The 282,255-nt window shown below is 43.9% G+C and overlaps 2 protein-coding genes, 1 long non-coding RNA gene and 1 other non-coding gene across 7 annotated transcripts; 2 read left to right on the forward strand and 2 right to left on the reverse strand.

Moving 5' to 3' along the window:
• Positions 1 to 18,154: 18,154 nt before the first annotated feature.
• LOC110260463 (uncharacterized) lies at positions 18,155 to 21,262 on the reverse strand. The gene is made up of 3 exons (XR_014843947.1): positions 21,192 to 21,262; positions 19,716 to 20,403; positions 18,155 to 18,952 (listed from the first exon to the last, which is right to left on the reverse strand). It is a non-coding gene; the product is annotated as an uncharacterized LOC110260463 (long non-coding RNA).
• A 50,240-nt stretch (positions 21,263 to 71,502) lies between these two features.
• On the reverse strand, positions 71,503 to 91,112 carry LRRC52 (leucine rich repeat containing 52). 2 transcript variants are annotated; one of them, XM_085024300.1, is made up of 3 exons: positions 90,136 to 91,112; positions 78,242 to 78,365; positions 71,503 to 71,956 (listed from the first exon to the last, which is right to left on the reverse strand). In XM_085024300.1, exons 1-3 carry the CDS (start codon positions 90,755 to 90,757, stop codon positions 71,953 to 71,955), a joined length of 750 nt encoding a protein of 249 aa, XP_084880426.1. In that variant the 5' UTR covers positions 90,758 to 91,112; the 3' UTR covers positions 71,503 to 71,952. The 2 variants fall into 2 exon arrangements, with proteins under 2 accessions (XP_084880426.1, XP_001924914.1); XM_001924879.5 differs by lacking the exon at positions 78,242 to 78,365 and having other exon boundaries at positions 90,136 to 91,088.
• Positions 91,113 to 118,133: 27,021 nt separating this feature from the next.
• On the forward strand, positions 118,134 to 242,956 carry RXRG (retinoid X receptor gamma). Of its 3 annotated transcripts, XM_013988076.3 has the most exons (11): positions 118,134 to 118,251; positions 161,323 to 161,491; positions 210,949 to 211,196; positions 220,473 to 220,617; positions 223,630 to 223,809; positions 231,033 to 231,193; positions 231,314 to 231,443; positions 232,790 to 232,922; positions 234,148 to 234,239; positions 235,481 to 235,586; positions 242,491 to 242,784. In XM_013988076.3, the coding sequence occupies exons 3-11, from the start codon at positions 210,978 to 210,980 to the stop codon at positions 242,636 to 242,638; spliced, it is 1,314 nt and encodes a 437-aa protein (XP_013843530.1). In that variant the 5' UTR covers positions 118,134 to 118,251; positions 161,323 to 161,491; positions 210,949 to 210,977; the 3' UTR covers positions 242,639 to 242,784.
• MIR9849 (microRNA mir-9849) lies at positions 220,148 to 220,222 on the forward strand. Its single transcript, NR_128543.1, is given in 1 exon segment — positions 220,148 to 220,222. It is a non-coding gene; the product is annotated as a microRNA mir-9849 (primary transcript).
• Positions 242,957 to 282,255: the final 39,299 nt, after the last annotated feature.

The following is a 282,255-nucleotide window of genomic DNA, read 5'->3' on the forward strand; positions in this document are numbered from 1 at the left end:
CTGAGTATGCGGCCCTGTGTGAAAGGCTTGCCTACCCACTGAATCCTTCTTCTCTGACCGTCTTAGACATGCCTCACCACCTGGAACTCATTTATCCTCTATAATTTCCTTTTTCTCTTTAGCACCACTCATCCTCTGACATATTGTATAATTTACTTAATTTTGCATTTTCTGACCCCTCCAATGCATTACAATATATGAGGCCAGGGGTTTTGTTTTGGTCAATCCTGTACCCTCAGCACTCAGAACCATGAGTGGTACATAACAGGCACTCAAATATTTGTAGAAAGAAGGGATGAACAAATGTATTTATTGATTTTTGTGGTCTTCTGGTGGAAAGAGACAAGCTTTTAAATCCATCCTTAAGAGGGAAAAATCTTGTGAACTTGCAATATTTGTAGGAAAATTACACAAGTTGCTTTCATTGACTTCATTTTAACCTCAGAACATGCTTGGACCACAAAAACAACTGGGCCATCTTACCTTCCCAGAATTTAGCCTCTCTATGTGTGCTTTTCCTTATGCAATCCTGCCTCTCCTTATAAGGTTCTAAAATTAAAAAAAAAATCTTGGCTCTTTTTCCTTTTAAAAAATACCCTTATAGATAATATGGTTTAGAATTCAAAAGTTACAAAAATGAAAAGCTCCCTGTCTTTGCTTGTCTTATCATGCAATCCCTTTCCTCAGAAAAAAACAAATATTATCTTCCAATTCTCTTGGGAACCTTCCCAGAGACATTCTAGGCGGAGAACATACTGGTAAATATGAGTGTCACGTCTATGTAGGCTCTTTTTTTTTTTCCTCCAAAAAATGATTTGACAATAGGATATGAGAATGGGAATCTTCTATCTCAGTTTTGACTGAGGTTCCAAGACTCTTGGTTTCAAATACTTCCTTGTTTCTCAGGGAGGTACCAGGGGACCTTTGCAGTACTTGGAAAAGTGCTGAAAACTGGTGTTGCAAGCCTTCAGCCTTCTCAACTCAGGGTTATGAAAGAGTCTGGAAAGGCCAAGGTGGATTCTGAAATTGACTAAGAGAGCTGATGCCCTGGGATTTGTGAGAGCCATGCCCTGTTCCATAGGAAAGCATACTGTTCCCTCACCTGCAGCCTAGGACTGAAGTTGGTTCTCAGCTAGGGGAAGTTTTCCCACAGGGGACAACTGGCAATGTCTGGAGATATTTTGGACCATCATGTCTGGAGGGATGCTACTGGCATCTGGAGGCCAGAGGTGCTGTTGAACATCTTGCCATGCAGAGGATAGTCCTCCACAAACAGCAAAAAGTATGTAGCCCCAAATGTCAGTAGTGTTGAGGATGTGGAACACCAGCCAAAGGAGAGGGCCTTCTTCAGCACCACTTGAGAACTGGTGAAATGTCTCTTGCAATTGGTGGACTCAGGGAACCTATGTCTGGCCCATGTCTAGAGGCGGAGGCTGGCTCACTCTGCTAATGGTAGAGAGGTGAGTTTGCTGAACTGGCGGCAGCCTGTGCTCCCAGAGCATTTGACAAAAGGATGCTTGAGTGATTCTTGGAAGCCAGAATCAGAATGAGGATTGTGAGAGTGAGAGCAGAAAGCAGGAATGCTACATGGAGAGAAGAGCTGAGCTCAGCAGAGAGAGGAGGGAGGGTACTGCCAGAAGCTCTGGAATGAAGAAGCACCCGTATGCACTGACCTATACCAGGAGAGCAACAGCGGAGTCATCTCCAGTCAGGGGAAAGTATGGTGAGTGGGTTGTTGCTGAAAAACCTCCCCAAATGCTTCAGGAGCGAATGCATCTGTATCAAACCCTGGAAAGCCCAGTGAGCTTATGACAGTTTGTCAACATTATTAGTTAAGACCTCAGGTGACACTCCAGTACTGCATAGAGAATCAGATCCAGAGCTCACAAGATCCTACTTGATTTGGCCTCTGCTGACCTCTATCTTCATCTTTTCTTTGTTATTTTGCTCAAGCTACAGTGGGTGTCAGACCTTTCTTCATACACAGCAAGCTTGCTCTGACCTTAGGGCCTTTGCACTTGTCTTCCCCACCACTGGGCATGCACTTCCCCAAGATCTCTGCTTCACTGTTTCCCTCTTCATTTGAATCTCTGCCCAACTGTCACTCATCTAAAATAGGCAAATCCCTGTTACTCTCTCCTTTGCTTGCTTTATTTCTCTTCAGTGAACTTAATACCCACAACCTTTTGTTATAATGTAATCACATGCCAGCTGCCTCTCTTCTCCATTATAATGTAACATCCCTGCAAGGAGATATTTATGTTCCCATAGTCTAGGGCCATTTTGGCGTTTTGTACATGCCCAGTAAATGAATAAGTGAATATCTAAGCAATGCTGTTGTGATTTGCAGAGCTGTTAGATTTGGCTTCAGGTTTGTGGGTGAAAGCAGAGTCCCTTCCCAACTCTAAGCCTGTCATATTCTAATGTGTCCTCTCCTATTAAATTGGCCCCGAAGCAAAAAACACCCATGCAGGGGGGTGGAAGGACCAATTGAACCACCTCACACAACCTGTCAGATAAAAAGCCCAGTAAAACATTTGCTGAAGTCACCCCTCCCTGTTTAAGGACTTAGGTGAAAGCTGAGAAAGATGAGAGTAATGACTCCTGTATCCTGTACGTTTTTTAAGTCAAGTATGCCTGCGTTTTGGAGTTCTCTGGTGGTAGAGTAGGTTAAAAATCTGGTGTTTTCACTGCTGTGGCTCAGGTTGCTGTTGTGGCACATGTTCAATCCTCGGACCAGGAAATTTTACATGCTATGGCATGGCCAAAAAACATATTTCTCTGTTTTACTTATAATCTCATTTAAGAGATTTATTTTTATTTTTATTTTTATTTTTGTCTTTTTGCCTTTTCTAGGGCTGTACCCGTGGCATGTGGATGTTCCCAGACTAGGGGTCTAATCGGAGCTGTAGCTGCCAGGCTATGCCAGAGCCACAGCAATGTGGGCTCCGAGCTATGTCTGCAACCTACACCACAGCTCACGGCAACACCAGATCCTTAACCCACTGAGCAAGGTCAGGGATCGAACCCGCAACTTCATGGTTCCTAGTTGGATTCGTTAACCACTGTGCCACAATGGGAACTCCTTAAGAGATATATTTTAAAATAAAAAATAGGGATTGGAGTTCCCATTATGGAGCAGCAGAAATGTATCCTACTAGAAACCATGCGGTTGCAGGTTCAATCCCTGGCCTTGTTCATTGGGATAAGGATTTGGCATTGCCGTGAGCTGTGGTGTAGGTCACAGATGTGGCTTGGATCTGATGTTGCTGTGGCTGTGGTGTAGGCCAGCGGCTGTAGCTCTAATTCGACCCCTAGCCTGGGAACTTCCATATGCCGTGAGTGCAGCCCTAAAAAAAGCAAAAAAAGAAAAGAAAAAGGGGGGATTTATTGATGAGGTGTAGGGAAATTGAAATAAGGGGAAAGATGGCATAAGATCATCCACAATTCTATTACTAGACACTATGACTTTTAACATTTTGTGTACTTTCTTACCATCTTTTTTCTATGCATGTAAAAGATTATATTTTAATATGGCATCATATTAAACAATATATGAAAAAAATGGCATACACTCTGAAATCATGACAGATTTTTTTATGGTTATTTTCATATAAATGTTCTTCTAATTCCTTCCCCAAACAAAACAAAACCTATACACATGCATCCTATTATTTATATATCCATCCACCTATCTATTTCTACATCTATATAACAATGAATTTATCTGTTATATACATTTGTATTTCATGTTTCTATGTCTATCTTCTTATCTATGTAATCTCTGCACTCATTCATCTATCAATCTTTTTGTATATTTATCTGTTATCAATGTATAGCTCCTTCTCTTCCCTTATGAGCATTTATCTATCTAGGCATCTATGCAGGTATCTGGTTATCAAGATATCTATCTATTTATGCATCTATCATATATCCATGGATTTAGCTGCCAATTATCTATATTAGTGCTCAATCTATCATCTTTGTTTCTATCTGTATATCTACCTATGAATCTTTTCATCATCTACCTACCTATGAATGCATATATATGTGCACGTATATATTCATATATCTATCATCTATGTATCTAACTTTCATTTTTTTTGGTCTTTTTAGGGCCACACCCATGGCATGTGGAAGTTCCCAGGCTAGGGGTCAAATTGGAGCTGTAGCTGCCAGCCTACACCACAGCCACACCAGATCTGAGCCATGCCTGTACCTATATGCCACAGCTCATGGCAATGCTGGATCCTTAACCCAGTGAGCAAGGTCAGGGATCGAAGCCATGTCCTCATGGATACTAGTCAGGTTTTTTATCACTGAGCCATGACAGGAACTCCATATTCTTCATTTTTATTTACACAAGAGATTTTTCTGCTATGCACACTTTAACACCTTGTTTCTTTCACATAATGCATATTAGATACCTTCTGCATACATAAGTACTTCAAGAGCTTTCTCATGCCACTCTATAGAAAAAAAGAAAAAAGAATGAAAAGAAAGGAGGGCAGTTTAAGAGACCTTTGGGACAATATCAACCACACTATTTTCATTTTAGGGGGCCCAGAAGAAGAGAGCAAGAAAAATATTTGAAAAATATTTGAAAAGATAATAGCTAAAAACTTCTCTAACCTGGGAAAGGAAGGAGTAACTCATGTCTAGGAAGTGCAGAGTCATACAGATTAACTCAAAAGAGGAACAAACATACCACAACACATTGTAATCAAAACAAAAACAATTAAAGATAAAGGGAGAATACTACTAAAAGCAGCAAGGGAAAAGAAACAAATAACATACAAGGGAACTCTCATAAGGGTATCAGCTGCCTTTTGAGCAGAAACTCTGCAGGCCAGAGGGAGTGGCATGATAAATTTAAAGTGATGAAAGGGAAAAAACTACAACCAAGAATACTCTGCCTAGTAAGGCTCTCATACAGATTTGACGGAGAAATCAAAAGCTTCACAGACAAGCAAAAGATAAAATAATTCAGCACTACCAAACCAGCTTTACAACAAATGTTAAAGGAAGAAAAGACCACAACTAGACACAAGAAAATTATGAAATGGAAAATCTCACCAGAGAAGGCAAACATACAGCAAATGTAGTAAATCATCCACACACAAACTAGTAGGGAGATTAAAAGACAAGTGTAGTAAAATCACCTGTGTCCACAATAACTGACTAAGTGATAAGTGATTAAGGGATACACAAAACAATTAAATGTAAAATATGATATAAAAATTAGTAATTGTGAAGGGATACAAGCACAAATGCAGAAATGCAGGATTATTATTATTATTATTTTGGTCTTTTTAGGGCCACACCCACAGCATATGGAGATTCTCAGGCTAGGGGTTGAAGCAGAGCTATAACTGCTGGCCTGTGTCCACAGTTACAGCAACACCAGATCTGAGCTGTGTCTATGACCTATACCACAGCTCACAGCAATACCAGATCCTTAACCCACTGAGCAAGGCCAGGGATCTAACCTGTGTCTTCATGGATACTGGTCAGATTTGTTTCTGCTGAGCCATAATGGAAACTCCTAAGTGCAGGATATTTAAAATGCATTTGAAATTCAGAGATCAGCAACTTAATACAATCATGTATATATAGATTGCCATATCAAACCTCAAGGTAACTGCAAAACAAAAATATAATAGATATTCACAAAAAAAAAAGAGGAATCTAAACGTAACACTAAAGATAGTCATCACATCAGAAGAAAAGGGAGCAAAAGAAAGGGAGGAAAAAAAAAGACCTACAAAAACAAATCCAAAAACAATAAACAAAATGGCAATAAGCATATGTGTATTGATAATTACCTTAAATGAAGTGGATTAAATACTGTAACTGAAAGACATAGACTGGTTAATTGATACAAAAACAAGATCTGTGTATTTTTCTGCCTACAAGAGACTCACTTCAGTCTGGAGACACATACAGACGGAAAGTGAGTGGATGGAAAAAGTTATTCCACGCAAATGGAAATCAAAATAAGGCCAGAGTAGTAACTTATATTAGTCAAAGCAGACCTTTAAAATAAAGACTGCTAACAAGAGACAAAGAAGGAAAATACATAATGATCAAGAAGTCAATCCAAGAAGATATAACAATTGTAAATATATATGCATCCAACATAGGAGCACCTCAATATATAAGGTAAATATTAACAGACATAAAAAGAAATTGACAGCAACACAATAATAGTAGGGGAATTTAACATCTGACTTACAATGGACAGATAATCCAGACAGAAGATCAATGAGGAAACACAGGCCTTAAATAACACATTAGACTAGATGGATTTAACTAATGTTTATAGAGCATTCCACCTGAAAGCAGTAGAATACACATTTTTCTCAATTGCACATGAAACGTTTTCCAGGATAGGTCACTTGCTGGGCCACAAAACAAGTCTTGGTAAATTTAAGAAAACTGAAATCATATTAAGCATCTTTTCTGACCACAACACTATGAGACTACAAATCAACTACAAGAAAAAAAAATGCAAAAAACACAATATGTGAAGGCTAAAAAATATGCTACTAAACAACCAATGGATCACTGAAGAAATCAAAGAGGAAATAAAAACATTTAGAGACAAATGAAAATGCAAAAACAATGATCTAAAACCTATGTGACACTGCAAAAGCAGTTTTAAGAGGGAAGATTATAGTGATACAAGTTTACCTTAGGAGAAAAGAAAAAAGAAAAATTTGAAATAAACAACCTAAACTTAAACCTAAAGCAACTAGATAAAGAAGAACAAACAAAACCCCAAATTTTAGAAGGAAAGAAACCATAAGGATCAGAGCAAAAATAAATGAAATAGAGATAAAGAAAACAAGAGGAATGATCAATGAAACTAAAAGCTGGTTCTTTGAAAAAATAAAAATATTGATAAACCTTTGCCATACTCATCAAGAAAAAAAAGAGAGAGGGCCCAATCAACAAAGTTAGAAATGAAAAAGAAGTTACAATGGACACCACAGTAATACAAGGATCTTAAGAGATTACCATGAGCAACTCTATGCCCATAAAATGGAAACTTGGAAGAAATGGACAAATTCCTAGAAAGGTACAATCTCCTAAGACTGAACCAGGAAGAAATAAAAAACATGAACAGACCAATTACCAGTACTGAAATGGAACCAGTAATTTAAAAACTCCTAACAAACAAAAGTCTAGGACCAGATGGTTTCACAAGTGAATTCTACCAAACAGAGAGGAGTTAATACCTCTCCTTGTGAAATTATTCCAAAAAATTACAGAGGAAGGAACACTTCTAAACTCATTCTATGGGGCCATCATCACCCTGAAACCAGAACCAGGGAATTAATCTTCTAAACATACAAATAGCCCATACAGCTCAATCTCAAAAAAACAAGCAACCCAGTCAAAAGATGGGCAGAAGATAAAGACACTTCTCCAAAGAAGACATATAGATAGCCAAAAGGTGCATGAAAAGATGCTCAACATTGCTAATTATTAGAGAAATGCAAATCACAACTACAAAGCCATATCACCTCACAATGGTCAGAATGGCCATCATCAGAAAGTCTACAAGTAATAAATGCTGGAGAGGGTGTGAAGAAAGAGGAAACCTTCTACACTGTTGGTGGAAATGTAAATTTACCACTATGGAGCCACTATGGAGAACACTATGTAGGTTCCTTCAGAAACTAAAAATAGAGCTACCATAGGATTCATTGATCCCATTCCTCAGCATGTATCCAGAGAAAAACACAATTGGAAAACATGACTCACCCCATTGCAGAACTATATACAATAGCCAAAAAGTGGAAGCAAACTAAATGTCCATTAACAGATGAATGTATAAAGATATGGTACATATACCCAATGGAATATATTACTCAGCCATAAAGAAAGAACGAAATAATGTCATTTTCAGCAACATAGATAGATGGAGAGATTATCATACTAAGAGAAGTAAGCCAGACAGAAAGATAAATATGATATTGCTTATACGTGGAATCTAAAAAAAGGATACAAATGAACTTATTTACAAAACAGAAAGATACTCACAAACATAGAAAACAATCTTATGATTACCAAAGGAAAATGGGGAGAGGGATAAGTTAGGAGTTGGGATTAACATATACACACTACTATATAAAAAGAGATACCCAGTGAGGACCTACTGCATAGCACAGGGTGCTATGCTCAATATCTTTTAATAATCTATAATGGAAGAGAATGTAAAAAAAAGAATATATGTAAATATATATGTATATGTATAACTGAATCATTTTACTGTACACCTGAATCTAACATAACACTAAATCAACTATATTTCAATTAGAAAACCCCTATAATCACTCAAAACATACACTGATGACAGAAATTGAAGACCAAACAGATGGAGAGATATACCATGTTCCTGGATTGGAAGTATCAATATTGTTAAAATTACCATATTACCCAAAGCAATCTACAGATTCAATGCAATTGCTGTCAAATAATCAATGGCTTTTTTCACAGAACTTGAACAAGTAATTTTAAATTTTGTATGGAAAAAAAGACCCCAAATAGCCAAAGCAATCTTGAGATAGAAGAATGGAGCTTGAGGAATAAGGCTCCCTGACTTCAGATTGTACTACAAAGCTACAGTCATCAAAACAGCATGGTACTACAAAAAACAAACAAACAAACACATAGACCAGTGAACAGGATAGAAAGCCCAGAAATAGACCTATGCCCTTGCAATCAGTTGATCTATGACATAGGAGACATGAATATAATGTGGATGGGCATAGAGGGAAACTACCTCAACATAATAAAGGCCATATATGACAAACTCACAGCTAACTTCATTCTCAATGGTGAAAAGCTGAAAGAGTTCCTGCTGAGATCAGAAACAAGACAAGGATGTCCACTCTCACCACTACTATTCAACATAGTTTTGGAAGTCCTAGCCACAGCAATCAGAGGAGTAAAAGAAATAAAGGGAAGGAATCCAAATTGGAAAGGAAGAAGTAAAACTATCATTATTTGCAGATGACATGATACTATACCTAGAGAATCCTAAAGACTCTACCAGAAAACTGTTAGAGCTCATCAATGAATTTGGCAAAGTTGCAGGATACAAAATCAATACACAGAAATCAACTGCATTTCTATATACTAACAGTGAAAGATCAGACAGAGAAATTAGGGAAGCAATTCTGTCTACCATCACATCCAAAAGAATAAAATACCTAGGAGTAAACCTACCTAAAGAGACAAAAGACCTGTACTCTGAAAACTATAAGACACTGATGAAAGAAATCAAAGATAACACAAACACACAGAAAGACATACCATGCTCTTGGATTGGAAGAGTCAATATTATCAAAATGACTATACTACCCAAGGCAATCTACAGATTCAATGCAATCCCTATCAAATTACCAAGGACGTTTTTCACAGAACTCAAACAAAATATTTGAAAGTTTGTTTGGAAACACAAAAGACACAGGATGGCCAAAGACATTCCAAAAAAGAAAAATGGAGCTGGAGGAATCAGGCTCCTGGTCTTCAGACTATACTATAAAGCAACAGTTCTCAAAACCACATGGTGCTTGTACAAAGACAGAAATATACATCAGTGGAACAGGATAGGAAAGTCCAGAATTAAACCCGCATACCTACAGCCAACTAATCTATGACAAAGGAGGCAAGAATATACAACAAAGAAAAGACAGCCTGTTCAATAAGTGGTGCTGGGAAAACTGGACAGTCACATGGAAAAGAATGAAATTAGAACACTCTCTAATACCATACACAAAAATAAACTCCAAATGGATTAAAGACTTAGATATAAGACCAGATACTATAAACCTCTTAGAAGAAAACACAGGCCAAACACTCTCTGACATAAATGACAGCAACATCTTCTCAGAGCCACCTCTTAGAGCAATGATGGTAAAATCAAAAGTAGACAAATGGAACTTAATTAAACTTAAAAGTTTCTGCACAGCAAAGGAGACCCTAAACAGAACAAAAAGACAACCCACAGAATGAGAGAAAATCTTTGCAAATGAAGCAACTGACAGGGATTAATCTCCAAAATTTATGAACACCTCCTACTACTTAATACCAAAAAAACCAAACAACCCCATCAAAAAATTGGCAGAAGATCTAAACAGACAGTTCTCCAAAGAAGACATACAGATGGCCAAAAAACACACGAAAAGATGTTCAACATCACTCATTATTAGAGAAATGCAAATCAAAACCACTACGAGGTACCACCTTACACCAGCCAGAATGGCCCTCACAAAAAAGTCTACAAACAATAAGCGCTGCAGAGGGTGTGGAGAAAAAGGAATCCTAGTACACTGTTGGTGGGATTGTACATTGGTGCAACCACTGTGGAAAACAGTATGGAGATTCCTCAGAAAACTAAAAAGAGAACTACCATTTGATCTAGCAATCCCACTCCTGGGCATCTACCCAGAGAAAACCATGACTCGCAAAGACACATGTACTCCGATGTTCATTGCAGCACTATTTACAATAGCCAAGACATGGAAACAACCTAAATGTCCATCAACAGAGGAATGGATCAAGAAGATGTGATACATATACATAATGGAATATTACTCAGCCATTAAAAGGAACGGAATACAGGCATTTTTAGCAACATGGATGGACCTAGAAATTATCATGCCAAGTGAAGTCAGTCAGACAATGAAACCCCAACATCAAATGATTTCAGTGACATGTGGAATCCGAAAAAAGGACATACTGAACTTCTTTGCAGAACAGATACTGACTCATAGACATTGAAAAACTTATGGTTTCCAAAAGAGACAGGTTGGGGGGTGGGGGGATGTGCTGGGGTTGTGAGATGGAAATCCTATAAAATTGGATTGTGGTGATCATTGTACAACTACAAATGTAATAAATTCATTGAGTAATAAAAAAAGAAAAGAATATACAGTGGAGAAGAAACAGTCTCTTCAATAGGTGGGGCTGGAAAAACTAGACATCTACATGTAAAAGAATGGACTTAAAGCATTCTCTAACACCATTCAAAATGGATTAAAGACCTAAAAGTTAAGACTGGAGACTCCAAAACTTCCAGAGGAAAACATAGGTAGAACACTCTTTGACATAAACCACAGCAATATTTTTTTTGTATCCGTCTCCTATGGTAATGGAAATAAAAACAAAAATTTTAAAAATGGGATCTAATTAAACTTGACAGCTTTTGTATAACAAAAGAAACCATAAGCAAAATGAAAAGACAACCTATAGAATGGGAGAAAATATTTGCAAATGATATGACTGACAAAGGATTAATTTCTTTTTTTTGTCTTTTTGCCATTTCTTGGGCTGCTCCCGCAGCATATGGAGGTTCCCAGGCTAGGGGTCTAATCAGAGCTATAGCCCCCAGCCTACGCCAGAGCCACAGCAACGCGGGATCCAAGCTGCATCTGCAATCTACACCACAGCTCACGGCAATGCCCGATCCTTAACCCTGGGCAAGGCCAGGGATCTAACCCATAACCTCATGGTTCCTAGTCAGATTCGTCAACCACTGAGCCACGAAGGGAACTCCAAAGGATTAATTTCTAAAATATATTGAGTTCATACAGCTCCATATGAACAATAACCCCAATCAAGTTAAAAGTTAGGCAGAAGATCTAATAGACATTTTTGTCTTTGCAGAAAGACATAAGGATTGCCAAAAGGCACCATGAAAAGATACTCAACATAGTTGTTAGACAAATGCAAATAAAAACTTCAATGAGATTATCATCTCACACTGGTTAGATGACCATTATCAAAAAGCCTACAAATAATTTTGGAGAGGGTGTGGAGGAAAGGAAATCCTCTTACACTGTTGGTGGGAATGTAATTTTTTGTAGCTACTGTGGAAAACAGTATGGAAGTCCCTTCAAAAACTAAAAATAGAGCTACCATATGATCCATTGATTTCACTCCTGGGCAGAGAAAATTATAATTTAAAGAGATACATGTACCCCAAAATTCATTGCAACACTATATACAATAGTCAAGACATGGAAGCAACCTAAATGTCCGCCAGCATATGAATGGATAAAGAAGATGTATACTATGGAATACTACTCAGACATAAAAAGAAGGAAATAATGCCATTTAAAGCAACATGGATGGACCTAGAGATTATCATTCTCAGTAAGTCAGAAAGAAAAAGACAAATACTATATGATATCACTTATGTGCAGAACCTAAAACATGACACAAATGAACTTATTTACAAAACAGGAACAGATTCACAGAGATTACAAAAAGACTTTCGGTTAACAAAGGGGAAAGGAGGTGGGGGAGGGATAAATTGGGTGTTTGGGATTAGCAAATTCAAACTATAATATATAAAATAGATAACAAGGTTTTATTGTGTAGTACCGAGAACTATATTCAATATCCTATCATAAACCATAATGGAGAAGAAAATGAATATACATATATATATATATGAATCACTTTGTTGTACATCTGAAACATTGTAAATCAATTACACTTCGATTTAAAAAAATCTAAAAAAAAGGTTTTCTTTCTTTTTTTTTTTTTTTTTTTGTCTTTTTGCCATTTCTTGGGCTGCTCCCATGGCATATGGAGGTTCCCAGGCTAGGGGTCTAATAGGAGCTGTAGCTGCCAGCCTACACCAGAGCCACAGCAACACGGGATCCGAGCAGAGTCTGCGACCTACACCACAGCTCACGGCAACGCCAGATCGTTAACCCACTGAGCAAGGGCAGGGATCAAACCCGAAACCTCATGGTTCCTAGTCAGATTCGTTAACCACTGCGCCAAGACGGGAAGTCCTCATTCTTTTCTTTAATAGTAGCATAGGAATCTTCTAACAATATTCTAAGAGTAGATTTAGGATTTCTTTTGTCCTGAATTTATTGTGCTATATAACATACACAATGTGTACACAGGCATGCAGACATACAAACACACTGACATTATTTAGATACTATTCAGGTCAAGAAATAGAGCCTTGCTACCACCCAAAGACCCCCAGTGAAATCTTACTCAAATAAAGCATTATTTCTACCTAGCAGAAGTCACCCTATCCTGACATTTGTAATAATAATTCCTTTGCATTTAAAATATTGACCATCAATGGATGCATTTCTCAATAGGACAGTTTTTCTGTTTATAAACTTTATTTAGATGGGTTCATATCCCATGAATGTTATAGTTTCTTACTTCTTTTGCTCTACAGTATATTTATGAGATTCATCCATATTGTGGCATGTAGCTGAGTTCATTATTTTCATTTCTCTATGATAGTATCCCATTGTATAACTAAATCCCACCTCAAAAAAATAATTTTAATGCTGATGGGCATTTGGATGGTTTCCAGTATGGACCTATTGTAGAAAATGAACATACTGATAGATGTATTTTTATACTCATGTGCATCAAATTATATATATATATTTATTTTACATTTAATTTATTTATTTTGCTTTTTAGTGGCATATGGAAGTTCCCAGGCTAGGGGTCAAATTAGAACAACTGCTGGCCTCCGCCACAGCCACAGCAATGCCAGATCCAAGCCACCTCTTCAACCTACAACCACAGCTCACAGCAATGCCAGACCCATAACCCACTGAGCAAGGCCACAGAATGAACCCACATCCTCATGGACACTAGTTGGATTTGCTTCCGCTGCACTACAACGGGAACTCCCTGCATCAATTTTTTTTTTGTCCTTTTTTTTTTTTTTTTTTGCTATTTCTTGGGCCGCTCCCGCAGCACATGGAGGTTCCCAGGCCAGGGGTCGAATCGGAGCCGTAGCCGCCAGAGCCACAGCAACGCAGGATCCGAGCAGAGTCTGCAACCTACACCACAGCTCACGGCAACGCTGGATCGTTAACCCACTGAGCAAGGGCAGGGATTGAACCCACAACCTCATGGTTCCAAGTTGGATTCGTTAAGCACTGCGCCACGACGGGAACTCCCTCCCTGCATCAAATTTTAAAGGTGTATTTCTAGAATTGGAATTTCTAGGTCATGGTATGTCAGTTTTATCAGGAAGGGCCAACTGTTTCTAAATGTTAGCACCCATCCCTTCCCATACCCCTGAGCAAAAGAAACAGCATTGCTCAGCAAACTTGCCAACACTTGGTGCTGTCACACTATTATTTTTTTACAAGCTTCCTGCTGACAGTTTGGTTGTTGTTCTCTTTCTCTCCCTCCTTTAAATTTTTTTGTGCTATTACCAACACTGTAAGGAGCCCAGTCTCATAGACTGTCTTGGTGAAATGTGACTGTATCCACAGTAAATCTCCTTATTCGTGGAAAGGCTAAGTCAAAGGTACTGTGAGTATTGATAGCTACAGCCAAATTTTCCTCCCCAAGAATTCATCAGTTTATATTCCCACAGGAGTACATTAAGATGTGTATCTCTATATTTCAACAACAATGGCTCATTGAAATTTAAATGTTTGTTAACCCCATAGGAATTGCATTTTTATTTTTTGCACTTATCTAATAATTAGTAAATTTTATTACTTATTCATTTGTATTTAATGGCTGGAATGTTTGTAGTTGAAAATTGCCATTTCTTATCTTTTGCCCGTTGTCTTATTAGATTGTCACTTTTTCTCATTAACTTGTCTAAGCTTTTTTATTTTTTGTTTTTTAAAATTTACTTATTTATTTTGCTTTTTAGGGCTACACCCGCGGCATATGAAGATTCCCAGGCTAGGGGTCTAATCTGAGTCACAGCCACAGCAACTCCCGATCCAAGACGCCTCTGCAATCTACACCACAGCTCACGGCAACACTGGATCCTTAACCCACTGAGTGAGGCCAGGGATTGAAACTGCAACCTCATGGTTCCTAGTTGGATTCGTTTCTGCTGTGCCATGATGGGTACTCCTAAGCTTTTTTTTATAAGTTAAGAACATTAGCCTTTGGCTACCAAATAGGTTGTAAGTATACATATTTTTTCATTTGACAGTGGTCTTTGCCCTTAGACTACTTTTATTCCATAGAGAAAAAAATTGTGTATCAAAATTTACCAATCTTTTAACTTTATGGCTTCTAGGTTTAATATCTTAGAAAGGGCTTTTTTACCTTCAATCATGCTTTTTCTTTGAAATTTTATGGCTTATTTTATGTTCAACTTCTTGATACATGTTATATCTTTGAGGCACCAAAATATGGGAATGAGGCAGGAATCTAGCTTCCCCCTGCTAACAATTTTTTCTGTGGATCCATGATTTTCCAACTTTTTTTTTTCTTTTTGCTTTTCAGAGCCCCACCCTCGGCATAGAGAAGTTCCCAGGCTAGGAGCTACAGCTGCCGGCCTACACCACAGCCACAGCAAGGCAGGATCTGAGCCGTGTCTGTGACCTACACCACAGCTCAGGCAATGCCGGATCTCTGACCCACTGAGAGAAGCCAGGGTTTGAACCCACATCCTCATGGATACAAGCTGGATTCATTTCCACTGCACCACCAGGGGAACGCCCCCAACATGGTTGAAATGCCAGCTTCACCATGAAATAAAATGCTGTATGTATTGGGGTCTATTTTCGGATTCTCCATTTTGTTTCACAGATGTCTATTTTTTCTCCAGGATAAAAACCACTTTAAAATTTTGCTCACTGCCTAGGTTTTACTCAGCAAAATCATTAAAAAAAATCTTAACCCAAAAATCAAAGCCATACATAGATACACAGGCACAAAGAACACGGGCACTTCAAGCATATCTGAGCAGAGTTCTGTGAAGGACGAAGGATGAATGTGTAGCCATCTCCCACAGAGTTTAATGGGCTACGGCTTCCAGGGGTACAAAGGTATTGTGGATCCTTGAATAGGAAAAAAATGCTCTGTACACACTGCAAGCTTGGCAAGCAATAGATATTAGGGCCAGTATCTTGGGGCAAAGTCTGATTTCATTCCAAATTAACAAGGTACCTACTAGCTAATTGGTTACCTTTTTTTTCAATTGTAGTTGATTTACAATATTGTGTTAATTTCAGGTATACAGCACAGCGATTCAGCATTTTTGCTGATTATATTTCATTGCAAGTTATTACAAGATAAGGAATATAATTTCCTGTGCTATACAGTATATCTTTGTTCCTTATCTATTTTATATACAGTAGTCTGTATTTGCTAATCCCATACCCCTAATTTTGTCCCTCTCCACTCCCCTTTGGTAACCACAAGATTGTATGTCTATGAATCTGTTTCTGTTTAGCATATACATTGATTTATATTATTTATATTATTTATAATTATATTAAATCACTTATATGCTATAAGTGATTTTTTTTTTTTTAAAAGGCCATACCCGAAGCATATGGAGGTTCCCGCACTAGGGGTCGAATCAGAGCTGCAGCTGCTGGCCTACACCACAGTCACAGCAACATCAGATCTGAGCTGCATCTGCAATCTACACTGCAGCTTGCAGCAACTCCGGATTCTTAACCCACGGAGTGAGACCAGGGATCGAACTTGCATCCTCACGAGGCACTATGTTGGGTCCTTAACCCATTGAGGCACAACAGGAATTCCATGGTTATTCTTTACTTAATCAACCTGCAGTTGTCTAGTTTTCAGTGGCTATAGAAAGGAGGTGGAGCAGTGACCTCCTTCAGATAGAAATGGGAACAGGTGTAGTAAAACTTTGCCATCTTGCAACATCAAGAAATGGCTCAATGCTCTGTAAATATAAAGGCTTTCAAATAACACAACATACTTCATTTCTATTATTTTGAATGGATAGCTCTCCCAAATACATCACTACCATGCTTATCTTATTTCTAAAAATTACATTAATGGAGTTCCTGCTGTGGTGCAGGAATCTGATGCAGTGGCTTGGGTTGCTGTAGAGTCACAGGTTCAATCCCCAGCCCAACAGTGAGTTAAAAGATCTGGCATTGCTGGAGTTCCCATCATGGTGCAGTGGAAACGAATCCGACTAGGATCCATGAGGATGCAGGTTTGGTCCCTGGTGTCACTCAGCAGGTTAAGGATCTAGTGTTACTGCGACCTGTGGTGTAGGTCGGAGATTCAGCTCAGATCTGGCGTTGCTGTGGTTGTGGTGTAGGCCAGCAGCCACAGCTCTGATTTGACCCCTAGTTTGGGAACCTCCGTATGCCACCGGCACAGCCCTAAAAAAGCAAAAAAAAAAAAAAAAAAAAAAAAAAAAAAAAAAAAAAAAATGGGATTGCTTCAGCTGTGGCATAGGTCACAGCTGTGGCTTGCATTCAATTCCTGGCCCAGAAATGTCCATATGCAGCAGGTTTGGCCATAGAAAAAATTTCATTAATATAATTTGGGCAGAATTGTTAAATAAATTATTTACTACAGAAAAGCAACAGTTTCCAGCCCCACCTAATCCTGCTGCCCTGGAGCAAATACCTTTGAACTCTTTCTACAATTGAGGTTTCTGGTAGTTGCTTCTTTACCTCTACATATCATGTGTATGCTCTTTTTTTCTTTTTTTTCTTTTGTCTTTTTAGGACTGCACCCTTGGCATATGGAGGTTCCCAGGCTAGGGATCTAATCAGAGCTGTAGCCACCGGCCTACACCACAGCCACAGCAACGCCAGACCCGAGCAGCATCTGCAACCTAGACCACAGCTCAAGGCAATGCCGGATCCCCAACCCACTGACTGAGGCCAGGGATCGAACCTGTGTCCTCCTGGATACTAGTCAGATTTGTTTCCACTGAGCCATGATGGGAACTCCTGCTACTTCTTGATATATTGGTTTTAGACACTGCCTCTTGACTATGCCAGGTGACTTTCATCGCCCTGTCCCTATCTTGTACAGTTAAATAACCATCCTCTATGCCTCCAAGATCACCTGCCACTGACTCTTATTTCTTTTCCCACCATCTAAAGGCAGTATCTCTTGACCCCACCCCCACATCGCTGACCTTTACATTTCCACTTTGCCCTCCCTCTTCTTCCCTCTCTTCTGCTTCTCTACATCTTTCAGCTGTTTTTACTTTTACATAATCAAGGTAGGTAACACCTGCCCTCTGTTCTGAAAGCATGGTTAACTCTCCAACGACTTGTTAATCGTTTGAGCCTAAAGGTTGAAAGCCAAATAATCAGTGTTACCACTTGGATGGCTTTGTGATATTGTTCATCACATAACCATGTGTTGTATTGTTTTCCTTTCCTTTTTTTTATTTCATGTCTGATGTTATGATCTCTATGCCACTAAGTGGAGAACACTGGCGATGGTCAAGTCCAATGGAGTTGACTCTTCTTAAATATGGGCATAACGAACCTGACGTAACCTTCCTTAGTGTGAAAGAGATGTTAACTGTACATCAAAACTCATTCTTCACTTTTTTTTTTTTTTTTTTTTTTCAGGGCTGCACTTGAGGCACATGGAGGTTCCCCAGGCTAGAGGTCTAATCAGAGCTGTAGTTGCCAGCCTACGCCACAGCCACACCAGATCCGAGCCTCGTCTGAGACCTACATTCCAGCTCATGGCAATGCCAGATACTTAACCCACTGTGCGAGGCCAGGGATGGAACCAGCAACCTCATGTTTCCTAGTCAGATTCTGCTGCCCCACAGACAGGAACTCCCACTCTTCACTTTTATTACTCCATGTCTTTAGCAGCTCAGTCTACTAAAACAAAATACCATGGATTGAATGGCTTAAGCAGCAGACATTTATTTCTCACAATTCTGGATGCTAGAAGTCTGAGCTCAAGGAGCCACATTTCTGATTATTGGTGAGGTTTCTCTTCCCGGCTGCCTTCTAATTGTGTTCTTTCAAGGCAGATAAAGAGGGGTGTGGGGCAGGGGAGAGAAGGGAGAGGAAAGGAGAGGAGAGGGGATCGCCCACTCTGGTCTCTTCCTCTTTAATTAAGAACCTTATGGGAGTTCCTGCAGTGGTGCAGCAGAAACGAATCTGATAAGGAACCTTGAGGTTGTGGGTTTGATCCTGGCCTCGGGGCTGCGGCCCTAAAAAAGACAATAAATAAAATAAATAATAATAAATAAGAACCTTATAAGTCCCTATAGATACTGATTCCCATCATGGGTGCTCCACCCTTATGACCTCATCTACACCTAATTACCTTCCTAAAGCCCTACCTCTAAATACCATTGCAGTGGGGATTAGGGTGTGAAAATATGGATATTGCAGGGGACGCAAACTTTTTTTTTTTTTTTTTTTTTTTTTTTAAGGGCCACATGGGCATAAGGAGGCTCCCGGGCAAGGGGTTGAATTACAGCTGCAGCTGCCTGCCTACACCACAGCCACCCCAACACGGGATCCGAGCCTCGCCAGCAACCAATACCACAGCTCACAGCAACACTGGATCCTTTACCTGCTGAATGACACCAGGCATGGAACCCACATCCTCATCAACCCCAGTCAGGTTCACTAACCGCTGAGCCACGAAAGGAACTCCAGGACACAAACATTCAGTCCATAACACTCCATTAGACCGCATTTCCCATCTTTCCTTATAGGTGGTGTGTCCATGTGACTAAGTTATATCTTTGTTGAAAGACAGAGTCCACCACTGGCCCCAAGCATCCCTGCATGTTTTTGGCGAGTGCACCTGACTGGTCCACTTTGTAGGTCAAGGTGACTGGCTCTTTTCTTCCCTATCGCTGTGATGATCCCTCACACAGGCTCAGATTACATCCCTCAGAGTCTCAGAGAATTCTTTCACCCATCCAGATATGTTAGGATGACGTTAGGATTGAAAACACTTACCCAGATGTCCACTGTCTCTGCCAGAAGTCCAATCTCCTGAGATCATGCACGGGAATCCTAAAGCTGTTACAGATGCTTAATAAGCCTTCTACCCCGTCTAAGCATCAGGGGTGCCAAGGTGGAAGCTTCAGGATCCCAGGTGGCAAGACAGTTCTCTCCTGGGAGCGGGAGATTTTTCTCCATTGAACACGTAGTTTTCAGCAAGTAGCTCTATCTCTGCCTCTCATGCCTTGACTGTCATGCTACTTCATGAGTCCTGGCTTTCCATGACATTGCTCCCTGGGGCTTAGCCGTGCTGGTCGTAGGGCCTTCCATCCAGCCATGGTCAGCTCACGGGTCCTCGGTGCCTCCCTGATACTCTGCTGGGTGCTCCATGGCTCTGGGGCCTTCCCTGGCTCCTGCATCTCTCTCCTCCTCATTGCTGGTTCCCTTGCTCCTTGCTTCATTGGTGAGCCTTCTTCCACAGCAGCCACTCAGCAGCTCAGGCTTCTGGCTGCAGCTGTTTCTCTAACTCTGTCCCTAAGGCTCTGCACTTGGCCTTAAGATTGGTTTTAGACATGCCGAGGTCCTCCTGGTGCTCAGAGCTGGGTAGTGATCTCATCATGACTGTGAGTATGACATGTGACAGTGAGCAGAATCCCAGGTGATACTGGTGACAGGGGACTGTAGGTCAATCTCGTGGAAACACCTGTGGAAAGGAGCGAGGTGGATTGTTGTGAGAACACAGCCTAATGGGCAGATAATGATTGATCATAGGAAGCTGCTGTGTGAATGTGGTGCGATCCTAAGTGGAAAGCAGGAGGGACAGGAGTGGGGTGCACAAGGGGAGCTCCCAGGACACATCCCCTTTTAGGGTCTGGCATGTCCACCATAAAGGTCATGGTGATTCATTCCCAGAAGTAGGGAAGGGTCCTAAGAAGCTGGTGCTGTCCTAAGGCCACAGGGGGGCCAACACCTCCCCTCAGGGGCTAACACTTTGGGAGTGCAAGTGTGGACTTAGCAGCTTTCCCCTGATCTGTGAACCTCCAATTCGCTCTCCAAACTTTCTTATCCCTCAGGTGGCAGAAGCCCAAGGGTTGCAAAACCAGTTTCCAGGAACCTCCTTCCCATGCCAGCTTCAAAACCTGGGAGTGGTTACTAAGTAAAAACAAACGTGACATTTACTGCCTCTGCAGAGGAAAGTGGTGACTGGAGGACAGAAAGGGAAGGAGAGACTTTATGCTTTTGAACTTGATTTCTACACCTCTCCTACCTACCCATAAATATAATTTTATTTAAAAATACACCAAAGAATTACGAGATTTTTTTAAATGTCAGTTGGATCCAAAAGGAGAGATAGTGTAGCACTAAGGAGGAGCTGAAATAAAAACTTGGAGTTGGAGTTGGGGTGCCCTGCAGGATTATCAGGGGGAACCAGTGTCTGCAGGTACATGCATGCCCTGGGGTGAAAACCAAACAAATGAAAGAAACTCACACGATTTCACACGGATGTTGCAGGTCCCCAGGACTCTTCCTCTGAGAGCAGACTTTCAAGCTGGAAGCTCTTCTCACCCAGCAGCGGCAGCTCCTAAAGTAGGTTTCATCACTGAACAATTTCACACCGATGTAGCTCTTTTTCAAGATGAATGGCCTGCAGCCCTGCAGGTCCATACTGGTCTGAAGGCAATCCGGGCTCTGGTAGCTGCTCCTTTGCTCCTGATCTCAATTTAGCAATCATGTAAGTAATCAAGACCAATGAAGGCCAATCCATGAAAACAACCAGGGCTGTTTTCCAATTACTTTTGACCACTTTCTCACGGTGAGATATAGATGTTACACTGCAAACTAGTATACATGTCATGGAATTTCACACACACACACAAAATAAATTTTCATAAAATAATACTTCCTTTAATTACATGAGATAGCCTCAGTTTTCTGTTCTTTCCAGTTTGTTTTGTTTGCTTTTGATTAAGGAAAGTAAATCACACCCACTTTCAGATGTGAATTAGTGAATTAAATTGGTTTCAGATGAAATCGGCACATAGGGATATCTCACTCAAAGAATGAAAAACTTTCCTGAGTTTCAGTGATTTTGGAAATGTTGCCCATAGTGAATATTATTACAACTGTATTTTAATCATATGCATGCAATTTATTTAGAGTATGTTATCTGATGAAATCAGTTTTAAAAAGTCAAATAAAACTGCATCCCTTTTGAAATTACAAAGGATCTTTTTGTTTTTTTAAATGAACTTACTCACATGGAAGTTTCTAGGCCAGGGATTGATTTGGAACCACAGCTGCGGCAGATCCTTTAACCCACTTCCAGAGATCAAACCCATGCCTCTGCAGCGACCCAAGGCACTGCAGTCAGATTGTCTCTCTCTCTTTTTTTTTTTTTGGCTTTATAGGGCTGCACCTGCAGCACCTGGAATTTCCCAGGCTAGGGGCTAAATCAGAGTTTGCAGCTGCTGGCCTATGCCACAGTGACAGCCACGACAGATCTGAACCACATCTGCAGCCTACAACCACAGCTCATGGCAATGTTGGATCCTTAACCTAATAAGCAGGGCCAGGGATCAAACCCGAGTTATCATGGATACTAGTAGAGTTCATTACTGCTGAGCCACAACGGGGACTCTGCAGTTGGAACCTTAATGCACCATACCATGGTGAACTCCTACAAAGAATCTATTTAGTGGAGTGATTTGGGGATGGCATTTGGCCTTGAAAATATGATAGTACCATTATTTTTTATTATGAGTTACATATTTAAACTAGTAGTGAAAACGCTGAGTAGTGTGAAAATGAATATGTTTTAGAAATATATAAAGCAAAGTTACTTTACACAATAAAATATTAACAACTAAGAAGAATTTTTGTAGCACCTATTACCCAGATAATGATACAGAGAGAAGTTCATTAGGCGTTCCTTCTGTGGCTCAGCAGGTTAAGGACCTGACGTTGTTTCTGTGAGGATGAGGGTATGATCCCTGGGCTTGCTCAGTGGGTTAAGGATCTGGGGGCTTGTAGCATAGGTTGCAGATGTGGCTCAGATCCAGTGTTGCTGTGATTGTAGCAGCTCCTATTAGACTCCTAGCCCAGGAACTTCTATATGCCATGGGTGTGGCCATTAAAAAAAAGGCAATAAATCACTATCCATTATAAAATCAAGGTGAAATGTCGCAAATATTCAAATTATTTTCTAAGATTGAGCTTTAAGTCATAACTAAACCATTCAATCCCTTTTTCCTTTCCCAAAATTTTTATTTTTAGGTCTAGTTCAACCCCTACATATATCTGTTAGTACTTAAAAATTTGGTACCCAATACTTATTACAATACTTTTCCATCCTATAATTTTGTAGAATAGATCCTACTTCTAGTTGAAATAGCTGAAAGGAAATGAGCAATTATGGATGAAGTCATTTAGGCTGATACAGTAAAAATAAATAACTAGATCAATCAATCTCACGTATTTATTTGGGTGTTTCTCATATATCTACTCTACCTTGGTACCACTACTTCTTTCATTCTACCTATAACTAAGTGCATATTCTCCAGCATATATTATGCCATAAAAATAATTTAGGGGTGTGGAGTAGAATGTATTTATATACTTTTGTGAAATACTCTGTCCCTATGCACTGAGATGTGGAGAGGACAGTCATGGCAGAGCCTGTAGGGCGCCATGTTGGGATACAGGAGAGACCTCCCAGGTTGCCTCCTCTTAGAGGAAGGAATGATACCAAAGGCTTTGGAGGGGAGACCGCATCCAGTAGGTCAGATTAATGGCATGCACTCTCCGTGGTTGATTGATTACTACCCCTCTTTTAAAATAATCAGTTTATTGATATATAACTTATATATAGCAAATTGCCCCCATTCAAAGCATGCATCTCCATGAAGTTTGACAAATGTAAACAGTTGTGTAACCACCACCCAATGAAGGTATAGAACATTTTAATCATCCAAAAATTCGCTTGTGCCCCTTTGCACAAGATGGGTCCATCTCCCACTATGCTCCTGACCCTAGGCAACCTCCAGTCTGCTTTTGCTTTCCTTTAATTATCCCTGTGAAATGTGACAATTGATCCCTAGTGAATCAAGAGAGAACTGTTGGGCTAGGGTGAGAAAGGAGAGCTGTGTGTTGATGAGGCCAGTCTGTGGGGGGAGGGCAGTGTTAACTTGTGAGAGATGCCCAAGGAAAGTGAACCCTGAAGGACTGGAGTTGGTGAGGGGCTATCTGAGCCTTCCTAAGTGGAGACATGCCATCCCTTGGAAGTCTTGGAAAATTGCCAAGATCTGTGGTCTTTTTAGGCTATGGATGTTTGATTGAGGGTGGAGGACTGGCCCTGATGGAGTAGATAGATATATTGGAGACACTCTTTTAGGAGAGCCTAGTTCCAAATGGGTAAGGGGTTAGGGTCAGGAATTTGACCAGAAATTCTGAACCCTGCTGAGGCCCCAGTGGGCCATAAGCCTGAGCTTCTTTAAGTTATGACTGTATTGGAACTTAGACCATATTAATGAGCCAAATCTAGGTGGGGGCCAACAGCTGGAGTCCAAGAAAAGGTATAGGGCTGAAACAAGTAAGCATTCATGCAATAAGAACTGGGAAGGTATAGACAGCCATGGAATTCAGGAGAGTGGTTGGTAAGGCTGCATAGGCAGTATGGAACATGGAAGCCAATGGAACATGGAAGAATGTGTACAGTAGTTTTTAATCAAGTCATCTAAACCATAAGAGGGGGAGTTAGTCTTGCCAAATAGTCAATGTAACTCTAGTGGTAGGAGGAGGCATTCAGAACTTAAATCAAGACTTACTGGAAAAAACCACATCACTGCTCACAATGAATATATGGTCGATATAGCAGAAGCTGTAGGTGCCCACTCACATCTCCTCAGCATTGATCATTTCCACGAACTAAGATGTCCAATTGGCAGCAGCTCTTAACTCTTTGGCTGCTGAAACCTACTCTACATGGGCATGCTGTGTACGTGATCTTAGCCAGAAGGCTGAGAAGCGATGAGCATGGTATAGATACTGAAGAATTACCTGACACTTCCTCTGGCCACTGTCTCCACTTCCTGCCTCGTATTATCCAAATGGATAGGGTGGTGATATGTCCTATCCCATGTTCATTCACATATAGTGTGAATTTGACACTCCTCCCACTGAAAAGTAAAGTCTAAGTCCTCTTCCTTTGAAACTGGGCAGGCTTTGGGGACTGTTTCAACCAAAGAGAGCACAGTTGGAAATGATGCTATATAACATCTGAGGCTAGGTCATAAAAAGCAATAAAGCTTTTACCTTCTTATTGGACTACTTTCCTTTGCATTCTTCCATCTACCCTGTAAGCCATCTGACTGCCTTAAGGGCACCATGTTGTGAGGAAGTCCAAACTATCTCATGGCAAAAGACCAATGAAGAGCTATGAGACTCTGTAAAGAGAAATGTTGCCCATCCCTTAGCTGGCCTAGTTTCCCCTGCTCTTCCATCTCTAGCCACTATTTGATAATAACTACCTTTAGAGACCCTGTGCTAGAATGGCCCAGTCAAGTCCTAACCCATGGAAACTGTGAGAGATAATGACTGTTGCTATTCAAAGCCCCTAAGTTTGGAGTGATCTGTTATATAGCAACAGAGAACCACAACATTCCTATCCCCTTAACCAATGGCTATTGGGACTTGGTGTATGAATTTTCCATCGCCTTCCCCACTGTGGGGTGATGTTGAAGAGCGTGTTTTTCTCTGCATTTACCACAGTGATATTTTTTGGTTATGGTCCCTTCTCTGCTTCACTTTCTCATTCTCTTCTGGGGTTTCCCAGGATCGTCTCCCCAAGCAACAACTAGTAGTTAAACCCCTATTCAGGGTCCAGTTCTAAGGCCAAAGTAGGATAGTTTCCAATGTCAGCATTTCTTACTTAAGTCTAGTTGGTTCCTCACCCATCTCCTGAAATGGATTTAAAACATGTACCCTTCTTCTAAGGCCCTTTCCACCCACCTCTCCTTTCATAGCAAACAGATGATCTCCCACCTTTTCCCTAGGAAAATGAAGGCTGCCAGCAAAGAATTCCTCCAACTTTCTTTTCCTCTTATCTTTCTTCCGCTCACTTTTTTCTCCTTAAGCAACCCCATCCCCAGGTGCCCCTCTCCCATTGTGGCAGAAGGGATGTCCCTCTGCTTACCTAGGTCTGACGGCTCCATGTCCACTCCGGGCTCCCTCCTCTCTTGTCTCCTCAGAGAAACCAGCCTCTGACAATAGGCGCCTTTCTCTGGGACTTACCTTCTTTACCAGCCCATTCCCCACAGCTCTCCTTCACTTTGACCTTGCCCTTCCTCTAGCTACTGCCCTTGCCTTCCTTTCACAGTGGAGTTTCTCCAAAAAAAAATGTATCTTTTTTTTTGGGGGGGGGGTGAACCTGCGGCATATGGAGGTTCCCAGGCTAAGGGTCAAATCAGAGCTATAGATGCTGGCCTACACCAGAGCCACAGCAACGTCAGATCTGAGCCGCGTCTGCAACCTACACCACTGCTGACAGCAATGCCAGATCCTTAACCCACTGAGTGAGGCCAGGGATCAAACCCACATCCTCATAGTTCCTAGCTGGGTTCATTAACCACTGAGCCACAAGAGGAACTCCCAAGATGAGTCTCTGCTTCCTCCTCGACCATTCACCCCATTCCTACCCTAAGGTGAACTCTTCCAGATAGAGTGTTGAAACTACAAATCCTACCAAAGTCACCAGTTGAGATCCCTCAGCCTATGTACAAGAACCCTGTATTTGGGTTCCTGCCTGTCCCTGTGCCACAGCCCACAGGTCACTTTACTCCTGTCACTGAAAATTATTTATATTCTTCCCACAGGTCACTGTTTCATATCTTTGCACCTTTGAACATGCGAGTCCTTCTGCTTGAATTCTCTCCTCCTGCCCCAACTTTCTCTAACAATTTCCATTTGGACAATTCTTACTCAGCCTTTAAAAATGGTTTAAATAGTCATCTCTTCAGGGAAGCTTTCTTTCCTAGTTTTAGAGGGCTTTTCTCTGTGTTCCCATAGCCCTCAGACATGATAAACATCCAGTGAGTGTCTGAATTAAGTAGGGGCAGCAGCTAGAGTTCCCATTCTGGCTCAGCGGGTTACAAACCCGACCGGTAATCATAAGGATGTGGGTTCGATCCCTGGCCTCGCTCAGTGGGTTAAGGCTCTGGTGTTGCCATGAGCTGTGGTGTGGCTCACAGATGCAGCTCAGATCCCATGTGCTGTGGCTGTGATGTAGGCTGACAGCTGCAGCTCTTATTCGACCCCTAGCCTGGGAAATTCTGTAGGCTACACGTGTAGCCCTAAAAAACGAAAACAAAAAAGAAAAGAAGGGAGGGGCAGCAGCAAGTAAGGATCTCAGGTACCAACACTCACACAGTTTTAAGTCTGAATGTCCTGACCCCATCTGCAAACCTTTTCGAGGAAAGATCCAACCTTAATAAGTGCCCATTCCAGGCTGCTAAGTTGACACAGGTAAACAGATAATCTGGTGGGAGGCATCAGGAAAGGGCAGAAATAGGCAGATATCTTGAACAAACTTCCTATATTAGTTTGCTAGGACTACTTATAAAGACACCACCCATATGATCTCCTTTTACCGTAACTACCTCTTTAAAGGTCCTTTCTCTAAATACAGTCACATTCTAACATACTGGAGTTTAGGACTTGAACATGTGAATTTCGGGAAGACAGAGTTCAGCCCACAACACTCCCCTAATATGGAGACCCTGAACTCCTCAAAGCTAAGGCCTGAAAATATCAACTCAGGTGTCAACACTGAGAGAAAATCTTCCAGGCCCTGGAGACATAAACTTGAGTCATGGACTTTGTTTTCTTAAGCAAGCTTTCTGTTTAAGGCTGGCAATAGAAGGATAGTAGGTTAAAGCCAGAAAGCAAATCTATTTCTTTCTTATATTTTTAATTAAAAAAAATTTTTTTTTCTTTTTGGGGCCGCACCTGTGGTACATGGACATTTCTGAGCTGGAGGTTGAATAGGAGCTGCAGCTGCAGGTTTACATCACAGCTATGGTAACACCGGATCTAAGCCACATCTGCAACCTACCATACAGCATCTGCTGTGGTGTGCGGTAATGCCAGATCATTAACCCACTGAGCAAGGTCATGGATTGAAACCACAGATCAAACCCACATCCTCATGGACACTATGTTGGGTTCTTAACCTGCTGAGCCACAACAGGATCTCCTAATTTTTAAAAATTTAAAACTTTTTTATGGCCACACCTGCAGCACATGGAAGTTCCCGAGGCATCAAACCTGTGCCTCTGCAGCGACAAAAGCTGCTGCAGTCAGGTTCTTAACCCACTGTGCCACAGCAGGAATTCTATAATTCTATTTTTTCATAGCTGTTAATATGATCGTTCTTTAGCTTTTCTAGAGACCAGACTCCACCCAGGAGGTCTCCAGGATCCAGGGATGTGTGGAGGCTGATTGGGAGGATGAGGGGAACGGCCGCAGTCAGCTTCCAGAGATACTGCGCAGCATGTCTTCCAGGTTGGGTGCACTGGACTCAGGCATCAGGGTTTGCAGAAGAGCTCATGCTTGTGTAATCATAAGCTTCTACCCAGAGCATCCTTAATGCTGCCATTTGCGGGTTCTCAGGTTGAGAAGATGTAACAGGAGCAGAGAAAGGAAGTGGGATGCTTCCCACTCCTGAGGGAAGCATCACAGTGTGAGCCTCTCTACTGGGACCCAGTGTTTTGGAAGGTGTCTGAGCCTTCTCACTCAAGGATGGTCCCATCAGAGGCTGGGGCTCCTCCCTGTGCACATGTGGCTCTTGGTTGATGGACAGGATATTGCTCTACCTCTTCAAAGATTTGGAAAGCTTTGGAGAGGAAGGGGAGGTAGAGAATGCTCAGAGAAGCATGAACAATCCTACTTTAGTTTCTGATGACCCCTGTTTCCCCCTCAAATCAGGAGATAATTTACAATTCACTTACTGCTAGTCTTCTATTAATTTATTAGAGTCATCATGATAATAAGACATAGAACACAGCATATTTACATTGGAAGAAGCTTAAAAATCTAATCTAGTCCTTTAATTGCATACAAGGGAAAAAGGAAGAGCTAACACTTATTAAGATGTTTTACATATGCTATAAATCTTACAAGATAGTTATTACCCCCATTTTATAGATAAGGAGATGCCACTCAGAAAAAAAGAAGTAACTGGCTAATGGTACGAGATAAGTGCCAGGACTGGGATTAGAACAAGGATTCCTGGTTCCTAGGCCACTTGTCTTTCAGTAACGACTTTAGCCCACATCGAGTGAGGTGGTGCTCTCCTAATTTTAATGCCCCAATCTATGTTCTCAGTAGAAGATTATATCATCTAAAGAACTCGGACACTGCAGCTGGCCTTGTGGAGCAGCAGAAATAAATCCAACTAGTATCCATGAGGATGTAGGTTCCATCCCTGGCCTCGCTCATTGGGTCAGGGATCCTGAATTGCTGTGGCTGTGATATAGGCTGGCAGCTGTAGCTCCAATTCGACCCCTAGCCTGAGAACTTCCATATGCTGCAGGTGCAGCCCTAAAAAAAAGCAAAAAACAAAAACAAAAACAAACAAACAAAAAAAAAACAAAAAAAAAAAACTTGGACATTGCTCAGGAAAAACTGGAAGGTAGTATAAGGTCAGCCAATAGCCTTTCATTACTCAGCCTTGTTGGATCCCAATTCTAAACCTACTGGAACCCTGCCATGTGCTTTGCTTAGATTCCATTGAATATATGATTTATACAATACCACACATAGAAAATCCTAAAGATGCTACCAGAAAACTACTAGGGCTCACCAAAGAATTTGGCAAAGTTGCAGGATATTAATTAATTAATAACACACAGAAATCTCTTGCATACCTAAACACTAACAACAAAAGCTAAAAGAAAAATTAAGGAAACAGTCCCATTTACCATTGCATTGAAAAGAATAAAATACCTAGGAATAAACCTATCTAAGGAGGCAAAAGACCTGTAGTCCAAAAACTATGTCACTGGTAAGAGAAACTGAAGATGACACAGACAGAGGAAAAAAATTGTAACGTGTTTTTGGATTAAAACAATCCATATTAATTGACAGAACATTGTAAACCAATCATAATAATTTTTCTATCTATCTATCTATATTTGTCTTTTTAGGGTTGCACCTGCACCATATGGAGGTTCCCAGGCTAGGGGTCGAATCCGAGCTGTAGCCACCAGCCTACACCACAGCCACAGCAACACCAGATCCGAGCTACAGCTGTGACCTACACCACAGTTGATGGCAATGCTAGATCCTTAACCCACTGGGTGAGGCCAGGGATTGAACCTACATCATCATGGATACTAGTCAGATTTGTTTCTGCTGAGCCATGACAGGAATTCCAAGAATCAACATTGTTAAAATGACTATACTAGCCAAGGCAATGTACAGATTCAATACAATCCTTATCAAATTCCCAATGGCATTTTTCACAGAATTAGAACAAAAAATTTTTAAATTTGCATGGAAACACACAAGACTAAATAGCCAAAGCAATACTGAGAAAGAAAAATGGAGCTGGAAGAATCAGGCTCCCTGACTTCAGACTACACTACAAAGCTACAGTCATCAAAACAGTATGTTACTGGCACAAACCCAGAAATATAGATCAAGGGAAAAAGATAGAAAGCCCAGAAATAAACCCATGCACCTATGGTCAATTAATCTACAGCAAAGGAGGCAAAAATATACAGTGGAGAAAAGACAGTCTCTGTCAATAAGTGGTGCTGGGAAGTTGGACAGCTACATGCAAAAGAATGAAATTAGAACATTCTCCTACACCATACACCAAAATAAACTCGAAATGGATTAAAGACCTAGATATAAGGCTGGCTACTCTAAAACTCCTGGGATAAAACAGAGACAGAACACTCTTTGACATAAATCACAATATCTTTTTGGATCTGTCTCTTAGAATAATGGGAATGAAAACAAAAATCAATAAATAGGACCTAGTTAAAGCTTTTCCATTGCAATAGAAACCATAAGCAAAATGAAAAGACAACTCATGGAATGGAAGAAAATATTTGCAAACAATGTGACTGACAAGGGATTAATCTATAAAATACATAAACAGTTCACACAATATCAAAAAACAAAAACAAAAACAATCCAATCAAGAAATGGTCAGAAGATCTAAACAGTCAGTTTCTCCAAAGAAGACTTACAGATGGCTAACAGGCCCATGAAAATATGCTTAACTTCACTAATTATTCACTAATTATTAGAGAAATGCAAATAAAAACTGCACTGAGGTATTACTTCACACACAATAGCCATCCTCAGAAAGTCTACAAATAATATATCCTGGAGAGGGTATGGAGAAAAAGGAACCCTCCTACTCTGTTGGTAGACATATAAATTGGTGCAGCTAGTGAAGAACTGTATGAAGTTCCTTCAAAAACTAAAAAGAGACCCTGCAATCCCACTTCTGGGCATTTATCCAGAGAGTTTAAAAATTCAATTCAAAAAGATACATGCACCGCAATGTTCATAGCAGCACAATTTACAATAGTCAAGACATGGAAGCAACCTAAATGTCCATTAACAGAGGAATGGGTATATTTAAAAGAATGAAATAATGCCATTTGCAGCAACATGGATGGACCTAGAGATTATACTATGTAATAATTAAGACAAATATCATATGGGTTATATGTAGAACCTTAAAAATGTGCAAATGAACTTATTTACAAAACAGAAAGAGACTCACAGACATATAAAACAAACTTATGGTTACCAAAGGGGAAAGGGAGGGAGAATTAACATATATATACACTACTACATATAAAATAGGTACCCAACTGTATATAGCACAGGGAACTATACTCAATATTTTGTAATAACCTATGATGGAATAGAATCTGAAAAAGAATATCTATATATCTGTATACATCTGAATCACTTTGCTGTACACCTGAAACAAATGCAACATTGTAAATCAACTATACTTCAGTGAAAAAAAGAAAATATGACTGAGAGATATATTGGAGGAGCCTTGGTTCCAGAAGTGAGGAGTTGCTGAGTTAACCAGTCATCAGGGTCAGCTGAGAGAGAAAGGAATCCATGTTCAGTGTAACAATGAAAATCGAGGAGAACTTTCCAAAGAAAAGAGGGACCAGGGAAAAAGAACCACAGATTGTGCAATGAGGAAGAAGAAAGAAGATGCAAAGAGAGCATTTCAGGACCTTAAGATGTAAGAGTCAGGGCAGCAGAAACAGAGCCCTCATTGAACATACAGTCACTTGGGAGAAAGAGAGCACTCTGGTTGTCGTCCTGTGCCACCTTGTGGCCACCGTATCAGTTCCTACCAAACACTCCGCCTTCTCTCACTCCCATTCAACTCCAGCGCCCTCCACTTTGCTATACAATTTCAGAGTTCTATGAGGAAGGAGATACTGAACTCCAAATGGGGATAGAACCCCGTTCTTAAAAAGCACTGTTGAAACGAGAAATGCTTGAGGGACAAATGGAGGACTGACTGAGTAAAGCTGCTCAAGGGAGTGAAAATTAGTTACAGTAAAGCTTGTTTCCTAATACAGAGCGAGAAGACTGTCAAAACCCAAGGCAAGTAGCATTGATATACCAGCAATGGAAAAGAGAGATTTTCCCCTGCATTTATAATGTTCCTGGGAAAGGGACTCTACATAGTAAATTCAGAATTAGGAAAAGAAAGGGTCAGGAAAGAGTAGACGCCAAACAACTGCCACTGAAGTTGTCGGAAAATTCAAGAGAGCCAGCGCTCTCCACTTTGCTATACAATTTCAGAGCGCTATGAGGAAGGAGATACTGGACTCCAAATGGGGATAGAGCCCCATTCAATCTCCTGATATCCCTACGTACATTTGAAAGTCAAAGTCAAAGTTACTTGAGTTGAGCCCACAGCAATGATTAATTTCAGTGATGGATCTCAGGGCACTGATTTCCTCGGCCTCTCCTTGGTAGCAATGTATTCTTCTCTACTGCTGCATCAATGCACGAGGATTAATATTCATACTTGTAGTGGAGTAGAAATGAAAACTTTTTTTTTTTTTTTTTTTTTTTTTTTTTAGGGCCGCACCTGCAGCATATGGAGGTTCCCAGGCTAGCGGTCTAATCAGCGCTGTAGCCCCCAGCCTACACCACAGCCACAGCAACGCAGGATCTGAGCCGTGTCTGTTGCTGTTTTTCTGTCTCAGGAAGCAAACCTTGGGTTGGTGATCCAGATACCTCCTCTGGCGGGTTGATCAGATGCCTACAGAGATTACTGCCGGTGCGTGATAACGGGCGGGAGTGGGCTCCGCCGGGGATCCTTTCCACAACTCAGCACGGGTCCAGGGGATTCTCATTTCTTTGGGTTCCTCTGACACTGCTTTCCTAGGCCCACAGGAACCTTGACTGAAGGTCCTGGCCCCTGTCTTAACTGGTACTTTGGGCATTAGTGACTAACGACCACTTCACCAAACGAGCAAAAAGCAACCAACATTTCCTTCCAGCGTATTTCCTCAGCCCCGCTCTCCCTGGGAACCGACCAGTCAGCGTCGGGCTTTGTGTGGCCGCGCCCGATTGGTGGGTTGCGAGGGTCTGTTCGAGAGGGCCGATCCCATTGGGCAGTCTCTCCGCGCGTTGTAGGTAATAGAGGCCAATCGGAAAGGCAGGAGCCCAGGCAGGGCCTGCCCCGTAGCAAGTGGCTGCCCAGAGGCGGCCCGTTACCTTAGCAACCGCGGAAGCTTGGGACCTGGGTCTGCAGTTAAGCAGAGCGCGGAGCCCCATGGAGACCTAGGCATGCTGGGGACACTAAACCCAGTTTCTTGAGCACACCTTTCAGAATTGACAGGAGAGATGGGTTAGAAATGAATGCCTCATTTCTGTCACTTTTATTCTTTATCCCCTAAGTATTTTTGTGTGTCAACCTCAATGTAAAAATCCACTTGCCTTGACAGAGGCATAAGAAATACTTCTATGGGTCAATGCAACTGTTTAAAATAAGTAAACTGTGAAAACTTTGGCAGTCAGCCTTTCTCTCATTTCTCTACCTTTTCTATGAGAAAAACATGTGCCTTGCTTGTTATTTATATGCTTGCTAGACATTTGCATTCTTCTCACATGGAGAGATTACATCACGAATCCTTTCCATATTCTGAGATTTTCAGATACACTAACAGATGTAAGAAAGAGTAAAGGAACATTCTGAAGTCATTCAGAGTGGGATAGGAGTTGGCCACTATTAGGGACATTTCCCACCGTCTCATTCCTAATCGCTTTGGTTTAAAGATAACAGACTGCTTTTTCTTCTCAGGAGTGGAGGAAACTAATGGACAAAGGAGGAATAAGCAGACAAGGGAAGGTGGGATCATGTGCCAGGCATTCTTGGATAGCTTCAATGTAGACAAATTTCCCTCTCCCAAAATAGTTTTAATTTTATTGTTATGTGGGTATACATTTTTTTCCTTTTTTTAAAAAGTAAGATTTTATTTTTAACAGCAGTTTTAGGTTTGAAGAGCTGGATTTCCCATATACCTTCTCACCTCATGCACATAGTTTCTGCGTTATCAACATCCTTCACCAGAGTGGTGCACTTACTACAACTGGTGAACCTATAATGACACATCATCATCACCCAAGTTTACCTTAGGGTCCACTCTTGATGTTGTCTGTTCTATGGGTTTGGACGAATTACGTATGTATTTTAGGAAATGACCCCAAAGTAATAATAGGTTACCCCAAAGAAAGAGTAGGTTAATAGCTGGTTGATTTCAGTTTGGAATTTAAAATGAAGAAGAAGGAAAAGAAGAAATATAACTATTAAGTAATGTATTGATTTTCTCGTTTGGCTTTGAAGGCAGTTCCAAGAGTAATTCCATAGATATTCTGAGCAAGGTTGTCATGTCACCTGGCAGTCAGTAGACATATAGCTTCCTGTGAGGACTCCTTTGAAAAGGAATATTCACTTGGATGGATAAATTCTGATAATCAAAACTTGTCCATCTTTCCCCTTTTTTGCTCCCTCTTTTCCATCTTTATCTCATTTTCACAAAGGATTTGGAGGCATGGCTTAATAGATTCAATTCAATTAAAGCTATTTTGACATGAAAATATATAAATATGGGGCTTATTACTATTATTTTAGTCATTACCAAAATACTACCAAAATTTTTAGTCATCACTGATTACATCCTGTAGTACTCAGATTAAAACAGCCTGTAGATATGCTACTTAAAGATTAGGTAGATTAAAACTGAAATGTTGGGAGCTCCCACTGTGACACAACGGGATCGGTGGCCTCTTGTGAGCACTGGAACACAGGTTCCATCCCTGCCCTGGCATAGTGGGTTAAGGATCTGGTGTTGCCGCAGGTGTGGCTTAGGTTGATACTGCAGTTTGGATCTGATCCCTGGCCTGGGAGCTCCATATGCCATGGGGAGGCCAAAAAAAAAAAAAAAAAAAAAAAAAAAAAAAACCCAAAAAAACCTGCTAAACAAAATATTTTCCTGTCGTCGTTGAATTAAGAAGCATTAAAAAGAAGCATTAAAAGAATTTTTGCTTCTGCCATGTGAAATTAGTAGGCATTACTAGTTCTCTTTTTAAATGTTTCTAGCCCTTAAGTTGTTAATGAAATGTATATATTGAACCACATGGGACTACTAGGATTTTGATTTTATTTGGTCAAAACAGTCAAGTATTGGCAATTTCATGTGATTCTACCTAATATATCCATAAGAAAAATTTCACATAAAATATTTTAAAGTGTCCCTTTCCTGATATATATGACCACCTTCTATGTATCAATTTTATGAGTTAAAATTTTATATATTGGGTTTACTTACAGCAGGACCCTTTTAAATTTTACCAGACTTTTCTGTTTTGCACATGTGTGGTATAATACCCTGACTAGAAATTCAGGAATTTAAGGGCAACTAGAAACCTTTCAGCACATGTCTTTCGCAGCATTAACCACAATCCACCCTGACAAGTTGGAGGTTACTGACTTTGAAACATAGCCAGTTGCTGAGAACCCAGTATGTATTCTTTCCATGACCCCTAAAAACTGGCCTGTTTCCTATTAATGAATTTTTTTTTTTGTTTAGTTTGAGGCATGTTACGGTCCAGTTTCCTGGTTAATTTCCAGATCTTCTGCCATTCTTCTTGTACAACTCATTTTCTTTGTGGTGGGTCTTACTGAAAGACACTGTGTACAGAAAAGGCGCTTCTGGAAATTATCATGTTTCAGCAACAAAATTGTTTAAACATCTGACTATCATTTACAACCAACATTTCTGGTCTCATCCATGGAAAATATCACACATAGCAGAGAAATTGAGAAGAGCTGGCAGAAGATAGCTGTTGAGTTTGCATTGTGCACCATTCAAATGTGTTCCTTGGAGATCTCAGACCAAGGCTATTTTTTACTTCAGTTTAACTTTGGAGTGTGTTCCTTTCTGTGGAGAGCTGAAGACCCGAGTCTGGTTTTGAAGGTGAACTTGAGAAATCAATTAGTCCATCCTTCTCCTGTCTGGAAACTCAGCATCTTGATGGACATGGAGCCTATCCCCATGGCAAAAGGATGTTCTTCAAAATTCTTGGGCAGGAAGGAAGCATACATGTTGGTGTTCACCCTTGTTCTAATCTCAGTTCACCATTGTTCTGAAGGTCCTGCAGAGAAGGTAACTCCACATGGTCTGGACCAATGGTTTTTCACCCCAGGGGAGCCATTGACTACACCTGTTTTTTTTTTTTGTTTGTTTGTTTATTTTTTATTTTTATTTTTTTAATATTTATTTATTTATTTATTTACTGCTTTTTGGGGATGCATCTGCGGCATATGGAAGTTCCCAGGCTAGGAGTCGAATTGGAGCTACAGCCACCGGCCTACCCACAGCCACAGCAATGTGGGATCTGGACTGTGTCTGCGACCTACACCACAACTCAAGGCAACACTGGATCCTTAACCCTCTGAGCGAGGCCAGGGATTGAACCCACATCCTCATGAATACTAGTTGGTTGAGCCACAATGGGAATTCTAAACCTGTTTTTTTTAAACCCCTGGTTAGGAACTTGGCCTTTAGGGGTTCATTGGCTTATGGATTTCTCTAAGGCCATTTTTTTTCCATGGTTGTTTTTGCTAGGAAAAACGTTCCAGCCAGTCCTGGTTAGCCTGGAACGAACCTTGGAGCCTGAATTGCTTTAATCTTAGGGTGTGACAGCTATCTCATAAAAAGATTTCCACCAGTTTATAGTCACTGAACTAGACCATGAGTGAAACAGCAATGGTTCTACTTTCTTTAATATAAGAAGGTGAAGTTCTTTGTTAAGCCTAATAGGCCACATGGTTCTAGTATATAAATGATACTATTATTAATGTAATTTGAAGGATAAAAACTTTGGGATAATTAGTGAACATTTCAGTCACCTATAAGACACACAACTAGGAAAATCAGGCTCCTTTAGTTTCCTCACAATGTGAAACTCCTGGTTTATAATTATAGCTGTCTTAATTGAACCTCAGGTGGCAGTTTTCTGTCTGTTAACTAAGGAAGAAATAGATTTCATTTCATAGCTGTGATCTTGTACTAATTAATATATGAAACGCCTTTATTTATGAAAGCATGTTTGCATGACTTTAAAACAGTGCTCTCCAACAGAAATATAGTCCTATCCTTATATGTAATTAAATTTTTTCTAGGGAGTTCCTATTGTGGCTCAGTGGAAATGAACCTGACTAGTATCCATGAGGATGTGGGTTTGATCCTTGGCCTCGCTCAGTGGGTTAAGGATCCGATGTTGCCATGAGCTGAGCTGTGGTATAGGTCACAGATGTGGCTCAGATCCCTCATCGCTGTGGCTGTGGCTGTGGCTGTGTCTGTGGCTGTAGGCCAATTCAACCCCTAGCCAGGGAAACTCCATATGCCATAAGTGCAGCCCTAAAAAGCAAACAAAACAAAACAAAAAAAACAACAAAAAAACCCCCCAAAAAACCTTAAAAACCCTCTAGTAGTCCCATTAAAAAGTAACAAGAAATGGGTGAAATTAATTTTAACAATATGGGAGTTCCCATCGTGGCTCAGAGGTTAACGAACCTGACTGGTATCCACGAGAATGCGAATTTGATCCCTGGCCCCGCTCAGTGGGTTAAGGGTCCAGCGTTTGCCATGAGCTGTGTTGTATGTCGCAGATAAGGCTTAGTTCTGGCATTGCTTCGGCTGTGGTGTAGACTGGCAGCGAAAGCTCTGATTCAACTCCTAGCCTGGGAACCTCCATATGCTGTGGGTTTGGCCCTAAAAAGAAAAAAAAAAAATTTTTAACAATATGCTTTGTTTAACCTAATATATCCAAAATAGTTTCATGTCACCATGATACATGTCATCATGTAGTCAATATAAAAATCATTAATGAAATTATATTTTAATTTTTGATTGATGTCTTTGAAATCTGGTATGTATTTTACAGGTATTACAGGTACAGTGTATGTCATTTTGGACTAGCCACGTTTCAAGTACTGAATTGCCACTTGGGGTTAGTGGCTGTTGAACAGAATAGCATAGCTTTAAACTGTTACTGTATCTGTAGTTAAGCAGAGGATTTTTGAGGGACAAGAGAAATGGGGCAGGAAAGAGAAAAAAGCAAAAAAAGAGCTCTCTTTGGATACAGAAAATCAGTGACACCAGATTTCCCAGGGTATGTGTCTTTTTGTTCAACATTTCAACTATAAACCACAAGCATCAGCTTCCTTTATTTTGACTCCCCAGCAGGACGCTGTGATCAAAACAAGAAAACCATCTTATAAACTCAACGTCTACCCTACACAAATTTGCGAAGTGAGAACAGGTGGCTTTGGACTGGTAGAATGAGAATGAACTTTGGAAACAGGGCAGACAGGCCAAGTTCAAACTAGCTCTGTTGCAGCTGCGCTGTGAGCTTATGCAAATCTGTAGCCTCTTTGGCCCCTCCCATTCTAGTAAAGGGAACAGAAGTGCCAGTCTTGGGGGGTATCAGTGGGGGTTAAATTAGATTCCTCATGTGAAGGAAGATAGTTCTGTCAGTGAATGATGTGTGGGAGGCACTCAGTCCACTGAAGCTATCTTCCTCTTTTTCCATCTATTTTTCTCATATGGGCACTTTGCCCAGCCTTCTTTTGTCCTTCTCTCTCTTTTTAAGGTCTGAACTGATTTCCTACTCCAATTCCCAGAACCTCAATTTCTACTGCAGCTCCTGCTCATAGGCCTGCTGTAATTGAGATTGTGTTATAAATACAAAAAGCTTGTTGTCAAAGCCCTGCTGATAATGGGAATAAAGATTCAGCTACCGCCCATTCCAAATTCCTGTGAAATGTTCCATCAAATAGCTCCAAATTCAGTGAAAAGACCAGTTGTACTTTCACTTTTGACTGATGGGTGGCAGCATTGTCTAAGTCACTGATCTCTGAGCAGGCTGGTCCCTCAGAGGTTCCTTTTTTTGGAGCTTTTAATGATCTACTGTTCATTATTTCAACCTGGAAGAGAGCTTTTCATCAAAATGTACAGGGCATTGGAGTATAGTAGCAGACGGCAAAGTGCTAGAGGAAGCCCAGGGACACGGAGCTTCTGTCCACTTGAACTCTGGGGGAGGTGGCTCAGGCCCAGAGTCAAGGTACCCATCGTAGGTGGGTCTGGGGCAGGGACCTGGTGGAGTGATGGCGGGATGAAACACTTTCCAGCAGGTGATCACTGACGGTCTAGGTGTGGGAAATGAGAGGTTAAAGAAGCAGACCCCAAGAGACTGCATGAAAACAGTAAGAGCCTCCATGAACAGAGGCTGTTGACAGGCATCAGACTGGTCTTGTAGGGTCACTGTAATAACTGGGAAGTAATTTCCTTATCTTCATCTCCTTTAGTAGGATATTGTATTTGAATTAGAAGGTGCTTAAAAGTTATTCTGGGCAGGGGTGGGGGGGTGGCGGTTCCCATCATGGCTCAGTGGAAATGAATCTGACAACATCCATGAGGATGCAGGTTTGATCCCTGGCCTTGCTCACTGGGTTAAGGATCCAGCACTGCCATGAGTTGTGGTGTAGGTTGCAGATTCGGCTCAGATCCTGCGTGGCTGTGGCTGTGATGTAGGCCAGCAGCTACAGCTCCTATTGGACCCCTAGCCTGTGAACCTCCATATGCTACGGTGTGGACCTAAAAAGCAAAAAAAAAAAAAAAAAAAAAAAAGGTTATTCTGGGTTTTTAAATATCTTGTTACCTGGATTTTATCCCCCTCCTCCAGGTCCTAAACACTCAATATAATGACCATTAGGCACAATGAATGAGAATCTTTAGACATCACATTACTCAACTATTTGAATTCGAGAGTCCAATCATTTTTGCAAACTTCTTTCAGGCTTTCCTTTAAATTTCCTGATTTTTATCAGGTGACTGATTTAGTATGGATCAAGAGATTACCCAGAGAATATTTTGCAGGAAAGTACAAAGGAGAAAATAAAAACAACCTATTAGCTTGAAAAGATATATCCCTTGAAAAATAAGATAGGAAAATTATTGTTTATTGTTCTAGAAGTATGGACTAACCCAGAAAACTTTTTGAATTGAATGATTATGAATTTTATTATGAATCATGTTGATCAAAAAAGGGCATGAAATTTCTAAAGTTATCTTGTTTTATTGGCTTATTCAGCTATTTATTTATATATTTATATATATTTATTTATATATTAAACATATGCTATGTGCCATATATTGTGCTAGATTGGCGGGGGAGGGACAGAGTTGAGTCATAAGACATGGACCTTGCTCGTGAGCACCTTGCAATTTATTGGAGAAGAGAGACAAGCAAATCAGTAATTTCAGGAAACTGCACAATGGGGAAACACACTTTTTTTTTTTTGGCCATGCCCATGGCATGTGAGAGTTCCTGGGCAGGGATCAAACCCAAGCCACAGCAGTGACAACACTGGATCCTTAACTTGCTGAGCCACCAGGGAACAAGGGGAAACACACTTTTTTATAGAAGTAGAAAAAAAGGCATCCAATTGCCCACTGGCAGCTAGGAAAGGCTTCATAGGGAGGTGACAAAGCTGAATATTTAAAGACAAATAAGAATTATCCGTATTGAGCATAACAAGTTGGAAGAAAGACATCCCAGGCAGAGAATGAAATGTGCAAAGACACTTAAGTTCGATTGCTTGGTGTTTGTGAGGAATGGCAAATATTCAGTATAAAGCAGGAGTAGATGTGAATATATTTGGGAATAGAAGGGTTGGTGGCAATTGGGCAGGGAAGCTAGAGTGAGATAATGACGGGCCTTTTATGCCATGTTGAGTTGAATGGAATTTTATCTTATAGGGTTTGATGGCAGATGGATGTAGGGAGTAGGAGGGTGAGAGAAATAGGGGGTGAATCCCAGGATTCTAATTTGGAGGATGGGATGAATGTCTGTAACACAGGGGAGGGGAAGGGTTGTGGGAGGTGAGAAAGATAATCAGTTTACTTTTGGACTTGAGTGGATCTTGCCCAGGTGACAACTTACTATAGGCATCTGGCCATCAGCAGAGGGCACTAAATTTTGGTTAATAATAATAACCATTTATTGAGGATTTATTAGGTACTAGATACTGTATTAAGCCTCACATTAAATCTTCTTTCACCACCCTGTAACCACACCTTACAGGTGAGAAAGATCAAGGTACATGACTTGTCTGGCAACATGTGCTCAGGGGGAGCTGGGATTTGAGTCCAGGCTGATTCCAGAGCCTATGTTCTCAACCACTGCCTTCTGCAGAGCCGGCTTCTTGGAGGTGTGGTTAGGTAATGGGCAAAGATGAAACATTCTAGGACAGGATATAGAACAAGAAAAGGACCAAGGTACACAGCCACTATGGGGCAAGTATTAGAGGAGGAGCTCGAGGAGAGGACAAAGTTGCCACAGGGAAAAGGGGAAAGCAAGGAAAAGATGTCATCCAGAAACTCAAGAGGAGAATTTGGAGGTGCGAGGGGTCAACAATGACAAATACCACAGAGGTAAAAATAAGACTTGGACTGAATGGAACTTTTGGGTGTGTCTCTCTCAGTCTTCCAGGCACCAGTCCCACATTTTCTTTCTTTCTTCCTTCATTTTTTTTTTTTTTTGTAAATCATGTGACTTTATTATTTCTCTATTTACATTTACTATAATTATAGTGATTATAAAAATTATACTATGTCCATTCTTTGATTTTATAAAACACAATTAAGAAACATACTTAGGCGTTCCTGTCCTGGTTCAGTGGTTAATGAACCAGACTAGTATCCATGAGGACGTGGGTTCCATCCCTGGCCTTGCTTAGTGGGTTAAGGATCTGGCGTTGCTGTGAACTGTGGTGTAGGTCACAGATGTGGCTCAGATCTTGCATTGTTGTGGCTCTGGTGTAGGCCAGCAGCTACAGCTCCGATTAGACCCCTAGCCTGGGAAGCTCCACATCCCATGGATGTGGCCCCAAAATGACAAAAGACAAAAGAAAGGAAGAAAGAAGATCCTTAACTATATATGTTTTGAGACTATGTATGATTATCTTCCTTGGATTAGTTTCTTAATCACCGGCCCCACATTTTCAGCTGATGGCCAAACATAAGCATATAGGTGTTTCTCAGGCTTGGTCACCTTCTAAGTTCTGTTTCTGTTGATGGCATTAGTATCTTCTTAGCTATCCAGAATACCCACTTTGGCATGATCTTTGATGTTCTTGTCCCAGCTGGGACACCAATGACCCAATCCTGTTGGCCTTAACTTGGCAATATCTCTCTCATCTACCACTTTCTCTTCATGCCCTCACTGATAACCCAATTCCTTGCTTTTTATCTCCACCACTGTATTTCTATCCCAATTTATCTTCTTGCCCCTGGTTGCATTCTCCTCTAATCTCCCTTGCCTTTGAATCCTTCTAATGCTCACCATGCCACTCCCTAGCTCAGGAAACTTTGGTGGCTCTTCATTGTTTACAATATAAATTCCAAATTGTTATTGAAGGCCATCTATGACATAGCTCTAGCTTATTTTTTTGCAACCTTTCCCCCTGTACTATGTGCTTTGCAGCCTCTTTTCAGCCAAACTGAAAAATGTCTTGTTTCCAGTGTTCTGCCTCCTTAGATCCATTGCTCAGGCCAACCCTTCCACCTGGGTGCACTTTCCTTTCATCTTTTAAGTCCAAATCTTACCCATCTTTCAAAGGTCATCTGAAATATTATTTTCTCAGTGAAGCTTTTCTTGACCCTTTCTACCAGAAATAATTGCAACCTTCTCTGAACTCACATGAGTATGACACTTTATTTGTACCTTTCTTGGGGGCAATTAATGCCTTCTACCTTATACTACGGGTTTAAAAAAATGTTGTGTCTTAGTTTTAAAAGGCAAAATCTATTTCTTAACTATCTTTCTAGTCCTCATTTTGCTTATCACATAGATGGTTTATATGAAGGTGTTTTGTTTCATTGAATATTTATTTGTTGAGTGAATGGATGGATAGGCGACATTACTGCCAGGATATGGGCAACTTCTGGATATTTCCTTCCTAATCATCTCTTTAGACTGAGCCTCCTTGGTGCCCTGCCGTCTCAGCTGAGTAGTATAGACTCATAACTTAGATTTGTGAAATGCTAATTTTGAATAGTGCCAATGAATGAAATAGAAGGCTTAGGTAGCCATTTGATTTTTGAGATATGCTCTAAAAAACTGAATTTTCCTATTTGGAGAAAAATCTGCAGTTCTCTGGGGCATTTCAACAGCCAGTCTGGTTATTCTTGAGATGTTTCATGTGGTCTCCCTCTGTAGTCATGATGTTTAGAGTGTACCTTTGAATTTGGGTCAATATTAAGGGTAAAGGAAAAGATGCTTGTCTTGGGGATGGTATCCTGTATCCCTTGGAAATATCTTCAAGTTTGGTGACTGTATAGTATTTCCACGTTTTCCCTTAACTCATAGATAGGACCAGATTAGAGAATTAGGAGCCATAGCCAGGACACCAGAGCCAGTTTGGTGGTGCCTGTCTGTCCTGCTTGTGAAATTCAATCTGGAGTGTGGAGTTTCCATGGCTGGGCTTTCTACCCTGCATGGGTCTCTTCAGCTTTCTCTTGCCTTTGAGGGTATTTTCCTCTCTAGCCACAGGTGAATGAGCTGCTTGTTAAGCTAAATGCAGTGGAACTTAAAGGAGGGATTAATGGAAAATGACTTATGGTGTTATGTTTATTTGGGTTTCAATGTCAAGTTTAAGCCTATAATTTGAACATACAATCAGTTAGAGATTGTAATTTCTTACTAGCTTGGGCAGAGCTAAATTCCTCCTTGAAAATGGAATCCAGGTTTTGTTACTTTCTATTTAGCTGCTGTTGTTGATGGTGGTGAGAATAATCGGAGGTAAAACTCTTACATGAAGAAGGAGTTATCCCAGGATTTATGAGCTTTCTGGGACAATCCACCTGTGTATCCTACAGAGGATAGCATATCTTAATTAGAGAAGACCAAGGGAAATTAACTTTGTTGCTGATTATCTGCCTGGTATGGAATCTGACAAAGAGAGCATTTCAATAGTCTCAAAAAAAATCTTTCTGTTTCTCCCTATCCTTTCTTATCCATCTTCCTCCCTCTATCCAGTGATGAGCAGTGAAACTAAGGTAAATGTCACATCTTCATTAAAAGGGGAGGCACCACCAATCCTGAGGGAAGGGATGGTGGGCAAAGACACCCAGCACCTACTGCTCTTCTTGAACAGGTGCTACAGGAGCTGCCTGATTCTCCCTCCACCTGGTCCATAGGTACTTGTATCCCAAATGTGAAGCTCAAAGATAAAGAGGATCCTGGGTGTCATCTCTGTTAGCTTGCACATTATTTGTGCTTTCATCCCCTCTTTCTTTATGTCCTCTTTTACCCAGTCTGACTTATTCACACTGTCACCTTCCCACATGGAACCTAAAGGGATTGCTTTGGAATTGTTTTTTTCACTGGAAATTAGTGGATCCACATGTGCTCACAATTTTTTTGTCTCCTATTTTAGAAAGAATTTGCAGTTTTTGTGAAAGTACTCTCTTGACTTTCCCCTAATTCCTTGTTCCTTTAGTCTTGGGTTCTACACTCTTTTCCCTTCTAATTTAGATCTCTTATAGTCTGCATTTAGTGTCTTGGCGTGCTGTTCATTAGAAACTTGGAGGGGGTGGATTTTGACTTCTAGAATTAAAAATTAGTAGGAATGTCTTTTAAAAAGAAGATCAGATCAGTCTTTTGTGCTATGGCTAGCTGAGGTTTGGAAATGTTATGTGGAGTCTGGGGCTGAGAATTAAAAATCCAGAGTTCAAACTGGATTTACTTTTATGGAGTACACCAAAATAGGCTGAAAGAATCAGGTGACTCACTGCACAGGCAAAGGTAACTAATTTTTAAGATTCTAGCCAAGATTGTGAAGAGGGACCAATCTGGAAAAATCAACCATTTTATATCCCTGAGTATCTTATTAAACTTTCTGTAATGACTGAGAATGATGCTTATATAACGCCTAAACCAATACTCAAACCACTGTAGGGAATTAAAGCCAGTAGGAGTGGGAATCACAGTTATAGAGCACTTTATGGTTTGTTGTTATTCCTTATGACAAAACATGTCTTCTCATTTAATCTTCAAAATCATCACCATATCCCAGAAACAAGGCATCACTGTTACTTTATTTTATAGATGTAGTGACCGAGGCCGGAAGATTTAGGTTAATTGCCCGAAAGCCACACCCAGTGACTGAGACTGTCCATGTTACCTGACTTCAGATATCAGCTTCGTTTTGTACATTTAAGTCTATAATGTTGGCAAGCAAAGAGTATAAAGACAGAAAAATGAACATATTCACATTCAGAACCTTTCCTTTCCCCTACCTTCAGAAAGGAATGCGTCTCAGGTGGGCAGCTGCTTTTGTTCTGTAAAATCACATGCTCAGGAGGGAGCAGAGATTGAGCCTTATTGGCCAGAGCAGGGAAGTGCTAGAGGGAAAGAAAAGGAAACCAGAAGGGGGATGATGGCAAATGCAGGCTGAGAGGTAAGAGGTAGTTTTTGGAGATATTTGGGGAGTGTAGGCTGTGAACTTGGTAGAATATCAGCTGTCTAGGAGAGAGAGTAGGAAAGGGAGGGGAAAGAGCATCTTGAGAAATTTTATTGTTACTGTGGATGGAATGCTTCCTTGGTGCCTTTTAAAGACACTGCAGCAGGAGTTCCTGTTGTGACTCAGTGGTAACGAACCCAGCTAGTATCCATGAGGATGCGTGTTCAATCCCTGGCCTCATGCAGTGGGTTAAAAGATCCAGCACATTGCCATGAGCTGTGGTATAGGTTGTAGATATGGTTTGGATCCCGCTCTGCTGTCGCTGTGGCATAGGCTGGCAGCTGTAGCTCTGAAGTTCCATACGCCTAGAATGCAGCCCTAGAAGGCAAAAAAAAAAAAAAAAAAAAAAAAAAAAAGACATCGCAACAAAGATTTCAATTGTTTTTCAGATCTCTTTAAAGGCTGGTTTGTTCATTCAAATTCAATGCTTCTCTGATGCGGGTCTAGGCTTATGGGTGTTGTGTGAGCTGGAAAATGAAGATGTTAGCCCAGGTTTTCACTGTCTTGTGCAGTTAGGTAAGGAAAGAGAGATCAACAGTGTATCATGTCCAAGCTCAACAATGCCAAAAGGAACTCAGCAATGCCAATGAGAGACGGGCGAAGGAAAAATTTCTCGCTCATCTCCTCAGCCCTGCTAGTGCAGGTCACAGTTAGGCCTGAGCCAAAGAGCCTCAGATTAGAATTTGGAGGATCTGCACTCTTGAAGTCTCTTTTCTCTTTAAAACCAAAAATTCTTCTTGGTGCTAATCTGATCCTTTTATAGTTGCATAAGGACTGTGGGTATCCTTTTATTCACAGCTCTAAAGGGAGACTTTTTGGCAATTTCCCCTAATTTCATAGTTTGTGGTAAGCACGGTCTTGTGACTTGATTCCCCTGGTATAAGAGTCTGGGCAGCAGCGCCGGCCATGGGTCATGAACCGGGTATGGAAATATGCTGCCTTAGCTGAACTACTGACCTCGTCCCAGGAGAGAATCCACAGAGTCCCAGCTCTCTCAGGGCTGGGAATAGGAGAATCTGAGGTCAAAGGTAGACTCTGGCACATGACTTGTGCAGGGATTTCAGGTCTGATTTCACCGAGAAATGGTCTTGTACATGCTCATTTCAAGGCTGTTAGTTCATGATGGGAAGTTGATTACTCCCTAATTACATACCAGTGTCCAAAATGGGCTAATTGTGCTACGTGATAGAGCAACCGCCTAGTCAATAGTTTGAAGAGGACCAGAAGCAAATACTTTTCTTTCCTGTCCCTTGAGCTACTTCCTTCCATAACATGAAGCAACTATGCTTGCAAAATGATGTACATTGTTCATTCCAAAATACTGGCCAGTGCTTGATTAACACTGTAATTTAGGAGATAACATTTCATAGCTTTTCCCCCCTTTGGTTGCAACTTTCCCTGGAGATGACTACTTTAAAAGGAACTGCCTCGTTCGCATGAATAAATTTTAACCTTTAACTTAAAAAATGTCATCCACATTACTTTATAGTCTTATCTTGTGGTATTCATTTTTGTATTAGATAGGACACTTTGGCTTGTAAGCAACAGTTAAAAAGCCAAGTCAATCTAAAGTTGTAACAATGTCTTAGGTGGCAGGAAAGACCGTAGACATATTAGTAAGGCTTGGTTGTGTTCCCAAGGCCCCTCTCTCCACCTCTCAGCTCTGTCCTCCTCCTGGTTGTCCACAATTTTGTCTGTGTTTTGACAAGACAGCTGCCAGCATAGACCTAAGATGACGTGAGCAACTGGAGTGACTTAATTAACTGAGACATCTTATGTCTGAGCCTTGGTTTCTTTATCTGTAAAATGGGAATAATAATGCTTCATTTACAGAGAATTATGCAAATATATAGTGAATTCATGATGATGTGTTCCTCTATGGCTATGAACATGAGCTTCAGAGTCTTACGTGGCTCTTAAGTTATTTGTGTAAAACGAGGAGCTTTACATACCCGCTTTATAGGGTTGTTGGGATTTAAAATGATAGACTGTATATGGATTCTCCAAGAGGGTGCCGGGCACATGGAGCCACTTAATAAGTGGTAGCTATTATTTGAGTAGAATTTTGAAGTGACCATGAAGGATTTGAAATGAAAAAGCAAACTCAGGCATGGGAAAAAAGCAGGGACAGTCATTCATAGAGGAGGCAATTTGGGGTAGGGACAGCAAAGTAAGCTTGGGTACTGACCAAGTGTAGAAATGTGCTTTGTATCAGAGCTATGATAAAAAGACAGATACCAAGGGATGGTCTAAAGAAGATCCTGTCAGCCAACCAGGAGGTCAGCACCCTGGATGTTTCCATCAGGGATGCTGTAGTTTCGGAAGTATTTTTTCGTGGCATAACGGTGCCTAGTTTAGTGCTTTATCTTTGATCAGTGTTTGTTGCACTGACTTGAATTACCTTCAAAGTCAGAGATAGTCCTCTTAAGCCTTTGATGGTGGCAAATCTTCCTTCTAGGAGAGTGGGTTTTGTAATTCAGAGCCAAATCTAATGAATAAGATAAAGGATCAAGCTGAGTAGTTCTGATTCAGATTTTATTTATTTACTTATTTTTATTTTATCATTTATTTATTTATTTATTTATTTTTGCTTTTTAGGGCTGCACCTGTGGCATATGGAAGTTCCCAGGCTAGGGGTCAAATTGGAGTTATCCTGGCTGGCCTACACCATAGCCACAGCAGCACCAGATCCTTAACCCACTGAATGAGGCCAAGGATCAAACCTGCATCCTCATGGATACTAGTTGGGTTTGAAACCTGCTGAGCCACAATAGGAACTCCTGATTCTGTTTTAAAAGATCAAACTAAACTAGTGTAATTTTTCCCTTTTGAAAACAACAAGATGAGTAAGTTGCAACACTCTAAAAAATCAGTTTCATAATTTCATATTTTACATATGGAATATATGGACTCAACAAATGACAGAGTTCTTGCTACATACTAGGCATGATATTAAGTGCTGGGGTTACAAAGACTAAAAAGTCTTTCTTCCTGGGGAACCCATCATTTGGTGGGGAGAGAATAGAAGACTGATCCTCAAAATGTAGTGAGATCACACTTGGGGAGTTCATTTGCCTTTTGTGTGAGGTCATGGGCAGTGGATATGGGTGAAGTGGGATGGGGTGCTTTGGGAGGTTTTATTTTAATTTTATGTATTTATTTATTTATTTTTAGTCTTTTTGTCTTTTTAGGGCTGCACCCTCAGCATATGTAGGTTCCCAGGATAGGGGTCCAATCGGAACTATAGCTGCCCGTCTGCACTGAGTCACGAAGGGAACTCCTGGGAGGTTTTAATGTAGAGGTGATGCTTGAGCAGGATGTTGGAAGAGGAGTATGAATTTACAAGAATAAAGAGAGTATGGAGAGTGTGTGTGTATGTATCTCAGAGAGATATTTGTGTGTGAAGGTTTGGAGATTACGGATATCAGAAGAATGTTCTGAGAAATGAGTTATATCAAACAGATGAAACCACTTAAGTGTAATTTTCCCCCATTAGTCGAGGCAGTCAATTTTGATATATAACTAGGGTTAGTGTTTGAAGAATCCTTCTAAGGTGCTCTGTCTTAAAAATCAGCAAATGAAAGGTAGCTGAGAGAAAGACGTGGTTTCTGCCCAATTATTCCTCCCAAAAATTGTGTGAGGATTTTACAAAGGAGAACCTGATGTTCAGTGGATTTAAGTAATTTGCCTAAAATCTAGAAAGCTAGAAAGAAGTGGAACTGGGATTTTTTTTTTGTCTTTTTAGGGCTGCACCCACAGTATGTGGAGGTTCCCAGGCTAGGGGTCAGATGGGAGCTGAAGACACCGCCCTACACCACAACCAAGGCTACAGCAATGGGGATTCTTAACCCGCTGAGCGAGGCCAGGGAACTGGAATTTGAATTGGAATCTGCCTCACTGCAAACAAACACCAAGCTCAGAGTTCCTGATGTGGCTCAATGGGATCTGCAGCACTGGGATCTTGGGAGGGCTGGGATGCAAGTTAGATTCTGGACCCGGCACAGTGGCCAAGCTGTGACTTAGGTCAAGACTTTGGCTCAGATCTGACCCCTGTCTGGGAAACTCCATATGCTTCGGGAAAGCCAAAACAAACAAACAAACCCTCCAAAACCCCCATGCTCGACCATGAATATAATTTCATCTTTATCTGATGGCTCAGGACTTGCTCTCAGCTCAGGACCACTGTTTTGAGCATGAGAAGGTTCTGTACAATTTGGTAGCTGGAAATGCAGCAGTGGGTGCAGAGGGCTGAGTGCCTAGACTGACCGTGGGCAATACTCAGACCAGGGATTCTCAGATTTCAGAATGTGTAAGGCTCCTCTGGGTGACGTGTGATGGTTCTGATTTCCAAACCCTGCTTCTGAGGGTCTGTCTCTTGTGAAGCACCTTGGGTGATTCTGAAGCAGATGGTATGTGATTGACACTTTGATGAACATCACCCTAAATGAATTTCTTATATGAATATGGTTCTCTCTCTTCCTCCCTCATTCCCTTCTCTCTTTTCCTTTCTTCACTTCTCTCTCCTTTTCTCCCTTTTTCTTCTTCACTTCCTCTTTTCTTCCTAGTCTCTTGTATTCTCCTTCCTTCCTCCCTTTTTTTTCTCCCTCCCTCTGTCCCTGCCTTTCTCTCTCCCTCTTTCCTTTCTTGCGAGGCTTCTGTTAATTGGGTTCCGATGATTTGAGGAGACTATGCATAAGTACCGTCCTCTCTCCCTTTCCTCTCTATGCCCCAACTCTCCAACAAGACAGTGCATTCCTCTCAGGCAGGGGTTGGGTACTCTGTGTGCCTTTCACAGATACTTACATGGGTATCTTCCCCCAATGAAAATATACACTATGTACCTAATACCTTCGATTACTTTACAACTGGGCAATTTGAAAACTGTAATTCCCCCAAGGTAGGCATGCTCAGCTATTTGCCTTAACTTTCCAGTCTATCTTTGTGTACTTTCTCCTCCTAGTCTAACTCTCTAGCTCTCCTGCCCTTCACATGATCCTGGAGTGTCTTAGATGTGTAGACTATAGACTGCTGCTTAGCATTTTCTTTCTAGTTCTGGTTCTCAGCATTTCTCCCAGCCTCTGATGAAATTTCAGCCTTTGGGAATCTCCAGCCCTGTGCTTCCCTAGTCATGTTCACCTATTCAGATGCTTTTCTCATCTTGCGCTTCTTTTTTTGGTGGGTGGGGTGGGCCATGTCTGGGGCATGTGGAAGATCCTGGGCCAGAGATGGAACTCATGCCACAATAGCGACTTGAGTTGTTGTAGTGACAATGCCAGATCCTAACACCCTTCACCACAAGGGGACTCCTTATCTTGCACTTCTGAAAAAAAAGGAAATCCCATTTTCGTTTGCTTTTCCTTCATTGCTCCTTGTTGTATGTAGCTGGCTGCTACCTGGGTATCCCCCATTCTGGTCAGAGGATGTGAGGGCTGTGTGGGTGACTTGAACTCATCCCAGTTAGGCTGTTTTCTCTTCAAGGTCCTGTGACAGAGCCCAACACTCTTGGCGTAGTGGATTCCTTGCACCATATCACACACAACTGATGGATTCCTTTCTGTCTCTTTGCCTTGGCCTGGGTACCCAGATTCTGGAGTCAGGAATCAGGTTGCATGGGTTGGAATCCTGCTTCCTAACCAAACTTGGGCAAATATTTTAACCTAAGCCCCTGTTTCCTCACCTGAAAAATGAGGACCATGAGGTGGTTGTGAGGTTGAAACAAAATGATACTTGAAGCGAAAATGCTGCTTTATGCTTTATGTTCAATTGCTGTTACTGATTATATTTTACTCTTCCTCTACTTCCCCAATTACAATTCTGTCAGTCTTACAATGCCCAGCTGGAGCTCTGCTTCATCCACAAAGCTTTTTTTGTACACTCAAGCCAGCAGAGAACTCTGTCCTAAATTCTTATGATCACTCATGTCTCAGGTGAATGCTTGATTGCTTTTAATATTTAATATTGTGTTACTATTGCACCGGGTCCTAATTGGTTTTATTCTTGTCCCTGGTATAGAGCAAAGTCCTTGAATACTGATAATAAAGACTCTTTTTCTTTTAGCGTTTTCACCACCAGTTACATTGTTAACATTGGTTCTTTTTTTCATGGTTAAGGATATACAGATACATGCCCTCAAAATGAACTCATTTGGGATAAACAGACATAAATTGGCAGCATTTAAACTACAAATGACAACATCCTGGGGTCCAACATTCAACTGCTCTGTCCAGTAGCTGTTCTTATTAGACAGGAAGAAAGTCTTTATTCAGAGATAAGTGCATTTTAAGGCTTGAATGAGTAACTGATGGAAGATACTGTTTTGACACCCATCTCCTTCTAAAGCTGGTGATTTTCAGCCCTGGATGTACAGAGAATCACCAGGGAGCTATTAAAAAATACTAATGCTCAGGCAATATTCTAGGCAAGTTAAATCCTGATCTCTTTGGGGAGCACCCAGTTGTAGTATTTTTAAAAAACTTACTAGGTGGGGTTATTTTTTTTTTTTAGATTTTGTGTGTTTATTTTCTAACCAATCATTGTTAATTTAATCAATCTCTCATATATATGCATGTATTTTTTTTGCTGGCCACACCTGCAGCACGTGGAATATCCCAGACTAAGGATCAAACCCATGCCACTGCAGTAACCAGAGCGAGTGCAGTGACAATGCTGGATCCTTAACCCGCTGAGCCACAAGGGAACTCCAAAATATATTTTAAGTGGCAATTATGATACATTTAGGAACATCTTCTCCTCTACTAATACATTTGAAAAGCTTGCTAGGTTACCCTATAAGGGAAAAGAATCTGAAAATGAAATAGACACATATGTAGGTATAGCTGAATCACTTTGCTCTACACCTGAAACTAACACAACGATGTAAATCAACTATCCTTCAATAAAAAATGAAAAGCTTACCAGGTGGTTTTATGGTTTTATTATGCAGCCTAGGTTAAGAATGTTGAATGGCTTTAAAACCAGGTACCACAGCCCCTCCACCTGGTGAATGGACTTTGAATTATATGCATTCATCCTGTTTTTCTAGGGTGTGGGCTGCAATTAGCTTGTAGGAATTAGATTTTAGGAGAGCATGGATATCTTAAAGGTCCAAACCATGTCATGAAAGGAAAAGTTTATTATCATGAGGCTGTTCACAGACACTCAGTGTGTCTAGAAATAGAATTTTTCTTGCCCTACCTAGGTCGCTGGTGCTGTAGTAGAGAACTGACAGGGCCCCATGAGGGCCTAAAGTATTTATAACTCTTACAGTATTTCTGCAAGGTGAGCTTTGCTGCCAGAGGCCTGAATCGGGCAGTTAAGAGTCACTAAGACAGAGGAGTTGGACACAGCTGCTCTGGGCTCCTGGGGAAACAGCTCTTAGCACTGAGAGAGGGGGCTCAGGTGTCCTTCCTGGAGAACAGAAAGGAACAAGACCAGGGCACAGACTCCCCCAGGCTTCCTCCTTCACCTTGCCCGAGATATTTTGCAAGGAATCAATTAAGACTTTTAAAAACACAGATTTATTGAAGTATAATTTACATAATGTAAACTTCATCTGTTTTAAGTTCAATGAGTTTTAGTACATTTACAGGGCTATGCCATCATTACCACAATCCAGTTTTAGAATATTTCCTTCAGCTCCAAAAGATCTTTTGTGCCTGTTTGCAGTCAGTTTCTACTCCCAGCTCAGATCCAGGAAACCACAAATCTGCATTCTATCTCTCTAGTTTTGCTTTTTCTGAACATTTCATATAAACGGAGTCATATCATGTGTAGTCTTCTGTGTCTGGCTTTTTTCACTTAGCATAATATTTCTGAGGTTCATCCATGTTGTATAGCCTGTGTCAATATTTTGTTCCTTTTTTCCTGCTAAATGGTATTACATCATATAGATGTGCCACATTTTATTTATCTATTCATCAGCTGATGACCATTTGGATTGTTTCCACTTTTTGCCCCTTATGACTAATGCTGCTATGATCATTCATGTATGAGTTTTGCACAGACATAGGCTGTCATTGCTCTTGGGTAAATAGCTTGGGGTGGACTTCTTAGGTTGTAAGGTAAATTTATGTTTAGCTTTTTAGGAAACTGCCAAATTGTTTTCCAAAGTGGCTGTACCATTTAATATTTCCACCTGAAATTCATAAAGGTTCCCATTTCTCCTCATCTTTTCCAACACTTGTTATTATCTGTGCTTTTTTATTTTAGTGAGTATGATGCAGTATCTCATTATGGTTTGGTTTGCTTTTACCTAATGATTAATGATGTTGAGCATCTTTTCCAGTGCTTATTTGCCATTTATATATCTCCTTTGCCTACATGTCTCTTCAAATATTCTGCCCATTTTCAAATTGGTTTGTTTTTATTATTTAGTTGTAAAATTTCTTCATAGATTAGAAACACAAGTTCTTTATTGTATATGTGATTTGCAAATATTTTATCCAATTCTGTAGCTTGTCTGTTCATTTTTTTTTTTTAAACTGCTAGATAGTCTTTTATTACTAGGTTTCCATTTTATGGACATGGGCCCCCAGTACAAGAGGGTCAAACTAAGAAAAAGCGGGTGTGATAACTCAAGTCTATAACAAAAAGGTGGGTCAAGAGTCTCAACCTCTGCAAAATGGACAAACTATATTTTACACCTAAAAGCCAGTTTTTCCTTTTGAAAGGCAGTGTGGTATATGATAAGAACAAGAATTCAAGAACCAAACAGGTCTGGGATTTTTTTTTTTTTCTGGGCTATAAACAGTCTTTATTTTCTTTTTCTTTAAAAAAAAATTTTATTGGAGTATAGTTAACTTACAACGTTGTATTATTTTCAGGTGTAAGCGAAGTGAATCAGTTATACATACACATATATCCATTATTTTTCCCATATAGATTATTACAGATTATTGAGTAGATTCCCCTGTGCTACACAGTAGGTCATTGTTAATTATCTATTTTATATACAGTAGTTGGTGTATGTTATTCCCATCCTCCAAATTTAACCCTCCCACTCACGCTTTCCCCTATGGTAACCACAATTTCGATTTCATCTTTTCGCTTTCTTAATAGTGCCTTATGAAGTTCAAAAGTGTTTAATTTTGATGAAATCCACTTCATCAATTTTTTTTTCTTGAATAGTGCTTTTCGTGTCTTATCTATAAAATCTTTGCCTTTTCAAAATCATGAAGTTTTTCTTCTAGGTTTTAGGAGATTTTAGATTTTCTTCTGAAACTTTTATAGTCTTATCTCTTATGATTAGGCATTTAATTGATTTTGAGTTAATTTTTAGGTATGGTGTGAGTAGGAATCTAAGCTAATCTTTTGCTTGTGGATATCCAATTATGGTTTTTCTTTTTTTTTTTTTTTTAAATTATCTTTTGGCCTTTGACTTGCCTTGGTGCCTTTGTTGAAAATCATTTGACCATAAATTTAAGGTATTATTTCTGGACTCTTGGTTTTATTCCATTGATTTATGTCTTATCTTTATGGTCAGTACCACTCTGTATTGATTATTATAACTTGTTGATAAGTTTACAATTAGAAAGTATAAGCCCTCCAACTTTGTTCTTCCTTTTTCCAAATTGTTTTGGCTACTCTGGGTTCTTTATATTTCTGTGTAAATATTAGCTTGTCAGTTTCTGCAAAAAATCTGCTTGGCTTTTTTTTGCTGTTTGTGTCATTGAACTTACTGATCAATTTGAAAGACAATTGCCAACTGAACAATACTGAGCCTTCTAATCCATGAATATAGAATGTCTCTCCATTTATTTAGATCTTCTTTATTTTTTAATTTTTTGTCTTTTGTCTTTTTGGCCCACACCCATGGCATACGGAGGTTCCCGGGCTAGGGGTCTAATCGGAGCTACAGCTGCTGGCCTATGCCACAGCCACAGCAATGTGCCAGATCCAAGCTGTGTCTGCAACCTACACCACAGCTCACAGCAACGCTGGATCCTTAACCCACTGAGCAAGGCCAGGGATTGAACCCACAACCTCATGGTTCCTAGTCGGATTCATTAACCACTGAGCCATGATGGGAACTCCAGAACTCCTATGTCTTCTTTAATTTCTGTCAGCAATGATTTGTAGGTTTTGGTGTACAAGTCTTACAATCAATGTTTTTTGAGAATTTGTGTGATCCCGCCAGGGAAATTTCTTTGTTTTTTTTTTCTCCCAAGAGGTCTCATGGAAAACGATGAAGAGGGGTACATAGCTTAGCACCCAAGGACAAGAGGGAGGCAGTGTGGTGAGTGGGAAAAGCACTAGCCTGAGGATCAGGAGGACCAACCCTGACTGGAAGCAAGCCACTTAACCTCTCAGTTTGCTGATCTCTAAAATGAGTACAATAGAATTAATTTTGCTTCAAGGTTGTGAAGATTAGAGATAATGTGTGGAAACGACTTGGAAAAATGTTGGAGTGTAATGAGTGGGGTACAGTGAGTACAGTGGTGACTAACATTGTTGGTGCCTGTGATGATGATGATTATACAGCATCGTGTATATGCCATTGAAGGGTTCTCATCCAGGCCACTGACTTTCTTTGCAGTTCAAGGCAGAGGCCAATGATCCACAGTGAAGAAGTGAATATTCCATCTTCAGACAACTTTTAAAAATTTAATTAATTTATTTTTTAACTTTAAAAATTAAATATTTTATAAAATTGAAAAGGTTACTTGCTATTTACAGTTATTAACAAAATATTAGCTCTATTCCCTGTGTTGTATGGGGCCCATCTTACACCCAATAGTTTGTGCCTCCCACTCCCCCATCCCTATGTTGCCCCCAAAGGGTAACCACTAGTTTGTTTTCTATATATGTGAGTCTGCTTCTTTTATGTTATATTCACTAGTTTGTTGTATTTTTTTAGATTCTAGATGTAAGTGATATCATACAGTATCTTTGTCTTTCTTTATTCAGACAGTTTATTGAATTAGCTATTTTCATCCACATTTGGCACCAAGGAAACTGATGTTCAAAGATATAAAGTCAAGTTCCTAAGGTCACAGAGTTAGTAAAAGGCAGAGAAGGATTTAAACCCAGACTTGTCTAACTTCAAAGCTTTTGCTTTTTCTCTACACCTTGCCACCCCCACTCCCTCCAGCAAGTCTCATCAGGGGATCTAACAAGGCAATGATAAATTCTGGGCAAAGTATATACATAACTCTCAATGGAAAAAGCGGATACTGATAGGTTATTAATATATCTTGCTTATCTTTCTTACTTAACATGTTAAAGGTTTAATTTTGCCTCAAGATACAGGAAGGCAGATGTGATTTTCATCGCTAAGGATTAGATGGGAAAACCATGCTGAATTTATAAGGGGTCATCACAGTGAGCTGTTTCAAAAAGTCACCTAGTTTACATGGCTATAGAGATTGAGATAAAAGGCAACATTTGTTTCCAGTTTTCAGTGTGACCAACCTGAACACTAAATTCCACTTTACAGTTCCCATTTTCTCAACTCAGTATCATTGGTGAGTGAAAGATGGTGGTTGTGGCAATGTGAAATTTCAGACCCATAGCTGCAAATGTCCTCCTGCTGGTTACTCTGGGCTTGTTCAGTGGCAGCCCAGATGGCATGTATATGAATATAGCTGAGCCTGCACTGATGGTTCAACAATTTTTTTCTTATTTCCCATGAAGGAGATCTAGGTTTTGATTTCCAGCAAATCCTTTAACAGGGCGATATGGAGAGTGCATAGGCTTTGTAACCAGTTACATTTATTTTTGTTCTACTTCTATTGTTTGCTAATTTTTTGACCCCAAGAAATGTATTTCACTTATTTGAGCCTCAGTTTATTCATGTAAAATGGTGCAAATAACTTTTGTGAGGAGTAAAATGAGATAGTGTCTATAAATCGCTTATTACTTTCAGGAGTGTACTATGTTCTAGACAAAGAGTAGCTTTTCTTCCTTCTACTGGAGTTTGAAATAACCAGATTTAGTTTTAAACAAACCTCACTAAAGGCAAGTATATTAGTCAGCTATTGCTGTGGTAATAAATAGCCCACAAGGCTCAGTGGTTAAAATTCACATATGTGATTTCTTACTCATGTCACCTGAGGGCTGCATTAACTATACCTTTGCTGGACTGCACTGGGATAGGTTCTGTTTGTTGTATCTTTTCATTTTAGGATCCTAGTTGAAGAAGATGCTATTCTCATGGCAGACAGCAGAAAATTAAAAGAGCTGGAGCCAATCAATAGAAGAGTATTTAAAGTTTCTGCTTGGATGTGGTATATATCTTATTTGCTCAATGCTCATATGGCCAAACCCCAAGTCAATTGGTAGGGAAGTATACTTTACCTAAAAGGAAGTGTGGGATGGGCTCTGTAAAAGAATAAACAAGCTACCTAAACAGGTAAGAATTTTGATGGAGGGAATTCTTGGTAATTGGAGAGGATTAATCATTATATACATGGACTATTTGGGCTTCTTTGTTTTTATACTCTTTGAGGAATCTTTTTTCAACATTCCCAGCTCAGATGACTTGGAGTTCCAGACCCATATTGCCAGCTGGCCACTTGACGTCCCTATTTATAATTACATATAAATATCAATATGTGGATTGACAATCCAGCCCTTGTCACTCTAGGACCAGTCCATCCAGCTAGTTGTATATATTGAACACTAGACTGCATCCTTGCTACCTCCATCTCCCTCACTTGCTTATCCAATCCGTTTTCAGGTTCCCTCATCTTTACCTCCTAAGGGCCACTTTCCTCTGTCCTCACCCCCAAACCATGATCCTCTGTCACCTGGACTCTTGCAGTATCCTCAACTATCTCCCTCTATTCTTCCCTTCCTGCCCTACAACTACAGCCAGAGTCATTTTCTAGAAATTTGAACTTGGCAATATCTCCCTCTGACTTAAAACTGTTCATTGATTCTCCATAGCTTTTAGGATAAAGCCCCCAACCCTTTCCATGACCCTTAGAGTCCTGTATGATCTGGCTTTATCTGTTTCTCCTGTTTTATTTTAATTACCTTTCTTATTGTCTGTGACTACAATGTTCTCCCCTTTCAAATCCCTGAATCTATCATTTTGTCACCTACCTTGGGGACTTGGCACATGCTTCCCTCTGTTCGAAATATTTTGACCTTGACCCCCATCCTTGAAATACTGGCTCAGATGCCTCTCCCTTGCTGAAATACTCCCAAGCCTCTCCAGGCTGAGAAATTTGTTTTCTCTTTTATAATGTAAAAAAGGTTATGTACACCTTTATGTGTGTAGAATGCATCTTGTAATAGTATTATTTGCTTATGTGACTCTATCTGGGCTTCAAGGCCTGAGGGCAGAGTTCTGTCTTTTTCTCCAAACAGTGCCTTTTTTTTTTTCCCCCTCATCTGAATTTAACTAAAACTGTGCCAAAGAGAAACCCAAATTCTCTGCTTGCAGAACTTTTTTGGAAAAAACCCCATTCATTCTCTCCCTGGCACAGTGTAGGCCTCAGAAAAATGGGAACTTCAGGGAGAGAATGAACCACCTTAGCACGTGGTTCTAAGGAATCTTGCCTAGGATCCTTGCTTTTCCAATGGGACTCAGAGACTAGTGTTACTTGACACCTACAAGCTGCATGACCTTAAACTAGTCATCTTATCTCTTTAGGCTTCAATTTCTTCATTAATAAAAATAAAGGTTGTGGCCAAGAGTTCTGCTATCTCTTCTACCTTCCAATTTTTATGGTTGTGATTATGAGGGTTAGGTCCTTTGTATAAAGAATCTCTAAGTTTTAGAGCCACAAACAGAGTTTAATCCCCATTTTAACTTGAGGGAAAAAGAATAACAGGGATTATAGTGTGTTCAAGGTTCATGTAGCTCATGAAGAAATAGCTCACTCTACAGAAACTACTGATCATTATGGTGAATTTCTTTTTACTTGTGGTTTGCTGGGTGAGGTTGAGGGGTTAAGACAAGATCAGCCTAAACAGATTTTTACTGGAATCCAGCAATCCCTAAGAGGCTTCTTAGCAGGAGACTTGCAGGGTTTCAGTGCTTCAGAGTAAAGCTGTTGCATTACGGAGCTCCTGCCATGTGTATTGCACAGTGCCAAGTTCATTGGAGATAAAGAACTATAAGCCATGGACTACTTCTGAAGGAGACCAGATCAAAGGATTAAGCCAGTTCTGATCCACTTTGCTCTTTGGGAATGAGCTCATAGTCACTTAAATGGGTTTAGGGGGTGACATCCAAGAAGACCCCAAGTCATATGCCAGACTGCATTGTTCTTAAACCCTAATCTCTTGGCCTCAATAATTGGCCTGCTTTAGAAACCAACCAGCCTTCACCCTTTCCTAATCTGATTGCATTTAGCATTGCCTTCAGATTGCCCCACATTCCTGGTGATTCCTCCTTTGCTCCTCAGAAGCATCAGATGTGTTATTGCCAGAGCTGATGGCTGGTATACTCTGTACACCATCTGGATACTTGCAAGGAATGGATAATCCTTTTAAAGTCTTAATTATAGTAGATGATTTGTTTGGCCCTGTTTTCTAATATTAACTTTTAGATAGCCTGTATCAAATCCATAGGGTTTGAATTTGAATCCTAGAGATAAAGAGCAGTTAGAAACAGGGAGGAGCTGATCATCAAAACAGTATGGTACTGGCAAAAAAAAAAAAAAACAAAACAAACCAGAAATATAGATCAACAGAACAGACTAGAAAGCCCAGAAATAAACTGAAGCATCTCTGGTCAATTAATCTACAACAAAGGAGGCAAGGATATTCAATGGAGAAAAGACAGTCTCTTCAAAAAGTGGTGCTGGGAAAACTGGAAAGCTACAAGCAAAAAAACTGAAATTAGAACACTCCCTAATACCATACTCAAAAATAAGTTCAAAATGGATTAAAGACCTAAATGTAAGTCTGGATACTGTAAAACAGAGGAAAACATAAGCTGAACACTCTCTGACATAAACCTCAGCAATATCTTTTGAAATCCACTATCCTGAGTAATGAAAATGAAATAAAAACAAAAATAAACAAATGGGGCCTAATTAAGTTTAAAATTTTTTGCATAGCAAAGGAAACCATAAACAAAACAAAAAGACAACCCACAGAATGGGAGAATATATTTACAAATGAAGCAATTGACAGAAAACTAAAAATAGAACTACCATATGATCCAGCAATCCCACTCCTGGGTATCTATATGGAGAAAACCATAATTAGAAAAGATACATGCACCCTAATGTTAATTACAGCAGTATTCGCAATATCCAAGCCAGGGAAACAACCTAAATGTCCATTGACAGAGGAATGGATGAAGAAGATGTGGTATATATATATACATACAATGGAATATCACTGAGCAATAACAAAAAATGAAATAATGCCATTTGCAGCAACATGGATAGACCTAGAAACTATCATACTAAGTGAAGTTAGTCAGTCAGTGAAAGATAACATATGATGTCACTTATATGTGGAATCTAAAAAACAAAAAGGATACAAATGAATTTATTTGCAGAACAGAAACAGACTCACACTTTGAAAACCTTATGGTTACCTACATATGTAAAACTGTCGCTTAGCTGTACAACAGAAATCGACAGAACATTGTAAATCAACCATAATAAAATTCTTTTTTCAAAAAAGAAAAAACTGGAGTTCTCGTCATGGCTCAGTTGTTAATGAATCTGACTAGGAACCATGAGGTTTCAGGTTTGATCCCTGGCCTCCCTCAGTGGGTTAAGGATCTGGCATTGCTGTGAGAGGTGGTGTAGGTCGAAGACATGCCTCGGATTTGGCATTTCTGTGGCTCTGGTGTAGGCCAGCGGCTGCAGCTCTGATTAGACCCCTAGCCTGAGAACCTCCATATGCTGTGGGTACGGCCCTAGAAAAGACAAAAAGACACACACACACAAAAAGAAAAAACTTACGGTTACCAAAAGGCACAGGTAGGGGAGGGGGAGGGGTGGACGTTTCTGTTGGCCATCCGTATGTCTTTTGAGAAATGTCAATTCAAGTCTTCTGCCCATTTTTCTGTTGGGCTATTGGGTTTTTTTGCTGTTGAGTTGTGTAAGTTGTTTGCACTGCTTAGTTTTTTAAACCTTAGTTTTCTTATCCATCCAATGGGACAGTAATTTCTTCCAAAGTTGTGGAAAGGCTCAATGAGTTGGAAATCATGCTTACAATATTGGGTGCTATTCTGGGTGGAGCCCAGTCCTCTCCTCCTCAGGTGGGCGTGGGTTTGAGGAAAGGTGATATGCTGAGTGGAGTCATGTGCACTGTTATCTAGGAGATGTCCTCAACCCTATTGTGACCTTGGAATCTCAGAAACAGCAGTTGTGTGAATGAAGCAGAGGGTTTTTCCCACAGCCAGTGTTTTGTCTGCTCATTCTGCAAAGACCTGGCAGGAAGAGGAACTCCAACAGATGGACTGGAGTTGGGGGTGGGGTGGGGGTGGAGAGGGTGAGGAGACATTGCTCTTAATCTCAGGCACACAAGGTTAAATTACTCACACCCATCGTCATTTTCCTGTGCTAGGTTCTTTTTCTTTCTTTTTTCTTTTTCTTTTTTTTTTGCCTTTTCTAGGGCTGCTCCAGTGGCATGTGGAGGTTCACAGGCTAGGGTTCTAATTGGAGCTGTAGCCGCCAGCCTACACCAGAGCCACAGCAACGTGGGATCCGAGCCTCGTCTGTGACCTACACCACAGCTCACGGCAACACCAGATCCTTAACCCACTGAGCAAGGTCAGGGATCGAACCCACAACCTCATGGTTCTTAGATTTGTTAACCACTGAGCCACGACAGGAACTCCCTCTTTTCTTTTTAATTTAATACTCTTTACCCTCATTCCCACTCACCATTAATTTAATGCACTTAAAATTGAATTTAAAATGTATGTAAGTAACATGATATTGTAATAATTCAGCAAACAAAATTTATAGGTGCTCTTTTTCTGGTAGGCTTTTCCTAAGCCTTGAGACCTATCAGGCAAAAAAATAGGCAACAAATAACAAATGCTCAAGAGCGTATGGAGAAAAGGGAACCCTCTTACACTATTGGTGGGAATGTAAATTGGTACAACCACTATGAAAAACAGTGTGGAGTTTCCTCAGAAAACTAAATACAGAACTACCGTATGACCCAGAAATCCCACTCCTGGGCATATATCCAGACATAACTTTCTTTGAAAAAGATACATGCTCCCCTATGTTCATAGCAGCACTATTCACAATAGCCAAGACATGGAGACAACCTAAATGTCCATTGACAGATGAATGGATTCAGAGGGTGTGGTACAGGTGTACAATGGAATACTACTCAGCCATAAAAAACAACAAAGTAATAGCCATTTGCAGCAACATGGGTGGAAATAGAGACTCTCATTCTGAGTGAAGTAAGTCAGAAAGAGAAAGACAAATACCATATGATATCACTCATATGTGGAATCTACAATATGGCACAAATGAAACTATCTACAGAACAGAAACGGGATCATAGATGTGGAGAACAGACTTATGGTTGCCAAGGGGTAGAGAGGAGGGAGTTGGGGATGGACTGTGAGTTTGGGGTTAATAGAAACTATTGCATTTAGAATGGATAGACAATAAAGTCCTACTCTATAGCACAGAAACTGTATCCAATCACTTGTGATAGAACATGATAGAGGATAATAGGAAAAAAAGAATGTATGTATGACTCGGTCACCTTGCTGTACAGCAGAAATTTACAGCACATTATAAATCAACTATAATAAAATTTTTTTTTTAAAAAAAAGAAGGGGAGTTCCCGTCGTGGCGCAGTGGTTAACGAATCCGACTAGGAACCATGAGGTTGCAGGTTCGGTCCCTGCCCTCACTCAGTGGGTTAACGATCCGGCGTTGCCGTGAGCTGTGGTGTAGGTTGCAGATGCGGCTCGGATCCTGCGTTGCTGTGGCTCTGGTGTAGGCTGGTGGCTGCAGCTCCGATTGGACCCCTAGCCTGGGAACCTCCATATGCCGTGGGAGCGGCCCAAGAAATAGCAAAAAGACAAAAAAAAAAAAAAAAAAAAAAAAAAAAAAGAAGGAAAAACTTCCTGTGCTCAGGAAGCTCACATTCTAAGAAAAGTGCCGGTGGGGAGACAGTATTTACTACCTTTCAGACGATTATCCTATTTACCTATTGTTATATTTTGTTATTATCTAAGGTAAAAACAGAGCAAGGTGAGGGGAACTGTGTGTGTGTGTGTGTGTGTGTGTGTGTGTGTGTGTGTAGGAGATTTTGAGGGTTTGCTGTTCTAGGCAAAAGAACAGCCAGGTGCAAAGCCTCTGTTGCAGCCTCAGTGCCTGGCATCTCTTAAAAGTGGGGCAGCCAGTGACGCTGAGACAGACTGAGTCATGGGGACAGTGGTAGAAAATCATGTCACTGAGGTAAAGGGAGTAATGGACACAGAGGAAGCAGATCCTGTGGGGCTTTGTGGGACAGTATAAGGACTTTCACTTTTACTAGGGAGTTTTAGGATTTTGACAGTCATAAAGGGTTCTCATTACGTTTCTCCCTTTGTTCGCTCAGTGTTGTGTTTCTGAGATCCACCCATGTTGCTATATGTACATCTAGTTAGTTGCTTATTCAATAGCACTATAAATTTTACCTGCTCACTCTTCCAACTCTTCTGCCACTACATATGATGCTGCACGGATGTCTTCATGTATGTTCTGTTATAGAGGTGTGACCATTTCTATGGGAGATCTGCATAGGAGTGAGTGGACTTCTGGGTGGAAGGACGTGTACACACTCAATTTGACCCAAGTGGTGCCAGATTACTCTCTGAATAGCTGTACCCATCTCTACTCCCTTCAGTAGTGCATGGGGGTTCCTATAGCTCCACATCCCTGCCAACATGTGACATGATCTAGCTTCCAATTTTTTGCCAATCTAATAAGTATAAAGTAACATCTATTGTTTTAATTTGCATTTATCTGATTACTAATGAGTGTGAGCACTTCTTTATTTTATTTATTTATTTATTTTTATTTTTGTCTTTTCTAGGGCCGCACCCCCTGATTTTGTGAAACACTGTACCAAACAGTTTCATTAGCTACCTGATTGAGCTTCTGACTGCATCCTAGAGTCACTTCAATTTGTCATCCAGGCTGTCAACCAGAACTACAGTCACTCCTGAACACATCTCTCTTTGTCATACCTCCATGCTTTCAGTCTTACCATCCATCCCAAGTGCTTCTTCCTCTGTGAAATCCAATGACATTTCAAGATGTAGGTCAAACAGAGTCTGCTTTAGGAAGCCCTCCCTGCTTTTTCTGGGACTCAAGTTCAGGGGCACAGTGTAAATGAAGAAATCTGGCAGGAAGTGGGAACATTCTCTTTGCAGGCATATCGCCTTTTGAAATGACATGGATAGCCTTCTACATAAATAAGGTGATTAAAGACATTTCTCTCTCTCTTTTTTTGTCTTTTAGGGCCTCACCCATGGCATATGGAATTTCCCAGGCTAGGGGTCTAATTGGAGCTGCAGCTGTAGATGCTGGCCTACCCCACAGCCACAGCAATGAGGGATCCAGGCCATCTCTGACCTATACCACAGCTCGAGGCATTTCCATATTCTTAACCCACTGAGTGAGGCCAGGGATCGAACCCATGTCCTCATGGTTACTAGTGAGATTCGTTACCACTGAATCATGATGGAAATTCCCATTAGCACGCCGTTTATTTAAAGAGTAGTAGTTCTGGAGTTCCCGTCATGGCTCAGTGGTTAATGAATCCGACTAGGAACCATGAGGTTGCAGGTTCGATCCCTGGCCTCGCTCAGTGGGTTAAGGATCTGGTGTTGCAGTGAGCTGTGGTGTAGGTTGCAAACATGGCTTGGATCCTGAGTTGCTGTAGGCCATTGGCTACAGCTCTGATTAGACCCCTAGCCTGGAAACTTCCATATGCTGGAGGCACAGCCCTAAAATACCACCCCCCAAAAAAAGAGTAGTAGTTCTACAAAACTTATAAAAACAGCGTCTTCCATCCTTCTCCTCCATGTCTGCCCCTCCCAGGAAACAGATATTTGAAATTCTTCTGGCTGATTTTTTGGGGCATCTCTAAAGAATATGCTTCTGTTGCTTCTATTTGATTTTTCAGTTTGGGGCACTGTCTATTGACTTTCCAATGAGGAGAATAAGGATTTAACCCACTGTCCTCCCCACCGTGCCTTTCCCACATGCCCTGTCCCACACCTCATGTTTTATTGCCTGGATAGTTTTTACATCCAGTGCATCACCATGGTTCTCTCTGCCTCAGTGACTGGCTGTTGGTGACTGACTGCCTCAGTGACCAGCCTCCTGGGTCCAAATCAGGAATCTGGGCACCCTCCCTAACTCCTTTCATTTTCCCCTAATCCTCTACCCATTCATTCTTTCCCTACCTCCCCTCTCTGGTCACTCATGGAATTCTGTCACCTCTGCCTCTGACGCAGAGATTCAGATTCAGCTGCTTCTCTCTGTTCCCAGGGCTGCAGCCCTTGCTCTGTCATCATCATGCCTCTCCCGAAATACTTGTTTCCTTGTTTGCTGTTGTACCTCCCTCTGGGCTCTTCTTCATCCTACAGTCTGAGCAAGCTTTCCAAAGCACAAGTTAGACCACTCATGCTTAAAACTCTTGAGCGGGAGTTCCTGTCATGGCTCAGTGATAATGAACCTGACTAGGATCCATGAAGATGTGGGTTCAATCCCTGGCCTCGCTCAGTAAGTTAAGGATCTGGCTTTGCCGTGAGCTGTGGTGTAGGTCACAGACATGATTTGGATCTTGCATTGCTGTGGCTGTGGTGTAGGACGGCAGCTGTAGCTCCAATTAGACCCCTAGCCTGGGAACTTCCGTATGCCACAGGTGCTACCCTAGAGTCCACTGGGGATAGTTCAAATTCCTTACCACGGTGGGCTAGACAATATTTTGTCGAGCACAACATTTTGTCTTCCTGGTACACAGATTGCCTTTGCTTGCCATAAGGTTGGGGCCATGGGAAATAAGTGGAAGTGACATGTGTTATTTCCAGGCCTGGGCAGGTAAGGGCTATGTGCCTGTTATAACTCTTTTCTCTTCTGTAGTGGACCCAAGGCCCATGTTCTAGATGCTATAGCTGCTGAATGGAGGAGGGCTGTCCTTCCAACATCAGGCTTTATGTGAGTGAGGAGTATCTTTGTTGTGATAACTTTGGGGTTTATCTGTTACTGCAGCAGAGCCTATCATAACCCTGAGTGACACAGGGTATGCATCACGCCCTGCAAGGTCTGGCCTTGCTTCTCTCTCTCCTGTGATCTCTCTCTTCTTTCCCTTTCATTCTATATTCTCGCTATAATGACATGCCAGGCTCTTTCCCTCTTCTGGGCATTTGCACATGCTATTCTTGTTACTTAGAATGTCCCCCTTGCCCACATATCTTCTTCGCTGCTTTGCCTGGCTAATCTCCACTCCACCTTCAAGTCTCAGCTTAGCTGTCTCTTCCTCAGGGAAGCCATTCGAACCTCCCTCCTACCTACTGGGTGAGGTACCCCTCCCCTGTGTCCCTTCAAATCTTGTGCCTGCCCTTTACCACTCTGGCCTGAAATCCCCTGTTCACTTGTGTTCCCCCCATCAAACTAGACTGTAAGTTCCCTGAGCATTTTTTTTTTCTTTTTTCTTTCTTTTTTTTTTTTTTTTGCTTTTTAGGGCCTTACCCATGGCATATGGAAGTTCCCAGGCTAGGGGTCACATCAGAGCTGCAGTTGCCAGCCTACACCACCGCCACGGCAACCCTGGATCTGAGTTGCATCCGTAACCTACGCCACAGCTCACGGCAATGCCAGATCCTTAACCCACTAAGTGAGGCCAGGGATTGAACCCACATCCTCATGGATACTAGTCGGGTTCATAACCCGCTGAGCCACAATGGGAATTCCTCCCTGAGCATCTTGATTCTGCCTGTTCACTGCAATCCCCTCAGGGCCAATCAGAGTAGATGCTGAGTCCATTTGCGTTTTTGTGTGTGTGCGAGTGTGTGTAAAGATCCAGGGCTTCTTAGGGGAAAAGCTATCGTGCAAAGCTGCAATTCAAATTTCTTTTGCCAAGATTTTCTTGGTAATTTGAGTTTTGTTTTTTTGCTTTTTAGGGCTGCATCCATGGCTTATGGAGGTTCCCAGGCTAGGGGTCTAATTGGAGCTGTAGCTGCCAGCCTACACCAGAGCCACAGCAATGCCAGATCTGAGCTGGAACTCTGAATTCTTGAGAGCTAGTATGGATGAGTGGTTTGGGGGGAATGGTCAATAGTCAGAACTAGTTTGACTTCTGGTTTTACACTATAATGTTAGGTAGTTACTTGAGCCTTGATTTTCTAATCTAATGGGATAATAATAATGATACTATCTACCTCACAGGGTTATTTTTGACAATTAAATGAGTTTATATAGATAGAAACACTCAAAACAATGCTTGGCTTACAGAAATGCCCAATAAATGTTAGATATATCATTATTTTAAAGACTATCCTAAATGCAAATGTGTTATCCTCAACTGGATCCTGGAACAGAAAAAAGGTATCGGGGAAACCAAATAAAGTCTGAAGTTTACAAATACCATCTGATATCACTTATATCTGGAATCCAATATAGGCACAAAGGAACCTTTTCATAGGAAATAAACTCATGGACTTGGAGAACAGACTTGTAGTTGCCAAGGGGGAAGGGGAGGGAGAGGGATGGACTGGGAATCTGGGGTTAATAGATGCAAACTATTGCCTTTGGAATGGATAAGCAATGAGATCCTGCTGTATAGCACTGGGAACTATATCTAGTCACTTGTGGTAGAGCATGATGTAGGATAATGTGAGAAAAAGAACGTATATATAATATATCTGTGACTGGGTCACTTTGCTGTATAGTAGAAAATTGACGGAACACTGTAAACCAACTATAATGGAAAAAATGAAAATTGTTATGAAAATTGGTAAAATGTAAAACAAAAACCAGATAAAGTCTAAAGTTTAGTTAGTAGTAGTATTCCAACGTCAGTTTGTTTTGACAGATGTACTGTGAAATAACTGCAATGTGAGATAACTTTAGGGGAAACTAGGTAAGGGGTATATGGGAACCCTCTGTACTGTCTTTGTAACTTTCCTGTGAGTCAAAAATTATCCCAGGATATGCTATTATAATTGATATTCATTTTATTCTCACAATATCCCTCTATGATGTAAGCACTATAATGAATGCTATTTATGGATGAAGAAACTGAGGCACAGAGATGTTAAATAATTTGCCCATAGACTTAACTATCCTTCATAGTCAGGATAACAGAGTAGGAATGATTGGTGGGCTGGAATTGAAATAGAATGCAACCATAAATATTTATCGAGCTCCTACTTTGAGGAAGGCACTACCCGATGTCCTGTGTCCATAGAAAATTACAGGTGATTTCTGTCCTCAAGGTCATGACCAGCAGGAAGCCCAGGTTCACACAGGCATAGGACATAACCGGGGATAGAAGCACTGTTTGGGAGCCCATGCTCTTAACCATGGCATGAAACAAATTCCAAGGAATCATGTTGAATTGCACAGCAGAAGTGCAGAAGTCAAGACAGGTCTGGTTAGGGCTTTAGATCTAGCTCCTTAGGTGAGACTATGATCTGAGTCTTGAATGTGAGCATATTTGATCTGGGTAGAGAGAAAGGGAGAACCTGGAATGGGGTCTTTGGGTTGATCAACCCCTGTCTTCTGCTCTTTTTCCTTTTTAGGGCCACACTTGTGGCATATGAAAGTTCTTGGGCTAGGGGTCAAATCACAGTTATGCCAGATCCGAGCCACATCTGTGACCTACACCGTAGCTTGTGGCAGCACTGGATCCTTGACCCACTGAGCAAGGCCAGGGATCAAACCCACATCTTCACGGACACTATGTCGGGTTTTTAATGCTGAGCCACAATGGGAACTCCTCTTCCCTTCTTCTAAGCAGCTGTGGGAGCAGGACCACATGGGTGCATGTGGTCTGTTTAGCGCTTTATCACAGACAGGAGGTCACAAGGCGTAGGGCACAGGCCTTGGGATCAGGCAGCCTGGGCTTCAGTAATTGTTCTGCTCCTTACCATATGTGTGAGCTTGAGATGGTTACCTAGCCTCTCTGAGCAACAGAAAAAATGAAGCAACAATGACCACCTGACCTGGTTGTTGTGAGGATTAACCTGGCGAGAATGTGACTGAAGTCAGGTCAGGTGCTGGGCACTCGGTAAGGCCTCAGGGAATGGTGGCCGCCTCTGCCTGCCTGTCTGCCTCACTCTTTCATTTCTTTCAAGGCAGACACGATGAAACTTTGGTTAAGTGGCTAAGCATCTCTCAGGAAGGCAGCTCAATTTAAAGGAAAGGCAGTGACTGTTGTATAGCCCTAGTTATATCTAGTCACTTGTGATAGACCATGATGGAGAATGTGAGAAAAGGAATGTGTGTATGTGTGTTATACACACACACACACACACACACACACACACACACACACATATATAAAACTGGGCCACTTTGCTGTACAGTAGAAATTGACAGAACATTGTAAATCAACTAAAATACAAAAAAAAAAAAAAAAAACTTTAAAAATTCCCCCGCCCCCAAATAAAGGAAAGGACATGGACTTTGGGAGGCTGTGCTCCTGACCATCTGGATGAACTTGGTCAATTGTTTAACCTGTCTGGGCCTCAATTTTTCACTGTAACTAGTGTCATTCTAAACTAGGATTGTTGTGATTATGAGGTGAAATGTGACCACAGCCCATAGGCGTATTCCATTCATGTTTGTGCAGGTCATGGTGTTTGTCTTGTATTTCTCTCCATTCAATTCATATTTTTTTATATAATGATTTTTATTTTTTTCCAATATAGCTGGTTTACAGTGTTCTGTCAATTTTCTACTGTACAGCATGGTGACCCAGTTACACATAACATGTATACATTCTTTTTTCTCACATTATCATGCTCCATCATAAGTGACTAGAGAGAGTTCCCAGTGCTACACAGAAGGATCTCATTGCAAATCCATTCCAAAGGCAATAGTCTGCATCTATTAACCCCAAGCACCCCATCCATCCCACTCCCTCCCCCTCCCCCTTGGCAACCACAAGTCTATTCTCCAAGTCCATGATTTTCTTTTCTGTGGAAAGGTTCATTTGTGCCGTCATTCACTTCATATTAATCCCGGCCCCCCTCTTCCCCCCAACTGCTGCTCTTCAAGGACAGATCTTAAATCCTGTATTTCTGGAGATCCTATTGTGGCTCAGTGGAAATGAATATGACTAGTATCCTTGAGGATGCAGGTTCGATCCCTGGTCTCGCTAAGTGGGTTAAGGATCCAGTGTTGCCATGAGCTGTGGCGTAGGTCATAAAAGTGACTTGGATCCTGCATTGCTATGGCTGTGGTGTAGGCAGGCATCTATAGGTTCAAATAAATCCCTAGCCTGGGAACCTCCATATGCTGCGGGTGCGGCCCTAAAAAGACCAAAAAAAAAAAAAAAATCTCATATTTTTTGTATCCCTGCCCGCAACACTTAGTTTAGGACATAGTAGGTGCTCATCAAACACAAGTTGGCCCATTTTGGGGGTAGCTTTCCTCAGCATTTAGAGGCATCCCACAGCTTCTCTAGACTTTGATCTACACTATCCTTCTGAGCTTGAGGAATCATCCTTGGGCTGGCTGAATGGCAAAGGACCAACCTGTGAAATGGCTACCAAAAGTTTTATTTTACTAATAGGGCCTAATCTCTAGGACAGTATTGAGGAGTGGAAAGGGGAGGGCAAGAGTGAAGGCAGGGAACCTGGGAAAGGCCCATCAGTCAGCAGCCCCTGGCCACTAAATCAGCTGAGGGAACCCATCGTGGCCTGAGTCCACCCCTCTTTGGAAAATCCGCCTGCTGACTTCTACTCTCTGCCCATGCTCGTCCTCAGCCTCGTCCTCGCTTGACTTGCGGCGGGCGTTCTGGTAGAGCACGGCGCACACGCCGGTCAGCCAGGCGGCCACGGTGCCCGCGGAGAAGATGCAGAAGCCGATGAGCAGCAGGAAGATGTAGTCTTGGCGATCCAGGTGTGTGATGCACATGTACCGGAGTGGGTTCCCCACCTGCGTGATGGGCCACCCTACCAACTCCGTGGGCTCCACACACGTGGCGTTTAGTTCATCTGTGAGGAAACACATAGCAGGCAGAGTGCTGAAACAGCAGAACTTCCAGGGTCCTGAGGCCAACAGGGACCTGGAGAGGCCGTCTGGACCCTCGAGACTCAGAGTGAGGTCTGCAAGCCAGCAGCATCAGCATTGCCTGGACCCAGTTAGAAATGCAGAACCTCAGGCATCACACCAAGGCCCCCTCAGTCAGAATTTGCATAGTAACAAGATCTCCAGGTGATCTCTAGGCAAACTGAGGTTTACAATGGTACCTGGACTGCTTTTTGCCCCAGGTTTAGCTTCATTCAGATCATCTCTTAAAAATGGGAAAGCTCTTTAAGGAATGAGAGACCTTAGCAAGAACTGGGAGGTTGGAAACTTAGGATCACCATGGAGTGTTGCAACTCCACGGACCTCCATGATGCTCGTCTTCTCTGTCTCCCCTTCCTCTTCATGACCCCTGCACCTCGTCCCTTTCCCTTCTTCCGTGCCTAAGCCCAGCCAGGGACCTCTAAGGCCACCCAAGGCCATCACATACCACTTAGGAGGGACAAGATTCTCTGGAAACTACTGTGTTCTCTGTTCCCCCAACCCCTAGCGGCCCCATCCACCCCCAACTGGAAGAAATCATGGGGGAGCTCAGGGGAAAGAGACAGCCAATAGGGGAAGCAGTTCTGCTTCTCTGCACTGTTGTTGGCATCCTGGCTGATGACATGATTTTTAGTCCTTTTTAGCCACTGACTCAGCTGCCTGGATCCTTCTCTGAGCGCCTCCCCACACCAAGCACCATGGACCTCAGTATATAACAGAAAGCAAAGTGGACTCTGGAGCCAGGCAGACTAGGGTTCAAATCCACTGTCACTTACTAGTTGTGTAAATTTCAGCAGGATCTTTGATTCTGTCTCTGGATCCCATCGCCTCATCTTACAAAGAATGTTACCTCTTCTCAGGGTAGTTGAGAGGATTTAAAGCTATTGTACACAGAAGTGTACACAATACCTGGTGCATAACAGTTGCACAGGCTACTCAAAGTTCTGTCATCAGCCCAGCATTTTTCTAGTCCCATATACTCCCCCATGCTGATGTGAAGGTACCTGTGTGTGCTGTCCAGGTGACTATATCCAGCAGGCATTAGATAAATGAGCTTAAATTCAGGGTTGAGATCAGGGCTTGAGACAGCTATGAGCAAAATCATAATAGCAGCTAATATTTACTGAGTTATGTCTACATGCTACGTGATATACAAATGTTACCGCATTTAATTTTTATAACAGTGTCGACACTCATTATCATCCTTGTTTTACACATAGGGAAACGGAGACTCAGGTTTCCTAACATGAAGGTTCTAGATCTCTGGCAGGGTCTAGGCAGGGGACGGGAGACAGAAAACCCAGACTGAGCTATCTGAGCTTGGGTTGCAGAAGTGGGAGACATAGAGAGGCTAGTGCAGGGGCAGGGTGGGGGGAAGTTCCCCTAGACCCCGGACTACATGAAGCCACTAATAACCTTGGTGACCAAGGAAGCAAGGGCAATCAGGTTTAGACTGGAGCTAGAAGCAGGAGGATTAGAGAGAGGAATACAGAAGTGAGCTGATTGGGGAGAGGTGTCTGTGTGGCTGGAGAGGGCTGTCCAGGCTGAGCACTAAGTGCTCTCCAAGCTGGACACAATTCCCCGTACCCTGCTTCTGGGTCGGTGCACCTACAGTGATGTCATTTGTTGCTGTCAGGAAGATGGCCTGAAGTCTGTGATGCTGAAGAGGAGGTTGTCACCATGGGAGGGGAGTCCAGCATGGGGGCTGCCTCAACTGCTGGCAAAGATCACAGGGGAAAGGAGAGGAAGAAGCCCCTTTCTAGAATGATGTGGGACCCGAGGGAGAGATCTCAAGTAGAAAGCAAGGGGTGGGGCCTTGAGCCTCCATCTCAGGTTGCGGTCAAGAGGAGGGAACGCAGTTACACAGCAAGACCTGTCTCTTGTCAGCCCGGTTGAAGGGCTTTGCCAGGAGGTCCAAGAAGGGGGCTAGTGAGCAGCAAGAGCTGTCCCTGCAATCTTTAGGAATTCTAGCAAGGGTGGGCTTGGTCCCCTGCAATCTGCCAGAGACCCCACATGGGACTAGGCAAAAAAGATGTATTTGAGAAAGGAAAACGTAGGATTCTGAGGATATGGAGCGTGCCTTGGGGTGTCTAGAGAGGTTTTATCTCTATTTTTAAAAAGATTAGGCTTTCAAACTGGGACTTGGGCGGCAGAGATGAGACTAAACATTAAACGCATATTTCCCCATTTTGGAGCATTACCTTGAAAGGAGCAATTAGACAGTGATTTTAATGCATTGTTAGGCTGCTTTTAAGTGAGGGACGTGGGTGGCTCAGTGGGGAGGGTTTTTCTACTGCTGCATTCCCCCCTACCCTCTCCCCCTTCATTGCCTGTCACCGCCAAGGTGTGAGCTCTCTGCCACATCTAGCAGATCTCTTTCCACCTATCCCCAGTTTCCCAGCCCTGGACCATTCCACACTCTCCTGCCAGATTTCCCTTCTGCAAACTCAGCTCTTCCCGGACACACTCTGGCTCCAAACCCTTCTCTGACTCCCCTGCAGGGCTCAGAATAACATCCAGACCACCTGGCCCGATATTCAGCGTCCTCAGTGTCTGCAGCCTCCTACATTTCCCACCTTACTTTTCATCCTCCCAATTGAACTACCTATTACTCCTTGATAACATCGCTCCCTTATTTGTAGCTAGCTTTGTTACACTGATCTTTCTTTCTTTTTTTTTTTTAATTTTTTTTTTGTTTGTTTTGTTTTTGTTTTTGTTTTTTTGTCTTTTTGCCATTTCTTGGGCCGCTCCCGCGGCATATGGAGGTTCCCCAGGCTAGGGGTCGAATCGGAGCTGTAGCCGCCGGCCTACGCCAGAGCCACAGAAACTCAGGATCCGAGCCGCATCTGCAACCTACACCACAGGTCACGGCAACGCCAGATCCTTAACCCACTGAGCAAGGGCAGGGATGGAACCCACAACCTCATGGTTCCTAGTCGGATTCGTTAACCACTGAGCCACGACAGGAACTCCTACAATGATCTTTCTGCATCAAGTATCTCTTTCTCCAACTTTTGCCTGATCAAGTCCTTCCTGTCCTTCAAGATCTAGTGTAAATGCATCCACTGCCAGGAATCCTCCCCAACCACCTCATCCCCATGGCTCAGAGGATATGTGATGGTTCCCACTCCGTACTCATCTACAGCATTTCCTAGTTTCATTCTTACTGCATCTATTACATTCTGCCTGGCTTGGTGGTTATTTGCAAGAAAAGGGGTGCCTCTTTTCTCTCCAGCTAGGCACTTGTAGTTCTTGAAGGCAAAATCCACATCTGATTATTATTGTTCTTATTAATAAAAGCTGTTGTTCATTGAATGAATTACTTAATTTTTGAATATTTGAGGATTTTCTAGTAATTTTTTTTGCCATACCCATAGCATGAGGAAGTTTCTGGGCCAGGGATGGAACCCACACCACAGTGGTGACAACACTTGATTTTTAACCTGCTGCGCCACCAGGGAATTCCTAGGGAGTGTTTTTATTTCTAAATTCTAGTTCAATCCTACTGTGGTCAGAGACACACTCTTTATGATTTCAATCTTTTGAAAATTACTGAGAATTTGCCTTACGGTTGGGCATAAAGTTAATTCTAGTAATTTTCGTAAATGTATTCTGTCTTTGTTGAGTACCTTGTTCTACATATGTCAGGGTGTGGTTTTATACAGATCTTCTATGTATTTATTGACATTTTATTTATATCTTTATTTGCTTATCTTTTTTGACTTTTTTTTTGCTTTATTGACTTTTCCAAAACTATTATTTCAATTATGAGCCTATTGTCTTTTAGTTATTGAAGTATGTTAAAGTCACCAGTTATGATTGTGCATTTGTCTGCTTCTCCACATAGTCCTGTCAAATTTTGCGTAAAGCAAAATTTGAAGCTATGTGATTAAATCCACACAGTTATAACTGTTACCTACCTGTTTCTGGTAGTTTTATCCTTTCCTTATTGATCAGTATCTCTCATTATCTCTAGTAAAGCTTCTTGCTGTAAAGTCCACTTTGATGACATTAATATGGCTGTGCCAAATTTATTTTGGTTAGTGTCCGCATTGTGTGTTTTTCCCTAACTACTTTTTTTTTTTTTTTTGTCTTTTTAAGGTCGCACCCATGGCATATGGAAGTTCCCAGGCTAGGGGTGGAAGCAGAGCTATAGCTGCCAGCCTACACCACAGCCACAGCAACACAGGACCTGAGCTGCATCTGAGACCTATAACACAGCCCATGGCAACGCTAGATCCTTAATCCACTGAGCAAGGCCAGGGATTGAACCCAAGTCCTCAAGGATACTAGTTGGGTTTGTTACCGCTGACCCAGGATGAGAACTACCCCCGTCCTTTACTTTTAATCCTTCTATGTTCCTCTAATTAAGGTATATTTTTGTCAGCGGGTTTTGCTCTTCATCCAATCTAGCAAACTTTGTATTTTAATGAGTCCATTAACATTTAACGTTAGGCTGATATATTTGGATTAACTATTTGTTTTCCATTTGTCCCACTTTTAAAATGACTCTATTCCTTTACTTTGTTCCCTCTATTATTTCATCTCCTTTTCTTTAACTTATTAGTTATGCATTCTTTCCCTGGCCTGGTATGATGACTTTAGAATTTATTGACCCATCTATTCGACCTGGGGCGTCTGATACGTGCTAAGCACCATATAAGGTGCTTTACAAAATTAAACACTACTCTTGAGCACCCACTTGAGTAGTTTTAATTACTCTCATTCTACAGAATGAATAAATTGTTCAACAATTATTCCCTCTCTGTCTTTCTTGATCTTCTTGCCTCTGACAAAATGCTACGAGGTACTCTTGTGTGCACTGTGCACTACACAATCCCAGGGCTTTCATTCACATTGCAAACAGGTGACTAAACCCCATTTTATCCCTTTCTCAGCTCCACTTCATGGGTGCAGGGCTTTTGCCCCAGTTAAAGTGCCTGAGTACAATTACAGGTATCATTAATATTTAAATTCTTCCTGCGAATAGTTCCTAAGGAAACAAAAAACTACTCCTTTATTTAGTTCCTCATGTGCCACATTGCTCACAGGTGGAAAACCTGTGTGCCAAAATCACATGCATTGAGGAGTAAGAGTTTCTGGAGCCCAGAATCACACCTGTGAGTGCAGGATCCCAGCAAGCCTTCCTTCAGAAAACCAGGCTGAACCCAGTGCTTTTAAGAGGAATTGTTCATTTCTTTTAATTTAAAAATTTTTTTCTTTGTTAAATAAGTGCAGTTGATTTACAATGTTGTGCCAATTTCTGCTGTACAGAAGTCTTTCTTCTCTTGGTCTGCAGAAGTGACCACAGTTCTGGGGTCTGTTTGGCTCCCCAGGGGAGCAGGCTGCTCTGAGCCTGCTGGCCAGTGTGTGGTTGGAAGAGGTGGCCATGTGGTGGCCACGTAAAAGGAGAGTATGGAATGTGGACAATTCTTCCTCAGTTACATTTCAACTACCGCTCAGAGGACAAATACAACTTTTTTTTTTTTTTTTTTTTAATTTTAACGACCACAGCTGCAGCATATGAAAGTTCCCAGGCTAGGGGTTGCATCCAAACCTCAGCTGCCAGCCTCCACCACAGCCACAGCAACACCAGACCTGAGCCACTTCTGTGACCTATGCCACAGCTTATGGGCAATGCTAGATCCTTAACCCCCTGAGCAAGTCTGGGGATTGAACCCATATCCTTAAGGCTACTATGTTGGATTCTTAACCTACTGAGCCACAACGGGAATGCCGGGCAACTACCACATTCTGTCGGCTTAAGCACTTTGTCATCGAGCTTCAACTTGGAGTCCAGAGAAAGGTCTAATTCCCCCCATTTCTCCTTATTAGGCCCTTGCCTGCCTGAACATCATTAGATGCTCAGTACTTTGTCTTTTTCTTAGTTTTTTCTCCAGCTATATTATGTGTTTGTCAAGGAAGTGTATTTACCACCTATTCACTAGCCTGCCTCCACCCACTAGATGATGAACTTCATGAAGACATGGATTTTTTCCCCTGTTGTATCCCCAACACCTAGAATAGCCCTTAACATATCATAGAGCTCAAAGTATGTTTGTCAAATGCGTTAAATATTATTTGTTATTAATGCTCCCTGGGGTCAATGTCATTGACATTAATGCTCTGCAGGAGGGAAGGAAGCCCGGGGAGGCAGAAGACCATAGGTGGTCCGGCTACCCTCCTCTTGGCCAATACCAATCCCTGCTTACCTTGTGGGAGTTTGGGGTCGGGGGAGGGGATTCAGTGAGCTAAGGGGTGTGAACTCCTGGAGGAGGCAGGAACAGATGGTCTCCAGGGCCAAATGCGGGCTAAGTCTCCAGCTGTCCTCAGGGACTGCAGAGAAGGAAATGAGGGTAGGGGCAGTTGGGGATGGGTGTGAGGATGCAAATACTGCAGGCGTGATGTCAAACGGTCTTTACTCTTATTCCCCAGTTACTGTTTGAGAGCCCCTGCTTGTTCACCTTTGTATCCCTGGTGCCTGGCACAGAGAGGAGGCTGGATAAATATCTATTGAATATATACAGGAGAGTATTGAACACATACAGGAGAGAATGAGTGGATTCTCAGGCTGATCTCATACAGCAGTTCTTAAACTCTTGAGTTTTGGCCTTGCTGTCTATGACCTACTCCCAATTAGAGTTTGAAGGGATCGCTATTATATTATGCTGTACTGTGGGTGGCCAGAAGAGTGGGCTTCTGAGAGGGGAATCTAGATTGCACCATGTCACAGCCCAACACCACCAAAGCCAACTGGTCAGCAAGGCCCCTTCTTAAACGCTCATGCATGGTTCTCTGAGCATCTAGTCCTGGCACTGGGATCCACTTTTGTCTACCTCAAGTTCCTTTTTTATATCACCCAGCTATCTTCCCTTGATAGCATGAGTCAGGGTCCAGCACCTGCAATCATCCATCCTGCTGCCTGTTTTTGTAAATAAAGTTTTATTGAAACTCAGCCATACCCATTCATTTATGTCTTTTCTATGGCTGCTTTCATGCTACAAATCAGAGTGAGTAGTTGCCATAAAGACCCACAAAGCCTAAAATATGTGTTATCTGACCTTTTATAGAAAGAGTGTGCTGACTCCTGGTGTAAAGCATCCTTGGCTTAGAATGATCTGGGCTTGGGCAGTACAGTTCTTATCTGATATAATTTTTTTTCCTTGGATAAAGAGTTCGTGTTTTGGTAAAGGTTAAACCTCAGTCATAGATTCTTGGAACATTATAGGAATGACCTTGAAATCCAGCAAATTCAACCTGCTTATCCCTGTGCTTTAAGGGTGCTTTAGGCTACAGGACTGGTTTTTTCCTTTTATTTTTCTGCTAGGCCAGGGATCTGAACCCACACCACAGCAGTGACAATACTGAATCCTTAACCTGCTGAGCCACCAGGTAAGTCCTGCAGGACTTTTGTTTGTTTGTTTGTTTGTTTGTTTTAATAAGCGGTTGTTTATAGGCAAGATTTAGAGGTGGAAAGCTCCCCCCTACACACACACCCTTTCCCTCACAATACTCCTCATGTGCTTGTCAGTACCCAGGATTCTGTCAGCAGAAGATAGAACCTTTCATTCCAATGATAACATAAGGTTTAAAGTGTAAAGTCCTCAGAAAAAATAAAGCCAATGACTTAAGCTTTATCCTTTGGAACCCCTGCTCCTGCTTTTCCTGAGAAGGTTTTGGAGAGGAGCCAGCTGGATCACTGGCCTGGGGGATGGTATCAGGCAGTTCTCAGAAACTAAGGGGAAAATGAAGCTTGCCCTCAGTTCAGCCTAGAGTTGGACCTGCTGAAGTTGGACCCATCTTCTCAGAAAAACCCAGATAGCAGACAGTGAAGTGCCATCTGCGAATCACAGATCATGTCATTTCTTGGCTCAGAACCCTTTTCTGACTTCCTAGCACATTGAGAATAAAATCAAAAGCGTCTCCATGACCTGTAAGTCCTATATGATCTGGTCTCTGATTTTTTTTTTACCTCATTTCTTTGGCTTCACCATGCTTCCGCTTTCGCCTTCCACTATATTGAGCTCATTCTACCCCGGGGCCTTGGCATGTGCTCTTCTGCCCAGCAAGCCTCACATCACGTTTCCACTGTTTCCCCTCACTATTCAGTTCTATGTTTTTCTTGCTTGCTCCTTCAGTATGTTGGCACTCCCCAGAGCTTCTATTCTGACCTTGTTACCCGCTCCTTCTAAATACTTTCCCTGGCTGATCTCATCCTTTGTGTGGTTCTGATGATTACCAGTGAGCTGATGATGTCCAAACACATATTTTATTCTCTATTCTGAATTTCAGGTCAGAACATCCAAATACCTCCTGGCTCACAAAGACCTCCCACTCAACACGTTCAAATGGGACTTGGCTTCTCCCCTAACCTCCTCACAGCCCCTCCTCTCAGTGAACCCCTCCTCTCAGTTGTCCAAGCCAAAGCCTTGGAGTTATACTTGATTTTTCCCTTTTCTTTATTTTCCACATCTCATTGAATTTTAATTCACTCAATAAGTATTTATTGAGCATTTTCTCTGTGTCTGAATCTTCCTGAAGATTCTGACCTGTTCTTTGCTCTTATAGACCTTCCTGTCTATTAGGGAAGACAGATGTTAAATTAATACAAATAGATTAATTACTTAGAGTTGAGCTAGGAGTCACAAAGGGAGCTTGGAGAACTATGAGAGGGTCTAGTTCAGTGCCAAGTCCTATTGCTTCCATCTTCTAAACAGTTCCTTCTGACCTGTCTGTACCTCTCCATCCACACTGCTGCCATAAGCTGCCATTCTTTCTTGCCTGAATGCCTGCAAGAGCCTCTAAGCCCTGCATCCCTCTTGCCTGCCTTCCAAAACTTCTCAGGATATACTGCATGTTCCCTACGAAGTCATTCAAAAGACCTTCACGGCTGGACCCCTTTCTCTTCTTCCAGATGCATCCATGCTTTGCTAGATCACTTTTAGGTTGAGGAATTTTCCATCTCTAGAGATGGGGAAACCGGGTTTGGCTGCTTTGACCAGCCTTGCTCTGCCTCCTTTCAGGGGCCTGAGTGATTAGAGGGTAACCATGATAGAGGTCTGGCATTTCTCAGCTTGAGGGAAATTTGGATCACCCAACCTCAGACACCCCAAGTTGGCTGAGTTAGAGAGTGTGTGAGAATCACCCAAGATCCTTTCCAGGCTTGTCACCCCCATCCCTTCTGAAATTTTTTGGATGGCTTAGGGATCACTGACCCAGTCACACCCTCTTAGCCCCCTCATTGCCCTCATGAGACTGCTTCCCTGGCTCGCAGCAGAAAGGAGCCACAAAGCCAGGGTGGTTATGACAAGGTAGGAGAGATGCTAACAGAGCAGTTGACAGCTTTGGAAAGGTCTGCTCTCCAGCTCTTCCCTTTTTTGGCATCTGGTCTTTATTGCAATTTCCCTGATGGAGGAGATGGGTTAGAATTAATAGTGGAAGAGTGTGAGGACCTGAATTCATTCTGGAAATCTAAGTTTTGGCACAGTTGTAGATGACTTTGTACTTGGTGGGTTGAAATGGGGCCATTATCCTATTACAGCAGCCTTGAATACAGGATGAAATAGCCTCAGAATGAAACTAAGATGTTCTCTGCTCAAAATGCCCTCAAAATGACTTGGACCTGAAACAGCACATGACCCAGCCCATCTGCTCCCTGCAAATGCCCCTGAGAGGCTTTGTCCCCTAGTCTTGGTGGTACTCCTGCCCAGACTCCTCTTTTTAATTGGTGGGCCCCAGCATTGGGCTTGTCAAGCAGGACTGCTTAAGGACTATAATTTAAGGGCTGACACAGAGGGACCCTCTGTCCTGAAAATATCCCCATGTTTAGGCTAGTAGCCTGTCACTTTCTGAATTCTCACTGTTACTGGTTGTTCCCTGTTGCATTGCAAATGCCCCTTGAATGAGACATATCAAAATATTATTAGCCACTAAATTCTCAATGCAAATCAATTTATTCACCCATTATAACAGCTACTGTAGATCTAGAACCCAGACCTTTATCACAGGGTTTCTCAAAATGTGGCTTAAGAAGCACCTGTCCCCACAGCTCACTGAGTCATCATCTCTGGCTTATTGTGCTCACTAGCATTTGAGAACCACTGGTTGAGTAGGCCAGGTCTGGGAGGATGTCCAGGGCACTGAGTCCCTGGGGGTGCAGGCATTGTTCTAGTCCAGGAGAGGGTGCTTAAGATAAGTTGGGGAGAAGTGCAGGAGTTAAGAGGTTATATGTCCTAATTGTGTGACCACAGCCCTCACATCCAGGGACACCTGTACCTCGGCACTGACCCATCTTGTACTTGCTCATCTGGGACTCTGCCTGCTGACCACTGCTCTCCTCTTTCTTCATCTAAGTACATCTTGTCTTTTTTTTTCTTTTTTTTTTTTTGGTCTATTTTTGCATTTTCTAGGGCTATACCTGTGGCATATGGAGGTTCCTAGGCTAGGGGTCCAATTGGAGCTGTAACCTCCGGCCTACACCACAGCCACAACACCAGATCTGAGCCACGTCTGCAGCCTACACCACAGCTCACGGCAATACCAGATCCTTAACCCACTGAGCAAGGCTAGGGATTGAACCCGCAACCTCATAGTTCCTAGTCGGATTCGTTAACCACTGCGCCACGACGGGAACTCCTTGTCTTTCTATTTAGGTCCATAGACTGCCAAATGGAAGGGGCCTTACAGAGTATCTAATCCTATTCCCTTATTTCAGAGACAAATGAGACTCAGAGAAGAAGTGACTTGTCCCTAATCACACATTGGCATTCTTGGAACCAAACTTCCTGGCTTTCAGCTGCATTTTCTCTCTCCTGTATCCTAGATTGTCTTACATAAAGCAGGAATCATAACTTTTTTCCCTGTGATAAAGCACCCGGCATGATAATACGATGTCGTATACATAATCAACATAACAGGGAGTTCCCGTCGTGGCGCAGTGGTTAACGAATCCGACTAGGAACCATGAGGTTGCGGGTTCGGTCCCTGCCCTTGCTCAGTGGGTTAACGATCCGGCGTTGCCGTGAGCTGTGGTGTAGGTTGCAGACGCGGCTCGGATCCCGCGTTGCTGTGGCTCTGGCGTAGGCCGGTGGCTACGGCTCCGATTCAACCCCTAGCCTGGGAACCTCCATATGCCGCGGGAGCGGCCCAAGAAATAGCAACAATAATAACAACAACAACAACAAAAAAAAAAAATTAAAAAAAAAAAAAAAAAAAAAAAAAAATTAAAAAAAAAAAAAAAAAAAAAAAAAAAAAAACATAACAATAAATGTTTCAGGAGTTCCCAAGGTGGCTCAGCAGAAACGAATCTGACTAGTATCCATGAGGACGTGGGCTCAATCCCTGGCCTTGCTCCTTGGGTTAAGGTTCCAGCGTCACTGTGAGCTGTAGTGTAGGTCACAGACATGGCTCGGATCTGGCATTAGTGTGGCTGTGGCATAGGACAACAGATACAGCTCCAATTTGACCCCTATCCTGGGAACTTCCATATGCCACAGGTGCAGCCCTTAAAAGACAAAAAAACCAAAAAAAAACAACCCCCCAAAACAAAAACAAAAACAAAACAATAAATGTTGCAGAGTTCAATGGCCTCTGATGTGCCAGATAGTAAGGAAATATCATGGCATGGGAGAAAACATTGAACTTGGATGTCAGAAGGTCTCCATGCTGGTCTGGCCACTTATCTGTGAGGAGGCTAGATTATAAAGTTCCAGCCTAAGCATCCGATATTAAAAGGCTTTTTAGTTGTGGGCCCCAGCCAATATGGTTGCCTTTAGCCATACATATGGCTATTTAAAAAATTGAAATGACATAAAATTACAAATTTAGTCCCTCAGTTATACTAGCCTAATTTCTAGAGCTCAATAGCCACATGTGGCTAGTGGGTACTTATTGGTCTTCAGAGATTTAGATAATTTCTACAGCTATAGAAATTTTGCTGGACTGTGAGGGTGAAGGGGAGGTAGGAAACCAGGGTGGTTATGTCCAGGAGCTTAGAGCTGCATGAGTTTTTGAGAGCATTCTCAGAAGGCACCTGACCCTGTCCTGTTAGGGAGCTCTATCCTGGGAAGAGGTGAATCTCCATGCTCACCTTCAAATAGCATTAATGGCTGGAAAATTCCAGTTCCAGCCAGGAATTGGTCCTCTTATTTGCTGACCTGTGTCAAAAAGGAAATGGAATCTGTGGATCTGTTTTAACTCCGTATTGATCAGAGCATCCAGGCAACTAACACATTTCGGCCCACCTCCATTTCCGCTCTGATTTTTGTGTCTGGAAAATGAATACACCAGCTCTTTGAGGACTAGGCAATTTTCAGTGCATCTGATGAGTAATATCTTTGGAGGGTTTCCTTTGGTGAAGACTTTTGATAATAGCACCAAAAATCCTGTTTTGGTATTCCTATTTGCTGAAGCCGTGTGAGGAAATAAGATGACTAAGAGACAGCCTCCCCTACAGCCCCTCTGTGGGGGATGAATTTGGCCAAGGTCTGACATAGTACTGCTGTCATATCTTTTGTTTAAAGACCTCTCCACTTTTTTTACTGGGCCTTGGCTTCCTTCAAGGTTCCCTACCATTGCAGCATTAATCTTAGCTAATTGTATTTCCCAAAAATTGATTCTTCCCTCTGATCTGAAAGCCGATAAAAGCTTAAGGGCATTTGTGTTATTCGGTCCAGGAACTTATGAAAATATTCAGTGTCCTCTTCAAGACTGGGGCACTTTTGGGGACCCAGAAGGGTGAATCTTCAATGGGTAACTTTAGCCCAATAGTAGGCAGGGGATGGGGAGGTCCTGGGGCAAAAATACTGCTCAGTACTCTTCAGATGACAAAATTGCTATGTAGGTGACTTCTTTCTCCCAAGGCCAGGTCTGCCCCATTGCTGAATGGACCTCTTACCCCAGTCCCTTGAAAAATTCTGCAGGTCCACAACTGTTTCTGGAAGTGGGGCTCCTGTCTCTCTCTCTCCTTTAATTTTTATACCTGCGGCATATGAAAGTTCCCAGGCCAGGGACTTAATCTGAGCCACAGCTGCAACCTGAGCCACTGCAGATGGATTCTTAACCCACTGTATCACAGCAGGAACTCCATGGGGCTTCTCTTTAAGACAGAACTTCAGTTCCAGATTCAGATGATTTAGGAAGAACCACCTTGCTGCTGCTGGCCCAGCCCTGAGTCTCATGGCCCTGGCTGAGACCAAGCCTTGATTTGGGCTTCTGATTTTGTTCCCCAGAGTCTGAACTACTGTATTCATAACTCAGCCATAACCAGCTCCCTCTGGAATTTCCTCTGTTCCATTTTCTCAGGGATTGGAGTCCTGGGACCTGCTGCTCACCTTTGCATTTCCTATCTATATCCTCACCTGCTTCTATACAGTCATGTTTCCTGGACAGGGTACACTGTCCTCCAATACCACGGAGGCTTCCTGAAGTCCACTGCTTGTCCCAGGGACCCCCTGACTGATGTCTGCTACTCTCTTAGTATCCTGTGTCTTTTCTCCATCTTCCAACCATTGGTTTATTGAATGTTTAGGGTGTGTCAGGCTTAATGCTAATAGCAGTTCACAAATGTTCTCAGTTCATCCTTATAACAGCCCTAGACAGGTTGGTTCTATAATCGTACCTGTCTGAAAGATGAAGAAATTGAAATGTGGAGAGGTTAGGCAAACTGTCTGTTGTCCTATAGATACTAAGTGGCAGGGCTAGGGTTATAATCCAGATCTGTTTCATTCCAGAACCTGAGCTCTTAACACTGTGCTCTCCAGACTGCACAGTGGCCGTCCTTCATCATTTGCATCCAAGACAGGCTGTCCTAAGTGCTTGCTGCACCCCAATAGACATATGCTCATCTCTTTTGCCCTGCTCTGTCCAGTGGGGTTAGTTGTGTTGTGCCTAAATAGACCATGGGACACATATGGTGTAGATGATCCACAGTCATATGAGTCTCCATACATATCCCCCAGCTCTTTGGCTAGTTACCTCCATGAGCACTTGTTTGGCACATAATAGCCACTCGACAAATATACAACTGTATGAATGGATGAACTGAGTGATAGCATGGAAGTCCCTTACTTCACTGCCTTGCTTTTTAAGGGGTCTCTATACTGGAATTCTGCTCTCATGCTGACCTCGATACTTTACTGCAGGCCAAATCTCCCAATACTAAGGTTCAGTATCTCCCTGGGTCTAAAAGGAAACCTATCTTTAAGTTGGGTTTTCCTTTCTAAACAAGCAGGTTCTTCAGCTTATTTCATAGAAATTCTTCTCTATCCTGAAATTGGGGTATAAGGGGAAGCGACGTGTAGACTGCATTCTAGAACATGCTAAAGATTACCATTTTGATAGAACATGAGCTAAAGGTTGACAGTTCAACCGGAGTGTTTGTAAATGGCAAAAATATTTCCACCTAACAGAGACATGAATCATCATATGAGAGTCATGTGAAACAAATATCTTCCATTATGTTGAGTTCTGGCTAAAGGGCAAGAGAAGTATCTGATGAATTTTATTGCGTGTGTGTGTGTCAGTGTCTGTTCATATGCTAGTGCATATCCGTATATTTAATGTGAATGTGCGCCATGTGTATGTATTACATATGGGTAAGTGTGAGTGTGAGTGTATTACATGAATGAGTGTGTACGTAAGTAAGTATGTATATATGTATATGGCATGTTTGTGTGGATATAGCCTTGTGTTTGTTTATGTACATGCATGTACATGTGTTTGCATGTGTGTTTATGTGTATGTTTGCATGTGTGTGGGGGAGGAGGGAGAACCAGACTGAATAAGATGAAAAGGTGAGAAAACACTGAAGTTAGGTTTATTCTTTTAGAATTTGGGTAGATTGGGGTGAAACCCTGGTTTGTAAGGGAAGGACGGGCATATTATAATGAGTTTAAGATGGCTTGGGCTTATTACTCAATGGAAATGATTTTGTGTGAGTTCCAAGTATAGCCAGATAGGAAATAAAGCTGAAATTTAGATGCTGTGACCATATGTTTATAACATGAGTTATATTTATAACTAAAGTGCCTTATTGGATCGCAGTTATTGTGTAATTTGAGAATTTAAGAGTTAGTAATCACATGAAAAAGATCTGAATTTGAAATCATTTTCTTGCCATTTAGTAGCTGTGTGGTTTGCGGTGAATCAGTCTATTTTATCAATCATAGGATGGGGTTAAAAATACCCATCCTAGCCTCTTCCACAATCCTAGGCACAAAATTTAAGAGTTGGTGTGACATTCAAAGTAAAGAAAATGAGACAGCGTGTGTAAAAATACTTCAGCAGCTGCAAAGCTCAATACAAAGATAAATTGGTCTATGTCTGGTCTAGGGCTCACTGATGATTTTAAGAGATTATAATAGTGAACTTGAGCAGTGAGACCATATTGCTGCATGAAGTAGCCTGTGGAGCTTCCTCTAGGCCAACAAATAGCAGAGGGAGATGAGCAGATAAGCAAGTGTGTGTGTGTCAGGGTTGGGGGGCATCCCATTGGCTAGTGGAGGAAAGTTCTGTCTGCCTCAGAAAACAGATTCTTCATTCATGAGGAGCTTATGAGCTTGACAAGATGGATACCCACTTCTGAGGTTTTTGAAAACAGGTAGTAAAATGGACATGGCTTATAATCTGACTCAATCCTAGATGGAATTGAGTCAAGGAATCCAAATCAGTTAGCCTGAAAATTCTGAGAAGATACAACTTGATAAGCACAATTCTGATTAAGGCAGATTTGATGGGAGGTAAAGTGGTAGGATTAGGGATTGGGGAAGAAGTCACACTATTTGACACTTGTCATCTAGGTAGGGGTCCTCTGGGCAGATTGGTGGTTTCTGCTCAAGGAAGATGAGTATGTATAGTGGGAAGGGGAAAGATAAAGTGATGCTTTTTCACAGGCTAGTTACATGAACATGACGGGGAGAATCCCATTTGGGAACCACATTTAATACATGAGAACGATTAACACTGACCCTCTTTAGAAAGCTTTCTAGAAACACTATAATGCACCAGTCATTGAGAAAAGTAGAAGACATCACTGGAAAGGCAAGGCAAGCCATCCCAAAAACTGCTCCTGTATTCTTTTATGATTAGTACTGTTAGGAAAATGGTCTTAGCGTTCCCATTATGGCTCGGCAGTAATGAACCTGACTAGTAACCATGAGGATGCAGGTTTGATCCCCTGGTCTTGCCCAGAGGGTTAAGGATCTGGGGTTGCTGTGAGCAGTGGTGTAGGTTGCTGACACGGCTCGGATCTGGTGTTGCTGTGGTTGAGATATAGGCCACAGCTATAGCTCAGATTTGACCCCTAGCCTGGGAACTTCCATATGCCATGGGTGCAGCCCTAAAAAGGAAAAAAAAGAAAATGGTCTTTTGGAAGACAAACTTATGGTTACCAAAGGGGAAAGGAGTGGAGTGGGATAAATTAGGAGTTTGGGATTAACTGATACACTCCACTGCATATAAAATAGGTAAACAAAAAGGACCTACTGTATAACACAGGGAACTATATTCTGTACTGAAAAAGAATTCTTTTTCAGTTTTAGTCCATTACAGGTTATTATAATATAATATAATAACCTGTAATGGAATAGAATCTGAAAAAGAGTGTCTACATATCTGAATCACTTTGCTGTACACCTGAAACTAACATAGCATTGTAAATCAACCATTTTTCAATAAAAAAGAAGATGGTCTGACAAAGCATACTCCTTCTGATTTATTCTAATTCAAGTTGAAGTGCCTGGCAGCAAGGCCAGGTGCCCAGGACACGAAATTTAAGCAAACACTTACTCTCAGCGCTGCCTTCAATTTTGCTTCCTAGAAGCCTCGCTGGCTTTACCATAGTTCAGCCCCTGCCTCGAAAACATTTTAAGACCTTCCCATTGGAAAGCTAAGAGGGCTCATTTTTCTTGCTGTCACCACCCAGGTTCCTCTCCCTCAGTGCCCCTGAAAGTCTCTCATTTTGGTCAGGAATCCTACTAGAATATCGCCGTATAGGCAATATTTCATGGTGAAAACTTCAGTCAAACTTTTGTGCAGCTGGTGTATGCAAATATTGTCAAAAACCCTCAGGAAAGGCCCTAAAGTCATGACTCCGATAGGGTTTAATTACGTCAGTGGCTCCAGGCTTTCTGGGAGGGGTTATGTCACATTTCTCTGAAGCTCTGACTTCCCCGGCAGAAAGTGATGCTGCTGGAGTGGGGGAGTTGAAGGATGAGGATGAGACAGTACAGTCTCTGAAAAGAAGAGGGGGTGAGGCACCCAAGTGGCCTGGGGACCATGGCAGGGGGTGGGGATGGTGGATAGGGTGGCAGCAAGTAGCTTGGAAATTTACCAGGTAAGATTTGAATCTGCCTGTGAGATGGGACTCTCCCTGCTTGACACATTCTCCATTCATTCATACCATTCTCACCTTGTGAGGTTAGCATATGAAGACAAAGGAAAAATCAAAAGCCTTCTCCTCTCCTCCCTCTCCCATTCATACCCAGAGAGCTCAGATGCCCCTGCTCTGTCTCTATTGAAAATTTCCTTCTCTATATCATACTAGGGGATTTTCTACTGGCTATGAATGACTGAATTACTTTTAGACCCTGCTAAAATTCATTCACTGAATTAAACAGATTAAAATCATTTACCAATGGAATACAGTGTCCCTGTATTTGTCACTTTGCAGTAACACTGCTTTATCATTTCCACACATATCATTTTATGTTGCCATGGCAACTCTGTATGTTTGGTAATACTATTGTCCCCACTTTATGGATCAGGAAACTGAGGCTCAGAGAAATTGTGACTTCCTCAAGGGCAGCCACTTAGTAAATGCTGAGCATGGGGGTAGAACTCAGCTCTTTGGATGGCTATTCTGGAACTTTTCCTACTGATCCTTATTGCCTCTCCAGTCAGCTCACAGATGGATCCTGGAGAGCAATAAGCAATAAGAATGCTTTCTTCAAATCTGGGTGCCCCCTCCAAAAAAAAAAAAAAAAGAATGCTTTCAATTTGCTTTCCCCAGCTTTTCCTCCCATTCTGACCATCTTTAACTTCACCTTTTCTGGAACCAATTCCTCTTATGCCGTCACATCCTCATCCCCATACCCAATTAAGTCCTCACCTGGATGGTTCAGATGGGACACTATTAAGTAGATGGTGAAGTCCAGGAAAGAGCAGTTGCATTTCCAAGGGTTTCCACTCAGATACAGGGTCTGGAGTGTTATGAGGTTTTGGAAAGCAGCATGGTCCAAGGTCTGCAAGCCGGTATTTCTGAGGTCCAGGTATCTCAACGAGCTGGTGTTGGCAAAAGTGTACTTATTAAGTGATAACAGATGAGGGTTGTTGGAGATATTCAGCTGCACCAGGTTGCTGAGCACGGAGAAACTGTATGGGGAGATCAAGGTTAGATTGTTGAAGCTGAGATCAAGGTAGATGAGTCTGAAGACCCCGACGAAGGTATAATCCATCACCTCCTGAATCAGGTTATTCCGACAGTCCAAATAAACAAGGTCACTGAGGAGTCCTAGATTCATCGCTGGCAAAAAACGGATGCTGTTATTATTCAGGTACAGCCTCCGGGTGTTCAGGGGTATGTCAGAGGGGTATTCAGTTAACTGTAGCCCTGTGCAGATCACTTCCTGGGCTTGACACTGGCAATTATTTGGACACTTTGAGCCTGATACCAGTCCCATTCCAAAGGAAAAGAGTAACCACCCAGGCCCAGGGCCTGAAGTAAGGGACATAGTAAGAAGCCGCAACTACCCTCCTTCCACTTTCCTGCTGGGCGGGGCGGTCACTGTCCCTCTGATCAGAGGGCTGATGAAGGGCGGGGCGGGGCGGGGGAGGGGCGCTGGAAAGAACCATAACACTCCAGCTTTGTGCAAAGCAATTTTCCATTACAGGAGAACCGAACAGAAGTTGAAACGCGAGGCCCAGTGCCCCGCCACCCGGCTTGGTGGCTCTGCTCACTCCCAGACTGCCGCTGGAAGCCTGCCAGCTTGGCGGCTTTAAAAGGTCTCACCCTTTCCCTGCGTTTGCAAGTCAAGGGGAGCCAGGGGAGAGCCACATGACAGTGAGGTTGCCAGTTGACACCTTTGTGATGTCAGCAGCCTCTGGAGACTGCCTGGCGGAGGGAGGGAGAAGTCCTGACACTTCTGGGTGGTATGGGGGTGTTTTGTGTAACTCGGTAAGCCGGCTGTCCTTGGGGGAGTTGGGGCCTGCATCGTGGGGCTGGGGGCACAGCATGAGCTCCCTGTGTGTGTGTGTGTGTGTGTGTGTGTGTGTGTGAGCTCCCAAAGGAGGTGCAGTGGATTAGGTTAGATTGGACCTCCTAATTCTAATATGCAGGTCCTAGAGGGATCATGGAAATCTCCAGTTCGACTGCTTTTTTTTTTTTTTTTTTTTAAACACTGATTTGAAAAGTAACCTGTTGGAAGTCAGTTCTCAGTGTGGGGCTCTTCCTTGGGTATTGCATTTGGATAGGTGCCATTTTTTTGGTGTTTTCTGGAGAAGATGGGAAAGAGATGGGAGCTCCTTTAGAAAGCAGGCAGAGGAGATGCCCTGATATTCTTAAGATTGTATTTCTAGTTTGCAAACAACCTGGTCTGCATCCGGAATATACTAGTATTTAAAAACCTTTTGAACCAGTATGATAAGATACTCCCCCTGAAACAAAACCCAAATGTATAAAAAGAAAATCTGCAATGATATGAATTATTTGTTACCATTTATATCCTAGGACTTTAAAAACAGTGAGTACCTCACTAGTGTTTCTAGTTTGAGTTTATATCATTAGCTACCTGAGGGATGATGGGAAGGGTCGGAGGGAAGGATGGAAATTCTGAAAGCTTAAGAGTTAGGCTGTATCATTCACTCTACGGGCGAAGGCACAGGGGACAAAAAGCAAAAGCCTGTCAGGAATTACAATTTATATTTTGGGGAAAATAGGATGTCATGCTTTAAAACATTCACATAGAACATAGCTTGAATATTCACAAAGTCATGAAATCTATATTTAGCTTAGCACAGTGCCTGGCACCTAGTATGTAATAAATATTTATTGAATGAATGATGCGTGAATGTCTCTAATGGTTTGCTCCCTTTCTTGTGTCTCTGCCAAGAGAGAAATTAATAAACTCAAGTGGATTTGTGGCTGGTTAGCTAATGCTTGATTATGTTTACTTACTCAGCACTCCCTGGGTGACTGGCCGTGAATTAAGATGATGACTTTGGAGTGTTTACCAAATTGAAAGTGACCTTATTTAAGTAGAAATTTAAAACACTTAAGATAATGACCCAAATGATAATTGTACTAATTGAAGCAGGATTTTATTGATAGAGGCGTCACCCTCTCCTTATAATTAAAAATAGTAAATTCTCGGCGAGATCTTATGTGATTGCCCAGGACAGGAATTTGGTACATGAAGCCTATGGAGAAGAATTAATTTCCAAAGTGACCATTTCTTCTGGGGGCAGGGTGGAGTGTGGTAGGGATGCTTTATCCAGACAAAGCTGTGTGGGTTGTATTTCCTTTGGAGGAGAGAGGATGGCTGACTTGTGGAGTGGTTTGACTGGCCTTTCACCTTCTCTTCCTTGTCCCTCTCTCTCTTGGACTCTTTCTCTCCTTGGGGAACCAGTGCCAGCCCCTCAGGTAGACTAACTTTCTCAAGACAGTAGCCTCAGGCTCAGGTTTACCTTCTTGGCCATATGATTATAGTTGCTCTCACTTAGAAAAGCCTTAGACGAATAAAGTACACTAAAGCTTATTGACTCAAACATATGGCCTCTCTCTCTGGATTAGTACTTTTTTTTTTTTTTTTTTTAAAATGCTTTTTAGGGCCGCACCAGTGGCATATGGAAGTTCCCAGGATAGGGGTCGAATCAGAGCTGTAGATGCCAGCCTAAGCCATAGCCACAGCAACACCAGATCCAAGCCCTGTTTGAGAGCTACACCACAGTTCATGGCAACGCTGGATCCTTAACTCACTGAGTGAGGCCAGGGGTCGAACCCGCATCTTCATGGATCCTAATCGGGTTTGTCAACTGCTGAGCCACAAGGGGAACTCCCTGGATTATTACCATTTTTATACAGCATTGCAAAAACAGTTAACCTCAAGGAATGGTCCTTTGGCTTGAGCTAGCTATGTATTTTTTGGTTCTGAAATCTGAATACCCAAAGGCTAGTTTCAGCTTTGCCAGCTTAGGCAAGATCTTTGAAATGTGTTCTTCATTTTGAGACTGAGTAAATATTTGTTAAAGAGAGAATGAGTGGACCAGACAAAGAGGATAGAGAACGTAACATTTTCCAAACTACCTGGTCTCAGAACCTTAAAAACTCTTTTTTTCAAGGAACATCTTGTGAAACCGCTATTTTAGGGATCTTGCTTCGGGGAGTCCTAGACCAGGCAGTTTGTTCTTGGTGGAGTTTTTAAGGTCTCGGGCTTTATTTTTCTCATCTATATACTGTGGGAGGTGGACGAGACTATTTCCAAGTTTCCTTCGGACTTCCAAACTCCTTCAGGATGGAGAGGTTTCAGGTACCACTCAGTGAGCCGGTAGGGAGAAGACTTTGGGGGCCAAGAGAAGGGCCTTTCTGTTCCTTCCAATCACACCATGTGGCCCCACTTCTCAGGTTGCTGCAAAGACAGAATTTGCTCTTGTCATTGCGCTGCTTGTGCAACCGGATTGCCCTGGGTTTGGACAGCTGTTTTATCAGCCGATCTCCGCCCCTTGGGTGGCCTGTGACCATCCTTCTGGTAGCACAGGTGGGGTATCGGGTGAGCACGCCGAGAGGCCCCTGATATCAGTACAATCTCTCTTGCTGAGTCTGGCTTCGGACAGGCTCCTATTTTTAGCTGTATCTGATAGAGATGCTGACTTCCCTGCTTCAAGATGGCTCTAAGGTACCAGCTCTCTTGTTCCAAAAGGAAGGTAGGCACCACCCCTGATGCTATAAAAGGAACAGGCAGTATACATAGAGCAAAGTGGACTCAAATGAGACACTCGATTTTTTGTCGCTGTGAAGCAGTGTGACTTTGTGACTCCAAGGGTCTTGATTTCCTTTCCATAAAATAAGACAGGATGCTATCTAAGGGCCTTTTCATACTTAAACTTCCTTGAAGACCTAGTCTCTGCAGGGAAGAGGACAGATGCTTGAAGCTTTAAGACCCTAGCACTAGGGACAAATTTCAAGCAACTATCCAGTGCTTGGCACAGTCTAAGCAGTTGGTGAACGTTAGCCAGTAAGTATTCCACCCAGGTGCGTGGGTGCAAATGCTAAGGGAAGTGTGACTTTGACATGCTTTGATTTGCTCAGGAGAAAAATACCAGAACATATTGTAAACATGTCTTTGGTTAAGTTAAAACTGCTAATGTTTTCACCTTGGCATTTACATGGGGATAGGGACCTAAGGGCACACATGTTAGTCCTTTGTTCTGCTTCCTGGGCAAGGATGTTAGTGGCTTTAGGTCTAAAGAATGGTCGATGGAGTTCCTGTCATGGCTCAGTGGAAACGAATCTGACTAGCATACATGAGGATGTAGGTTTGATCCCTGGCCTTGCTCAGTGGGTTAAGGATCCAGTGTTGCCATGAGCTGTGGTGTAGGCTGGTGGCTGTAGCTCCAATTCGACCCCTAGCCTGGCAACCTCCATATGCCTCAGGTGTGGCCCTAAAAAGACAAAAAAATAAAATAAAGAATGGTCAGAATTTCAAGGACATTTGTGTAGGAGCTGCTGTGTCAATTCACTCCAGACTTTTGACATTGTCTGAGCCCTTTTCAGCAAGGTCATCTGAGCAGGTATAGGGCTAGGGCCAAGTCCCATGGAAAGTAAATGAAAATGAACAAGAAGTTCAGCCAGGAAGAAAAAAAAAAGACCTTCCCAAAGCATGATGAAAAGCCTGGGGCCTAAGGGCCAAATATGTACATTTATCTGTCTTCCTATCTATCGTCTGTCTGTCTGTCTATCTACCTATCTAAATTACTGCCTACCTACCTATCTATAGTGAGCTTTGGGTCTGTTTTTAGTACCAGCTGGTATGGACTATTTCTGTCTTTTCCCTTCAGGCTGCCCAAGTTCCCACTCAGGAGATTGGACCCTTACAGAGTACAGGCCAGAGGAAATCACTCCAATTGCTGTGTTCCCCAGGGATGCCTTTGTTTTCAGGCTTCATCCACTTTACACATTTCTGCAGCATTCATTATTCAGAGGAATCCGAGGGGAAGCCTGGAAATTGCATACTGTTTGGGAGAGATAGGATCACATTGTCAGCTTATGACAAATCTATCTACCATTGCCCACGGCTAGTCTTGTGTGAGTAGTCATTACGCCTGAAACTCACATTGCGACTTTGCCTGAGCCCATGGATGTGGGAGAACGTGGCCTCTCTTTGCAGGTTTCAACATGGGAGAGAAAACTGTGGTGTAGCATGAGCATTGACATGAGAAGACTCCTCAGTGAGTGACTTTGGGGAAACACCTTATTTTCTAGGGCGTTTGTTTCCTTTTTGATAAAATAAGGATGACAAATATTGCTTTTCCAGGGTATGAAGACTGCATGTGATTTAATATAACACAGTACCTACTGTTTACTACCCACATTGTGTCAGGCATGTGATCCTCCCAGCAACCCAGGGAGTCATGTGGCATGACCCCCATCATACAGATGAAGACACAGAAATCTAGGAGGTGCCATTTACCCAAGGTCACAGAGGTGGTGAGCAATGGAGGCAGGATTTTGTTCAGAAAGTTTTACTTCTGAGCGCAAGCCCTGAATTACTAAGCTAATACCACCACATCATGTATAAAGACCTCAAAATGTTCATGATTGTTTTTACAGGATCCATGGAATAAATTGTTCCCTCCTAGCACTGAGGGGTACTTTTACTTGAGACAAGGTCAAAACCACTGTTGTCATATGATCTATTTAGGTTTTGGGCTTCCTTGTTTTTCAGAAGACCTATGACACTCTTCAGCTTTAAATTCTTACACTAAATTTTGTGATTGTCTTATATACTTTTTTTTTTTTTTTGAGGTAAAGAAGCTAAAAAGAAAAAAAAAAAAAACTTGGCTAAGCTTACTCAAAAAAAAAAAAAAAGAATGACAAAGCCAGCTCAATCCCTCTATAGCCATTCCTATAAGAAGGAATTCCTTTGAAGATACTCTGGAACATTCTGGATCCCTTGATCAAACAAGGCATGCCCCTCACTTGTGGGTGTCCTTAGATTAATCTAAGGGTCAAAAGCTTCTGATAGCGCAAAGCCACTCTAATGGAAATCTCTCCATAATCAAGTGTGGCCACCCTACCCCTGGCCTATTCTTTAGAGCAATATTTGAAACTGAAATTCTCATACAGTGAAAGCCTTTGGTGTACTCTGAATCTCTACCTCCCAAAGGTTCATGGGAAGTCCGGAGGAGGACTGAAGGACACTGGGCCCTCCCTCTGCTTCAGCATCCTTTGTCGACATACTTTCAAGAAAACATGTCATGCGGGAGGTAAAAACTTTGAGCACAGGTGCTGCAGGCTGATGTTAGAGGTGATAGGGATGGAGTAGGATAGTTAGACAGGTATTTGCAGAAGTCCTAATAAGGGACTACAGATAGAGAGGGAAACCTAGGAAAATTTGGGAGATCACTGAGGTTAATAATTGCTCAAGAAGACCATCAGGACAAGGCTGGCTTGCTTGACTACTGGACATGTGAGATATGACTCAGAGCATTGGGTGGGGGATGGGGTGACGCCTGCATTCAGGTTCAGACCAAGGGCAGGAGTTTAAGGGTGACTCTTCTGCTGATTTGAATAAGTACCATGACAGTCTTAGTTTGACCTTATAGGGTCAAATACTCTCTTACCAGATACCAAGGAGGAGCTACTACTAGAAGAAAGAGGTAGAGGAGGTCTTTTCCTACCCCCACTTCCCTTGGATGATAAACTGTAGCCCACCAGATCCTCAGGGCAGAGCTTCCATGCCTGCCCACTTGCATTTTTCACAAGTGTCCTATCTTAAATCTATTTCTTGCCTATCACTTTGTTTTCTGTGCTGAGGCACAAAGAAACTGAACCTCAGTAAGTCTAGGCACCAAGTGAATGATCTTAATTTAAAAACCTGTGGATTCAAGTCCCAACTTGGGTTTTGGCTGGGTTTGAGTCCCAGCCGTGGGTTCAATTTCCAATTTGGATTTAGGCTGAGTTTGAGTTCTGGCATTTGGGTTCAAGTCCCAACCTGGGTTCTGGCTAGGTTCAAATCAAAAGTGCTGTCAGTTTCAGAGGTGGTCAACTTGGTATTTGATTTGGACATTGAAAAGCATAGCATTAATCCTAAGGGAGGCAGGTGAGATTGACTCAGTCTCAAAGTTTTCCTAGTGTTTTTTTTTTTGTTTGTTTACAGCCACACCTGTGGCATATGAAAGTTCCCAGGCTAGGGGTCAAATTGGAGCTGCAGCTGCCAGCCTGCACCACAGCCACAGCAATACCACTTCCAAGCTGCATCTGCAATCTATGCAGCAGCTTGCAGCAATGCCAGATTCTTAACCCACTGAGCAAGGCTAGGGATCAAACCTGCATCTTCATGGAGACAGTGTCCAGTTCTTAACCTGCTGAACCACAAGGGGAACTCCCTTCCCAGTGTTTTCAAAGGCCTGTACATTCTTTTGGGAAGGGTTGGCTGTCAGAGCTAAATGGAATGATATTAGGTATCTCACCATGCTATTTCTGAAAGGACAGATGGAAAAGAGCGGGGAGAACCAGGGAGCTTGTAGCAGGAAAGCCTTCTATACCATGTGTGAGCCTTGAAAGGAGCATAGGTACTTCCCATTGGAGCTCATGGACGCACTCCCCCGTGCAGGGTCTTCCTAGCACTTCACTTCCAGGACGGACTGAAAAAAATTACCTTTAAGTCCTGACCCTAGTCGTAATGATACTAAGTCAGAGGAAAGGAGGTGGTTGAGCCATGGGTTAACTTTGGGATAAATGCTTTCATTTCCATCACCAGGCATGCTCTCCAGCTGAGCCCTTTTCCACCAGAGCCCCCTCGAGAGTAGACATGGGCAAGGCGTGCACCTCCCTTGTGAGTGTCCTTAGATTAATCTACGTGTCAGCGGCAGGGTCCCTAGTCTGTCAGGGGGCTTAAATAGCCTCCGCTTTGTGGATCTTGCTACCCTGCTTCCTGCAGAGCTTGCTTGAAATGCCTCACCATGACCCAAACTGCAGAGGGTGAAAGATCCGAAAAATGCCTCTGAGAAAATCCTTGTCCACACATCCTGCTGCTGAGTCATTGGGCCACTGTTTTCCCAGGTTAGACCTGACACACCTCTTTGCAGAAATGGTCCACGCTGGCTTCTTTCTGAGAGAGATTCTTTTGCTGTTGCCCTAGTAACAGAATTATTAAACCACGTTCCAGCCTCGGGAGTATTTGTGCCTGGTGAGGTAATGTCTGTCGCATCCAGGCTTTCTTTTCATTCCCACTCCCACCCCCTCGCTTCAGACCCTGTGTACCTCACACCTAGTGTACTCTTTTCCTCCTGGCCTCAGTGCCTTCTGCCCACCCTCCCTGCTGGGGCTGCTTCCGGCCTGGCAACACTTTTTCTCAGGCTCAGAGGCTCAGTGTTGGCCAATTTCCCCATCAGTCTGGCAATCGGAGCTCCCCTCGGTGGCCCACACCTAAAGCCCGCCGTACTCCCTGGGCTGTAGCTGAGCAGATCATGGCCGTAGGGCAGTGACAAGACATAGATCCACGAGGGAAGTTCCCATTGTGGCTCAGCGGTAATGAGCCTGACTAGTATCCATGAGGATGCGGGTTCAATCCCTGGCCTCGCTCAATGGGTTAAGGATCTGGCTTTGCGGTGAGCTGTGGTATACACTGGCAGTGGTTTCAAGTTGCTGGGGCTTGGTGCCCAGTTGCTGTGGCTGTGGTGTACACTGGCAGCTGCAGCTCTGACTCCACCCCTATCTTGGGAACTTTCATATGCCATATCTGTGGCCCTAAAAAGCAAAAAAGAAAGAGAGAAAGAAAGAAATAGATCCAAAAGGAACTAAAAAAGGAGGATTCATAATGCTTATCTAGTGACTGGTTTGTTGGGAGGCAATACAATGTAATGTTTAAGCATATGGGTTTGGGAGTTAGACTATGAACTTTTTCAAGGTCATACAGCTAGCTAGTATGACCTTGGACAAGTTTCTTAACCTCTCGAAGTCTCAATGTCCTCAAATGCAAAATGGAGATAATACTAGTACCTTCTTCAGAAAGGTTTCTCTGCCTAATTAAAGAACTTGTAAAGTGCCCAGCTTAGCATCACAGAAATATGAACATATTCATTGAACAGAGAAATACACCAAAAGTTGTGATGACGAAGACGGCAAAGAAAGGGGGGAGGGGGGGTGGCATGAAAAATGGAATAGAGAATGGCTCCTGATTTGGGGGAGTGGGTGGAAATCATGCAAGCAGGGAATCCACATACAGAAGGAAGAGGTGTGTGAGAATACACCATGCTTTCGTTTTTGGGCTTGTTGAGTTTGAATTGTCCTAACTCACTTTCGTTGATTCTGAGTGCCAGGTACCATGCCAAGCATACTGGATTCATTATCTCATGTAATTCTCACAACAAGACCTTGAGATAAATACTGTTAATACATGGCAAGTTTAAGTAATATGTCGGCAGTTATGAGGCAGCAGAGCTGGGATTTGAACCCAGGTCTCTGTTGTCTCCCTTTTACCACTATACACACTGACTCCTAAATACCTTCACTGTAGTTTTGAAGTCAGTCCTTTTAAATTTATTATTTATGTATTTACTTGTGCTTTTAGTGTTTAGATGGTCTTTGGGGAAATGGTCTGAATAGCTTTCTGTCTAGACAGCGCTCTGCCCCCTCATCTGGGTTCCCTGTGTGTAAATTTGGCCTCTGGCTTGAGGACTTCTTTTATGATGCATGGTCTCTTGAGCTAATGCTCAGACTTAGTGGCTCAGGGTGCAGCTCTCACCTTGATCTTATTGCCTCATTTCCACCCTCTCCCTGCACCACCCCCAAAACCAGGGTCCTTGGTCTTGAAGTGAATTAGCCTCTCTGAGCCTCAGCTTCCTTCTCTGAACCCTTACGTAGTTATAGAACCACAGTAAGCATCAAATGAGATAGATAGATGTTCCCCTTAGCATTCCCAATGTCTGGGCCGGAGCTGGGCAAATAGCTGGTGCTGATTCCTGAATAGATAGATGACCATCTGATTGCACATACTAGGGTATATGATGCAGGGTCCACCCCTTTTGTTCGAGTCTATTGAGATTGCTTCCTTTTCCACTGGTCCTGCTGTTCTGGGGATGTCATATTGCTTTGGGGGTGACTTCTTTTGGAAGTCAGCAAACCACAATGGTAGGATTGGGTTTTCACACTGGTGTTGGGTGTTGGGTGTATGCCCATCTGTGTGGTGGGGGAGGAGGAGGGTGATGGGAGGGAGCAGGTGTGGAGGGACGAGCAGGTGTAGGCTGGATCATATTTCCTCCACAGACTTTCTTTGTAATGGGGAAAGATGCTTTAAGAACCCAAAGGACATGAATTTACCTGTCACAAATGCAATCCAGGTGCTATGGTTAAAGCCTAAAAGCCAATGCAATGATTTAGGAGGTGGGGCCTTTGAAAGGAGATTAGATTGTGTGGGATGGAGCCCTCATGAGTGGAATTAATACCTTATACAAGAGGACCTTTTTACCATGTGAGGATACAAGAAGCTTGAAATCTGGAAGAGGGACCTCACTCAACCTTGATCTCTGACTTCCAGCCTTGGGAACCGTGAGCAGTAAATTTCTGGTGTTATAAGACACCCAGTCTGTGGTATATTTTAAAGCAGCCTGAGCAGATCAAGACACTGAGGTACAATGAGTTGGTTTTTAACAGGAGTTTTCTGTTCTTTTAATAAAAATACTTCAATATGGCAAATTTGAAATATTTTTCCCCCTAACGTTCCAGGTCCTTTCACTTTCAATAACCTGCATATGGATTTCAATGCTATTTAATTAAGCCCTAAATCTATAAAAATGCACATTTAATACTCAGAGTAAACCCTTGACTTGTTCCCCCTGAAGATAAACAGGTGAGATATCTTTCTGAGCTCAGAGTTCTGAGAAAATTAAGATTAGTTGCCATAGAGAGACAGAAACACATTAAAATGTATCATACTTTTTGTGTTTAGGAAATTCATTTAATTAAATATTCAGGGCCATCGAATCTACCCAGACCCAGATACCTATTAATCTGTTGGCCACACAGGCTCCAGTGGGATCATTCTTTGTCAGGAAACATTTTTAATTGCTCCAGATCTCTGCTCAGAAACTTTTAACAGCCCACCATTGTCCCGTGGACAGAGAACAATCAATCTTCCTAACACGGATTCTAGGCCTTTTAGGATCTGACCCAACCTTCCTTCCCAAGCTCGTTTGTTACCACTTAGCCACTTAGAAGCTTGCTGGCACCTGCTGGCACTCAAATGTTCCAGTCTCTTTACATTATTTACGCTCTGAATTCTCTTTCTTCTATTTCATCGGCTTTATTAAGTCCCTGCTCACTCTTCAAGGCCCAGTTCAAATTCCTCCTCCGGTTTAAATGCTAAGCCTCTCTGGATTCCTCTAGGCAGAATTACCCTAGGTTCTTTTGGACTTTGGACTTTTGGTTCTTTTGGACATTTTCATTATAATTACCATAACTGTACATTTTCCCCACTAGTGAGCTCTTTGGGGTCCAGGGTCTATTCATTATGTAAATATTTGTGTCCTTGTATAATGCTGAGCTCATAGCAGGTCCCAAGTCACTCTTGTTGAAGGAAATTAAGTTAATGGCAGTATACTGCCTCTTAATAGTATGCGTTGTGATGATTTTTGAGGTAAACAAACTATCTAACCTTGATCTCTGTGGTGCTACGTAATGCCCTGCTGAAGGAAGATTGTCTTTGCCTACCTGGCAGCTGTAGCATGAAGCTAAAACTAGGGTTCACTGATACCCCTTTGGTTAACGAGTAGAAAGGTCAAAGTTAGAGGCCACCAAAGATGCCAATGACATCTTTTTATTTTTTTAATGGCCATCCCTGTGGCATATGGGAGTTCCCAGGCCAGGGGTCAAATCAGAGCTGCAGCTGGGGACTAGAGCGCAGCCATGGCAACGCCAGATCCAAGCTGCTACTGTGACATATACCACAGCTTGCAGCAATGCCAGATCCTTAACCCACTGAGCAAAGCCAGGGATCCATCCTGCATCCTCAAGGGGACTATGGTGAGTCCTTAACTGAGCCACAAGGAGAACTCACAATAGCATCTTATAAATGTTCTAAATACTCAGTAATGACAGGTCATATAACTTGATGGTTAAAACATGGAATTTGGAGTCAGGCAGAGTCAGCTCTGTGACTGGCAGTTCACTGAACTCCTCTTTAGTTTTATTATCTGTACAGTTGGCAATGTCTGTATAATAATCATATTTTATACCTATAATATAGGTATATTGTGGCAATGCTGGATCCTTAACCTACTGAGCAAGGCCAGGGATTGAACCCTCATCCTAATGGATATTAGTTGGGTTCATTACTGTGGAGCCAAACAGGAACTCCCTACCTCAGGTTCTTAACCCACTGAGCCACAATGGGAACTCCCCAGATTGGAAAATCTTGATAATGATCTTTCTTGGGAGCATCACGTGAAGGCTACATCTGAAGCTGCCTTTGGAGTCTCCCTATCAGACCTATAACCCCAGAAGCTTATCCCTCATTTTGACTGTAAGTGTGTGTGTATAATCTCTGACAGATAAATCCATTACACATGGAATCCCATGTCTTTGGTGTTTCCTTAAGCATTCCTCTGTGAGATCAGGAATCACCACAGAGGAGAGTGGTTTTGTTTAATGTCCTCTGCTTTTACAATACTTTGCTTTCTTTTTCTTTTTGCTGTTTAGGACTGCAACTACGGCATAAGTTCCCAGGCTAGGGGTTGAATTAGAGCTGTAGCTGCTGGCCTACGCTACAGCCACAGCAATGCCAGATCTGAGCCGTGTCTTCGACCTACACCACAGCTCATCACAACGCCAGATCCTTAACCCACTGAGCGAGGCCAGGGATCGAATCTGCGTCCTCATGGATACTAGTCAGACTCATTTCCTCTGAGCCACAATGGGAACATGCTGTCTTTTTTTTTTTTTAAGAGGAGAGAGGTTTCTGCAGCCGACTTAAAGTATACCTGATTCTGGAGCACGGGAGGGTAATATTGTATATGCTGAGGTCTGTGAGGAAGCCTGAGGTCTGAGGAAATTACTAATATGTCTTTATAGATCCCAACTGTGCTCAGGAACCAGTCCCAAGCCCTGGTAAAGCCGATGACAGGCCAGTGTCCTTCAGAGCCTCCAGAAGCTGCTCTGATCTGGAGCAGTTGATCTGTGACTCTGACCTCCTCCCTCCCCTTCCTTCAGTTCCCCTGAAAACCAAGTGTGGGGCTAGGGAAGGGGTGGGGGGGCAGGCTAATTGGGATGGACTCTGATGGCGATCTGCCTGGAAAGAGCCAGCCTAATTGGGAATGTGAGGAACTGGATTTAGTCCCAGTGCTTCCATTAACTCACTGTACAACCTTGGGTAAGTGCCTCACCCTAGGCTTCTGTTTGGTCTTCTGAGGAACACAAGAGCTGTGCCTCTGGGTCTCAGGTTCTGTGGCCCAGGCCAGAGATGAGCCATGGGGCAGGATACCACCCCTTCTCCTCCTCCTGAAAGGCACGTCCCAGCTGTCCTTCCCAAATGGTGTTGTCCAAGCTAACGGTGCATGATTCTGAGACTGGTGCAACCTGGCATTGGTAGCCTGGAGGTCTGGAACTGCCAGGAGTCACTGGGAGAGAAGGGGAGATGTAACTTGGACACAGTGGAGTTCTGAGCCTCCCCAGGGCTGGGGGACGAGAGGGAGAAATGTCTACCTGTAGAGGAGTCACCATCCCTGGAGCCTGTCAGAATAGTGTACTTATGTGAAATCAAAATTCTGGGAGTTCCTGTCATGGTGCGGCAGAAACGAATCTGACTAGGAACCATGAGGTTGCGTGTTCGATCCCTGGCCTACCTCAGTGGGTTAAGGATTAGGTGTTGCCATGAGCTGTGGTGTAGGCCGGCAGCTGTGACTCCCATTGGACCCCTAGCCTAGGAAGCTCCATATGCTGTGGATGCAGCCCTAAGAAGCAAAAATGAATGAATAAATAAATAGATAAATAAAGACTCTGGTCTTTGGTTTTGGTGGTAAGGAACCTTCCCCGGCAAAACAAAACTAAACCAAAACAGAGTGTAGAGGGTGTGGTGGTCTCCACTTGAAGAAATCAAAGTGGACTAGAGGTGTCCTTGGACCCTGGTAGAGCAACAGGGGAGGCTGAGGAGTCTTATTAATAAGGCAAAATGTGTCCCATTAGGACAATATGGGAGTTCCCGTTGTGGCACAGTGGGAACAAATCCGACTAGGAACCATGAGGTTGCGTGTTCGATCCCTGGCCTCACTCAGTGGGTTAAGGATCCGGTGTTGCCGTGAGCTGTGGTGTAGGTTGCAGATGCAGCTCAGATCTGGCATTGCTGTGGTTGCAGCTCCGGTGTAGGCCAGCAGCTATAGCTCCGATTTGATCCCTAGCCTGGGAACCTCCCTATGCCGCAAGTGTGGCCCTAAAAAGCAAAAAAAAAAAAAAAAAAAAAGAACAATATGTGACCAGACAGAAGGGGATTTTTAAAATTAATTAATTAATTAATTTTTATTGAGTTGAAAACATAGCTCATGCCCATGGGAAATAAATCAAGGGGTTCAAATAAGTATCACTGACAAATACATTTCCCTCCTACTCTCGCTCTTTGATCTTCATTCACAGAGGCAATCATCTTTTCCAATTTGTATATCCTTCCAGAAGTATTCAAGATGTCCTCTTCACTTGGCTTTTTTGTGTTTTTTGTTTTGTTTTGTTTTCTTTTTGTTTTATAGGGTCACACCTGCAGCATATGGAAGTACCCAGGCTAGGGGTCAAATCAGAGCTGCAGCTGCCGGCCTGCACCATAGCCACAGCAGCACAGGATCCAAGCTGCTTCTGCGAACGACACTACAGCTTAAGGCAATGCCAGATCCTTAACCCACTGAGCGAGGCCAGGGATGGACCCTGCATCCTCACAGAGACACCATCGGATCCTTAACCCCTGAGCCACATCGGGAACTCTTTCACTTGGCTTTCTTCCCATAACATATATGTTAGAGATTGTCCTCTCCCAGCACATACATTCATTAATCATTTGGATATACATTTGAGTAGGAGGTGCTGACTGGTCCAGGGGAATATAGAAGTAGAAGAGCAAGACAAGATCTCAGTCCTCCTTCCCATTCCAGTGACTAATACCAGAAGATGTACATGTAAATGGTAAATATGTAGTATAATGTCTGAGAGTGATAAGGGCTGTGATGGAAAGGAAAACAGTATAAGGTTAGAAGTGACTGGGGGCTCTTTTAGATATGATGGCCGGGGAAGGCCAGCCTGGGGAGATGATGTGAAAGAGAGGTGTGACCCAGGCCAAGGGTGGGGGCATGAGCTTGCCAGGTGGAGGGAACAACACAAGGACCCCAGGATGGGGATGATGGGGATGTGCCTGGCATGTTGGAGGAGCAGGAGGGGGCCGCTGTGGAGGGGGCTGATGAGAAGAGGGTATGAGGGCAGGAGAAGTCACAGAGGTAGACAGGCGACACAGTCCACAAGGCCCTAAGTGATACATGAATCCAGTGAATGGTTTGGGCAGGAGATTATGGCTGATATGTTTCCTTCCACCTGCTATGTGGTGAACAGACTCTCAGGTGCAAGAATGGAATTGATGGAGACCAGGTCAGGGCTAGGGTGATAACAGTGTTTTATATTTTATATATATGTATAAATTTTTATATATTATATATATATAATTTTTTTTTCTTTCAGGGCCACATCTGTGACATATGGAAGTTGCTGGTGTTGAATCATAGCTGCACCTGCACAGCCACAGCAACTTGGGATCTGAGACGTACCTGTGACCTGTGTTACAGCTTGTGGCAACATTGGATCCTTAACCCACTGAGGGAAGACAGGGATTGAACCCACATCCTCACGGACACTACATCAGGGTTCTTAACCTGCTGAGCCACAGTAGGAACTCCTTGGTTTATATTTTGTGAGTAGAAACTACAGAATATGGAGTGTGAGAGAAAACAATCAAAGTGACCTGAGTGAATGGGTGAATGTTCCCCAGTTACTGAAGTGGGGGCCATGGGGTGGGAAGGGTCGGCAGGGTGAGGATTGCCACATTCTGGCTTAGGTGTGTTATCCTCAGGATGGCTGTTTCATGTCCCTGTAGGATTTATGAGTCTGGAGGGCCTGGCTTAGGTTAGAGCTGGAGGTGGAAATTTGAGTGTCATCAGATATTTTAAACTCTGGGCCCAGATGGCCACCAGGGATGGAATGCAGAGAGAGGATAGAGAGAGAAAACTGGGACTGATTCCTGGGTTGCTCTAACATTTAGAGCTTGGAGACAGGGAGGGCCGGCAACAGAGACAGAGGTGGGAGAACCAGGGAGAAAGGAGAAAAACCTAAGAATGTAGCCTCCAGGAAGCCCAGTGTAGAAAGCGCTGGATAACCCACTTCCCCTGAAATCTTTTTTTAAAAATTTTATTGAAATATACTTGATTTTACAATGTTGTGTTAATTTCTGCTGTACAGCAAAATGATTCTGTGATACATACATACATGCACTGTTTTTCATATTCTTTTCCATTATGGTTTATCACAAGGTATTGAATATAGTTCGCTGTGCTACATAGACGAACTTTGTTGTCGATCCATTCTATATGGAAATGTTTGCCTCTGCTAAACCAAAACTCCTAGTCCATCCCTCCCCCAATTCCGCGCCCCACCCCCACCCCCCGACCTTGGCAACCAAGTCTATTCTCTGTATCTGTGAGCCTGTTTTGTAGATAGGCTCATTTGTGTTGTATTTTAGATTCTGTGTATAAATGACATCACATGGTATTTGTCTTCCTCTGTCTGAGTTACTCCACTTGGCCCAATTCTTTTTGTTTTTTGTTGTTTTTTTTTTTTTTTTTTTTTTTGTCTTTTTAGGGCCGCACCCATGGCATGTGGAAGTTCCTAGGCTAGGGGTTGAATCGGAGCTATAGCTGCTGGCCTAAGTCACAGCTGCAACAACTCCAGATCCAAGCCGCATCTATGATCTACACCACAGCTCATGGCAATGCCGGATCCTTAACCCACTGAGCGAGGCCAGGGATAGAACCTACATCCTCATGGATACTAGTAAGATTCAATTCCACTTATCCACTACCAGAATTCCTGGCCCAATTCTTTTTCATGTCTGCTTTGCATTCTGTTGGATGGCTGTGCCTCTGTAGCTTGTTTAACTAGTCCTCCATCCTTTGGTGTTTGGATTGTTACTAGTCTTGCTGGTACATGGTTGACTTTTTCAGTAGTTCTGGGTAAGGCACTCACAGGGAACTGGGTAAAGACCCCTGTTTTCCCCCTGTAGTCCAATGAGTAGGCCCGGCTTGCTGAGAGCACCATTCACACATATATAAATAAATACTGAAGGAGTCAGAAGTTAAGAACAGGAAAGCCCTTTAGAAACCACAATTCCCAGCCACTCCTACAAGCAAGAAAACAAACTTGTCTAAAGTCATCTGGCACCTTGGCCACCGCCAGTGGTAGAAGACAATCCCTTGACTTCAAGCCCACTCTTGGCAGAATTCCATGTGGCACACCAAGGCATTTCCAATGATCGGCTCTCGCAGAATTGTTGAGCTGTGGGATGTGGATGTATCTTGATTGAAGGGAGTGAGGTGTAGATGAATGAACAAAGATTTGGGGCCAAACAGGATTCCTGGAGTAAATCCTGACTCCAGTTCTTACTAGATGTGCAGCAATGTACTTGACTCTGAAGCTGTTTGTTGTAGACTGGTGATGATGTTACCTATCACCATGCGATGCTGGAAACTCCTGCCCCAGCCCTGCGGGTAGCAGACTGTAAATGTGAACTCCCTCACACCCCACCCCACTTCTTTCTCTTCCTCCTAATGCATTTGTTTCCATAGAGAAATTGGAGACTTTCTCATAAATCCTGAAGGAAGCAAAAACCTCAGAAACTGAGCCAAAGGCAGTGCTCTGTGCGTATGTGTGTGCTTTAAAGCTTTGTCTTGTTCTGCAAATCACATCCCAACACAAATGCCTCTAAGCAAACCATGAATATATTAGAATTATCACTTTCAAAATGTGTGGGGATAAGCATAAAGAGATTAAGGAAAACAGAAATCCCTTGATAATCCTCATTTTAAAACATTTCCCCACCCCCGCCCCAGAATTCCCACTGCGGCTCAGTGGTTAACGAAACCGACTAGATACATGAGGACTTGGGTTTGATCCCTTGCCTTGGTCGGTGAGTTAAGGACCGGGTGCTGCCATGAGCTGTGGTGTAGGTCACAGACAAGGCTCAGATCCCAAGTAGCTGTGGCTGTGGCTGGCAGATACATCTCCAATTTGACCCCTGGCCTGGGAACCTCCGAATGCCATGCGTGCAGCCCTAAAAGACCAAAAAAAGGACAAATAAATAAATAAATAAATAACCCCCCCATTTTTCTAAGTAGAACACCTTTCCCCCCTTGACTATTATGCTTTTTGTCAAAACATGAAAAATATGGAAAGGATAAGGAAGAAAAGAGAATTCCATAATCACTGTTAACAGTTTGGCACATTTCCAGTCGTTGTTCTGTGTAGATACTGACATGTGCTCCCCAGCTCTTCCTTTACGAGAGGCCTGGCTTCCAGCTGTGACCTCCTTTGGGACTGGCCTCAGCATTTGTGCCAATGTCCCTGTGTTCCAGAGGTGGCCCCAAATGTGGCTATGTAAGGTTGTGCCACAACAGCCTGACCATTTCTCAGACAATTTCCCTCCTAACGTTGTTCACTTTTTATTTGGCTTTGTATGATGCACAATTAATTTTTTTCTTTTGCCATCTTTTCCAGGGTTTCTTTATGCCTGAAGGATCTTTCTTCATCCAGAGATCAGGCAAATGCATTTTCTCCTTTTAGAAGTTTTACTTTTTATGTTTAATTCTTTAATCTATCTGAGAGCTTATTTTATGATGTCAGGTAAGGGTCTAGATGGTATTGTTCCCAAGTAGTTTTCTGAGTGCCATTTATTGCTTGACAAAGGCAAATTACTTAATCTCTTTTAACCTCCATTTCCTTATTAAGAGAGGATAATGTAGAGAGTTCCCATTGTGGCTCAGTGGGTTAAGGACCTGATGTTTTCTCTGTGAGTATGTGGGTTTGATCCCTGGCCTCACTTAGTTGATTAAGAATCTGGCATTGGAGTTCCCGTCGTGGCGCAGTGGTTAACAAATCCGACTAGGAACCATGAGGTTGAGGGTTCAGTCCCTAAACCTTGCTCAGTGGGTTAAGGATCCGGCGTTACTGTGAGCTGTGGTGTAGGTTGCAGATGAGGCTTGGATTCTGAGTTGCTGTGGCTGCAGCGTAGGCCGGCAGCTGCAGCCCTGATTTGACCCTTAGCTTGGGAACCTCCATATGCCATGGGTGCCGCTCCTAAAAAAAAAAAAGAAAACAACCCTACACAGGGTTGGGGTCCCTAGATCCCAACAAACCCAGGACCACAGAAAAGTTTAGATTTCAGAGATACAGCAGTGAGTGACGGCTTGAAGCAAGGTCAGGTTCCCTGCTCAGGAATTGAACCTGAGCATTCTGGGTGAAAATTGGAATCCTAGCCGTTAGACCAGCTAGAGGCCAAAAGCAAAATTGCCCTGCTTCTTGCCCCTGTTTACAGTAGGAATGTTTCAAGCAGGCAAAGGCTGTGAAAACAGGTACAAAATTTTTTGTTAGAGACACGTGAGAGAGCACACAGGGAAGCAGTTTTTATTTTATTTTATTTTATTTTTTGGTCTTTTCTAGGGCTGCACCTGCAGCGTATGGAGGTTCACAGCACATGGAGGTTCCCAGGCTAGGGGTCCAATCAGAACTTCAGCTGCCGGCCTAGCCACAGCCACAGCAACTCTGGATCTGAGCTGTTTATGCAAACTACACCATAGCTCATGGCGACGCTGGATCCTTAACCCACTGAGCGAGGCCAGGAATTGAACCCGCAACCTCATGGTTCCTAGTTGGATTCACTTCTGCTGCACTAGGATGGGAACTCCAGGGAAGCAGTTTAGAAGCGAAGCCGCACACTCAGGTGTGTGGACACCCCTGCTAGTGGGAAGTGTGCCAGAAGGGGTGATTTAAGTCACTTATATAAGGGCAAGTGATTTAAGTCACTTATATAAGGGTCTTTGTTTCCCTTTGGCCAATTACTTTATTTCTCGCACCTGATTGAACTCAGAGCCCTCCCCAGTATGCGTACCCATCTTTTAGCCGAGATGGATTCCAGGGCAAGGGCCTCTGGGAAGGTTACCAGGACTTATCATGGCCTGGCGCCCCCTCCCTTTCTGACCCTGAGGGATCTTTCTGTGCATGTGGAGTTGGGGTTTCCCTGACCCCAAGGATGGGAAATATGTGACCTCTTGATCTTAGCCCCTTTCTGCCCCAGCTATTACTATTGTTTAAAGTGTCCACAGAAGGCAAAGTCCAGTTATTTACCTCATTCCTGTTGTTAACTTCTATCTTGAAATATAAACAGGTGGCTGGTTGTAAATGTCTCATCTATCCCCCTGCCTCTGTTTCATGATTTCACAGAATTCAAATACAGACTATATAGTAAGTCCAGTTCCAGGGCACATGTGTTTATGGATAAGGAGCGGAGGGAAATGCAGAGCCTGGGTTGGGGTTGGGGTGGTGATCAGCCAGGGAAAGCGGCCAACGCCTTGCACGAGTAGACAGTATCTGATGAGGGGAGGCACTTGGTTGTTATTCTCTGAAGTCTTAAAAGACCACAGAAAGGGTGGGATTTCAGGAATTCCTTAAGTGATAGGAGACACATGGCTTGGCATGGTGAGAGGAAGGGTTTTCCAGGCATGCTGGGCTGTCCTGGAACTGGCTCAGAGGCTGGTGGAAGTCAGGCTCAGAGGGGTGAGTTGGATGGTACTATCTTGGCGTGGACATGATTTCAAGTCTTCATTGAGACAAGAAGAGAGATGTCTTATTTCTCATCAGAGGAAGATGCAGAAGAAGTTTTCTGGCAGATCGAGCCAATGCTTAACCACTGAGGAGAGACCAGCTGTAGATCTATCATTATAAAGAAGGCTCTCAGAATGTAACCATTTTGCCTTCAAACCAAATTATTTCCTGATTTGTTTTCTTCCTTCCTTCTCTTTTTAAACCTACCAGTGTGATTAAAATGGGTTTAATAAGGAAAGGCTACAGAAGGTCTGGAGTTTGATGGAGTCCCTAAAAGAATACTGTTCTTAAGAAATGGTCAAGCTGGGAGTTCCCATTGTGGCTCGGTGGAAATGAATCCGACTAGTAATCATGAAGGTTTGGGTTTGATCCCTGGCCTCTCTCAGTGGGTTAAGGATCAGGCATTGCTGTGAGCTGTGGTGTAGATTGCAGACGTGGCTTGGATCCGTTGTTGCTGTGGCTGTGGTGCAGCTATAGCTCTGATTGGACCCCTAGCCTGGGAGCCTTCATATGCCGCAGGTACAGCCCTAAAAAGAAAAAAAAAAAAAAAAAGGCAAAAAGAAATGGTGGAGGAGTTCCCATTGTGTCTCAGTGGGTTAAGAACCTGATGTAGTCTCTGTGAGGATGTGGGTTGAATCCCTGGCCTCGCTCAGTGGGTAAAAGATCCAGCGTTGCCACCAGTTGCAGCCTAAATTGCAGATGTGGCTTGGATCCCATGTTGCTGTTGCTGTGGCTGTGTGTAGGCCGGCAGCTGCAGCTCCGATTTGACCCCTAGCCTGGGAACTTCCATATGCCGCAGGTGTGGCCATTTAAAAAAAAAAAAAAAAGTGGCACCTAGAGAATATAGAAGAAGAAAAATGAGATGAAAATAAGTTCTCTGAAATTAGGAATTCTACCTCCCTGACTTCTCAGTGATTTAGGGAATTGAGTACAGAGAGTAGGGCATGGTGGGTGGACAATTTACACTGGTTGATTGAATTAGGTAAAATACAGACTAGAGAAACAGCCTTTGGTGAACCAAGAGTTAACCTGGTGCTCTTGAAGAGTAATTGGTGGTGGTAATACTATGAATTCCCTGCTAAGTGCACATTTCCTGTTCAGGACAGGAATTTGATGGGGCCTCTTAAAAGGAGGTGACTTGGATAGTTCTTTTTATTGGGGAAAAAAATGAAGATAATTTGGTCTGGCTTTGGAACCCAATTTTTCATTGTTCTTCATCACATGGCCTTTCTCCTAGCCAGGCAAGTCTATTCATTATTCTCTAAATCTAAATAGACATTGCAGATCCCGCCTCTGTGCCTGTGTTTATGCCATTCCTTCAAGACCCAATTCTAGCTGCTTTTGTAAAGCTGGCTGGAAAACCCTTCCCTCCTTTTCCTGTAATTCTTTCTCTGAATTTCTCCCCTAGTTATCGTTGTCTCTGTAACTTATTTGGCACTCATATATTCTAATGCAAAGTTAATTAGTGTTGTATTATACATCTATTTACATCTCCAAGTAGATAATATATTTCTTGTTGCCTGAGACCTGGTTTTATGTTTCCTTATTATCTTCCTCCAACCCTCTACCAGAGGCTCAGTACAAATCTGGACCCATACCAAGTACCCAAAGGTTACTTGATAATTTGATGTTTTCAGAAGATTCCATGAAGCTCATTTCCAGGTAAATCGTGGCATCTTATTTTCTTTGTGATGCTAATAAGGCAGGAACAAAGCGGCTGCTGGATTTAGGCTTAGCACTTTGAGAGTACGTTCAAGAGGAACAAAATAGTTGTTGTAAGGAGGGTAGATAGATAAACAGCTGGTCAGTGTTCTTCCTCTAGAATTTCACTGCCAAAACTAGCTCCCTGAATGCAAAGTCAACTGGGGCATGACCTTGTCTCCTTTGCACAGGCTAAGTGTGGGAGACAATAAGGATATAGATGACAATAAGATAGTGTGGTAAGTACTATAACCAAACAGGACCTTATGGGGACTTCCTGGGGCAGGCATTTCCCCCATATCCTCTGCCTTGGCTCCTCTCTGAAGTACCTGGGTAATGGTATCTGATGTTAATTTCCTGAGTTGTTTTACAAATGTGAAAATCCCCCCTCCTTCTCCACCAAATGGAAGATGTTAACAACTTGATGACCATGGTACATAGCCGCCAGGCCTCCTAGACTGATACTGTTAACCCTGGTAACATCACCATCAGCCAATCAAAACTGTGCATGAGCTGATCATTTACCTTGGCTTTGGAAAATGCTTTGCAATTCTCATTCAAGGAGTTTGGAATGTTTGGGGGGGAGGCACAAGCTACCTGTCTCCTTGCATGGCCCTGCAATAAATTCTTTCTCTGTTCCAAACTCCTGATTTTTTGGTTTGTTTGGTCTCACTGTGCATCAGGCACACAAATTTGCCTTAACAATCATAAGACGGCAGCATGTAGAGGGGACATGGGAGCCCAGAGAAAGGGTGTTGAAATGAGGCTGGGTTAGGTGCTTAGGGAAGACTTCCTGGAGGAGGCAGTGCTTGACTTGAATTTAGACATCAAAGAGGGGGAAGAAAAGATTTTATTGACCATCACAGCCCAAGTCAAGGAAGGGTGTTTAGGGAAATTTAAAAGAGAAGTTCTCTAAGATAAAGTTATTTTTACAAAGAAGCGTTGGGAAATCAAGGGATTTAATTACAACTGCCTCACGAGCAGGATTTGAAAAGGAGTGGGAGGCTCATGGAAACCTTAATTGCTGAGAAAAGTTAAGAGGAGAAATATGACAGAAGTAATGGGTCTGTATGTATGTCATGTCTGACTTGTCATTTTTCTAGACAGGCACTCTGCCTCTTGTCTTCTCAGAGAAAAAAGATCCTTCTTGGTAACGTGGAGACACCATTTAGGATGCAGAAAGGGGACCTAGAAATATTCTCTATTCCTTTTAGGGAAGAAAAGGTCCATCTCGGGTAACCTGATGGTTAAGAAGAATAATAAGAATTTGTTCGGTGATAATGTGTGAGGTGCCTGAAAGAGGCCTGAATCAGGCTGAATAATTTCTTTCTTCCTTTAGAAAATAAAAAACAGCTTGCTTTGTTTCTCTTCCAATTTATTCTTGTGGCTTTCCATTCCTTCTAGAAATCTAAGAGGATGCTTATTTCCATTCCTTTTGGAAATCTAGACCAGCCCTTCTATATTCAGAGAGAGTGTTCTTGTGTGCATTAGGTTGGGTCTTTAAGGCTAATGCAATATGCAGGAAAAGTGATAAACAGTGCAGTATTTAGCAGCTTTTAGTTTGTAAAGTGGCTGGATGTTGAAGGCATCTGAAAAAATTTGTCACAGCATGATCAGAGCACAAGATGCCAAGGCAGAGAAATGGTGAATTGAGAAGTATGGAACTGGACCCAATCTCCTGGCTTGTCCACACAGGGATGGCTAGAGAGAGGTCAGGGTTTAAGGATGAAGTTTCTGTAACTGATAGAGCATAAAGATACCCAGAGGGAATAAATCTGTTGGTGTACACAAAAAAGAATCAATGTGGCTGCGAAAAGAAGAGACTCCATATGTAGGTAGAGGAGCGATTAGACCATTTCCAAGATTCTGTCCAACTCAGACTTTGATCCCATGACTCTCTGCATCAGGGCTCAGTAAGATTTTTTTCACAGGGTCTAATATCTCAAGGGCCAAGGGAGTCCTTGGGGGTATATATGTGTGTGTGTGTGTGTATATATATATATATATGAATATGTATATGTGTGTGTACATATATGTGTGTGTGTGTGTATATATATATATATATATACATATATATATATATATTTCCCCCTGAGCTTTAATTATTTTCATTTGTAAGTACTTGACAGTTTGTGGGAACCTAGTTTTATAGACTCTATTGGTTATCTCTTGCACAATGATGCTGCATTAAAAAAAAAACTATGAAATCTCAGTGGCATAAAACAATAAGTGTTAACTGCTCATGTATCTGGAGGTTTGCTAGGTGGCTCTGCTGATCTTGGCTAGGCAAGGCTTGGCTTGGCTAGGCTCATATACCTGGAGGTCAGCTGACGGTCAGTTGATCTAAAATGGACTCAACCGAGATGACTTGAATAACTCAGCTCTGATCTCCTGCCTTCTTTCAAGCTAACCCAGATGTGTTCTCATGGTTTTGGGAGGTGCTAGAAAGGGTATAAGAGAGCAAGCAGAAACCTGTAAGTCCTCCTATACTGGCCAAAGGAAGTCACACTTCTGAACTCAGTGTCAGAATGTGGGGAAATGTACTCCACTCCTTTTGTTGGAGGAATTATAATGTTATCTGGCAAAGGGTTTAAATACAAGAAAGGGGAAAGCATTGGTGAGGTTACAGCAATCTATACCGCACAGATACTGCTTTACTTAATTCTTTTTTTTTTTTTTTTTTCTTTTTGCCTTTTCTAGGGCCACTCCCACGGCATATGGAGGTTCCCAGGCTAGGGGTCCAATCGGAGCTATAGCTGCTGGCCTACACCAGAAACACAGCAACGCTGGATCTGAGCTGCATCTGTAACTATGCCACAGCTCACGGCAACACTGGATACTTAACCCACTGAGCAAGGCCAGGGATCGAACCCGCAACCTCATGGTTCCTAATTGGATTCGTTAACCACTGAGCCACGACCGGAACTCCTGCTTTACTTAATTCTGACAATGTAATCCTTCACTCTTCAAGACTGGTACTATGTGGTGTTCCCATCGTGATCCCCCGTTGCTGTGGCTCTGGCGTTGGCTGGTGGCTACAGCTCCGATTAGCCCCCTAGCCTGGGAACCTCCATATGCCGTGGGAGCGGCCCTAGAAAAGGAAAAAAGACCAAAAAAAAATTAAAAAAATTAAAAAAATAAAATTATTAAAAAAAAAAAGATTGGTACTATGGTCCCTCCTTTTATGGCATAAAAAATGGACACCGAAAAGGTAAGAAAAATTTTTCTGAGGTCACGTGGCTGGTCAATAACAACACTGAAGCTGAAATCTTTGTCATTATATTACAAATGCCAGGCACTTTCCATTTGTACTATACCATGTTGAATTAAGAGCATGAATCCCAGGAGTTTTGTCAGGGGTTCCCTAGAAGTAGATTGGTAAAGGAATACATGTGGCCCTCAATGTTGTCTGAGTTGGGGAATACACAAATTTGTACTTATTTATTGTTATAGTCTTATTTCTGAAATTTCCAGCAGTTGTATAAAATCTAGTATTTTCACCTAATCATATGTCAATCCAAGGAATTCACTAGCTATCTAAAAATTTGTTTACTTGTAACTAGGTAGTTACTGCCTGTATTTGGGTAGGCTAAATGCTGTAACTCAGTACACCTAAATCTTAGTGATGTAGAACAACCACTACAATTAACAAAGTTTACTTCTTGCTCATATTGGCCAGAGCTCAGGCACATGGTCACACCTAATGGCAAGGGAAGCTAGGAAATATAGTTTAATTCTGCCAAGAAAAGAGAATAAGCACTTAGCAAGACCCAAAGGAATGGGGCCATGGCATAGGTAAGTTTTGAAGGAGACTAGGAGGTATGTATTAGGTGAGAGAAGGTACAGGACAAAGGAAGATGAAAGAGAAGAGCTTGAGACTCTATCCAAAGAAACTGTAGACCCTTGGGTCTAAGGCATTAGGCATAATATACTCTCTATAGGCAGGATGATCCTTATAAATTATGAATTTAAGAATTTAAATCTGTGAGTTCTCATTGTGGCTCTGTGGGTTAAAAACCCGACATAGCATCTGTGAGGATGCAGGTTCAATCCCTGGCCTTGCTCAGTGTGTTAAGTATCTGGCATTGCCGCAAGCTATGGCATAGGTCACAGATGCAGTTCGGATCCAGCATTGCTATGGCCATGGAATAGGCTGGCCGCTACAGCTCTGATTCAACCCCTAGCCTGGGAACTTCATACGCCACAGGTGTGGCCCTAAAAAGAAAGAAAAAAAGAAAAAAGAAAGAATTGAAATCTGATTACATCACTTCTTTTCTTAAAATCCTTCAATATTTACCCAAAGAAAAATTGCTTAATATGGGTTACACAGTCTTCCAAGATGTATCCCCTTGCCTGTTTGTCCAATCTTATCCACTGTACCTTCCCATTCACTCTTCTTAGCTGTAACAGTCTTTTTTATTTGCCCAAAATGTAAGGATCTCACCTCTTGCTATTAATCATGGTTTTTAGGATTTTAGTATTTTCACAAGATTGTGCAACGATCACTGCTATCTTATTCCACATTTTATTTTCATCACCCTCTTAAGAAACCCCATAGCTACTAGCAGTCACTTCCCATTTCCCCTTCCCTCCAGCCCCTGGCAACCACTAATTTATTTCCTGTCTCTATGGATTTGTCTACTCGGGGCATTTCATGTAAATGCAATCATACAATATGTGGCCCTTTGTGTCTGCCTTCTTTCACTTAGTACAGCCAGAGATCTTAACCACTATGTCAGAAAATTAGAAATGGTCTTTTATCTGCTTAGACAAAAAGGACTAACACCTGTCAGCTTGGTAGTGCAGGAGGAGACTGGATAACCATGAAAGCAAAGACAAGAATTCCATTCAATTTAATGATGACTTATTGAAGACCGCGGGGTGCACCGGGCCACACTCTGCCTCTTGAGGAGAGGTTTCCCGCGGGGAGCAGAGTCTCTGGACTGCAGCTTGGAGTACGGAGTTGGAGAGCCCCTGCTGCTGGCTCTCATCTCCATCCTATTCCCACCCCGGGTCGGCCACGTTCCAGTCTTCCCGAGGGAGAAAGCAGGACGCCGAGGCAGCGGGAGAAGCTGGCGAACTGCGGAAGGGCTGGGAGGAGGCGAAAGTTCTTACAGAGCGTCTTACCAGCGGTGACAGCTCCGGAGTCTGCGCACGCGCAGAGGCTCTAGAGCGCCCAGCGCAGGCGAGCCGGATCGACGCCTGCACGACCAGCAGCCAGAGGGGGCGCTACTGCGCCCGGAAGGTTGGAGAACAGAGCTGTGGACTGAAATCAAGAGGGGCTTCCGCGCAAGCTCAGATTCCCGGGACCTCAAGACCGGGTGGAGGAGCTGAAGGAGTACTTCTTTTAAGGGAAGCTTGGGCCGGAGTCCTCGCGCTGAGTCTTCTGTCCCTGGTTATGTTGGACCGGCGATGGTAGGTCATGACCAAACTTCAGGCATGTGCCTGAAGCCATGGCTTCTTTCTCTTCAAAGATGATGTTTTGGTTAAGAGGCTGCCCTTTATAAGGCATTGCAAAGTTCGTGGATTTGGTTGGTTACTAAAAATGAAGTAAAATGAGTTTAGAAAAGCACAACAAACTTACGGAGACCTCCTGTGAGCAAAGCATGGGGTTGGATACCGTGTTAGTATTGATGTACGTCAGAATTATCCCAAGAATGAGAGAAAAATTTCTGGGTTTCACGCCCGAGAAATTCTGATTCTGGGATCTGAACAGGGCCTGGCGTCCTATGTTTCTCATAGGCATTCTCAGGTGAGGATGATGTAACTGGCAGGCACAGCTGGAGGATGATCCGTCTCAACTATTAATGTACCTATGAATCACCTGAGGATCTTGTGAAAATTCAGAAGCTAATTCATCCAGCAGGTCTGGGATGGGGCCAGAAAGTCTGCATTTCTAATAACCTCCCAGGTGGTGCTGACTTGCTCTTCTGGGGACCCCATTTTGCGTGATAAGGCTGTAGCGGGTATAAGGTCAAGGATAAAAGCCCTGGTTTCTGAGTAAGGAGCTTATGGTGGAGGGCAGAGAGACCAGCCTACAGCTGACTCAAAGTCAAGAGGAAGTGGGCTGTCCCAGTAAAGACCCAAGTATGCAATGGGTAAAGAAGGAACCCTCCCTCCTGTGCTTCGGTGCATGTCCATGATGACACATCCAGATAGGATAGTGTGTGCAGTATCTGATAAACTGTTTAGCAATATAGGAAAGTATATTACATATCTGACACATAGTTCCGTCTTACATGGTTAATATCTTCAGAAAAAAATATTGATGCTAAAGAGGGAAGCCCCAATTTTCCAGAAAATTCACTGATGTGGAAAACTTCATTTCCTGACAATGCTGGGTAAATCTGTGTTTTGTAGGGGGCTCCATATGTTGTTGGTGCTCATGAATTGTTCAGTTTTATTATCCTCATTAGCAGGGATAATGCTTGCTTTTTAACAATCATGATCACCATCTGGAGCCTGGAAAACCATAGTTGGAGCTCAGGTAGAAAGAGGAGACAGTTCTGACTGGGTCCCAGCCCAATTATTTCCCCTCTGCCCCAGCCCTGTTTGTGTCCCATTGCTTGGCTGCCAGGCACACAAGAACCAGACAGACAGACGTGATGTTAGTTCTGGTTTGAGAGAAAACAGAAACCGAGCAAAACAGGACAAAATTCAGAGGGTGCAGGGAACGTTGTTTCTGACTTCACTGTTTAACCTCATTCTAATCTGAACAGATACAAAGCAGCCTTCCACATGTGTTCCCCTCATAGCCCTGGTGACTCCTAACTTTGCTGTTGGCGTTGTGACAGGCGACCGATGTGTCATTGCTCTCCCAGCTCTTGGGGTGAAATGGGTTTGAGCCCCTGAGTGTCTTGTCTTTGTGCTTCTCAGAGAAGGATTGCCTTGTTAGGAGAAGATGGATAGACTTCCAAGTACCTGGTAACCGTAGCAACCACACACACCTAGTCTAGTGGTTTTTTAAGGCCCCTCTCCAGACCTTTCACAGGCCGATCTTTTCAAGCTCTCCCAGCCTGGAACAAAGCAGCATTCTGAGACCATCTCAGCCTAACATGTAGGGGTAGTTCAGGAGTACTGACCTGCCTGCTTTTTCCTGGTACCTAAGCAATCAGAACCTCACGGGGTAGGAGGAAGAGCTGGAAGAACTGGGAAAGTGCTGAGGGCAACATAAGCAAAAGCTCACTAAAGAAATAGAAGACCTGCTTTAATCACTAAAATCAGGAGACGATCAAATGCTCAGGTTCAATAATCACTCAACCCACTGCAAGGAATTATGCGAAAGAGTTTGCTGCAAGGATGACAGGTAGGCAGTTTAGTCTGAGATAGTTTTCTAGAGAAGGCAAGTTTCTAGCAGGATTTCAAGGGTGGAAAGGGGCAGAGCTTGGAGGTGGTGAAAAAGGAGATGTTAGTAGTTCCTTCAGGAAGGTTATGTGTTTTTTCAAGGGCACGGATGAGGGCTGAGTACTGTGAGGCAAAGCGAATGGAACAGGGAACTGGGGACTAGCTGGCTGAAGTTTGTAGCTCTAATCCATCATCAGAAACTCAGGCAATTCCAGAGTAGGCAGACAACAAAACAGGAACTTCCCCAGGTTCTGTCCTCCCTGAACTTTCCAGCCTTTCTTCCTGCATCCCCACCCCTACCTCTTGCCCTCCATGGCAGTCTTTTCCTTGCATGTAACTTCTAAAACCCCAGTGCCTTTCCACCCACTGGTGTGAGATTGAAAAGAGGTTGAGACCAGATGTCGATTTGCATTGATGCTTAAGATGCTATTGGGGGTCGGCCAAACCAACTCTTTGTGGTTTCTTGACCATTTCTCTGCTGTTATGTAAACATAGTGTTTACCCTAAAGAAGTGGGTGGATATGCATTCTCGCTGACCTTCACTTCACCTCCCCCTGTCCTGCAAATGAGAGTTTAGCATTGGAGATGGAGCAAACTGTTATGCCTTAAGTACAAGGAGTGTTTGACCACAGAGGAGGTAAATAGTGATGTTTCCAGTCAAAGTTAGTATAAAATGGAGAGGGTGGAAATAGGCTGTCTGATTTGTACCATTTGTTCTTTGGAGGTTGCACATGTCGTGTTAGACCTGCCTCATGTTACATTTGGTCCTCATTGGGTGAGATCGTAATCCTGTCCTCTCCAGGTGGAAGGGGACTGTGCTACTTTCTCATGGATCCTACCTAACTGTCCTGTAAGATATTGGATGACCTTTAACATGTCACTCAGCGTCTCTCAGCCTTAGTTTCCTCAGCTCTAAAAATGAGAGGTGTGGGGGTGGAGGGAATTAGACTAGATGATAATTAACATCCCTTCTAGTTCTAACCTTCTGTGACTTTCCTGGGTGCTGGGCAAGGATCAAGTTCTAGTCATAGAAATGCTGTGAGCCATTTCAGTCACAGACACTGGCTCCATCCTCTGTGGCTCTGGGTGAAAAGCAATATAAATTTTTGGTAGAAACCATGGGCACATGTCCCTATGATGAGCAAGCCTCCTGAGTACCCAAGACTTAGCATGAGAGATAGTGAAGGAGTTTGCTGAGAGCAAGGATAATTTATATAGTTTATTATCTATATTAGTGGAAAATCGAAAATAACTGTCATAAAGCAGTGGACCTCCAGTGCTGCTGGACCGCAGCATCAACATTACTTGGGAGCCTATTAGAAATGCAAACAATTTTCTTTAGCATTTATGTTAATTTTTTTTTTTTTTTTTTAAGGGCCGCATATGGAGGTTCCAGGCTAGGGGTCCAAGTGGAGCTACAGCTGCTGGCCTATGTCAGAGCCACAGCAATGCCAGATCTGAGCTGCATCTGTGACCTACACCACAGCTCACAGCAACGCTGGATCCTTAACCCACTGAGCAAGGCCAGGGATCGAACCCACAACCTCATGGTTCCCAGTCAGATTTGTTTCCTCTTTGCCATGAAGGGAACTCTTCTGTTTAATTTTTTTTTTTTTTTTAAATTGAGGTGCAGTTGATTTACAATGTTGTGTTAGTTTCTGGTTATAGCAAAGTGATTCACTTATACATATATACACATTCTTTTCCATTATAGCTTATTACAAGATATTGAATATAGTCCCCTGTGCTATACAGTAGCACCTTGTTATTTATCTATTTTGTGTATAATAGTTTGTATCTGCTAATCCCAAACTCCTAATTTATCTCTCCCCCACCCCTTTCCTTTTGGTAACCATACATTTTCTATGTTTGTGAATCTATTTCTGTTTTGTAAATAAGTTTATTTGTATCATATTTTGGATTCCACATGTAAGTGATATCATATGATATTTGTCTTTCTCTCTGATTTACTTAGTATGATGATCACTGGATCCATTCATCTTGCCTCAAATGGTATTATTTCATTCTTTTTTATGGCTGGATAATATTCCATTGTATTTATATACCACATCTTTATCCATTCACCTGTTGATGGACCTTTAGGTTGCTTCCATGTCTTGGCTATTATAAGTAGTGCCGTTATGAACATTGAGGTGCAAATTTTTTTTGAATTGGAGTTTTGTCCAGATATATGCCCAGGAATGGGGTTGCTGAATCATATGGCAATTCTAATTTTGGTTTTTTGAGGAACCCTTATACTGTTTTCCATAGTGGCTGCACCCATTTACATTCCTTCCAACACCCTTTTCTCTTTTCTCCACACCCCTTCCAGTGTTTGTTATTTGTAGACTTTTAAATGATGGCCATTCTGACCAGTGTGAGTGACACTTTATTATAGTTTTGCTTTGTATTCTCTAATAATTAGAAATATTGAGCATCTTTTCATGTGCCTATTGGCCATCTGTATGTCTTCTTTGGAGAAATGTCTATTTAGGTCCTTGCCCACTTTTTGATTGAGTTGTTAGTGTTTTTTTGTTATTGAGTTGTATGAGCTGTTTGTATTTTTGGAAATTAAGCCCTTGTTGGTCACATCATTTATAAACATTTTCTCTCAGTCCATAGGTTGTCTTTTTGTTTGTGGTTTCTTGTGCAAACGCTTGTAATTTAAGTCCCCCCCCCCCCCCCTTTTTTTTTCTTTTACTTTTATTACTGTTGCCTTGGGAGACTGACCAAAATATATTGGTATGATTTATGTCAGAAAATGTTTGCCTAGATTCTCTTCTAGGAGTTTTATGGTGTCATGGCTTATATTTAAGTCTTTAAGCCATTTTGAGTTTGTTTTTGTATATGGTGTGAGGGAGTGCTTTAATTTCATTGATTTACATGTGGCTGTCCTGCTTTCCCAAGCCACTTGCTGAAGAGACTGTCTTTAGATAGGCAGATTCTTAGGCCTCACCCACACATGAAGAATCAGAATGGGCTCAGCAATCTATGTTCTAACAAGCTCTCCAGGTGGTTCTGATGCATGCTGAAGTTCACTCCCCTGGCCTAAACACACAAAGATTATTCTATCATGCAAAAAGAGGTCCGGAAGAAGGCCATCCTGGTCTGATAGAATGTCACCAGAAACTCAGACTTATCATCCACCTGCTTTACCAGACTAGGTTCTAAATCACTTTGGCTTTTCTCAAAAAATAAATTCCACTCTCAAAGCAAAAAGGCTCAATGACCATGATGGACATTTAATGTAATTTGGTTCACTGAAAAGGATTTCCAAATATGAATTTTAAAAATGTTTCAATCAATGACACCATTGTTGGGCTAAATGTTTCCTAAAGTGAGGTATCACTCATGTAGATATACTTTTGGTGTATTTATTTAGAAATTAGTCTTATTTATTTATTTATTTATTTATTGTCTTTTTGCCTTTTCTAGGGCTGCTCCCGCAGCATATGGAGGTTCCCAGGCTAGGAGTCGAATCGGAGCTGTAGCCGCCGGCCTATGCCAGAGCCACAGCAATGCCAGATCCGAGTCGCATCTGCGACCTACACCACAGCTCACGGCAACGCCGTATCCTTAACCCACTGAGCAAGGCCAGGGATCGAACCCGCAACGTCATGGTTCCTAGTCGGGTTTGTTAACTACTGTGCCACGACAGGAAATCCAGAAATTAGTCTTATTAATTAACAGTCACATGTCTTAACAATACAATAACATTAGAAGGCCATATCTTATGGTCCTTTTGCATCCCCGTCATAACACATTGTTGTTCATTGAGTAAGTTTTTAATAAACAATGATTATATCAAATTGATGACTTCATAGAGACTGAACCAAGATACAGTTTGGGAAAGATGATCAAGAATCATACTCTTTAATCATTTGTTATTATTAAGAAAAAATTAACGTCTTTTCATTTGTTTGTGTCCTCTTTAGTTTCTTTAAGTACTGTTTTGAAGTTTTCTGTGTACAAGTCTTTCACCTTCATGGTTGGGTATATTCACATGTATTTCATTGTTTTTTGATACTATTGTAAATGGGATTGATTTCTTAATTTCCTTTTCAGCTAATTCCTGTTTCACTGTTATAAAATTCAACTAATTTTTTATTTTTATTTTGTATCCTGTAATTTTGATTAAATCATTTATTAATTCTAAAAAAAAGAATCATACTCTTATCTGGATAACTAGATCAGTGTAGACAACAATTTAAGATACTTAGAATCTCAAATATTTGGTTCTCAGTGGTAGTTCCCCCCCCCCCCCCCAATCATAGCTTGGGTTGTATTGATTTGAGTAGTGCAGTAGGAGCTGAGACTCAAATTTTAGTCTTAGCTAGAATTAGACAAGTCAATTAACTCATTTTGCTTCTGGTTTTCCTTGCCTTATAGGCAAAAAGTTTTTACAAACACGGAGACTGAACAAGAAGAGCTCATCCATGAACCTATCATTTTGCGCCTGAGGGACTATATATGTCAGACTTTCCCCTCAGAGAGGAGGGCACATTACTAGTACAGTTAGGGTGTAGCAGGTATCTATACTTGACCTCAGACTCCATCAGATGAAACTTCTTTCCATCAGTCTGTGGGTGGGAGAATCATCGGATGAATCTGAGGACAAAGAATGACCCAGTGAGCTTTCATTTCTAACCCCCCGAGAAGTCTTGGTGGTTTAGACAATTGAAATGAGTTTCTTTCATTTGCATGTATAGCTCATTTCCAAGAGAAAATATCAGTGTTTTTGACCAATTCCTAATTCATAAAAACGGGAAAAACCATGCCTATTTTCTTAGCCCCTGTACCATGGACCAGACCAGAGAAAGCGCGTTGATGGAAGCAGAAAACAAAGCCACTTCTAGATCAGAACTCTGGCTGCCGACAATCAGATCAAACAAACAACCTTTAATGAGATCCTCCCAGGGACAGTGCAAAATGCTCCAGGCATTACAAGGCTGGTGTGGCTGACACTGCAGGTGGTCTACCCAGCATTCTTTTCCTCTTCTTCCCAACAAATAGAAGTGTATCACTGAAGGTGGAAAGGTGCCCAGTTAAAAACTACCATTTCCTAGCTTTCCTTGCACCTATGTATAGCCTTGTGACCACAGTCTAGTCATTGAAATCCAAGTGTAACCTTTGCATGGATCTCCAGGAGGGCTATTTAAAGATAGCTGGTTCATCTAGGAAGTATGCCCATTTTGCCCTTCTTGCCTTTCTTCTTCCTGCTGCCTGGAATTTGAATGTGGTACCTGGGTCTTCAGTGGTCATCCTAGACCAGAAGTGGGGGAAGCCATGCTTTGAGGATGATGGAGCATGAAGTTGGTTCTTATTGATTTCATATCAATCACAGATTGCCTCTCCACAGACCTCCTCTTACATGGGAGAATAATTTCTTTGTATTTAAGCCTTAGTTATTTGGGGTTTTCCATTATATGCAACATCTAATACCAGTTGATTCAGGTGGTCCCTGTTCTTAGGAAGCTATATACCTCTGGGTGCTATGTAGTCTGGCATGTGGTTCCCTACTGTCATGTCTATCACCCTCCAGGCAGAGTCACAGAAGATTGAAGTTGATGCCTGGGACCTAAAGGGCTCAGCAGGTATTTTGGATTTTTTTTTTTTTTTTGGTTTTGGAGTTGTTGTTTTTTTTGGTCTATTTTAGGGCCACACTTGCAGCATGTGGAGGTTCCCAGGCTAGGGGTTGAATCAGAGTTGTAGCCGCTGGCCCATACCACAGCCACAGCAACACCAGGTCTGAGCTGGGTCTGTGACCTACACCACAGCTCACAACAATGCCGGATCCTTAACCCGCTGAGTGAGGCCAGGGATCAAACCCACATCTTGTGGATACTAGTCAGATTCATTTCTGATGAGTCATGACAGGAACTCCAGTTATATTTTTAAAAGTGAGGCCAACTATTATGTCTGCCTGCTAATCCCAGTGGATTCTCTTTCACTCTCTCCCCTCTCCAGCCTGGCTTTTGCAGAAAGGGTCTTTATCTAAAAAGGAATTGCTTCCCTCTCTGAGTATCATCCTCAGGCAGAGTGCACTTCACAGAGGGCTTTTCTTCTCCACTCCCTCCTCTGTTTGGTGCTTATAACCTGTGAAGATAATGGAAGGTATTTATTTGGGGCCTATGGTGTTACAAGGTTAAGGTATTAGGGATATCCTGAAACTGTTTCATTCCCATCTCCACGCCTTAATTTTATCTCCCTTCTTGACTAGGATTTGAGGTATCTTTAGCACTCATGAGATGTTAATAGTGACCTGGCTTAGTTCTTCCCATCCCACCTGCCCATCTACATGTTGGGCCCCAATTCAGTATCTGGTACATGTGAAATGGAGATTTCCCAGGGATTGTTCTGTGACCTGGATGGAAACCTTGCACCACAGAATCAACAACTCTGCTTTAAGCATGAAGTGGAGACAAGACCACTTGGGTGATAATCTCTTGGAAGTGATTTTGTACTTGTCTGGATTTAAGCTGCAGAGTGCAGCCCTAGGCACTCAGTTCAGACTTGGCTATTAGGATCTGAGTGTTCTCTTTGCCCACACACAGGAGTTTTGATTAGCTGCACCAGGCTCAACTAAAGTTGACCATGGATCCCAGCTTATAATTCCACCTAAGCACATGGTGATTTTTTTCTTTCATTTGCATGAACTGAAATTTACCTTTTTGGAGTATAAAGTTCTAAGGATTGTAACACATATATAGAGTCTTGGAACAACCACCGTAGGTAGGATACAGAACAACTCCAGCATCTCAGTGAATTCCCTCAGGCTACATGATAGTTTTTTTTTTTAATAGCTTTATTGAGGTATATCACATGCCATACATTTAAAGTGTGCAATGTAGTGGCTTTTCATAGATTTGTGTAACTATCACCAGTCATTTTAGAGCATTTCCATCATCACAGAGAGACCACCCTTGCCCTGTAGCTATCATCCACCTTCCTTCCATCTTCTAATCTCCTTTCTGTCTGTGGATTTGCCTGTTCTGGACATTTCCTATAAGTGGAATCAGATGACATGTGGTCTTTTGTGACTGGCTTCTGTCTCTTAGCATAGTATTTTCAAGGCTTGTCCCTGCTGTGGCATCTATCATTGCTTCAGCTCTTTGTACAGCCAAGTAGTATTCTGTTGTATGGAAATACCACATTTTGTATATCCATTTATTCATGAATTAATGGACATATGGATTGTTTCTACCTTTTAGCTCTTGTGTATAGTGCTGCTGTGAATGCTTGTGTATGAGTTTTTGTTTGAATACTTGTTTTCAGTGCTTTTGGGTAAGTAGGACTAGAATTGTTGTGTGATAACAGTACTTTTATATTTAATTTTTTGAGGAATCATCAAAGTGTTTTCCACAGTGACTGAGCCATTTTACACTCCCATCAGTTATATATGAGGGTTCTAATTTGTCCACATCCTTGCCAACACTCATTATTTTCTTCCTTCCTTCATTCCTTCCAGCCTTTCTTTCTTTCTCTTTCTTTCTTTTTCTTATAGTTATCCCAGTGGAAGTAAAGTTACATGGTAGTTTTTGGACTGTAATATTCTCACAGTCTAGGTGAAAATGTAAAGGTTTTTGTCCCCCCCTTTTTTTTTTTTGCCTTCATTTAGTCCAAGATTAGTGAAAGATAGACTTTCAGAATGAGACCTATAAAGGGGGATTGGTAGAGAAAAAAAATACGAAAGAATTTTCTAGCAAATGAACCTATCTGCAAAACAGAAGCAGATTCAGGGACAAGGAGAGCAGACTTGTGGTCGCCAAGGGGTCGGGGTCGGGGAGGAATGGAGTGGGAAATTGGAGTTAGCTCACGTATGCTATTATACATTGAGGGGATAAACAACGGGATCCTACTGTATAGCACAGAGAACTATATTCATTGTCCTATGATAAACCATAATGGAAAAGAATATTAAAAAAGAGCATGCATATATGTATAACTGAGTCACTTTGCTATATAGCAAAAATAAACACAACTTTGTAAATCAACTATACTTCAATAAAAAAGAATTATTTAATAAACACAATATGAGGAAGGACAAAATGTTATGTTGAAAAATCATGGGTCCAGGAGTTCCCATTGTGGCTTGGTGGAAATGAATCTGACTAGTATTCCTGAGGATGTGGGTTTGATTCCTGGCCTCCCTCAGTGGGTTGGGGATCCGGTGTTGCAGTGAGCTTGTGGTGTAGGTCACAGACGCAGCTTGGATCTGGTGTTGCTGTGGCTGTTCTGTACGCTAGCACCTGTAGCTCCAATTCAGCCTCTGGCCTGGGAGATTCCATTTGCTGCAAGTGTGGCCCTAAAACGCAAAAAAAAAAAAAAAAAAAAAAAAAAAGCAAAAAAGCTAAAAAAAAAGAAAAGAAAGAAAAAAGAAAATCATGGGTCCAACGTATGCTTTAGTCAGTACATATTATTTGTTCTTACCAAATGCCAGGCTCTGTGCTAGGCACTGGGGGCTTAGAACTAGTTAAACAGTAATAGAGCCTGTTTATTGTATGGAGGGGGCACATAGAGGAGGTGCCCTTCCCACAGTCAAGGTATCAGGAAGGCTTCCTGGAGGTAGAGGAATGAAAAGAAAAGAAATTATCATCAGGTAACATGGGACCCTAGAAGTATTTGGGGAAAACAACCATGCTGGAATATTTGGAAATATCCTCTGGATGGCCTATTTCTCTTAGGCCTTTAGGCTACAGTTTTGGTTGGGATCTGATTTATTTTCCGATCTGCAATTGGTGGGCATAATTCTTTCTTGAAGAAAATAAATCATAGCTAAGACTTTTGTAAATATTGCTAGCTTTTGATTATTTGCACTAATTAAAGGGGAACATATAATTCAGGATGGCAACAATCTAAACAGAGTTGATATTGACTTTGGAATATGTCTTTTTTTTTTTTTTCTGTTGATTCCCAGATGTTTCTGCGTCAAATGTTCTCAGAACGCACACATCCAGCTAAATCATGAACCCTAGGAAATGGAGTCTCTAGGCTTTCAGGACGATGCATTGTCCTAAACAGAACATTTTCTTTTGAAAGTCCTTCTGGTTCACACCTTTCCTGTGGTGAGACAATTGTTTGGGTTTTTGGTTTCTTGTCCCATGATTTTTGCTAAATAGGAAGAGTAATTCTGAAGCCTTTTGATTTAGTTTAGAGGTAGCAAGAATCCTCAAAGATCACCCATGCTATCCATTCTCTCCTGGTACCATAAAAATTTTGGTCAAATTCTTGGGAGGAAAATAAATTCTTTTGATAAGAGCAGTTCTTTTGATGAGACTCTGTGGCTTTTAAAATCATGGCACATTGGAAACAATCCGACTAGGGACCATGAGGTTGCGGGTTCGATCCCTGGCCTCACTCAATGGGTTAAGGATCTGGCATTGCTGTGAGCTGTGGTGTAGGTCACAGATGTGGCTTGGGTCTGGCATTGCTGTGGCTCTGGCGTAGGCCGGCAGCTACAGCTCCAATTAGACCCCTAGCCTAGGAATCTCCATATGCCACGGGTGCAGCCCTGAAAGGACAAAAGACAAAAAAAAAAAAAAAAAAAAAGTCGTCACAAATAACGTATTAACTCATGCCCCCAATAGTCTCAATGTCATCATAAAATATATATAAACATAATAGACCAGATTTTAGGTGATTTCTTTTTGAGGGGCCACCAATGGGGAGCAAACTTTAATCCCAAATAAATAATATCACCAATGGGTCAAAGTAAGAAAGAGTCTCACATAAGTACAGTAAAACTTGAAACTCATTTGGGCTACTTATGGGGAATTAGCAACATATCTTTATGAAACTTTTAAAAAGTTTTAGAAAAATAGAGATTTTTGAGTATCTGGTTTGGATGAATGATAAAAAGTAATTAGCACATCAGTTATATATTTGTTGTCTCTTGCTCCATGGCAGATTATCCCCGAGCTTAGGGCTTAAAATAACAGTAAACATTAATTGTCTTATATAGTTTTTGAAAATGAATTAGCTGATGGTTAATGGTTCTGGCCCAGGGACTTTCATGATCCTGCAGTCAAGGTATCAGCTGAAGGCTTGACTGGGGCTGGAGAATCTTCTTCCAAGATGGTCCCCTCACATGGCTGGGAAGTTGGTGCCTCAGACCCTCTCCTAGTGGAACTCTCCGTGGGTCTGCTTGAGTGTAGTCACAGCATGACAACTAGCTTTTCCCAGAACAAAAGATCTGAGAGGGCAAGGCAGAAGCAGTGATGTCTTTTATGACCTAGTGTAGGAAGTCACACATTATCCATTATGCCTTATTTTATTGGCTACACTGACCAACCCTGATGCCATATAGGAAAGGGCTACACAAGGATGTGGATATCAGGATGTGAGGTTCACTTGGAGTCATCTTGGAGACTGGCCACTACAAGTTGATAATACATAAATTGCAAATGGATCATTTAAAAAGAAATGATCTTTTCTAGAATCAACTTCTGACTACTACTGTTAGTAAAAAAGTTTCTAAATGAGTGAAGCCAAATTATGAAGCTCTTTTAGGGAGAAAGATTTATAACCAACATCAAGATGGCTCATTTGCCCAGGGTAATGGAAGACCATTTAATAATCAGCTTGATTCTACTCTTTGCCATTGTGAGCATAGAGCCCTTGGGTGTTGGTACTCTTCCCAGATTCCCTGAAGTACAGGCCTTCAACAGCTACTCCATGCCAGCTCTCATGTTATCTCCACGAAGCCACTCAGTTCACTTGTCTTGAGCAGTGGCTTCATACCTGCCTCTGTGCTCCAATGATCATTGTAGTCGTGCTTGTTGAATTAGCCCTCTGGATCTGAGCAACCTTGGCTGAGCTATGCTGAAGCACTGCTGTCCTCCTACTACTCCTCAATGTGAGTCTGTCCCTACAGCCCCAGTGGCCACAGGTAGGAATCGCACAACCCTTATTCCACACTAACACATCATTCCCTCTGGAGGAAAACTAGTCAGTGACCATTAGGTAGGACCATTATTGTGATTTTAATTCCTAATTGTAAGAGTTAACATTTGTTCCTTAAGATTTTTATTCCTTTCTTAATAAATGAGAGTATTTTTGTGCTGAGGTTTGTATGTCCTCCCACCCCCCATCCCCCACCCATTTAACAAATGAGAAAACCAAGGCTGAGAGAAGAGAGGCTATACAGTCATTGAGCTCTGAGGACAGGATGAGAATGTTAGCTTTCTGATCCCTGGTCTGAGTGGTTTTGATTCGGCTATAGATGGTACTGAACAATGTCAGACCCTGTAGCGCCCACATTTTATAGACTAGTACAGCATACTTTGAGGACTTCCCCAAGAAATGCTCTGGGAAACATTTTTGTGTTTAACATGAAGCTGTTATGGAGAACGCTGAAGACCATATTGTGCTGGATCCCTTTCTTTTTTTTTTTTTTTTTTGTTTGTTTGTTTGTTTTAGTCTTTTTTTGCCTTTTCTAGGGCCTCTCCGGCGGCATATGGAGGTTCTCAGGCTAGGGGTCCAATCAGAGCTATAGCCGCCAGCCTATGCCAGAGTCATGGCAATGGGGGATCTGAGCCTCGTCTGCGACCTACACCACAGCTCATAGTGATGCCGGATCCTCAACCCACTGAGCAAGGCCAGGGATCGAACCTGCAACCTCATGGTTCCGAGTTGGATTCGTTAACCACTGAGCCACGACGAGAACTCCTGTATCCCTTTCTAATGATAGAAATATCTTTCAGATCTCAGTGTATTGAAGAGCTTCTTAGAAACTGTACATCTCAGAGCCTATTGTGTTCCCTTCTTTGAGTTTGTCTCATGGTTTGCATTTCTGTGGGTGGTCTTTACCCCAGAAGAGAAAGGATTCTTTTATCTTACAGAATAGGATAAAAGAAATGTAGAAGTAAAAGTCTGTATCTTACAGAATTGTTCAGTTTCTATTTCATCCTCGCTTTGATGTTCCTTACCTATGCATGTGTCTTCTGTGGTTGTACCTATTCCTGAAATGACTCTGAAGTGAATGAGGCATTTATAAGTTAACTTGAGGGAGATAGAGTAACTTTGCAAACATCTACAAGGGGAGTTTTAACAAATGGGTGTGATTTTTTTGTTTGTTTGTTTGTTTAATGATACTCATTTGCTTAGAGACAGTGTGTTAACGATAAAGGAGTATAAAAAGAAAAAAAAGAAGAGGATCCAGGCCTGGCTGATCATTTCCCACAAGGCTACATTTCCAGTCAGTGGCCCAGAGGGGCTCCATTGAAAAAGCGATGCTGCTCTTGGAAGCCCCTCAGTGCTAAGAAATTGTCGAGGCTTCCGCAACGACTGGATGGTTGATTGCTCTCATGCAATTACTCAGTATAACTAATGCTTTCATTGAGCTTTTTTTTTTTTTTTTCCTGGATCAGAGAAGTATGGGTGGAAGAAGAGAAGGTTCTACCAAGAATCTTCTCTAGAGGCTGAAGAGTGTGGTCTGGCAGCATCACCATCATCTGGGAATGAGCTGGAAATATAAAGTCCTCTGGGCCCACACAAAACTACTTAATCAGAAACTCTGGAAGTGTGGCCCAGCACTCTGTTTTCACAAGACCTCTAGGTAATTCTTCATGCTCAGGTCTGAGTTTTCTGGTGTGTGGAGATAAAGAGCATGAACTCTGGACTTAGACTTCCTTTGCTAGCATCCTGGCACTACCATTTATTAGCTGTGTGGCTCAGGGCAAACTGCTTGATCTCTCTGTGCCTTAATTTCCCCATCTATAAAATGGAGATAATTATAATGCCACCTTCAGAAAGTTGTTGTAAGTTTTGAAATAGTGTCTATACCTAGAATAGTGCCCGACTGATAATAAAAGCTCAACAAATGTTAGCCATGATTATTAGGAGACACGTCGTGGAAGAATGAGAGGAATTTCTCTTTCTAGCTCCTCTTTCCGTAAGAACCTCATAAATCTCTCTCGTGCAGGCTTCCCTGAGGAGGAACTCTAGGCCAGGGATAGGGTAAAGTAGAAGATACATTCACAGCCCTGTCTACACATATCAGATATGTAGCCCCAGAGATAGCCCTGAATTATGATGACTTAGCTTTCCTTTCTAGCATTGGTTCCAGGATCTCTGCAAATACCAAAACCCAAGGATGCTCAAGTTCCTCATATAAAAGGGCATAATATTTGCCTATAACCTATGTGTATCTTCTTATATACTTTAAATCATCTCTAGATTACTTATAATACCTAATACAGTGTAAATGCTATGTAAACAGTTCCTGGGGTGCAGCAAGTTCAATTTTTGCTTTTTAAGACTTTCTGGAATATTTCTTTCCAATGTTTTATTTATTTATTTATTTATTTATTTGTCTTTTTAGGGCCGCACCCACGGCATATGGAGGTTCCCAGGCTAGGGGTCGAATAGGAGTTACAGCTGCCGGCCTACACCACAGCCACAGCAACATGGATCTGAGCCACATCTTCCATCTACACCACAGCTCAGGGCAACGTGGATCCTTAACCCACTGAGCAAGGCCAGGGATTGAACCTGCGTCCTCATGGATACTAGTCAGATTTGTTTTTGCTGAGCCACAGTGGGAATTCCCTCTTTCCAATATTTTAGATCTGCAGTTATTTGAATTTGTGGTTGCCAAACTCACCAATATGGAAGGCTGACTGTATATACATTGCTTTAAAATTTTCCCTGCTGAGTAAATTTCATGGCAGTCTTATATTCCCTTGTTAGCCCCAAAGACAATTGGTATAAGACCAGGTACAAAGCAGCAGATACTTTTTGTAAACTATGTTTAAATGGTTCCCTGACCTATGGGTCAGAGGCTTGATTCCTTGGTTAATTTGGGAGAGTAATCCTTCCTGTCTAAGGGAATACAAAGATATTCACACAACAATCTCAAAATAAAATAATATAAAATTAACTTTAAATATTTAAAAAGAAATTCTAGCTTCACTGGATTCTCTAAAATTGTGCGTGTGAGAACTATAATGGAAAAAATTAAAATCATAAAATAAAAAAAATAAAATTTCGTATGTGGGAGAAGAGTCCAGACAGAACCACATGGCTATTTGATGTTAACCCCTCTCTAAAGATGGGAATGACTATTGCAACATTGAAATGGATTCTTCTCCCCCAGAGTTGCTATAGACACACTCATCAGCACAGCCTCAAGACCCGGTTTCCAGTTGAGGGAGGCAACAATGAGATTCCCCTCTTCCAAGGTCAGAAATTTGCCCGAGATGAAATGCAGCTTGACTGAATTAAACTGTTGTCAATAAGATGAAAAACACCAGATCAGTTGGGGTTTTTTTTTCTTTTGGCAGCCCCAGCAGCCAAGCTGGCTCATCTGTATGGCTGACCCACTCAATCATACAAAAGTAGTGCTGACATGACTAGAGAAAAACTGACTTGTTTGGGGAAAATGGTCAGAATTGGAGCGAGCTGGACTTAAACTCAAGAGGTCCAAGGTTCCATGCTATGCCTTAACAGCCTCAGGGATCAGGCAGCTTCTTTTCCTATTCCTAGTGGGAAGGATGGAAGGAGAGGACACAACCAGACCTGGCTGGGTCAGGGTCTTCGGAGCCAGTGTGGTTTTTTTGGACGAATGTGTAGAGGTAGCCTGCACAGGTGTTGTGAAGTTCAACCTGCGATTCTAGCACCTCTTTCTCCTTCTTGTGTTCCAAACCTGAGAACTTTTAGAGGCCAAAGAGAATGAATTCTAAAGCTCTGTCCTCAGTCCATCAGCCTGAGTGGGAGCAGGTGCCATGGATACAGCCCAGCGTCCTCAATGTGTTCCTTCCGAGAGGACCAAATGCTTTTCTAATCTCAGTGCATTTTCCTCCCAGCCCATCCCTCCCACCTCACCGTCTCTCCTCACTGAACTTCCCGGTGAATTAGCCTGTTGCTTTGGCAACAGTTGGGAAGAGAGGGTGGAGGAGGGTGAAGTGGAGGACTGGAAAATACCATACTTCTCTGGGGCTGGACTGCTGTGGAGACTGGGAAAGGAGCATAGCTGGAATGAGATGCTGGCTTGAGGGCTGCAAACAGCAATGAAGGATGATTTGCCCTGGGCTGGAGGCACTTTTCTTTCTCCTCACCTGCCCCTTGCAAGTCTCTGGGACTCTGCGCATAACAGATTCATCTCAGGGGATTGAGCTGGTGTCTTGCCAAGACAAAAGCATACTGATGGCAACAGGTTGAAGCCTCGAGTCACAGCAGAATTTATGATGGGGGCTTATCAGTCTGAAAGAGGCAGAATGGGGGACACCTGGGTGGTGTCCCTCCCCACTGGAATGTTCTGCCTGATCCTTTTGCTACATGAAAAATGAAGTGTGGTGGACTAGTGGGGAGACCTTGTTATGCTTGGATGATCACACAGCTTCAGCTCCAGAGCCTGATTTCAGAGCCTAAGAAATACCCAGGCAATACCAGTCAAAGGGTGTAGAGATAAATAATGGGCATCTCCCCTAAAAAGGTCAAGCATCTGATGTTGAATAACATGTTTCCTTTCTGAGCTGACTTGCATAGAGCTTCGTGAGGGTCAGAGTTGCAATCACTTGTCTCTTCTTAGCTCAGCTCATAACTTTCCCTGTTTTGTCCCTAGAGTGTATTAAAAACAGGGCTGCTTCTCATGAATGTGATGGTTCCCATTCAGAACTCTGTCACGGCTTTGTCTTTTACCTATCATCTTGAAGGGAAAAATATCTTCCATAGTTTCAAGGTCAATTGCGAGCTATTTGGGTTTGGAAATGAAGTGAAACCCTTGGAAAGCTTATCCCTCTCATATTTTGCTCATGTTTAATAGGACTCAGTCACTTTCCAGTGTGGGGTCGGAGGTCAGACAGCGATAAACCTACCCAGGGAATTTCATGAGGACAGAGTTCCTTTTTCTTTTTCTCTTTTTCTTATGCTACAGAAAGAAAGGATTTTTTTTTTTTTTTTTAATGTTTGCTTTTGCTTTGTGTTTTGTTTTGGTGACTTTTTAGAGCTAACCTTCTGGCCTGAAGGAGAACCTGGAAATGAATGTGTAAATAGCAATGACCTATGATGCCTGGCCCCCACCCTGCTTATTTAATTTTCAGCTTTAGCTGCTGGAGTCCCTAACATCTCAAGGGTAGGCTTAGCCTTATCTTAAGCTTTGAGGTTGGTTTTATCCCTGGCCGAAGGTCAGGAGTAGACTGACTTGGAATCTAGTTTGCTGCTGTGTGATCACATTCTGACCGTGCTCTCAGTTCCACACTGGGCCCTGGTCCTAATGATCTGCTTTAGTCCTCTTCCTGTTTGTCCTCTCTGCAGCACTGGCCCTACTGGCCATCGCCTGTCCCTCCCTTGGTTTCCAGGCAACCACTTGTTTCCTGGTTCTCTTCCCACTTCTCCTTGAGTCTTCACAGCCTCCTTGGCAGGCTCTTCTCTGTGCTCCCCCGGAATGTTGACATTTCCTAGGGTTTTGTCATTTGTCTTTTTCTTTTCTTTGGATGATCTTATTTACCCCTGTGATCTTAACCATCAAGTCGAGGCCATGGGCTCCCAACCATTGCTACTAAGCTCCAGGCATGTTTCCAGGACTTTCTGACCATGTCTTCTTGTGTGCTCCCCAGTAGCTGAAATGTAACATATCCCAAAAGGAACTCATCTTCCACCCTCAAGAAGATTTTATATGTAGTCTTGCTTTTTCAAAAAAAAACTTATATTGAAGTATAGTTGATTTACAATGTTGTGTTTGTTTCTGATGCACAGCAAAATGATTCAGTTATATATGTATATGCACATGTGTATATTCTTTTTCATATTCTTTTCCATTATGGTTTATTGTAGGATATTAAATACATGTATTTAATATCAGGACCTTGTTATTTATCCATTTTATATGTAATAGTTTGTATCTGTAATCCCAAACTCCTAATTCCCCCCTGCTCCGCCCTTTTCCCTTTGGTAAGCATAAGTTTGTTTTCTCTCTGTGAGTCCATCTCTGTTTTGAAATAAGTTCATTTGTATCATATTTTAGATTCCACATATAAGTGATATCATATGGTATTTGTCTTACTCTTTCCAACTTAATTCACTTAGTATGATCATCTCTAGGTCCACCCATGTTGCTCCAAATGGCATTATTTCATTCTTTTTTTATGGCTGGGTAATATTCCGTTTTTTTTATCCATTCATCTGTTGATGGACATTTATGTTGCTTCCATGTCTTGGCTATTGTAAATAGTGCTACTGTGAACATTGGGATGCATGTATCTTTTCGAATTTGAGTTTTCTCTGGAAATATGCCCAGAGTTGTGATTGCAGGATTATATGGTAACTTTATTTTTAGTTTAAGGAATCTCCATACTGTTCTTCATGGTGGCTGCACCAATTTACATTCCCATATAGTTATTTTTATTATCCTTTACAGTTTCCTAGAACAACCCAACCCTAATCAAATCTATTCCTCTAACATAAATTTTCTCAGAGGCTGATGTTGTAGGCCAGCTTAATTTTTCACTAAGTGAAAAATTGCACACCAAAGCAGGCATGCAGCACCAAACAGAGGCATCCACTAAAGCTAACATGGACATTGCCAGGGAAATAAGTAGGAGACACAGCCTTGAATGGCACTTAAGCCCTATTCATACTTACTAGGGCAAGGCCAGTGTGGCTCTGTAAGCATCCTGAGAATCCTGTGAAAGAAAAACAGTTTTATAACTTTCAGATACAAACAAAAAGTGACATCAGGTTAAGAACATGTTATATGATCAGTTTTTTGGAGGTTGCCTTATGAGTTACACTGAACTTCTGATTAGCACATCCATTCTTAAAACATGGCAGAAAGACAAAAAAAAAAAAAAAAAAAAAAAAAAAAAAAAAAAAAAAAAAGAGTTCCTTTCATGGTGCAGCGGAAATGAATCCGACTAGGAACCATGAGGTTGCAGTTTTGATCCCTGGCGTTGCCGTGAGCTGTGGTGTAGGTCGAAGATGTGGCTCGGAACTGGCATTGCTGTGACTGTGATGTAAGTGCCCTTCTAAGAAGATGAGGAGACACCAGAGTGCCCTCTCTTCACCCCGTGAAGAAACAAGAGAAGGCAGCCATCTGCAAGCCAGGAAGAGGGCTCCCACCAGGAAACAAATCAGTTGGCACCTTGATCTTGGACTCCCCAACCTCCAGAAATGTGAGATGTAAGGTGTCTGTTGTTTAAGTCACCCAGGCTATGGTATTTTGTGATAGCAGCTCCAGCAGACTTGTGCAAACAGCACGGCAGTCTTGAAGGAATGGTGATGAGCACTGGATTGTAGCTGCTGAGCCATGATGGGAACCCCGAGAATAGATTTTATATGAGGGCTCCCCAGTTACATTCCCAACCTTATATTCAAATCCATCACCTTGATTTATGCATTTGTTTTACTTCTGAAATGTACTTGGGGAACTATGTTTGGAAGCCGAGCTTCAGAAAAGGAATTCTATTCAAAATAAAGAACCATGGATTTCCTGTTGTGGCTCAGCAGTAACAAACCCATCTAGTGTCCATGAGGTTCCGGGTTTGATCCATGGCCTCACTCAGTGAGTTAAGGATCTGATGTTGCTGTGGAGATCTGATGAGCTGTGGTGTGGGTCGAAGATGCGGCTCGGATCCTGCATTGCTGTGGCTGTGGCATAGGCCAGCAGCTGCAGCTCTGATTTGCCCCCTAGCCTGGGAACTTCCACATGCCGTGGGTGTGGCTGTAAAAAAGCCAGAACAAGAACAAAAAATAGAGAATAAATACAGAGCCAACTGTCTGGGTTTGCCCAGGACTGATCTAGTTTTAGCACTAAAAGTCCCCCATCCTGGAAAGCCCCTCAGTCCCAGGCAAACCAGAACAGTCGCTTACCCTAAAGAGCTACAGTAAAATGCTGCAAAAAAGACTGTGACTCAGTACTGACGAATTTCATAGCAGGGAGATATGATGTTTACTGGGTGAAAATGAGGTGATGAGCTTTCCTCTATATAGTTTTAGGGTATCATACATGAGACCAAATATAGTGCGCATTTCCTTTCATGAAGCCTAACTTGTCGACCTATGAAAGACAGGAGGCAGAAAACTAATAAAAGTAATGACAAGTAACATATTGGGCACTTTCCATAGGCTAGACACTGTTCTAAAAGCTTTCTGTAAATTAGATCATTTAATCCTCACAACCACCTTATTATAGTCATCCACATTTTACAGATGGAAAAATGGAGGCACAGAGATCATATACAAAATAAATGTATAATGTGGAACTGGGATTGGAACTCAGACTACTTGGGTCCAAAGTCTATGCTTTCTAATATTTCTTTTTTTTTTTTTTTTTTTGTCTTTTTTTTGCTATTTCTTTGGGCCGCTTCCGCAGCATGTGGAGGTTCCCAGGCTAGGGGTCCAATCGGAGCTGTAGCCACCGGCCTATGCCAGAGCCACAGCAACGCAGGATCTGAGCCGAGTCTGCAACCTACACACAGCTCACGGCAACACCAGATCGTTAACCCACTGAGCAGGGGCAGGGACCGAACCCGCAACCTCATGGTTCCTAGTCGAATTCGTTAATCACTGTGCCACGACGGGAACTCCTAATATTTCTTATATATGATTACTCATCTTTGCTGAGTTCCTACTATGTACCAAACATCATGCAAACTATGCTTTCCGTTAAGTATCTCATTTAACCCTGACAGTAGTCTGTCTGGGTGGAGATTGGTTCACTCATTCATCCTTTTTCAACTAACATTTGTTGAGCTTATTCTTGTTCAAGAATTATAATGTTTTTACAGATGAAGGAGGGTGAGAGTTTAGACCAGAATAGTAGCCGTGAACATGGAAAATGGAAATGAGAGGCAAGATTCAAGAAAAAATTTTGCAGTAAAAACATCAGACCATGTGATTGATTTGACATGGTAAATGTGGAAAATGAAGTAGTCAAGGATGATGCTGAGATTTTTTTTACCTGAGGAACTGGATGGATGGTAATCCACCAATCAAAAGCAAGACTACAACAGAATAACCATCATTAAAAAGTCTGCAAATAACAAATGCTGGAGAGGGTGTGGAGAAAAGGGAACACTCCTGCACTGTTAGTGGGAATGTCAATTGGTGCAGCCACGATGGAGAAGAATATGGAGATTCTTTAAAAAACTAAAAATTGAGTTGCCATATCATCCAGCAATCCCACTCCTGGGCATATATTTGGAGAAAACCATAATTTGAAAAGATACATGTGTCCCAATATTCACTGCAGCACTATTTTACAATAGCTAAGACATAGAAGTAGCCTAAAGGTCTATCGATAAAGAAGATGTGGTATATAAATACAATGGAATACTATTCAGCCATAAAGAAGAATTAAATAATGCCATTTGTAGCAACATGGATGAACCTGGAGATTATCATACTGAGTGAAGTAAATCAGAGCAAGACAAATATCATATGGTATCACTTATATGTGGAATCTATAAAGCAAATACTCAGAGACATAGAAAACAAACTTATGGTTACTAAAGGGGAAAGGAGGGAGAGGGATAAATTAGAAATTTGGGATTGAAAGATTCATAATACTGCATATAAAATAAACAAGGACCTACTCTATAGCACAGGAAACCATATTCAATATCTTATTGTAAACCATAATGGAAAAGAATCTGAAAAGGATTTTATATTTATATCTATATGTATGACTGAGTCACTGTGCCATATACCTAAAACACTGTAAATCAGCTGTACTTCAATTAATTAAACAACTGCAATTTCTCAAGAACCTCCTGTGTTTCGTCATTCACGTTGCCATAATCCTTACGGTACTACTGTGAAGTAAGTGGCCTTTCCCCATCTTACAGTGGAAGAGACTGAGGATCAGAAAGTTGCGTAACTTGCTTAAGTGAGAAGGCAGAGGACTTGGGAAGTGAACCAAGGTTAGTCTTACGTCAACTCCCACGCTCTTCACCAGCGAGCTACACAGCTGGACCATGCCAATAGCGCAGTGTCTGCAGGCATCCAGCATTCTAGTCCGGTTTGTAAAGTCACCAGTTTCTGCTCCCCGCCTGTGACCTAGTGCTATTCCTGGCCTCTGTATTTCTTGGGGGTGCTTCATCTCCTGTGTTACCAGGGTGGGCCTGGCCTGGAAGTAAGACTTGCTCACTCTTCTTGAGGGTTGGAGATTCCTCTGGACATTTTCCCTGGGCGGAGGAGGGGTGGGGCCGGGGTAAGGATATAGTGGGTGACAGCTGGTGTAGTAGTTTGATAGCAGGCACACTAACTGACCTGCTTAGTGGGACATATTTAAATCTGTTCCTGACCTTTCCCCAGGCACTCTGCTTCCATCTTATATCTTGTTTCTCCTTCTGGTGTGAAGGATCTAGACCAGTTTAATGAATAATGACAAAACTCAAGAAATGTTCTTAGTAAGTCAGATTTTTATCTTGAGAATGGGGAGGATGTGGGGAGGCAGAAACACTAGGTGAATCCCATGTAAAGACCCAGGTGGCCCCTCTCACTTTTTCACACAGAAAATCTCCTTGGAAACCACAGTTTTGCAAAGCTACTTGAAAATGCAAAATTCTCTAAGCTATAAAATTTACTCCACTAGAATCAATCTAAGCCCTTGAGCCAGAGATGCAGGTTTTTGCCAGATGTGGTTTCCCCTTGCCATGTCAGCCTTCAGGTGGAAAAGCACTTGTTTAGTATTGAGAAGCTGTAGCAGAAAAGGGGTGCAGGTTGGAGCAATTAACTCTACAGTTCAGCCTACAAACCTGGATCTTTACTGCCCAGAGTGTCTAGATGTAACTACATTTATCCTGGTTTTTAATTGTGTGATTTCTCAGTGTCCAGAAATTTAGTTTAGTTCAAAATTTTTATTTAACTACTTGCTTTTTGGAACTGGCCTTGAACTAGTGATTCCTTCATTTTTTATTTTATTTTATTTTTCCTTTTTCTTTCCTGTTGCTTTGTTCTCCACAGGGTGTTGAAATGCAATGTGGAAGCCATCCTTTGAGGGCTTCCAGGATGGCTCTGGTTGTGGGAGCATAGTGACCTTGGGAGGTTGAGATGGACTCAGTTCTCCTGACATCATGTGGCTGGAGAAGCTCCAGCTCCTGAATTTTATCATGTTCTTTCACACTGGTGGTTCCACCAGCCCATGGGAAATTGGACTTAGGCGAGGCCACCTGGCAACGAATCCAAACTGAAATAGGGATCAGCCCTTGAAGGCTGCGCTGTGAAAATGTACGTGGGCCCACAGCCCAGATGCCTAGAGGACACTGGGAAGGGTGGAAATGGGATCAAGGAAACTTTCAGCCACATGCTGAAAGCACCATTTATTCAACTGGCTGTTCTTTATAGGCACTGAGGCTGGACTATGACAAGGACTCCTGAACATCTTCTCAGGTCCTTAAAAAATGTCAGAGGCACAGCATATCCAGGAACCAATTTTGAAAGCTGTTTTATGTTTTTTGCTTGACAGATTTTTTTTGGCCACATCCACAGCATGCAGAAGTTCTCAGGGCAGGGACTGAAGCTGCTCCATAGCAGTGAGCTGAGCGACACCAGTGGCTATCTCAGATCCCTAACTGCTAGGCCTCCAGGGAACTCGAGATTTTTAAAAAAGAAACTATGGCCCTTTGATGAGGCAAAGTAGCTAGCTTTGAGTGTGCTTCAGGGATGGATGTACCAATCATTGACTACTTACCTCTTCTAATAGCTCAGACACTCCTGGAAGCTGGGCCTCTTAAGCCCAAGGGAAGGCTGGAGCTAGAAATGGACCATCAGGATCATCATTGCTCTGGTTCTCAATTTAGTCCCACATTGGAATCACTTGGGGATACTCTAGAAATACTGGTGGCCAGGCCCCATTCCAGATCAATCAAATCAGAATGTCTGGGGGAGCCACCTCGACACAGGTATATTTTAACACCTTCCTAAGCATTCTGCCACACAGCTGAGGTTAAGAAACACCAAGCTGGATGAGTTTCCATCTGAAGAAATTGAGGCTCAGAGAGATGGAAGATCTTGCCCAAATCAGGTAGCTAGTTCGTGTCAAAACCATGTGCAGTTGCCTATAAGCCATCTGTTTACCAATTAATGACTGCATTGGACGTCAGCAGATAGCCATGGAAACTTACTGTTTTTCCTCCAGCCCCCCATATTGCCACACTGCAATGAAAATTCATAACCATGCTTACCAACAATACCCTTTAATCACAGTTCCTAGACAAGACTTCACGGTGTTCTGGTGTTCTCTGTTTGAAAAGTCTGAATTTCTTCTTAAAAAAAGGGAGAATCTAGGATGCAAATTTCAAGCCCTTTTAGAGAAGTTGCCTTATCTAGACTAATCATCTTCGACCCTGGCCATATCAGACTTAGCTGGAGAATTTAAAAACATAGTGTTGTTTGGGCCCCACCCCAAAGACTCTGATATAATTAGTCTGAGATGGGGGCAAAGCATGAACGTTTGCAAATACTCCTCAGCTGAGTCTCCCATGCAGCTTGGGTTGAGAACCACAGCACCTGATTATAAAAGAGGTGTCTGGGAGTTCCCGTCCTGGTACAGCAGAAACGAATTGACTAGGAACCATGAGGTTGCGGGTTCAATCCCTGGCCTCGCTCAGTGGGTCAAGGATCAGTGTTGCTGTGAGCTATGGTGTAGGTCGCAGACATGGCTTGGGTCCCATTTGCTGTGGTTGTGGTGTAGGCCGGCAGCTGTAGCTCCGATTAGACTACTAGCCTGGGAACCTCCATATGCCGTGGGTGCGGCCCTAAGAAGCAAAAAAAAAAAAAAAAAAAAAAAAGAGGGAAAGTAAGTATTTTGAAATACTTTGCCTAGGTATCTTTTTCTTCAATAGTCTCTATACTTTTTTCTTCACCTCTGCGACCTCATTATGGCTAAAGTAGAGATTTACCACTCCTGGGAAGGAGAAGGTGGGTACTGCCAAGAATGGTGATTTGCCATCCCATTCTAGATGCCCTTTAGAACAACCTGGGAAGCTTTAAAAAATTGCCAGTGCCTGGGATCTACTCCAGACTAATTAAATCAGAATTTGGGGGGATGGGTCCAGGGAATACTATAAAAGTCCATCAAGCAAGATAGTTTTTTGTTGTGCAGCCAAGGTTGAGAACCATGGCTCTACTAAGAAATAGATGATGTATCAACTTAAAATGATACACCATTATTTTTGTTTGTTTGTTTATTGGGGTTTTTAAGGGCCACAACTGTGGCATATGGAGATTCCCAGGTTGGGGGTTGAATGGGAGCTACAGCTGCCAGCCATAGCAATGCAGGATCCAAGCCGCTTCTGCTGCGTATACACAGCCCACAGCTCCCAGCAGCGCTGGATCTTTAACCCACTGAGCAGGGCCACGGATTGAACCTGCATCCTCATGGATACCAGTTGGCTTCATAACCTACTGAGCCACAATGGGAACTCCAAAATTCTTGTTTTTTAAAATGTTGCATTTCTCTCCCCTAAACTTTGAAATCCAGGGGAGATTGTCTACTTACCTGTAATTAGAAGAGTGGGAGGTTAGTTTTATTACTGATGGTATGATTTTATGATTTAACCAATCAATATCTATTGAGCAATTACTCTATGTAAGAAAACTGATTAAAAACAACCTACCCCGACCCCCGGGAAGTTTTTGTTTATTCGTTTGCTTTGGGTCAGAAAGAAGTTAAAGGCAGAGGTGTGTGTCCCGTCTCAGCAGGAAAGAGATGACACACTCAGACTGGATAATGAGTAGGGTTTCAAAAATGCACTGATTGTCATGATATGGGCAGGGTTCAGGGGAAGCGGCCAGGAAGGGTACTGTTTCCTGGGGCTGGCTGGTAACAGTGGGAGCTGTCATCCTTCCCAGCCCTGCAGGGACTGGTCAGACTAACTGTATGGGGAGGGCTGCCTGACAGAGGCAGTGAACTTCTTGAGAAGGATGCACTAAGTCTCTTAGGGACCCTTTCCATCTAAGATCATTGTAGTTGAATTCCTGTCTTATGCAGCCAAGAGTCCTAAGTAATACAGAAACTGGTTACTGGGAGTAAGGCGATACAAATGACAGAGCTGGCATTTTGAGACTGGACCCATGGAGGTGCAAAGTGATGAGGTACCCCTACTTCTGGCTGGGAGAGCTGGTAATGCCATAGTTCAACAACGACCACCTCAGTCTCTTGGGACTAAGCCTACAAGGCTCACCAGGGCTGGAGCTTCTAGCAATAGAATAGAAAACGTCAAGACATTCATTCATTCATGCATTTATTCATTCTACTAAATCAAGAAACATTTACCTCGTGGCTATCAACTGCCAGACCCTGCTCTAGATTATTAGAGCTTGGCTTCTTGCAATAGAGGCTAGAACAGCCATGGAAAAGCAGCAAAGGATCCCATGTTTGAGTCATCTGGCCCCAAGCACAGTAACCACTCACACCTGTCAGGAGGTCCAACATCAGTGCATTGGTGATTAGATCACTGTCTTGAATCTGTTTCTTTTTCCCCTTCCTTTCTCTTCCCTTCCCTTCCCCTCTCCTTCCCTCCCTTCTTTCTTCCTTCCTTCCTCTTTCTTTCTTTCTTTCTTTGTGTGTGTGTGTGTGGCATAAAACAGCAGAAATTTATTCTCTCATAGTTCTGGAGGCCAAAAGTCTGAAACTAGTATCACTGGGCTGAAAGCAAAATGTCGAGGAGCCATACTCCCTCCAGAGGCACCAGGGAAGGAGTATGGCTTCTTGTGGCTGCCAGCATCACTCCCATCTCTGCCTCTGTGGTCACATTGCTTTCTCTTCGTCTTCTGTGTGGAAGCTTCCTCTGTCTCTCCCTCATCAGACACTTATGTTGCATTTAGGGCCCATCTGGATAATCCAGAACAACCTCCCCATTTAAAGATCTGTAATCACATCTGCAGTGTCCATTTTGCCATGTAGGTTCACATTCACAGGTTCCTTGTCTTCGGCAAGGAGACATTATTCAGTTTCTTATATCTATCCTTTCTTCTGATGTCTGGTCATTCAATGATTTATTCATTTCTCAGTGCAGCATAAACCCTGACAGTTGTATCTTTTTTCTTTTTTGTAGTGTGATTGGCTGATTTAAAGTTTCTTCAATCCATTTCTTTCTTTTTTTTTTTTTTTTTCTTTTTAGGGTTGTACCTGTGGCATATGGAAATTCCCAGGGTAGGGGTAGAATCAGAGCTGCAGCAGCTAGCCAACAGATCAGCAACGCCAGATCAGCAACATCTGCGACCTATGTTGTAGCCTGCAGCAGGGCCAGGGATTGAAATTGCATCTTCATGGATGCTAGTCGGGTCTTAACCCTCTGAGCCACAATGGGAATTTCTTCAATCCATTTTTTTTTTTTGTCTTTTTGCCATTTTCTTGGGCCGCTCTCGCGGCATATGGAGGTTTCCAGGCTAGGGGTCAAATCGGAGCTGTAGCCACCGGCCTACGCCAGAGCCACAGCAACACGGGATCCGAGCCGCATCTGCAACCTACACCACAGCTCACGGCAACGCCGGATCGTTAACCCACTGAGCAAGGGCAGGGATCGAACCCGCAACCTCATGGTTCCTAGTTGGATTTGTTAACCACTGTGCCACGATGGGAACTCCTCAATCCATTTTTTTAAAGGTATTTTGTAAACTTACAATTTAAATTAGGCTGCTAAGTTATGGTAAAACCACAATAAAGAGAGGCAACTGGGTGTGGGATAACAGTACTAAATAAGAACCTGACTTTGATGTCCATTAGCCACATAACACCTACTGTTACTTTGGAAATTTCGGGGTTTGTTTTTCTAGATGTAGAGATGTGACTTGGGCACTATCAAGGGGAAGATGCCACTGAAGACATTTAGGAGAAGAAAGAGGCCTTTCCTTGCATTAAGGTCTCCTCTCCAGATAAGGGAGAGGTTTTAATTCATCCAAATATACATTTATTGGAGGCCCATCCTGTACAGAAACAGGGCTAGGTGGCTGGGATCCCAAAATAATGATAGAATCCTTATCTTCATGGAGACTGGGGTTTCGGGGAGATTCGAGTGAGCACAGAGAGATAAATAAATAGTGACATCCTTTACCTGGAGATTGTGGAGTCATCCTTTTAGAATCTCTTGAAAGCGGCTCAGTTGCTTAAAAGAGACAGGACTGACTACCTGCCAAATTCTAGCCTGAGTGTTTGTGACCTGTGTGCTTTTCGTGCATGTGGGCATATATGTGCATGTCTGCATACTCCTTCTTGGTACAGAAAGAATTCTCTCCTGGATTAGGTAGGGAGGAAGGAAGGAGAACCAGTGGCCTTTTCCCTAACATTTTGCTGGTGAAACATAAGCAGAAATGCAAGACAGCACAGCCTGTGAAGGAAGGAAAATCCATCAGGTCTAAACTACCTGCTCTCTTCTGGCTTAAAGCTAAGTGATGTCAGCAGGATGTGGGGCTTCAGGACGAGTCCTAGAGTCCAGTGAGATGAATTCAAGTTCACGACTCCTTGGAACAGGAAGCTGTTTTCATGTGAGTCCCTCAGCGTCCTTTGGGGGAGCCTTGAAACAAATGGGTTTAGCATCTGGGTTGTCTTGTTAGGTTGGTCTTGTTTTGCTACTAGTCAGGACTTTTGATGAAATATGTGAACTCCAAAAGTTAGCTGAAAGCCCAAGAAGAGGCAAGTGTCAGAGAACATGTGGAAGCCAGAGGTTTATATGCCCCTCTCTGTCTCTGTTATAATGTCGGTTCTGGCTTTTAGTAAGTGACCTTTAGCTGAGATGGCAGGGTCTGTCATTCTTATGTTTGGCAGCCATGGAGATTCATTCTGAATACAGCAACATTTACAGGTTCAAGGTGGAGGTTAGTTGGCTAAAGCCAGCTTTTATGAAGCAGGGGCCAGTATCAGGGGAAGTAGATGCCCAGGAGTGTGTATCTTATTGTTCAACCTCAGCTGGAGCTGGAGACTGAGCTGGGTCAGTCCCAGAGGGAGGAGCTGGGGAGAAGGAATGAGGTGGTTATTGATACCTGTTTAGGGACATGGCAGGTTGCCTTTGCAGGTGATGTTTGAAAGAGATAGGAAAGGAGTAGGGGACAGACCCCTTGACAACCTGGGGTTTGGTGTTATCTCTTTTCCTACATACACAAGGGTATCTCATTACTCTGGGTGGATGCCCCCTAAATGTCATGAACTTTCTGTCTGGGTGCACCCAGGGCAACTTTGAGGTGTTAAAGGGGAGATGAACAGCGACCTGTCCTCCCATAGACAAGGGGAGATGAACAGCAACTGCCCTTTTCAAGGTCATCCTAGCATCTTCAACACTGTTGTTGTCAAGCCTCTGACCTTGTTCTGCTTCTGATGTGATCCTGAACTTCAGGTGACCTATATTTAGATTATGTAAAAAGGTTAGAAAGCAAATGGCCTTTTTTTGCGCTAAGGTCAGAGTTCAGCCGTGCTTGATGACGCTGCTTTGATCTCCAGGACCCTGCCTGTCGAGATCTATGGTGTCTGTCAACTAACTTCGCCCTGCACTTGACCTTTGCTTGCCAGGACCTGTGGTTACAGCCAAGACTCTAATCCCTCAGCGTGTCACCTCTGGAGAAAAAAAAAAAAAAATCCTCAAATTCTGTGATTCAGATGTTCTACATTCTGTTCTGTTCCCTTATAAAGGCATTAAATATGCAGGCTTTTTGAAAAACAAGAACAAACAAACAAACAAAAAACAGAGGGCAAGGAAGTGCTTTTAAGAAGAAATTTCAAACAAATTACAGGATCAGTGATGCAGGACTCAGTAATAGCAGTTTCTTTGGCCAGAGTCTTATAGAAGGCACTTGGAATCATAACCGAATTCTAATAGAGCAGGGTGACACAGTGAGATTATTTGCTGAAGCTCCTTGTTTGGGGGCAGGTGACCCTCTAGTCTTCAAAAATGGATGCTTTTTTCCTGTCCTTTTTCCTCTTGAGAATTTCTTAGCATGCTTTCCTTCGATTTGCTCATTTTGTTGTTTTTATCACCCTGGCAGCTAGAAAGGGCTTCCTTAGGTCCAACTGGAATCTTTGCTACTTCATTTAAAGATCTACTTTCCATCCCTTGTTAATTTTGGTTATTTTTTGTGGATTCCTTCCAGACGTGCACATGGTTTTCACAGTGTGGTAAACCCACTTGTACACAATATTCTCATAAGGGTCCGACTCTCCGCAGGATGTTGGAACCATTGGACCAGGAATCAGGAAGACCCTAGTCCCCTGCCTGCCAAGAACCCATAGTTTGACCTTGAAGAAGTCAAGGCCTCATGTTCCTCATTTCTAAAGGGAGGGGAGCAGACCACATGATCTCTAAGATTTCTTCTAGCTCTGATGATCATGTTCAATAATTTTGCTTAAAAAACACCCTATCTCCAGCAATGAATCTCTGCGTAGCATGTCATAGATACACCTTAAGTATTTGTCCAACAGAATTAAATCATAGGGGTTTCTATTGACAGTTTCTCTCGGCAGTCACTAAACCTTGTAATCACCTAGATGCCCTGTCTCTCCCAGGAGAGATCCATCTCTTTTGTAGAAATAGGAACCAGAGCACAGAGGTGAAGCGATTTTCTTCGTGAAATGTTGCATGACCTGTCATAAGAATAGTCAGGATTCTCAGCTCCACAGACATCCAGGACCAACCTGTTTCTAGTTGCTTCTTTGCTGCCATATCCCATCTATTAAAATACCTCTGTGATTCCAGAAAGAAAGCAAGTGCCCATGTGGAACAGGTTATAAATCCATCCAATTATAAACATGGCCCCTGCAGCTCTGATTTGACCCCTAGCCTGGGAACTTCCATAGGCCACAGGTGTGGACCTAAAAAAGACAATAAATAAATAAATAAATAAACAAATATAGCCCATTAAAAATAGATATTGACAAGGAGCTCCAGACAGAATTGTGCTCAGCAAACTCAGTTGAGGTGGGAAAAAATGTAGCCTATTGTCCAGAAAGCAATCATACTTTCTTAAATGATTCCTTATACTATCTTTGGGGTGGTATGTGGCTCTTTCTTAACTACTAATGGTTGGGGTGGCTTGGAGCATCCAGTAAAAATAGAGTTAGGACTTAATAGTTTTCTTCTCTATATCACCAGACTTACTTGGAAACTCTAGTGAAGAGTTAGGGGTGACTTTGTTCCTGGGAGGACCAAGCAGACTTTCAAAGGAGAGAATGGGGTGCAGCCCCTGTCAAGGGAGCCCTTTGGGGGTGTTTCAGAGGGAGTGCTGGATGTGGGAGCAGAGGGCCTGGTTTTCAACCCGGGTCCAGCATGTCCTAACAGTGTGACCTGGGGGAAACCAATGAATTTCTTTGGAGACTCCAATTTGCATTAACAGTTAAATGAGGTGGAGTTCCCATCATGGCTCAGTGGAAACAAATCCGACTAGTATCCATGAGGATGTGGGTTCCATCCCTGGCCTTGCTCAGTGGGTTAAGGATCCGGTGTTGCTGTGGCTATGGCATAGGCCGGAGGCTACAGCGCCAATTCCACCCCTAGCCTGGTAACTTCTATATGCTGTGAGTGCAGCCCTAAAAAGCAAAATAAATAAATAAATAATTAAAAAAATTAAAGTATAGTTGATTCGTGATGTTCTGTCAATATCTGCTGTACAGCAAAGTGCCCCAGTCCACATCTATATACATTCTAGGCTTTTGTTTCCTGTAACAACTGTCTGGGGTCAGGACTGGTACAGGAATAAAACTGCAGGGACATAGGGAATGTGCTGCAGCTGAGAACCTCCTAGGACACCTCATTTGGCCCATGTCACCTACTCCTCTCCTCGCTGTATTAGTTTGCCAGGGCTGCCGTGACAAAACACTGCAGACCGGGGCTCAAATGGCAGAAATCTATTTTCTCGCAGTTCTGGAGGTTGAAGTCCAAGACCAAGGTGCTGGCAGGGTTGGCTTCCCAGGAAGCCTCTCCTCTGGGCTGACAAATGGCCACCCTCCTGCTGCTTCTGCACAGGGTCTCCTCCCTGGGAGCACATACCCCTGGTGTCTCTCTGAGTGTCCTCACCTCCTCTTCTTCTAAGGACATGGGTCAGGCTGCTCTCTAGCTCACCCTCACTGTCTCATTTTAGCTAAATCATCTCCTTAGAGGCCCTGTCTCTTGTGCCGTAAATTAGATTCCAGATTTAAGTGATGTCACATGGTATTTGTCTTTCTCTTTCTGACTTAATTCACTCAGTATGAGAGTCTCTAGTTCTATCCATGTTGCTGCAAATAGCATTATTTTGTTCTTTTTTATGGCTGAGTAGTATTCCATTGTGTATATATACCACATAGAAAATCATGGACTTGAAGAATAGACTTGTGGTTGCCAAGGGGAAGGGGGAGGGAGTGGGATGGATTGGGAGCTTGGGGTTGGTAGATGCAAACTATTGCTTTTGGAATGGATTAGCAATGAGATCCTGCTCTGTAAACTCTGTCTAGTCACTTATGATGGAGCATGATAATGTGAGAAAAAAGAATGTATACATGTATGTGTAACTGGATCACCATGCTGTACAGTAGTAAAAAAAAAAAAAAAAAGTTGTATTGGGGAAATAATAATAAAATAAAATAAAAAAAAATAAATAAAGGCCTTGTCTCCACAGTCACATTCTTCAGTGCTGGCGTTAGGGCTTCAGCCTAGGTGTTTGGGAGGAAGGGAGACTAAAGTCGGTCCACAGCATCCTTGAGCCCACTGAGCCTGCAGGAGGAGCTCACATCACATGGCCACATGGGTCTTTGCAACCTGGCTCCCTGATGAGATTCTGTGCTCAAGATCAGCCCTCCCTTCTCCCCTCCCTCCCCTCCTTCTTGGAAGGAAGACTTGAGCTAACACCTCTGTTCTGACAAGTGAATGCTTCTGCTTTTTAGCGATTCTTTGCCTCTGGTTGCTCGGGTGTATAAGCAAGGACGCTGAAGTTTCTGTGTTCTTGGGTGAGCCCCTGGGCACTGGGTTGGGGGGACTCTTAAAAACCACCCCATAAAATGGCTCCTTAGCCCTGAAGGGCATGCTGTCAGCTGGCCTGTGTAAGGCTGTGAGCCACACCCCTGGGGGCAGAAGGGGCTCCCCTTCTCTGTGCGTTCTCTGTTATTCTTCCCCCCAGCACCCCTCCTACATGGTGAGTCATCCCAAACTCCTGACACCCAGCCAGCTGTTTGGAACAGAAGAAATAACCACAGCCAGAGGCATCTTGGGCCCAAACTCTCCCCCCTCTCTCTCTGTCTTTCATTCCGTTTCCATTTTATGGCTTACTTCCTATTCCCAAGTCACACACCACACCCTGGTATTCAAGGCTAAATTTGGGAATCTGGTCTGGAGACAATGGGTCTTTATCAGTTAATATCTGAACTATGAAAAAAATGAGTATTTACCAAAATAACAGTTGTATCAAAGTCCTTCAGCCCAATGCCTATCTTTTCTTGTAGTTCTTGCCTAGAGTATTAGCTTCTAGTGAATGGGGCCATATTGCATCCTCCCCTGACTCAGTCCAGTGCGTCACATGTAGGAATACTCAAAACACTTTTGAAAGAAAGCAATGAAACTTTTAGGTGTAGTATTACCCCTTGAGAGGTTTAGGCCTCTAGCTAGCTTTAAAGAAACTTGGGAAATTCCTGTTGTGGCTCAGCAGTAATAAACCTGACTCTTATTCATGACAATGCCGGTTCGATGCCAGGCCTCCCTCAGTGGGTTAAGGATCTAGCATTGCTGTGAGCTGTGGTAGATTGCAGATGTGGCTCAGATCCAGTGTTGCTGTGACTGTGGCATAGGCTGGCACCTGTAGCTCCAATTTGACCCCTAGCCTGGGAACCTCCATATGCTGCAGGTGGGGCCCTAAAAAGCAAAATAAATAAATAAATAAAATAAAATAAAATAAAAAAATAAAGGAACTTGGTTAGTTTCTCAGTGACTAAACCACAAGTTGGAGTGTGTGTCCAGCATGTGTGGTGTTAGTTACTTCAGTGATGCGATTTAAACCATAAGTTTTGTTGATTTAAAAAACAACCCACCAGGAGTTCCTGCCATGGTGAAGTGGAAACAAATCTGACCAGGAACCATGAGGTTGCAGGTTCAATCCCTGGCCTCACTCAGTGGGTTAAGGATCCGGCGTTGCTATGAGCTGTGTTGCAGGTCATGGATGCAGCTTGGATCCTGCGTTGCTGAGGCTGTGGTATAGGCTGGCAGCTGTAGCTCCGATTCAACCCCTAGTCTGGGAACCTCCGTATGCCACAGGTACAGCCCTAAAAAGGAAATAAATAAATAAATAAATACAAACAACAAGTATGACTTCTTTTGACATAAAAATAATAAAGCAGCTAGTCATAAGAACTAGTTTTCACAGACATGAATGCCTAGGTAAAATGCTGTGCCTTATTAACAAAATATAATTCTGCCATGTTAATGTGTTAATAAAAATTTTCCCCCTCTTTTGGTTTCACAGTTAGAAATTCCCTGTTAGCTACTTGCTCTGATATTGAAGTCCCTAAAGTTTCCTTGCAGTTAATACTTTAAGCTTTCTTAAACAAATGGGGCACTGAGTTCTGATCCCTGTCCTAATCTCACTTGCTCTTTCCCACCACCCTCTTTGCCACCAGAGGAGGAAGGTCATGACAAGACCAGATGAATCGTGGTCTCCCATATTTGACTCTTCCTCTGCTCCTCCCCACTGAGCAGAAATTAGAAATAAAGATTGGGCTCAAGTCCTTGACTTGTGCTCATTCATTTGTCCATTCATTCAACAAATAGGAAGCACCTACTATGTGCCAGGCATTTTGCTAGGCACAGGCACTACGGAGAAGAGAAAGTCACAGTCCCTGTCTGCAAGAAGCCCATAGTCTATTGAGGAGTAGAAATACAGCCAAAAAATTCCTAGAACCTGAGATATTAGAAATAGTATAAAAGTCTATGGGAGTATGGAGGAGAGATCTGTTTCTTTTGTGTGTATGTGTGTTTTTGTTTTATTGAAGTTTAGTTGATTTACAAGGTTGTGATAATTTCTGCTGTACGACAAAATGATTCAGTCATACGTACATACGTATACATCTTCTTTCAGATTCTCTTCCCACATAGATTATCACAGAACATTGGGTGGAGTTCCCTGTGTTATATATATATAGCAGGTCCCCATTGGCCAATCATTTCACATACCCCAGTGTGCATATGCCAATCCCAAACCCCCAGTCCATCTCTCCTCCCCACCCCCAACCTTTCCATTTTCTTAGCATGAAGAGAAGACATTGAAACTAGGCCTTGAAGGATGAGTATAGTTTTATTTTATTTTATTTTTTATTTTTTTTTGTCTTTTTGCTATTTCTTTGGGCCGCTCCCAAGGCATATGGAGGTTCCCAGGCTAGGGGTCTAATCGGAGATGTAGCCACCAGCCTACGCCAGAGCCACAGCAACGCAGGATCCGAGCCGCGTCTGCAACCTACACCACAGCTCATGGCAACGCCGGATCATTAACCCACTGAGCAAGGGCAGGGACCGAACCTGCAACCTCATGGTTCCTAGTCGGATTCGTTAACCACTGCGCCACGACGGGAACTCCTAGTTTTATTTTTTAATGCTTTTTATTTTTTCTATTACAGTTGGTTTATAGAGTTCTGTCAGTTTTCTACTGTACAAGCAAAGTGACCCAGTCGCACACACACATACATATGTATATGTACATTCTTTTCCTCACATTATCCTCTATCATGCTCCATCATAAGTGACTAGATATAGTTCCCAGTGCTATACAGCAGGATCTCATTGCTTATCCATTCCAAAGGCAATAGTTTGCATCTATTAACCCCAGATTCCCAGTCCATCCCACTCCCTCCCCCTCCCCCTTGGCAGTCACAAGTCTGTTTGAGTATAGTTTTAGAAGATGGGGGAGGAGTGGTGAGGACCATCTAGAATTATGGTATCCAATATAGTAGCCACTAACCCCATGTGTATATTGAGATTTAAATTAATTAAAATGAAATTAAAAATATAGTTTCTCAGTTGTTCTGGCCACATTTCAAGTACTCAAACGCCACATATGGCTAGTGGCTGTCACATTGGACATTGCATACATAGAATATTTCCATCACTGCAGAAAGTTCTATTGGGCAGAGCTGTTCCAGACAGAAGCACAGCATAATCCAAAGCTCCAGGATGTGAAAATCTGTATCCTCCTCAGGGAATAGTGAAAAGCTAGCAATCAAAAGAAATTAATGTTGGGCTTTATTTTTATTTTTTAATTTTATGGCCACACCTGCAGCCTGTGGAAGTTCCCAGGCCAGGGATTGAATCCTAGCCACAGCTGTGTCACTGTTGCAGCAATGCCGGATTCTTTAACCCACTGCACCAGGCTGAGGATCGAACTCACACCTCTGCAGGGGCCTGAGCCATTACAGTCAGATTCCAAACCCACTGCACCATGGTGGGAACTTTGAGCTTTATTTTTAAAAAAATAAAAAATTATTCTTCACAACAATGTAGCAAGTTTGTTGGGCATTCTGGGAAATTACAGTACCATGACCTAGCAATAGTACTTCTCTTAGTAGCTGAAGGTGAACTTTGGAGAAGCCTGCAGCTGTATAGGCTGCCTGAATTAAAGATGTACTTTCTCCCAGAACAACTTTTTGGAACAAAATTTTAAAGGGGAGGAAGAACTGAAATGTAAGCATATATTTACTCCTCCATGCAAAGCCTGTGAGGAAGATACTATTTTCTCTATTTAATAGATGAGACATTCAAGCACATTGCCATGGCTCCATGGCTCAGAAGCAGTGAGGTGATTATCTAGAAACTGGGGATCTCCCTGCTCTAGAACTTGTGCCCCTTTCCCTTAAATGGCTTCGGAGCATAGTACAGCTGTCAACCTGAGGACCTGCCAGCACACGGCTGGCCTCCCTTTCCCGGCACTCTCAGGGAAGGGTTAAACCACCTCTCGTCTATGTGTAAAGGCCCCATTTACTGGAGAGGCCAGGGTATCTGGACAACAGAGGTCCTCCAAGTGTGGTCCCAGACTAGCAGCAGCACCTGGGAGCTTGCTATGAATGCAGACTATTTGGCCTCAGACTACACCTCCTGCCTCAGAAGCTCTGGGGTTAGGTCCAGCCACCTGTGTTTACCAAGCCTTCTGGGGAATCCTGATGCATTGTGAAGTTTGAAAACTACTGTTGTGCCCAAAGTATTTTTCCAGTGGAAATCCAGTTAAAATGAACATTAGTAGAAGATTAATGAGAAAAGGAACCAAAAAAAAAAAAAAATAGGTGGGTTAGAAGTTACGGAAAACAAAGGAGGAAAGCTAGAATCAACCCCATGGTGCTAGATTAGAGTCAGACTATCAGGATGAACTCATATCAGTTTTAATATACAGAAGCATATAGGTATAGAACTAATTGTAGAAATACAAGTGTACATGGGTGAGTACACATAAGTGTATTTCCTAGCTCTGTCCACTGAGAGGACCTAAATGTAGTGACACCTCAATAGCAGAAAGCACACCAGCATCCAGGGTTTGTTTTCTGATTATCATTCACCAATAAAAAAAATTTAGGGCCCTTTGGAGAAATGACAAATTCTGTATGGAGCAGGAAAAAACACAAGAAAGCCCAGAATATTTTGTAGTTTTAGAAAGTATAGAAGCGCTAAGGGGGAAAAAAAAAGTATGTCACAAAGACACAGGAGCCAACCTGAAAGAGCTCTGGGGACCAGATCTGAAACAATTTAAGTAACAAAGTAACAGTAGTTTTGGATTAAAACCCAAAGAATAAAATAAATATCCATGAGTTGATACTGATCTAAATAAATAAATAAAAAATAAATAGAGGAGAAGGGACAAATATTCCTTATAGAAGACTTAATAATATATGTAGACAGTTCCCCCTTCAGAAAGTGGAGCTTAACTCTGCTTCCTTGAGTCTGGATGGCACTTAGTGATTCATTTCCAAAGAATTATGGATGGAAGGGGACTATGTACCTCTGTGGAGAAATCTGGCAGACACCATCTGAATCAGGTGATGTGGGTTAACATCACCAGTGACATCATGTGGGCGTCATGTACCCCTGCTATGATGATGAGAAGGCACCACAGCTCTGTGGTGTTATATCCAAAACCCACAACCCCAATCTAGACATGAAAACCCCTCATATAGACTCACATTGGGGGATATTCCACAAAATATCTCACCAGTACTCCCTCAAAGTGTCAAGGTCATGAAGAACAAAGACTGAGAAACTGTCATAGGCCGGAGGAGACTAAGGGGATGTGATGACTAAATGCAATGTGGTACCCTGGGTTCGATCCTAGAATAGAAAAATAGAAAAGAGCATAAGTGGAAAAACTGATAAAATCCAAATAGGTGTTTCCTTTGTGGCTCAGTGAGTTAAGAACTGACATAGTGTCTGTAAGGATGCAGATTCAATCCCTGGCCTCACTCAGTTGGTTAAGGATCCAGTGTTGCCACAAGCTGCAGCATAGATCACAGATACAGCTTGGATCTAGCGTTGCTGTGGATGTGGTGTAGGCTCCAGCTGCAGCTCTGATTTTAACCCCTAGCCTGGGAACTTCCAGGTGTGGCCCTAAAAAAGAAAAAAAAATCCAAATTGAGTTGTAGTGTGTTAATGATGTTATACCAATACTAATTTCTTCGTTTTGATAAATGCGCTAGGTTATACAAGATGTCAGTATTGGGAAAGACCAAGAAAAGGGTATATAGGAATTGCTGTTACTATCTCTGTAATGTTTTTATAAGTCTATAATTATTCCAAAATAAAAATGCCTTAAAAAATAAAGATAACTTGGTAAAGATGTGTGGTGTAAGGCCCCCAAATTAAGGCCCGATATTATGTGCTGCCTTGACATCAGGTGAAACTGGTAGGGTCTCAAATGGCCTAACTGCAAGTTCCCTTCCCCCTCTATTCCCACAGGTAAGGTCCCCTAACCAACCCTCCTTATCCAATGGACCAGGTACAACCCCTGCGTATGCTGAGTACCAGGTCTTAGTTCCCTGCCAGCTTTTGGAATCATTCAAGCCAATCAGTTTTATCCTCTTGTGGGAAGCGGGAGGCACCTCACTTCTTGCAGGTACTACAAGCCTGCATCCTACAGCCTGCTCCCTCTGTTCTCAGGTACAACTCTGTGTGGTCCTTTGTGACATGTGGTATCTTCCCTTCTCAAACAGACAGAATATGTGATTAATAAACTATCTCATCTGCCCAGTATCAATTGTCATAAGTTCAGTCATCCCCATAACCTGGGGTAGACTCCCTCCCTTACCAACAAGGACAAATAGGAGAAGGTTATAATAAGATGACTAACCTGTCACCCTGTATCCCAGGTGTGTTACAGGGTTCTGTCTCCCCAGAGCTGCTTTCTGGGTTGGAGCTTATCTCCTCTTGCTCAGGGTTAGGAGATTTGGGCTGGGGAAGGACAATGTGAAAACCAGAGATGAGGAGGAGGAACATGGGGATGAGGATACAAAGGAAGAGAAACCAAAGAGAGGGAGAGAGGACATACTTCTAAGGCTCCACCCAAGGCTCAGGATTTGCTCAAGGGCCTTTAGGGGTCAGGGGGCATTGAGTTGGGTGTTACATGCTTGAGACCTAGTTCCCTTCCCACCACCCAGCTGTAAAGCCTTGGACAAGTCCTCCAACTTCTCTGAGTCTAGATAATCTTAGCCATGTATGAGACTGGTGGGACCTGTGTGCCCAACACTTACCAGACTATATGAGACACAAATGTAATGTTCTATGTGAGAGTGTAAAAAGTGTAAAATTGCATACATTTTATATACATACTGAGCTCATTACTGTAGGAGGGAGGGAGATTATTAGAGAGTATAGGAGTAAGGATGAAAAGGTGTGGCCTCTGCTTGCAAGAAAGTTGTAACCCAGTCGGAAGTTCCAACACACTCAGAGATAACAACAGTTCCCACACTCATAGGTGCCATGGGGGAGATGTAAATAAAATGCTATAGCCGGGAAGATTTGACCAGGGAGTTGGCAGAGATTCCATGAAGGAGGTATGATTTGCACTTGGCCTTGAAGCATGAGTCATTATAAAATGGAGTGATGGTGGTACGTTTGGAATCAAGAGACTGCATCAAATACTAGTGTCTACACTTACTAGTTCCATGACTGTGGCAAGTTTACAGCTTTCTGACCCTTAGTTGCCTTGTCTTCAAAAAGGGAATAATATCTATAGCTGTGTTTAGAATCCAATGGAGAGTGTAAAGGAAAGTGCTCTACAGATTGCCTGCCAGATAATAGCTGCTCAGTTAGTGTTGGGTGAGTTTGAAGCATTTATTGTCATAAGACTGGGACCAGGAGTTCCCATCGTGGCGCAGTGGTTAACGAATCCGACTAGGAACCATGAGGTTGCGGGTTCGGTCCCTGCCCTTGCTCAGTGGGTTAACAATCCGGCGTTGCTGCGAACTGTGGTGTAGGTTGCAGACGCGGCTCGGATCCTGCGTTGCTGTGGCTCTGGCGTAGGCCGGTGGCTACAGCTCCGATTAGACCCCTAGCCTGGGAACCTCCATATGCCGTGGGAGCGGCCCAAGAAATAGCAACAATAACAACAGCAACAACAACAACAACAACAACAACAACAACAAAAAAGACAAAAAAAAAAAAAAAAAAAAGACTGGGACCAGGTTTCACTGGGTAGGGGCTGGATACAAGGAGTGGATAGGAACTCTGCCAACCCCTGGTGATTTCCCAGCTACCAATAGCTTTAGTCTGAAAATGCTTCCTTCTCCAAGGCTGATTTTTGTGCGTGAGCATTGGAGCCTTCAGACACATCATAAATGGAGAGGAGTCCCTGGGGAAGGGCCTGGACAGCTGGGCACCCAGTGATTACAGCATGAACCTAGTGGATAAGCCTTCCTCTTGGGCCACCCACTCTGAGAGCCAGGTAATGGACATGGGTACTGCTTCTGTGTCCTGAGAGTTATTGGCAAGGATACAGCAGCTGGCTTGAGTGGCTTGCTGCCTCAAAATCCCCACATCTACTGGACATCTAAACTCAATACACCCAAACCTGAGCTCCTGGTCTCTAGCACCCACCTGCTGCACCCTCAGGTTATGGCATCATCATTCCCCCAGTTGCTCAAACGCAAATCTTGTAAGTTGCCTTGGATCCTCACCTCTTCTCACAGCTCCCATCTCCCTACCTCCCCCAACATCATCTCAGAAAATCCTACTGGCCATTAGAATACAGCCAGGACCAACTACTTATGACCACCTTCATCACTGCTCCTGGGTTGGAGACCCCATCATCGTTCACCTGGATTACTGCAGCAGCTTTTGCTCTTGCTGACCCCCCACCCCTGCCCCCCAACACCATACAGTCTATGCCTAGTTGGGCAGCTGTGGAGATACTGCTAAAGGTTAGATCATTTCAGTCCTCTGCTTGAAATTCTTCCAATGCTCCCATTTCTCTCAGAGTACTTTTTTTCCTGTCTTTTTAGGGCCACACCGGTGGCATATGGAGGTTCCCAGGCTAGGGGTTGAATCAGAGATGTAGCTTCTGGCCTACACCACAGCCACAGTAATGTGGGATCCAAGCTGCATCTGCCACCTATACCACAGCTCATGGCAACGCTGGATCCTTAACCCACTGAGCAAGGTCAGGGATGGAACCTGCATCTTCATGGATGCCAGTCAGACTGGTTTCCCCTGAGCTGCAATGGGAACCCTCATTTTACTCAGAGTAAAACTTAGGGTCCTCACAGTGTCCTACAAGACTGTTGGTGAACACAGGACCTGGCTCCTGTTCCCTCTCTGACTCCTCCTCTCACTCTCAGCCTTCCTGCCTGCTCCCATCCACATGGGCCTCCTCCCTGTTCCCTCGGGCCTTTGCTCGGCAGTCCCCTCTGCTTGGAAAGCCTTTCCTCCAGATAGCTCTCTGCTAACTCCCTCATTCCTTCAAATCATTGCTCAAGTGTCAACTTCTCAACGAAGCCTGTGACAATCCTATTTAAAATAGTAACCGCACACCTCCCTGCCTTCCCCCAGCATGCTCCATCCCAGTTCCCTGCAATATGCCTTTCTCACAGAGCACTCATCGCCCATCCTACCCTCTGCATGTACTTCTTGATTATGTCCATTTTTTTTTTTTGCTTTCCTGCCTCCCTTCACTAGAATAGAAGTAAGAAGAAGGCAGGGGAGTCTCAGTTGGGTTCACTGAGGTATCTGGGTGCCTGCAACACTTAGTCATTGCTAGTAAGCATTCGTTTGCTGTTCTTGTCCTTAGCTCCCTCTCTGTGGCTGGATGGAGCAAGTCTACTGACACAGGAGCCCATCAGTTGCCTGGGCTGCAGTCCCAGCTGCCCTCTAGGACCACTGAGTTAGGTTCCAAGAGTGAACGGACTTACTGAAATTCTCGAACTGAAGTTGGAGGCTCAGCCCAGCACGGACCCCAGGTAAGCTGACTCCAAGTGAATTTTTGCACTTTTCTGAGGCTCCCGGGTTGAAAGAGGGTTGGAGGAGGTAGCTGGAGCAGCAAGGAAAGTCTCCTGGGTGGGGCGGCATCTTAGGGACCCCTGTTGGCCCTGAGTGGTGAGTTCATCACACCTGTAGGACATGCCTAAGGTAGCTGTCTCTTTCCAAACCTACCCCTTACCATGCCCACCAGTTGTAGGAGCCTCACGTGGGCACCTCTGATGATTCAGTTGCTGGGTAGAGTGGGAGAGGATTTCAAACGTCAGAGCTGAGCTCGTCCATGGATGGGTCTGGACTCTGAGTTAAGCACGGGGGAAGAAGAGAACAGTTTGGGCGGAGCAGGGAGTGAAGATTTCTGGGCCTGCCTCACCTTCTACCTCTAAGCCATGGATTTTCCATCTGCTCAAAGGGAACAGTAAAGCCTGCCTGTCTCCCTTTCAGCGTCTGAGGATCAAGTGAAATAATGTATATGAAAATGTTCCGAAAAGAGTAAAGAGCTTTGCCAGGATAAAAAATTGTTTTGATTCCAAATAAGCCAAGGGTGAAATTTCTTAAGAAGTCCTTTGTGTGGGCTGTTCTTTTAAATCATGTTTGTTTTTTTAAAAAAATTAATAATAGGAGTTCCTGTTGTGGCTCAGCATTATGAACCCAACTGTATCTATGAGGATGCAGGTTCGAAGACATGGCTTCCATCCCTTATGGCTGTGGCTGTGGTGTGGGCTGGCAGCTGTAGCTCCGATTCAACCCCTAGCCTGGGAACCATATGCCTTGGGTGCGGCCTTAAAAAAAAGTAATAATAAGCCCTATCAAGAAAGAATGGAAGGGTGCTGGACAGCTTCATGAGTCACCCATCAGCCCTCAGCTCAGCCCTTCTCTACTGCAGCAGCTTGCTCTCAGGTGGGTCGTGCTGATTGGCTGAGCACCCCCCAGATGGCTTGACTCCTGCTTGGGATGGAGCTGTTACTTTCCTGAAACTGGGATCTAGCTGCTTGGTCACGAGGGTGAAACCACTTGCCTCCAGAGCTTCACTGGCACCACAGGGGGACAGAGAGAAGTTGGGTTAATAACTTGGTTTGTTCAGGATCCGAGTAAGCATTAGAAGGAGAAGAGGAAAGAAACATATTTGTAAGACTTCTCTGGAGTCCCTGTTATGGTACAGTGGGTTCATGATCTGGCGTTGTCTCTGTGGCAGTGCAGGTTCAAGCCCTGGCCCAGTGCTGTGGTTTAAGGCTCCAGCATTGCCCTAGCTGTGGTATAGGTTACAGCTTCTGGTCAGATTCCATCTCCAGCCTGGGACCTTCCATAGGCCCTGGGGGCAGCTAGAAAGGCTTCTCTGCTGTGCCAAGAGCTATCATTACTTTAAGCCTCATGACATACCTGTGTCTCTCTAAGGTATTATTTATTCTTATGTTTAAAAGGCAAAAACTGAGGCTCAGGGAGATTAATAACCTGTCCCAGGCCATACAGCTTACTAGACACTGGCAGAACCAGCACTGGAACTCAGATCTGCCTGGTTTCAAAAGCCGTGTCCTTTCCATGACACTACAGAGTAGTGGGTGGGGCTCCGGTTTGTGTAGTCCTGGGCAAGTCATTTAAACTCCCATCTGTGTCCTCAGTTACAGAAGCCAATAATTCTGTACCTTATTGGTGGTCATGAGAATCAAGTGAATTAATATGTATGGAATGATCTAAGTGTTGCAGACTAGTCTATGCAAGCGAGGAATTCCTGTTCTCCTTTTGAAAGTGTTGCTTTCATCCTGACTCCCTTGCTCAAGAGCTTTCAATGAGTCACTCTTCTCTGACCCAGTGAAGACTCTGGCCTCTCAAGCTCCATCTCTTGTGTTCTCACCGTCCTTCTCCAGCTAGCCTTTCTGTGTGATCTTGTAAATCACACATCCACACTCTGAAGTGTCTTCTGTCACTTCTCTGCCAATCTGGCTCTTTCTCCACCTTTAAAACATGGTCCACCTCCTCTCAGAAGCCCTTCCTCACAGCCTCACCTGGACATGCCATGTGGCTTCCAACATGTTGCCTGGCTACTGGAGACAAGTGCTCTTTAGTTATCTCATAAGCTTGAGCACTTCGCTTCAAGGAGATTTTCAAGTCCTGCAGGGTTAAGATCATAGTTTGTGTTCTTTTTCCTCACAATAACTTGTGTAGTACTTAAGACCCACAAGCTCTGCACTCAAAAAATGTCAACCGATGGATGGATGCAGGGCACTGGACATGTGCCTCTACTTTCTCATGTTGTGGCAGGTCATGGGAAGGCCTAACAGCTTTTCCTGTCAGCCTTCTGCAGCCCCCAGCTCTTGTCTGAGAGAGCTCACACCATGCCTGCCTGGAACCATCAACCCCTACTTTTTGCCTGTTCAGACCACTCTGTCCTTGCAGGGCCAGCTCACAGAAGAGCTCCTTGAGCAAGGACTCTGACTCCAGTCACCTGCCCTGCCCTGCACTCCTTTCATGGCCATATCCAAGAACTTTGAAAAGAGTGAGCAGCCTTGACCTTCCTTGGGCATATAGTAGTTGCTCAGTACTTATGCTTTACCAGGGCTGGGCACTGATCTCAAAGAAGAGTCAGCTGGAAGCTCCACACCTAGATTCCAGAGTTTCCCAGGTGCTTTTTATCATTCAGAATGAAGATACAAGTACCACAAGGAGAGGAGGTAACAGAGAAAGCATGCCTTTGGTGTCAAACATGCCATTTGCATGTTACCTCACCTCTCACAACCTCAATTTCTTGAGGTATAAATTTCCGATGACAATAACACAGACACTAATTACTAGGTTGAAGTGATCATGGCTTTAAATTCCATCCTGAGTTCTGTCCTAAACCACATTATTCAGGGCTCAGCTTAAGCCCTGATGTCCCCTTTCTAGAGATATCTTCCTCATGCCCTTAAGAAGTCCCCATTGTTGTCACAAACTGTCATGCCCTGTTAATTTCCTTCCTCTCTCTTTTTACCATTGGCCGTGATTTTATTTGTGTCCATGTACAGTGTCTGTTTCCCTGGTAGAATGTAAGCCCCACAAGGGCAGGTAACACCTCAGTCTTACTCACCCTTGTAAGGTCATAACTCATAGGACAATGCCTGGCACAGAGCAGGTGTTTAATCAGTTTTGGTTTCTTTCCTTTCCCTTTCTCATTAAATGGCATATTGTTCATTCTCAGTGTCTGGAAGATAAAGGCTCTTGTTTATCCTCTAAGAAAGCTCCTGTGATGACATGAAGGTCAGAACATGCACATATCAAGAAGAGGTTCCTACTCTATGAAAACCTTTTCTTCAGCAAGACCAAGATCAGTGGATAGTGGGGAGGGGTGGGTGCTGGTGACCTTTTAATCTGAAGCAGCAGATCAAGGATCCCATTTCTTCATAATGAACTGGTTTTAGAGTGTCCTCTGCCTCAGTAGCCTGGAGTCCCCAGGCCATGAGACAAATCTGGGCTGCACTCACCTGACAACCAGGAGACATTCAAGGCTGTAGGCATTTCTGGGGACAGCAGCCTGGTCTTGCCCTGCCCCCTGTGCTCACTCTTGTCCTCCCAGTACTTACGGAGCACCAGGCTTTTCCACACCTGCATCTGTCTTGGTCATGGTCAGCATAGGAGCTCCTGAGGGAGCTATGAAAGCTGTGACTTTTCTCTCCCAGTGCAGGCACTAAGATGATGGACATGGGGTGGGAGAAGGTGTTCATTAAAAACAACCCTTTTTTTGAGAGAGGGAAGGTGGGGGAAGATAGAACAGAAAAGAGGGGGAAAGGCAAAGGTAGAGGGGAGGAGAAAGGGGGAAGGTGAGGAGGGAGAAGAGCAATGTTGGAACAAAGGACTTAAAAAAAATACACAAAATCTGTCTGAGTTCCTGTCGTGGTACAATGGAAACGAATCCAACTGAGAACCATGAGGCTGCCTGTTCAATCCCTGGCCTTGCTCAGTGGGTTAAGGATCCGGTGTGGCTGTAAGCTGTGGTGTAGGTTGCAGACGTGGCTCAGATATGATGTTGCTGTGTAGGCTGGCAGCTGTATCTCCAATTTGACCCCTAGCCTGGGAACCTCCATATGCTGTGGGTGTGGCCCTAAAAAGGAAAATCTGAGAAAAGTTTGAACTGGTAGAAAGGAGCTAGTTGAGAGGGAGGATTTGAAAATACATGATATCACTTATATGTGGGATCTAAAATATGGCACAAATGAACCTATCTACAAAACAGAGACAGACTCATGGACACAGAGAACAGACTTGTGGTTGCCAAGGGGGAGGGGGAAGGGAGTGGGATGGATGGGGAGTTCGGGGTTAGTAGATGCAGACTATTACATTTAGAATGAATAAGCAATGAGGTCCTACCATACAGCACAGGAAACTATATCCAATCTCTTGGGATAGGCCATGATGGAAGATAATATGAGAAAAAGAATGTATGTATGTGTATGACTGGGTGACTATGCTCTACAGCAGAAGTTGACCCAACCCTGTAAATCAACTGAAAAAAAGAACAGAAAAGAAAATACAGGAACATAGGCTAAAGAAAAATTACTATCTGGAGCAGAGTCCAGGGTGACCACCCTTCCTGGCTTTGCCCATGATGAAGGGGTCTCCTGGGCTGTGGGAAGAGGCACCCAAGAGACTTCTCCTGGGACATCCAACGTGACTGCCCAGGCATTGGCAAAAGGGTGGCTTTGCTGGAGAATAAGGGCAGGTAACTAGGAGCCCCACCCTCAAATGTGGGTCAAGGCCTTTCAAGACACTGAGCCCAGACCACACCCCATGTTGCCTCCACCCCCACAAAATCACATTCTCCAGGCTGGTGGTGTGACGTTGGACAGCCACCTAACCTTGCTTATTTTCCTCCTGAGTACAACAAAGATGGTGGGTTGCATGATGTCCGAGGTGCTTCCCAGCCCATGTTGAGCTGTTGTGAGTTGATGGTGTAAGTTGCCCTGGCTGAAGTCTGCTGGCCAGAGAAAGCATCAGGATGTCCAGTGAAAAGTCTCCAGGCAGGGCTGCTTCTTTGGGAGCCTCTCCCTGGTCCTGCTTTGGGGGATGCGGCTTTGGGACCGAAGGCAGGCACGCAAGTGTGCATGGACCAGTGAGTGGGCGCCTTCTGGCTTGTCCTCCCACAAGAAACCGTGCCGCTTAAGTGCGGTCTGGGTTAGCCAGGCGCTGGCACACCAGCCACAAGACATCCATCTGTGAGAGGCTGCATGATTTCATCAGCAGCACCATGTGGCGGGGGCTCAAAGTGACAAGAGCAGGAAATGAGGGGGAGGAGGGGGTTGGTAAACTGATCAGATTTCTCAATTATTTCTTTACACTAACCAGTTTGGGCTGAGGGAACACCTGGGGCTCTTTAGTTTGGGGGGAAGAGGTCTCAAGAGAGATGCTACTGGCCATCCTTCAATGTGGGCAGGTGGAGACCTGAGTGATTAACATGCAGATAAGAAACAGATGTAACTTTGTTTTCCAAGCCGGTGGTGCAGGTCATGCCAATTACAAGAGTTTATTTTATTGTTTAAAGAAGCAAAGAGGAAAAAAAAAAAAATAAGATGCGTGGCTCTGTGGTAGTGTTCATGGGTGTTATATGTGGGGGGAGGTGACTGAAATCCCAAATCGATAAGGTAATTGAGTTATTTCTGTCAAGTGTTTAAGGCTATTACTTTAAGTGGACACAGGGTTGTTGGCTGTGTTTGCTGTAATCAGCTTTGGACTCATTGGGCATATTGATCTCCTCCAACGCTATTTGGTGTTCTTGAAACATCAGCGGAAGTTCCCCCCTCGGCCTCCCCCTTCCCCCCCTCCCTCTCCTTCCCAAGGCTTCTGAAAAGCAAAAACACACTTCTCTCTGCTGGCTAGGCTGCAGGTTTTCCACTCCACTCATCATCATTTGTTCTAAAAGCAAAATGCAATTTTCTGAGACTCTTTACACTTCTGTGCGCGCACACACACACACACACACACACATATGCATGCACACAGCTTCTGTGCTCAACAATGTGCTTTTTAATCTAGAAAAGGAGCAGAGACAACAGGTCCACTATAATCCTGCAATATCCTAGGGCAGGGGAGCCGTTCCCAGTCCAGGGGAAGACATTGTCCCCATTGAGGCGCCTCTCCAGCTCTGGGCAGCTCACAATCCCAACCTTTGTGACCACCAGAGAATCGTGGCCTGTACCCATCCCCTTGGACTCCACCCTGCTGGCCCCCAAAGGTCACTGACAGTGATGTCACGGAAAAGCATGTGGTCAGAGAGTCTGTCCTTGGAAGGAGGCCTTGGAAACTGTTGGCTGATCCCTCTTCCGCCCAACCCCCAGCCCCTGGCCCTGGAGAATTTCTGCAGCTTGGAGGTAGTGTACTGAGGGATGTGATCCACCCAGGGCTGAATGGCCAAAGCGGGAGAGTCTGCTGAGAGGGGGCTGGGCTTTCTCCACTCCATCTTCTCCACTCTCCCAGGGCCGCCAATGGAGGACCCAGCGAGGTGGGACCCTGATCCCTTCCCCGCAGACCTCCAGCCTCTCATCTCCTCTAACCCTCTTCTTGCACAGCTGAATTTGACACCACTTCTTCTTGGCATTCATTTGCCTTTTGGATTCCTCTTTCCTTCCCTTCATATCATCTGCAGAACTGACCCACACATGTGTACGTGTACACACACACACACACACACACACACACACTGACCATGCCCTTAACCCACTCTCTTAAGTGTCAGCATCAACCAACTCAGGCCAGAGAATCTGGGGCAAGGAAGACCCCACAGGAGAGGTATTAGAAGTGTTGTTAACTGGAGTCTGCACACATGTCTTTGAAATCTGGAGGATTCACAGGTGCTCTGGGGGAATATAGAGAGGACTCCCAAGAAAACAACACAATTTACATTAAAATTGCTTTTACTAGGCTCTGCCTGTGTGTCCTAGGTATTTCGCATACATCATTTCCTGTGGTGTTCTAAGCCACTGCAGGAAGGAGGTGTTTCTGTTGCATGTTAGTGCTGAAGAGACCGAGACACAGTAGTGAGGTTGGACACTTTGATTTGAAGCCAGGTCTTGACTCCAAATCTGAGACCCTCTGTACTATCCTGTAGCTTAGAGTCTATTACAAGTAACTAGGATTATTCACACTCCAGAAGGGAAGATGGGTGAAGGTGTATATGTGTGTGCCTGTGGGGTAGGCAGTTTAAAGAATTTGGACCCCTGGTAATGAGTGAGTTGGTGACATGCCCCACATAACCCCTTTAGGGCCATCCTAGCTGATACATGTCTCCTTTTTTCTTTTGGGGATCAGAGCCTTTCAACTTAACTCTGTCCAAGGCCTCCACTGTGGCTCCTACCGTATGCCACCAGGAGAAAATCCTGGCTCCCAATCTGGCCCCAGTCCACCTTTCCATCTTGTCATCTGGTAGCTCCTCTCTGAGTCCCTCCCCACTGGTACCACACTGCATTGTTTACCACGCCTGCAACATCTGTGCACTATGACTCCTGACCTTGGCATTGGCTATGCCCTTTGCCTGACATCTCCTCCATCCAATCTTTTTGGTGACTTCCTGTGATCTTCTGAGTCCCAGCCTGTGACACTTGCCTGAGCCCCCATCACCACTGTCTTCCCATTACCCTGTGCATCTCTAATTTTGCCTTCTGGGTAGGCAAGGTGCTGCGTCTTAGAAAGATCACTGAACCGGTGGCATGGAGATTGGTTGGATGAGAGACTAAAGGCTGGGAGAGCGTTATGAGTCTGCTGTAGCTGTTCCAGAGAGAGAGGAGCTTGTGTTGTGATGGGGTAGGGCTCTGGAGGGAGAGACTGCCAGCTGTGGAGCTGAGTTTGACTCTGGGGTCAGATTAGGGGAGGCCAGCACCTGCCCAATGCAGGATTCAGAACAGTTTTGCCTCACAGCAGGGGACTTCCCTAGAAGACCTTTCGAAGACCCTTTCAACCCTTTAACCGATTCCGTTCTAGCTGTGGCATTCTTCAGGTTGCTCAGAAGGCAGAAGCTCTAAAAATAGAAAGCCTTATTATTACTGATTAAATTTCTTTCCACCTACAGAATTTTCTGAAAGTAATAAGAAGAGGAAGCCTGAGTCTGTGCTGAAGGGTTCAGGAGCAGAGATGTGTTGAGAAGTGATGAGAGAAGGGGGGGGCGGGTGGAGAGAATATGAGGCCAGGCAGGTAAGGAGGGGGTGAGGGTGAGAACATCACTGATTGTGGACCGGTGGCTGGAGGGACCTTTCAGTGTGCATCGGCTTTCCAAGGGAGGAGCCCATGGGATAGTAAAACAGGAGTTTCTGGGAGTCTATTTCTGTTTTATAAATTATTTTTATTATTATTTTTTTAGATTCCACAAGTAAGTGATATCATATGATATGTCTTTCTCTGTGTGACTTCTGACTTGTTTAATATGATCATCTCTAGGTCCATCCACATGGAAAACAAACTTACCAAAGGGGACAGCAGGTGCAGGGGCAGAGAGAGAAATTAGGAGTTTGGGATTAACATATACATACTACTATATAAAAATAGGTAAACAATGAGGACCTACCGTGCAGTACAGGGAACTATGCTCATCTTGTAATAATCTATAATGGAAAAGAATCTGAAAGAGAATATATATATATATATATAGAAAGAGAATATATATTGAAAGAGAATCTGAAAGAGAATATATATATATATATATATAAAACTGGGAGTTCCCGTCGTGGCGCAGTGGTTAACGAATCCGACTAGGAACCATGAGGTTGCGGGTTCGGTCCCTGCCCTTGCTCAGTGGGTTAACGATCCGGCGTTGCCATGAGCTGTGGTGTAGGTTGCAGACGCGGCTCGGATCCCGCGTTGCTGTGGCTCTGGCGTAGGCCAGTGGCTACAGCTCCAATTAGACCCCTAGCCTGGGAACCTCCATATGCCGTGGGAGCGGCCCAAAGAAATAGCAAAAAGACAAAAAAACCAAAAAAACAAAACTGAATAACTTTGCTCTGCACTCGAAACTAACACAACACTGTGAATTAACTATACCCCAGTAAAAAACCCCAAACCAAGAAAACAAGAGAATTTCTACTGAGGCCGTCACCTCGGCTGCAGGAAGACAGGGCAGCAGGATGCAAGTGACTTTGAACCTGCCCCTACGTCAGGGAAGTGCCTGAATGTCCTCACGGCTCTGACAGGTGCATAGCTTCTAACCCCTTCCCTCTCCTGCCTCCCAAGGCATGTCCTGCTCATAAAAATTCTGAGGATGGCTCCTCTGGTGATTAAAGATCTAAAAGCCATATGCAGAGATGAGTTTGAAGAAAAGAAATGGAAAATATTATAGTTGCACATTTAAATTATTTTTTATAAAGAAGATAATCCCCCCAATTGAATCAGCATCAGGTCCTACAAACTTAGATTCACCCCTGTAGCTCTGCCATAGATAATTTCGAATGACATTAATGCCTCTTTCTTATATATTCTTAAGTCTGAGTCCACGTGTTTCCTGTGTCTTCTCTTCTCCTGTATGACTTAGCTCATCATCCTGGGTGCCCGTCTGCAGGAGTATTCCAGTCAGCATGGGGAAATATCAGGGCCTCAAAGTCAGGCTAGAAAGTTGGCTCTTCTCATAGCTGGTGTGGGCTACTGACCTCTTAAATGGAATTATTCCAAATTGCCATTTGCTCATAGGTAAAAAATAATTGAATGACAGCATTTTCCCGTGCTTTGACACAATACTTCCTTGGAGTTTCTTCTTCTCCAAAATGGAGATGATAAAGGAGTTGTTGTTTAATGACTCTATAGAGTTTCAGTTTTGCAGAATGAAAGAGTTCTGGAGACTGGTTGCCCAACCATGTGAATTTGCCATTAAAAAAATTCAACAGAGTAAGTTTTAAAGATCTTACTGGCTTTTTTTCAGTGGTTCATGAGTCAGGCAGCATCCAGTTAGGCAGACAGAAAGGAGCTGTGCAAGATGAAAGACTTTTATAGGCAGAAGGGAGTAGGGACAAGGAAGTTATACAAGGCAGAAAGCAGACTGGGTATGACAAGATTCCTTTCCCTACAGAGGGTGGGGGTAGGGGTTCATAAGGCGGAATACCCACTAATGCTGATCAGGTTGGCTGGTTTAAGATTCCATTTCTGGGAGAACGAAAACTGTAGTTAAGTCTGGATTTTGGTACATAGGGCGTAGCATAAGCGACTCCATTTTGGACCTGTTGTCTTGTTTTTAGCAATGCTTACCATGGCTGAGCTATACACTTAAAAATGGTTAGAGTGGTATACATATATATGTTTTTTGTCTTCTAGGGCCTTACCCATGGCATATGGAAGTTTCCAGGCTAGGGGTAGAACCAGAGCTGTAGCTGGTGGCCTGCACCACAGCCACAGCAACATGGGATTGAGCCACATCTACAACCTACACCACAGCTCACGGCAACACTGGATACTTAACCCACTGAATAAGTCCAGGGGATTGAACCCACATCCTCTTAGGTACTAGTCGAGTTCATTACCGTTAAACCATGATGGGCACTCTGAAAGTGGTTTATTTTGTTTTGTGTTTTTTACTATGGTAAAACAATGGAGATGATGAAGTCTTTCTTACCTGATGGTGGTGAATGTGCGTTAAGCTGAACTGTTTTAAAGTCCTTTGTGTAGTTTCTGACTTACGGTAACACTGAGTTCAATAAATCTTAGCTTTTATCTGGAGTATTAGTATTAATAGTTTGTCATTCCCCAAATTGGCATTCTCTCTCCCCAGGCTAAAATCAAGTAGTCCCTCTAATAGTTTGGGAAGGAAACAGCTGTAGGGGATTGTTACCTAACAGAATCTCCAAAATAGTCATTGTTGACATTAAGGTTTTCTGTAAGTTGGAATCTGCATCTCTTTGTAATAGTAATAGCTAACACTCATCATTTACATGGGCTCATTTAAGCCACTCAAAACCTTGGGGAATGGGTATAATTCTTTGTCACTTGTCTGAAGTCACACAGCTAGTAAAGGACATTCCAGGTAAGGCTGTTCGTTCCAGAGTCTACAGTTTTGACCACTAAGTCATATGACCTACACCCACCCATCATTGCTTTAGAGTCTTTAGCTTAGAGCCACTTTACATGGCTGGTTCCTCTTTAAGTGTGGCCAGCTAAAATCCTTCCACCTGATTTTCCTGCAATGCCAGCCGTCATGTCAGTTTCTCAGGGCATTTATATTTCAGGTGTTAGAAGGGCACAGCTGGAGGGCTGCTCATGTAGAGAGGAATCTGAAGGTGCTCCAGAGGTGACCCATTAGGTATAAGACTGCCCTTCTCTCAGAGCTCTGTGTCTTACTCCCTCATTCCAGAAGTTCTATTCATTTAGGGGTTTTTGTTTTGTTTGATTGTTTTTTAGTGTTGTTCCCAAGGCATATGGAAGTGTCCAGGCTAGAGGTTGAGTAGGAGCTGTAGCTGCCAGCCTACGCCATAGCCACTGCAACACCATATCCAAGCCGTGTCTGCGACCTACACCACAGCTCACAGCAATGCCAGATCCTTAACCCACTGAACAAGGTCAGGGTTGGAACCTGTATCCTCATGGATACTAGTTGGGTTCATTACCTACAGGGCCACAATGGGAACTCCTCATTTAGGTTTTTTAAAAATAAATTTCACAAATATTTACCAAATGCTTACAATGTGTCAAGCATTTTGAGGTAGAGTCTGACCTGACTCTTTGGTGGAAAAGAAGAGTGCCCCCCCCCTTTTTCTTCGGCATGTGGAAGCTCCTGGGCCAGAAATCGAACCTGGGCCACAGCAGCAACTCAAGCTGCTGCAGTGACAACACTGGTTCCTTGGCCCACTGTGCCACAAGAGAACTCCTCTGTTTATTTAGTTTTGCATGTTCTTCACCTGCTAACTAATTAAAGTAATATATCCACTGAGTAATAAGCACTCAAGCAACACAGAACAACAGAAAACGATAAGTAAGAGTGTCCCTTCTCCTTTACTCACTTTTCCTTATGTTTAGTTATTTCTGTTTCTACTACTGGTGGTTATTCCCCAATTTTTAAAAATTATTTTTTTACAGTCTTACCCACGGCACATGGGAATTCCCATCCAAGCCACTGAGACCTGGGTAATGCCTGTGATGGAACTCGCACCTTCACAGGCACCCAAGCCACTGCAGTCAGATTCTTAACCCACTGTGCCATGGCAGAAAATCTGGTTATTCCTAAACTTTAAATACTTTTAGTTCTTTTTCTTGGTGTTTCATCTTTAAATAGTGTTTATTCTTTTTTTTTCACTGTAAAAGAGGAAGAATATCACTCATTGGCAGTAAATGTATCTCTCCTAATTTTGCTTTTTTTGTTGTTCTTATGTGGTTTTAAAAAGTAAATTAAAGTTTATGATTTTATTTTTAATTTTTTTTTTCTTTTTTAGGGCTGCACCCATGGCATATGAAAATTCCCAGGCTAGGGGTCCAGTTGGAGCTACAGCTGCCAGCCTATACCACAGCCACAGCAATACTAGTTCTGAGTTGTGTCTACAACTTACATCACAGCTCACGCCACACCAGAACCTCAACCCACTGAGCAAGCGAGGCCAGGGAGCAAACGTGCAACCTCATGGTTCCTAGTCGGATTTGTTTCCACTGCACCATGACGAGAACTCCAAGTTTATCTTTTTAAAAGATTGTATTTCTTGATTTCTGAACTTTAGAGAGTGTTTCCTGATTCTGCCCTGTGAAATAAGGAATTCACTGCCCTTCATGTTCTAGCTTCTGTCAGTTGTTTTATCACTTTTACTTTGCTAGCTTAAAATATTTACCTTCTGTTCTGCAGCTACCATTAGATCCTCTGTTTTGTTTATATGTTGATTTCATAGTTTGAAAAATCAATGAATATTTACATTATGATTATGTAATGATTATGTTCTTCAGAACCAAGTAGTGTGCTGAGACCCATAGAAAAGATGCAATTCAGTTGTTGAAGTGATTGAACAAGGAGGTGTTAGACTGATTCTATTGCTTTGGTGGCCTGCGAGGTAAACTGAAATCCAAGCCAGAGTCTGTTCCTGTAAGTGCTCTTGTATCTGAGAGAATGAAATTTAAGGACAACAATCACAAGTGTCAATGAGGCTTTCCCAAATAAGGCAACCATTTAAGGCTTCACCAATCAAATCATTTCCTTGCTTTGCTCTGTGTCTGCTCTGCCTTTCCCATAGTTCCTTTCAGCCCCAAGCCCCCTAAACAGTCTCTAAGTTTAGCACTGCTTGAGTCAAACTGATGTTTGCTTAAACAAGCACTTCAAAAATGGAACATGCCTCAGTTTATCTTTTTAATATTATGTTGTTAAAACTCCTCCATTCAAAGAATCATTGATCCCAGAATCAATGTCACATGAATTCTGTTTTTATGCCTTTCATCCATGCTCAGAATGATAACATTTTCATTTTTGTGTGTTTGGATTGTGACTTTTACATCTCTTTGCTAATTTTATTTTCTCTGACATTTCTAACTACCTTTCTTTGTGCACAAAACAGTGCTGTTCTTTTACCTTCTCGATGAGATAAAATCCAGCTTCTAATTCCAATTACTCATTACAGGACATTCCTTTGGTGGTTAGAGGAATTCTCAAAGCTCTGACACCTTTCCTTCCTTCCTTCCTTCCTTCCTTCCTTCCTTCCTTCCTTCCTTCCTTCCTTCCTTCTTTCTTCCTTTCTTTCTTTTTAAGGCTACACCTGTGGCATATGGAGGTTCCCAGGCTAGGGGTCCAATTGGAGCTACAGCTGCTGTCCTATGCCATAGCCACAGCAACGCAGGATCTGAGCCTCATCTGTGACCTGCACCACAGCTCAAGGCGGCGCAAGATCCTTAACCCAATGAGCAAGGCCAGGGGTCAAACCCAAAACTTCATGGTTCCTAGTCGGATTCATTTCTGCTGAGCCACAATGGGAACTCCTCTGACTCCTTTTCTAATGTACTTGGTTATTTTCTCGGTCCTCTACAGAAATGGCATTCTAGGATTTCAATTCATTTCACATTTTACTTACACTCTTGTTGGATCCCACGTTTTCTGCTCCCTTAGATTTCTGTTTCACTTGGCTGGAGAGTATGCTTTCAAGTGATTGTTACAGAAGGATGCAATGGATGCCAGCTTTCTGGGTCTTTGTCTCACTACTCACTACCCCTGTCCCCTAATTTGTTTGGTTAAAATTCTAAGTTCTAAGATCATTTTTCCTATCTGCTTTGACCTCTAGTATACATTTTTAGTGACAGCAATCTGATACGTGTTGTTTTATAGGTACTTTTTAATTTTTTCCTAAATGATTAGTTTTATTTTTTCCTGAACAATTGGTATGTTTTATTGTCCTTGGTGTTTCTAAACCTTAACTGAGATATATTCGGGTGGGGGACCCAGTTTGCTATTTTTTGTAAACTCCAGGCATTTGTCCTCTTTTCTTTCTTTTATTATTTTCTCCCTCCCATTTCCTCTGTGTACATTTTCTAGAGCTTACTGGATCAATCTTCTAAGACTCTTAGCTTTTCTCTGATATTTCCCATCTCTGTCTTTTTTATCTATGGCCAGGAAGACTTCTTTGAATTTGTCTTCTAGTTGCTCTATTGACCCTTCTCTTTAACAACTGTGTCTTTAATTTCCAACAACTCTTTATTGCTCTGTGAAGGTTTTATTTTTATAGCAGCTATTATTTTTTTTAAATGAATGTGCTATCTCCCTGAAGGCACAAGTTAGAATTGTTTTAAAAGTTCTTTTTTGTTTTGTTTCCTCTGGGTTTTTTATTCATCAAGATTCTTTTGTGATGCTGATTTTTCTGACATACCAATGATCCTCAGAAGTCTATTCATATTTTTTGAAGGAAGGAGTAAATGTATTAATTTCTGAAGCCAGCGCAAATATCCTTTGTGGGTATAGAGTCCTACTTTTTGTATTTCTTTCCTAAATAGAAGATAATTAAGGTCAGAGACAAAGTCCCTGCCCTCATGTTAGTTATAGTCTTAGGGATGCAAACATCACATAGGTAGTGGGATAAATATATTTTTTTTGATGCTATTTGATGAGAAATAACAGGGTTTACAAGGGAGTATAGCTGGATGATCTAGTTTAGATTGAAGTTTTAGGGGTGGCTTTTCTGAGGAGGTAATCTTCATCCCGGGCTCTGAAATGTGGGTTGGAGTTGCCAGGCAGAGTGGGTATAAGAGCCTTCCAAGCAGAGGAAATAGCATGTTTAAGAGTCAGGAAAGGGCATGGCATGTTTTAAGCACTGAAAGGAGACCTGTGTATCTATGACACAGTAATCAAGGGCAAGAATACAAGAGTTTATGGTAAAGAGGTAGCCAGTGGCTCAGTCACGGTGACCTTGAAGATCAAGTTATAGTAAGAAAGGTTATTTTTCAGTACAACAATAAATTATTGAAAGAGTTAAGCATGGGAGTAATATGATCAGATTTGTGTTAAAAAAATTCTGGCTGTTATGTTGTTAATGAAATGGAAGGGGTAACAGCGGAAGCAGGGGAAACAGTTAGGACATTTTTATGGTAGCCCAAGCAGAAGAAGATGGTAGACCAAGGTGGGTACATTAGAGATGGAGAGAGAAACTGACAGTATTAGATGGTGGGTGAGCTAAAAGGAGCAAGGGACAGAGCAATTTCATGGATGACTCTTAGACTTCTGGCCTGGCTGTTTGGGTATGGAAGACCACGAAAGAAAAGCAGATTTAGAGTTCCTGTTGTGGCTCAGTGGAAATGAATCTGACTAGCATCCATGAGGACACAGGTTCAATCCCTGGCCTTGTTCAGTAGGTTAAGGGTCAGACGTTGCCCTGTGCTGTAGTATAGGTCACAGATGTGGCTAGGATCTTGCATTGCTATATGGCTGTGGTGTAGGCCAACAACTACAGCTCCATTTCAGCCCCTAGCCTTGGAACCTCCGCATGTCTCAGGTGCAGCCTAAAAAAGACCAAATAAATAAATAAATAAGAAAAGCAGATTTGGAGGGAAGATGGTGAGTTTAGTTGGGTTATGTCAGGTGTCAGATGGTTGTGAGATATCCAAGTATAGACTTCCAGTAGGCTCTGAACACTTGGCTCTGGAGTGAATTGTGCCCTGGGGACCCAAGGAGCATGCTTCAAGAAAGGAAGTAAAAGGTCAGCACCTTTTGAACACTGTCACTTTGTCCGATGAACAGTGGTTGAGACATATGAATTCAAACCTGAAACAGCTTTTTGATGACTTTGGTCTTATTAGAGGGGTGGCCAGACTGTATGGGTTGAGAAGCAAGTGAAAGAGAACAGATGAGCAAGAGTGGGAGCCACAGAGGGTTGCTTGGACAACACCTTCAAGAAGGTCGGCTATGAAGGGAAAGAGAGGACAGCAGCTCAAGGGAAGTGCAGTGCGATATGGGTTTCTACATCAGGGTTATCCATTAGGCTGTGAGCTTCAGAAGGGCAGGAACTATTTCTTTTTATACTTCTTTCTATTCTCTGGCCCAGTAGTGGAATATGGTAGTTGATCCAACCATGTTGGATCAAATCTGTTAGTAATATACAAGGTCTTGGAAAGAGAGACTTTCTAAAGAGAACCATTTGAAAACAACCTAAATGTCCATCAGCAGGTGAATGGATAAAGAAGGTGTGGTACATATATACAATGGAATACTACTCAGTCATAAAAAAGAATGCAATTTTGCTATTTTTAGCAACATGGATGGACTTGGAGGGCATTATGCTAAGTGAAATACATAAGATAAAGATAAATACTGTATGATATTGCATACATACAATATGTGGAATCTTAAAAATACAACAAACAAGTGATTATAACATAAAAGGAGCAGGCCCACAGATACAAAGAACTAAATAGTGGTTTGGGAGGAGGGGCAAAATAAGAGTAGAAGAATGGGAGATAGATAAAAAGTGTTGGGTGTAAGATAGGTAACATGGGGAATATAGCCAATATTTTATAATAACTGTGAATGGAAAGTAACCTTTAACAATTGTATGAAAATAAAAGTTTTTTTGAAGAAGAGAACCACTCTACTGTTCCATGGCCGGCAGTGCCCAGTGCTGTTGCTAAGATGAATCACAGGTCCACATAACAGCAGACTGTTGACAGCTATGACTTGTGTAGATTGTCTTTGTCTGCCTGGCCTCTTGGGGGTTAAGCTGTTGAAGGTTCTGCTTGGGAAAGATTAAGAGGATCCAGTGGGCCTGCTGGGTAACCCCAGGTACTGGTTTTAGAGTGGTCCTCTAAAGATAAGAACAGACCTTTCTTATTTTTGCTGAATGCCTTCGATACAACCATCGCCCTGCCATGTGTTTTTATGTGTTTTCTCATAAATGAATCTCTCATTTTCACAGCTGTCATTTACATTTCATAGATGAGAGCATGAAGGCTCAGATAAAGTATATTTCCTAAGGTCATATGCGTTGTAAATAGCAGAATTAGGATTTGAACCTAGGTCTTCAGATTTTGTAAGTCGCACACTTTATAAAGGCATATGGAAAAGCGGCAGGAATGGGATGGGTTTTAATGGTCCAAGAATCTTGATGATGTGTCTTTTCAGTAACTTCCAAGGGACATGAAAAGCAGATGGAAATTAAGTGATCACGGGTGGGAAGGGGTGGAGGAGAGAGGAGGGGGGCAGCCAAAGAGATTGATTCTTTTCATGGGATGAGACAGTCTAATGTAACTCAGGTGAGGGGCCCCTGAAGAGCTGCGCTGAGGGGATGCTCATAAAATGGTTTTTGGCTCCTACCTTGTGACTTTTTCAGGGAGGTAAGGATTCCAGTCTTCTTTTGTTTGTCTTGCTATTCCTTAGCTACTTGCCTTCTGAAATCAGATGTATAGGGGAAGGGGGCTGTGATTTGCGACATACTGATGGCAAAAACGAACAATTCTGAAGACTAAAGAATATTTTTTTGGTTGAAAATTTTAATATTTATTTTTCTCATTGTAAATGTAATAGGTAAATGTTTTTGGTTTTTTTTAAAAATTATCATTATTATTTTTTTTTGGACTTTTAGGGCATATGGAGGTATGTGGAGGTTCCCTCAGCATATGGAGTTTCCTTCAGCATATGGAGGTTCCCAGGCTAGGGGTCCAATCGGAGCTGCAACTGCCCGCTTATACCAGAGCCGCATCTGCGACCTACACCACAGTTCACAGCAATGCCAGATCCTTAACCCACTGAGCCAGGCCAGGGATCAAACCTGTGTCCTTGTGGATTCTAGTTGGGTTTGCTAACCACTGAGCCATGACGGGAACTCTGTAATAGGTAAATGTAATTGAGGACTTACACAATGTTGAGAGGTTTGCCAAAGAAAATAGAAATCGTCTCAAAATTCCATGACCCGGAGTTAATCATTGTTCAAATTCTGTTCTATTCCAGGCTAAAGAATATTTCTGTTATATTGTGAAAAATCCAAAGCTCCTTTAAAGAGCACGTAAAATATTTAAAGAAATCGTAGGCAGTTCCTTCTTTTCCCTGCAGGCACATTTGATCTTACACTAATGGAGGGAGAAGAAAGTCTAGTTTTTCTTAAAAATCCATAGAAAAGGAATATGCTTAGCTAGCCATGGTACCACATTGCAGTGGACTCCACATCTTGGTGCCAGGGAGCTTTTTCAGTTTCCCAATCTAAATCCTTCCTCTTTTTAATACCCATCTCCTTTAGTCCTGGCAACAATACAAACATCTGTGTATGCAATAAACATGAAAATAGCAGCACTCAATTTGCCAGTGAGGCAACTAATATTTCACTGAAGGAGCCTAAGCCATAAGATGAGACAAAACCAAGAGGGAACTAAGCTCTTTTTATCGTCATGACTGTCTCAGGACTTCCCTGTAACTGAGGAGCTAGCAGGAGGTAAAAAGAAAGCAAAGGTTAAATAGAAGACATTTAGGGACTGTCAGAAGAGGAAACTCTTTCTCTGTTTTTTTTTTTTTTTTGTCTTTTTGCTATTTCCTGGGCCGCTCCCACGGCATATGGAGGTTCCCAGGCTAGGGGTCGGATCGGAGCCGTAGCCACCGGCCTATGCCAGAGCCACAGCAACATGGGATCCGAGCTGCGTCTGCAACCTACACCACAGCTCACGGCAACGCCGGATCGTTAACCCACTGAGCAAGGGCAGGGATTGAACCTGCAACCTCATGGTTCCTAGTCGGATTCATTAACCACTGCGCCACGACAGGAACTCCTGTCTTTTTTTTTTTTTTTTTTTTTTTTTTTTTTTTTTTAGGGCTGCACCCACAGCATACGGAAGTTCCCAGGCTGGGGTCAAATTGAAGCTGCATCTGCTGGCCTACACCACAACCACAGCAACGCAGGACCTGAGCTGCGTCTGCAACCTGCACCACAGCTCACAGCAACACCAGATCCTTAACCCACTGAGTGAGGCCAGAGACCAAACCTGCATCCTCGTGGATCCTAGTCGGGTTCGTCAACCGCTGAGCCATGAAGGGAAATTCAGAAGAGGAAACTCTCTCAATAGTAGAATCATTACAGAGGTTTGTGAACAGATGTTCTTCTCTTTGAGAAAATCAAAAAATCTCACAGCTGGCTAGGGGCAGGCTGGGCCCAGAACCTAAGCTTGCCCCTGGCCTCCATGGCAGAAGCTGGTGTGGGTGAAGTACCCAGTCCAGTATCTGGAGCATAGATGGCTCATCAGGCATGAATCCCCTTCCTTGCCCACCTGATACGCTTTCCATTGCACTGCAGCCTTCATGGGGTGTGGTGTGTCCCCAGATGGACAGGTGATATTTTAGCAATATAATCAAGTTTGATGATAGGGACCTCAGCGTTGACATTGACCTTCTATTAACAGTGTGTGAGTTTTCTGGCTCTCCGTGTTGGCAGGACTCATGGAGAACATCAACAACCAAGAGATCATGCCAGACGGAGTTATAAGGGAACTTCTTGAAAGCTATCTGTTGACAATACAAAACCCTTGGTTTCTCATTATTTGGTAAAATCACCAAAAATCTGGCCTTATCGAGATTTTTGCATGTGCATCTATATTTTAAAAAAACATCAGGGAGTTTCCATTGTGGCGCAGCAGAAAGGAACCAACTAGTATCCATGAGGTTGCAGGTTCGATCCCTGGCCTCGATTAGTGAGTCAGAGATCCAGTGTTGCCATGAGCTGTGATGTAGGTCACAGATGTGGCTGGGATCCCGAGTGACTGTGGCTGTGGCTGTGGCCTGCAGCTGTAGCTCCGATTCAGCCCTAGCCTGGGAACTTCCATATGCCTCAGGTTCTGCCCTAAAAAGCAAACAAAACAAAACAAAACAAAACAAAACAAATCAGGGCTACTAGCTTAAGTACATAGGGGGGATCCTAAATTGCAATAGCAACAGCAAATATGGGGATGCTTAAGATACCTTTTAACTAACAGGGCCCAGACAGGAGAGGCTGCCCTAGGAGGCAGGAACCACCAATACTGTTTGTTTCCCTTCCCTTTGATGCCTACTCTGTGTCCATGTTTGCATTTTCCTCCACACCCCCATCCTGTGTGTGTCCCCACCCCTTTTTGCAACTGCAAGCTCCCTATTCTTCTCAAAAGCTGCTCCGCTTCTCCAGATCATGTAATGCCCGTTACCATAGCACCCAGTACTTCATATTATTAAAACAATCTCTTTATTAGTGAGCCCGCTCCTCCCAAGAAGCCAGGCACCTTGGAGCCCATTTGACAAGATGATGAACCTGTATTTCAGGAGGCTTAGGGATTTGTTAGGGGGGCGGAGGGGGGCAGGCCAGAGAGGCCCAGAGAGCTCAGACCTCACACGCTACTCCTGGATTGCACCTCGCTGCCTAGAGACGCTCACAGTCTCGTCTCATTTCCTTGCCTTTTCCTTTTCATCATGCACTCATAATAATTATACATGTTATCACATGTCACATTTTACAAAAGGCTTTCAAATGCATCCCTTCTTTCAATCCTCACAATATCCCTGTGAACTAAGAATTTTGTGTTCAGTTTTAAAGGCTGAGGGTTCTGGAAACTGACGTTCAGAGGGATCTGACTGTTTAAGGTCGTACAGACACTTAAGAGGCCAACTGGGACTCAAAACCCGACCGTCCACTATCTCTACACCTACTTTTCTTATTGTGGACAAAACAGAGAGATAGATACACAGATAGATAATTCTATGGCTCTTTGCAGAATGGGTGCTCAATAATAATTTGTTGGGGTTTTTTTTTTCTTTTTGGACTAATGTGTCTGCTTTTGAATCAAATGTAATATTATGAATCTACAGTCCCTTGCTCCCTCCGCTCCCCTCTGCTCCCCTCCCCTCCCTGCTTTTTCCCCTTCCCTTCCTCATTCTTTCTTTGGCACATACTATGAACAAGACACCACTGGAAGTGTTGGAGGAGGACAGAGAGTGTCCTCCATCACCTATATTCTTAGACAGTGAAGGGGGCTGAGACGTGTTATACACACAAGCTGTCATCTGGCACAGCGTGTGATAAATGCCATTCATCCATTCACCAACTATTTTATTGCCTCCAAACTATGTCCCAGGATTCACTGATGAATCCTTCTTCTGTCTGTGGAGGGAAGCAGGTGTTAAAAAACAGTTATATCGTTATTTAATTAGAATTGTGATATATGCTGGAGAGGAAGACTGGGTGTACAAGAGCATAGAGATGGAGGCTCTGATTTTGGCTGGGTGGAGGGATTGGGGGTTGCAACATGGAAAGCTTCCCAAGGAAAATAATTTAATCCGAAGAGGTGGGATGACATGCCTCACCCCCTGCCCCTACTCTGCCCCAGGAGGAAATTAAGGTCCTTGCTTCATCACAATGAGGCTGAATCTGCCGTGGAGGCTGAAGAGACAGCAAGAATTAAAAAGGTGAAAGTGAAGGGCACAAGGGACGGGTTTTCAGTAGCAGCATGTTCAGTGATATCAGTCGGTAGGAATGCTTCACATTGAGAAAATTTGAAGGTCATGTGGCTGCACTGGTTGTGGATCAGAACAGAGAGGTCCTCAATGCTGGGAGCGGGGGCGGGGAGGGAGTTTCAAGAGCAGGGAGAGAGAATAAGAGACATAGAGAGAAGAGAGAGAGAGAGAGGGAGAGATTACCAGCTGGGGAGGATCAGGAAGAGGTGGCATTTAGGATCCACTAGGATTCAGCTGAAGGGGACAAGTAGTAGGGACAGTGGCATCTGAGGGTGAAGAAGCCTGAGCAAAACGGGGAGCAAGGGGGAGTTCCTGTTGTGGCTCAGCAGGAACCCATAAGGACTCAAGTTCAATCCCTGGCCTTGCTCAGTGGGTTAAGGATCCGGCATTGCCATGAGCTACAGTGTAGATCGCAGATATGGCTCGGATCCTGAGTTGCTGTGGCTGTGGTGTAGGGCAGCAGCTGTAGCTCCAATTCGACTCCTAGTCTGGGATATGCTGTGGGTGCAGCCCTAAAAAGCAAACAAAAAACCTGAAACATGGTTGTTGAGGGGCAAAGGAGAGCACAAGATGTGTTCTAAGAAAGAGTATGCTGCATAATTCTCTGGAGTCTAGAAGGGGAGGCTGGAGGGCTTGGGGAAGTGGGATGGGACCCAGTGCAGATACCTCTGTAGGCCAAGGGGAGCCATTAAGAGTATTTGGTCTAAGGAGTCCCATCAGCACTATGCATTAGGAGGATTAATCTGCCAGGAGTGCACAGGATGGATGGGCAGGGAGAGAGGAGGGTGGCAGCTGCCCCTCTACTTCACTTACAGCGTCTTCCCCTGGCAAACTGATCAATAAATGGAAGTTTTCAAACAGTCTTCTGCCCGCCCTTCAATGGAGAAAGGGTGATTAATTTTTAGCACTCATCATGATTGCTTTTCTTAATTACCAGGCATGACTGATACCTCCCTGAAGAATTGACAGGGTATATCCCAGCCCCTCAAACCACTGGGGACATAATGGATGTTCAAGAACTACTTTTTGGATTTATTGAACCCCCCCCCCCCTTTTATTTTGTTTTTGGTGGCCTGAAGTCCTTGGGAGGTATTTTTATCTGCCAGGGTGTCAGGGGAAGTCCTCTCTGTTGCTGCTGCCTTCTCCATCTCTGATTTCACAGTCCTTCCGATCTTGGCTGGCTGAGGCTGGCAAAGGGCTAGACCAAGTGCATCCCCGTGGGCCAAGGGGGAGGGGGCAATAGCAGCTCACACAGAGGTCTTGACTGGGCGTCAGAAAGGCTCCAGTCCCTAAATATCGGTGCCCCAGGCTGCTGCTGTGTCTGAAATTCCACCTTGAGAGTCATTGATATTTGGGCGATTTCAGAAATAGCATTGCATCCTTAACAGCTGCTGATGGGTGAAGTCATAGCAGCCAGCAAAGCCTTCCTCTCCGCATGCCGTTGCATCAGCACAGGGCTTCTAGACTTGCCCCTTCTCCCTGCCAATCTTCAGTTTCTCTTGGTCAGTTCTCTCTCACTGGAGATCTTCCGGATCTGCTTTGGCCAGGTGGTGCCTTTCTACTCGGGCCTTTGGGTAGTAAAAGCTTTGAACCCTTTCTTATCTCTTGGGCTGATTTCTCTCAACTAAGTCTTTCCAAGCCCTGTTGCTGCAGGTCAGCACCACCTCACTCCCATGTGACCCCTGTACTCAACCCATTTTCCAGAACTTTCATCGGACCAGAGGCTGGGCTTCCTGCTTGCTGGGGACAGAAGTTTGGACAGTTCAAGTGTTGCATCTGCAGGGTAAAGTGAAACATAGTAGAAAGAGCACAGAATTTAGAAGATTTGGCTCCCAAGCTTGACTCCATTACTTAAGAACCATGCCTTTAGGAGGTCAGTTAGGTTGTGAAAAGGCATTCATTCATACAGAGTAACAGAAGGTGCCAGTGGATAATCTAACACTAAAAGTAGGCAGACATGACTAGTTAAGATATGGGAGTTCCTGTCGTGGCCCAGTGGAAATGAATCCGACTAGGAACCATGAGGTTGCAGGTTCGATCCCTGGCCTCGCTCAGTGGATTAAAGATCCGGCTTTTCTGTGAGCTGTGCTATAGGTTACAGATGTGGCTCAGATCTGGCATTGCTATGGCTGTGGTGTAGGCTGGCAGCGACAGCTCCGATTAGATCCCTAGCCTTGGAACCTCCATATGCTGGTGGGCGTGGCCCTAAAAAGACAAAAGACAAAAAAAAAAAAAAAGAGAGAGATCTGGCCTTTTCTCAGATACCGTTCTATAAGGCTGTGAATCTCAAATTTCTCTGCTCATAGGAATCACCTGTGGATCTCGTTAAAAAGGCATATGTCCAGGCCCTAAAGATTCTGATTCAGAGGGTCCTGGCCGTGCCCAGAAATCTCTGTGTTTAACAGGCCCCCTGACATAAGTCTGACTCAGATGTGCCTGGACCCTTTGAGCAACCCTGCCGCAGGGGGACTGTCTTAGAGCCAGGCTTTTTCCATGGTTGATACTAGTGAAACTGGCACTATCTCCTCTAGAGCTAATATAATTAAATACAAAAGCTACTCAAACTCTGTCTGATGTTGCTCAACGTTCTGACTTAAAACCTCCCTTGTGCCACCCTCTCCTCCTGCCCTGAATCAACTGTTCCTCTGTCTTTAGCTATTTTTATTCATTTTTGCTACTGGACAGTTACCTAAATGCTGGTGGTAAATATAGCTCTCACGCAATTCCTTCTGAAACTAAATTATCATTATTATTATTTTTGGAAGTTCCCAGGCTAGGTGTCAAATTGGAACTGTAGCTGCTGTCCTCCGTACACCACAGCCACAGCAATGTGGGCACTGAGCTGCATCTACGACCTACACCACAGCTCGTGGCAGCAACAGATCCCCAACCCACCCAGTGAGGCTGAGATCGAACCCACATCCTCATGGATACTAGTTAGATTTGTTTCTGCTGCGCCGCAATGGGAACTCCCGAAACTAAATTCTTTCTGGCCTTTTGGGATCAGCTGCCTGGAAATAGAGGTGGTTATGCAGTGTTTGACTTTCGGCAGAAAGAGAACTACGTCTTGGCTGAACACTAAGTCCTTACCCATTATAGGGAGAATCATTACAGCAAGATACACTCTCATGTCTTAGTATCTGACATTTTTTCTGACTGCAGCCCCCTTGGTTGCTTTTAACAATGTCTCATGCCTATTTATAAATAAGCTATAAAAGCATGTGGTAGGCTCTCTGGTGTTATACCTATGGGAAATTTCATTACTATTGCTTATATAATCGTAAGACCTCCCTATGATATAAATGCCTGAGAATAGAACAAGGTCAGTTTTGCCTCAGTCCTCCTTTGCTGCATCTACATGCTTTGCGCAGTGGCTCTTTGAAGGGGTCAAAATAGTGGTTTTCACTGCCCTACAAAGCCCATGCCCAGGAACTCTTAAATGAAAATCCAGTAAAATATAACAGACACTTGCCCTTCTGTAAATATAGCTCTACAAGTGGTGGGGCCTTTGGGTTGTGCTGAGGCTAATGGTGAGCTTCCTGACGTCCCTGTCTGCCCCGCCCTGCTCAGCTGCCAGCCATGATCGTCTGCCTCCAGCAGTCACTGGTCGGTATATTTAGAGCCTCTTCCCTAAGAGTGAGTGGGATCTGAAAATAGATTGCTTGGCCTGTGTGTGATTGAGTTGCAGCCTCCAGATCTACACCTGAGTACATGCAGGCAGGAGCCAGCTCAACACACATTGGTTCAATAGCATCCAAGTGACAGTGGCCTGGTCTTGGGGGCCTGGGCTCTATTGGAACATTTTTTCCTGCTTCGCAGGGACTTGAACAGACCTTTCTGAGGTCTAGGGCTGACATCCACCTCTTTGGCTGGGACTTCTTGGATTCGGACCCAGTCTGGATTAGAGTGTCCCATATTTGCATGGCTGGCCTCTCTCTGGAAGGGACCAGATGTTTCCCTCTGGTCTCAGCCCGATTCTTCTCTCAGCACGATCACAGTTGTTCTGTATCCTGAGAGCTCCCATGTGCTTTGCAGCTGTGGTTGAGTTGTTTATGACAGGGCGGGTTTTATGATCATCATTTGACTGGGAACCAAGAGATGGAGGCATCTCTATAACTGTTCCTTCTACCTTGAAATTTTTATGACAATGTTATTTAGTTTGGAGTGAAGAGTAGTTATAAGTTACCCTTAAACTCTCAGCTTATAGCCCCATAAGATCAGGGACAAAGCTCCTTCTGTTCATAATCTCAACATCCATTCAATAAGCGTTTAACAAGCCCTGACTGTGTACAATGCAAAAAATGCTAGATTCCTTAATAATATAGAGATGAATAAGAGGGTCTCCCTACACTTAAGTAGAAGATTCCGGTTTAACAACTAGTTATGATACAAAGGGAAATTAAACTAGTACTGTAATAAATATTTAAGCAAGTTTTTTTTTTCTCTTTTTTTTGGAAAGCAGTGGAAGTACTATTTGTATAGGAAGATTGACAGAGGAAACGGCCTTTAGATAGTGCCTTTAATGAGTAAGATTTTGACAGCAGAGGGGGTGGGGTGTGAGCATGTCATGCTGAGAACACAGTGCCAGCAAACCTCAAGTCAGTATATGCAAGTCTACACAGCAGATGGCCTCAGCCACCATATCTCCTCTAAGCAAGAGCTTCTTGGGTTCATAAGCCCCAATTGTATGTACTAGCAGATGGGCAAAGTGGATCTTATTGGTTCCTTGGAACTATCCTGGGAAGTGGTTTCTCATTTTCTGCTGATGGGTCCTTCTTAGCCTTTTGTTGTAGGAAAATTCTCTTGCCTTAAGTTGATAGTTCCTAAACTCATCTGTGTGTTAGAATCTCCTGGGATTCCAAAAACATACTTAACAGTTCAAAGCACACACCATAGCCCCAGACCAGTTGAATAATCTCTGGAGACAGACAATGGTATTGGTAATTTTTAAAGCTTTCTGGGTGCTTCTAATGCAGAGATAAGTTTGGGAATCACTCCCTTAAGGCACACTTAACTCAGCTGCTTTTACCAGTGACTGAGCAATTAGCTATGAAAACGTCACTGGTTGCTAAGCCGTAGATGACACCTTGTAGATATAGCATGTGCTTTTGGACACTTTTCAGGCTTTATGGAAATAGCCCAGTCTCTGATGATAGCTGAGACCATTCTAACTTAAAGGTAATCAGCATTCTTTCTGAATTAGGTACCTCATTTCTGTCCTCAGAGGGTCTCAGTCACCAGGACTAGTGTACTGTACTAATGCTGGCATGAGGCCTATCCACATGTGAATCTGGGATTCCAGGAAAAGGAGTTCATGAAAATGAAAGTTGGGTGTAAAAACTGTTGAAACCTAGGAACACCCACCTCCTCTCGTCCAGTGCCCTGAGTTGACCTCAGGAGATCTCAGCATAACCAACAAATTTATTCATTCACTAATTGCACATTTACTAGATTTCTATTATGTGTCTGGTGTAAAGACTGTTAGGGCTACAAAAATTACTCAGAATAGTTATTTAAGCTTTGCAGTCTAGTGAGACAGGTGTTCAGTTGCAGTCATGGTTATAATAACGTAAGGAGTTAATCCTGTTGAGTGACACAAGGTGGGTCCCAATCATAAACTATGGGAGTCTAGGAGAGAGTGGTTCAACAAGAGAGCCACCTAAAAGGCCTCATGAGAATAGCCTTGGGGAACGGGTAGTATTTGGACAGAGAACAGTAAGGGGAAGGCTATTCTGAGCAGAGGCGAAGAATGAAGATGGGTTATTTGTTCCATGGGCACAAATGGCAAGTCCTCTGAATATGACCAGCATGTGAAGGAGAGACAAAGCCGGGATGGGAGGTTGTTCAGCAGTACATTTGACATTGCATGTTTTTTTTTTTTTGTTTGTTTTGTTTTGTTTGTCTCTTTTTTGTCTTTTCTAGGGCTGCACCCAAAGCATATGGAGTTTCCCAGGCCAGGGGTCTAATTGGAGCTGTGGGCACCGGCCTATGCCACAGCCACAGGAACGCCAGATCCTAGCTGCGTCTGCAACCTACACCACAGCTCCTCCCAACTTCTCTTTTCTTCCCTTGGCTGAATCCTACTCATCCTTCAGATCCGAGTATAACTGTCATTTTCTCAAAGAAGTCTGCCCTGACCTTTCAATTGAAATTAGATTCCCCTGCTATAGTGTCTCATCTCATCCAATTATTTTCCTTTTCTTGTACTTATCGCGGGTTAATAATGATATATTTGTGTATGTGACCATTTGTTTGATATCTGCCTCTTCCATCAGTCTGCATAAGCTCCATGAGGTCAGGGACTGTATCTGTCTTGTCTCTTAGTGCATCCTCAGTGATTGACAGACAATAAGGTCTCCATAAGTGTTGGCTAAATGATAAGTGAATGAAGGAATGACAGCAAAGAGAAAAAACTATATATATATAGAACCCCTCCTCCCCCTTACACACACTCACATAAAATAGAAACATCTCATTAATAAGAGAAGGATTGTGGTCTGGTGCAAGACACATTGGCTGGGAGTCAGAGTTGGAGACCTGGTTTTTATACTCGCTTCTGTCACTACCTAACTGTGAGACCACATCCAAAATCTAATTTGTTTGAGTAGCTATTTTTCCTTCTCTTCTGTCACAGCCTTGGTCTCAAATTCCTCATTTATAAAACTGGGATAATACAGCCTGTCCTATTTATCGTCAATATTGGGGAAAATACTTGAGACAATATACTGTCAGGTAGGTAAAGTACTATACAAATGTAAAAATATTAATCCATAGCATCAGTGTGTAGATATTTGCATCTAAATTTTATATCCAGTGCCTATTGGCAATTGCTAAATAAGTAACTTTGATTTTTCATACATGTTTGCTGAAAAATATTGTTTTCTATTGCTATTGGTTTAAAGCTTTAAAAAAAAAAAAGTGGTAAAGCTATATCCTTTCATTACCAGAGTGAATATAGGATATTATGTGGAGTCTGTGTTGAACATACTATGAAAACATGTCCTCATTTCATTTACTCAAAGGTACTAATGGCTTTCATAAAAGCAGAATATATTGTTTAAGTGGAATAAATAATTAGCCTTGACAAGAAGTAAGCTCAGAATTCTCATGAATGAATTAGCCAATTCCCACTATGGACATTGAACATTTGGTTTTTAATTTGACATCCTAATGAAAATTTAGGACCAGCTGGAGACACTGGACTGAGACACAGGGTTGTCTGGGAAGGGCTTAGGTTAGGATAAGGTTGTTATATCAACAATGGTTTTAGACAAGACACAGTGGTGCCAAGCCAAAAAAAAAAAAATGTGGATTAGGAAGAAAAGCCACATTCATATTTCTTATACTTTAGGCTTAATACTTTATGGCTTGTAATGGAATGTTAAACCATATGGAAGGTATCCCATGAAGACAGCAGGTTGGAATATTTTGGGTCTAAGAATATGAAGCATTTTTTAATGCAAAAATATTTATTGAGCACCTATTGTGTGTCCCAGTGTTTATGTGGGAAAATTTTATGTGGGGAAACAGTTGGGAGAAGGTAAACAGGCATGAACAATGAAGCAGAGGTTAGAATGAACATAGCATGCTCCCACGATAAGCAAAATAGCCAGAACAGAAGGGACCAACAGAGAAAGGGAAGAAAGAAAAATAAGAAAATATCACTTCCTTGTATTTGTATAGAACTTTATGGTGTAAAACAAACAAACAACCCCCCCAAACCAAACCAAACCAAACCAAAATACATGCACGACTTGCATTACATTTGATCCATCCAAAAAACAAAAACCAAACCCAGAAACCTCAGTGAGGTCTCCGTGTGGGTGTTTTCCCCAGGGAGTAACGGAACTTGCCCAAGTCCACACAGCTGGACAGAGGGGGAGGGACCTCGCTTTACTGTCCCAGGGCACTTTCTTCTGTAGAGCTAAAAAGGCATACTGAGACACGATGATGTTGGTGGGGCCTTTCCATGCTAGGCTAAGGAATTTCATCTTTATTCTGTGAGGAAAAGAAGTAGACAGTATACCCAATTTAGTAGAAGGGGAAGAAAGAATCCACCACAAACCACCAGCAGATCTATCTTGACACTGACCCTGGAGAAGGCACTATGGAAAACCTTCTAAAGAAAGTTTTTTTGAGTGCCTGGAAGAACCCTTATCAGCACCAGTTCACCAAAAAGCCAGTTGTTTTGGAGCAATGCATTTCCTTCTCTGACAGGCATACCATAGAAAATTTAGTTTGTACTTCAGCAAGATACTTGCTTCAGGTACCTCTCTGGAGAAAATGGACAATTATGGGATGAGCGGTGGATTAAGTTGTGTTGAGTTTTAGAGTTGAAAGGGATTTTAGAACTCATTTCACCCTGCTTAATCATTTTGCAGATGAGAAAAAGAAAACAAGGAGTAAAGTGTTGTATCATCATCATCATCAAAATAGCTTACCCATATTGAACAATTACTATGTATCTGGCACATTCTAAGTGATTAATATGTGTTGGCTCATTTAGTCCTCACAACAAACCTGTGCAGTAACCGAGGCTCAGGGAGATTCAGTAACTTGCCCAAACCATGAGGTTGTAAGCAATGGACTTGGGGTTTGTATCCAGCAAGGTTGGTCTCTGAGTTGGTGGTTTCTCTTTAGGTACAGCCTCTCTAGACCATAAAACTCGCAAGTGGCAGTGTCAATGGCACTGATGAATGGACTTTCTGGGGATATGCTATAAGAAGTGGTCCTTGCCAGGTTCTTTTCAATGTTTTTATCCACAAGTTGGATAAAATATGGAAAATGGTTCATTAGATCTTCAGAAATCATGATATGGGGAGAGGTATAAAAATGCACTGGACAAAAGCAGCAGGATCTCAAAAGATCTGGTATGATGAATGAATGAATCCAAATGTTTTCATATCAGAGGAATATAGGAAGATATTTCTTGTTGACTCCCAAACCAATTGCCCAAGAATGGGATGGAGAATGTATGTAAGAGAGAATACAGCTTGGGGAGTGGGATTTATTGAATTGGTCCTATAAGAATTAGCATGTGGGGCTGCCCAGAGGCTCTTGCAAACAAGTACATGGTATTCTGTGTGCATTCTGCACTGGTCATGAGCACACTGGTTCTCCACTGATGCTCTGACCAGCGACCAGCCAAGGGAGCTCCAGGCACCAAGACTCTTCATGGTGATGGCCTGATCTTTCTTCCTCCTTGCTGACCTGCTTTTGCTCTGACCTCCTCTTTGCCCCCTTATTCCTTGTCATACTGATTGTTCCTGCATCTGACCCTTTATTCTCAGTTTTTGTTCTGGGTTCTCCTAACATTTGAATCTTGATTGTTTCTTCTCATGGGGCATTGGTTTGATTGCTTCTGTGGCTGTCTGTGTGCTGTGCCACATCAGGAGAAAACCCCGTGTCCTGGTTTTAGCCCCTGAGAGCTCAGCCCATAACTCTGACCCCTGGTAGGATGCAGATAGTACCCCATACATCCCGATACATACTCCATGAGGAGAAGATTTGGGCCATCTCTGCAGTATTATATCCAAGTCTGGCCAACCTCTTTCCCTACCTCGAACGTATCTCTGTAAATAGAAGTACATTCATAGAAAGAGGATGGATTGTGAATAGACTTGAACAGTCTGTGATATGTGAAATGAATGAAAAGAGACAAGAACGCCTAAAGAAGGTGGACTGTAGGCTTGGGAGATTTATCCCTGAATTTTCAGAAGATCCCACTGTAAGAGACCTCACAGGCTTCTCCTGTGTGGCTCTAGGGAGTAGGCTAGAATCTGTGGGCAGAAGTGGCAGAGAGGAGGCAGATTTCAGCTCAATTAAAAATTTCTCATGGTAATAGCTGTCCAGAAATGGAATGGAATGGTAGTGAGCTCCCCATTGTTGGAGGTGTTCAAGTATAGCCGGGGCAGTGGCTTGGCAGGAAAGCTATATAGCAGACCCAAACATCAAAGGGATACTTAGATGTTTTGATCTGTGGGTTGGTTCCATCCAAGAGGCTCTTTGTCAGTGAGGATGCCATGGTGCTTGGTGAACAGGTGGCCTGATGACAGTGGTATATGAGGTGAATGCATCCTTCCCTTCCTGTAAAGTATCACAGAATGACCACTACGCCTGTCTTCCCTACCTGTCTGTTTTCCATGTGTTCAAGCTCTGGCTCTTAACTGCCCTTGTTCAGTGTCTGCTGTTAGATAGCAGACAAATGCTTCCAGCAACCAGATCTGGAGGGGCCCACCCCACATCTAAGGGCCAGTCTAGTTTAGTTTTCCAAAGCTGGGGATGGAGTCTCACACTGGCCAATCTCGGGCTTATGAAAGGGCTCTGTTCTCTCTTGGCATCCACCCCCACCCCCTTTCCCAGATCAAATACCAAGTGCACTGGAGAGATAGAAGTCGCAGTGAGAAAACGCATTTTAATAAAACCCCATTGATTTTGGAGGTGCAAGTCAAAGAAAAGGCACCTAAAGAGTCCCCACCCCACCTCCCTGCCACCTCCCCTTCGTCTCCCCCGGGGCGGTCACACATCGATTGGCTTCCTTGATAATAGATTGTGCCACGGGTAGGGACCTCTGGGGATCAGCCGAGAGCTGGGAGAGTCGCACGCAGCAGCCCAGCCCCGAGTTAATCAAACTAGCAACAGGATCTCCCGCGGCAGCGCCGGTGGTGGCAGTGTGGCAGCGGCGGCGGCGACGGCGCATTATGCGTGATTACTGACAGGCACCAGCTGCTGCCGCCACCGCCGGCTCAACGCACGATGTGGACTCGCAGATCGAGAGGCAGATTCCTGACTAATCCCAGAGGGCTGGCCCAGCCCGAGCTGCCCGGGCTGCTAGGAAGCGATGACCACTCTTGTTAGCCCAAGTTGAAGGGAGCCCCGGCTGCGCTCCGGAGCCGGGAGAGGCCGAGCGATTGAGCAGACGCGCCACGGCGGACTATGAACTGAAGAGTCAACATGTATGGAAATTATTCTCACTTCATGAAGTTTCCCACAGGCTTCGGCGGTGAGTATTTCACACGGCTTCACCAGGTGGACCGTCTGGAGAGCCGGAGCGGAGCCGGAGAGATCCGGATAACCGGATTAGGATTGAATTAGAAAGAGGGCATAGATGTTTAGAGGCATTTATAGCGTGTTTCCTTGCAAGTGTGTGTGCGCGTGCAGACGGGGAGAGGGGGCAGAGAATGGTCCATAGGTGAGGATCAGTTTGCACATCAGAATGAGTGAACAGATGGGAGGATATGGGGATATTCTAAGAAGAGTCTCAACCAACATGCCTGGGAATATGTCTGAGACAAAGATAGACTAAGGCATTGTTATACCCCAGTGTGTTTGTGTGGGTGTGAAGAGTGGACGGAGGTCAGGGGACATTACTAGGATGTACCTCTTATTCAACTTGTCAGAGAAAAAAAATGTCTAAAAAGGTTTTGCCTGTATCAAGGGACCTGGGATACTTCGTAACAAGGGACTGATTGTTTTATTTAAAAGCAGATTTCCCTATAATTGGATTTTTAAAAAAGAAAACATAGCACTTTAATTTGCTACCCTGTTTTCCTTCCTCTGTTTTCTCCCCTTTTGATTTGCTAATAGCCTCTTGTCCCCTCCCCTGTGGCTGCCCCCAGTTCCATTTCAAGGATCAGGGCCCTCACTTTCCACTTTGAGGATTGGCCTCTGGGAATGGGGGTTTGAATGCTCATCACCGGAAGCGACTGTGGAATCGCCAAACCAGGCAGAGCAGCCTGGTGGCACTTCCCTGGGCTGGGGGGTGGGGACTGCCTTAACACCCAGGCTCTCTGGTCCCAAGGCTCCTTTGATTCAGTGTCAGGGCAGCACAGTCGCCCAGCTTTGGGTAAATGGAACCAACAGCTGACCAACTGGCCTCTCACCTGTCAGCTGGTGGTGGCATGTAGTTGGTGTTCTTGGGAGCCAGAGGGAGAGCTTTTGCCCTGTGGATGCTGGCAGGCGCGACAAAGCAGAAATTCTTGTCAGGTCTTGAGAACTGAAAAGTCCCTGCTCTGCTCACCTCCTGTGTAGACAGACAGGCAACTCATCGGAGGGCTTGGGAGCAGAGCTCACCTACTCTCCTGGGTAGGACCCTCTGTGAGGTGTGGTGAGAGAGGGCAAGTGGATGGGGTCCCTGTCCTGGAGGCAGTAAGCCAGGTGGTTTGCAAATGAATGATCGTTTGGTGTGCGTTGGGGTAGTTTTATGGGCCAAGCATGGAGTAATAGAGACGTGAGTGAGATACAGTCTCTACTACTTGTACTGGGCAGGCCTGTTCCCTGGTCACGTCATACTGCACGGTATGTGCCCTACTGGGTACAGGAGGAGGTTGCCTCTCAGACACAGCGGGTGGGGGGCCATGGACACACATCCTGGAGGAGGTGATGTTCAAGTTACTGGGGCCAGTCTTGTACCATGACCCAGTAAGACTGGTGGCCAAGACTGTGACCTGGACATCTGATCTCCAGTTTACAGTTGGGCCCTGGGTGTGAAAAGCCTTCTCAGCTCCCATCTTGGTCCCTCCCTTCGCAGCTGAGAAGCACTTTTTCCTTTACCCTCTGAGTTCAGTTGTCTGAAGAACATCCTTATCCGTGAGATTCTCGGGACCTCCGAGGTCTGTGGCGTTATGGCTTCCTGACTGCCAAGAAGACCCTCTGCAACAGTTGGGGTAAATACAGGGGTTGAAGGTGGAAAGGTGGAGGGAGAGAAAGTCTGGAGAAAGACGGTCTAGCCCCAGATTCACTGGGGATGCCTGCTGGATCCTGGGAATGGTAGCATATTTTCTCTTATTTTTATTTTTTTGCTTTTTAGGGCTTCACCCACAGCATATGGAAGTTCCCAGGCTAGGGGTCGAATCGGAGCTACAGCTGCTGGCCTGTGCCACAGCCACAGCAACGCAAGAGCCGAGCTGTGTCTCCGACCTACGCCATAGCTCGGAGCAATCCTGGGTCCTTAACCCACTGAGCGAGGGCAGGGATTGAACCTGTGTCCTCATGGATGCTAATGGGACTCGTCACCACTGAGCCACAATGGGAACTTCTGGATGGTAGCATATCTTAAGGAACCTCAGAGAGCATCTCAGCCCTCTCATTTTATGGATATATCAACTAAGGCCTCAAGGAAGGCAGGACTAGGGTTATGTGGAGTTGAGGTGGGGAGCCGTTTTAGAAAAGTCCCCAACTCAAACTTAAAATAGTGTTCCTTCAATCTGATATACTGAAAAGAGCATGAAAGACACACGCACGTGCGTGCGCACATACACACACACAGAAAGAGAAGAGAGAGGGCACTGAGTTTTGTTCCTAGGTTTTGACTTATTAGCTGTGTGACCTTCCACAAGATATTGAATCTCTCTGAGCCTCATCTTTAAAATGGAGTTTAAAATCCCATCCCCAGACCATGGTTGTGAGAAATGCTTGAAAAAGCAGCTGTAGTGTGCTGTCCATATATTTAGTATTTAATAAGTTAATATTTTCATCCTCTCCATTTTGTCCAAGTACTTACATGCAAATTAATTTAAAAACCAAACATTACTGTAGAATAATGCATTAGGAACCTAGGGAAATAAAATTAAATCCATAAAGACCCACACACATTGCTGGTTTAGATTTTCATAATTGGGAGAGCTCTGGTATTTAGTGTAATTAGGTTTCAGATAAAAGGAAACACAACGGCTGGGCCATCAAAGAAGCAGAGGAGCCGAGGAGCCGGAGGGAAAGGATCATCCAGGCTGTTGAAATATCTACCTCTAATGCTACTTTTCCTGCCGTCCCTGAGGGAGGAGAACAATTACTTTGCGTAGTTCTGTTGATATTTCCCGTTTCGTTTGCATGTGTCAGTTAAGAGGTGGGAACACTGAGCTAAGGACTGAGCCCCCATCTGCAGGGAGGTCTGCCTGAGAATTTGCAGTAGTGAGGGAGGAAGGGAAGGAGGAGGAGGAGGAGAACCCACCGGCAGGTACTGGGGAAACCTGAGGACCAGAGCATAGTTGCCTGCAGCCTCTAACTACCTTTGTCCCAGCATGGCATGTTGCAGCACATGTTAAACGATTTAGCGTATAACCCCTGCCCTTTTAGATATTAGTCAAATGGAACCACAGAGGGCTCCTGTGATTTGTAAGAATCTCTAGGGAAGCAATGTCACCCTTGGGAAATAGCACCTGGGGTTGTGTCTGGGCTGCACTCACCAAATGTCAGTCCACCCTCCCATCAGTGAATAAGACACTGGTCAAATTGGCCACTGAGCAGGGACTAGCTGGGTTGCAATGGCCCCACCAAGGTGCCCACTCTCCCGGCTCTGGGCCCTGCCATGTGAGGGGGTGAGAACGCCTCTCTTCTCCTTTTCTGCCAAGTCCTGGCTTTGCCAGCTGCCCAGTAAGAGATTTGTTTGCCTGGATGAGACAGTTGCTGCCTCTAAGAAGATGGCAAAACAAAGCCTGTAATCCCCCAATCCAATTGTGCAGTAATCCTCAGGGTGAGAAGGAGATCAGGGAGAGGGAACGTCTCTCGTTGCAGTTAAGAAGCACACTGTCGCACTTACTGGGTGCCAGCACTGCCAGCATCACCTTGTTTTATCCTCATGACAACCCTCTGAGTTGGCACTATAACCATCATTGTTGCACTCCTTTGATAAACAGGAAACTGAGGCACGGCAATGTGCAGTTACTTGTCTTAAGTTCCCACGGCTGGAAAAAGGCACAGCCAAGGCTTTGAACCCAGGCAGTCTGGCTCCAGAGTCCAGCCCATTCAGAGCTGCCTCTCATGACTTCTGTGGGCCACAGATTTGTTGCAGGAAGCTCGGGCAGCACAGTCCAAGAGGGGCTGGGGACCCCTCAGCCAGCTGCTGTGCTCCTCAGGGGCTGCAGACACAGCCTGGCATTGAGGAACAAAACCGGGGAGCTTAGCAGTTGCTCAGGAGCAGCAGTGACCTCTGAAGAATTTATGGCCGGCTTCTTCCAGGGCCCTGCTGATTTGCAAGAGTCCTGCCCCACTGACTCTGATCATTTGTGTAGAGTATTCCCCTTTTTACCTAAGAATAGCCGGAGAGGAAGGGTTGAGTTGGAGATGCTTGTGTGTGTGTGTGTGTGTGTGTGTGTGTGTGTGTGTGTGCATGTGTGCGTGTATGCATGGAGGGCAATATGAGGATGTGGGAGGAGGGTGTGTGTGTGCGCGCGTGCCCCAGAACATATTTTTCCCTTCCACAAATGTGTAGGCGGCTAATAAGGACCTACCATGGATGTAAGTGGTTAGGGTTTATGTAGGAAGGAATAACTGTTTATGAGATTTAGGAAGGAACATATTTAGTATAAACTATTTTCTGAAACATTTACAATCTTACCAAGAGATAGAGGGCTGAATAACAACTGGGGGAAGAAATTATGCAAAGAGTAATCAAAATTCTCCACCTCTTCCTTCCCGTCATTATGTAGCTTCTGTATCTGCTGAGAACTTAGCCACCAGAGTCAGGTGGCTGGGATGCCAGAGGCTCCTGGAGGAAGCTGCTATTTTCTCCTCTTATTTGAAAGTAGAAAACACAGAGGGGCGGGAAATCTAAGAAGTTTATGTTCTAGAATGCCTGCGTTTGGGTGGCACTCATGAGATTGACCGCCGTCTTGGTTTGGTAATTTTCCCCAAAGAGTGGAAGTAATAGCTGATGTTTATTAGACACCTACCATAGGTCAAGGCCTCTTCCAGGGGCATTACATGCACCATCTCATTTAATATTTTCAAGGACCCCAGAAGATAAGATCCCAATATCATCCTGTCCCCATGCTTACTGACAAAAATGGCAAACCACAGGGAGGTTGGCTAACTTGCCCAAGATAACCCGCCTGGTAAGGAATGGACCTAGGACCCCAATCCAGGTAGATGTCAGGACTGCTGTCCTTAACCCTACGCTGTGCTTACAACTTGCAGCTTTCTGGGGAAGAGGGAGGGGGTGGGGAGGCTGGAGCAGAGGTGGCTGGGGTGTGGAGTCCCAGATTCGCTCCAAATGGGGGATGAATTACATAGAACTTCAAACTAACATTCAGTTCTTACAGTGCTCTTCAACTTACTTAGGGACCATAATGCTTTTTTTGGAACATGCGTAATTACAACAAAGGAATAAAATGAAGTTGGAAGCCAGGGACTAGACCCTTTCAAGGTGCTAATAAAACAACGGTCCCAAAATTTCCAGGTCAACCCCACTTTATTTTAATACATGGAACTCAATTTTGTATTCTAGGGCACAGGTTGGCCAACTTTTTCTCTGCAGGGCCAGATAGCAAACATTTTAGTCTTTGCTGGCTCTGGTCTCTGTCACAACTGCTCAGATCTTCTGTGGTCAAGTGCATAAGCTAATGCATAAGCGTGTGCAGTGTCCCAGTACGTTTGGAGACCCCTAGGGGATCATTCTGGAAAAGTTTTATTACCATTTCTGATTGTCCTCCAGTTAGCCGTGATTCCCAATGCTAACTCTAAACACCAGCTCTTCCCCTGGCATCCCCGCAAGAGCTGAATCTTTAAAGTTAGAAAAAGGACCTGCAGCTCATCTGTTCCAACCCCTCAGTTACAGATGAGGACACATGGGGAAGCAGGAGGGGTTTGCCCAAGACCTTCAAACTGGGTTCCCCTGAGCCCCCTCGGGGGCCTCTGGGGTGGCAGAAGGAAGAGTAGAGGGAGGTTAAGTCACAGGGAGCCCCCTCCCCCAACTCTTTGGTAAAATAACAGTACGACCAACTACATAGGGTCAGGGTTAACCTTCCACAGTATAGGGATTCAATAAAAGAAAGCCTGGAAAATTGTAAACACACGATAAAAGTTAGTTTCTCTTTCCTACTTTGGAAAAGTTGGAGATGATGGTACTAAACTCAGCTAAAATTTTGTAGGTAGGTTTTTCTTAGAGGAGGGATGCCTATTCTTAAAGTGGCAGGCTGCGCTCTATGGGAGGCTAACAAAGCAAAGTAAAGAAGACATGAATTTCTGTGCCAGTTACAGAAAATTATATTTAAACAAATCATTCCAAGGGAAACACTCATGAGATCTGGCAGCAAGGGCAGTGACCTGGGGTCGTCCATCCCTGTAATCATTAGGAGACCCTCTGCCCCCGCCAATGTCCTCAGTGAGACCTGACCCCCTGCGTTTCCTCAACTGCAAATTGAATAACCAGGGGCTCCTGGCTCCCTTTATCAGATACTGTAACTGAGAAAGGGGTAAGGGAAACAGCAAGAGTTTCTAGGTTCAAGACCAGGCTCAAATTTCTGATGGGGTTTCAGGATTCAACGTCTGAACATTAAAAAAATAGAAAAGCTGGTGATCTTTAATTCAAAAAACCTTTAAAGGAGTTCCCTCCGTGGCACACTGGGTAAGGATCTGACTGCAGTGGCTCGGGTCATTGGGGAGGTGTGTGTTGGGTCACAGCTTTGGCTAGGGGTCAGTCCCTGGCCTGGGAACTTCCATGTACCCTGGGGTGTGGCTGTAAGGAGAGAAAAAAAAAAAGTATTTACAAGAAGTCAGAGGCTCGGCAAAAAAAAGTACTCAATAAATATGTTGGGATGTTCCTTCCAGACAGTTGCCTGGGTTTCATTTCTGTGACTCAGCATCTCTTTTTCCCTCCTCTGGCTGGTCACTAGTATCGTGGGGAGGCAGTCTCTTGGAAGGTTTGGAGCTCATGGTACCTGTGTTTGCTCAGCCCCAGTGGCATGGGGAGCAGAGCAAAAGTTAGAGATCGCAGGGAGGAAGAGAGTATCCCAGACTGCTCTGGGAATGCCTGTCAATCATTCATTCAGCACACCTTGGCTCAGCCTCTGACTTGTGTAAGGGTTGTAAAGACACCAAGAGCTAAGACCCATGCTCTGCCCTGAAGGAGTGTATAAACTTGTTAGTTACAAGCTCTAAAGTCTGTAGGACATTTGGAGAAAAATTTTTCCTGGAACTGTTTCTTGGGGCTGAGGTTAAGTGAGTGGATCCAAGGAATTTAGGCACTTAGAACCGAAGGACAAATAATACTATGTCCATTACCCAGGGGTAACATTGCACTAAAGGTATGGTTCACTGTATTTTATGATGATGGCAGTCTTTAGAAGACAGTGTATTTAGAGGCAAGGGAGAGCATCCGTGAATAAGAAGTCTACAGAGAAAGGGATTGGGGTCATGGGTTCAAGAGCTGGGTGTGGATAGAATTGGTGTTCAAGGATTTCAGGAACAAGGGGCAAGAAGGGGCACCCTCAGCAAATTCCTGAAGCATTCCATGGCATTTGTCTTGGTGGACTGGCTGGTGCATGATGTAACCAGTGCATGGAACTGGTTTAAAGGGACAGAACGCCTATCCTGGATAGTAGAGCCCCTGCTGCCGTATCCCCTGGTGCCTTGAATGTGTTAGGGGTAGCACAACATCCACCTGCACCAGCAAGGTTCAAATTTGGTCCTGGATGGGGAGGGTGGCATGCGAGCTAAATGCTATTAATTACATGCAGAAAGGTTGGTGAATTATGCTAAACTAGACTCAGATTCTAGGTCTCTGATAATTCACAGCAAGCACTTTGTCATTCTAAACCTCAGTTTCCTAATCTGTCTAATGGGGATAATCTCTGCCCTTCCGACAACTCTGAGTCAGTTTGAAGCTTGAATGGAACCCACAGTGGCCTCTGAGGGACTGCTATATCTGTGGTGCCTAGCACGGGGCCTAGCACATAGCAGGTGATCAACAATTATTTTTGACTGAACCAGTCATCGATCTGGAAATACACAGTAGGTGATTATAAAGAGTTTTATGAATGTAAGACAGTATGTAGTGGAGTAAATAAGCTTGGACTTGGTGTTTTTGTCCTGACTATGTAGCCTTGACCAAGTCATGCAAATTCTCTAGAATTAGTTTCTCTTCTGCAAGATGAGGTGGTTCTTCGTGTCTGGAAAGTCTGGTTTCTACCTCCAAACCATATGGCCTTATTAACTTATGATATAATTAACTTGGAATGGTGATGAAATTGATCATGGCAGGAACTCGTTTGTATTTGCTCATTCATGAAAAAAATAACAGTGAAGAAAGGGTTGTTAAGCAAGTAAGGTTTTAAAAGAGTTGAGCCTCTTTAAGTCACATTGGTTTTCTGAGCAATTTAAAAAGCAAGCATAGTAGGAACCTCATTAGCATATTAACGGGTGCTAATTACAAAAGAGTCTTTAAAAGCAGATTTTATAAAATCCCCACTTAATAACCATTAGCTTGTGGTACTTGAAACACAAACTCTTCACGTGTGTTACTTAGGAGTCATAAAATTGTAATTTAAAAGTAATCTGCCAACTTGTCACAAATTTAGACTGATTTTTCTCTCAATTGATCCAAATGAGTGAGGCTTTGCTATAATTATATATAATGCTGGTAATAATGAGGCTGATTATCAATCTTTGCCTGCTTTTCACTACCTCCATCACTGCAGATTTTAGGGTAGGGGGAGATGGAGGGAGAAGGGAAGAATGGAGGGAGGGGGCGGAGGAGAGGAAGGGATGCCAATCTCCCCCTCCCCCCTCATCCAAGCACTAGAAGAAGCAACTCTCAGCCCCCACCCTGAGCATCCAACCAGCCCTCCTTTGGGGACTGTAGGAATCAGGTGTAACTGCCCTGTGTGAGCTCAGAGAGGCTGGCCCGCTGGTCTGGTCTGGGCTGCATGCAGTGGTGTCAGCCCATCAGCAGCTGCATCTTTGGGTCCTCATATTCCTGCTGAGAAGCTGAGGGGGACTGAGCTTGGGGGCAGGCTCTCCACTTGCTCTCCACTTCCATCACGTTTCTTCTTTTTCCCCATGGAGAAACCCAGAAGGGGTGTTGATAGCCGAGAAGGATCCCCATTAAAACAGGTAGCTTCTATTTCTGTTTCTCACTCCCTGAGAATTCAGTTAATATATTGTTGTCCACATCTGATAAAATGTGGAGCTCTGTGCCTGTAAAATACCTTCCTGTCCAGTTTCAGGGCGGCCTTGTGGCTATGATGTATATGTCAGAGTGCTTTTGAAAATGTTGTAGTGGAGTTCCCGTCGTGGCGCAGTGGTTAACGAATCCGACTAGGAACCATGAGGTTGCAGGTTCGGTCCCTGCCCTTGCTCATTGGGTTAACGATCTGGCGTTGCCGTGAGCTGTGGTGTAGGTTGCCGTGTAGGTTGCCGTGTGGTGTAGGTTGCCGTGTGGTGTAGGTTGCCATGTAGGTTGCCGTGTGGTGTAGGTTGCCGTGTAGGTTGCCATGAGCTGTGATGTAGGTTGCTCGGATCCCGCGTTGCTGTGGCTCTGGCGTAGGCCAGTGGCTACAGCTCCGATTCAACCCCTAGCCTGGGAACCTCCATATGCCGCGGGAGCGGCCCAAGAAATAGCAACAACAACAACAAAAAGACAAAAGACAAAAAAGAAAAAGAAAATGTTGTAGTGGTTTAAGTATAAGAAATGCATATTAGCAGATCCCTGGCCTCTGAGTGTCCCTGCAAGGAAGAGGGAGGGAAAGGCTGGAGGAAGCTGATGAAGGAATCCAGAGCTGGGGTTTGATGTGAGGGGCTGGAGTCAGATGGAGAGTGTCCTGGTTAGAAAGTGCCAGCATCAAAATCCTGAAAGGTCAGGAGTTGGGTTGGGAATGGCAGAGATAGGGACAGAAATTGGGCCCAGTGAGGCTTGAAGGAAGAACAGTCCTGAGTAACTGCTCTAAGGAGCTGCACAGCCTGTACAGTATATGGTGGAGCTGGGATTAAAATCTGGATCTGCTGCTTTCCCCCTAGAACCAAATGCTACTTGTATAATTTACTAGCCAAATTCTCTTGGGCAAGTTATTTAATTTCTCTGGCCCCAACAGTTTTGCGTTTGTAATTTTTTTTCTTTTTGGCCACACTCTCAACATGTGAAAATTCCTGGACCAGGGATGGAACTCATGTCACAGTAGCAACAGTGTTGGGTGCCTCTGTGCCACCAGGGCACTCCTGTTTGTATGATAGGGATGAGAGTACCAACCTCAAATGGGTTTGTAGGGATGAAATGAGTCAATACATGTAAAATGCTTAGAACCATGTCTGGCTCATGGCAGTTGCTTAATAAATATTATCTGTTGTTGTTACTTAGCAGAGGAGATGACATTTAAGTGTCAGTAAAGTGCCTTCATACATCAGGCCCCTGCTTGCCTCCCTTGCGGCCTGTCTGTGTATTATGATCCAAGCAGGGAAAGGATGTGTGAATAAGTTTCCCTTTGTCTAGAAAGAACAAGCCAGGTGTCTGAATATTCTGTGATTCTTAGGCTAATGCACCACATCCTCCCATTGGCGAAAAGCAGGCAGTTTGGGTGTGAGATTGTGCCCACTAGCGAGGGAGTAGAGTGGCATAGGTTCCCGTGGTGGTCCCTTGACTTTATATGGAGAGTCTCAACTCTTAGAAATAGCAAGTTTTTACCTCTGTCCCCTTCCCTGTGGGTGGGCATTAACCATTATCAATGATTCATCATTAGTTTCCATTCCACCCTCAAGAAGGGACAGCCAACTCTACCCAGGCACAGCAGTAAAGGGGCAGAAACGCCGAGCCATTTGTTCTCTTGTCTAGCCAATCAGAAAGACTCGTGCTTGACATTTTACATTTATTGGCTGAGCATGAGGTTGCTAAGCAACTTCCTTGCCTTGATAAGAATTCTGTAGTTCCAAGTACCTGGGCTTCTCTTTCTCAATAAGTATCTGCTCAACACACACATGCAATTCATTCTCTCCAGATTTCACAGGTTTTAGTTTTGGTAAACATTAGGAACATAGATTTCTTATGCAAATAATTTCTATTGATGAACTCTCTATATACATTAACTCTTTTATATACATTAATTAACAAAAAACTATTCCAGGAATTCCCATCGTGGCTCAGTGGTGAACGAACCTGACTAGTGTCTTTGAGGACACGGGTTTGATCCCTGGCCTCGCTCAGTGGGTTAAGAATCTGGCGTTGTTGTGAGCTGTGGTGTAGGTTGCAAACGTGGTTCGGATCCAGCATTGCTGTGGCTGTGGTGTAGGCCATCAGTACAGCTCTGATTCGACCCCTAGCCTGGGAACCTCCGTATGCCACGGGTGTGGCCAAAGAAAACCAAAATCAAAAACAAAAAAACTATTCCGTGTGTTGATCAGTCAACAAATATTTTTTGAGCATCTATCATGTTCTAGATGGAGTGCTAGATTCAATGATACTTGTGGTGAAAATTTAAATATATGACAGCCAGTAGGGTACCAGGCATTCCGAATGGAAGTTGGCCTGGAGGATCTCTGTGTGCCAGGCTGGATTATGGGAAGATCTGGGGGGTCCTAGGGGAAGGGTTGGAGTGTCTGAGATGATGGAACGTCACTCTGGGCTCAGAGAAATGGCTAATATTATAAACAACTGGTGCATTTGTACTGGTGTATGATATTGACCATCCTTAATAAAGTGTGTACTCTTGGCATGGTGTGGGTTAAACCCTTTTCTTACATCATCTACAATGGTATTCAAGCCAGGCACAGACCTCCCTAACAACCTTTACAGTATAGTAAGTAATTGCAGCGGCTACCGCTGGGCCAGTGGCCTCAGATGTTCTCAGCATACCTGAGATAGGCATATGTACCCCGACTTATGGCTGAGGAAATGGTGGTTCAGAGAAGTCAAGTTCCTGGCTCAAGTGTCAAGTTCTTCTCTTCTCAGGAGAAGAGAAGCTCCTAAGAAAGTCCCCTGAAAAGTGGTACAGCCTTGATCCAACTTAGAACTTTTGGGTTTCAGAGTCTCATATTCTGCATAAACAGCTCCCCCATGTCCACACAATGCACAGTGGACTTTAGAAATCAATATAGTATATGCAGCCTGCAGATTTCCTAACAGCTTTGTTTCCTGGTCACACTCTTAGCATCTCAAACTGCAGTTTGGAATCCCAAACAGCCCAAAGAACGAATATGGTCCAGCCGATGATGGCAGGGCCTCCTTGGCAAGGAGTTCAGACTGGGACCATTCCAGACTGCCACCACCTGCACGTCCTTCTTTTAGATGCCAGATCCTTCCTAGCTCGATGTTCAGGGAACAGCACTGGATGGGATCTTAGAAGCCGCTGGCTGCCAGCTCCTTACATGGGGAGAATGAGGCCCAGGAATATGAAAGGCTTTTCTTAGGTATGTTGCTAGGAGAGAAGAGAAGCTCCTAAGAAAGTCCACTAACTCTCTTCCATCAGATAAGGAATTTGTGCATTTCCCAGGTGTCTGACAGTGGGCACGGTACGAGGGGCTGAAGAGGCTCAAGAGGGCGTGTGGTCAGGGATCCAGCAATGCTGCCGGCCTGCAGAGGCTGAGAGAATTGAGCTTTAGAAAAAACTTGAGGGAGTTCCTGCCGTGGCACAGTGGTTAACGAATCCGACTAGGAACCATGAGGTTGCGGTTCGGTTCCTGCCCTTACTCAGTGGGTTAACAATCCGGCGTTGCTGCGAACTGTGGTGTAGGTTGCAGACGCGGCTCGGATCCAGCGTTACTGTGGCTCTGGCGTAGGCTGGTGGCTGTAGCTCCGATTTGACCCCTAGCCTGGGAACCTCCATATGCCGCAGGAGCGGCCCAAGAAATAGCAAAAAGCCAAAAAAAAAAAAAAAAAAAAAAAAAAAAAAGAAAAGAAAAAACTTGACTTCAGATTTGGACCAGAAACCAGATTTTTGAAAAACTTGTGCTGGCTGTAGTTCCCACATGGCTATGAAAAAAAAGGAGTGAGAGAAAAAGAGGCTGTAAAAATGTGGACAAATATAAGTTAGTGTCTGGGAGAATGAATTAGTTTTCTGTTGAGAAACACTTTTGCCATTATAGGCATTGTTTTCCACCTTTTTTTTTTTTTAAAGGCTATTTATTTCTAAGAAATACTGGGTCATTATGAGAGGCAAAGAACCAAAAATGCATTTGTGTAAAGAAGTACTTGTCTTTTGTAATTTTATTTTAAAAAATATGGTTATAAAGTAGCTCACCTCTTCTGGGTCATTAACGCAGCAGAAACAAATCGTCTTTTTTTTTTTTTTTTTTTGCTTTTTCGGGCTGCACCAATGGCATATGGAGTTTCCCAGGCTGGGGGTCGAATCAGAGCTACAGCTGCTGTCCTGTGCCACAGCCCCAGCAATGCCAGATCTGAGCCGTGTCTGCAACCTATATACCACAGCTCATGGCAACCCCAGATCCTTAACCCACTGAGCAAGGCCAAGGATCAAACCTGCAACCTCATGGTTCCTAGCCGGATTTGTTTCCACTGCACCACAACGGGACCTCTAGAAACGAACCACATTTTTTTTTTTTTTTTTTTTGGTCTTTTGTTGTTGTTGTTATTGTTGTTGTTGCTATTTCTTGGGCCGCTCCCTCAGCATTATTGTTGTTGTTGTTGCTATTTCTTGGGCCACTTCCGCGGCATATGGAGGTTCCCAGGCTAGGGGTTGAATCGGAGCTGTAGCCACTGGCCTACGCCAGAGCCACAGCAATGCAGGATCCGAGCCGCGTCTGCAACCTACACCACAGCTCACGGCAACGCCGGATCATTAACCCAATGAGCAAGGGCAGGGACCGAACCCGCAACCTCATGGTTCCTAGTTGGATTCGTTAACCACTGCGCCACGACGGGAACTCCACGAACCACATTTTTAAGGCCATTGCAAACCAAACTCTAACTGACTCTTTCTTTCTACCTCAACAATGTACCATTTTCATCACTGAGTAGTCAAGGCATGTTCTTTTTTTTTTTTTTTTTTCTTTTTTACGGCCACAACTACGGCATATGCAAGTTCCGGGGCCAGGGATTGAATCTGAGCTGAAGCTGCAACCTACACCACAGCTGTGGCAATGCCAGGCTGGGGATTGAAACTGTGCCTTGGCAGCAACCCAAGCCACTGCAATTGGATCCTTTTTTTTTTTGTCTTTTTGTCTTTTTGCCATTTCTTGGGCTGCTCCCTCAGCATATGGAGGTTCCTAGGCTAGGTGTTGAATTGGAGCTGTAGCTGCCAGCCTACGGCAGAGCTACAGCAACACAGGATCCGAGCTGCATCTGCAACCTATACCACGTCTCACGCAACGCCAGATCATCAACCCACTGAGCAAGGGCAGGGATCGAACCTGCAACCTCATGGTTCCTAGTCGGATTCGTTAACCACTGCGCCACGACGGGAACTCCTGCAATTGGATTCTTAACCCACTGCCCCTCAAGGGGAACAACTTCAAGGCATAGTCTGATTGTGCTTTAAATTTCAGTTCTCTCTTACATCACTCATTTTATTCTGGAAATGATTTTTGAGTTTCCCAAGTCTATATGTTTATATTTTTGGACCGTTTGTGTTCCTTAAACATCATTTCTTTGCATACTGTTTTCATGATATGCTATATATCGTGTGTTCTTGTACTTTGAATTTTCCTGAGGTCAATTTACTTTTTTTGGAAACTTAAATAGTGGTTTTTAGGAAGGTAATTTTATACAAACAATGAAAGCAGAGTCCCTTGCTATAAACAGAAGGAGACACATAAAATAAATATAAAACTATTAATATTTGTTTTATATTAATACCTTCCACTTAAAATACCACCTAAAGTGTCCCTTACCACTGGTGTTGCAGGTCCCTCACCTTGGGAACCCTTGGGTTGATGAATGTCTGAGGCAAAACCTTGTTCCTGTCTGTCCCACAGCTCTGGGCCTGGTGTTGGGCACTGGCTTCTCCCTGGGGATATAGAACTGAGAGGCACAGTCTCTGAGATGCATTTAAAACAGAATAAGGAGAGTTACAGGGCCCTTTGGTCCGTTTTTGGAAGGCTGGTGCTGGAAGGGAAGACCCATTTCCCTCAGATGGCTTGGCTGGAGGGGAGGACAGCTGTCGTCCCCGCTGAGTTCACGGCTCCCCGCCCATCAAGTCAGGCTGGCTCCTAACTCACCTGTCACATGTTATCTTGGTAACAGGCTCAAGGTGTACATTGGCCTCTTCAAATGTCACAGGCTACCAGGGCTTCCAGAGAGTCTAAAGTTGTTCTTTCTAATCAGTGGCCGTCTGGGAAGAATTTTTTGGTTTTTCTGGCTTAAATTCCTGGAAGCTGCCCTTGTCTCTCTCCTTCAGATGCACTTTCAGCTTGAGATCACTTTATTATTGAATCATCTTGTACGTTGTGATGTGATGGCTCCCCAAATCATCTCTGCTGTCCTTGACAGAAAACACAGGAGAGAGTGTGGACTTCAGATTGACAGCCTGAATCTGGGTTCTGTCACTTACTACCTGGCTAGTGCCAGGCACTATGCTAGTGGTGAGGATACAAAAATTGACACTTCCCCCTCCCTCATAATTTAGCAGAAAATACAAGGAAATAAATAGGCTATTATTTGGAAAACAGAAGAGGACATCAGGGAAGGCTTCCTGGAGGAGGTGATGCTTGTGTTTGACCTCGAAGGATGAATCAGAACTTGCTAGACAAAGGAGGTGAGGGCTGGTCATCCTAGAACTAGAAGCAGCATGCGGGTGAGACTGAGCTTAAGGTGTCTCATCTGTAAAAGCCTGAAATCATGCTCATAGGCCTACTGTCAGGATAAAATGAGTTAATGTACAGAAATTGCCTGATGCTATTCAGAACGCACAAGAAGTATCATTTGAACCCTTTTGCCTCTTCTCTGTGGACCCACAGCATGTGGTTCGCCTCAGGTGTGGTGCTTAGAACAGGGTGATTGGGATTCATCTGACTATGAGACAAGTGTCCCTGATAGACTGAAGGTCCTAGGCAGAGTCACTAGAAGGTCCCAGCCTCCTTGGGAATGATGGTTCTTTCTATGAGTAGACCTTAGCCAAGCCCTTAGAAACTCCAAGGGCAGCTCCAAGCTGACATTTGTGCATTTAAGAATAGCTGCACAGGAGTTCTCATTGTGGCTCAGTAGGTTAAGAACCCAACATAGTGTCCATGAGGATGCAGTTCAATCCCTGGCCTCGTTCAGTGGGTTAAGGATCCGGTGTTGATGCAAGTGGTCCTATAGGTCACAGATGTGGCTCAGATCCGGTTGCTCTGGCTGTGGTGTAGGTCAGCAGCTGCAGCTCCAATTCAACCCCTAGCATGGGAATTTCCAATATGCCACAGGTGCAGCCCTAAAAAAAAAAAAAAAAAAAAAAAAAGAAAAAAGAAAGAAAAAAAAGTAAAAGAATTGTTTCAAAGTGATGCCTCTGATGCCCCATGTTCCCCTTCAGAATGTGAAGGGAGCACGTCTCTCCCTGCATCCTTTCCCTAAAGCTACACTCAGTGCCACCAAGCTCTCCAAAAGGCTTAAGACTGCCCTGCATGTAGAAGGTGCTCAAGAGACATTCCTTGAATAGAGTGAATGTCCGGGGACTTGTGAACGACGCCCTTGTGGCCGTGGCTGTTGATCTGATGCAATTCAAGGTGAATTCCTTGCAGGACACAGAGCACTCACACATCAATGAGTATTTCTGTCCTGTATCAGGCCCTCTCCCCTCTCTGTTCTTTGATTGCCTTCATTATGCCAGTTCTGAGGGATTCACAGGTGTGCAGATGTGGCTGGAAGGGGGGAAGGATACAGGAACAAAAGGAGGTGTGCTCTCCCTGGTACCATCTCTATGCTCCCCTGACCTCCCATTACCTATGACCTTCTTCTCCCTACAGGCTCCCCTGGCCACTCTGGCTCCACGTCCATGAGCCCATCAGCAGCCTTGTCCACAGGGAAGCCAATGGACAGCCACCCCAGTTACACCGACACACCAGTGAGTGCCCCACGGACCCTGAGTGCGGTGGGGACCCCCCTCAATGCCCTGGGCTCTCCATACCGGGTCATCACTTCTACTATGGGCCCACCTTCAGGAACGCTGGCAGCCCCTCCAGGAATCAATCTGGTTGCCCCACCCAGCTCTCAGGTAGGTGTCTGCCATCTCCAAGGACTTTCCAATCAACTCAAAACATTTCATCCTGGTGCTCCTGGCATGGAGCCAGCACTCAGCAGGTGCTTAATGTGTGCTTGCGAAGCGGTTGGGTTGTCTCTGCAGATTTCCCTCCTATAGGGCCTTTAGTGAACATGTCCTCAGGCAGAACAGCCCCAGAGAACTGATGATGCCTCATGGTCCAGGAGACTGTGGCCCAAAGAGAGAGCCACCCCTGGGGTTTCAATGGTTCAGCCCTGGCTGAGATTGCAGCATCTCTCAGGCCTGTTTGTCATCCATGGGTGGATTCCCTTAATACTTCTCAGCTCAATGCCAGGTGTCTTTTGAGTCACTGAAGTGCCTGGTGCTCTACTGCATGCCACAGGGGACACTGAAATGATCATGATATTGTCTTTGCTCTCCAGGAGCTTGTAGTTGATAAGGGAGATAGGCAGGTGTGGCAAATAGATATAGAACAGTGCAGACTGTGTTATATACATGCTGTCTCTGAGATAGAGGCAAAGATTGTGGAAACTCAGGGGGGAAAAAAAAACCCTTCATTTAATTCTTAGTTCCTCTTGCTACAACAGAGGCAAGGATGTAGGTGCATGGAAGACACTGCATTGCTGTCTGAGGAACTTACAGGATGGACAGATGCCATTTATGTCCTTCCAACAGAGTCACATGAGATCATTGATCTTCCTTTCTTGTAGTGGTCAGCTATTCCTGTAATGATGCTATATAACAAACAACTCCCCAATTGCCATGGCTTCCAAAAACACACAATTTTTTTTCTTACTCACAAGTTTATGTGTTGACTAGGAAGATTTTGTTTCAGATGGTGGGTGAGCTGGGCTAGGCTACAGGCTGGGTAAGGTCACATCCTCATGTCCCAGACTAAGGCAGAAGCTACTTAGGGCTTGCCTTTCTCAGCATATCTCCCAGAAGTGCGAAATCTAAACCAAATCAGGAAAGTACAGTGAAGTCTCCACTTAAGTCATGTCCGCTAATATCCCATTGGGCTAAGAGAACTGTATGGCTGACTCCAACATTGGTGGAGCAGGGAAATGGTTTGTGCCTGTTTTAGTGGGAGGCACTATGAAGACATAGTGCAAAGGATGTGAAAAATTAGGAGTGAAGAATTAGGAACAATAATCCCACTGACCTCACTTCCTTCTCACTGCTGTATACCAGTCTCACTATTGGGCCAGGCTGCCTCTTGCCCCAACCACCAGCCCCATCTAGGAGCAGAATTAGTAGGTCCTTTAGCCTTCTATGAATGTATAATTTGAAGAAGAGACAGGACTCCCATTGCGTTAGCATTTCTTGCTGCTACAGAGAGAAGTTCAGAGACTACCCCTAGAGTCCCCTCCAAGACACTTCATGTGCTCAAAGTCTTAAAGCAAAACCATGGGAAATCATAGAATGATAGAGTCAGGAAGGACTTCAGAAAAGTTTTCATCTATGAATTAGAGAATCTGAAAAAGACCTTAGCGATCATCTAGTGTAGGGATTATAGGAGCCAGGTGCCAGGTAGGTAACATAGATGGATGAGTGAGGCTGATGGGGCCTGTAGGGAGCTACCCTTCTCCCTTGAAACTATTCACATTCAAAGATTTAAAGCACTCCATGGGCCAAGCAGAGTACTTTTGTGGATCCTATTTGGTCAGCGCTTTAACTCCAATTTATAATCACCTGTAGGGATCTTTTTTCTTCTTCTTTTTTTTTTTTTTTTTTTTTTTTGCCACCCCAAAGTATATGGAGTTCCCGGCCCAGGGATCACATCCAAGCTGCAGTTTTGACCTATGCCACGGCTTCAGCAATGCTGGATCGTTAACGCTCTGTGCTGGGCTGGGGATCGAACCTGCATCCCAGTGCTCCAAAGACAACACTGATCCCATTGTGCTGCAGAGGAAACTCCAAAGTAAATCTTTTTCAGAGTACACCTTTCTCCCTCATCACATATTTTGGCCCTTGTGCAGGTTGTCAAAGCCCTACGGAGAATCACTAATTGGTCCAAGTCCTTCATCCCACATAGGTTCAGTGGGCTCAGGTGATGTGTCCAGCCTTGTACAGTCAGTCACGCAGAGCCAGGGTTGGACCCCAGGTCTCCTGACCCCCACTCAGTCTTCAGGATGCTGCATTTGTCCACTGCTGTTGTATATACCAACTTAACCAATCACCTTAGGATCTTCCTGTTGGCTGCCAAGAATTTAAAAATAATCAGTGCTCTTAAGGAATCTTGTGGCAGACATGGCATATCTTGCAGATAAATTGCAGTGTCATGGTCATAGGTGTAGGGGCAGAACCCAGGAGAGCATAGAAAAGGGAGCTGTGAATTGCCAGTCATGTGTGTTCCATGAAGGTGTCAAGTGCTCAGAGGAGTAGGGACCAAATAACAGTGTGGGGGGGCATGTATTTATGCCAGTCTCACCCACTGTCATCAGCAGAGCTGATGATACCCACCCTTCAGGAGGTGGGGCCCTGAAGACACTTGCTTATTCACTTTTTTTCATGTGAATGGATTCCAGGAAGGCGGGCCAAAGCCAATAGGTTAGATACAGAACGAGAGGTTGAGGTTCTGGGACAAAAGTGAAATTTTGCAAAGGGCATTCACATTCATTCAAAGAACTATTTAGCAGGACCTGCTCTGTATCCGGCACTGTTTGACACTGTCCTAAGGTCCTAGGCATAGGCACTAATAAGCCTTTACTTTCATGGCAACCACACTGTAGCAGACAAGACAGAAACCAAACAAATGAACCAGATATTTTCAGAGGGCAATTGTGTCCATGAAGAAATAAAACGGGGAGGTGATCAACAGTGACAGGGTTTGGGGGTGGGGAGGGGGCAAGGTGCTGGCCCTCCAAGGCTGCTTTTAGCAACCACAGTCCAGTCTAACTGAGCCAAACCTGGCCGGTAGATTCAGCTTCAGAGCCCTGTGAGTGGCAGGACCGCTATTCCTGGACCATATGTCTGTACAGAGGGATTGGGGTTGAAAGGTCAACTGAAAGCTTTGGTCCTGGCCAACTGGGCTGTGTGCAGAGGCCGAGGCCAAGTTTGGCTTTGGGAGCTATATTAAGCTTGCCAAGCCCTGGTGAAGCTCAGCAGCCCCAGACACTGAGCAGCTCTGTGGGCTTGGGTTCTGGAACCACACGGCAGTGACACTTTGCCCAATTAACTAGATAACACAGGACATCTAGTGCCCTCAGAGTGAGCTGTGGTGAGTTGGACTCCGAGCACTCTGAACAGACGATTCCTGTGTGTCTTGCCTTTCTGGCCCAGGACTGGGTCCGAGTGGGACTTGGCTGGGAAACATGCTCCTTCTGTGACCTGGTCTAGGGTAAGTGCGATTTGGGGGTGAGGGGAGGAGGGAGCGCACAGTGTGGGAATGACGGATGGGGTATCCTAGTCTGTGCTCTGTCCTTCTGGTGTTTGAGCTTCTCCTTTTGCTCTGGTTGGATTTTCAGTCTTGAGGAGTAAAGAGAACTAAGCTGACACTCTGGAGGCAGGGACTGTGGAAACCACTTTAACTTGTATTTATCTCAGTTCCCTCTTCTCTATGGTGGGGAAACACTTTTTGCCCTGATTGCCGATGAATCCAAGGAGATGTGGATTTGAAAAATCACCTCTTAAGTGCTTATGATGCTCTATGGCAGTAAGGTTGTATTATTATTATTATTATGCAGAAGTGAGAGATCATGCAGCTAGGTGATGTATATTGTACACCTACGTGACCGTTGGTTCAAGTGTGTGTACTTTGTTGTTGAAAGGTTCTAGAGACATTCAATTCTATAAGCAGTCACTGAACTAAGCATTTTAAAACTGTATAAGACTCAGCCCCCTGCCCTGGGGAATATCTAGTTGGAGTGAGAAATTTCCCAAAACACCAAATATGTAATTGGAAAGGTATTTATGCACCTTTCAGACAGAGTGATTTAGATCACATTTTCCTCTGTGTGTGTGTGTGTGTGTGTGTGTGTGTGTGTGAGAGAGAGAGAGAGAGAGAGAGAGCGAGAGATTCAGACAGACATACAGACAGACAGACACTGAGTTTTTGTAAGTATGATGTCTTTTGACTGGACACTCCCAACCCAGCTGCCTGACCTGGGTGTTGATAATCCCTGCCCAGGTAGTGATTGATAACTGAACGATTATCCTTTCAGGTGCATTTTTTGCAGAGAATACTATGATAACAAAAATTGCAGAAGTTAGAGCTAGAACAGACTTTTAAGATCCTCTTGTTTAATGATTTTTAAAAGCCATAATGTCTTTCCTTCAAGTGAAAGCATGTTTAGAAGCCAAACACACATCACATAAAAACAGGTCTGGTGAACGAGAGGCGGGAGATGTGAAGACTTCTTACTCAACCTCCCCATCCCTGGCCACACACACACACACACACACACACACTCTATGGGCTTGGAAAACCATGGCTCTAGTTTGTGGATGAGGAAACGGAGTGTCTCAGTCAAGTCATCCATCTGGTCAGGCTCACACAGCAATGAAGTGGCAGGTCCAGGCTCCCTACTTTTCATGACAAAGACCCTCACTAGCTGAAAGAAATGGCACTTTAAGGAGTCCACTCCTGGAAGAGAAGTGCTTGCCTGTGACCTGACCAGCCAGCCACATATCTGCCTTGAGTGGAATAATTTGGGCTGAAAGCAGCTCAGAAATGTGGGACCCAATGTTCCATGATAGCTCCAGGGCATCTAGGATGCGTTTGGTCCTTGGCTGAGAGCCTGCAAATGGAAGACAGTCTAGCCAAGTGTGTTTCTGCCCTATTCTCAGGAGCAGCCAGCCGCTGGTAAATCCCAGCTCTAAAGTGCTCATTTCAGCAGAGCTGCTTCTAATGGAACAAGACAGCTGGGGCCGTGGGACTGGGGACCAGACAGCTAATGGGTTTGAGCTCTGGTGGCCACCTTCAATCTCATCTGCCATTGCACTGAGCCCACACATACCCTTGGCCAGCAGAGATCAGTGGAGGAGAGAGCTTCAACAGACCTGTCCCAACTTCTGCCTCCCACTGCCATCCCGACTCAGGAAGAGAAGGGGTGTTGGAGAGGGGCTGCCAGGAGCATGGCTAGAAGCAGGTCAGCGCCTCTGGGGGCTCATTGCCAGTGAGGTGGGGCAGGAAGCAGCCAGGGCAGGGGTGGTCTGCCAGAAAAGACTGGCAATGTGGGGAAGGAGGAAAGGTGACTTGGGATCCAGTAGTCCGGGGATCCTGGCTCCAACCTGTTAGATCTGGGAAGGCCCCGCATCTGGCATCTGGGCAGGTGCCATAGTTTTGAGTGTCTCTCTAATATTGGCTGCCTCATACGTTTAGGGCATAACTCCTCTGCTAAAAACCTCATGGCTACTCATTGCCTTTCAGATTAAATCCACTCTCTTAAGCCACTCAGTCAAGCCCCAGGCTCAGTCACAGCCCACCTCCTAGCCATGTCTCCCATCCATCCACAGGACACAAATACCTGGGTTTTCCTCCAGGCCTTGTTTGTCAAAACCTTTTACCCATCACTGGCCCTTACCAACTGAATCCATTTTTAAAAATTGATGTGAAGTTGATTTACAATGTTGTGTTAATTTCTTCTGCAAGACAAAATGATTCAGTTACACACACATGTACATTCTTTTCTACATTCCTTTCCTTTATGATTTACACAGGATATTGAATATAGTTCCCTGTGCTATAAAGTAGGACCTTGTTGTTTATCCGTATAATAGTTTGGTGTTGGAGGTTAGCAGATGCAAACATCTCCATTTTTGAAGGCTGTCAAGTCCCAGGTCATATGCCACCTCCTTCAAGACATTTTTCCGAATCTCGCTTGCTTGTGATCTTTCTTTCCCAAACTATGCCAACTCTTTTTTTTTTTTTTTTTTGTATTTTTAGGGCCAGACTTGTGGCATGTGGAAGTTTCCAGGCTAGGGGTTGAATCAGAGCTGCAGCAGCGGGCCTACGCCACAGCCACAGCAACGCTGGATCCTTAACCCACTGAGCTAGGCCAGGGATCAAACCTGGGTGCTCATGGATGCTAGTCAGATTCGTTTCCGCTGAGCCATGACGGGAACGCCCCAACTAACTTTTAATCTCTTTGATGGCCAGTTTCCTGAGAAGTCTGTATCTTCTTCCTGTTCATATCCCAGTAGGATTTTTTAATGAGAGAATGAATAAACAACTTAAAGGCTCCATTTCCTCATTTGAAAAATAGGAAGACCTCATAGGATTGTGGCAAGGATTAAAATAGTTAATTAGCGCTGAGCAAACTTTCCTCAGATGGTAGCACTAACAGTAGCAAGAACAATCATTACTGTTCTGTGACCTCTGGGAGTTGGAGGTAGTGGAGCTGGTTCTGCTGGAAGTGGGAGGGGGAAGGGAAGGTGGGGGGGTACCTCTTGAGCCCCAGGTGCCGGTACCCTCTTCCTCATCCTCATGACCTTTCTTATCCATCTGAGGATTTGGGGACAGAGTCATGAGCAGCTAGAGGCTCTTTTTTTTTGTGGGGTAGGGAGGCGTCTCATCTAAAATACTTCCATTTCATGGGGTGGCTCTAAGTGCTAGTAACTGTTTCCTTGAGGCACTCAGAATTCCTAGCATGTAGTAAAATGTTGGCTCATAATAAACTCAAAATCTGAATTAACCAGATTGTATTGGAATGATAACAGCTACATTTTATGGAACCTTTACCTGCGCCAATCATTGTGATGGGCATTTTATATTACTACCTCATCTAATCCTCTGGGAACTCTATAAATTAGGTATTACTATGTCCCTTTTACAGACAAGGAAACCAAGGGTCAGGAAAATAAGTATCATCTTTGAAGTCATGCATCCAAGCAGGGCAGCCTGGGAGTCAATCCCAGGCCTGTGTGACTCCGAGGCCTGTTTTCTCTGCAACACCAGTGATTCTTAACCCTGGTTGCCATTAGCACTACTTGGTAAACTTAAAGAGATGCCAATACCAATGGCCCTCGGACCACTTCTGGATGTGGGGCTTTGGAGTTAATTTTTTATTGAGAACCACTGTACTGCACCACCGGATTACGGAATACAAAATCTAGGGGTCTCGTCTGAGCCTTGTATAAAACAGAGGGAGCAGGAGGAGGAGAAGGAAGAAGAGGAGGGAGAATTCGCCCATCACATATGTGATTTCCTCCCTCATACTAATGAATTGTTAAAAATTCTAGTGACTTTGATTTCAGAGCAAGGCCCTGAAAGCTGTCTTTTCTTTTTGTGCATCCCTCACAGTGTTTAACCCGGAGCCTCTGCCCACCTCCTGTGCTCAATAAATATTTGCTTAGTGAATTAAAAAACTAGTAAATTTAGAAGGAACTTAACTCAGGCTCTGTTGTATTTTATGTTTCATTGATCATTCCCTCTGTCCCAGAGGCCTCAAATAGAGAAGAAAATCCTCCCTTTGGTTCAGTTTGGAAATTACAGTCACATTAGTTAGGCAATGCGATTCAAAATTCATATGGACCATGCAGAAGTCAGTGGACCTTCCCTTAAATCCCCAGATAATCACCAGGGGCCCTTACTGGGTATCTAAACACACTTTCAGCCTCACCTTTGTTGGAATTTACTTAGAAGTGTTCCTAGTTTTTGGGTATGATCTGACTGTTCAGTGAGATTGCAATCAATTTTGAGGAAAAAGAGACAGATCTAGTTTTTGTTTGTTGTTTTTTTGTTTTTTTAGGGCTGCACCCACAGCATATGGAAGTTCACAGGCTAGGGGTCAAATCAGAGCTGTAGCTGCCAGCCTACACCACAGCCACAGCAATGGGGGATCTGAGCCGTGTCTGTGACTTACACCACAGCTCACGGCAACACCGGATCCTTAACCCGCTGAGCAAGGCCAGGAATCGAACCTGCATCCTCATGGATACTAGTTGGGTTTGTTTCTGCTGTGCCATGACAGGAACTCCCCAGATCTAGATGTTATGTCTCCCTTCACAGCACCTAGAATGTTGACCTGTACCCATGGGTTCGGAAATGCTGCTGATTGGATGACTGGTTCATACTTATTTAACTTTTCTCTGATGAGTACAAAACACACAGTAGTGACTTCTCAGTCATCTCCCCAAGAGCACTGGGGGACATGGGGGTGATGGTGGTGAGGAGCTAATGTTAACTTGGGATAAGGGGTGAGGAAAGGAAGACATACAGGGTTCCTTTATTCAGCCATTCCATTCTACCAACTCCTCACCTCGTGCTGGGTTCACATCAGGCGCTGGGAAGACAAGGCAGACCATCTCTGGCTCTGAGGATTTTATATTTTCATGGGAAGATGTGTGCTCCTTACAGATAAGTTCCTAAGCAGGCTCTGCAAGATCTGGGGCTTTTAGCCCACTTTTTGCTGCTATCACAATGATTTAGACATTTGGCCTGGCACCTTCAGTAGGCGTATTGAGATGACCACCATAACCGGTCTTCTCTTCCATTTTACTGTGAACTCCTTCAGAGTGTGCATTTTATTTTATTTATTTATTTATTTATTTTTGTCTTTTTAGGGCTGCACCCGTGGCATATGGAGGTTCCCAGATTAGGGGTCTAATCGGAGCTGCAGCCGCTGGCCTATGCCAGAGCCACAGCAACTCGGGATCTGAGCCGCATCTGTGACCTACACCACAGCTCACAGCAACACCGGATCCTTAACCCACTGAGCAAGGCCAGGGATTGAACCTGCAACCTCATGATTCCTAGTCAGATTCATTAACCACTGAGCCATGATGGGAACCCCAAGAGTGTGCATTTTATTTACCTTTTTACCCCAGAGCCTGGCATGGTGAATGCTTGTGAATGTCTGTTGATTCACTAAATGAATGGATTTGCATATTTTTCTTGTGTCTTGGAGTCTAAGTCTTTTGCCTGAGGGCCATAGCTCCTCTTAGAGCCCTGCTGAATAGGCAGAAGGCAGTTAATAAAAAATTTAAAAATAAACCATGGACTTACCCTAAGTGTGCTGATCAGTGCGGATGTCTAGCTCAAATAGAACACATGAGTAAGATGAGTAAGAGCAAGAGTTCTGATGGAGATGGATTGTGATTTTCAGTTGAGGTTTTGGCATTCAGAGATGATTTAGTTCTTCTATGCTATGATTTTTCTCCCATAAACTCACATCCCTCCTAGGCAATTTTAGATACTCTGTACTTGGAAACTCCTTCTTGAAATAGAACCCACTTTTTTTTTCTTCTCAAGGATGGCCTTGTCGCTTTCTGCCTCAGGGATTGGATTTACCCTGGCTCTGTGTTTTATTGTGTTTTTTTCTCTTGCAGCTAAATGTGGTCAACAGTGTCAGCATTTCAGAGGACATCAAACCCTTACCGGGGCTTCCTGGCATTGGAAACATGAACTACCCGTCCACCAGCCCTGGATCTCTGGTTAAACACATCTGTGCCATCTGTGGGGACAGATCCTCAGGTATGTACAGAAGCAGACACCCCTCCAAGTGCCCCAGGAAATGGGGGTCCCAGAGAAGGCATTTTATCCTCTGCCCACTTGGCTCCTTTGCACCCAGTGGGAGAAACGGGGTCCTTTAGGGTGGCCCAGCTTGGAGCCCAGGCTATGAATTTCTGTCACTGCAGCTCAGTGAATTTACATCATGATTTCATTTTAGGGAATTAGATTTATAAGAAACATTTCAGAAGCCCCTCTCTGGAGTTACTTTGTTGCATGTATATCTGGGGTAGACAAACTGTTGTGAAGAGCAAGTATCTCAAGCTAGAATCTCTTCAATTAAAAAAAAAGTCTTTTTTTATTTTTTATTTTTAGGGCTACATCTGTGGTATATGGAGGTTCCCAGGCTAGGGGTCAAATCAGAGCTGAAGCTGCCAGCCTACACCACAGCCACAGCAATGCAGGAGCTGAGCTGTATCTGCAACCTACACCACAGCTCATGGCAACACTGAATCCTTAACCCACCGAGTGAGGCCAGGGATCGAACCCGCGTCCTCATGGATAGTAGTTGGGTTCGTTACAGTTGAGCCACAGCAGGAACTCCGCAAAATTCTATAAATCACATCCCAATGTAGGAAACATGGGAGAACTAGAAAAGTACCAGTGAAAACTAAAAAAGTTATCTGTAATGTCCCCAACAAAGATAAACTCTGAATTTTTTTTTTAAGAAAATTTCCTTCTATAACATTCGAGGTTTTTTAATATGTTTCCATGGGTGGAAATAAGTGTGTTTTCACTGATTTCATCTTCTTTGGCTCTTTTCCATTTTTTACCCAAATTATTTCTTTCCTGATTTATTACCCTACTTTTCTACCATTCCTGCCTCCCTTCCCTATCTTACCAATCTTGATGAAATTTGAATCTCTGAGTTGATAAATGAGTAGATGAGGAAGATTCTTTTCTACAGTCTATGATGGCTGACTGAATATTTCCTCATCTCTTACTGTCACCAAAGCCACTGCAAAATGTCACTCCATCAAAAGTTCCCAGTGCCTAGAACTTACTTAGCAACATGATTGGTGTTTGCTTGTTCTCAAAAAGTTTTTTTCAAATTCTGCAGACTTGGCCATTGCCATGGCAGCAGAATTCCAGCCACACCCAGATGGAGAGTTTTCTCTGCTCTGGTTTAGTTGAAAGTCAGGAGGTTCATTCATATATGGAAGAGCCATGGGGATGACACATTGGTCCCATGTTTTGTTGGTTTTTTTTTTTTTTTTGTCTTTTTGCCATTTCTTGGGCTGCTCCCGTCGCATATGGGAGGTTCCCAGGCTAGGGGTCTAATCAGAGCTGCAGCCGCCAGCCTACGCCAGAGCCACAGCAACGCGGGATCCGAGCCACGTCTGCGACCTATGCCACAGCTCACAGCAACGCCAGATCCTTAACCGACTGAGCAAGGGCAGGGATCGAACCTGCAACCTCATGGTTACTAGTCGGATTCGTTAACCACTGCGCCACGACGGGAACTCCCAGGTCCCATGTTTCTTAAAGACACATACTTCAGAGCTGGCAGCATTAGGGTCTTTAGGCCCAAGATAAAAATCCTGTTTGTTATTGCTGTGAGTTTAGTAAATTAGTATAATCAACTCTTAGGCATAGACTAACTTCATCAAGCAGGTTATCTCTAGCCACCATTGCATCTTACAGTGGCTTCCTCTGAAATGTAACCTGGGGTGCAGATATATACATTAGCTAGTTCTCAAGGACTTCAGATTCACTTCGCCATCAGCCTAAATACAACCAATTAGAAAGTCATGTCAGGGAGTTCCCATTATCGTGCAGTGGAAACAAATCCAACTAGTATCCATGAGGATGCAGGTTTGATCCCTCACTCAGTGGGTTGAGGATCTGGCATTGCCATGGGCTGTGCTGGAGGTCACAGATGTGGATTGGATCTGGCATTGCTGTGGCTGTGGCTTAGGCAGGCAGCTGTAGATCTGACTCAATCCCTAGCCTGGGAGCTTCCATATGTCACTGGTGCTACCTTAAAAAAAAAAAAAAAAAAAAAAAAAAAGAGGAAAAAGAGGAAGTCATGTCAGATGTCAGGTTTAGAGCTAAATGGCATCATATATCATACTCAGGGATCAAACATAAATATGTTTTGAACAATGTGTTTCATTCGATTTTTCAAGTCCCATAGTTCCAATCAATTGAGCATCGCTGCCTGATGTTGTAGTATTGCGAAGGCTTCTACTTAGAAATAGTATGGTAGCTTGTTTCTTGATGCCTGTGTGGGAATGGGTGTGGTGAGTCTCCTGACAACAAACTCGGCACCTCTGGCTGGGGTCCTTGAAAATTCCATGTGTGAAACAGGTAATAAGGGCAATGAAACATGTAACAGATTATGCTGGTTCAAGCAAAACCACCTTCCATCAGATCTTTACATCCCATCTCAAGATTACCTGTCATGGTATGCTGTAAAAATCATACACCACTTTATTTCTCCAATAGGCAATAACATTTGAAAAACTTATAACCCAGGTTCCTATTCATAGTTTATGATGAAAGATAATACTTTTAAGTGGGATTCCTAAGTCCTTGGGTTTCAATCATGGGGAAGTATGAGAGAAGCTGAGGTTCTTTTCCTGCTAGATAATACGTGACAAGCATAAATATTTTTATTTCTTATGTACACTGATGTCTTGAATGGACACAGGACATTTGGCTTAACTAAACACGAGTTTCCCTATTAAATAAACGTAAGCAAACTCTTAGGTCAGAACTTTTTAAATAATGCACTCTAGAATGATCGATTCCAGAGAATTGCTTCCAGGGGGAAGACACAGGAAGGGCACATTTTTGCTGCCTTTGTCTGGTTCCCGTGATCAAGCCTGCATTCTCTGCTAGTTATTCTTTGCTTTTGGTGCCATTGCCTTGGTGATGTGCCAGTTTCCCTGAGGGAAAGCCAAGGGGCTCTATTGCATGAAAGATCCTGATAAACACAAGAACAACTGACAGAATATCCTTTTCTGTGACCAGGAAAGCACTATGGTGTGTACAGTTGTGAAGGCTGCAAAGGGTTCTTCAAGAGAACCATAAGGAAGGACCTCATCTACACCTGTCGGGATAATAAAGACTGCCTCATTGACAAGCGCCAGCGCAACCGCTGCCAGTACTGTCGCTATCAGAAGTGCCTTGTCATGGGCATGAAGAGGGAAGGTGAGGTTCCCCTTTACCCCTTCTTCCGTGCAAGCGAGAGTGGTTTGCATAGAAATAGCAGAAACAGATGCAGGATGTAGGAAAGAGCCTGCTAGGCTGGTCTATGTGGGAAGACATTTCAAGGGCAGGCTGGAATGATTTGGGGTACCCTGATTTCTTGAGTATTGCAGTTGAATGTCTCCTGCTCTGGTAAATGTGTATCCCTGAGCAGAGACAGCAGGAGCATCTTCCTCCTCCATGTGTACCTACCCTCCCCTGGCGCTCAGAGGATGCTCCAAACCGGACCCTTCTTCTTCCTCTTCTTTTTTTTTTTTATTTTTTTTATTTTTTAATTTTTTTTTTTTTTTGTCTTTTTGCCATTTCTTGGGCCGCTCCCGCGGCACATGGAGGTTCCCAGGCTAGGGGTCGAATTGGAGCTGTAGCCACCAGCCTACGCCAGAGCCACAGCAACACAGGATCCGAGCCGTGTCTGCGACCTACACCACAGCTCACGGCAACGCCAGATCGTTAACCCACTGAGCAAGAGCAGGGATCGAACCTGCAACCTCATGGTTCCTAGTCGGATTCGTTAACCACTGCGCCACGACGGGAACTCCTCTTCTTCCTCTTCTAATAGCCGGTCAGCACGTTTCAGAGCTGAGGGCTTGGGGGCGCCAACATCAGGCTGACTTCTGGGCCGACTGACTTCTCCCCTCTAATCCTCACTCTGGGGAAGCCTGCTGGTTTGATTAATCTCTCTGGGCTTTTATAACCGTGGTCTGCCACAAATCCTCGGAGAATGGTGAATTCCTGAGTCTTTGCCATTGGCATTACCAACAATCAGATTTAACCTTCTCATTCCGAGAGATCACCATGGAATGTTTTTGAAATGTTATATCTTTCAGTTCACAGTGTGGGTTGGCTGGCAGAAAAAGAAATCTGGAAGTGCTTTAAATTGAATTGGTAATATTTGATAAAAATAAATACGTAAGTAAATTGTGTTGGGTGGTTAATTAGCTTGTGATGTCAAGCAGGTACAGGCTGGAGATGGTGAATCTTACTTGGATTGCAGAGTAAGGAGGTCCCGCCTCTCTCTCTAGGAAATGGGAGCCAGTTGTTTAGTCTGTACCAGGTGGCTCCTTATTCTTGAAGAGCTTCTTTTCTGTGAGGAGGGGCAAGACTGACTGAAAGGACCAATGAAGAAAAAAATCTGAGCCCCTTCTAGAGAGGATGCTACCAAGAAGGAAAAAAAAAATGATATTCTTAGTATGTGTGCGATGGAGGTGGTCCTTGGGAATAACTTAATAACCCTAACCATTTTAGAGCTGAGGAACCAGGCTTGGATTGGTGGATTCAGGTTTCCGAGGTCCCAAGGGGTAGGTGATGGACAGAGACCAGGACCTCTTACTCCCAGACAAGAGTTCATCTCGCATCTCTTCTGCCAGGATGTGAGAAGCTATGGAACTAAGGGTGGCATCTCCATTTGACAGGCCCCCAACCTCCAGCAGGCCCTCATTTTGATAGCTAACAGGAATCTCATATGGACTAACCCAAGTCTGCCCTTTCAGCCTGTTCATCGGTCCTCCCCATCTTAGGAAATGGCCATGTTTCGGTTGCTCTGACCTAAAACCATTTTTCAGTTGCTCTGACCAAAAAAGCATTGGGTGGACCCCTCTTTTTCTTTCATGTACAACATTCAATGGGTGAGGAAATCTTGTCTCTTTCCCAAAATATGCCCAGAATCCTTCCATCTCTCACTGCTTTTACTGCTGTTACCATAATACAAGCCACCAATAGAGATAACCTCCTAAAAAGTTTCCCCACTCTCATCTTTGTCTTCCTACCATCTTTCCTTAATGCAGCAACCAGAGTGGGGCTTTGATCAAGTGGGTCAGGTCAAGCCTTTCCTCCACCCAAACTCTCCAATGCCTTCTCTTCTTGCTCAGACAAAAAAAAAAGGCAAAATCCTGGTTATGACTTCAAGGTTATACGTGGTCTGGCTGGCCTGTGTCTCTCTGCTCCAGCCTTCCTAGTGTCTTTGCTGAGCCATCAGGGGTACTCTCACCTCAGGACCTTTGCACCTACTGTTCTGTCTGCTTGGACTGCCCTCTTCCTGGGTATTTGCGTGGCTCATTTCTTCTCCTCCTTCATACCTTTACCCGATTGTCAACCCTTTTTTTTTTTTTTTTGCTTTTTAAGGCCATGCTCGGGGCTTATGGAGGTTCTCAGGCTAGGGGTTGAATCAGAACTGCAGCTGCTGGCCTATGCCACAGCCACAGCAACACCAGATCTGAGCCACATCTGTGACCTACGCCACAGATCACGGCAATTCCGGATCCTTAACCCACTGAGCGAGGCCAGAGATTGAACCTGAGTCCTCACAGATGCTAGTTGGGTTCATTGCCACTGAGCCTTGATGGGAACTGCAATGATTGTCAATTTATTGATAAAGCTTTGCCTGGCACTGTCTCAGATTGCATCAACTACTCTGGAAAACTTCCCTGTCTCATTCCCACAGCACTTATCACTCTCTAGCATATTTTAAAATGTTGGCTACTGTCTGTCTTCCAGTATACCAGGGGTATTTTTCCTGCCTTTTTTTCTCCCACTGCCATGTCACCAGTGATTAGCACCTAGTAGACACTTAAAACATAAATAATTGTTGAAAGAATGGATGGATGGTTTAAATGAAATATTGGCTTCAGAAATTTTGCAAACTCAGGAGCTTCTAAAAATGCTTCATTCACTCACTCAGCCATTCATTCGTCAAGTATGAATTATGCCTATTGTATGCTTATGTCGTGCTTGCTGTAGACGGGGCAGCAGTCTTCTAGCCTGGAACCTGTGATGTGAAAATCAGCTGGTGGAGACTGTCTTCTCTTCACCAGGATAGAACTGATACTCTTTGGGGCTCCCACCACCATGATAGTCAAAACATAAAATTAATGACCCCCAAGTATGTCTCCCCTCAGCATGGAGCCTGATTGCTACAGATTAAGAGTCGCCTACTGCTTCACAATCCAATTCTGCCTCTCGAAACTCAACTTGAGGAGTTCCTATCATGGCTCAGTGGAAACGAATCTAACTAGCATCCATGAGCACTCAGGTTCAATCCCCGGCCTCGGTCAGAAGGTTAAAAGTCCGGCGTTGCAGTGAGCGGTGGTGTAGGTCATAGACCCTGCTCGGATCCTGAGTTGCTGTGGCTGTGGTGTAGGCTGGCAGCTACAGCTCCGATTGGACCCCTAGCCTGGGAACCTCCATGTGCTGTGGGTGTGGCCCTAAAAAGACAAAAACAAAACAAAACTCAACTCGAATATTTCCAGCTCAGGATCAGAGTGGTTCACAGTGCAAATGGTGGGAGGGGTGGTTCTCTCATTCTAAAAAGTTAGTCAAACAGGGTCATGTAGATTGTAAGAGGCTGGCAGGCCTTCTTTTTTTAATTTTAATTTTTAAATTTTTTATTAAAGTATATTGATTTACAAGGTTGTGCCACTTTTTTTTTTTTTTTTTGTCTTTTTTTGTCTTTTTTTGCCATTTCTTGGGCCGCTCCTACGGCATATGGAGGTTCCCAGGCTAGGGGTCTAATCAGAGCTGAAGCCTCTGGCCTACACCAGGACCACTGCAACGCGGGATCCGAGCCGCGTCTGCAACCTACACCACAGCTCATGGCAACGCCGGATTGTTAACCCACTGAGCAAGGGCAGGGACCGAACCCGCAACCTTATGGTTCCTAGTTGGATTCGTTAACCACTGCGCCACGACGGGAACTCCCCAATTTCTATTGTACAGCAGAGTGATTTGATCATACATATATACATTCTTTTTTTATATTATTTTCCATCATGGTCTATCCCAAGAGATTGGATGTAGTTCCCTGCACTGTGCTGTACAGTAGGACCTTCTGGGCATCCCTTCTTTTAAACCTAGTATTATTCTTTTTTTTTTTTTTTTTTTTTGCTTTTTAGGGTCTCACCCATGGTATATGGAAGTTCCCAGACTCAGGGTCAAGTCAGAGCTACAACTGCCGGCCTACAGCACAGCCACAGCAACACAGGATCCGAGCCCCGTCTTCGACCTACACCACAGCTCATAGCAACACCGGAACCCACTGAGCGAGGCCAGGGGTCGAACCCATGGATACTAGTCAGGTTCATTTCTGCTGCGCCACAATGGGAACTCCCTATTCTGATTATTTAATAGAAAATTGGGTCCAGTCTTGTCTCCTGCATTTAAAAGAATAATGTGAAGAAACAAGAGTGGTGGAAAGCTGAGTAATAAAGATTAGGAGGGGGTGGGGGGAAGGCCCATTGAGAAATTGCTGAAGAAATTGATTGATACCTCTTGCCCTGAGAAAGAGAAGGCAAAGAAATGAATCAATTCCTAGTCTCACTATAGGAAGGGTCGCTTGTAAAAGGTTATTGGACAGCCTTTCCTTCACCACTATCATTTCTGGCTTTGATTTACAGAATTTGGGGCTAAGTTTGGACACCTTCTTGAGGACAGGAATGGTAAAATCCCGGCACATGTAACTGAGTGATACTATGGAGTTTACGCTCTTACAGAGCTGGACAGATAGAAAGAGATAAAATTGGGATGGGGTCAGAATTCACCTGCCTGGGGCCAGGGTACATAATGAAGCTGGAACGGACTTTGCTATTCTCTGATGGAACATATTCATTTTCTGCAAAAAGAAACAGAGATTCTCAGAGGCTGGGGTCTTGCCTAAGCTTACACAGCAAGCTAATGCAGAGCTGCTGTAGGATGGGGACCCTCTCCCCTCCGGGCCATCAGATAATCCTTAGGGATTCTGGGGAAGTCTTTTTCCATGATTTTTGGTCATATAATGTGGTTGGGGTAGTTAGAGAATGGGTTATTTTTGAGACAATTTGTGGACAGCATTTGACCTGTGAGTTTATTAACCCAACCAGCCCAAAGCCTTGGAGGGGGTTAGAGGTGGGCTCAGGAGGCAGCCAGTCTGGGTCTCCATGCTGGCTTCACCATTTTCTAGCTCTGTGACCTTAGGCAAGTTACTTCACTTCTATGTGGTTCATAGTACTTCAGAAGTTTTTTGTGGTGGTTACACGAGGTATAATCTATGTAAAATGTTGAGCATAATTCTAACACAGAAAGCTCCATCAGTATTAGCTGTTTCCATATATCATGATAAATATATGTTGGATTAATGGACAAAATACTGTTGTCATCCTATTTGAGACTCCACCGTCCCCTGAATGTCCCCTGACGTCTGTAGAAGCAGTAGCTCAAAACGTCTGCCCTTTGGAAGATTTTCCCCAGCAACGACACCTCATTTATGACAATAAGATTTATGGCACAAAAAGAAGAAGTGACTAGCAAAGGATCACTCAATTAATGGCAAAATTGGAATTAGACTCTAATTCCCCAAGGCCAAGGTTATTTTCTTTGAAGCTTGAAGGTGATTTTCCTTGAGCGTTACAAATCTGTAGAAGAAATCAATTGAAGACCACAAAAGGAATTTAACTTAGTTTGCTTTTCCCCATCTCTTCAAATCAAGACAAATAGAAGCCCATTAACCTACCTTTAAAAAAACTAATATGAGAAGCATTCAACTTTAACTGGCAAATTCAACCGATAATAAAAACACATGTGAGAGTTTCTGTATGCTGTCAGTGAATGAAGACTAATGGACTGGACGGAAAGAAAGAATGAGGGAGGATGAGAAATAAGGAGAGCGAGGGAGAGGTCAAAAGAGGGGCTGGAGAGAGGACCAGAGCAGAGAAGAGGAGAAAAAGAGACCAAGGGGAGGGAAAATGCTAACTTTTTTCGAACTTTTAAATAATGACTTATGTAAACTTCACAAACCAATCTCAGTATGATAATCACCACTTTACATACAGGGAAAAAGGCTTCATAGGCTGAGTACTATGTCTGATGCGGGCCCACTTGGAGTAAGTTTTCTTTGACTCCAAGGTACATGTTTGTTCTATTTTCTCCTCTCTGTTCCCTTTCTCTTCTGATTCTTCTTTTTCTTATTCCCCTGCTCTAATCTTTCTCCCCTTTCTTTCTCCACTCCTTCCTTCCTCCCCTCCCTCCCTCCCAACCCCTAAATATCATTCTCATCAGGAGACTTCCTTGACTAGAGGCTGTGGCACGTCAGCCGTGTTTGTGCTGTCAGACCCTTCCCTGACCTACTTTGAGAGATCAATAATATCACTCGCGTGACAAACTAGATGTCCAGCATCCGGTCCCAGTTCATTCTGCAGCCTCTGTGGCTCCTTATGTCCTCAGAGAGTGGGAGGTGCCTGGGAGAGCAGACGATGGGGTGGAAGGGAGAGCAGAGGAGAGGTCAAAGTTGCTGATGGAGTGGCTGTCACTGAGGTCCAGGTTAGCCACCCACTTAGAGTGTAATTTTCTTGCTTCTTGGGATTAGAAAAATGGGTACTTGTATTGCATTCTGCTTCTTGACACTGAGAATAAGAAGATGGAAACTGGAACTTTCAGGAGGATGGAAACTAACCCAAGAGACTGCTCTCCCAGTGGAGAGGACAGAACTGGGGGAATGGGGTCTGCCTGACATCCTAATGCGCAGACCCAGAGGGTTCTTTGATGAAAACCCTAAGTTTTGAGAGGCTGAGGTAATTCCAGCCTACACCTTTGCCTGTATACCCTTCCCCACCCCCCAAGTCAGCTGCTGATTCTAAAATGTCATCCAGGTGACATTCCTCCACCCTTCTGCTTACTAAATACCCACACGGCTCCCTGAAGATCTTCCCTGACAAGTCAGATCAGGTGATGTTGTGTTCAGGCCGGTGCACTAGGGGCAGACCTAATGGGACGTGAATGCCAAGCTTGATGCATAGGATCTGACAGAGGGAGTTTTTAGAGTAATGTGCTTGCTGCTTAACTATTGCATGCTCACAGTTGAATAGAGGTAGCAGGTGGAGGAAGGATATGGGAGGAGGTAGTCAGTCGTTCATGAAAAGAAAGGGCAGAATCGGAGGTTATTAAAGCTTAAAATGCACACTTCTTCCAGTGGTCACCATAATGAACCGTGAAGAATATGGATAAAAACCCCATAGTCTGGCGCAGGCATAAGCAAATAGTCTGCTTTCTTGGTTTCATCTGTTACCATTACAACAGTCTGATTCATATATCATGATGATGTCCATTTTACAGATGGGGAAATAGAGGCTGAGGGAGGTAACTAACTTTCTCACTGTGGTCCTGGGCATATGGTAACATCTGTACCTCCTTGCCCCTGCCAGCTGTGCAAGAAGAAAGGCAGAGAAGCCGGGAGAGGGCTGAGAGTGAGGCCGAATGTGCCAGTAGTGGCCATGAAGATATGCCTGTGGAGAGGATTCTGGAAGCTGAACTTGCTGTTGAACCAAAGACGGAATCCTATGGTGACATGAACATGGAGAATTCGGTACGCATGTGGTCTTAGATCTCCATCTGACTTCCATTTCCTAGATGGGGTTGGAAACGAGGAAGGGGTATGTTTGAATCCCAGAATCTGTCCCTCAGAGTTACTTTGTTCCTTTTTCAGACGAATGACCCTGTCACCAACATATGCCACGCTGCTGATAAGCAGCTCTTTACTCTTGTTGAATGGGCCAAGCGTATTCCCCACTTCTCTGACCTCACCTTGGAGGACCAGGTCATTCTGCTCCGGGCAGGTAAGGAATATCAGGGATCATTTCTTTTTGGGACAAGGGCTTGGGCTGCCACTTTGAACTCACCCCGGGGATCTGAAAACAAGTAACCTAATGGCGCTGTAACACATCCGAGCTGTGTACCTTGTTGAGACAGGAGAACCCTATGCAAGATTGTTCTTTTTTATATTATTCGTAGGCTCTTAAATGTGGATAGCCCTCCCCTAAGCCTTTTGTTCCCCATGAAACCTTGTTTGTTAAATGGAGGAGTAAGACTCTTTTTTCCATGCAGATTTTTCCCAGGCCTTATCATTTGCATTTAATTTTCAAAGATAGCGCAGCCATTTTTATTGAAGACAATTTGAGGCCAAGCCTCATCATTCTTATGAAATCGGAAAATAGTGATATTCCCATTTCACAGGCGAAGTAAGGGAAACCTGGGATTTTTGCTCAGGCTTGTCCTAGACAGGTGCCAGGGTCCCTTCCTATTTTAAGATTCTATGTGCTGTCATCTCTCTTGCCTCCCGTTTCTGGAACACTCCGCAGTTGACATATGCCAAATCTGCTCTTTGTCACTGAGCCAGCAGGGAAATTTCACGAAGATTGGCCGAGCCCTGGGAGCCAGGCCACTCATTTCGCTCCTATTAGATAATGAGCGAGCCCTGAGTGTCGATGGAAAGCTGCATACCGGCCAGGGTGCTACTAGACGATGCCAAAGAAACAAAACTAAGCTGTCAGATCCTGGGGGCAGAGACTGCAGGGTGTGCTTGCTTTATCCACCATGACCGCTAACATAGTGACTATTACCTGTCAGGTGTTCAATCCATATTTGCTGACAGGTTGGGGAGAAAAGGAATCCTGTCCTCAAGCTCCCATTCTGGGCTGCGCTGGGGAGAATGGGGATGCATACAGCCACAAGTCGGGGGACCCAGTCTTATCCTCTGTCTCTGCATTAATTAGTGATGTTGTCTGGCGCAAGGTCCTGACCTCCCTAGGTGGTTTTTCTTTTTTGTTTTTTAGGGCTGAATCCACAGCATATGGAGGTTCCCAGGCTAGGGGTAGAATTGGATCTACAGCTGCTAGCCTACACTACAGCCACGGCAATGCAGGATCCAAGCCGTGTCTGCGACCTACACCACCGCTCATGGTAACACCAGATCCTTAAGCCACTGAGGGAGGCCAGGGATTGGAACCCTCATCCTCATGGATGCTAGTCGGGTTCGTTAACCACTGAGCCACAAAGGGAACTCCCTCCCTACATTTCTGATTCTGCTTTTCTTCCAAAGGGTAATAATACATGCCTTGGATGCTTATCAATGAAGCAAGAGTGTGGTCAGGGTTCCCTCAAGGCCTCCTTCTTATCCTTGCAGGGTGGAATGAATTGCTGATCGCCTCCTTTTCCCACCGATCGGTTTCTGTGCAGGACGGCATCCTCCTGGCCACGGGTTTACACGTCCACCGGAGCAGTGCCCACAGTGCTGGGGTTGGCTCCATCTTTGACAGGTGGCTCTCTTCTGCTGCCAGTGTTCGTGTGTGTGTGTGTGTGTGTCTGTGTGTCTGTGTGTCTGTGTGTCTGTGTGTGTGTATGTGCATACCTGTGAGCAGTGCTGGGATGTAGGATGGACACCTTAAGTAGCTGTACCTAGATGGAAGCAGAGCCCATGAAGCACATGAAGACAGAAACCTGGGGAATGAGAATGGGATTAAAGGAAATGTTGATCGAAGGGGATGGAGTCAGTCAGAGGCTGGCAGAGGAAAGAACCCGTTATCCCTGTGGGTTTCCAAGGAAGAGACTGGACGGTTGACATTATCCAGGAAGGTGAAGGTGGGGAGTTTGGAGCTGCTTAGCCAAGGGGGTCCGGGTGGGAATGAGGATTTAGGATCTGACTTTAGGAGTCTGAGAAGATGAGCCGAGGTTTTGGCTCGACTCAGCACCAGGATCTCTGGGGGAGGCCTGTGGCAGGAGCAGACCCAGCTCAGTCAGGCAGCGATGGCCTCAGTCTGGGACTCCGGGGTAGCCTTATATATGCAAAAGGCAAATCAAGCACAGTGATTTAAAGAGATGAATGAAATGAATAGAGATGAATGATGTAGGGTAGCAGGATGGAGAACTGGGAAGGGGAAGGTTGAAAATTGTCTTTCTGTCCAGTGCCAGGGCCCCATGGTCCCTTTCCAACACCATCATAAATGGTCTTCCAGGGCTCTGTGCTTGTTTTCCTAGGATGTCTCTGCTCCTTCCCTGCCTTTTCCCACAACTCGTTCCACACAGAGACCAACATGGTCTGCAGTTGACTCTACCCTCTTGATGATCCTGGAGATTTCTCCCCTGTCCCTGCCATCCTCTGCCGTGTTCTTCCAGACATGCCGTGCCCTTGCCCTGCTTCACCTGGTGCATTTCTACCAATTTCTAAACCCTCTAGGCTGCCTTACTAGCCCCCTTCCAAGTTCACTGCCTCTCCCTTGGTTGCTCCCTTGGCCTCTGATCAGGGCAGTTATTGGTTTGTGTTGCTGATTTGTATGTTTCTATGTCTGTTTCTTCAGTTAAACTCCTTGAGATGAGGGACTGCATCTTATTCATCCCTGTGCCCCAGTACCTTGTGCATCGTCTGGAAAGGAGGCGGCGGGGCGGGGGGGTGTTACATAGAAAATAGTGGTTGTATTCATTTTATCAGCCCTGGGCCTGGTACTGATGATTTTTTCATCACCTGCCATTGTTTCCCATGAGCAGAGTCCTGACTGAGCTGGTCTCCAAAATGAAAGACATGCAGATGGATAAGTCGGAGCTGGGGTGCCTGCGAGCCATCGTGCTATTTAACCCAGGTGACTACGTGGTGCTCAGCCCTCTCCACAGTCAGCCACCCCCACCCATTCTCTGATGTTTTCTGATCTTCTAATGCAGCCAATACAGAGAAAACACAGCCAGGAAGCCTGTCCTTGGGAGGACAGAGGGTCAACTCTTCATGGCCTCTGCTCCTAGAGCCATCTTGAAAAGTGCATCAAATGGGCGCGGTGTATGCATGTTTGGGGGCAAGTGGGGGAGACAGGAGATGCCAAAGGCCCCAGATGGTAGCGAAGGAGGTGGTAAAAAGTGGTCAGGCTCTGCATCTGTTTTTTAGGCAGCAGAGCCAATGGGATTTGCTGATGGATTACATAGAGGATGTGAAAGAGAGGCAATAAAAATAATTCCTAGAAGTTTTAGTTTTGTTTTCCTGAACAATTGGAAAAACAAAGTGTTCATTTACTGACAGGGGACTCTAAGGGTAGGTGGATAGGAACCAGGATTTTTGTCTTTGGACATTTGAATCTGAGATGGAGAGTAGTCACTCTTCCTGGCCAAGGGTGACTGTCCAGGAAGCAACTGTTTATGTGAGTCTGGAGTTCAGAGGAGAAGCAGGACCAGAGATAAATGTTTGAGAGCTGTCACCCTGCGCCTGGCATGCAAGGCTCTGAGATGGCGTGAGCTCATCCGGGGCATATGTAGCAGGAGAGCAGAGAAGGGGTCTGAGGGCTGGGCCCTGAGACACAGGGACCTTTAGAGGTTTGGGAGAAAAGTAAGAGCCAGCAAAGAAGCCTGAAACAGGGAAGAACCAGAGAGTGGTGTCCTGGGGGCCTGGGGAAGAAAAGCCTTTCAAGAAGGAGGAAGTGATTAGGTTTATCACGTACTGCTATGGGTCAGGAAAGATAACTACACAGAATTACCTAGTGATTGACACGCTTCACCTCCTGAATTAGGTAGTCAATTACCTATTGCAGGATGTGGCTCTGTCTGGTTTTTGTACCCCATCTCTTCACTCAGCCCATGCCTAGCACTTAGTCAGCACTCACACATGTGAAGGTACTATTTCTAGAATGGCCTGGATAAAAAAAAACTCTCTTCCTCAGAGTCAGCCTTGGGTACCTTTGCTCCAAGAGTGTATTGGGTGGATTGGACGCAGATAGGAGGGCTGGGGGCACATATATTTCGCAATGGCTCTCATCCACTGTGGGAGGTGTCCCGGCTTTGTAGAGGGGTGTCCAGTGGATGTGTGTAACCAGAGGTTAAATCAACCATTTTTTTTCAGATGCCAAGGGTCTGTCCAACCCCTCAGAGGTAGAGACTCTGCGAGAGAAGGTTTATGCCACCCTCGAGGCCTACACCAAGCAGAAGTATCCAGAACAACCGGGCAGGTGAGGAAATGCTGGGAATAATAGGAGCAACAGCAGTAGCGGGTCTGATTTGCCTGAATGAATGGTGACTAGGCAGATGTGGCCTAGGTTTTTTCAGATGTCATTTAATCTTCACAACAAGTTCAAAGCTACTCAAACAGTTGGCTTTGTGAAACTAGAGGTCTTGTCTCTCTGGCTCACCTACAGTTCACCACTCTGGCACCTGCAATTAACAAATAGTATTCATCACGGGAGTTCCTGTTGTGGTTCGTTACCATGGACCCGACTAGTAACCATGAGGATGCAGATTTGATCCCTGGCCTTGCCCAGTCGGCTAAGGATCTGGTGTTGCTATGAGTTGTAGTGTAGGTTAGCAGCTGTAGCTCCAATTCGACCCCTAGCCTGGGAACTTCTGTATGCAGCACATGTATTCCTAAAAAGAAAAAAGAAAAAAAAAAAAAAAACCCAAATCAAAAACAAATAGTATTCGTCTTTAAATGTGGAGTGAACATGCAAATGACCAAATGACTGTGGGAATCCTTATCCCTAGTTTTTGAAGAGGCGCCAAAGCTCAGAAAAGGTAAGGAGCTTGCCCAGAGTCACAGAGCTGGTACACGGATTGAGATGTGAATCCAAGCTTACTAGATCTCAAAGAGCTTGTACTTTTTTAGTGTGACTGCATTGCTTTCTGCTTTGTCCCCATGCAAGCCCTCCTGCAATAGAAATACAGGCTTTGGTCACCGGAAGAAGTGACCACTGGCCCTGAGGGTGCCATCTGCAGAGCCTCTGGCAAAGTGCTAGGTCTGGGCTCCTTATCTGAAAAAGAAGACATTGGTCAGAGGATGTCTGAGGCCATCTACCAGTTTTCCTCAGTCAATATAAAAAAAAAAAAAAGCAACCCTCAAATGTTTTCCCCAAAGCAGGGCTAAATAAAAGCTTTCATTTTCTACTAATGCTAGTTAAAAAGAGAGAATATGGGAGTTCCCATTGTGGCCCAGCAATAACAAACCCAGCTAGAACCCATGAGGACTTGGGTTCAATCCCTGGCCTCCATCAGTGGGTTAAGGACCCAGCATTGCTGTGAGCTGTGGTGTAGGTCTCAGATGTAGCGTGGATCCCACTTGCTGTGGCTATGGAATAGGGCAGCAGTTGCAGCTCCGATTTGACCCCTAGCCTGGGAACTTCCATATGCCATGGGTGTGGCCCTAAAAAAAAAAAAAAAAAAAAGAGAAAGAGAGAATATGATCCTTAAATTTCACAGAAAACTGATATGAAACTTGCAAAAAAAAAAACTGCTTTAAAGGCATTAGTTTGTTTTTATTTTTTTTATTTTTGTGTGTGTGTGTCTTTTTTATTACTCAAATGAATTTATCACATCTGTAGTTGTATAATGATCATAACAATCTGATTTCACAGGATTTCCATCCCATAACCCAAGCACATCCCCCCACCCCTCAAACTGTCTCCTCCAGAGACCATAAGTTTTTCAATGTCTGTGAGTTGGCATCTGTTCTGCAAAGAAGTTCAGTCTGTCCTTTTTTCAGATTCCACATGTCAGTGAAAGCATTTGATGTTGGTGTCTCATTGTATGGCTGACTTCACTTAGATGATAGTTTCTAGGTCCATCCATGTTGCAAAAAATGCTGGTATTTCGTTTATTTTAATGGCTGAGTAATATTCCATTGTGTATATGTTCCACATCTTCTTGATCCACTCCTCTGTCGTTGGACATTTAGGTTGTTTCCATGTCTTGGCTATTGCAAATAGTGCTGAAATGAACATTGGAGTACATGTGTCTTTGTGAGTTGTGGTTTTCTCTGGATAGATGCCCAAGAGTGGGATTGTTCCTCAGAAAACTAAAAACAGAACTACCGTTTGTTTTTAGAATTATATATGCTCCCTATTCTCATTGATGATTTTTATCCCTCCATGAAGTCTAATTTCCACTAGCCCATTTTTCCTGGACCATAAGCCGCTATCTATCCATTGGCCAGAAGCTCTGTTTTTTATCAGAGGCAATGACTACATCTGAGTGAATGGGGTTCAGCCCCTTGGTACGATAAATGTTCAGGCCTTGTGTGGTAGGGAGAGGAAGTTGTGACAACAGCTTCCCAGTGTCAGTAGTTAACACACCACAGGTTTCTTTCGTTCTCACAAATCAGTCCTGGGTCATCAATCTAGAGCAGTGACTCTCTTCCACACCATCACTCAGGGACCAGGCTCCTTCCTTCTTGTGGCTCCACCATGTCCCAAGCCACATTGTGTTTTGCATCCTGATGATGGAAGGGAAGCCGGGGGCATGGAGGTGAGATTATATGGGCAGCACCTAGATCTGGAAAGGGCCCCCTCCCTTGAGTCTCCTCCATTGGCTAAGACTTGGTCACGTGGACCAGCCAGCCAGCTGCAAAGGAGACTGGAGAATGTATGCTGCTGGATGCCAAGGAAGAAGGGGAGAATGGGTTTTGGTGGACACCAGCAGTCTCTCCTCCAGCTGTAGTGGGAGGGATTGAGAGAGCTTTACCTAACCTGCAGGGCCAGGCTGCCAGCATCAGCTCAGCCTCTGGCCAATGGGAGCTGACCCCAAGCCCTGTGCTGGATGATATCCACCGAGCCTCCCAGCTGTAAGGATAATTTACACCTGTTCTTTGTGTGTGCACATACTGTGTGCCAGGCATTAGGGCTAAGAAGGCTCATACTCATCTTTTTCCTGAAACTGGCTCTAGGTACTGCTGTTTATCTCTTAAAGAAACAAAACTCTCTCTTTTTTTTTTTCTCATTGTAAAAGCCAAGCATGCTTTGGCAGGAAATAAGGAAAATATTTTTTAAAAAATAAAATGAGTAATAAAAATTGATTGTAAATTTTGGAGGTATATTTCTTTATAGTACCTTTAAGTACATAGAAATATGTATTTAAATATGTATTTATAGATATGAAGCCATACAGGTTGGTGTATTTTTTCCCTCTGTTAGCTATTTTAGGCATTTTATCAGATGTTGAAAAGTATAAAATGCTTGTTTTCAAAGATCGCGTAGTATTTCACAGGGTGGAGGTATCCTAATGCATTTAGTCATTGCCCCGTGGTTGACATTTAGATTGTTTCTAATGAATATCACTTTAAAGACTGTGGAACTTGTCTGTTTTCCCAGGAAGGCGGCTGCCAGGGGTCTGGGCTGCCTCCAGGCATTAGGGAGAGATGCCAATACTGGTTGCCTGGCCTCAGGCAGAGCCTGGAAGTTCAGGGAGGGCTGCAGAGACTGGCCTCTGCATGACTCCTAGGTGTGTCCAGTACAGCCTGGACAGAGGGTGACCACCCTGAGGTTGAGCAGGTCCCTCAGGGATGTCACCTGGCTCAACCAGGCAGGCAAGTGTGCCGAAGGTGGTCATCTCTGGTTTGCAGAAAGTGGTTAAAGGAGTTGCAGGCACAAAGGGCCCGCCAAGGCCATTTTCTCAGTGGTGAAGGGCTGCCCCTCCGTGGAGACTTTTCAGAAGTGCACCTCCGGGGTGAGTGAGTGCTGCTTCCTCCAGTCAAAAAAGCAGAGATCAAACCCAGGAGGGGGCAGAGCTTGCGGCAACCTTCTCTCTCGGCCGAGGGGCGGGCAGAACAGGTGCTTTCACAGGCTTCGAGTCCCCCTCGCTGCCAACCCTGTGAATGAGGAATGTAGCAGCTCTGACTATTACTGGGTATGTTTATAGTCCTGACCTCAGCTTCTAAACCCGGGAAGGCCAGCAAAGAGTGGTGTTAGAGCATGGTTAGCTTTTTACACGTTGTAAAACTTTGGCCTTTCTGGAGTGAAAAAAATTCACCCTTGGAGCTCATCTCAGCCAAACTTCTCACTTTACAGAGAAGCCATTTCCTTTGCCTAAGTCTATAAAACTCTCACAGCAGAGTCACGATTAGGAGTTCAGTCTCCTGATTCTTTATCTAACAGCCTCTTCCCTGCACAGTGATACTATTCAGATGCACTCAGAGGCTTACATCAACATTTTTGAAGGTTTGTGTTGGCTTTGGTATAGACCTTTAATTTTTCCACGTAAGGAAGTAATTCTTACCTTTTTAGGTGGTGCCTCTTTCTTTCTTCCTTTCTTTCTTTCTTTCTTTCTTTCTTTCTTTCTTTCTTTCTTTCTTTCTTTCTTTCCTTTCTTTCTTTCTTTCTTTCTTTCTTTCTTTCTTTCTTTCTTTCTTTCATTCTTTCTTTCTTTTTGTCACATTTCTTTAAACCTTGGTGCAGTGTGAATATAGACCTATACCCATTCTCAAGGGGTATTAATAGTCCAATCTGAAAACTTTGCATGAAATAATGTCATGACATCCAATGAAGATCCAGCCCCACGGGGAGTTGCTGGTTTAAGGCCTTAGTAACTAGCAGGATTTCGGCTTTTGTACTTCTTATTGGAAGTTGTGAGTACAGTTGTTTGATTTCCAGTCATTATCATGAATAACATTAAAAATGATCTTCATTGGCAAAAAGGATTTTGAGAGAAGAAGAATCACAGAAACAGGTTGGAAATGTGGCAGATCGAGGTGCCTGAGTGTAGGTATGAAGCTGATTCCTTCACACACGAGTCTCTCTCCCTTTGGTGAGTCTCACAGCTAAACTAAGGTCCTTAGTTATAGAAGAGTGTGTGTGAGTGTGTATACACATGCATGTATGTGAGAGTGTGGGAGGGCAGGCGAGAATGGAGGAGGGGAGTGACTCAGCAGTAATGAACCTGACTAGTATCCACGAGGATTCAGGTTTGATCTCTGGCTTCACTCAGGGGTTAAGGATCCAGCCTTGTTGTGAGCTGTGATGTAGGTCACAGACACGGCTCAGATCCTGCATTGCTGTGGCAGTGGTGTAGGCCAGCAGCTGCAGCTCCAATTCGACCTCTGGCCTGGAAACTTCCATATGCTGCAGGTTCAGCCCTAAAAAAAAAAAAAAAAAAAAAAAAAAAAAAAAACAGAGAGAGAGAGAGCGGGAGAGAATAGAGGAGAATGTGTGTGTAAAACATACATGTGTGAACATGTGCAAGCTCATGTGTGAGGGTGGATAAGCGTGTGAATGAACTGTGTGCATGTGTGTGTATATGTGAGAGTGGTGAGGCTTGTGGGTACACAGGTGTGGGAGGCATGTGTGAGTGTGTGTGCATGCACTCGTGTGTTGGTATTATCTTCCCAACCAGATTGTGGGCACCTCAGGAATGGAGACTGCTATAATTTAAAGGTAAGAACATCCATGCTGCTGCAAATAGTGTTATTTCATTTTTTATGGTTGAGTAGTATTCCATTGCGTACATGTACCACATCTTTATCCGTTCAGCTGTCAATGGACATTTAGGTTGTTTCCATGTCTTGGCTATTATAAATAGAGCTTCCGTGAACACTGGGGTGTATATGTCTTTTCAGAGTAGAGTTTTCTTCAGACATATGCCCAGGAATAGATCATATGGTGGTTCGATTTTCTTTTCTTTCTTTCTTTTTTTTTTTTTTTAAGGAACCTCCATACTGTTCGCCATAGTGGCTAGAGAGTATCCTATTAAGTAAAGTAAGTCAGACAGAGAAAGACAAATATTATATGCTATCACTTAACATGTGGAATCTAAAAAGAAGCATACAAATGAACTTATTTACAAAACAGAAATAGATCGTCAGACATAGAAAACAAACTTATGGTTACCAAAGGGGAAAGGAGGAGGAGGGATAAATTAGGAGGTTGTGATTAACGAATACACACTACTACATATAAAAGAGGTAAACAAGGTCCTACTGTACAGCACAGAGAACTCTACTTAACATCGTGTAATAAACTATAACGGAAAAGAATCTAAAAATGAATATGTATAAATGCACATATGTATGTATAACCGAATCACTTCACTGTACACCTGAAACTAACATAAGATTGTAAATCAACTCTATTTCAATAAAATTTAAAAAAAAATAAAGTCACACTTCTCAGGCAAAAAACTAAATAAATAGAATTTAAAAATGAAGGTAAGCACAGACTAAGAAGCTGATGTACAAAATGCTTATAAACTGGCCACAGAAATGTGGTAACTGAGACACAGTGAGGTCTCATTGCTTAAAACAAGTGTGGTTCCTGTGGAGTTCCTGTTGGTGTTCAGCAGTAATGAATCCGACTAGTAACTATGAGGTTGCAGGTTTGATCCCTGGCCTTGCTCAGTGGGTTAAAGAACTGGCGTTGTCCTGAGCTGTGGTGTAGCTCGCAGATGCAGCTTGGATCCTGTGTTGCTCCGGCTGTGGCTGTTGCCGGCAGCAGTAGCTCTGATTCGACCCCTAGCCTGGGAACTTCCATATGCTGCAGGTGTGGCCTTAAAAAAGCAAAAAAAAAAAAAAAAAAAAAGTGTCTGTGGTGTGAGGAAAGCATGGTCTGGCAAGAAGGCAAGGAGATGAGAACTGCTGGTTCAAAATCAGGGGCTGGTCCTGGACCCCAGAACCTCCTGCAGTGCCTGGGGCATGGTGCATGAAGACCTTCATCCAGTGGATACATCTGTGGAGTCTTCACATCTGCTGTGCAGTGTGCTCTATTCTAAGGGCTTCAGCACATCTGCCCAGGAGCCCTTGGGCACAGGGCATGAAAGGAACACCAGCTGGTTAGGGTGGGAGATGCAAGTCAACATAAGCAGGCTTCCTCTCACCGACCACGAATGGAAGTGCAGAGGGCAATTCCGGGACACGGCCGCAGAATTCAAGAGCTTCCCAAGAGCTCGCAGCACCCACCTTCTACCTTTAGGAAACTGAAAAAGACCTCTAGCCTATTTCTGAAGCTTCCCAGGATTAGAGATGTTCCAGCTGTCTTAGTTTCCGCTTTGAGGCTCTTTCTTCTAATCAGAGATTGATCAAGAAGACCAAAGGATCCTGCAGGCAGCTGCCTCGTGCATGCCACCCCGCTCCCCTTCCTAATGTCTCCTGCTTCCCTGCAGGTTTGCCAAGCTGCTGCTGCGCCTCCCAGCCCTGCGCTCCATCGGCTTGAAGTGCCTGGAGCACCTTTTCTTCTTCAAGCTCATCGGGGACACGCCCATTGACACCTTCCTCATGGAGATGTTGGAGACCCCGCTGCAGATCACCTGAGCCCCACCAGCCACAGCCTCCCCACAGAGGACCAGCCTGGGCAGGTGTGTGTGGACCCCCATCCTGCACACGTTCCTCCACCTCCCACCCTGACCCCTTCCCATTCCCCAAACGTGATGCTTATAATAAAGAAATCTTTCTACATACACGACTTTTTATAGGTGGAGTTTTGTATAGATGTCAAAGGTGACCTTCTTTGCTATCTAAGGGACTGGGGAATCTTTCTGGAAGTTCTTGGGAAAACTAACCAAGCCTCTGTACATATAATTGGTTTAAATTATTTTTTCATTTGCCTTGGAAAGCCAGTGAACGAATAAAAGTAATATATATGTAATATTGGCACTGCTTGGACCGTGGGGTGAGTTATTGTGCTGCAGGACAGTTATATCAGATGTGGGAGGAAAGGTCTCAGGGGTTCAAGGTGGGGAATGAGGCTGGGGTCCTGAAACAATCACACAGTTAGGTACCCCAAGTCTAAGCTGGGCACAGCCTGCTTTGCCCCAGGGTCTCCCTTGGAGAAATGAGGAAGAAACCTTGTCTTTCAGAGTCAGTTTGGTTTTTTGGTTTTCGTCTGCCTTTTGCTTTTTTCCTCCCTAGAATAATGAGTACTAAGAGCCTTGTCTGATTGGGGGGTAATGGAGTATAAGGCCAAGAGGAGATGTTCTCTTGATGGGGGGAGATTTTTGGATCCTGGGAGTTGGTGGGAGGTGCTGGCAAAGGAAAGGATTTTCTGTCTTTAGCTAGCACCAGCAGCAAAAAGACCAGAGTGCGCCAAGTTTGTTTATCATCATTATGTAACTCTGCGAAACCTGTGCTTAAAATAGAAAGAGAGGAGTTCCTGCCGTGGTTCAGTGGGTTAAGCACCTCGTGTTGTCTTGGTGAGGATGCAGGTTCAATCCCTGGCCTCAGTGGGTTAAGGATCTGGCATTGCTGCAGGCTGTAGCTTGGGTTATAGATGCAGCTTGGATCTGGTGTTGCTATGGCTGTGGCATGGGCCAGCAGCAATAGCTCCAATTTGGCCCTTAGCCAGAGAACTTTCATATGCTGCACGTGTGGCCATAAAATAAAATAAAATTAAAAAGGAAACGAGAAAACCTCTTCTAGCTTTGAGCCCTACTGTCTGCTGGACAGTGAGCTCCTTGAGGGTGGAAACTATCTGACACCACAGCCAGCCTACAGCCCATCTTCTTCAAGTCACCTTTCTGTCATCTGCAAGAACAGGGCTTAATGGATACAGACTTCTAAGCTGTGATTCATATGGTGCCCCTGAGGGTTGTAGAGAGTACAACCTGAACAGCTGCACATGGCAGTCCTGCTTACCTTCTTTGTACCACCAGAACCTGACCTGGGTCCCGGCATGCATTAGGCACATATTAAATGTGTGTTGTTGAATTAGGTTCCACATGACTGGAAAGAAGTCCCCAAAGGGCCTTGTGGATGGCGTTTGCCGCATTCCCCAGCACCTTACCTCAGAAAAACTCAGAGCTAACTCCCCAGTCCAGATCCATCCATCAGGGATCATACAGCTTTGGAGAAATAAAAATCACTTTATTCCTGGGAAAGACGTTTTCCTTAGCCTTGGACATTACACAACAGAATTAAAATATTAATTATTAATTTCTTTTTTATCTATTTATTTGTGAGCCATGATGAAAATGATCGGGGTGGGAGGAAACTAAAATTTCATTGTGGGCTCCCTGACCTCTTCCCTCCAACAACATAGCTCACTGGACACATTCAGCTGCCTTTCAGGTAACATGGGGCTTCCAGGAAACTCACCTTGCCTCGTTTGTGGTGACCCAAGTTCCATTACAAATTTTTTTTTTTTTTTAAGGGCCACATCTGTGGCGTAAGGAAGTTCCCAGGCTAGGGGTCAAATCGGAGCTGCAGCTGCCTGTCTACGCCACAGGCACAGCAACTCGGGATCCGAGCCACATCTTTGACCTACACCATAGCTCATGGCAATGCCAGATCCTTAACCCACTGAGCAGGGCCAGGGATCGAACCTGCATCCTCATGGATACTAGTCAGGTTCATTACCACTGAGCCACAACGAGAACTCCTCCATTCCAGTCTTCAATCCCTTCCTCACCGAACCCTAGCTCCTGCTTGGAACAAAATTCAGGCTGATGAAGGCGCAGCAGGGAGTAGAACATCCACTGAGCTTGACAGAAGCTGGTGTCTTTCTGGGCTGGTCTCGTGACATTCAGGGTCCCTAAGGCTACCCCTTCCTGAGCTGGCCCCCTCATACCCCAGGAGGAGCAACTAAGTGGATGTTCAATCTTTCTTAAGGCTTGAATTCACTGTAGCCACAAGAAGCTTCCAGAACCCACATCTCTGAAGAGCGAGACTTTCCTCATTCAGCTCAGGTCATTGACAGGAGTCAGCTCATGGGAAGAACAGATTGTCCAAACAAGGCTGATTAATGTTTCCTGAGTCTCTTGGCCCCATACTTCCCAGGCTGACTTGCACGGATAACAAAATTGGGGCTTCAGGCCTGTGTTCCCAAGGCTTCTCAGAGAGCTGGACCCAAGGCTTCAGGGTGAAGAGTATGGATTCTGAAAACAGCCAACCACGGCCTGGCTCCTGGACCCACCAGCAGGTGGTCTTGTGTTTGGGGGGAAGTTGCTTTACCTCTCAATTAATTAACAGATTTGTTATTATTGATCCAAATATTTTCTACAGGATTCCTGCTCTGAAAAGAAAGCCCCAGACCCCATGGAAAAGTTCCCTCCCCACTTCTTTCCTCCACACCTTTATTCTTCAACCTGATAGCTCCCCACACATTAGCCTCCTCCCCCGTGTTCATCCTTCCTCAGTGAAACATGGTCCCCTACCTTCCTCAGATTGTTGTCATGGAAATGAGTGAGATAATGTTATGACAGCACTTTGCACACTATTAGGGATTGTTAAAAAAAAGACATCCTTTGCACAGCAAACATTCCTTGGCCTTGGCCACTCCTGTTCATATCACTCAGTGAAACCAACCAAATGATATTTGATGACAGACTTGCAATGACTTCTTTTTAAAAAATTTTTATTTTATTTTTAAAAAGTTTTATTGGCATGTAGTTGACTTAACAAAGTTGTGTTTCAGATGTATAGCAAAGTAAATCAATTATATGTAGACGTATATCCACTCGTTTTCAAATTCTTTTCCCATATAAGTTATTAAACAGAACTGAGTCGATTTCCCTGTGCTAAACAGTAGGTCCTGGTTACCTACTTATTACGCATATAGTAGTATATATATGTCAGTCCCAACCTCCTAATTCATCACTCTGCCTCCCCCAAATTTCCCATTTGGTAACCAGAAGTTGGGTTTCAAAATCTTTGAGTCTGTTTCTGTTTTGTAAGTTTTTTATATCATTTTAAATTAGATTCCACATATTAGTGATCTCATATGATATTGTCTTTCTCTGATTTTACTTCACTTAGTGTGATAATCTCTACATCCACTGATACAATGGCTTCTTTTGTATGTTAGGCAGTGTTTCTCACCAGAGGGCAATTTTGCTAGGAATCCCTCCTCCCTCTCCCTTGGGGGATGGGAGGTTTAGCAATGTTTGAAGAGATTGTCACAAGAGGAGGGGGGGAATCTACTGGATAGATTCCAGGGATGCTGCTAAACAGCTATGCTGCAGGGGGCAGCTGTGCCCACCCCCCCCACCCCCCCGCCCGCCCCAAGAAAGAATTCTCGGGCCCCAAATGTCAACAGTGGTAACATTGGGACTGTACCTGCAAGCATCACTAAAAGAACAGAAAATTGAATGGAATTTTCCTATTGTTGTACAATTTTGGCTAAAGCTCCAAAGTGATGTCAGGAGGTCCGCTCCTAGTCTAAAGAGGAACTACTAGATGCATCCACATAAGACTTACTAAGGCAGATGAGCTGACGTGTCCTGTTGGTGAGGAAATGAATTGGTGCAGCTGCTGTGGAAAACAGTATGGATGGCCCTCAGAAAACTAAAAAGAGCACTCCTCTATGACCCAGCAATTCCACTCCAAGACATAGACCTGAAAAAAATAATAACACTGATTCGAAAAGATACATGCACCCAAAATCTTCATAGCAGCACTATTTATAATAGCCAAGATATAGAAGTAAACTAAGTGTCCATCAGCAGATAAATGGATACAGATATGGTATACATATGAACATTTTGGGTGCATGTATCTTTTCAAGTCAATGTTTTTATTTTTTTCAGATATATGCCTTGGAGTGGAATATATACATACATATATATATATAATGTAATATACATAAGATAATATATAAACAATACTATTCAGACATAAAAAGGAAAAGGCTTGAAAAATTTTGCCATTTGCAGCAACAGGGATGGTCTTAGAGGGCATCATGATAAGTGAAATAAGTCCAAGAAGGACAAATACTCTATGAAATCACTTATATGTGGGATCCAAAGTAAAATAAACTAGTGAATATAACAAAAAAGAAGCAGACTCACAATACAGAGAACATATGAGTGGTTCTGGGGAGGTGGGGAGGAGTGACATCACAGAGGGGATTAGGACTAAACTACTGGGTATAAAATAAGCTGTAAGTATTTATACAGTGCAACAGCTATTGCCAATATTTTATAATAACTATGAATGGAGTATAACCTTTAAAATTATGAATCATTATATTGTATACCTGTAACATATAATATTGTGCAGAAACTATACTTCAATAAACAACAACAACAAAAAAAGATGAGCTGATTCTGTGACTTTTACCCTATACTTCTTGAGCCTACATTCATAGAAGATTGAAATTTAAGAATAGAGTTCTTAAGAATAAGGGGTACATAGGGGAGGTGCTGTGGCTTTACTCCATCCCTCCAGGGGGCCCAGGAAGGAGGAGGGACCCTATACCCAAGCCAAATGAGGGGGACACAAAAGAACCCCTCACAGAGGCTGAATGTGGGTACCTACAATAAAGGGAGGCTTGTCCCTCGCTCCTGGCTGGATGCTTGCTGAGCAGCGGAGCCATGTAGCTAACTTGGTGGAGTAGGAAGTGCTTAGAAGAGCTTGGGGACACCTCCGAATATACAGACGGTTGCCTTCCTCTTGACTAGGGCACTCATAAGACAGGAGGAATCAGTCTGGGGTGTGGAAGGGGGGCAGGGAGAGAGGGCACCAGGGCATGCCCCCCACCCTGCACTTGGCTGGGTCAGGATGCAGTATTTTCTTTCAGTCAAGGGAAAACCCTGGAAGAAAGTTGTACTTAGAACATTTTAAATGTACCAAGCCCAAAGGAATGGCCAGTCACTTTCAGGGGACCCCCGCAGTAGAGGCCATGGGTTGAACTACTGTGGGCAGTGACCAAGGGGTCAAATAGAGGTTGACATCATCTCAAACTGGAGGTCAAGCAGAGCACGCATTGCCCACATCTAGTCACTGGGCAGCGTGACTCTGCCTCTGCTCCTGGTGTGGAATAGAAATGTGGAGACAGAGTTTTGGATGAAGGAGAGAAAATAGCTTTATTGCTTTGCCAGGCAAAGGAGGGTCACAGCCAGCTAATGCCTCCCTTAGGAGAGATCAGGAGGTGGTTTTTTAGTTTGGGGAGTGAAAAATAGGGCCACAGATAAGGATCAGGGTAGAGGCAAGCTCGCATTGTTTTCAAAGCTGGTGTTCAATGGTCTGGTGAGCTTCTTTCCGGAATAAAGAATGCTTCGTTAACATCTTCCATTTGTTGGGAGCTTAGTTCTGTGGAAGAGCTCAAAGATATTATTATCTATATTCCTCGAGGCGGGACCCTGCCCCCAGAGCTGCACTACTCTCTCTTGATTGCTCCTCTCTGGTCTCTGCATCCCCTCCCTTCCCTGACTAGCAACTGTTTGAACCTGCCCTTCAGAACTCAGGGAAGGTCATGGAGGCTGAAGTTTATTCTCTAAAAACAAGAAATGGGGGGTCAGAGAAAGGCTTGTGTGCCCAAGAGCCCACTGGGCCCTGCTTGGTTTCAATAGCACTCCATCCTTAAGAATTTTCCCTTTCTTCCTGGTGGCGGGAGAGAAGGAAAACTCAACAGAGGAAGGAGGTGGGAAGATGGAGGGAGAGGGAAAGAATTGCCTGCATCTTCCTCCCAGTGCAGATCCCTGGGCCAGTGGTCCCTGATGGGGAGGGATTTTGAACTTAATGAGATTGGAGTTTGGATTTGACTGGATGTTTTAGCTACCAAAACGAGATATTCTGAGCTTTGCCTGAGGCACCATCAATGGACAAAGAGGGGAGATATCACAGGGCTTGGAGTCTGTGGCTGGAGGAAAAAGAAAGCCCTTTCCTGTCTCCATCCCACAGACTTCAGAGCCTTCGAAGTACTATTGCCCTGAGTGGGGCACACACCACCTTGACGCTGCCTTCTTTGGTTGCCTTGGCAATGCTATGCCCACTTCACTCTGAGAGTCCACCCAGATGGCCCATCTGAGCCCTTCAGCTGAGAACATCAGCTGTAACAGTTCCATTTCACTTCTGAGATGACCAGGCTTTTTAGCAGGACAATCAAGGCTCCCCCCAGGCTAGTCCCCAAAGCAAAACTTGCCAGCTTTTTCTTTCTTATGTATCCCACAGTGCTCCCCTCCCACCAGTGTAAACTTTCTTCAACCACCTGCTGGCAATGTCTTTGCTCAGACTGTCCTCTCTTCCTGGCCTGACTTCTGCACCAGCTGCACTCATCCAAGGCCTACTCATCCAGCTCAAATGCTACATCCCTAGGAAGCTTGTCCTGGTCTCTGTATATTTGTGATTTTGTGGTTATTTTGTGCCTCCATTTTGTGTACATCTAATATGGTGCTTTGTTTTATTGGCCATTTGTATGTACTATTGACTTGTAAAGTCCTAGAGGGCAGAGATCATGTCTGATTCAACTGTGTATCCACAAGAGCTCTGAGCAGAGTACAAGGTGGCATTCATAAGATGTGCTTAAATGGGATTGGTAACTTTGGCTTCATTCCCAATAGATGGTAGCCCTTTGCAAGTAGAACAGCAAGCCCAGCAGCCTCCCCATAGGAGCCATGCGCCAGAAAACCAGCCTTGGGTAGACTGTTAGCAAAAGGTATCAGATCCCCACTGTCTTCCGGGTTACTCTTCATGGGCACAGTAAGCAGTGACCAAAGACACTGAGGCATGTTCTTCACCTTCAAGGAATTTGTACCTGAGAAAGTAGAAAGCACAAGAATACCAAGAAATGATGTATCTATAGCACTTTGGAGATAACAAAGCACATAAAGATCTGTGACTCTAACCCGGCCTTGGAGAAATAAGCAGGGAGCTATTGGTATCTCCATTTTAAAGATGAAGAAACTGAGACTCTAGAGATCTTGACTTGTCCCAGGACCCCTTGGTGGGCAATATGAGGACCTCAGCCACCCTCAGTGCCAAGGCAGAGCAAGTGCCACTGAACTCCAGGACCTCTGGTCCTATATCTTCAGCACTGCCTTTATATTTGATGCCCAAGAAATATGCACAGATTAAGAGACTGATATCTACAATAAGCAAATATAAAATAATAAGGAAGGGTTTTCTTTAAAAAAAATGTGGAACTTGGGCAAATAAATCACATTTACCTTTGGAATCCTCAAGACTTTTGCTGCAATGGTATTTTTTTTGGATTGTTCTCTTTTACATTTGTCTTCAGAGCTGGTTAAGGCCACCTAAGAAAAATGGTCTAGTGGTTCTATATCAACAACTCATTAAATAACAAAAACTGCAATAACTACCCGCAGATCCAGATTTACATCACTCCTTCTACCCAGAACCCACTATACACTGCATCCTGGGCTCTGTACTTTCATACCCTCTAGCTATATTTCATCTCTTATTTAATAGATTTGACTCTGAATGATTTTTTGGCTGCTTCCAAAAAAAAAAAAAAATCAAATATACCCTCTGTGAGTGCTAATTTGTCACCACTGATGTAATTCAAAACAGTGGAGCTCAGGCCCTGGAGGATCCTTCGCCTAAGTGATCTCAAGGCTTCGGGCAATAAACCAAAAATTCTCTCCACGGCCCTGCCCCCCGCCCCGCCCCCTAGAAAGGCTGGGGCCCTTTATACAGGATTAATTTAGGGCGTTCCTGGGAGGGACTGAGCCGGGAGTAGAATAGAAAACACTCCCCCCGCCCCTTTCCCTAAGGCAGGCAGGGAAGACGGATCTGGGAAAGGAGCCTCTGCTAGCTTGTGAAGAGACCGAGCTCTTTCCCAGTCAGGGAAGAGCAGCTTTCACCCCCCCACACACCCCCCCCTCCCCCGCCCGCCATGGACATGTCTCCCGTGACCGTGCTGGAGCACACAGCCATCTCCGACCACGCTGAGCTGGCCCCGGTCCAGGCCCCCAGGGCAGGATCCTCGAGGTCAGCGCAGCTGCGGGATACTTGCTAGGCGCCCAGCCCCAGCTGGACGCTTGGTGCCAAGATTGTTAGGCATGGGCGCCCTCTGCTGGCCGTTCGGGGCATCACAGCCACCTTCCCAGGGAAAGCGGCTTCCGGGAAGGGGGGATATTTTTTAATGGAAAAAAAAGAAAAGTTTGAAAAATGAACCTCAAATGGACTCAGAAGGTCAAACAGACAGTCAATGGAGGTTTAGCTTCTGAGTAAATGGGCTCAGAAAAAGAATCTCAAAGGAGAAAGAATGGACAGTCTCATGGAGAAAGCTTAGGAACCGGCCTAGGCTGGGAAGGAATTGTCTTCTGGTAAAGGGAGAACAGACCTGTTAACTGCTAAACTACCAGTATTATACATGAAGTCCAAGGACAAGGCCACATCAGGGCTGGTGAAAAGCCAGTTACTATTCAGTGTATCAACTGGACATTCCCACGGCAACACTGACAATTGCATTCTGAGAGTAACTGAATGTGAGTTTTCAATGGGACTGTGTTTTCAGGTCTGTTCTGTAAAGGCTGTGAGCTGGTTGCAGTGTAGAGTGTAGAAGTGCAGCCCTTCCCAAATGCACAGAGCCAGTTATGGGCCTTCAGAGCAATATGAAGTGCTTGGAGGAGGCAGTGCGAAGGTCAGGGTACCTGTTGGAAAGAGCAGAGGCTTAGGAGTCGGATCGAGGTCCCCTTATGGTCAGGCAACAGGCTCCTTGTCTGACCTTGGCACTCACTTGTCCCCTCAGGACCTCAGATCCCTCCTCGGCAAAGTCAAAGATTCTAACTAGATGATCCCTAAGCTTCCTTCTACCTCACTGAATCAATGCCTTTAGAAATGGATATTCTATTCCATGATCTTATGAAGAAGCAGGGGCTCTTATCACTGATTCCATAAAAAACTCTGAAAAATCTTATTCTATAGAAAGGATAAAACATTGTTACATTGTTACAAGATTAAAAAATTGTTACATTGAACACCTGCACCTGCTATGGTTTTAATGTTCTATCAAAGGATAGAGCTTTACAGCTGGTTTCTAACCCCAGTGGACTGAATCGAGTTTATCTTTCTCAGCTGATGGCAAAGAAGACCACTCAAGGCACCTCTGTTGTTTCTTTTTCCCCTTTATCTGCTAAGATCAAAATCCTCCCAAAGGCACCCTTTTCTTATGTATTTCTGGTAAGTTTTCAAAAATCCACTTTCCGTTTGTTGTATCTACATATGACATCTGTGGGAATTATGTAGTATTGTTTTGTCCATTTAAAAAATGTACCTAAAGGGGAGTTCCCATCATGGCGCAGTGGAAACGATCTGACTAGGAAACATGAGGTTGCGGGTTTGAACCCTGGCCTCCCTCAGTGGGTTAAAGGATCTGGCATTGCCATGAACTGTGGTGTATGTAGGTTGCAGACGCGGCTCAGACCTGTCATTGCTGTGGCTGTGGCTAAGGCTGGCAGCTGTAGCTCTGATTAGACCCCTAGCCTGGGAACCTCCGTATACCGCAGGGGCAGCCCTAAGAAGCAAAAAAAAAAAAAAAAAAAAAAAAAAAAAAAGCACCTGAATGATTTTTTTTTTTTTTGCTATTAATCTCCTATTGATTCATTTTTCTTTGTTTTACACGGCTTTGTGTTTTGAGATCCATCCATGAGGTTCTGTGTAACTCTAGCCAGCTCCTTCTCATTGCTGCATTCTAGTTCAGTAAAATGCTCGGTGGCCTGGAATTCTTTCCCATTACAGACACTCTTGCTGGAGTCTCCTTATTTACCTGTCTGGGAGTTTCTCTGGGGTGTGTCCCAGGAGTAGGACTTGCTCAATTGCAGAATAACCGCATACTCATCTCCCTAAATGACTGTCACTGATATATGTTACCACCACGGCTTGAGTGGCCTTTTTCTGCACAGCCTTCCTAGCATTTGGTCCCATGAGTAATTTTGTCAGTGTGTTGCACAGTCAGGTGAAACTTTTCTCTGAATTGTCTTTCTCTCTCTTTCTCTTTTTATGGCCACACCTGTGGCATGTGGAAGTTCCAGGGCTAGAGGGAGAATTGGAGCTGCAGCTGCCAGCCTATGCCACAGCCACAGCAGCATGGGATCTGAGCCACATCTTCTGCAACTTATGTGGCAGCTTGTGGCAACATTGGGTCCTTAACCCACAGAGTGAGGCCAGGGATCCAACCCGCATCCTCGCAGACACTATGCCAGGGTCCTAACCTGCTGAGCCTCAATGGGAACTCCCTGAATGGCCTTTCTCTTATTATTGGAAAAGTTGAGCTCCTCTCAGCATCCTTATTATTTTTTCAGATTTCCTCTTCCATGAATTATCTATTAATAGTGTTCTTGGGGATGTGACAAAATTCTTAGTGACTCAAAGTCCCCCTAAAATTCCCAAAATTGACGATATATTTTTCTTTCTCATAGGAAACCAATGGGCTCAGTAAATTTTTCCTTTTATCTCTTTACTCAAATAAATCACAGCGAGATTTATATGTAACTTCCTCTGAAAGATGCATTTCATGTCTTGGCAACAGACAGAAGACATCATGCCTGCACAGATCCTATGAGAAATTTTGGTTCAAAACTTGGACCAGCTTGCTCTTCACGGCAGCTACTCAAGAACAGGGAGGAGCCTGCTTGTTTAATGAGCCTCCAGTGACCAGTGGGATTTTGCCTAATTATTACCCCTGCCAGTCGTTTCTGCTGAAGAAGGTGTTGGAATAACCATCTCTCACATTCTGAAGTGAACATGTAGATGCAGGTAAGGCTCTTAAAACTGGGGAAGGGTCCACTTTTGCTTGGGCACAGGAAAAAAGAAATCTCAAGAAGAGGACTGAAATACAGATGGTAAATCTCAGTGTTGAATGACTGTGTGTTGGGCAGAGAATAAAGCGATGACTAAATTATAATTTGAAAGTTATTTCGAAGTTTCTGCTTTGTTGTCTGTCTTAATTAAAAATTAGGCCCGGCTCGCAGAGAAGCCGGTGTCACTCTTTTTTGGTAAGTGCCTAGTATATCTGTCCTTTCTCCACCTTCTACTGTGTTTCTTGATTTTTACCTACTGATTAACAGGATTAAATATTTTCTATGTTACACTTTTGAGTGCTATAGATGTTACAAGTGCCTTCTTCATATCTAACATAATTTATTAACAGGAACAGAATCTTTAATTTTGGAGTTCTGTCGTGGCTCAGAGATAATGAACCTGACTAGTATCCATGAGGACGTGGGTTCGATCCCTGGGCTCCCTCAGTGGGTTAAGGATCCGGCATTGCCATGAGCTGTGGTGTAAGTCGCAGATGTGGCTCAGTTCCTGCGTTGCTGTGGCTGTGGCATAGGTCAGAAGCTGTAGCTTTGATTCGACCCCTCTCCTGGGAACTTCCATGTGCCGTGAGTGTGGCCCTAAAAAGACAAAAAAAAAGAAAAAAAAAAGCCTTTAATTTTTCTATAATCATAATCCGTCCATCCCCCCCCCCCCCCCACTTTATAGTTTGCAATTCTGGAGTCTTATTGGATAAATCTCCTCTGTCCCAAAGTTTGAGAAACATGTTCTCCTTCTAAATAAAGTGTGTAGGAAATGTACCTGACCGAAGCCTCCAGGAGCCATGGGAGGGTCCAAGGATTTGCTTCATAAGGGTAGATTTGAACTGGAGACATGACACTCCTTTCTTCCTGAATTAAAGGTGTCCAGGTGCTCAGTGCTGGGCTGGCGTGATTTACCCCATTGCCTTCCCAGGTTTAGAAGCTGGAGAAGGGGCACCATGGGTGGAGGGATAGAGTGGCCCTGCCCAAGCATTCAACCCATGGGTTCCGGGAGCCCGGGGCTCGCTGCACTTAAAATATACGCAGGAGCAGGCAGCACATCAGGGCTGTGCTTCCTCACCTCTCCTGAGCGGAAAGTCTGCTGGCCCCATTCCCGCCACTCGGACTAGTCACCTTCCCTTCTGTGAGGACGAGCAAGTGACAGGCAGAGAAGGAAGCTGAAGGGGTTTCCAGTACTTCTGTCTCCAGCAGAGAAGCAGAAGCCTTTCAACTTTGGGCTGAGATGGAAATGTGAGATGAGGAAGAGAAGAAAAGTGTAAGAATTCCTTTCACTAGAGAGTCTGAATATCTTCATATTACAGATAAAGGGACTGAGGCTCAGAGAGGTTGATAACTTGTCTGTGGTCACACAGCCAGCAGTATAGCCAAGATTCCAAACCAGCTCTTAATCTCTCCTCTATGACCCTGAACATAGGAATGGACTCTGATCCCCTCCATGCTTTGTCCCCCTCAAATCATAGACTCCTAGGATATTGGAGCATCAGAGGTCACTTGTCAGAGTGGCCTGCTCTTATTATGGAGAACCTTACTGCTGAGAACCCAGAGAGAAAAGAGACTTGTCCGAAGCTGCCAGCAAATCAGAGGCAGAGGCTATGTGTCTTCCAAACATGGCATGGAGGGTTCTGCCTTATTGCTGGATGCTTTTAGCCTCGAGCTTCTGTTCTGAAGAGGACCAGTGTAAACAGCAGAGACTCAATTCAAACTAAGCAGAAAAAGGAATGTATTGTCTCCCAAAACAAAAAAGTCTAAAGGCATGGCCAGCTTCAGGCATAGCAGGATCCAGGCACCTGGATGGTGTCTTTGGAACTCCTCGTGCCATCTCTTGGATTTGCTTTTCTCTGTGTTGGAGCCATTCTCGGAAGCATGACCAAAGATGACTTACCAGGGTCTCTACATCGGCCTCCTGGCTGACCAATGACCCTGGCAGAAAGAGAAGAGAGTTCCTCTCTCCCTATAGTCCAATAGAAACCATGGAGCAGGTGCTCACAACCTCTCATTGGTTCCACTTGAGTTCCAGATACGCGCATGGGGATGGTGGTAGGAATAGCAACAGCTGAATCACAGGGACTGAGAAAGTGTAGGGGTGGATTCCTGAAATGAAATGAAAAAATGAGGTCTGGTCACCAGAAGTGGTGGGAATGGAGGCTGAGAGGCCAACAAAGCAAGATGTCAACACGGCAGGCATCATTCAAGCTGCACTCCCATATATGTATTTCTCTATGACTGCCTCCTCTTTACTCCCAGGCACCTATGCTGGGTGCACACGGCATGCCAGACGTGGGGCCCAGGCTTTTATGAACATGACCTCACTTTATCCTGCACGCACTTCTGTGTGGGTGGGTACTGCCATGACCCTCATTGTAATGATGAGGATCACAAAGCTCCAGGAAGGTCTATTACTAATTCAAGGCCACATAGCTAATAAGGGATGGAACGCAAAACTCAGACTCAGGAACGCCTTCACTTAAATCACATACCATTCGCCCCTACGTAGACGCTATTGGAAATGAGACAGCTAATCCCAGGGGAAGAGGACCACTTGGCTTCTGCAGATAATATACGTCCCCTACCCCTCATTGCCACGTCCTAGAACAGAAAGCATAAATCCACACTTTCATTGCCTATGATTTCTGCTTTGAAATTCTGGATTTCCGCTCCCTTCACAGACACTTCCTCCCTCGGAGAAAGCCGACCACCCACAAGAGAGAGAGAGAGAGAGAGAGCGCGCGAGAGAGCGAGAGAGAGCTCTGATGTTAGAAGGGGACAGATGTTTGGGGGTTGTCCATAGCCAGAGACACATCTCATTTGCTTTAAAGCTGAAGAAAGTTTCTCTCCCCTCAAGTTGCTTGGTTCCAAACTGGCTACACCACTTTTGTTCAAACTTTCCAAGCAATTTCATCCCTGGGGTGGAAACAGAGCATGGAATGATTTGGAGCAAAAGGACAATTTTGGGACAATTATGAGTGAGTGAAAACAGAAGGTTATAATGGATGTTGTCTTTCAACCCTGAGCTCTGGCATTTTGTAACCAAGAATCCTGTCCCTCAGGTTTTGGTGGTGGGAACGTAATGCTGAGCAATTGTCTGGAACTGCTTCTAGATGTTTGATAATTAGAAACAGTGACGCTGACTCAGGAGCCTATCAGCTGGGTTGCACAGGATCAATTCACAAACGGCAGGGCAGGGGGGAGTAGAAATATACAAAGGTAAAAGTTGAACAAAAATGAACGCATATTTCATGTATATTTTAAGAGTGACTTGAACTTCTTTCAAAATTGAATTGTCAAATGTCTAATATAAATAAGTCCTATATGAGGAATGAGCCGGAAGCCAAGTTGAGCGGTTTTCAGTAATGACGAGAAGGCAAAATCTTGTATATAGGGGCGTGCGGTCAATGCAAGGAGACGGTGTGGTTTAGGAGGAAGTCAGGGGACACCTTAGCAAGTTGATTCGTCTGCAAAAATGTATGTTGCAGTTTGGTCCAGGGTGGGATCAGACATGTTTCAATTTCCTCAAAGAGCTTTAAGAGCTGGAAAACACCCAGCTCTCGTCCATGACCTAGACGCTGGCTTCCTGGAGGCAAAGAAAGGCTTTGGGGGTCCTTCCAACTCAAGGTTTCTGCAAGGCCTTTCCCTCTTAGCATGGGTGCCTGGGTTTGGAGCGTGTGGCAGGTCTGTGCACACACACACACCCACACATACATACGAGCACACAGACTGAAATCACTTAGGCAGCAAGGCTGCTGCAGTCGAGATGCAGTAGGAGAGAGACGGGAAGACATAGGCGGGAATAAGAAAACTTCTCACCAAATGGAACAGGGCCAGATCAGGGTTTCCACTCATCTATGAGGGTGTCAATCGTAGCCTCTACAGATGTCACAGCCACTGTTTTCTCTCCGTGTCTGTCCAGGGAAGATGAAGCCAGATGGCCAACAGGATGCAGACTTCTGCATCTTTATCTGCCTCATATGCCATTCTGCTCTGTTCTTAGGAATATTCTGCAAACATGGCCAGAGCCTGGCACACAGCTGGCGCATCACCTCCTCTGCAAATGTCTGTGAGGAAATACAGGACACTTCTCAGACCAGGGCGAAGGGCTCTTCTCTGGGGCTGTCTCATAACTTTAACCCAGAGTCTTCCGCCTCTCCAGAGAGAATGCAGCAATGGCGTGCTGGAGCCGGAGACAAAAAAAGACTTGTCATCACAGAGTTCTGGGTGCCCTATGGGAGGAGCCACCCAAACCTCCCCAGGTGGCTGACTGGTGCCCGTTTACTCCCCTTCTTGGTACCCAAGGGACTTGCCAGAGCATGTGCCCATTCACAGAGGGGCCTGAAGGACCTGGTGGGCCTTTTGAGAAGTCTTAAGATACTCTCAAAACTCAGAAAATTTTTTCAGTGGAAACAAATCTGACTAGCATCCATGAGGATGCATGTTCGATCCCTGGCCTTGTTCAGTGGATTAAGGATCCAGTGTTGCCAGGAGCTGCAGTGTAGATTGCAGATGTGCCTGAGATCCTGCATTGCTGTGACTGTGGCATAGGCCAGCAGATACAGCTCCAATTTGACCCCTAGCCTGGGAAGCTCCATATGCTACAGGTGTGGCCCTAAAAAGACAAAGGAAAAAAAAAAAAGAAATTTAATACTCATCAAAATCCAAAAAAGAAATTTAATACTCATCAAAATCCACTATAGGTAGAATATTTACTTTGTATGAAATTCCTTGGTGTTAATAGATGCAGACTATTGCCTTTGGAATGGATAAGCAATGAGATCCTGCTGTGTAGCACTGGGAACTATATCTAGTCACTTATGATGGAGCATGATAATGTGAGAAAAAAGAATGTATACGTGTATGTGTAACTGGATCACCTTTCTGTACAGTAGAAAATTAACAGAACACTGTAAACCATCTATAATGGAAAAAAAAATCATTATAGATTAAAAAAAGAGAAAAAAATAAGGTAAATAAAAAGAAATCAAGAAGTTAGAAAACAAGACAAACCCAAGGAAAACATAAAAGAAATAAAAATAAAAGCAGCAACTCATGAAGTAATAAATCAAGAATTGTAGACTTGATGAATTAATTGAAAAGCTGATTCTTAAAAAATAATAAATGAATAAAGGAAGTTCCATCCCAGTAAGCAGGGAGGCATAAAGTACTATTCTATTTATGGAAAAGAAATAACCATATGAGTTTATATGGTCTATATAAATGCATGGCAAAGAGAACGGATGCGCGTTATTAATGATGGTTACTTCTGGGAGCAGAATCAAATTAGAGGTGGTGCCAAAATGTACTTTTCCTTTTTACTTGTCTTCTCTATTTCTTTTCACAAGGAGCATGCATTCATACGTCACTTCGGAAATTCTTCAAGATATTTGTCGTTTCTTGTCATTAAGTACATACGAATGTATACATAGTTGTTAATTTTCCATCTCCCTCATGAAGAAAGGAAACCACGTAGAGGATGTCAAGAACTGGGGTGAGGGGCACCTGATTTGTTTACCATTGTACCCCCAGAACCAGTGCGGAGGCACCACGTGTTCAATATATATTCAGGGATTAAACGAATGAATTACTTATAAAATTTAAAAAATTGGAGAAATACATGCACTCCAATTGGAGGGCTTTAAGTCTGGAACAGAGCCTGGCTCATGCTAAATACTTCATGTGTGAATTTATTTTTTATTTTTTATTTTTGGCCCTGCCCTCAGCATGCTGAAGTTCCTGGGCTAGGGATCAGATCCATGCCACAGCAGTGACAATGTTGGATCCTTAACCCACTGAGCCACCAGGGAACTCCTTAATGAGTGAATTTAAATTAAATACTTTGGTATGTAAGGCTTGGTGCCTGCTCTTAAAGGTTTTGAAATCCAGACATCCACGCTTATAACCACATGGCCACACAGATTATGATGAGTCTCATAAAGAGGGATTAGCAAAGAGCTCAAAAAAAGGAGCTATTAGGAAATGACTACATCTTTGGGGGGCATTTTCTCTGTCTGACACAGATGGAGAAGAGAAAAAAGGTGTTCTAGGTGGGGAGATCAGCATACAGTGGGCACTGGAAACAGCCAATCACAAGGCATACTCAAGGACTGGTAGGTGGTTTGTTCAATGGAAACCTAGGTGTATGAAAGGGAAAAGGTGGCAGTTCCATGTCTTAGCACAGCCAGCTCTCCACATCTGGGGGTTCTGCATCCATAGATTCAACCAACCAGGGATGGAAAATATTCAGAAAAAAAATTTCAGAAAACTCCCAAAGCAAAAGTTGAATTTGTTTTGTGCAAGAAACTGTTTACATAGCATTTATATTAGGTATGAATGAGTAACCTAGAGATGACTTAAAATATATGGAGGGAAGTATGTAGGTCACAGGCAAATCCTACACCATCCTATATAAGGGACTTAAGCATCTTGTATTTTGGTATCTGTGAGGGGTCCCGGCACCAGTCCTGCAGGATACTGAGGGACAACTGTGTATACTCAAAGAATTTGAAAACAGGGACTCAAACAAATAGCTGTATGTCAGCGTTCGTTGCAGCATTATTCACAGTAGCCAAAAAGAAGAAACAACAGATATGTCCATTAACAAATGAATGGATAAGCACCACACAGTATACGGATGCAATGGAAAACGATTCAGCCTTAAGAAGTAATGATGCTCTCGTACATGTGACAGCATGACTAACCTTGAAAATATGATGCTAAGTGGAAGAAACCAGACGCAGAAGGACATATATTGTATGTTTCCCCATATATGAAATCTCTAGAGTACGTTCTTCATAGAGACAGAAACGTTAGAGGTTACAGGGACTGGGGGAGTTGGGGAGTCGGGAGTTACTGCTTCATGTTCATAGAGTTTCTGTTTGGGGAGATGATAACATTTTGGAAACAGTGGTGAGGGTTGCACAATACTGCGAATACAGTTAATGCTATTGAATTGGACACTTAAAAATGGTTACAGTGTACATATTGTTATATATTTATCGACACCAAGATGGACTCTGGGACACATAAGGGACATACAACGCTGTGCAGGTTTAACAATGGTTGCAAATACACGCCTCTAGTGGAGGGGGTTGATAATGAGAGAGGCTATACATGTGTGAGGGCGGGAGGTATATGGGATATCATTGTACCTTCTGCTCAGTTTTGTGATGAACCTAAAACTGCTCTAAAAATAAATTCTAGGAGTTCCCGTTGTGGTGCAGCAGAAAGGAATCTGACTAGGAACCATGAGGTTGCAGGTTCAATCCCTGGCCCTAGCCTAGGAACCTCCATATGCCGCAAGTATAGCCCTAAAAAGCAAAAATAAAAAAATATAAAAATATACTCTTATTTTTAAAAGGGTACTATGGCAAATTTTATGTTATACAAGTTTTACTACAACTTTAAAAAAGAAAAGGAAAGGAAAGCATGGGAGGTGGGGTGCCAAGCTGAGAGGATGGAGTGGATGATGGGGTCCCTGCCTAGAGCCTTCCTCCATGTCCACACAGCTGTCCCCGGCTGCTGGGACTGTCGGCTGCACCCCTCTCTTGCCCAAAGTTATGTCCCCTTCCAGATGGTAGACTGTGACCAATAACTGGTTGACATCTGGACCTTTGCCTCCATTCTGGATCCTCTGCAGAGCCATCCCAGCTCCAGAATGTTCTGTAAAATCAGCAGAGGGGAGTTCCTACTGTGGCACAGCTGAAATGAATCCGACTAGCATCCATGAGGATACAGGTTAGATCCTGGGCCTCGGTCAGTGGGTCTGGGATCTGACGTTGCCATGAGCTGTGGTGTAGGTTACAGATGCGGCTTGGATCCAATGTTACTGTGGCTGTGGCTCTGGCTGGCGGCTACAGCTCCTATTAGCCTGGGAGCCTCCATCTGCTGTGGGTGCGACCCTAAAAAGAAAAAAGAAATCAGTGGAGGCCCCAGGAACCATTGCATATGGGCCAGCTTCTCCTCCTCGCCCACCTGCCCTCACTTCCTTACATTCTTGTCTCCCAAGAGGACTCCCCAGTAAACCTTCTGCGTGCAGTTCTCCCATTTAAATCCATTTCCAGAGGCCCTAACCCACAACAGGGATGACAGGGAATTTGTTTCACCTTTAAATTTAGGGGTGGCAGGCTGAGAGCTGTGACTTGCAGAGATCGTCTTGGTAGAACCACATGTGAGAGCAGGGGCAGGAGAGCTATTTGGGATCTCATCAGAGGACAGAAGGACCAGAAGTAGGATGTCAGCAGGAAAACGGAGAGAATGGGAAAGAGAATTGGAGGCAGAACTGGCAGGTGAGGGCAGCTAACTGCACAGAGGCTCTGCGGGGACATTGAGATTCTGAGCCTGAGCCACTGACAGTCACGGGACCTGCAGGGTGGGACCGGGATTGGTGAGGAAGGATGGTGACTTAGAGATGCTGGTGGGGCATCCTGGTACCCCAGGGAGAAGAGAGGACACAATAGTTTAAGATCTTCCCTATGATGAGAATGGAGGTTCAGTACAGAACTTTGGGGAATATGCACATTTGAGAAGTTACCAGTGAAGGAGGTGAAGAAAGAGCGTACACAGCCAGGGAAGCCCAAAGGGGAAGCTGAGTCAGCAAGTAAGATGCTGCAGGCCTTGCCAGGGAGACTTGGGCGTGGCCCTCCTGTGCTTCTATGCTAGCACTGTCCCCAGGAGAACAAAGATGGCGTGTCCCTGGTTGGAAACGGCTCTTGAACACTCATACCTCAACCATCCTCAGCTATTCTCTCCCCTGCTTCACCCGCTTGCACCTTCCAGCTTCTGAGGGTTTGTGCAATTCGAAACCCAGATTACAATCCTTGTTTTGACCCCACAGAAGTTCTGTAGTAGCCTTAAATATAAATCAATAATAACAATAATAATAATAATAATAATAATAATATCACCCAGCTCAATCGCTGCAAACTCTAATCCTAAAATACATTACTTTATCACTTCTTGGCCAAAAGCCAAAAGCTAAGATCAAGTCTAAAATACATTACTTTAGCTTCTTGTAGAAAATCCCCACAAAATGACAATTTGCCATGATTCCTTCAGACAGGGCCATTATGGTGGAACTGCTTTTGGAGATACTATTTTATTGGTCAGTGATATTTATACAAAGATCTTGAAAATAAAATGTTCTCATCTTTTCAGAGCTAGGAAATGCACACCCTCTGATATATTTTCTCTTACAGACAACCAAGGACATTGCAATATACCTGTGTTCCTATTTTTCATGTTGACCAGAAGATGCCCAGGGATGTTGACCAGAAGATGCCCAGGGTCAACTTTTGCACCAGATGGTGAGCACATCTTCCAGTTGGTCTTCTGACCATCATTTTTCTCATCCTTCCCCTTCACACTAGCCTCTTCAACACTTGCTCCCTGGCCTCCTTCCTTTCTCTTAATAGTTTGATGGGTAACTGTGTCATTTCTGGTAGTCTCTTCAAAGCCTTTTTGGAGGTTGGCACAATGTAGAAACTAAATAAGTGGGCAATGAAGGTAGGCTTTGGTAACATGATGGGCAGATAATTAAGTTATTTGGGGCCATGGGCTTCCTTGATGCTTCTCAAGTCACACCACAGAGGCAATGTCCTAGATATAGGTGTGGCTTGTGGCACCAGGACTATGTCCAAATCCTGAGCCTCCCCAATATTGGGTAGCATGGAGGAGATAGAGGTTGCATGAGGTTGCTGTGCCAACAAGAGGAGCAAAGGCAGCCAATGGATGCCCTAAGTACCTTCAGTCGAGAGAGACTGGCCTTGGAGAGAAAGACCCCACTTATGGCACCACCCTTGATGTTCATGATGTGGCTCAGGAGCCACAGTGAAGGATGTGGGGGCCAGATGAGGCTTTTTCTCTGTTATGCTAAGCAGTCCCACCTGTGTTAATGAAGTGGGTGTTAGCCTTTGGTTGCCTTAATAGGATGGTGAATTTGTAGCATGATCCTAATAGACTCCCAGGCTGAGGAATATACTTCCACACCAAAGCAGCCACATGCCCTGCCCTAGACTGTGGGGTCTGGCCCTAGGCTGGGCAGGTAACCAGCAGCTGGCTGCAACATGCCAGCCAAGAGGCCACACTGAGCTCTGCCAAGAGGCTGTGGGAGGGCTGGAAGTCCTCTCTGCTGGTTCCCTGGCATTGCTGTGGTTTCTTCTCTAACTAAGCCACTGGGTCAGGAGGAGAGACGTAACGGGATGGAGGTCCTGGAGTAGGGCTCTTTTGAGAATCAGAGCTGAAGATCCTTGCAGGTGGGCTGTTAGTTCTGTGTAGGTCAGGGAAACATGGCCTGAAGATAGGATCCAAGAGGAGAGCAATGTCCAAGCAGGAGCACAAGGACCATCTTCACGATGAAACCTCTCTGGTCTCGAAGCCTCACCTTCCATGCACGTGGAGGTGCTGACCCAAGGTAGCCTTCTGCTTGCTAACCTTCCCAGCCCCACCAGATTTTTGAACCCAGAACAAGAGGCCTTCTTCACAAAGTTATGGCTTGAGAAGTAGGTTTGGAGCCCCTCGGGATCTCACTGCTCCTGGGCCACCTCTGATTTTGAGGGGCCCCCAGAGTATCATAGAAGCCTCAGATCTGTTTCTCCCAGGAGTCTGAGGTGGGCTCTGGAAATGGCTGGAACATCCTTGACCAAAAACAGACCCAGCAGTGCTCATGCAGTGGCTACAAAATAAGAGCAAAGTGTCCTGGAATGATCTGGTCTGGTGATACCCAAATCCGCCCATGCATCAAGTCCTTTAAAAAAAAAAAAAGCCTTTGAAAATTATGGAGACCTGTGTGCTGCCCGAGCCACTGAATCCTAATCTCTGAGGGTGGCTGGCTATTTGTCTTTTTAAAGCTCCCCAGGTGAGGCTCATGTGTAGGCAGGGTCCAAAGCCAAGATGCTTCTTCCACATCTGGGCGGCAGGCCCAGAAAGGTGACTCACCAAGACTGGCGGGGCCAGGCCTGGATCCTGGGTCTTCCAGCACCCAGGCCAATCTTACATCACCCGTGACAGTCAGGCTTCCCTGGCTGAGGCCTGCAGGCCCACCCATACAGCAACCCCAGCACCCCCCTTCTTGAGCCCTGGGCCTTGCTCAGCCGCTCAGGGCTCCTCTTCCATGGGTTCATACTGTGCCTGTTCTTTAACCTGATTTTTAGGGGGGGAAAAAGAGTGTTTACTTCTCTCTCTATTCCCTCTTGAAATCATAAAGCCCGTGAGGCCACAGACCACAGCGAATCAAACTCTAAGTCATGGTTCCAGAACAAGGGCTGTGGGCCCCACGGGGTCTGGAGAAACAGAAACGTTGACTCTCTTCCAGAGTAGGAGATGTGAGAGTATCATGGGGAGGGAATGAGCTTTGGAATCAGTTTTTGAATCTGAACTTTGAATCCCCGCCTCGCTGAGCTTTAGTTTTTCCTCAAGTGTAAAATGAGGCTCACAGGAATTCCGTGTGATCACAAGTGTTCACAGAGGTGGTGGCCCTGGGCTTATTAGGTGGATGATATTAGTCAGGATAGGCTGGGTTTGCTGCTGTAACAGGTGCCTAAGACCAGGCTTGTTTCTCCCCCACACTGTCTGCTCCAGGGAGGAATGTGAAGGGTGGGAGTCTGTCGATGGTGGGCACCCAGGGCTCTAGGCTGCCAGGGTCTCCATTACCAGCCCAACGTCTGGCCTCAGGGTTCACAGTGGCAGGGAGGGAAAACACAGAAAATCACATGCCAGCTCTGTGATGTCCCCCCCCCCCCCCGGGAGGAACGTACATCATTCCATTCGCATTTCATTGGCGAAAGCAAGCTGCGAGAACACATCTAACTTTGAGGGAGGTATGGTCAGAAGAAGAGAATCCTAAACCTTGGTGAGCACGAGTCATACCCACCCCTGTACATCAGGACTTATTATTGTCCCAGTGTCAGAAAGAGGCTTGACCACCCTGAGACCAGAACCCAGAGTTCACGTTGTGGCTCAGTGGATTAAGAACCTGACTAGTATCCTTGAGAATATGGGTTTGATCCCTGGCCTCTCTCAGTGGGTTAAGGATCTGGCATTGCTGTGAGCTGTGGTATAGGTAGCAGATGCTGCTCGGATCTGTCGTTGCTGTGGCTGCAGTGCAGGCCAGCAGCTGCAGCTCCAATTCGACTCCTAGCCTGGGAACCTCCATATGCCACAGGGGTGGCCCTAAAAAGCAAAAATTAAAAAAAAAAAAAAAACAAAGGAAAAATAACTAGAACCCAGCTTCCTGGGCTCCCTTCGGAGGCTGAATCTCATTCCCTGGATCACGCAGCTGCAGATGGGCAGTTTTTTGTGGCACGAACTCTTCTGTCTTCTGAGTCATTTGCTTCTTCTCTAGTCACATGCTGGAGAGAAACATTTCCAATGGGTTACAAAAATGTCTGAGCAAATAGAGTGAAATTCCACCGTCAAGTCTTCCAGTTCAAAGATTGTTCCTTCTTGCAGGGTTCATAACTCCTGTCATATTTCTAAATGGCTTATGCTTGTCAGCAATAGTACTTCCTCTGTAAACAATGGAATTTGAGGTATGTCTTACCAAAGATATATCGTTCCTCAATACAGGCTTTTGACTTGGGGCGTGTAAGTTTACAATATGGGTCCCTGAGCAGTCATTTGCAAAGACTTCCTCTTTCAGCCAGCCTCCTCCAGAAGAATCTTCACCATTCTCACTAGGGGAGCCCTGGATTTTGGGGGGTGTCCCAGCTCTGCAGAAGCTACTCAGACAGCAAGTCTATTGAAACACTGATTAATTAAAAGAAAATCAAAAAGCTCAGGGGGGAAAGGGGTGAGATTCAGCAACTGAGGCTCTCCTGGCTCACATAAAATTCTTCCCCAGGGATCAAAAACACACCTGGAGGTTCTTCCAGTGACTGATGGCTGAATATATTATATTCAGCTCCTGCTGCATCAGCTTTTGATTGAGGTCTCAGGATTTGCCAGTGGGTGGGACGAGTCTCTACTCTCAGGGAGTTTACACTCTAGGAAAAGAAGAGAACAAAAAAACAACATAAGCAGAGAATTCTATTTTAGGTAGCATCCATGAGGAAGACAATAGTGCAAGGTAAGAGAAGAGAAAGTGCTCTGTGTTGAGCAGAGGCAGCGTTATTTTAGACTGAATGGCTAGGAAAGACTTCTTGAACAGAAGACTGCTGAGCAGAGAGGTGGGTGAAGAGAATGTGCCTGGAATGCTAAGATATGGCACCATAGTATTCCACCCAGGGGATGTGTGTGTGTTTAAGTGTGTGTATGTGTGTGAATGTGTGTATAAGTCTGTGCAAGTGCATAAGCATTTAAGTGTGTGTATGTGTATGAATGTGTGTGTGTGTTTAGCAATGTCCACAGGCAGGGCAGGTTATAAGCCATCATATTTTGTGAGGTTGGCACATACCTGGGGTACTAAATTCCACATGTCATAAGGCAGCAGTAACAGCAAGTGTCAAGGCCCTGAGGCAGGAAGTAGCTTGGCTGGTTTGAAGACCAACGAGAAAGTAGCAGTGATCCCATGACCTAGTGAGCAAGAGGAGGAGGAGGGGATGAAAGGGTCTGTTGTACATGGTGAGGGTCAAATTCCTTCTTTTTTTATTGAAGTATAGTTGATGTACAATGTGGTGTTAATTTCTGATGTATAGTAAAGTGATGCGGTTATACACATATATTCTTTTTTCATATTCTTCTTCATTATGGTGTATTACAGGATATTGAATATAGTTCACCGGGCTATACAGTGGGATCTTAATACAGTAGTTTTATCTGCTAATCCCAAACTCCTACTTTATTTCTTCCCTACCCCCTTGCACCTTTGGTAGCCCTGAGTTTGTTTTCTGTGTCCGTGAGTCTGTTTCTGTTTTGTAAATAAGTTCATTTATATCTTTTTTTTTTTTTTTTTTTTAGATTTCATATATGAGTGACACCTGGTATTTGTCTTTCTCTGTCTGACTTACCTCGTTTACTATGATAATCTCTATGTCCATCCATGTGGCTGCAAATGGCATTATTTCATTCGTTTTTATGGCTGAGTAATATTCCTGTGTGTGTGTGTGTGTGTGTGTATGCCACATCTTTATCCAGTCCTCTGTCTAAGGACACTTAGGTTGCTTCCATGTTTTGCATATTTTGACTATTGTGAATAGTGCTGCACTGACCATTGGGATGCATGTATCTTTTTGATTAGAATTTTCTCTAGATATATGCCTAGGACTTGGACTGGAGGATCATATAGTAACTTTCTTTTTAGTTTTTGAAGGAACCTCCATACTGTTTTCTATAGTGGCTGCACCAGTTTACATTCCCACCAACAGTGTCGGAGGGAGTTTGGTAAGGTAAAATTCTGATGCACCAAAGTACAGCCCTTTGCAAAGCCCATACTGCCTCATCACCCAAAACCACTCTGTTGTACAAAAGGGCACAGCTACCATAAGCACTACAATTGGAGATGCTGGTCTTGGGAGGCCCTGGAGGTGTGGGTAGGAGAGAGTGGAGCTCCACAGTGAACCTCAGTATTGCCCGGAGGCATTTTAGCATCATTTGGTAGCTGGCCTGGGAAGAGGGTAGACACTCCTTCCCACCTTACTCATTTCCACCCACCCCGATCCACCACCCAGCCTTAGAGTGCTCAGTGTCTTTGAATCTACTTTATTTCTGGAAAGCTTCCAGGGCTCTTACTGAGCCTTGCTAAGACCGTAAGGATCTGAGGGAAAGACAGGAGGTTCCTCATCTTTGGATGAACTGTAGGACCCTGGACCTCCATAAGTGGGGAGCTCTGTGAGCTCCCAGCAAAAGGTCCTGCTGGTCACCCTGAGATGGAACAGGATTTCAGAAAATAAACCCATCCTTGCCCAGCGCATCCACATCCACCATCTGCTGAGTGTGATCCGTCGGCCCGGTAATTGTTTTTCTTGGCATTCCAGGGTAGCAGGTCAGGTTAGAGTCTTTTCTTGCAAATATTCTCCTGACATCAAAGTAGAAGGGATGTAAGGTAAAAAGAAATAAATTGGGGAGGATGCCGTGTGCTTCACAACGGCTTTCATGTCTGGGATGTGCAGGAATGCTGGGGTGGGTACAGATTCTGTTATCTTCTCCGGTTCAAGGAAGGGTGGTGGGTGGGAGTGTGGTGTCCAAGTGCAGAAATGATCTGGACAGATAGCAGGGCAGCGGGCTGCATGAAAGCAAGAGTCAAGGGCAAGATTTTTCAAGTTGAGATAGCGAGGTGGATAACACAGGGCTTAGGCTGAGCAATAAAACATGCAAACTGGTGGGAGGTGACCCGATGGTAGGAAGAATGCTGAGTGACCGGGAATGTCAGCAGAGTGGGCTCTATGCTTATGTGGGACATTGGGAAGGGCCCAGCCCCTATTGGAGCCCCCCATTTTCACATCTGTAAAGTGGCATCTTTAAGTAAGGCACTTCCATGTAGTCAGCTCTTCCTGAATACTTCTGACATGGGGCAGTTTATTCTCTTTCAAGACAGCAAATGGTTAACAAAAGAGCTACAAGCAGTTTTGTTTCCCTACCTTAGCTTAGGTCTTGGGTTTCAGAAGTTTACAGTCTGATGGAGGAGATGTAGGGGCATGAGGCAGAGGTTGCAAAAATCTCAAGCAACGCACAGTGAAGAAGCAGCTAGGTGTTCAGTAGAGAAGAGTCTTAAAGAAGAATTCCCTGGAGGAAGATGTAGACGCTCCATCCAGGAATACTCCACAGAGGAGGAAACTTTTAGGAGAGGGAGGGACTGGTGCTGGTGGAAAAAAGGCTGGGACTAGCCAGATGATGACATTTGAAAGGATGAGAGCTTTCGCCCTTGTTCCTGAATTGCACCCATGACATTGGCACACAGGGCTCAAGGCAAGTTAGAGTCTTAAAAAATTTATCCCTATCTTCTCCTTCTTTTAAGTGAAATTTATACTTTTTAAAAAAAATTTATATAGTGCAACTTGGCAGTATGCCTCGAAAAACTTCAAAATGATCAAAACACTTGACCCAAAAGTTCTACTTTGAGGAATGTACTCCAAGAAATCAGAGCTAACAACTGCCTAGGTTAGTTGTTAGGCATGGCCAAAACAATTTTAGTGCATCTTGTAATTTTATTTTCACAATAATCCAATATGGGAGATACTATTATCTCCCTGTTGTGTGCAAGAAAAATGAAACCTAGGAAAAGTTAGTGAATTTGCCTAAAGTTAGAGTGAAAAAGTAGTAGAGCCAGGATCGGAATCCATATTTGAGTGATTCAAAAACCTATTTCCAACCTCCACAATTTTCTCCCTCTTTGGGGACAAGCACAATGATTTATGTATATGGATAGATTAAACCAATTATGGTTCACATGTCATATATTATGTCATATATTATGTTGTGGAACACTTCGATGCCATGGGAAATTATGTATAAAATGTTATATTAAGTAAAAAATAGGTTATGAGACATTGCACACTACATGAGACTAATTTGGGGGAAAATATGACAGTGGTTGTGTCATATTAGAGAAAATGATATTTGTAATGTATTAATATTTAAATTGTGGATGATTTTTATTTTCTTATTTATGCTTTCTGTAGTTTCAATATTTTCTTAAAAGAAATGACATGGCCTTTTTAATCACAAAAAGGTAATTTCTTACCTTTAGTTTTTATTTTTTGATAACTGTTGTCACCAAACAGTTTGCTTCTTATTTCAAAATGAATACGTGATCAGTATTGAAATTTGAAAACTGCTTAAATGTAGAAGAAAGGAGATACTTTTGGATACTTAGCTGTCCAGGACCAATTATATTAGTGCATCTCCTTTCAGTCTTTCACTTATGCACGTCTGTTTGTTGGTTTATTTTCCAAAGTTGTGCTTAGATTTAAATATGGGCTATGTCGTTTCAGTGGCAGTTGGGAGCAAGAAAAGAAATTTCATTTCTTGTTTAACTTGACCCTACAGTCTGTGAGGGTAGCGCGATTTCTTTTGTTCTTTTTTGTATTTGCAGCTTATAGTTCACACCATTACTCTGTAGATGCTCAATAAATACTGGCTGAAAGACCAAGCCATGGGGCAGGGGAGGGAGTGGTTAGAAAATTTTGAATAATCTGAGAAGTTTTGCACTGGAAGAGTTTGGAGAGAAGGCGGTTGCGGGGGTGGGGCGGGGGCAGGCAAGATGGGGGGCTATGGGGGAGGATCTGAATGCTCAAGGTTAGAAATTGAGACTTGACACATAAGGCCATTGGGACTCACTCGGGTCTTCCAAGTGGGGATGTTACATGATCAAAACCAGGGAACGGAAACGCCATTCTGGCCGTGGTGCAGTGGATTGTGGGGGGAGGGAGGCAGGGGAGCAGCAGAGTGAAGGGGCTGGAGGCAGGGAGGCCATCCTCTCTAGTTCTAGCCAGAAGGCTCTAGCCTTGATCTCTGCCTGGAGAGGCTGGGGTGGGTCTGGGGCTTTGAGAGCGCAAACGAAGAAGGAAGTTAAGTAAGCCCAGTTTCCAGGGGCCAGCTGGGAAAGGACCTTTCTGCCGGAACGGACGGAAGGACCAGAGTCTTAGCGGATGCGAGAGGGCGGGGCTCAGAGCTGGGGAGGCTCGGGAGCGGCAGCGGAGTGAAAGTGCAGTTTAGGCAGCGCTGGATTCCCCCACCTCTTCTGGCTGCTCGGTTGCCTGGGTGTACAGAGGAACAAATTTGTGGTGTGGAAGGATTCCAGGCCAGTCATCCATCATCCACAATGAATACTCACTAAGCACTCATCACACACTCGGCAGCCTCACCCTTTCCAAGAGCGAGTTCTGGAAGTGGTCCAGGGGTCTGCCCAAGGTGACTCGCCAGATTCTCCCTTGAACTTTGCTCCCTCTCTTGCTCGATTCCCTGGATTTCTTTTAATTCAGAAAAAGCAACAACAAACAGTTTCCAGCCCCCTCCCTCCCTCGGCCTCGTCCCTCCCTGCGGTTTGGCAGAGAAAAGCGCCTTGGCTGTCCCGGAGATTATCTAACGCCGCGTGCTGAGGGCCGAACCGCCGAGCGGGCAGGGCGGGGCCGGGCGCCCCTGGGGAGCCCCAAGTCCCGCCAGCGCCTGCCCACCGTTGGGGCCGGGAGTGAGTGGGGGTAGGGGTGATCCTTCCTGCAGCGCAGGGGGAAAGGCTGCGTCCCTGGCACTGGCCACTGCGCACCAGCCAGCCGCCCTGGGCAGAGGGCACGGGCCAAGTCTCAGTCCATCAAAAGCAGATCAATGGCTTGGCCAAGCTTCAGTTTCCTTCCTGATCTGTAAAATGTGAGTGATAGAACCTGCCCTGCTTACAGGGTTAGTGTCCAACTCAAATGCAGAAAGACTTATAAAAGCTCTGAGTACTGTGATTTGTAGTAAACAAGTACTAGTATTTAATATCAGTATTTGTATGAGTACGGTCAAGTACGACCGTGGTAGGTAATAGGAGGAATGCGACTGGCTTGAATGCAATGGAGTCTTCTCGTCCATTCTAGTGCTGGTTTGTCCTGACATTGGACTTGCATGCTACCATGTCTTAGAACGTTTTACGATGCTGTTTTCTATCGATTATTTATGTGGTATCATGGACCCATCAAACCTGATACTTGGTGTTTTAAGAAACAATAAAATTCAAAGCACAATTTAGAAAACCCATAAAATTAGAACGTTCTCTGGTAGGCTTATAAAATTGGACTCAGTAGACAAACAGGATGGTTGAAAAATGAAGATACAATGCCAAGGAAGGGGATTTAATGCAAAATATTAGAAGGCAAAGCCATGTGTCAAGGATTCCACCATCAATGTCTTTGAGGGCATCATTCCATGCCACTTTGGAATGACTGGAAAGCACACCTGGCTGGGTCTTACCCGGAGGCATCACCCCGTACTCCTACCACACCTGTGTCTATCTTGAAGCACCCATTGCCTTGTTCTGAAACATCTGCTTTCCTTGGCTGTCTGCCCCTAGTCTGTGAGCTGCTTGGGGTTAGGCGGAGGCTGGCAGGAGGCAACCTTGCAGCCCACTGGGCAGCACCGTTCAGAGCCACAGAAAGTGCCACATGACCATTTGATTACTGAAGGAATGGATGGGCGTTGCCAGTGATTACAGGGTGTGTGTAGGGGGGTGCTAAAAGGAGAGGATCTTATACCCAAATGGTCCCCTCTCCTCCCCTTTCTTCTCTCCAAATGCAGAATGGCTGCAACATCCTGGCAATGTCAGGTAAGTACAAAGAAGATGGAATTTTTGCTAGTGTGACTGACTCAAGAGGAAACAAGCTCTAATTATTGCCAGGCTCATCTTGTAATCTATTTGGGTAACTTTGAAGAGTTCATGAAATATGTTTTCAGCCCTTCTCTTGTCGGCTGATGGAACTCACCCATGACGGCCCTAAAGGGAGTTTGGGAAATCTATCAGATGATCATGGCCCAGGGGATCAGTCTTAAAAGATGTGAACCTGAGACCCACTGTCAGTACTTCATGTAACTGGGAAATCCAAGGGGATTTCACGCCCAGTAGCTGGGTTTTCTCATCTGAAAAGCTGAAACTACTGTGCCTGGCCTTTGTGCATCTCTCAGGATGAGGGAAAATATGAACTTACAGAATTTTCCATGGGGAGATTTATGGACAGAACAGGCCAAGTCTAAGGCATTGTGCTTTGCCATGCTGGTGATTGACAGCTGGCTAGGAAGGGGAGAGATGGGGATGCCCCTCCCTCTCAGGTGGATGGAGGGGAGCAAGTCTGCTGGCAGAGCTGAATCATGGATCTTCCAAATAAATGGGTCGTTTTTTAATTTTTTAATTAATTCATTAATTTAAAGTCTGTACCTGCAGACTGTTCCTAATTCCTGGGAACTAGCCTAGCTCCTAGGCTAGGGGTCAAATTCAAGTTGCAGCTGCCAGCCTACCCCACAGCCATGGCAACACCAGATCTGAGCCACATCTGCAAACTATGCCTTGGCTTCTGGCAACACTGGATCCTTAACCCACTAAGCGAGGTCAACAATCTAACCTGCATCCTCATGGTTACTATGTTGGGTTCTTAACCCACTGAGCCACAATGGGAACTCCCAATTTTTAAACTATAAATATCACCATTTGAAGTTCCCTTTGTGGCTCAGCAGTTAATGAACCCAACTAGCCTCCATAAGGACTTGGGTTCGATCCCTGGCCTCACTCAGTGGGTTAAGAATCTGGTGTTGCTGCGAGTGAGCTGTGGTGTAGTTTGCAGATTCGGCTTGGATCCTGCATTGCTGTGGCTGTGGTGTAGGCCAGCAGCTACATCTCCCATTTGACCCCTAGCCTGGGAAACTCCATATGCCGCAGGTGTGGCCCTAAAAAATAAATAAATTAATTAAAAAAATAAATATCAACATTTAAATAACACAGACTTGGAATAAACAACTGAAAGAATCTTTTAAACCACCCAGGGAATCCATTCATAGCAAATCTAAACTCTCTACATTTCTTTTTATTACAGAAAGATATTTTTCTTTCTGAAGGTAACACATATACATGAAAAAAATTGGTGTTCACAGAAAAGTAAGTGGAAGAGAGAAAAAATCATTCTAAGTCGTTCTAACTCAAAGTTTAACCATTGATAACCTTAGGTGACATCATGGCAAAAGTGTTCGAATCATGCAAAACCACACCAACGTGATGTCTAAACAAAGCTTGGACATGGGACTTCACTGGGCTCTGCCCTTTGGAGGCTGGAACACTTTGCGGGTCCCCAGCAGAGTCAGCAGCACTCTGGGGAGTGAGCTAGGTTCTCTGGCCTCTGTTTGGTCCCCTCTGAGAAGGACAAGTAGGTTTGAGGGCCAAGGCCCTCTGCCACTGGAAGGGGCAGTGACACCCCAAGTTCAGGTCCTTAAGGGGAAGAGGGTTTGAAAAGAGGACACAAGCCTTTGGAAACATCAGTAAGAAAAAGGGGGGGGGGGCACTGAGGCACCTCAAGGCAACCAAGACATGGCATATCCATAGCTTGATTTAGCCCCACTGGGTGTGATGGCTGGAGGACCAATCCTAAGTCCTGACTTGTGATAGGAAAGAAGACTCCAGCACCTTGTGAAACTGATCAGGCCCAGCTGGACTCCTGCAGCTTTGAGACCCCTGTCTTATTGCAGACACAGTTTGCTCTTATCCACATCCTCCAAGAGCAAATGGATACTTTCTGGCTTGGGGTCCATCCTGATGTTGAAGTACTTGTGACATGTGTAGGGGAGAGGCTTGGCTTACATGGGGTACTTTGGGGCCGCACTCTACATTAGGGGAACAACTGAGACTAATTTGTGAATAGAAATAACTACTGAGAGGTGCCTCACAAGCTACTCCAAGAAACCTGGAGGAAAAAAGCAAGAATGTTCAACACACCTATGGACCAGATGTAAGGGCTCAAAGGGCTTCTTTTAGGGATTGTGTAGGGTGTTTCCCAGAAATAATTGTAGCCTGTGCATTGACTCTGTAGGAACAACTTGGAAAGAACCATGGCAACCTAGAAAGTTTCACTTGTCCTGCTCACATTCCCAGGCTGAGCACTGATGGATTTTTTTGTAAGAATGGGAAAGTCCACTAGTCCCTCCCTAAACTTCCATATTTATCACCCCCCTGTCCCAGCTTTCTCCAGAGCAGTGGAGAAATTAACTTTTGAGGGTGGTTCCTGCCTGCAGACCAGATATTAGCTCTTGTCAGAGGATTCTGGGTGACCTAGGTTTGCAGACACACACACACACACACACACACACACGCACACGCACACGCGCACACTCAGAATAGGCGATCATGCAGAAATGTTCCCAAGTGAAATCCACCTTCACAGGGAAGAAGTAAAAGAAAAGGCAGGTGGATAACAAGATAGAATTCTGGGAGATTGCTTGAATGACTTGAGAACAAGTAACGTTCAAGATATTTTAAAGGTATTTTTTGCATAAATTAAACATGCTGGTTACAGTTCAAAAATTTAAAACAGCTCCTTTGATAACTGGAGTTGTCAGTACATCCATCTAGCTGAGAAATTTGAGATAAGTAATCTTCTGGATAATTGGTTTATGGAAATTCAAACAAATGGAGCATCCTCTCGCCTTAGGGATGACTCTGGAGGTTTTATGGGAGATGGAGGGCTGACTTGGAGGCTCACTATTGGCCTGGCCAACAGAACAGTGTGGCCTCTGAGTAACTCAGGGGTCCCAACACCGAATGCTCTGAGCTTCCTGTGATTGATGTATGGGATTTCTTTCCCCTTTTGGTCACCTCTGTTCTCCATTGTCATTTCCTTCGATTTACAATGTATTTCTTTTTCTTTCTTTCTTTCTTTCTTGCTTGCTTGCTTGCTTGCTTGCTTGCTTGCTTGCTTTCTATCTGCTTTTAGGGTCACACCTGCGGCATATGGAGGTTCCCAGGCCAGGAGTCAAATCAGAGCTGCAGCTGCCGGCCTGCACCACAGCCATAGCAACTCAGGATCCGAGCCGCAGTCTGTGACCTACACCACAGCCCACGGCAACACCATGTCCTTAACCCACTGAGTGAGGCCAGGGTTTGGACCCACATCCTCATGGATACTAGTTGGATGCATTTCCTCTGAGCCTTGATGGGAACTCCCCCAACAATGTATTTCTAATCTAAGTTGTCATTTCAACTTTTGTAGTCAAAATGGTATAAGATTTGGCTCCTTTGCGTTCTATTTGTTTTTTTTTCTTAATTATTGTATTCTCTGGGCCTCAGTGTCCTCATCTGTAAAATGGGGCTAATAATAATACCTGTCTGATTTAGTTGTTATAGGGATTATTTATGTAAAGTAGTTGGAGTAGGGCCTGTTGTGTAGTAAGTTCTCCATAAATGTTAGTTGTTAATGTTGTTTGAAGTTATTATTATTATCAGCATTATTATATCTACTTCCTCCTGCTCTTGATTTGGATGCTGGCAAAGTTTCATTTTCTAGGCATTGACAGTCAATGAGAGTCCGATTTCCTTTTGGATAACAAAATAACCGAATCTCAGCGAATTTCCTGCTTATGGCTATTTGGGGATACTTTCATTGCTGCCGGTGTCTGAAGGACTCTTTGGTTACTTCTGGGTTTGTGGCTTTTCTTGGCAGTTAAATGGAATTAAATTGAATTGAGATATTAAGCATGTGAGTGTTGAATGAGGAGAGTACCCCTGAATTTGAAAAAATAACAAAAGTATATTTCATTAACAATTTTAACAATCTGGACTTTCCAGTAATTCACTTTTGCTTTATTTCCAGGGAGAGAACCGGACAGACATGAAGGGAAGCAAGTGCAAAGGCCCTGAGGTGAGATCATGTTCAAGATCAAGATCACATTCATGGAAGGAACCAAGATACTCACATTTTAAAAAGGGTAGGCAAGTTCTCATTGTGGCTTAGCAGTTTACAAACCCGACTTGTATCCATGAAGATACAGGTTGACCCTTGGCCTCACTGAATGGGTTAAGGATCCGGTGTTGCTGTGAGCTGTGGTGTAGGTTGCAGATGCTACTCGGATTCCACGTTGCTGTGGCTGTGGTGTAGGCCTGCAGCTGCAACTCTGGTTTGACCCCTAGCCTGGGAACTTCCATATGCCACAGGTGCAGCCGTAAAAAGCAAATAATAATAATAATAATAAAATTTAAATAAAAAATAAAAAGAGTGGGGATGGATTTGAGATATCTACAAGGTTAGTGTTAAGCAAATTTGGAACTCAGATTTGGAATCCTGAATGCTCCAGATGACCATAAATCACACTTTTAAGTTTACATTTATGCTTTAAAATAGGCCAAGATCAGCAGGAAGGTTTCATCTCATTTGTCATATCCAAATGATTCAAAGTGGCTGTTTGGAGCTTGCTGTGCAGCAGGGATCTGAACTGCATCTCAGTTGTGTGTCTGTGTGTAGGTGTGTGGGCTGGAAAGGAGGCCTCCTATTTGTCATCTTGAAGGTAGGACCGTCTCAAGAGAAGGCATTTGTGTTATATTCAAGTTTCCAAGAGATCTCCTTGTTAGCTGACACTGGAACATGGGGAGATAAGTACCTCCAGGAGAAGTAATTCCTGTCCTTTCAGCCCTGACTGTGTCCACCCCACCCTGATCTGGCCACTGCATACACCGACACCCTACACGTGGGCAGCCAGAGTGAAGAGGGAGCAAAGAGGGCAGAGGAGGAGCAGAGAGATGCTCAAGAACTCTGCATCCATCCAACTTTCTTGGGAAGAAGACTAAAGCAAGAAAGCTGCATTCTTATTGCTAGGAAATGAATTCTTGAAACAGGGATCCACACCTATGTCTGCCAGGGATGGGCTGTGTTTACCTAGGCAAAGACCTCTTCAGAAGGGGTGAGAGGGGTTGACCAGTTAGCTTCTCTGGTCCTGGGGTCTTGGAGCCTGAGGTCAGCTGGAAGATTGGGCCTGGCATGATGTGCCCAATGTAAGTTCAGTGCTCTAGTCCTTAGGGTTGTTTTTTTTTTTTTTTTTTTTTTTTAAGGGCCTCTAAAACCGGAAAGTCAGAGTTGGAGGATACGCCCCTTCCCCACTGCCACCCCACCCCTCCAGTAAATACAATCGCTCCCATCAATGACCCAAGAGCTACTCTTCGTAGTTTGAGGAGCCAAGACTCCTCAGATGGGTTCAATACTCAGTCCTCAAACAAAAACAGGGCTGAAGTGGGTCAAGGAAGGCAGCTGCCAAATGGAGTTAAGAACTGGATAGAAAAATCAGGAAGAAGAGGGAGACAAGGATGCTGAAATTTGCGTAATTCCATTGGAACGTGGACAAAGAACATAAAGATTTGGATAAAGCAAGGTTCATCTTCAGCGCTGCTGCGCACTCGCGCTCCTGTGGGCATGGAGGGTGGGAAGATGGCCCTCATGCCTTTGCAGCTATATGCCACAAGGGGGCGCTCAAGTTCACAGCAATGCCCGGTGTGGCTGGAACCTGGGTGGGTGGCATTTTGGGAAAGGAGGGGCAAAGACTTCATTAAAGGGATCCCAGTAAAGTAATTTGGTTGAGTCTGTGCATCCCGGTGATGACAGCAGAAGAGGTTGTTTTCCAAATGCCATAGGCTGCACTGCTTGTCGTTTCAGTGGCTCCTGAAGAGAGGGTTTTGACTCCCCTGGTCGCATTGGTCTGCTGTGTTTTAAGCAGAGACACCTTGACCATGACCTCCTTCTCTCCCTGCTCAGTCCCTGCTGGCCTCCTCTTCCCTCTCTTCCCCTAGCACTGATCCAAATCTGCCATCAGGTGTTGTTATTTTAAATTTTATTTTATTTTTCACAGGAAAATAATTTTTATTGAGAGCCTATCAGCTATAAAACCTGCTCCTGGCAGTAAGCTCCTTCTTCCTTTGCAGTCTGGTCTTTCTTAAGTGGTAACCATCAGTTGCATTTCATCAAGTTTGAGCACGTGGGGAGTTCCGTGCCCTCTCCTCTCTCCTCTCTTGCCCAAAGCAGCTTCTTTCTCTTTCCTAAGTGATGGTGTTGCCTGGAAGGAATCATGTCTGAGAATTAGGGCTCTCTGCCAGACCAGAAATAAGTTCAAAGCTAAAGTTGACTCTCTCTCACTAGGCCATTGTAGGCGCTGGGTATTTTTTATTTTTCTGGGTTCCTTTGGCAGGATGGTGGGGCTGGGTGAGAGTAAGCGAGAGAGACAAAGCCCAGCTATTCTGCATTTTTAATGGCCTCTCCACCCCACCCCCATGCCCAGGCAGAGTTCAGAGGTGCCCTGCCAGATGAGAGGTGCCTTGCTGGATGAGATCAGATAGAAGTAGGGTCCCAGGAGAGTCCCTAGAGTGAGACTTGGGATAATTGGTGGTATCCATTTCTCAGCTTCAAGACCAGTGTCTTTCCCATGTAGGTGCATATTAGGCATCTGTAGACTTAGTTTTTCAGGTGGGCTCTAGCAGCCCAATAATCACAGTTGAATATCTCATTAGTTTTAGACCTGAGAAGAATTATGTATTAGTCAGAGTCCAGTTAGGACAGAGAAGCCACCCCATTTACTTAAACAGTGAGAAGTTAATATCAAGAATAGTTAACTAGGCATCACATTGTTAATTACATCCCTGAAAGAGGCAGGAAGAGAACACTAGGTTATCATAAATGTAGCAATTGCAGGAGGCTCTACCACCCACAGGGCTCTCGGGACAAACCGAAGAAGATGGAATGATAAGGACCTTGGAGGAGAGGCTTGAAGGACGCAGGACCCCAACTTTTGAGGATGGGGCATGGCCAGCTGGTGTGAGTGTCTCTGAAGTGGACACCAGGGAGCTGGCTCTGCAAGGTGAAGGAGATGCAAGTTGGAGTCAGATGCTCTCAGGGGAAGCCATTTCTCCCACCGGGGTAAGGAAGTATTGCCGGAATGTCCCTCAGAACAGGTAAGGGTAAGGTAGCCCAGGGAAGCAAACTCCGGGATGAGGTGCAGCCCTTCTTTCACCATCCTAATGTGGGATCATCTGGAAAATAGAAATGTGGTTCTTAGCCTCTTAGCCCCAGCGTCTCAGCATCGCATCATAAGGCTAAGTTTAGAGCTGAGAGAGAACAGCCTAAAAACTGGCACAGGGTGCTTGACTGGATTAGCAGAGGGGGATCAGGACTCAGTAAGATGTGAGAGGGACTCAACTAGTTTTTTTCTTTTTTATTGCTGACACTTCAAGATTAACAGATTTGATAATCAGCCACTAAGATGTCAGACTAGCTGCCTGGGACCAGGAGGCTTCTGTGGGTATCTACAATGATCTGAGATCCTCATTCTTGACCACCAATCTAGAGAAAGTTTCATGGAAGCTGGCAAGGCATTGAGATCTCCCCAGGGCTACTCTCCAAAGCTGGGAAGGTCATGGGAGAAACTGCAGACAGGAGAGTGGCCGCCCTCTTGTGGACACCTGAGGTTCTGCAGGAGGGTGATGTGACCTGCAGCTGCCTGGAGGCTTCGCCTGCCCACCTTGAATTCCAGGAAGGACCAGCTGGGAAAGGTCAGTGTGATGCCCTGATGCAGATGAGAGAGTGCACAGCACTGGTTTATGGCGATGAAAACTTTCTTTAAAAGGAATAAGGTCTCATCACTGAAATCTGGATCCACGGCCCCACAAATGTAATGGTCTGTTTGTCCACGTACAGATACCCAAGGCTGAGGGAGACAAGCCCATCTCACCTAGATGTCTGGTTTGGGTCTTAGAGTATCATTTATCTATCTATTTATTTATTTTTTCTTTTTAGGGCCGCACCTGTGGCATATGAAGATTCACAGGCTAGGGGTCCAATCAGAGCTACAGCTGCTGGCCTACACCATAGCCACAGCAACACAGGATTCAAGCTGCATCTGCAACCTATACCACAGCTCATGGCAATGCTGGATTCTTAACCCACTGAGCAAGGGCAGGATTGGACCCAAAACTTCATGGTTACTAGTTGGATTCGTTTTCACTGAGTCACAACAGGAACTCCAATTGGAGTATCTTTTAAAACAGAGGTTAGCAGGAGTTTCCGTTGTGGCTCAGTGGTTAATGAACCATACTAGGATCCAGAGGACTCAGGTTCGATCCCTGGCCTCGTTCAGTAGGTTAAGGATCCGGCTTTGCCATGAGCTTTGGTGTAGGTTGCAGACGCAGCTCAGATCTAGCGTTGCTGTGGCTGTGGTGTAGGCCGGCAGCTACAGCTCTGATTCGACCCCTAGCCTGGGAACCTATGCCAAGGGTGTGGCCCTAAAAAGAGAGAGAGAGAGAGATTGGCAAGCTTTCCTGTAAAGAGTCAGATAGTAAATACTCTAAGCCTGCGACTGTATCTTCCCTGTCTCAACTACTCAGCTCTGCCATTGTAGTGTGAGGGCAGCCACACATGGTCACCAAACAAGAGAGCCAATTGTGTTGTGGTACAACTTTATTAGGGACACTGAAGTTTAAATTTCATGTAATTTTCACATCATGACATTATTCTCCTTTTCATTTTATGAAGTTACTATTATTATTATTTTCTTTTTACAGTCACACCTGAGGCATATGGAAGTTTCTGGGCTGGGGTGGAACTGGAGCTGTAGCTGCCAGCCTACACCACAGCCATAGCAATGCCAGGTCCCAGCTACATCTGCAACCTACACCAGAGCTGGTGGCAATGCTGGATCCTTAACCCACTGAAAAAGGCCAGGGATCAAACCTGCATCTTCACAGATACTCTGTCGGGTTCTTAACCCACAGAGCCACAATGGGAATGCCGTGGTTTTCATACTTACTTAAAATGTAAAAACTGTTCTTAGTTTGAAGGCTTAAGAGAACAAGCAGTGGGCTGGGTTGGGTCCGTGGCTGGAGCTGATGGACCCTTTAATTTACAGTTTTCAACAGTTCAGTCGTTGGGTGGTGCTATTGTGAGCTAAACTCATTGAAGCAGCTTCTTGCCATTCCAGGAAGTGGCTGTGCACTGACAGGGTCCCACCCCTGGGATCCCATGGGCAAAGGAGCCAGCCAAGTCTTTGATTCCCTCTTTAGAGGTTTGAGGGGGGTTTCTATGGGAAAGACCC

This window comes from Sus scrofa, chromosome 4 (assembly GCF_054392235.1).
Source record: "Sus scrofa isolate SSC_HxYL_T2T_F1_AM1 chromosome 4, Sscrofa_HxYL_maternal_Yorkshire_Landrace_v2.0, whole genome shotgun sequence".
Classification (NCBI taxonomy): domain Eukaryota; kingdom Metazoa; phylum Chordata; class Mammalia; order Artiodactyla; family Suidae; genus Sus; species Sus scrofa.

Bases quoted from the DNA above. Each gene is read 5' to 3' on its own strand.
- LRRC52 (XM_001924879.5), bottom strand. From the start codon at position 90,757: ATGTCCCTTACTTCAGGCCCTGGGCCTGGGTGGTTACTCTTTTCCTTT. The intron at 71,957-90,135 runs GTGAGGACTTAA...GTTTCCTCACAG, and splicing joins GTCCCATCTGAACCATCCAG to ATGAACTAAACGCCACGTGT.
- RXRG (XM_013988076.3), top strand. From the start codon at position 210,978: ATGAGCCCATCAGCAGCCTTGTCCACAGGGAAGCCAATGGACAGCCAC. The intron at 220,618-223,629 runs GTATGTACAGAA...TTCTGTGACCAG, and splicing joins CTGTGGGGACAGATCCTCAG to GAAAGCACTATGGTGTGTAC. The intron at 231,444-232,789 runs GTAAGGAATATC...TTATCCTTGCAG, and splicing joins GGTCATTCTGCTCCGGGCAG to GGTGGAATGAATTGCTGATC.